This window comes from Lepus europaeus, chromosome 7 (genome assembly GCF_033115175.1).
Source record: "Lepus europaeus isolate LE1 chromosome 7, mLepTim1.pri, whole genome shotgun sequence".
Lineage (NCBI taxonomy): Eukaryota > Metazoa > Chordata > Mammalia > Lagomorpha > Leporidae > Lepus > Lepus europaeus.
Window position 1 is genome coordinate 30104696 of NC_084833.1, and position 288358 is coordinate 30393053.

General features: G+C 42.1%; 2 protein-coding genes and 1 pseudogene across 2 annotated transcripts; 1 reads left to right on the forward strand and 2 right to left on the reverse strand.

Moving 5' to 3' along the window:
- Positions 1–31244: 31244 nt before the first annotated feature.
- Positions 31245–123850, reverse strand: PDHX (pyruvate dehydrogenase complex component X). Its single transcript, XM_062196313.1, has 11 exons — positions 123648–123850; positions 104446–104526; positions 91695–91795; positions 83865–84064; positions 72253–72351; positions 62888–63062; positions 60179–60326; positions 47542–47600; positions 44371–44529; positions 35870–35934; positions 31245–32398 (listed from the first exon to the last, which is right to left on the reverse strand). The coding sequence occupies exons 1-11, from the start codon at positions 123805–123807 to the stop codon at positions 32140–32142; spliced, it is 1506 nt and encodes a 501-aa protein (XP_062052297.1). The 5' UTR covers positions 123808–123850; the 3' UTR covers positions 31245–32139.
- On the reverse strand, positions 49700–50360 carry LOC133764367 (cofilin-1-like; annotated as a pseudogene).
- A 196-nt stretch (positions 123851–124046) lies between the features above and the next one.
- Positions 124047–150571, forward strand: APIP (APAF1 interacting protein). Its single transcript, XM_062196315.1, has 7 exons — positions 124047–124226; positions 134170–134270; positions 145109–145157; positions 146307–146424; positions 146758–146893; positions 149547–149714; positions 150252–150571. Exons 1-7 carry the CDS (start codon positions 124170–124172, stop codon positions 150349–150351), a joined length of 729 nt encoding a protein of 242 aa, XP_062052299.1. The 5' UTR covers positions 124047–124169; the 3' UTR covers positions 150352–150571.
- The last annotated feature ends 137787 nt before the right edge of the window (positions 150572–288358 follow it).

The following is a 288358-nucleotide window of genomic DNA, read 5'->3' on the forward strand; positions in this document are numbered from 1 at the left end:
ATGGAAACAATTTGATTTGCAAAAGAAATCCATTTACAAAATGAAAGGCATTACAGATTCCTATCTGCCCGCCCAGGTCTGTCGTCACAGTAAAGGGATCTCACATTTACACTGATGCTGTACACAATTCAAGGATCATATTACCAAGTAGGGTTATTTGCAGGTACAGAAAGACTGAAAGGCAAAGGTGCTGCTTTCTATCCTGAACACCTGAAAGTGACTTTAGCTCCTCAGTATTTTATTGTAATAATTTTCAAACAGCAAATGTGTCTACACTGTATTTACCACCACCCAGTTTCTGCCTTTAAAGTCTTACTGTGCTTGTTTTAACACACATGAATCTAGTCTTCTCTCCATCCTGGAACCCACCTGACCTTTTGAATGCATTTCTAAGTAGACTGGAGATATTACCATCTTTGACTCCAGGTACTTTCAGCATGCATATTGTTAATTTCTGTTAATGTTCAAGTTTTTTTCCTTTGAGATAAAATTCAGGAACAATGAGATGCACAAATGCACAAATGTGCATTTACTGATATGTGAGACATGCATACGGCTGTTTTTCTCAAGCCCTATCAAGCTATAGTACATGACCATGCCCCCCAAATCCCCCACATGCCTCTTCCCAAGCATTCTTGCCCTCAGACAGCAAATGTTCTGAAAATGTCTTCCATAGGTTAGTTTTGCCTTCTGTAGCATTTCGTGTAAACGGTCATGCTTCCACTCTGTGTAATACTAACAGGACTCCAGGAGTCCCTGGAAAGGAAAGAAAAAAAATATAGTGTAACCCTTCAGGAGCCGGGAGGGAGGGTGAGACTGGACCAGGGAGAAACATATACAATGTATCTTCAGATGTAATTGAGTCTGCTGAATGGACCGCATTGAGTACTCTGCACACATCCGTGCAAAACAGGCTACTCAATGTCAGTTCCTTGATTGGTTCACATAGCATGTCTCATTAGCATGTACTTTTAATTCCCTGATGGGTTGTAATTCTGACCTCCTGATTGGTTGTTATTCCTGCCTTCTGATTTGTTGCTATTCTGCCCCTCCTCTTGATTGGTTAAATCAGTACTCACTTTTCAGAAAGGGGCCAATCAGAGAGACCCACCTTTTGTATAAAAGAGCTAGCACTGGCAAGCTCCTTTGGCAACTCCTCCCTCAGAGTCAACAGGAGGTTTCTCACTTTCAATAAATAAATAAATAAAAAATCTCGCTTTGCTCAATGTCCCTATCCATGTGGAAATTCTTTGATGTGAGACAAGAACTGAGACCACCCTTATCATCCTGCAAATATACTTTACTCATGATCTTAGATAGACTAGTTTAGGGACAATGCAGTCCCTTCTGGTCTCCAGTGACAGTGGGACATCCATCTGATGCTACTATATCCCCTGTTAACCACTTGATGCAGCAACTGGTTGCATGCGGTCCTTTGATGAAAATACAAGGTCACCATGCACTGGACTCAGAGGGGAGAGGAAATTACACAGTAAATGTTTTTGAAACATATGCAGAAAATAGGGGCTGACCAATCCTACACCTGCTCACACCATGGTACGTGGGCATAGAGGGAATTGTGTGAACAGTTCTACACATTAATTGTATGATATAAATCTATAACTACTGTTTATTTTATTACTTGATAACACTTTATATTTTCCATAAATCCTTTAGGCAACAATGAACCAAAATTTTCAGCTAAACTAAACGTGCATGTTTAGTGAAAAGTTAAACATGAAACATTTGCGTCTCAAGACAGTGGGTGGTAAAAGTATGTCATAGTGAAAGTGTGTCATTGAGCCATCACCAGCCATTTGAAAACGCAAAGGTACAATCTGCTACTGAAGAAGGCTCTGCCTCTCCTTAAAAGTTAGAGAACACTTAAAGAAGACTGTGTCAGGGCAGACATTTGACCTAACAGGTAAGATGCCTGCATCCTATGTTGGGTGCCTGGGCTCAGATCCCAACTCCACTCCTGGTTCCAGCTTTCTGCTAATGTGCACTGAGAAGCAGCAGATGATGGGTGACTCAAGTACTTGGGTTCCTGCCACCCACACAAGAGACCCGAATGGAGCTTCTGGTTCCTGGCTTTGGCCTGGCCTAGTTCTGGCCATTGTGAGCATTTGGGGAGTGATGGAATGGACTCCAGAGGATGGGAGCTCTGTCTGTCTGTCTTTTTCTGTCTCTGCCTCACAAAGGACTAAATGATCAGAGTGCCTGGAATGGAGTCCTGCTTCCACTTCTGACCCAGCTTGCATCAGATGAGATTCAAGTACCTGAGTGGAGACCTGAATGGAGCTCTTGACCCTGGCTTTGGCCTGGCCTGGCCCTGGCTGTTGCAGCTATTTGGGGAGTGAACCAGCGGATGGAAGGTATCTCTCACTTTCCCTCTGTCTCTCTCTGTAACTCCACCTTTCAAATAAATAAATAAATCTTTGGGGGAAAAAATGAAGAAGGATGTGTCCACAGACAATGGATGTGAATGTACATATCACTTCATGAAGCAGGATTTTTACTTCATATTCTCCTAAGTCAGTTTCCATTGCTTTCGATTTCAAGTTTGTCATACACATTCAAAAAGGGATATGTGCTCACCCTGCATGTGGCAGCCCCAGCCAGTGTTTCCCATGTAGCAGCCTCCAGCAAGACATGCTGTGTATCAACAGAGTTGACAAGAGCAGAGGGGCAGGGACCAGGCTTGGGCTGGAACTGCCATGTCTGGCACTGCAGTCCTCATGCTCTAACATCTGCTCAACATTTCAAGTAACACCTCCCAGAGTCCCTGGGCAGCCAGCAAAGCCACCATGCCAGGTGGCAGTGCCCTGTAGTCAACAGCCAGTTTCTGCACTTCCTTCTTTTTGTTCTTCCTTTTGCATTTCTACTGTTAAAAGACTAGGGCCACAAAACTTTGATGCTTTCCCAACATTTCAAACTCAATCCAAGTGGCATCTAGAAGTCCATGGTGCAAGGAAAAATCAGATCTCTATCAAGTCAAGTCTACTAATTCCATGCCTTATTTACTGATACAGAAAATGCTGAGAATTCTTCGAGTGTGCGATTTAAAGAACATGGGGAGGGTTTGACCAGATGATAAATGGTAACATTAACTCTGCTAGAGTTTCATGTACAGGGTGAAGGAAGAACATCCAATATCAGATAAGCAATAGATTCCTTACATGTGACTTTCAGATGAACATTTAGAACTCTTCTTTGAAACCCACAATAGCTTTTTATATTTTCTAGTGATAATGGATGGGCTGTGGAATGCAGATTCAGTCTTGTTTCATTAAAACCCTAGAACGGTTTGTGACTCCATTCACAAGCATCAGAAGGAACTTCCACGTGTGGCTGGGCGTCCTCACTGCACTGTTTCACCTGTGCTAATTCAATGCTGATATGGTCTAGATAAAGTTCCACATGGTAAGTCATCACTGTTCTCTTGGGAGCTGGATGCTTTTCCTCTGAAATTTGGATTTGATACATGCTAGACTTCTTTGATAACTGACTTGTGCCAGGGCAATGATGGACTGGAATGTCCCCCAAGTCCATCAGGAGAAACTCTTGCACATGCAGTTGTATGGACAGATTCTAAACATTCCCCATCACCTCTACCCATTCAACAAGAGCGCTGTTTTCATTCAACTATACTAATTTCAAAAAGTAGAATTACCCTGAGGTCAACTCTTTTCAAAATGCTACTTTTTAATTCTGCCTACATTAAATAGTTTTTACAATTTAAAAACTGATCTGCTTGAAGCTAACATTGATAAATCCTAAAATCAAAAATGCTAATAATATGTGAAGGATCCCAAACTACAAATCAAGTATTTGAGAAGGAAAGACAGAGAGCTAACTTGCATTAAATTTACAAAAGCTTTTGCATTCTTTCTGTGACAACTTTTTCATAAAAGCCAAGTGAATCAGAATAGTCATATTTGGAATCCTTTCTGTTAAGAGTCAATATTTTTAGATAGAACCTGGTCCTAAGCCTAACACTGGCTTGAGTCTGGAAAATAAATCTTTTGCAACTGCCACTATACATGGAAAAATCTTTTGCAACTGCCTTTATGCATGGAAACCTTTTCAAAAATCAACACTCTCTGAGTTTTTTGTTCCCATGATCACACTGATGCTTAGATGTTCCAGAACCTCGTCTGGCCACGAGAGTCCTGATAATCAAAGTAATTTTTTTTCTAACTTTGAGAACCTGCATTGTAACAAATAGATTCAGCTGATCTGAGGTTTATTAATAGAAGAACTTTGTAAATAGCTAAATGATGACAATTTTACATATCACAGGCACTCCATACTTAAAAAAGAAAATAAATTTATTTATTTTCTGATATTGCACTGTTTCAGTTCAAGTCATGGATCCAAGGAGACCTTTGGAAATTCATCATGTCTAAAGTAAAACAACCTCATTTTAAATGCTGCTGTTAATTCAATTAAAATGTTTAACAATGATGATGAACTTACTTGTTATTCCATTCTTAAGATAAATATAAATTTTGGAGTAGCAGAGTGAAAACTTTGTTCTTTCTGGACAAAAACATTATGTGTAGCAAAATTGTACTTAGAATTGGTTTGTACACATAAAACCACCATTTTGTACAAACAAGTCAAGATATTCTACAGTAGAAATAAACACTCCAGTCATCAAACTGTACAGACCTGGGAGCAGACACTTAGTATAGCAGTTAAAGATGCAGGTTAGGATGCCTGAGTGCCTTGAGTTCCATCCCCACCTCTGGCTCCTGACTCCAGCTCCCCTGGCAGGAAGTGGTGGTGGGTTTCTGTCACCTGTGTAGGGGACCTGGATTAAATTTCTTGCTCCTGGCTTCAGCCTGGCTCAATCCTGGCCATTGTGAGCATGTGAGGAGTGGAAACTAGCACTCTCCCTTGCTATCTCTCTCTCTCTCTCTCAAATAAGTAAATTTTTAAAAAGATGTATTTATTTATTTGAAAGAGAGAGAGAGAGAGAGAGAGAGAGAGAGAGAAGAGACAGAAAGATCTTCATATTCTGGTTCACTCCTGAGACAGTAGCAATAGCCAGGGCTGGGCCGGGCTAAAGCCAGGAGCCAGGCACTTCACCCAGCAGGGATCCAAACACTTGGACCAGCGTCTGTTGCTTTTCCCAGGCCATTAGCGGGGAGCTGGATTGGAAGTGGAGCAGCCAGGACATGGACAAGCACCCTTATGAGATGCCAGTGGTGGCTTTAGCTACTACACCACAATGCTGGCCCACAAAGCTATTTTGAATTAAAATGAAATGTGGGCCAGCGCTGTGGTGTAGTGGGTGAAGTCAACACCTGTGGTGCCAGAATTCCATACGGGTGCTGGTTCGAGTCCCGGCTGCTCCACTTCTGATCAAGCTCTTTGCTATGACTTCAGAAAACAGTAGAAGATGGCCCAAGTGCTTGGGCCCCTGCACCCATGTGGGAGACACAGAAAAAGCTCCTGGCTCCTGGCTTCAGATCGGCTCAGCTCCGGCTGTTGCAGCCATTTGGGGGGTGAACCAGCGGATGAAAGATCTCTCTTCCTCTCTCTCTGCATCTCTGTAACTCTGACTTTCAAATAAAAAATAAATCTTTAAAAAATAATAACAAAATAAAATGAAATGTTTGGCATGGTCATATGAGATTTAGCTCTTTTTTGCCTACCAATCAGATTTCAGACAGTAACATTTTTTTGAGAGAGGGAGCTCTCCTATCCACAGGTTAATTCTTCAAGGGCTGGTCTGGGGCCTAAGGCAGAAGCCCTGGGAACACAACCCAGGACTCCCACCTGGGCGGCAGGAACCCAATCAGCTGAGCCTCCTGCTGCTCACACTGTGTGATGTGATAAGAGATGTTTCTCTAGACTTCCTGTAGCTGCCTCCCCATTCCTACTGAAGTTTCCACTCATCCAGATCTTCCTGGGGGAGGAAAATCTGTCCAGGCTGGTTCCACCGTAGGAGAGGAAGAACCGGACAGTCTTCCCTTAAGAGGCTGCTCTTGGGCAGTGCTGTGGGGAACGAAGCAAGGCAGTTCCATCCATACAAGTGCCTTGTGTGTAGCATGTGTGTCTACATTCTTTTTTTCCCTCTAGCTATACATTTATTGTATTTTGTCGTGTTAAATAGTCCACACTGGCTTGATGCAGAGACAATTAAAAACACAAGAAACAATTTAAAAAATGTAAATTAAAATGACCTAAAATATTGCCTTTGAGGGAAAGTTAACAACTATGAGCCTTTGGTTTGTATATTCTTCTAGTCTTACTTAATTGCACTTAGATACTTAATTAAAAGAAACAAAAGTGTCACTGTATACTCATAAATGGGTTTGATGTCTTAAAAATTAATACTGTGCAAGATTGCTTTAGCTATTTGAGGTCTCTTGCTTCTCCATATGAATTTCAGCATTGTTTTTTCTAGATCTGTGAAGAATGTCTTTGGTATCTTGATTGGTATCACATTGAATCTATAAATTGCTCTTGGGAGAATGGACATTTTGATGATGTTGATTCTTCCAATCCATGAGCATGGAAGATTTTTCCATTTTTTGGTATCCTCTTCTATTTCTTTCTCTGAAGGGAGGAGAGAACTTCCACTTTGCCTATGACCTTGTCTAAATAAGATTGAAGTCAGCGAACTCAAGAGGCTTCCATAGCCTTGGAAACTCATGACTAGAGCCTAGGGAGATTTCTGACGCCATAAACAAGAGTGTCAAATTGTTAAGTCAACAACAGGAGTCACTGGGTACTTACTCCTCATGTGGGATCTCTGTCCTTAATGTGTTGTCCAATGTGAATTAATGCTATAACTAGTACTCAAACAGTATTTTACACTTTATGTTCTGTGTGGGTGCAAACTGATGAAATCTTTACTTAATATATACTAAATCAATCTTCTGTATATAAAGATAATTGAAAATGAATCTTGATGTGAATGGAATGGGAGAGGGAGTGGGAGATGGGAGGGGTGCAGGTGGGAGGGAAGTTATGGTTATGGGGGGGAAAAGCCATTGTAATCCATAAACTGTACTTTGGAAAATTATATTTACTAAATAGAAGTTTAAAAAATTTTTAAAAAATTAATACTGTGACTATTACAAGGAGGGTTTCTTAAACTGCTCCTTCGACTGTCACTTTATAGCAGATTAAAGTCTTGTAGCTTTTAACGTAGCAGAAGGGGGTTGAGAAAGCTCATTAAAACTTGGCTTAGCTCCTTCTGTCAAAGCGTATTTATATAAGCAGCTTTCCTAAAATCAATAGCTCACAGAAGTCATGGACAGTAATGCTCCACAGCCAAACAGCGACTCCTTCCTTCTGTAACACACACACAGCAAATGGTGGCTGTAATATGTCAGTTCTTCAGATGTGCAAGATGAGAACATCAAATTGCACTTATTCGTGACCATAAACCAAAAGTCAAAATCACAAGACAGCCTTTTGTGTCACCTTGAACTTTGGACAAATGTGTAAATACAATATATCCTGCTTTGAACCAAAGCCACCGAGAGCTGGAAGAATCTTCTAGCCATGGACTGGCTTTAAGTGCACCCCAGAAACGCAGCTATCACTGGGGACTTCCGGTCTCATAATTTTGAGTGTCTAAGATGCAGCAACTGGGGTGAGCATTTGGTGCTGTGGTTAAGAGGCTGCTGGGGCCCGCGCCGCGGCTCAATAGGCTAATCCTCCGCCTTGCAGCGCCGGCACACCGGGTTCTAGTCCCGGTCAGGGTGCCGGATTCTGTCCTGGTTGCCCCTCTTCCAGGCCAGCTCTCTGCTATGGCCCGGGAAGGCAGTGGAGGATGGCCCAAGTGCTTGGGCCCTTCACCCCATGGGGGACCAGGAGAAGCACCTGGCTCCTGCCTTCGGATCAGCGCGGTGCACCGGCCGCAGCGTGCCAGCCGCAGCGGCCATTGGGGGGTGAACCAACGGAAAAGAAAGACCTTTCTCTCTGTCTCTCTCTCTCACTGTCCACTCTGCCTGTCAAAAAAAAAAAAAAAAAAAAGAGGCCGCTGGGGACAGCAGCACTCCATACTGGAGTGCCTGTGTTCAAGTACCACCTGCTTTTCCGATGCCAGCTTCCTGCTGATGTAGAATCTGGGAAGCAGCGGGTGATGGCTCAAGTGCTTGTGTCCTGGCTACCACATGTGAGACCCAGACTGGGGTCCCTGCATTGCCTGGCTTCCGCCTGGCCCAGCCCTGGCTGTTTCAGTCATTTGGGAGTGAACCCAGTGGACAGAAGATCTCTGTCTGTCTGTCTATGTCTCTGTCTCTCAGCTTTTCAAATAAAATGGAAACAACTATATTTTTAAAACAAACTTCAAAATACAGCAGCTCCAGCTCACTTGTAGTCATCCAATTTTTGAGTAAGATAACCACATCACACACAAAACTCACATGATCTCTTTCTGACAGGAGTGTGTTCTTGGCTAATGGCTCTCATTCGTTAAACCGGAGGAGACACCCCGGGGAGAGTGCTCTGGAGCATTGCCTAGCAGAGAGCACAGAAACCCAGGTGATTCACTGACTTTGCACCCTGCTCTTTCCATTGTAGTTAACTTAGCAAACGTTCCTTCCTCCACCTTCTGTCTTTCTTGAGGTCATATCAGCAATTACCCGCCCTCCAGTTTATGCAAAAACCACCTGCATAATTCATACTGCAGAAGACCTTATCAACTTGCCCATTGCCCAAGAATGGTTAGTCACAAAATATTTCAAACACAGAAAACTAGAGAAGTGAACAAAACCACCCAGATCTCACAGAGGTTAGCTCCTGGCCATACAGGCTTCATATGAGAGCCTCTTCATCATGAAGCTCTTCATCGTTGCTTCCAAATGTACAAGAACACTTGGGCTTTTGCTGCAACCTGTCCTCTGAACACACAGTTAGACGTAAATCTTGACACACTTCGCGGGAGTGGCTGCCTATCTGCCAGCTCCATGGTTGTCGTTTCTCCCATGTGGCCCACTCCGGGGCAGGGTGGGAGACAGTGTGTACACGCCATACCACGGCTTTGAAGCCACATGGATCTGAGTCCTGTTCCCCGCCTACTGAGCAAGTGTGGACAAGTGTCTGTGTCTCGTTTCTCACTTATAAAACAGGATCGTAACCACGCTTGCTGTCTCGTTGTGATGTTGTAAGGAGGAGGGAGCAAAGTGTTAGACGGTACCTAGGAAGCTTTCATCATCAGCTGGGTGTCTGCTCTCTGTGCTGAACAAAAAGCCCAGGCCCATCTCCAGCTGAGGCCGCACTCACCCGGGGCCCCTCAGCCTCCCTCCAGACAACCAGCAACTCCTTAACTTCTGGCCCCACGAAGGCATACCACTCTCACAGAGAGGCTGGATTTAGCCACGGAAATGGCAGTGTTGTTTTCTCTGAACACCTGGCAGTGACTTTTTCCCGTGCCTCTGACTTCAAAAACATGATGGTGGGTGCATTTGGAGTAGCAGCTGAGATGCTTAGGATGCTCACATCCCATACTGATTGCCTAGGTTCCAGTCCTCGCCCTGCTCTGAATTCCGGCTGCCTGCTGAGGTGCACCAAGGAAGGAAGCAGATGATGGTTCAAGGGCTTGGATCCCTACCACCTACTGGGAGACTCAGACTGAGTTCCCAGCTCCTGGCTTTGGCCTCGTCCTGCTCCCGTTGTTGTATGCATTTAGGGAGTAAACCAGCAGATGGAAGATCTCTCTCTCTCTCTCTCTCTCTCTCATTCAAATTTTTTAAATGGCATTTTGTCAACTTTTATAGCACTTACCTTTATGTAAAGTCAGATGGCCCAGGAGATAAGGGAGCAGTTAGTTCTAACCTAAAAACTTGTCTCTTTGTGAACATGGGTTTTGCTTGGCCCTTTATTTCTGTCAGTTCTGCTTCTCGTCCTGTCTTTAGGAAAGACATTGTTTGTCATTAAAGCAAATTGCTTCTAGAAGATCACATTATCTAACTCAGTGGCTCTCAACATTGGCTGAGCTGAGCATCCAACTCACTTGTGTTATATGGTTGTACATACACACACACATATAAACACACACATTTTTATATTTATGTTTAAACATACATATGTATATCTATACACAGTTAAGACATACGTTCATGTGTGTGTGTAAAGATACAAATCCACACACACATACGCACAAACACACACAGCCCCACTCAAGACCTGGTGAGAGTCTCTGGTAGTGATAGGAGTAGATAGGATGGGGCAGATGGGACTATTATTCCACGTGAGTGTGGCTATTACAGATCCAGGGGGAGGCTGAGATGGAGTTAATTTCTGGAATGGTACCTAACTGAAGCAGAGGTTAAGATTCTGGAATGTACCAGAAAGTCTTTTTTGTTTGTTTGTTTTGGAAATAGTTTTGTAGGCAAGATGTTGTTCTTCCAAGTCTTCTGTTGCAAATTATATCTTCCATAGGCATGGAGCATTCGCACAGTCTAGCCACGCATGACGTAAATCAAAACACATGTTCTCAGCTGGAACAAAAGCACTAGGGCCATCTAACTGGATTCCGCTGGGATGAGTGTGTGCAACACCACATCAAACTAATTGTTAAACAACCATGCTGAAGAAACCTACAGGAAGAGCAATCAAAAACCACTAGATTTAACTCAATGTTCTAAGAAACAAATAGCATAACAGATACACTACTCACCACCAATGTCAGAAACAGACATGACCCCCTGACATAAAGCTCAGCCTTTTTATTGAACAGCGCTTCCCACGGGCTCCTTCCCTCACCCCCCTCGTGATTCCCATTCCCCACAGGCTCTCAGGTAAAGCTCTGGAGAGCGCAACAATGTATCTCAAGTTGGAGAGTTTTCAAAACCCATGCTTTCCTTTGTTTATAGCAGTCTCCATGGCAAGAGGGAAATAAACGGTCACCACATTTAAAAGTAATAGCAATAAAAGAAGCAACATCTCTTTCAAGTAGGCAAACCTTAGAGAGTAAAAGCGAGACTGCCCGAGGGTTGTCTAAGCTAACGTACTTTCCCCCCCCCCAAGCAAGGGGGTTGAGTTCCATGGCTCTGGCTGTGTGGACACGGACCCAAGGCCAAGCAGCCACTCTGGGAAGGTGCTCCCTTGTGCATTTCCTTTTAGGTTTCTGCTGCTAAGTTTCTCTTTCAATCGACTTCAAAAAAAATGGACAGTGAAATCTTTGGGGCTTTCCAGGCCACCTACTTCGAAGTAATGGGGAAGAGAGCAGGGTCAGGATCCTGGATGGCTTCTTCCAGCTAATAGGGATCTGGGCACCCGAGAGAGTGAGCCAGTGCTAGCCTCTGGGACAGAGCCCACAGATACAACTGCCAGAGACAGCTGGGTCTTCTAGTGGTGGCAGGTAACTTCAAACCCAGATTCCTGTTGCATGGAGAAATCATGGTCACCACCTTGAATTCCTGGCATGGTAGGGTTCTTCCCCCACTGCACCCTCAGTCCTTATTTTGCCTTCTCTGCCTTGCATTCAAGTACTTTGTCCCATGTCAACTGCTTTCCTTCTCTGTGAGGGCTCCGAGTACTAAGCCTCTAGCTTCTGCCTCCATCTAACCCAATGACAGTGCTCTCCCGGACAATTCTCCAATGACGCAGCTTCTCAGAAGAATGGAGAATTGGGCATAGGAAGAAATAGAAAATCAGTACTGTCTAATCATTTGTTCTCATTTTTTTTAAAGGAGGGAATCCCCTCAGTGGATTTACTTAGACCAAAAATAATATGTTGGCCTTGGACTTGCCCTTGCATTGATTCATGTGGGTAGCTTTTAGTTAATTTTTTATAGTAATGTCTCTACCTAAAAATCAAAGGGAAAAAGTCCAATTCTTGAATTTGCTCACATCCTGTCATGCTTTCTCTTCTGTTCATTTTCTTTTTTATAAAGATTTATGTGTTTATTTGAAAGGCATAGTTACAGATAGAGAGAGGGAAAGACAGGGGGAGAGAGAGAGAGAGAAAGAGAGAGAGAGAGAGCTCTTCCATCTGTTGGTTCACTGTTTCAGTGGCCTCAATGGCCAGGGCAGAGATAGACTGAAGCCAGGAGTCAGGAGCTTCATCCTGGTCTCCCACATGGGTGCAGGGGTCCAAGGACTTGGACCATCCTCTGCTGCTTTCCCATGCTCATTAGCAGGGAGCTGGATCAGAAGTGGAAAAGTCAGGACTTAAACCAGTACCCATATGGGATGCCAGCATCACAGGCAGTGGCTTAAAACCCACTGCACCACAACGCTGGCCCCAGTTCATTTTCATACCAAGCCACATCTTCAGCTGCAACATCCTGATTTAGAAACAAGAAGCAAGGTCAACTGGGAGTTGTCCTGACCTCAAAGGGTCTAGCCATCTCTTTCCTGTAGCTTCAGACTATTTCAAAATGTCAGCAGGTTCAAGCCTAGAAGAAAATACCATTTATTTCTCAACCCTCCCAAGCTCAGTAGGGGTATAAAGAGTTATTGAGTTGGGCCGGCTCAATAGGCTAATCCTCCACCTTGTGGTGCCGGCACACCGGGTTCTAGTCCCGGTCGGGGTGCCGGATTCTGTCCTGGTTGCCCCTCTTCCAGGCCAGCTCTCTGCTGTGGCCTGGGAGGGCAGTGGAGGATGGCCCAAGTGCTTGGGCCCTGCACCCCATGGGAGACCAGGAGAAGCACCTGGCTCCTGCCTTCGGATCAGCGCAGTGCGCCGGCCGCGGCAGCCATTGGAGGGTGAACCAACGGCAAAGGAAGACCTTTCTCTCTGTCTCTCTCTCACTGTCCACTCTGCCTGTCAAAAAGAAAAAAGAAAAAAAAAAGTTATTGAGTTGAGAAAATCTGATATCTGCCAATTTTTTAGAACCCAAAAGATACGCAGGGGGATGAAGAGACTGTCTGAATGCAACAAGGATAAAGAGGTGGCACACTCTGCAGATCTGGAGAGGAACTCTCCTGCTGTCTTGGAGGTGCCCCTCTGTCCCAGACTCTGCAAGACCACCTAAGTGCTAAGGCAGACAGTTCCCTCCAGAAGAGTATAACCCTTGCTCCATGCACAACGTGGGCCTGTGGACTGCCTTTACTCCAACGGCGATTTTTCCATTTCTATTCCTCCACACTGTGCTCTGTTCCCAGTCTTTATGTTGAGGTTAACCACACTTAGAAGAACTTTGAGGGTCACCAAGACGAAGCCACAGATGGAGAAGGAAGGTGGAGGAGGAGAGAAGGGCCATCAGGCCTACTTGATAGGGACAGTCATGACCTTCGGGGAGGGCCGGTGGGCATTCTGTGCAGATGTGTGAGACATTGCTGTGAAATCGAGGCATTCATCACACTGCCCGGCTGTGCTGCCATACTCAGTCTGCAGTGGGAACCACAGGTCTTCTATCTTTCCAGCCTCAGCTGGTGAATCCACTGTTGCTCCTTCTAGGAAGCCTCCCCCAGTCACTCTTCAGCTACGAGTTAACTGCCATAGCAAATTCCATGGTCCTCAAATAGTGGACCTCTGGCCACTGGCTTTCATTTTGCCCCCCAGAAATCCTTGTATTTCCTTTTAAATTCACATATTTAGATTTTGGTACTCGATTCTTAAACTACAAAGTCCATTACCGAGCGCCCATTCAGAAGACTGGTCAATCCAGGACACGGCCAGTTTGCTCGATGGGAATCTGATCCTCTCCTTGGCCCCTGAAAAGATGCACCAGATGGCAGGAAGCCCAGTGGCTACTTCTCACTCCATTTCTGTTGGTTATTTGACTTTGCGAAGACACTTCTGTCTGGACTTAGTTTTCTCCTTTTTAAAAATGAGAAGCTAATGCTATAACTAGTACTCAAACAGTATGTTTCACTTTGTGTTTCTATGTGGGTGCAAACTGTTGAAATCTTTACTTAATATATACTAAATTGATCTTCTGTATATAAAGAGAATTGAAAATGAATCTTGATGTGAATGGAAGGGGAGAGGAAGTGGGAGAGGGGAGGGTTGCGGGTGGGAGGGAAGTTATGGGGGGGGGAAGCCATTGTAATCCATAAGCTGTACTTTGGAAATTTATATTCATTAAATAAAAGTTAAAGAAAATGAGAAGCTGGCTAGATGCTCAGCCATGTCTCTTTCAGCTATCAGTTCTATGCTTTGCAAAGTTGAAGGACTAATGAATTGTGCATACCAAAGGAGCTTACAAATGAAAGAACCTAACATTTAGGCACTTTATGTGTCCTACTAGCACATCTAAAACTCTCCATAACCGAGTTATGCATTATAATTATGAGCCCTGTATTTCAGTTGTGGTCAAAGCATGGAGAGGTTGAGTAACTTCACCTAGGGCACACAGCAGTTGTAGAGCTGGGATATGTGCTCCTAACCCCAACATGGACAGGATGAAAGGCAGCTCTGAGGATGGAGCTTCCTGGATGTGTATATGCTTAGGTGAGACAGGGAGTGACAGAGTCAGTGAATGTGACTCACAGAGAGCCAAGACTAGAGCTACACAGCACCTGCTCTACTGCCTGCTGGGTTCTCTTGCATTATTTAGTGCACGATATTACCATAGAAAAAGATATGCACATCTAGAATCACTCAACAATAAAACGATCAGCTTGGGATCCGCCATCCACTGACCCGAGGGAAAATACTCCAGTGATACTCAGTGAGGGAATCCGAGAGGCGAGTGGACGATGAGTCTCCAACCAGGGAAGCAAGTTGTCTCTAGGGCTCGTCAAAGCACGGCCACAGTGAGGTCCTGACGGCCCTGCTGTGTTCTCCAGCGGAAGCCTCCTTGGAAGCCAGTGACTTTGAGCATGGCCAGAGCTGAGTGGGATCTTTACAGAGGAAAGGACAACAGGCTCACTCATCTCAAGAAACAGGTTCATTAAGAACCCCCCAAAGCAAACAAGACTCTCGACCAGGAAAGTTGCTTGCCAGTCCAGTACAGAAGGGCAACAGTGCGAACCTGTACGGCTATCTTGATTCTAAGCACATGGCACTAGGTGCCACGGTCCTGAATGCAGCCTCTTTTCAATGCTAATTTACCAAAGAAAAATGTCATAGAAACATTACTGAGCGTCATTTAGTTCTGTGCCCTTTGGGGTTTTTCCATCATTAATCCTCTTGGAGCAGGGTGGGGCTGAGCTGGAACAACACCATAAAACTCTGCTTGCAGGTGTCCTTACGCAACCCAGCATAACCACAGGTTAACGCCACCTTTTGGGGGAAACCAACACAACAGTGCCATTTGAGACTGTGTCTGGCAGTGCTCACCACTACGTCCTATTGGCTACCTGGAAAGAATTCTATACATTGATACTTTTGTTGATCAACCAAATGGGTACGTGGCTCACACTATTATACTGATTGAACCCTCGCTTTCCCCTGAGCTAAAAGCACACCATAGGAAGGAGCGCTAGATGCTGTTTGCTACTATGCCACTGATTTATCTACTGTACTGTGTAACCCAGAAGGGCTATGAGTCATCTTACCTACCTTTTCAGCTTAGCAAAACAGGTTGCTTTTGACACAATCTCCTCTTTATCTAGATTTATTTGTTCTAAATCCTGATGCATTCTTAGGGCATTATTTCTTACTGAAGATAACACTGCTTCAATGTTTGTTTAATGATAATTTTTCTTTCAAGCTCTTCTTGTGTGTTTCCTCCCTTTCAAGGTCTTATATTCCTTTTTTTTTTTTTTTAATTTATTTGACAGGTAGAGTTACAGGCAGTGAGAGAGAGAGAGACAGAAAGGTCTTCCTTCTGTTGGTTCACCCCACAAATGGCCGCCATGGCTGGCACTGCGCCGATCCGAAGCTAGGAGCCAGGTGCTTCCTCCTGGTCTCCCATGCGGGTGCAGGGTCCCAAGCACCTGGGCCATCCTCCACTGCCCTCCTGGGCCATGGCAGAGAGCTGGACTGGAAGAGGAGCAACCAGGACTAGAACCCGGCACCCATATGGGATGCCGGCGTCACAGGTAGAGAATTACCCAAGTGAGCCAAGGCACCGGCCTCATCAAGGCCTTATATTCCTAGGAATACCTGAGTCACAGGCAGTCAGATTCCCAGCATTCAACAATCATAGGCAGGGAACATCTTATCTTGCCTTTTGTCTCTTTCATGGACCGTGGTTTTAACCTGCCTGTTAAAGACCCATTTCTTTAGGAGTGCAGCTGACAATCTCACCACCTCCCCTTCTCATTCATTAATTTCCAGTGAGTACTGCAGAGGCCGTTCAAACCTAACTCAGGAACTCCCATGTGTCAGGTACTTTACTGTGCTGGGAATACTGAGATAAAGCACCATCATCTGTTCTCAGGAAGCCCAGACTCGGTGAATGAGATAAGAAAGGTCAAGATCAAACAAAGCAGGGAACGCACTGAGGAAAGGCAAACAAGACATTTGTAGGTGTGCAGAGGAGTGCTTGACTCAACCAGGAAGACCCCAGAAAAACCCATCAAGAGCTGAGGAGAGCTTAGGCTTGGCCTGACCCTCTTGATAAGTAGCAGTCACTAGGGAGCGTCCAAACAAGGGCTAGGCTGATGTGGATGCAGGAAGGGCGCAGGACCAGAGAGGCTGGACAGAGTCCTGGCCAGATCATGAAAGCAGTGCGCGATCACTGATATTTAGTATTGGCTACTTCTTGGGTGAAGAAATTTGACTTTTCGCTGCAACAGAGAGGAGCCAGTGAAGGCGACAGACTCCAGAATTATAACACAGCATGGTGTCAGGTCTGAAAGGAGGAAACTCCTGCTGAGCTCCTGAAAGTGAGCATTCTGTGTCCCCATGTGCTTCATCTGACACTGTTTCTTGGCCCCAGGGGCAGCCTACCAGCACAGCGAGCACATGGGAGACCAGTTTAGGTGTAGGGTCAGTTCATGGAGCCATCTGCCTCTCCTGGGGACATCCTGCAATGCCTGTCCTGTATTCTGCTCTGCAGAGGTCAAAGGATAGTGATCCTGGAATAGAATCTCTTGCCTCAAGGTCATGAAATGAATGGTGTGGAGAATGGGGAGCAGTATTAATGGCACTTGTAGATGGGAAGACATTGTGGGGCAGGGAGGCAAGTCAGCAAGCCCCACTTGTGAACGTCAGATACAGAGTGGCAGAAGAGGGGCGGGAGACTTGGTGGAAGGGATCATGCACTTGTGAGGCTGGTGTCGTGGCACAGTGGGTTAAGGTGCTACCTTCAACCCCAACATCCCACATCGGCATGCAGATTCCAGTCCTGGCTGTTCCACTTTCCATCCAGCTAGTGTGTGTCCCAGAAAGCAGTAGCAGATGACCTAAGTGTTTGGGCCTCCACCACCCACCTGAAAGATCCAGGTGAGGTTCCAGGCCTCTAGCTTCCCCCTGGTCCAGCCCTGGCCATTTGGGCAGTGAATCGGTGGATGGACAATCTCTCTCTTTCTCTCTATGTAACCCCTTCTGCTTTTCTAATAAAAGAACAAAAATCAAATCTTTTAAAAAAAGAGAAGATGCACTGGTTTCGTCGCTGCACAGAACATTTCACATTTCCAAGCTGGAGACCTTAAACTACAAAGAGCAAAGAGCCAGGATAAATTGTCTAAGCTTGAATGGGAGGCAGTGGCAACTGAATGAAACCAACTGTGTGCTTTTGTTTTCAATCTCCTCTCCCGGCCCAGAAGCAGCCTGTCACCTCAGCTCCAACAAGGGACAAGGAAGTTTTCAAATGGAAATGTCATGACTTGAACAATAAACTCCCAAGTAATGCCCTAATTATCTCCTGTTGTTGCTCCTATCTGTAGTGTAGCCCAAATGCATAAAAGCACTGAGGCTCCTCCTGACATCCCTGAAACAGTCATTTTATTTTTGCCTTGGGTCACTGGCCCCCTTATTTTCCCTTGAGAAACTTTAGGGTCAAATTAGTAAGTCATAACTGAATTTTGCATGCATATTTTTGGTTTATTGGATTTCATGGGACACTGGCCTCCCAAGTTTACAGCCCATAATCCTTCCTGTCATATATATATTTCATGATGGAATTTTTTTTTTGCATTTAAAAGCAGTTTAAAACTTTCACTGAAGCTAAGGTGTTCAATTTTCTTTAGTGACTTCATTGCCTGGCATGTGTGACAGGGGCTACACAAGCAGAGTCAGAACTACCGGCTCTGTCTTGTTGTCCAAGTGACTCAGTCAGGTAAAGAAAAATGGTTTTTGTATGGCGCTGAATGATCACGCTGTGCCCCCTAAATATGTAGTTTTTGTATGTCAGCAATTTGAATATTTCACAAAGTCTTTCTGTTGTTACTGTTCTCAACACATCTTTATGCTAGTATGTAAGCCCCAGGGGTTCCCAATTTGGGTCACATTTCTTGTTTTACAGTTAGGAGAAAGGCTCTGGATACTGTACAATGAATGTAAGTTGAATGGAATGGGCACATTTCTGAAAATATAGGAGGGTATTTCAGTGAACTCACGGGAGAGTTAAGAGATAAAGTGCATTTTCCATGAATTTTTGAAGACCCCCTCATATATCTTAATGAGAATTTTTATAAGCACCATTTAAAACTATTTGAAGGGTATTTTCTAAGTAGCTTTTTCAGTGAATGAATGAATTTATTAATCTTTTCATAAAGTAAAAGGCTTTTGAAAAAATAACACGGTTTCCTAATTCATGTGTTCTAATTTTAGGTTTTCATGTGTGGATTTCAAACAACTCTGGGAGCCACCATTCTCTCCCACTGGTTGGGCAAGCTCCACATCAACACAAGGGCCAATCACGTTTTGCTCTTTCGTTTTATTAAACAATGACTTTGACAATGTGGGCTACTGGAACAGACAACTTCCCCTGTGAGTCAGTAGCCAACCCCAGCAAAAGACTTCATGGTTCTTGCTAACGAGTCCGCAGCATTTCATATTCACTTCTGCTTTCCAAGTGCTCTCAGTCTAATGTCTGACTAGGAACCGAGAACTTGGGTTATGTCCACATCTGGGCCACAGCAGTGATGTCAGCCAAGGCATCTCATGTCAAATTAACAGTGGTAGAAAGTGGCCGAGGTCTAGGATCTGGAACAGATGAACTCCTCATCTCGGCTCCCACCTGCTACCCAACGAGGTCCCAAAGGGATGTTACATAGGAGCAGCAAACAAGATCAGACCACGAAGAGCAACTTCTAACAGGGCTCCTCTCTGGAATCCTGGTGAGGTGGGCCCTGGTAAGCCGGCCCGGACGACCAGCCCTCCATTTGCCAGAGGAGTGGTGCCTAAAGCTGGCTGCAATGCCCCAGGGAGACTGGTGTTTTATTTTGAACTGTAGTCCAGGTCTCACCTGAGACTTATCTCCAGGGATGGGTTCCTGGATTCCATGTTAAAAAGCACAGCCTATTGGCATGTGTTTCCTCCCAGCCCTCCGCCCCGCTAACAGGCAGTGAGGAAGCACGGATCCACGTTGGAAGGGATAGGGCTAGTGGTGTGCTGCAGCTGGTCTGGTACCCGCTTGTGAGAGCTGGTTACTAAATTTTCAGAAGTTTTGCAAGGCAGTTTTTAAACACAGTCATTTCTAAAAGTTAAACGATTCAAGCTTATGGTTAAATAAATGATCTCAAAGCAAAGACCATAAATCTGTTCTTCACTTCCTAACCATTTGCTAGTTATCTACATTCTTGAGGCTTTTTTACATTTATTGCCTATTTTTTCAACTTAATATTTTATTTAGTTTTTGAGATAACATATTTTTAACTTACATTATAGTCAAAGGCTCAATGGCTCTACTAAATAGAGTCCACAAATAAAAAGTAGAAAGACCATATTCCAGCAGGATAATAGGCAAGGACATCTATCTTTAGTGGCAATGGTATAGTCGGTGCACTTTCTCCAACTCTCTACTCTGTGGCATCACACTGGTAGCTTGAAATCAGTGTTTCCGTTTCCCATCTGCAAACACTACAGTTCAGGCTTGCTGACTGTCTCCAGGCTTAAGAAAGGGGTAGAGAATATGTAAGCAATGCAGATTAAAGGGAAAATACGTCTTGTCTGTTGCTAGCACATTGAGTAACAGGGAAGTTGAGGAGATACACTCCTTGGAATCAAAAATGGACTGATTTAGTGAAGAAAGTACTTTCTTCATGGCTAAATGAGTGACTTTTCAATACAAGTGTCTCTCTTAACTCTGGTCTTGCTCTTATCTTTCAAGCAGCGTTCATGTCGAGAGCCACACGTATTCATCCACTGCAACCACAGTTTGGCTGGAGATAAAAGTTCTGTGCAATCAGGGAAGGCCTTCTGTAAGAGTCAGTTAGCTAAATACAGAGCACTGTCTGTCCTATGAGCGCCTGTAAATTGTGTACTTTATCGTTTGTGACTTTCACAGTAGCCTTGTCTTTGGTTATATGTGCACCTACATGTCTTCCCTGCAGAGCTGACTTTTAAGCATTTAGCAACACGCCGCTGCTGCCACTAAAGCCAAGACCAAAAACAGGTTGGACAACATCCTTGGCTTCTATCCAATAGGTCCAACACCCTGCCTCAGCCTTTAGTCTACCATCCCTTGTCAAGAAAAGCACAGAGGATTGCATAATGAAATCCAAAGGAAGAGAACTTTTCCTTAAGCCCCAGTGCAGAGAATTGAATTGGCCTAATCTAGCCCTTCCTGAGGGTCCATGCTCAAGCAGGGACAGCTCCTGGCTGCCATGTGGGAACAGTGAGTGAGGCCTCCCAGATGGCAGTCGTGGCACGGCAGCCTCATCAACAAGGCCACATCAGATGGCTCCCAGGGGCAGCAGGGGGCTGGAGGGGAGGAAGGAAGAAACTACAGGAGTTGGCGGCCAGTCAGCTCGGTATCCCACCTAAGACCAGCGAGCATTTCCACCTTCCCCAACTCAACGATACGTGAACATCACGGTGCTTAGGCCACTGCTTCCGGTATGAAAAGGGCTTTGCAAAGGTGAAATAAAACCCAGTTACCAGAAAAAGAAGCAAAGAAATTAAACAATTCTGCTCCTTGTTGTTTGGCAATTTAAGGCCACTGCCAACAACCAATACCAAGAAGTTTCCTTCACAGCAGGGGGAAAAAATGCAGTGAAAATGTCCAGTTCTTTGCTTTTATTAAAGGCCAGTCTGGCCTCTAAGCAAATCAGATTTCTGGCTGTTATTTTCCAGTCCTTGTCCATGCACCTATTCAGTATCTCACAAACGTATTCTAAGACAAAATCATATGTTCCATGTTTTTCACTAAACATAAAATGAATATTTTTCCATTTTGTTAATCTTACTTCTCTTTCATTTTCTTTTTTTTCTTGAAAGAAAAATAAAATCAAAGCCCACAAAATATCTACTGTTATTATCCAAGCACCATGAGGTTGAAACATTTGCTAAGGAGTCATTCTCTATTAAAAAAATTTATTTATTTATTTGAAAGGTAGAGCTACAGAGAGGTAGAGGCAGAGAGACAGAGAGAGGTCTTCCATCTACTGGTTCACTCCCCAGATGGCCACAATGGACAGAGCTGGGCTGATTTGAAGCCAGGACCCAGGAGCTTCTTCCGGGTCTCCCACACAGGTGCGGGTGCCCAAGGATTTGGGCTGTTTTCCATGCTTTCCCAGGCCATAGCAGAGAGCTGGATCGGAAGTGGAGTAGCCAGGATTCTAAACTGGCCTCCATATGGGATGCCAGCACTGCAGGCAGCAGCTTTATCTGCTATGCTACAGCTTTAGCCCTGCAATTTTTTTATTTATGAAAAAAAAAAAAAAAAAAACCATAGCTGGTGCAGATAAGAAAAAATATCTACATATGAAAAGAGCTCCCTTGCCTCCAAAAAAAGAGAGGAGTCAATATCATCACCATAAAATGTTCACATCGTCCACCCAGCATAAAAGCAAAGCGGTCTCAGGACATCTTACAGAAAGCACCATGTTATGGGCTGGTCTTGACAAACGCCAGTGCTTTTACTTAACCACTATGTTCTTGAAAGCCAGGCACAGCACTGCCCCATGATTCTCCAGTCCATTAGAAAAGCATGAAGACCAGACTGACTTCAGCCCTGGGAGGGATTTGGGAGGAGAAGAGAGGCAAAGACATCAGCCTGGGCTCCTGCAAGGTATGGGCCTGTGTCACTATTTTATGAATAACTGTGTTCATGATAATAAGGATGAGGGAGTGAGAGGTGACACTTTAAACAGAAATAAATCCATGAAACTTGCAGAACAATTTGGGCAAAATCAAGGAGATATTTCTAAACACCAATCTGCACAGAAAGAACACGTTCCTTCAACCACTTAACTGTGTGTGTGTGTGTGTGTGTTTAATTTTATGAGATTATGAGACTTTTCCAGTAATTTGTTATCCCAGAGGGAAACTTAAAAATTTTACATAACTTCAAAGCAGTATTTTCCAATTTACCTTTAATTATTAATCCACCAGCTATTGCCCCTTCACGAATCAGCAAGTTAAAAGAATACATTATTAATAGTAAACTTGACAGGAAACTGAATGCCAGCTGACTGTAGCTTTAGCCACAGACTTCAATACATGTGATTCCTGCAGGAGATGCTGTTTCCACTAGGTCAACAGAGTGGTGTTACCCAACAACTCATAAAAACCTTTTTAATGTGCTCAATCCCAGAATGTTCTAATAAATTGGGAGGGAGGCTTTGGGGTCAGACGCCTGCCTTGAATTCTGCCACTGCTACCTAGGAGCTATCAAGTCACTCAGAGTCTGTGAAATACCGGCAGCACTAACGCCTCTCTTACTGGTTGTGGCGAGGACTTCATGAGTTAGTGATACGTACAAAGCACTCGGAAGAAATGCCTGGAACGCAGTTAAGTTGGCTACTAGTAGCATGCTTTTATATTGCTGTGGTCAGCATATGCAGTTTGAAGAAATAAAGGAGAACCAAGTAATCAGATAACTGGGAAAAGTACACTGAAACATCTACCTAGAAAAGTTCTATCTCTCAAATAAAATGAATTTTTGTTTCTTATTAATCTATATTTGTTTTGCTAGTTTTTCTACTTTTTTTTTTTTTTTTTACTTTTTTTGACAGGCAGAGTGGACAGTGAGAGAGAGAGACAGAGAAAGGTCTTCCTTTTGCCATTGGTTCACCCTCCAATGGCCGCTGCGGCCGGCGTGCTGCGGCTGGCGCACAGTGCTGATCTGAAGGCAGGAGCCAGGTGCTTCTCCTGGTCTCCCATGGGGTGCAGGGCCCAAGCACTTGGGCCATCCTCCACTGCCTTCCCGGGCCATAGCAGAGAGCTGGCCTGGAAGAGAGGCAACCGGGATAGAATCCGGCACCCCAACAGGGGCTAGAACCCGGGGTGCCGGCGCCGCAAGGCGGAGGATTAGCCTGTTGAGCCACGGCGCCGGCTAGTTTTTCTACTTTTAAGACTTCTTCAACACACTGGTCTCAGAACCAGCCCTTAAGGTATTCAGATCTGGCTAAAAAGCCCATGAGAGCATTTCAGGCATGGAAAGCCAAGACATTGTGGCAAAAAATAACCTAAATGAAAGATCTCTGTGAGATCCTGGTGGAAATAACAGGCCATCAAAGAAGGAGGTACCTTTCTCTGAAGGGAGGAGAGAACTTCCACTTTGATTACAGCCCTGTCTAAATACTGGTGGAGTTTATGGACTCAAGAGGCTTCCACAGCCTTGGCAGCTCATGACAAGAGCCTTGGGTGATCACTGACGCCATAAACAAGAATGTCAATTGTTAAATCAACAACGGGAGTCACTGTGGACTTACTTCCCATGTAGGGCCTCTGTCCTTAGTGTGTTGTACTATGCAAATTAACGGTAAAACTAGTATTCAAACAGTACTTTATACTTTGTGTGTTTGTGTGGGTACAAACTGTTTAACTCTTTACTCAGAATAGAGTTGATCTTCTGTACATAAAAATAATTAAAAATGAATCTTAATGAAGAATGAGATGGGGGGAAGAACCACTATAATCCAAAAGCTGTACCTATGAAATTTATATTTATTAAATAAAAGCTTTCTAAAAAAAAAAGATTTCTTATGAAGTTATTCCCCTCAATATTTTTCAAAGTCAAATCATTTGTGAAACAAGAAAGCAACATTTGAATACTGGTTTTCATTTTGCCTAATTCATGTTTGTTACACCCTCAGCTTACAGGAATAATGCCTTCAAGTATTCTCTGAAAAACAAATGGTTAAAACTGAAAAGTTTAAAAGGCAGGCTGGAGTTTGCTGTCAGAAATAGGTGTATCCATATAACTCAGCATCTATTCTCATTTCTGAAGATGTATTAGACCATTAAAAGAAGAAAATATCTAGAGTTCATCATATTTTGATTAGTATTTAATTAACAGGTTCAGACAGAATACATTATTACTTTATCAGTAATTAACAGATGATTCGGTGTGAAAATGGAATGTCCATAAATAGCATAATGTACTTAGTTAAGTAATGAAAAGTGTCAACTGGAGGTGCTTGAGAACACACGGAGAGCTACGTGGGACCAGCAGGTACATCACAGGGGCCTCCACGTCTCAAACGTTCCTTCTGAACCAACACATTTAATGAAATAACTGGACCTTTAGCATGATCTTTTGTATGTAAAGATAATTGAAAATGAATCTTGATGAAGAATGGGATGGGAGAGGGAGTGGGAGATGGGGTGGTTTGCAGGTGGGAGGGTAGTTACAGGGGAAAAACTGCTATAATCCAGAAGCTATACTTTCGACATTTATATTTATTAAATAAAAGTTTTTTAAAAAAGATATTAGATGTGAAAACTAAAACTTGACTTTTCACTCGTTCCTACAATTTTGTCCAGTTAGTTGGCGAGCCCAGCTAACAGGTGATTCTCTGAGGACTGTGATTATGATTCTTTGGAAATAAATTTAACAGATGGTTCCTTGAGAACAAAACAATGGGACTTACACATCCTCTGCACACACAAAACATCTTAAAAAAATAGGGGTTGGAGAAAAGGTTGGAGAGTGGAGGAATTAAAATACAGTCAACAAAGAATAAGTGTTTCTTTCTAAATTAATGTTTTTTAGGCCCAGTGACGCGGCAAAGAACATTTTCATTCCAAGTAGCAAGTCCGAAGCTCTCCGCTCCAGTCATTTTCTTTTTTAACTAAAACTTTCTAAGCTTTTTTAGAAATAAAGTTAATTTTAGTGGGCAGGCATGCAGGGGCAGCTTGGCATATTTGCACCCCATACTGGGGAGTCCCTGTCACCCTATCTCCAATCCACCTTCCTGCTAACAGGAAGGCAACAGGTGATGGCCCAAGTATGTGGGTTTCTGTCACTCATGTGGGAGACCCAGATGGAGTTCTTGCCTCCTAGCTTTGGCCTGGCCCAGCCCTGGCTGCTGTGCGCATTCAAGGAGTAAACCAGTAGACGAGCCCAGCCCGTTTGTCTTTTAAATATAACAAAAATTTAAAAAAAATTTTGAAAAAATCAGAAAGTTATTGTAGTGATATGTGCAAGTACTGAATCAAGGTTGTGGAAAATGACCTGGAAACTTACCTATTTGGGTTTTCCATATATGGCTAATGAAATCAGGTAAAACAGAAAAGAGATTTGGTTACTGTAACCAGTCATATAAAAAGTTGGTTCAAACACAACCTCCCCTTGGCAGCCTCCCTCTGCACTCACGACCTATGCACATATTTTGATTATAAAACTTGCTGAACTGCATTTGGGCCCTTAAATACCACTTCTCTACGATTTATGCTGACAGAGGGTATGGGAAGCTAGCTAAGAATTCTCAGGGCAGATGTACACAGATGGTCACTCCGGCTGTAGGAGTCATCTATTTCAAGATTTCACTTCTGTTCCACACTGTACTAAATCTGTCACCCAGCAAATTGGAAATTCATTTGAAATAAGGTACCAGTATTTCCTAAATAGTACATCTAGCCCAGGTAGGTTTCTACCCACAAAGCAGGTTTCTTTCTTCAAAGCTGTCTTAGCATTTGGCCTTATTCCAAGTCACAAGTAGATTACACTTTAGTTCCTGGCCTCTCTGGTTGGGCTCTTGTCCCAGTCCTTAATTTACTGTCACTCAGCTTCTAATTTATCTCAATGATGAATGCGATCCTTTTAAGCATTGCGGCTCTACAGCAATCCTGATGCTAGGTTAGGTTTTCTTAGGAGAAGGTGCCTGAGAAGGTTCCTGGCTCCAGCCCTTGTGTGGCTGGCCAGTGGATGTAGGATCTCCCGCTGGTGCTTTGGCCATGCTGTGTGCCCCAAGTGGCCTGAAGGCCGCCTTCCTGAGGTGTTGACAACACGGACACCTTGTTCTTGGGGCCTGCTGTCCCTAGCACCCAGACATCCTCAGCACGCCAGCCCACTGGCTGAGGCTCATCTGTGTCCTGGAGCTGCTTCCTACTTGAGATCTGTGGACCAATCTGGCCTGGGCAACCCAGTGAACGCTACCCTGACACACTTATCAGTGCAGAAGCCTGGAGACTGACATGAACCCTACGGTAGGTACTTTTGGACCAGATTCAAAGTTACTTATTAAAGGTAAGATGTCTTCATCCCCCGAGAGGACTAAGCCTCTAGTTTTAAGCTTCTGTTTTTCTTCTTTTTGATTTTTTTTATTATTTTTATTTTATTTTTGACAGGCAGAGTGGACAGTAGAGGGAGACAGAGAGAAAGGTCTTCCTTTTGCTGTTGGTTCACCCTCCAATGGCCACCACGGTAGGCGCGCTGCGGCCGGCGCACTGCGCTGATCCAATGGCAGGAGCCACGTGCTTATCCTGGTCTCCCATGGGGTGCAGGGCCCAAGAACTTGGGCCATCCTCCATTGCACTACTCCCTGGCCACAGCAGAGAGCTGGCCTGGAAGAGGGGCAACCGGGACAGGATCGGTGCCCCGACCGGGACTAGAACCCGGTGTGCCGGCACCGCAAGGCGGAGGATTATCCTGTTAAGCCACGGTGCCGGCCAAGCTTCTGTTTTTCTAAGTCTTCCATTCAGAAGTGCAAGTGGTAACATTTAACATTTCGAGTTACAGTATAGTCCACAGTGAAAACAAAACAAAAATCTCTCTTTCTGCATTCCTTGCCACACAGGCACAACGAGAACCACGATAAAGAAAGTACAAATTCATCGGAGAGTGGTTAGGTAGGAAATGCGTCAGTGTCAGAACGGATGCTCAGTCACTGCAGGTGGAAAACACCCGCTTCACACTGCCTTGTCGCAGCTAGTGTCCCAACTGAGGAGGCCACACTGCAACGCTGTGACCTTGAGCCTGGTACAGCGCTTCAGCTTCCAGCTGCGCCCTCCCAAGCCCAGGCTCATTTAAGTACGCTTGGCGTTTCTATGCAGGAGGTATGTCCTCCTTTGCAAACAGCCTCCCACAGAGAATTGAGGAAATTAAATAAGCAACCAGAACACTGGTTCATTTTCCACCATTTCCTTATATTCCTTATAAGAATATTCAGGCAGGGACCAGCACTGTGGCATAGCGGGTAAAGCTGCCACCTGTGGTGCTGGCAGCCCATATGGGAACTAGTTCGAGTCCTGGCTGCTCCACTTAAAATCCAGCTCTCTGCTATGGCCTGGGAAAGCAGTGGAAGATGGCCCAAGTTCTTGGGCCTCTGCACCCATGTGGGAGACCTGAAAGAAGCTTTGGTCTAGTCCAACTGTAGCTGTTGTGGCCATTTGGGGAGTGAACTAGAGGATGGAAAACCTCTTTCTCTCTCTGTAACTCTGCCTTTCAGATAAGTAATTTTTTTAAAAGAATATTCAGGCACAGAAATGAGGTTTTTGCCAGGAGTATAGTAATTTTATAGACAAAGCTGAAATCAGATTTAAAACACTATTGATTTAATAACTTGGGAAATAAGTATGTACCAACAACTAGTAGTTCTGCTGGAAGGACAGTTATTAAGTATCATCCTACAGCTTCTTGATAAATACCCTTCCTTATCAGACAGGCTCATGAGTCATTGGTAAGTGTTCAGTGTGTCTTATGCAATTAAAACCGTAATCTCTTCCACTTACATAACATTTTCTGCTCTCTAAAGTGCTGTGATTACTGTTCATTTATTTGATCACAGCAGTCTTATCTTTTAAAAACCCATCTCTTAATGACAGGAGTAAGAAAAATTTCATATAACTAAGAAATTAAAAAAACAACAACATCATTTTAAGTAGAAAAAAGACAAATCATAATGAAGCAATAATTCTCAACTCTTGACAAAAGCCCAAATTTCCCTGAATGGTACCATATCATATACAGCAGAGGTAGAATTTACTTTCCCAGGCAACACTGCCTGGACTGCATAAAATACAGGAGTAGTGAAAATGTTTAAATGAACTTTATATGCTCAAAGATACAAAAAATTGCTACTAAGGGAGGCTAATAATAATTTTTCAAAGTCCATCCATATAGTATTTTATGATTTTAATGAAATGGTGTCTTCAATATGACAAGTCTAGATGAATAAAATCAATTTAGAACTAGAAAAAAAAATTCATAAAACTATTTAAAATGATTTTACTGGACTACTGCTTTTTCCATTTAGAAAACACTTAAATGCTTTCTGCAGTACACCACCTGCTATTTACGATGGGTCCGAATCTCACTCCATGCGACACTGGTGAGTGTGAGTCAGGCGGGACGGTGCTGGATGGGAAATGATAACACCGTCTGAGGGAACAGCCCAGCGCCCCTGTGTTCCTAACACAGCACAGATGGCATACTTGATGAATATTCCTCATTGTCTCCCTTCTTTTTAAAGACACTGACGTAGTGCATATCCTAATCAACTCCATCCACAGCACAGCTTCCCAGCTGTTTCCTACCCACTGGCTTCCTCTCCCTGTTGAGCCTCTCTTGCATAGTATAGTCAGACTAACCCTAAAGGCATTCTGCACTCTTATGTCATCTTTCAAAAAAATCAGCACGGACATCCCACTAACAACATCCTATCTAAATTAATGGTTAATTCTTCCCAGCAAGACACCAGGTTCTTTTAACTGTTTACTTCACCTAGACAAAGTCCATCACGACACACGTGTAATGAGGACAAAACCGAGATTGAAAGGCTATCTTAAGTTTTCTCCCACAGGCTCACTATACTTTATTAACTCATAGCACCACCTATCTTTCAATGAAAGATTACAAAACAAGATAAACTTCTGGCATGAGGCCCATGTGCCTGGCTTAAACAATTCAGTATGAAATTAAGCCCAAAGCGGAAAAAAGAAAACGCCCTAAAAATAGACATGCCATTTAGTACTACATTCACTATCTGTAAGACCACCTTGATTTTTTTTTAAAGATTTATTTATTTGAAGGGCAGAGTTAGAGAGAGAGAGAGAGAGGGAGGGAGGGAGATCTTCCATTTACTGGTCCACTCCCCAGATAGCTGCAATAGCTGGAGCTGGGCCAATCCCAAGCAAGGACCAGGAGCTGAGTCCAGGTCTCCCACCTGGGTACAGGGACCCAAGCACTGGGCAATCCTCTGCCGCTTACCCAGGTGCACCAGCAGGGAGCTGGATGGGAAGTGGAGCAGCTGGGAGTCCAATCGGTGCCCACATGGGATCCTGGCACTGCAGGGAGCAGCTTTATCTACTATGCCATGGTGCTGGCCCCAGGCATATAGATTTCTTAGTAATGCTTCAAACAAAGGAGTCTGGCCAGCAGTGTGCTGATGGTTTTAATCTGCTGGCTCTGTAAATGTGAACTGGAAAGTGCCATTAAGGAAAGGCAGAGCCATTTGACTTACAAATTCCAATAGTCATTGACATTTTCATGCTCAAGTACTCACTGGCAAGTGTGCTGCCTTTTCCTTGGAAGTCTTCCCACTATTTTAGTCATATCCTCTATCTAAATGAGAAAAGAGGTGAGGAGGTACAAACTTTCATTTTCTACCCTCTCAGTATGATACTTGCTACTACAAAAAGGTCAGTAATGTGGAAGGAGCTGGCAGACCACGCAGCATCCAGCTCAAACCAAGGATGCCCTACGCGCTTCTCAAATCAGTGTTAACTTTTGATCTCATGATCTCATGCTGCAAGAGATGGACAGAATTCTTTATTTATTTTAAAAGCAGAGTGACAGAGAAGGAGAAACACACACACACACACAGAGGGAAAGCGAGATCTTCCATCTGCTGGTTCACTTCCCAAATGGCTGCAAGAGCCAGGGTTGGGCCAGGCTAAAGCCAGCAGGAGCCAGGAACTTCTCCCATGTGGGTATCTGTGTCCAAGGACTTGGGTCATCCAATGCTGCTTTTCTAGGTACATTAGGAGGAAGCTGGATCAGAAGTGGAGCTGCCAGGACTTGAACTCTGATATGGCACTCTGATATGAGAGTAGGAATTCCAAGCAGTGGCTTAACCCACTGCACTACAGGGCTGACTCCAATAGGGCTTTTAAGAAATGATAAATTTTCTTATATAATTCTCATTAGTATTGAAATATTAGAGAAGATATTTTTGGCTTAAATGAATAACCACTTGTACCAGCATCTAAGAAGGCAAACCACAAGAAGCAACTAATTGTATGAGACTGGTTATGTCTATAAAGAATCAAAATGCCATAAATTTATATCGCATTTTGGCTGTACAGTTCACAGTTTTGTAAGGCAGGCAGGGATGGGTCTCAGTGCCCATTTCATTTCCAGGGAAAGTGAGGCACTACTACTGCACAGCCAAGTCCACAGAACACAAAACTCCAAGCCAAGGCCTGTTTATGGCTTTCTCTTGCTCTTCTTCAGATACAAAATTAGAAAAACAGTCAAATAACTCCAGTTAAAACTAACCTTGAAAACAGCATAACTTAGAAAAGTTATTTTGAAAACTGCATTTAGTTACAATTTCCAGCATAACTGCTAATATGACAAAAGTGTTGAAGACTATTTCTAAAAAGTGGCTTATTAAAACTGAGTAATTGGATTCGGCATTTCTTAGCAGCATCATTTTAGAAGGTTCTCTGGTTAGGGCCTATAGTTCAGCGAGTCACACCTAACTAACTTGCACCACAGTCTTCTGTTGATTCACATGAACCAACATGTACATGAACCCTTCTAGACTGGTTAATTAAATTATCATTCATTATCATCCAATTTAAATAAAGTTATCTTGCCAGTTAGAGCAGAGTTGTAAAAGAGAAAGAAGCTCTTTCAACCTGCTTAACAATTAGGAGAAATTTAATTTTACCAATGGAATCAAAAGGGTATTTCTTATATGTTTTGCTGATTGCTAAGTCTTCTCTCTGCTCTTCCCAAACTTTGTACCTTTCTTATTAGTTTTGTAATGTCATAGTGATTTTAAACTCCTTCTTTCTCCTGTAGTCTCTTTTAAGCTGTTTCTGAGAAATCAATAATCTTTAAGGTTTCACTAAACATCTGAGTGCTCACATTGAACATACAATAGAAATTTTTTGATTTTCTCACACTTTATTGCACAGTACAAATCTGATTAAAATGCACTGAGTACAACATTTTGTGCTGAAACCAACACTAACGTCAAACGTTTGGTAGGAGATACCACCGTTTACTTAAATATAGTTCAACTTGGCATAAAGGTGAGTTTTCTTCTGAAGGCTTAGATGTGTCAGCTGTAGCTTTTAATTGACCCAAACAACTTTGTTGGTGTCTTTCCTTCTTCATTTTTGCTTCTTTTGTTCTTCTTCTTCAGAAGTTCACAGTGTAACAGAGTGGAATTATGACTAATAGAAACTACTTTAAAACATATGGCTTTACATACACAAAAAATTCAGTAATGTTGCCACAACCCCTCATATAATTTGATCCTTATTTACTATTATCCAGAATAAATTTCTGTACATACTAAATTGTTCAAGTATATCTATAGCAGTGTTTGTAACAGAGAGGTCCCACTGCTCGATGAATGGGCCTCTCTTTGAAGATCACTTCAAACTTTAATACAATTAAGGTACAGTTTTAACAACGTTTTGATTTTACAATGTATCATACATTCTCAAATATCCTAAAATGCTCAAAGGAGCTAAACATAATTTGATTTACAGCTAGTTTAATATCCCTTTTGTACAGCACCAGAAGTTAAAAATGGATCTAACCAAATGGTCTCCTTTATTACAGTTTCTCACCACTTATTTCTATAACAATAAATCCAATTTGAGAATGAAGACAACTCGGGTCAAATGCCTTCACCTTAAATAAATAAACATCTCATCCACTTCACACTTAAGATGCGTAACTGCTTTCCTACAGAGTCTGGTTCTTAGTAACAGCTGTTCCATTAGTTAAGCCAAAGCCCCAGTGCACCTATCTATGAGGACTAAGCAAGTCGGATAGGATTCTCTAGGTTTGCTTTAAAACTTTCAAGAAACCTGGTAGCCAGCTCGTCGTCGACCACTCGACTGTCGCTGGACATTGTGACGGTGATGAGCTGGTGCTGCTGCAGTTTGGTGTTCCCCTCTTCATCCTCAGCGAGCTTCAGCACAGGCCGGAATCGCCCAACAGCCAAGATGCAGGCCTGGGGAGGGTTGATCACTGCGGTAAACTCATCGATGCCAAACATCCCCAAGTTGGAAATACTGGAGAGAGAAGGGAAAACACCCTGAAGATGCCATGTCCTTAATCAAAGTAACCCGTTCCCAGCCTATTTCAAAGACCAAGAATACAAATCAGCACACACACAAACACTGTGTCTACAATCAGACATGTTTTCGGCATTGAACTGGCGGTCCCAGGCAATGGTATATGGCAAGAAAAAGAAATATATGATGCCATAAGTACTAGAAAAAAGAAATAGGACTGTTATCCACTGATGAACTGATTGAGTATATAGAGAATCCAGAGCACCACAAATAAGTCAGTTAAAATTCATAAGCTACCAGATACATGGTCAATATAAAAATTCATTTTGTGTCTATTTATAAATTGCTGTAACTAGAAAAATGGAATTTAAAAATAATAATGGTGATTTGAGTCTAAGATTTATCTGGAAATACAAACATCTATGAAAAACAATCTTCAAGATTTTTGTTACTAGATATTAAAGTTACAGCTTGGTGGTCCTGAGCAAAGGACAGACCAATGGGCCAGCGGGAAACAAGACGGAACACATAAGAGACCAACACATGTATGCGGGCACTTTCTCAATGCTACGGAGAAGAAGGAATATTCACTATGAATGTTGCTGGGTCAATTTAATATCCACATGGCAAAAAAAAAAGAGACAGAGAGACAAACATTTCGACCTCTACTTTGTCTCAGACACAAAGTTCAATTTTTCAGTGGGTTATGAATTATATATAAAAGTAAATTTATAATGCTTCTATAAGATAACACAGAAGAATAACTTTGCAACCGTGGGATAGGCAATAATTACTAGCAGAAAACTACAATAAAGAAAAAGATAGGACAGGTGTGCTGTGTACAGCAGGTTGACCTGCTGCTTGCAATGCCTATACCCTGTACCAGACGGCTACTTAGGACTGGCTACTTCAGTTTTCTGATCCAGCTCTTTGCTAAGGCATCATGGAAAGCAGCAGATGATGGCTGAAATGCTTGGTCCCCTGCAACCAAACTGGGAGACCTAGATGGAGTTCTGAGCTTTTGACTTTGGCCTGGCCCAGCCCTGGCCGTTATGGGCCAGAAAGAGAACCAGCAAGTAGACTGACTGATCAATCTCTCTTTCTCTCTCTCCTCTTCCTCCCCCTACGCAAACTCCACCAATCTTTCATAGATGAAAATAAATAAATAATTTCTCAAAAAATTACCAATAAAAATTTATTAAAACTCACAACTTTTTTTTTTTTTTTTTGACAGGTAGAGTTAGTGAGAGACAGAGAGAGAGAGAGAGAGAAAGGTCTTCCTTCCATTGGTTCACTCCCCAAATGGCTGCAATGGCTGGCGCGCTGTGCTGATCTGAAGCCAGGAGCCAGGTGCTTCTCCTGGTCTCCCATGCGGGTGCAGGGCCCAAGAACTTGGGCCATCCTCCACTGCCTTCCCGGGCCATAACAGAGAGCTGGCCTGGAAGAGGAGCAACCGGGACAGAATCCGGCACCCCAACCGGGACTAGAACCTGGAGTCCAGAGCCGCAGACAGAGGATTAGCCTAGTGACCTGCGGCGCTGGCCCAAAACTCACAACTTCTGTTCATTTAAAAACAGCACTAAAAAAGTCTAAAGCCAAGACATAGAGTGGGAAAAGCTATCTGAAATACTACATGTCTTACAAGGTCTATGTTACCTGGAGATAATAAATGGACACACATTGGGGCTGGCGCTGTGGGGCAGAGGGTTAACACCCTGGCCCGAAGCGCCGGCATCCCATATGGGTGCCAGTTCTAGTCCCGGCTGCTCCTCTTCTAAACAAGCTCTCTGCTATGGCCTGAGATAGCAGAAGAAGATGGCCCAAGTGCTTGGGTCCCTGCACCCACGTGGGAGACCCAGAAGAAGCTCCTGGCTTCGGATTGGTGCAGCTTCGGCCATTGTGGCCAACTGGAGGTTGAACCAGCAGATGGAAGACCTCTCTCTCTGTCTCTACCTCTCTCTGTAATTCCGTCTTTCAAATAAATAAAATAAATCTTTAAAAAAAAATGGACACATGCCTTTATCAGACTGCCAGATGGTAGATAAATAAAATATTCAAATGTTATTAATCTGTACTTCTCAGACCACAGAGAGTAACACACCTCAAGAATGGTGAAAACTTACAACCGAACACTGCTAGTGTTGGCAAGAATAGGAAGCAGTGGGAATTCTCATGCACTGTTACTGGAAGTATGAATCTAAGTAAACATTTTTGAAAATTACTTGGTAGTGTTAAGGGTTTTAACTCAAGAAATTCTAATTTTAGATCCACACAACAAAAACCTGTACACATATTCACAATAAGACATTGACAAGGATGTTCACAGCACCATTATTATTTGTAATATCACCAATCTGGAAACAAGACAAGTGTCCATTAATAGTAAATCAAGGCCAGCGCTGCGGCTCACTAGGCTAATCCTCCGCCTTTCGGTGCCGGCACACCGGGTTCTAGTCCCGATTGGGGCACCGGATTCTGTCCCGGTTGCCCCTCTTCCAGGCCAGCTCTCTGCTATGGCCCGGGAGTGCAGTGGAGGATGGCCCAAGTGCTTTGGCCCTGCACCCCATGGGAGACCAGGAGAAGCACCTGGCTCTTGCTATCAGATCAGTGCAGTGCGCCAGCCGCAGCACGGCGGCCGTGGCAGCCATTGGAGGGTGAACCAACGGCAAAGGAAGACCTTTCTCTCTGTCTCTCTCACTGTCCACTCTGCCTGTCAAAAAAAAAAAAAAAAAGAAAAAGAAAAGAGTAAATCAGGTGTGCACATTTATACAACAGCGTACTACAGAGTGTGACGATGAACCCACAGCTGCTTCACCCAGCAATACGGTGACTCTCACAGACACAGATGCGGAGTGGAAAAAGCCACTATAGGAAGCAGTGAATACAAAGATCAAAACAAATTTAGAGTGCTCCTTTCCAGAATGGTGGTTACCTGTGCGGAGGGGCCCAGGGAGGTGCTGGGACACAGGTAAAGTTTTGCATCTCACTCTGAGTGATCACAGTTTCTTTGCTTTATCAAAACTAAGCCACACTCAGTGCACTCTGCTGTCTGAGCAGTCTCCAAAACGTTCATGGAAAATGCATACCATGAAAAAACCATGCATGAATTTCATTTTTTTTGCACCCAGATAAACTTATCTTTTAATTCTATTTTTCACCAACTTTCTGAAGTACTCTCATATCTAAGATACACTAAAAATGAACTGGTAATAAGTAACTTAAACAGAGATCACACGGAGGACATTACTGAAGAGGTAAAACCTTAGGAACCTGCATGTCATTCCAAGAAGAATGTGTGCTTCAGCACTGATGACTTCCCCCTGGTTCTGTGTGAGATGACAGCTAGCCTGAAGCACACTTTCACGTATTCTATTGTTTAAATCAAGTATGAGACATTTAACTTAAGTTTTAAAAATGTTTCAGATAAATAAATCAAACAGGCTGAAATAAGTAAGAATTTAAATTTACCTAAAAGATCCTCCTTGGTATTCTTCAGGCAACAATTTTCCATCTCTTGCCTTCTTCGAGAGAGCCTGAGAAAAAGACAGAGACACCAACAACATGTTACACGGTCGCTCTTATCACCTGAGCTATATGTACAACATACACTCTTATCTCTGATATGCCTTGATTGGACTATATAATTAAGCTGCTACACATAATTTTCTCTAATACAACTAATGAAAAAAAAAAAGACTATAGAAAACTCAAGAAGCTAAAGATGCTAATCAAAACTCTACAGAAAATTTTTCTGTAAAACATTTTCAAATACTGGAATTACATTGTACACCACTACTCTGAAGAATGTTTCAGTGTTTCCTATATACAAAATATAATTTTCATTTTGTCTGTAAAATTCCTTCTTGTAATAGAAAATATTAGAAGAAGTCACTCATGTCAATCTTGCAGATTTTAAAGAAATTATACAATGGCAGGGCCACTGTTATGGCGTAACGGGTAAAGCCATCGCCTGCAATGCCGGCATCCTTTGTGGGTGAGGATTTGAGTCCCCGTTGCTCCACTTCCAATCCAGCTCATGGCTAATGTGCCTGGAAGGGCAGTGGAGGAAGGCCCAGGTGCTTGGGTCCTTGCATGTACATGGGAGACCTGGATGTAGCTCCTGGCTCCTGGTTTTGGCATACCTTGGCCCTAGCCATTGTGGCCACTTGGGGAATGAACCAGCAGACGGAAGATTGCTCAGTGGCAACCTAAGTAGCATACACACAAGCCCACCACCAACACATCTGTTTTTATTTTTCCATGTTTGTCTAATCTTTATTCACAAAATCACCTCAGAAAATGATTTAAAAAATAGAATTTTATATTTCACTCAATATTATATATATATTTTTGTGTTGTTAGTCTTCATAAAATGATTTTTTATGTCTACTTAACATTCTAAAGAATGCATCTGCAATAATATGCAGTCATTATTCCAGTGTCACAAATTGGTTCACTGGTTTCTTCTGAATTACAGAATTTATTGGAGTTATAGTGCCCTAGAGATTGACTTTTTTTTGGTTCTGGATCTTACAGCTGAAACATTACCTGTCTGAGTTAGTCTAATTTATACTGCCACAAGGAATATAAAAATGCACTTTCCCATCACTCTTGAGAGTACCAATGATGAAAAGAGAAATGAAGTTGACAGTGGCATTGAGTAACAGAGTCAAATTTTCTTCCCACCACTTGCACTTGGAATTAACCATACTTCAGTTAATCTTTATTTTTCAATATGTCAAGAACAAAGAAACAGAAGTTGAGCCATTACATACAAACAATAATGAATTAGTTTATGAGGACAGAAGAAAAAGATGTTGTCAATTGGACAGATGAAATACATGTAGAGCACACTTAATATTTTGTATCACATAGCCAACATAAGTACAATTACAGTCAAAGTTGGTTATTTAATTTTGAGCCATAGCTCATTTAAATTTTCTTAAGATTTTATTTATTTATTTGAGAAGTACAGTTACAGATAGTGAGAGGGAGAGACAGAGAGAAAGGTCTTCCATCCACTGGTTTACTCCCCAAATGGCTGCAACAGCCAGAGCTGGGCCAATCTGAAGCCAGAAGCCAGGAGCTTCCTCTGGGTCTCCCATGTAGGTACAGGAGCCCAAGCACTTGGGCCATCTTCTACTGTTTTCCCAGGCCATAGCAGAGAGCTGGATCGCAAGAGGAAAAGCCAGGACTAGAACCAGTGCCCATATGGATGCCAGCGCTTCAGGTGGAGGATTAACCTATTGCACCACAGCAACAGTCCCTGGTTTAATTTCGAAAAACTAAATTATTCTTTAAAAATCTCCAAAATTTACAAATGACCATAACACATTATTTCCTGCTTTAACTCCTGTTCCTAAATCCAGGTGCCTGCTAATACAAAGCCTGAAAGGCAGCAGAGGTGGCCCGAGTAATTGGGTTCTTGCCATCTACATGAGAGACCTGGACTATATTACCGGCTCCTGGCCCTGCCCTGGTCACTGTGAGCATTTCAAGAATGAACGAGCAGATGGGAACTCTCAAAAAATATATATATATATAAATAAATAAAAAGAGTAGGCAGTCCATAAATGTATTTGTATTTTCCTGCCTTAATCAATATAATTTTCCCATGATTTAAACAGACATATACCATGTGAATGTGGAAAAACATTTTTTAAGGCAAATGACCTCAACATATGCTGATTACTAGACTGGAACAATGAAAAACAAAACTCATTTTATGAACTGACTACGAGTACACATACTGTAACTTTTAAAAAACAACCTTCTTTAGATAGACCTTAAATACATCAGCAGGATATTTTTGTCAATGAACTCCAATAAAAAAAAAGTGGAATCAGCAAGAATTTGAGTAGGATGCTAATTCTGAAAATCTGTAATTCTCATAGGACTCTCCTGGAAATGTGAATTTAAAATTAAAGTACATGGTAGCTGAGGGCTCTAAAGAAAAGCAGCAAATACTTTTGTAATAGATATCTCTTCTGTTTCTCATTCATTCAATTAATGAAAAGTTAAGAATAGCATAGGATCAAAGATTTGAATCCCCAAGGAATACAAACTTGAACTTGGCTGGGGCATGCCTTTAACCCAAACACTGACAGCTCTGGGATTACTGATTGTCAAGAAACCTGGACTCCACAGATAGGTTATCAGGGAGCCAAAAACCTTGAAAAATTACCTGAATGAAACATTTTTATTAAAAATTTTTAAAACAATAAATTGAGCAACTACTATCTTCTAAGCACTCTTCTAGAAGTAGATATATGGCAATGAACAAGACAGTCACCATCAGACAGTCAACATAGAAGGGTCAACAAATAAAGAATGCAATTTCAAGAACTGAGAAGCCGTATGAAGACAACACAACAGGGTAACGGTACAGACTGCTGGGAGCTACTGAAGCCGTGGCCGCTACAGAAGGCCTGAGGAAGTGGCAGTCGAAGGGAGGAATGAAGAGTGAAGAGCAGCCAGCCAGGTGAAGATGAGAGAGAAGTATGGACTGGATGGGGTGCTTTGCGAGCCAGAGTTCAGAGCTCAACCTGCTCACGACCCCGAAGGTTCCCTCCAAAGAACAAGCTCTCTCACCAGGTGGACAGCTTCAGATTCTGGGGCAGGTTCTCGCGCCCTCTGCCTGCCTGCGGAGGTACTACCCTCACACTCCTGCTCGAATCTTCACGGCTTCTTTGGCAGACTATGCTGACGCAAGGCTCTCTTGACTCTGTCTACCCAGTCACCGATCTCAAATTCTGAAACCAAAGACTGGTCTTGCAAACACAGCATATCAATCACTGTGCATGTGCTATCACTCTTGGGTCTTCGGCTATTCTCAACTTGTCTGTTTCTTCAAGTCCAGGAACTGCTTCTCAAATAGTTGTAGGGGAAGCCCACTACTGTTTGTAGAACAGTGTCTGCTCACCACAGCACATGACAGTTTCATTACTAAGAAGCTGCGAAGCTTAATGGTTCGGAGCACAGGCTCTGGTCTGGTCTATGGTCTAATTTACTTGTACCTGATAGGATGATTCTGAAGAGGCTTAAAAATTAAAGTGCACAAAAGGCTCTTTTTTTAAAAAAGTATTTTATGAAAGGCTACAACCAAGTAATATGCCAGCTGCTATTATTGTTATAGCTATCATTTTAATTGTACACATACTCCTATGATTCTTTTAAACAAGATTACTGTTATTATACATGAATTATTACCATTATTCTATCTGAAGCAGATCTTGCTCTCAGAATTGAAATCATTCCAAATTTTATGTGTTCAAATACATAAACATTACACTTTTTAATAAGCTATTATAGTACAATGCTTGATGTAGACATGTAGACAAGATTCAAATTGTATAAAAACTGCACTCTTCCACAAACAGAACATTTTTTGTCTCACTTTTTGCAGGAGTAGGGGTTTAAAATATAGCAACATGACAGCATGGAAGGCCAAAAGGGAAGGCCCCTAACTGTGTAAGAAACTCAGGGCAGCTGCAGGGGGTTGTTCACAGTAGAGAAGACTGCAATACAATCTTGCAGCCAGTGTTTCAAATTGGTGCATGAGTCGTTTCTTAATGTCTGCTAGCTCACAAGGTCAAATGAACATTATTTTATCCTTTGTGAAGAATTATCTAAAATACATAGTTTCTAAGCACCTGTGATTTCAGTTTCTTAAAAAAATCATGCTTCCATCTCTAAATCATTTCAGCAAGAGACAAATTTTTTAAGAGGACAGAGGTATCCCTGTCTCTCATACACATATACTCCTGTACATTAGAGAGCTACTGTGCTGAACAGGCCACACGCTAGTGCCTGACTCTCATGAGAAGCCTCCCCATCCTTCTGAACAGAAGCACAGGTGGTCACACCCATCAGTGCTGTTAGGTTCTGTGCCCTGCGAGCCTGAGGCCTAGTATGAGACCCGTCCAGCCAAGACTTCCTACAAGAATCTCCATGGTGGGGGTGGGGTGCGCAAACCAAATCTTCCTTTCTGGGGCCAGCGCTGTGGTATAGTAGGCTAAGCCTCCACCTGTGGCGCCAGCATCCCATATGAGCACCAGTTCAAGTCCCGGCTGCTTCACTTCCAATCCAGCTCTTGCTATGGCCTGGGAAAACAGTGGAAGATGGCCCAAGTCCTTGGATCTGACCAGTCTGGCCACTGTGGCCATTTGGAGAGTGAACCAGTGGATGGAAGACTTTTCTGTCTCTCCCTCTCTCTGTAACTCTATCTTTCAAATTAATTAATTAATTAATAAACCTTAAAAAAAAAAAAAACCCATCTTCATAGAAGGCCAAATCAAATCCTCCTGCCTGGCAACCAAAGACAGTAAAAAGACAAAGGGCTGGCAAAGAAGCAGATGACCAGACCTGGCGGGGTGGGGCGGGGCTTGGGGGGTGGGGATGGAAATGGTGAAAGGAAGGAGAGAGGTGCAAGTGTGCAGAGGTGATTTAAGTACAGGCTTTAGAACCAAACTGCTGGTTTAAGGAAATCCTCACTTCCACAGCTTTTTGGTTCTACTATGTTGGGCAAATTTCTTGAAGTTACTAAAACTCAGAGTTCTCAATTTCTAAATGGGTAGCTAAGCTTCCAACTACAGTAGTGGGATAATAGGATGCAATGAAGTACTTAGCCCAGTGCCTGGCATATCCTCAGTCTAAGAATAGAGGGTGGATCCCATTTCCCATGTTGAATCTTTCTCTCCCTTTTTGATTCTATCAGTTAGTATTAGCAGACACTTGTCTTGTTTGTGTGATCCCTTTGATTCTTAGACCTATCAGAGCCATCGGTTGTGAACTGAAATTAATCACTTGGACTAGTGAGATGGCATTGATACATGCCACCTTGATGGGATTGTATTGGAATCCCCTGGTACATTTCTAACTCCATCATTTGCAGCAAGTCAGATTGTGCATGTCCCAAATTGTACATCTCCTCCCTCTTTTTTCCACTCTTAAATTTAACAGGGATCACTTTTCAGTTAAAATTTAAACACCTAAGAATAATTGTGTGTTAATTACAGAGTTCAACCACTAGTACTAGAACAACAACAACAACAACAAATACTAAAAAGGATAAAGTATTACATTGTACATCTAGAGCCAGGACAAGAGCTGATCAGGTCATAGTTACACAGCAGACTCATAGAATGGCAGATGTCCTAAACAACACTCTGGCCTCAGAATCAGCCCTTAAGGCATTCGGATCTGGCTGAAGAGCCCATGAGAGATTGTAGGCATGGAAAGCCAAGACACCATGGAAAAGAAAAAAAAGAAGAAGACCTAAATGAAAGATCTCTGCAAGTGAGATCCCAGTGGAAAGAACGGGGCCATCAAAGAAGGAGGTACCTTTCTCTGAAGGGAGGAGAGAACTTCCACTTTGACTATAACCCTATCGGAATAAGATCAAAGTCAGCGAACTCTAAAGGCTTCCATAGCCTTGGCAACTCATGACTAGAGCCTAGGGAGATTACTGACGCCATGAACAGGAGTGTCAAATTGTTAAGTCAGCAACAGGAGTCACTGTGTACTTACATCCCATGTGGGATCTGTCCTTAATGTGTTGTCTAATGTGCAGTGATGCTATAACTAATACTGAAACAGTATTTTTACACTTTGTGTTTCTGTGTGGGTGCAAACTGATGAGATCTTTACTAATTATATACAGAATCAATCTTCTGTATATAAAGATAATTGGAAATAAAAAAAAACTGGTGTTAAATTGGAAATGGCATAGAAAATTAATTAATTTTTAAAAAATATTATGTAGGATCTCTGTCTTTAATGTGCTGTACACTCTTATTTAATGCTATAACTAGTACTCCAACAGTATTTTTTTTTTTCACTATGTGTTGCTATATGGCGGCAAACTGTTGAAATCGTTACCTAATATATACTAAACTGATCTTCTGTATATAAAGAGAATTGAAAATGAATCTTGATGTGATTGGAAGGGGAGAGGGAGTGGGAAAGGGGAGGGTTGTGGGTGGGAGGGAAGTTTTGGGAGGGGGAAGCCATTGTAACCCATAAGCTGTACTTTGGAAATTTATATTCATTAAATAAAAGTTTAATTAAAAAAAAAAAAAAGAATAGAGGGTGGATCATAAACAAACAGCAGGGTGGGTGGGAGGAGCAGGCAGACAAGCAGCCAGAGCTCAGCACACCCTGGGGGCCAGAACAGGATCTGCTCAGAGGCTGACAGAGACCAGCATTCCAGGGGGGCTGACTGCCCTCCCTACCTGAGGCTGTGAGACCTACAATGGTTAATTAGTAAAAATTTATAACATACAGTACTTCATACTTACAGGTTATTTCCACACTTAGACTCATTTGACCTCCACAAAAACACTCAGATACACATATTCCCATTGGTGCTGAAAATTCCAGATGAACAAAAAGCACATACCATATCCCAGCAAATCAACCTCTATTACTCTATTACTTTCACTTTGGAATGGCACAAATTAATGCCACTTTGCAATTAAAAATAACCATTGCATTTTTATCTATACATACTGTGCAAATCATTTCAAAAAGGAGATAAGAGCACAAAATGTCAATTCTACAATTAAGGCTCACCCTTAATTACAGCTAACTTTAAAAGTCCAAGTAAACTCAACATGTATGGGAACGCTTTTCAAAGCAGACTCACTTGCATTCATGACTTCATTCTGGGCAGGGAAGTCTACACACTCATACGCTAGAAGCTCCCCTAAAGAAGTCTTGTTTTCTACTCTTTGTTCCCTTCAGCGCTTGCTCTACACTCTACATATGAGAGGATCTCCGTAAAGGGGAAAAAGCAAAGACTCTTCTATCCAAATGAACCTACATTTTCAATGCAAGTCCTTCAAGACCTGTGATACTGCTGTCAAAAACACCACTGAAGATTATCAGGCCTGCCTGGCTGACCTACTGCCTGTATTTCTGTCAACTCAGTGAGCTATTTTTGGCAAAATTGGACTTGCTCACATTACCTTGGTAATATCAAGTAGTTTGTGTGGTTTCAATTTTAGAGAGGAAATTAGTAAAATAATCTTTCTTTTAAGAACCTAATCTTAACACAAACCTATCCAGTAGCGTCTTCACAGTACTAGCTTCAGTTTTTCCTCAACCTTAGCATTGATCTGAAACAGCACCTTTGGGTTGAATTCTAGACACTGGGAAATTATGTTTTTGTCTGTGAATAAGGTTGGTCCCTAATTTAGCTATATGTTATTTTTGAATTTTTAAAAATTTTCTTAAAATAGTTCATGCCTGGAAAATAACTTAATTGGGTTCAATTCCTGGCTCCTGTCTTGATTCTAGCTTCCTATTAATACAGACCCTAGGATGGCCAGTGCTGCGGCATAGCAGGTAAAGCCACTGCCTACAGTGCCAGCATCCCATATGGGTACCGTTTCTGATCCAGCTCTCTGCTATGGCCTGAGAAAGCAGTAGAAGATGGCCCAACTCCTTGGGCCCCTGTACCCACGTGGGAGACCCGGAAGAAACTCCTGGCTCTTGACTTTGGATTGGCACAGCTCCAGCCATTGCAGCTGTTTGGGGAGTGAACCAGCGGGAGACCTCTCTCTCTGTCTCTGCCTCTCTGTAACTCTGCCTTTCAAATTAATAAATAAATCTCAAAAAAAAAAAAAAAAATACAGACCTTAGAATGCAGGAGGTGATAGCTCAAGTAATTGGGTTTCTGTCACTCACACGGGGGACCTGGTCCTAGCTCCTGGCTCCCAGCTTCAGCCTTAGCCCAGCCCTGGACACTGCAGACATTTGGGGATAGAAGTTCATTTGCATACATGCTCTCTTTCTCTGTCTGCCCCTCTGTCAATGAAATAATTTTTTTAATCTCATATACACAGGTGATAATCTTGACATAAACTACTCCCCCACAGATCAATGTGATTATATCAAGATTGATCAGAAAGTAATTATCTGAAAGTATATTCTAACATTTTGGAAACATAGTATTTCTTAAGACACACCTTTACAGAACTGGCAATTTCCTGTATGCCCTTAGCAGCAGCGTCTTTTATGATTGGCGTAATTAAACCTTTATCTGTTGCCACAGCCACGGAAATGTCAATAGATGGCAGTTGCTTTGGGCCTTCTCCATCCCAGCTTACGTTAACACCTGGCATTTGCTAGAAAGAGGGAAAAACGTGTTACAAAGAAGCAGCTTCACACCAACGGGATTACAGAAAAATAATAATTAACCCTATTATTCATTTTCCAAAGTGAATGTAGCCAGACAGAAGGAAATGGATAAAAATATGGCTTGAAAAAAAATAGTTTGGATTTCTGTGTTAATTACTGTTTATGTTTTGGATGGAGAGTTAAACATATCATCTTTCTGAAGCAAGTCTGAGGAAAATCTGAGGATGGCCATGTTTTGATCTCTTTAGATCACAGCTGAAAAGCTGCTGTTAAATGTAATTGCTATACTTTCAGCCTCAGATGATGCCAAACATGACCTCTGAATGGAGAGGGACCTGCCTCACTAGTACCTATCTGGGGTGTCTATTGGCAGGCCCTTGCTAAATGACTTCCCTATTTAAAAGTGATTTCCTAAGCTTCATAAACAAACAACATAAACGATATAGAGATATGAGTATTTACCCATTTAACACACAAACAAGTATAATGAGGAAAACAGGGTGAACTGACAATGCTGCCAAATATCACAGGAGAAAATCATGCTGCAAAACAGACATCAAAAACAAAGTTCTCTTCTCAAAAAGTTGGCTTTGCACAGAGCAAGATGCTGGCATGCCCCCAGCGAGCTGTTGAAGCGTGGCAGTCCACACTTTGACTTCACTTTGCTCGAGCTGCCCACCGACATGCTACACTCATTTCCACTGCACGATGACCTTCACCGCACGCTTCAATGACTCCTTCCATTTTTCCATCCTTCAAGGCTGGCTTCAAACATTCAATAAACAAGGCCAAGAATAAAGCCAGAAGTCCCAGTCCCTCAGAAGACTTGAAGTTTTTCATGGACAACATTAAGTAAATGAGGAAAAAAGGAAGACTCACAAATGAAGCCTATCTGGCAATTAGATTTCATTAGAAAATTAAGTAACAAAGATCTACAGGACATCATCTACGTTGCAGTTAAAGGACAAGTAAATGACTCTAGGCCAATAATTTCAGGAATCTAGGAGAAATGAATGATTTTCTGAGAAAACTGCTCCCAAAATTGATTCAAGAGAAAGTTGAAAATTAAACAGATTAGTAATTATAGGAGAAAGAAATGGGAAAGCTGCCAAGATCTCCTCCTCAAAATTGATATATACCAATATGTCTACTGGGGAATGCTATAAAACTTCAAGAAATACTATCTTCATAATTAATTGAAATGAGCACAGAGAAAGGAAAAGAATCCAAATTTATTTTATAAAGCCAGTGATTTCAAAAGAAAAAAAAAATCTGATTGAGTTAGCATAAAATTTAATTTACAATTACTTATGGCACCTAATACAAAATTATATAATCAAACATTAACAAATAGCTAATAATCACTAGTGATTTATTTAAACAGTGTAAGAGTAGATCTATAAAATACTTCAAAACAGTTGGTTAAGAGAAAAACCATATGAACATTTGAAGTTAAAGTTCTCTATTATTGTAGTTCTTGAGAAAAATAATTTCATGATTAAGAATACCTTGACTACAGTACTTAACAAGCTGTGATCCTAGAAAATCTCATCAGAGAAAGAAGGCAGGAATCCTGGGTTCTAAATTCCCATCTCCTGCCACACTCTTATGTTCAGCTGTCTTCCTGCTACCTCTTCTGGGACACTGCTGGACTCCACAAACAACACCAAGTTCTGGATACCCTACTCACACCTGCTCCTATCTTAGTTCTTCCAATTTTAGCACACAGAAAACACTCATTCCATTGCTTGGGCCTAAACTTTGTTCTTTCTTTCACAGCCTACATCCAACCCATCAGCAATCCTGTTGGCTCTCTCTTTAGTTTAACCAAAATCTCCACTTCATCCCAATTCCATGCTTCCATGTTAGTCCAGCCACTGTCATATCTTCTAGCCTTCTCAGAAAGCAGAATGTTTCTATCCTGACCTCGCCACTGGCGCCACACAGAGACCAGAGCAGTGCTTTCTTCTTTTGAAGGCATAAGTGAGATCAAAACCCTCCATAGGCTGGTGTTGTGGCACAACAGGGTTGGACTGCAGCTTGGGTGCCTGCGTTCCATACAGGAGGGCCTGGTTCAAGTCCTGGCTACTCTGCACTTCTGCTTCTTACACTAATGTGCCTGGGAGGCAAGGCATGATGACCCAAGGACTTGGGCCCCTGTCAAACACCATGGAAGACACGGTTCCTGGCTTCAGCCTGGCCCACCCCAGCTGTTGCAGGCCATCTGTGGAGTGAACCAGTGGATGGAAGATCTCTGTCACTCTGCCTTACAAATATATAAATAAATCTTAAAAACAAACAAACAAAAAACCTTCAAAAGGCTTTCTTCTCATTCATAATAAAATCCCTAGTATGCATCATGGACAACAAGGCCTAAGAAACTTTGGTCCCTGCTTCAACCCCTCCTTCTTTTTAAAAACGTTGACCTCACCTCCATCATCCCCGCCTTCCCTGCCCCTGTCCAGGCACACTGTGTCTGTGGATGACACGATCCACTCACACACAGCCTTGTGTGGAAGGCTCTTCTTTCATTTCCTGTGTTTTTTTTGTGTGTGTCTCATATGCTGGCTTGCCAGAGAGGCTGTCCTTGGTGTTTGAAAGCAGCAGCCCCATTATGACGCCCCCTCCACCTGCTGTCTCCTCGGCACTTTCACCACCTGACAATGGCTGTTGCCTGTCCTACCTAGAACAGAAGTCCCATGAATATAGGCTTTTGTCACTGCTGTGTCGCTAATGCCTACAATGTACACAGCACAAGACAGCAGATCAAGTATCTGCCAGACAAATGGTCTTTATTCTGCTATAATTAGTTTGTGAGTCCATTTGATTCTTAGTTCCTCCTTTTGTAAAAATGAGTGAGATTAAATCATAGGATATTTTTTTTTTTACCAAAAAACAATTATGAAATTTTTGTGGCTCCAAAGTAAAGAGCTCTATTTATTACTCTAACAATCCCAAAACACGAGACTATTTTAAAAGCTATGGGTTTCACTACTTACTTTAAGAGTAACAGCTGCTGCCTTGATGATAAAATCATTTACTGACACTTTAATGTCATCTGGAAGGAAAAGAAGCATGTTAAAATTAGTATCCATAAAACTTTAACATTGACTATTCAATTCAAACAAGTAAATTATGAATTGCACTGGCAAACGATAAAAGAATTACAATTCTTTTGTCTGCTTATTCACTAATATTCCTTTGATTAGAAAAATTTGTATTAAATAAGTTCTCAATAAATAACATTAGCCAGGAATGTAAAAGCCTACTTCTGGGCCTTGATCCAATATTTTTTTTTTTAATTTATTTTTTTTTTTGTTTTTGACAGGCAGAGTGGACAGTGAGAGAGAGAGAGACAGAGAGAAAGGTCTTCCTTTGCTGTTGGTTCACCCTCCAATGGCCGCTGCAGCTGGCGCACCACGCTGATCCGAAGGCAGGAGCCAGGTGCTTCTCCTGGTCTCCCATGCGGGTGCAGGGCCCAAGGACCTGGGCCATCCTCCACTGCACTCTCGGGCCACAGCAGAGAGCTGGACTGGAAGAGGAGCAACCGGGACAGAATCCAGTGCCTTGACAGGGACTAGAACCCGGTGTGCTGGCGCCGCAGGTGGAGGATTAGCCTATTGAGCTAATATTTTTAATAGTGCAAACATCATACACAAGAACCTGAAGGAAGCATCACAACTATAACCAGAGGAAAAAGGACCAACTCCTACATCTCCACAAAGACAAAGGCTCTCTCTGTGGTATGTGTATCCAGGAAGCTTCACAAGGTGACTCATTTGTCTTTCTCTATCTTCCTTCTAAAATGTCCTTATCTGTGTATGTTTTATAATACATGAATTACATTAGAAGAGTAATACATATAAGCACTTTAAATAAACACTTGTGTGTGTGAGTGGGGTGCTCAAATTGCTTTTATTGATAGAGTGCACAACAAAAAAAAAAACCTTAAACAATTGCATTAAACACGAGCTGCTTTTTAACTTAACACAACAGGATGCAGCAAATGCCAAAGATGAAGCAATTCTGGCAGGTGTCCGAATGCTGTGAATAAAATGAGGTTCTTTGTCTAGACGGATGAAGAATTCATCAGAACCAATTTCTTTCCAGTATACATAATGATTTTTTGTTTAAAGATTTATTTATTACTTTGAAAGGCAGAGTTACAGAGAGGCAGACAGAGAGAGAGAAAGAGAGGGTCTTCCATCCATTGTCCACTCCCCCATTGGCCGCAACAGCCAGAGCTGCGCCGATCCAAAGCCAGGAGCCAGATTGTTCCAGGTCTCCCACGCGGGTTCAGGGGCCCAAGGACTTGGGCCATCTTTTATTGCTTTCCCAGGCCATAGTGGGATGCGAAGTGAAGTAGCTGGGACTTGAACTGACACCCATATGTGTTGGTTGCCAGCATGCAGGTGGTGGCTTTACCTGCTACGCTACAGCGTTGGCCCCCATGATGATTTTTAAGATAAAGCTGTCGTTCCCTCCCTTCCCACAGAGCTGACCATAACTAATGCATTTGCATTACATCTTTACTTTGGCCAATGGGTATGAAAGTGTTGGAAAAGGTAAATCTCATTTGATTCTCTGAAGAGTTTCTAGAAAAAGACTGTGAATGGTTGAGTCGGGGGAGGGGTCATCTCCACAACATTCCATTTATACACAGAACTAAACAGATGAGCTCAGAGTCACTACTGTGGTTAGAAGTTGGCAGCATGGGAAGGGAACGGAATAGGTGGGGGTAGGGCTGTCCTTAAAAAAAAAAAAAAGGATTTCCCCCAGACTGGGGTGTTTGGGGGTGGCTTGGTCTGTTTCAACCCAAGAGGAATCAGAAGATCAAAAGCAGTTTGGGCTGGCGCCGCGGCTCAATAGGCTAATCCTCCGCCTTGCGGTGCTGGCACACCGGGTTCTAGTCCCGGTCAGGGCACCAGATTCTGTCCCGGTTGCCCCTCTTCCAGGCCAGCTCTCTGCTGTGGCCCGGGAGTGCAGTGAAGGATGGCCCAAGTGCTTGGGCCCTGCACCCACATGGGAGACCAAGATAAGCACCTGGCTCCTGCCATAGGATCAGCGCGGTGCGATGGCCGCAGTGCACCATCCGCGGCGGCCATTGGAGGGTCAACCAACGGCAAAAGGAAGACCAGAACCTTCAGGGATGGGAGGATGAGGAGGGTCCAGGGGGAGGGGGGCTGTTTGGCAACTGGGGTGAAGGAATTGCCCTACCCTGCTGGGATCCCCCCAGCCCCTCCAGCCTAACAGGGAGGGGGCAGCCTGCAACCCCCAAGGGCAGGTCTGGGGCTGTCAGTCTGGGCAGGGGGCTGGAGGGGGCTCACAAGGGCTGCCCTCCAGGGAGATGATGGCCTGCCCCCCAGCTTCTCTGCCAGAGTGCAGTGGTCCTTGACCTCCTCGTAGCAGCTGGCTTGCAATTCATGCTTGATTCCTGTCAGCTTCTTCTTGATGGCGTCCTTGGATCTGGCCTAGATCATTTTGCTCTTGAGGGGCGCAGACTCGGGGGCCCAGACATGAACACCAGGTCTTCCTTCTTGCTCTCCTTGTCTCGTAGGTGGCATCGTACAGGGCGCAGCGGCAGTCCTTATGGGGCGCATCTGCACGAAGGTGGCGTAGGGGTCCTCCACGGTCTGGCCCATGTCGCCCACCAGGATCTCCTTGCCCTCCTCCAGCACGATGTTCTTCTTGTTCTCGCTCAGGCAGAACAGCACGGCCTTCTTGTGCTTCTTCACCTCCTCGGGCGTCGATGATTGCGCACCTTCATGTCGTTGAACACCTTCATGACGCAGTCAGAGACAGCCACGCTGGAGGCCATGTTTCCGGAAGCAGGAGGAAGATGGCAAGGGGTCAGAAGGTGGAGGAGACGAAAGCCGCCGCAGCTGCTGCCTGGACCTGACTCTTTTTTTTCCCCCCGCAAAAGATGTACTTTTTTTCCATAAAAGCATAATTATAAAGCAGAAAGTCAAAACAAACTAACAGTTTAAACAGAATGACAACATGGCTCCATACATTTTTTTTTTTTTTTTGACAGGCAGAGTTAGAGAGAGAGAGACAGAGAGAAAGGTCTTCCTTTTTCTGTTGGTTCACCCCCCAAGTGACTGCTATGGCCAGCGCGCTGCGCCGATCCGAAGCCAGGAGCCAGGTGCTTCTCCTGGTCTCCCATGCGGGTGCAGGGCCCAAGCACTTGGGCCATCCCCCACTGCCTTCCCGGGCCACAGCAGAGAGCTGGCCTGGAAGAGGGGCAACTGGGACAGAATCCACACCCTGACCAGGACTAGAACCCGGTGTGCCGGCGCCGCAGGCGGAGGATTAGCCTAGTGAGCCGTGGTGCCAGCCCTCCATACACTTCCAAAAGGCACCAGAAAACAAAACTTCTTGAGTTAGGTAAATTAGGTCATCTTTTTTCCCAAAATAATGTCTTCATTCTCTTGCCATACTAACTGTCCATTTAACAGCTTCCTAGAAAAAGTGGTTACAAGCTTTTGTTTAACATTTTAGAGTTTTCATGTTTCTCCTCTTTGAAGATGGTACTTTGGGAGTCTAGCATCCAACAGGTACTAAAAAATGGAAGCTGACACAGTACTGATGGTGAGAGAACCATCTACAATCTGTTACATGAATATTCTAAAAATCAGCTATGCCAACACTCACTGCTGATTCATGTGAGCCCCCAATCAGAACCCTCATTTTTTGAGGCCCACGTTGAAGGGTTCCCATGGCTAGAGTGCACAGGTTCCCACATAAGGTGACAGAAGAGCAGTGGCATTAAGTGTGTGATTTTCCAGCATTAATAACACCCATAAAATCATAGAGAATTAAAAAGGCACCTGAAGTTTGAGCTACAGAATAACAGTCTTATAAACTAGGTTGAAAATAAAAAATTAAAATAAAGAAAAAGTCTAACTTCCTACAACTGCAGTGTAAAAGTTGCAGTGTTTATTAACACAAAAGGGGTAACCACAGAAGTAAGGCTAAGTATCCAAGTCCAAGTCACTTGAGTGTGTTTTACCAAAGGTTACACTAAGAACTGCCACCCATCAAAGTACAAAACAAAGATTAATGCATGTAAAAATCAGAATTCTTGCAACATTAGCCAAAGGCAGCAAACAGCTGAATGAGGCCATGCATACACTGTCACTGGCTATAAAATAGTACTTACGACAGATTATGACAGATTATTTCTTCATTGTGAGACCCTTTCCCTCACTGGCTCCTCTGTCCCCACACCCCCTTGGTTTTTTGCCACCCTATGCTGACTCGCTCACTGTCAGTCCCTTTTCTCAACGACGGCATCTCCCCAGGCAGAACTTTCAGTGCCATGGTTCTCACGCCTCGGACAGAATGACACCGCCTCCAGATTCCAATTCTAGTGCATTTGGAGCTTCACACTTGCACATCCAACTTCTCATGTATGATGTCTCTACCTATACGGCTAAGTTTTTTTTAGGCTGGCATTGTGGCCACTGTGTAGAAAATAAAGCCATGCCGGAATTTCATATGGGTGCCAGTTCAAGTCCGCACTACTCTACTTTGGATCTGGCTCCCTGTTAACGGGTCTGGGTGAAAGATGGCTCAAGTCTTTGGGCTCTTGCCACCCATATGGAAGACTGAGATGAAGCTTATGGCTCCTGGCTTTGGCCTGGCTCAGCCCTGGCCATTGTGGCTATCTGGGGAGTGGACCATTGGATGGAAGATTTCTCCTTTTCTCTGTCTCTCCCACTTTCTCTGTAGCTTTTTTTTTTTTTTAAGAATTATTTATTTGAAAATCAGAGTTACAGAGAAGGAGAGGCAAAGGCAGAGAAAGAGAGATCAACCTTCAATCCGCTGGCTCACTCCCCAAATGGCCACAATGGTCAGGACTGGATCAGGCTGAAGCCAGGAGCCAGGAGTTTCATCTGGGTCTCCCACATAGGAGCACGGCCTAAGGATTTAGGGCATTTTCCACTACTCTTCCAGGCACATTAACAGGGCGCTGGATCAGAAGTGAAGAAGCCAGGTCTTGAAGAAGTGCATATATGGGATGCCGGCACTGCAGGCAGCAGCTTTACCCACTATGCCACAATGCCAGTCTCATGTAATTCTGACTTTCAAATAAATAAATAAATCTTTAAAACAAAGATTTCTTTTCAAGTTCTTTTAACTCCCTCTTATAGAAATTTCAAACATACTGAAAGGAGGCATTGGTGACATCTGAGGAGAAATGATTCGTTAAAGGAATATCAAACATTTCCATCTGCATATTGTTACAAAACTGAAGTGTGGAACGTGCTTATGGACTGTTAGATATTATAACGCTGCAAAAGAAAGAGGAGTGGAGGAGCAGGCATGAGACACAGGCAGTTAGGACAACTCTTAGGACTCCTATATTCCACAGAAGAGTATCAGTTTGAGTCCTGGCTGCTACACTTTTGATCCAGCTTTGTGTTAATGCATCCTGGGAAACAACAGATAATGGCTTGGGTGTTCAGGACCCTGCCACCCACATGGAAGACCAGGACGGAATTCTGAGCCTCTCTGGCTTTGGACTGGCCCAGCCCTCCTAGCTGTTGCAGGTGTTTGGAGAGTGAATGGATAGAAGTAAGTAAGATACCTTTCTCTTTCTCTCTCAGTTGTTCTGCCTTTCAAGGAGATGAAAACAAATAAGCAAAAATGAAAAAAAAAAAAAAAGAGAAATAAATAAAGAAAAGAAAAGGAAAGAAAAGAGAGGGAAAGATGGAGACAGATAAAAAATAACGTGCTCTCTCTAAACATTCAGAAGAAAGTTGCTAATTGTGAGGACAGACCAAACCTGGACCATGTCAGACACTAAGCTAATCTTCTACATCCCTACTAAAGACTTACTCCTGCCTCATGAGAAGAAGGCATGAGGAACTTACCCTCTTCTAACTTCTATCACCATGACTAAGAAAGTATGATTTGGGGCCGGCGCTGTGCTGTAGCGGGTGAAGCCGTCGTCTGCAATGCCAGCATCCCACATAGGCACTGGTTTGAGACCTGACTGCTCCACTTCCGATCCAGCTCTCTGTCTGCTATGGCCTGGGAAAGCAGCAGAAGATGGCCCAAGTCCCTGGCCTCTGCACCACATGGGAGACCTGGAGGAAGCTCCTGGCTCCTGGCTTCGGAATGGCGCAGCTCTGGCTGTTGCGGCCATTTGGGGAGTGCAGCAGATGGAAGACCTCTCTCTCTCTCTCTCTCTGCCTCTCTGTAACTCCACCTTTCACATAAATACATAAATCTTAAAAAAAAGAAAGTATGATTGAAGACCTATAACGAGTATTTTCATTGTTAGTTTTTTTCTTCATAAATTACTACTCTTCTGTGGAATAGCTTTCCATTTGGTTCCTTGAACTTTTAAAAGCTGCTGAGTATTTTCACATGGAATGTTGGAAGTCTGTACATAGACGGACTTATCAGCTCTGCTTTCTCTTAAGATGTAGAAAACTGTTCCCACCTTAACAGAGTAGGAGAAGAAGCAGGATAAATGATAAAACTGTAACTTTTCTTGACCCAGTTACAGCGCTGAGATTACAAGGCAAGCAGATGAACCGAATGCCAAAAAGGAGATGACCTGCTCTGAGGAGAGACAAACCAGTGACTACTGATGTCAGAGTGTGGGAGCCGCAGAGAACAGAGTGTGGAACAAGGTGCACACACAGATGGGAATATACGCAGAGGGGTGGGAGCTATAAAAATCATTCAAGCAGAAACGCAGGAGGGAAAAACATGTTATCAAAGAAAAAGAATATTTCTGTCAAATTTCGCAGACTAAACACAGCAGAGAAGAGTCGGAACTTGAAGCTAGGTCAACTAAATCATCCAAACTGAAACACAAAGGAAAAAAGGGGTAAAAGGGAAAGAACAGAGCATCTAACAGCTTGGGACAATTCAAACAGCCTAACATTATCACTGAAATCCCAAGAAGAAAACACATGAAGCCGAAGATACACTTAATAATGCTGGAAATTTTCCAAAACAAATGAAAGACAATAAACTACAAATTCAAGAAGCCAAGGGAAACTCAAACAGGATAAACACAATAGGAAAAAAAATAAAACTCAAACTTTGACCTTGGGCATATAACAGTTAAACTGTTAATAGAGCTTTTCTCATCTTGAAGGTGGGGAGGGGAAGACATCATACACAGAGAACCAAAGACAAAGTGCTAATGTGTTGGGAAGGAAGAAATGGCCTAAATGCTTGGGTCCTGCCATCCACGTGGGAGACCAGGATAGAGTTCCTGGCTTCATTCTGGTCTAGCCCTGGATGCTGTGGGCATCTGGGTAGTGAACCAGCTGATGCTTCCCGCCCACTGTTGCCAGCAGACATGAGGGGACCCCGAGTTGCCGTGGCAGCTCCAGCTGCACTGCAGCTGTGCCAATAGCACTGGTGCTAGCTGCAGGCCCCAGCATGGTGAAGAGGCCGGCAGCAGAGGCACGTGTTCTCATCCAGTTTGCCATCTCCTGCTACAGCGGCTGCCTGAGTGGCACCATCACCCATGGCATCTGCCCGCCCGTCCTGCCCCACCTGCCTAAGCAGCAGCAACAGCTCATGCTGCAGCCACCACAGCTCTGCAGCTGCACTTACTTAAAATGACACACCATTTAGCCCCTTCACAAAAACGTGGAATCTTTACTTCAGGTGGCTTCAGTTTTACAAATGACCAAGCTCAAGCGAATTTCTGGTTTTCCCTGGTGCTTGTGTTTTTTGGGAAATGAAAAGATTAATTTTTTCTTTCACTGTTTCTCACTTTGATAACTTCGGAAGAATGTGATGTAGCACTAATTGAATTTGGGCAGAAAGATGAAAGATTTTCACAGAGGGCCAGTTTGTGAGCGCTCACAACAGTTTATCAATATATAAATGTTTCCAGTCTGAGATGTGTTTTAAGGAGGATTCAAGTATTTTCTAAGGTTAAAACTTAAACTTTTTTTTCTGACAGGCAGAGTTAGACAGTGAGAGAGAGAGAGACAGAGAGAAAGGTCTTCCTTCCATTGGTTCACCCCTCAAATGGCCGCTACGGCCGGTGCTGTGCCGATCCGAAGCCAGGAGCCAGGAGCTTCCTCCTGGTCTCCCATGCGGGTGCAGGGCCCAAGAACTTGGGCCATCTTCCACTGCCTTCCTGGGTCACAGCAGAGAGCTGGCCTGGAAGAGGAGCAACTGGGACAGAACCGGTGCCCCAACCGGGACCAGAACCTGGGGTGCCGGTGCTGCAGGCAGAGGATTAGCCTAGTGAGCTGCAGCATGAGCCTTAAACTTGTTTTTGTTACATGGATGTGTTTAAGCTGTACCTAAAATTCTGCTTTGCCTCAGGGTCTTTGATTTTCAAATCAGGAATGCTTTCAATGGGTAATTTCTAGCTCGGGAACTGGTGTGGTTGTCTGGTAACCTGATTACATCAGGTAGCTGGAGCATTAAACATGGCAGAGGCAGCAATTCCGAATGCAGAGGGTAGAGCTTTCCATGTCGAGATGACGCCTCCATCAAAAACATGTGGTTGCCAAGATGCCTCGGCCCCCATGAAGGACATGAGGTCTCCAAGAAGGTGGCCCCCATGGGAACTTCCGCCCTTACTGGAACATGGGCAAGAGACTTTACCCCAAGATGTCGCCCCACCCCCCATGGCCTGCATGTCACATGTCTGATTAAGAATGACTTTTTATTATGTTTTTTTAAGTTGTAGTTTGTTATTTTGGCTTTAATACTGGTTATTCTTGTTTTAGCTTTATGCTGAAGGCTTTAACGGTGTTTTTTATTGTTTTAGCTGTACATGCATCACAGCTCTAATGTTGTTTCTATTACTTTAATTTGTTATTTTGCTTTATGCTGACTCTCTGAGGCTCCTGTGGTTTGGCATCTCAGGAACAGCTGGCTTACCGAGATTTCATCTCAGACCTGCCAGCATTCTCTTGGCCTCTTGAGAGTTGATAACCCAGGAGTGACATGGCAGTCTGGAATAATGTTTCACAGACTAAGTGGTGTTTTAAAAACAATTATAAAAAAAGGAGAAAAAGAATTTAAAACCAACTCGCTGGGCTTGGTAAAATAAGGGACCCCATTTGGTATATAAATAGCAACTCTAAGGTGTCAGAATTGTAGTTAAGGCAATGTATCCAACTCACAAGCTTAAGGAACTACAACTAATGCAATGTATTCATGTCACATGCTTAAAGATAATTAAAGCCTCTGAAGAACTGTGTCTGTTTTTATCCTCTCAGGTCTTACAAAGAGATTGTAAAGCTGTATAGTTCTGCATACATTCCTATGGACTTATTTCTAAGGATACAGTTTAAAAACTTGCCATGAGATCCCAAATCCCCTCGAGCTGAATGGCAAAGATAGCATTTTTTTTCAGTGTTAAAGTAATCATATGGATAGGATTAAGTGTTAAAGTGATCATATAGATAGGGTAAAGTATTAAAGTGATCATGTAAATAGGGTTAGGTGTTTAGTAATAACAGCAAATACTCCAACATGGGAAGCAGTCCATACAGTAGACTCATAGAATGGCAATAGCTTTAAGCAGCACTCTGACCTCAGAGTCAGCCCTAAAGGCATTATGGTCTAGCTGAAAAGCCCAAAAAAGCATTTCAGGCATGGAAAGCCAGGACATCAGAATAAAAACTGTCCCTACATAAGGATCTCTGTGGGTGAAGCCCCAGTGGAAAAAAGTGGTTATCAAGGAAAGATGTGCTTTTCTCTCAAGGGAGGAGAGAACATCCACTTTGCTTATGGCCTTGTCTAAATACTGATGGAGCTTGTGGATTCAAAAGGCTTCCATAGCCTTTTGCAGCTCATGTCAAGAGCCTCAGGTAATCACTGACATCATAAATAAGAGTGTTAATTATTAAATTAACAACAGGAGTTATGGTACACTAACTCCCCATGCGGGACCTCTGTCCTCAAGGAGTTACAATATTAAAATTAATGGTAAGGGGCCAGCACTGTGGCTTAGTGGGTTAAGCCACTGCCTGCAGTGCTGGCATCCAATATGGGCACTGGTTTAAGTCCTGGCTGCTCCACTTCCAATCCATTCCATTTCTCTGCTGTGGCATGGGAAAACAGTAGAGGATGGCCCAAGTCCTTGGGCTCCTGCACCTGTGTGGGAGACCCAGAAAACACTCTTGGCTCTTGGCTTCAGATTGGTGCAGCTCTGGCTGCTGTGGCTATATGGGGAGTAAACCAGCAGATGGAAGACCTCTCTCTCTCTCTGCCTTTCAAATAAAATAAATAAATCTTTAAAAAAATTAATGGTAAAACATATTCTCAAAGATTTATTTTGTTTTAATGCATTAAGTAGAAGATATTCTTATGTCTCATAAGTTTTAATTATCTCTAAGTGTCCAACTCTTATTGCTTGTGAGATTTGTTATTATTCTTAGGTGCTTCTTTAATGTTAATTAAATTTCTCAAACTTAAATGCTTGGATCCATGTCTATCTATGATACTCCTATCTTGTCTGTTTTCAAGTCAAATGGACAGTACAGAATGGTTAAAGGCCTCAGGGCCATTAAGGCAGCTGTTCTAATACATATTATTGCATGCTAAACCTTTGCCTAAGGGATAATTTCTTCTGCATTCTATTAAACCCAGAATCTGTGAACATGAGGATAAAGAATTTCCCCAACAAAAGCACAGGTTTTTAAACAAGAGGTAGATTACCTGGGTTATGTTCTTACCCCAGGAGAACACGCTCTTTAAGTCAAGAGAAAGGAAGCTATTCAATGTATAGGGTCACCACAGACTAAAAAGCAGCTAAGGACATTCCTGGGAATGGCAGGATTATGTGGAATTTGGATTCCAAGGTTTGGATTCCAAGCCTCTGTAGGAAGCTTTAAAAGGCCCTGACATAGATGTACTGTGCTGGCAGGGGAGCTAAAAAAGGCGTTCCAAAGAATTAAAGAGCTTTGAACAGAAACTCCAACATTAGGAATCCCTGAGTAAGCCATTCACCTTATTTATAGAGAGATCCCCTTCAAATCAGTTGCAGCTCAAATGGAAGGGACCTTACCAAGTGCTACTGAGTATGAATACCTCAGTGAAATTAGGATTAAGTTTCTACCTCTTGAGTCTTCAGAGGTGAACTCAAAAGACATGTATTATTCCTGTAAGCCAATCAAAGATCTTAAATATCTATCCAAAAACCAAAAAAACCAATAAAGCTTTTGCTTTTGTGACATCAAGACTGCTGCACCTTAAGGCAGACACACTGTATTTACTCCTTCTGATTCTCTCTGGAAACTGTTATTGGCAGAAAATTCCTTAATGGGTTCTTCCATTATAATTTGCCATGCTCAGACTAAATGGCTTTATAATCTGCATAATGGTAGCCTACCACCACCCACTATCTGGGAGTCTGCTAGATATGTTCTTACCATGCTAAGGGGCACTTCACTTGCAATTGGCTTTATTCCAGTATTGTTTACGTTGACTGATAAACTTACATGTTTCAGAACTCAACAATTTCTGAGAATAACTGTCCATGCAAGGGACACAGCCATTGGCAGTGACTGAGAGTACTCTGACTCATGCAACAAACTGCTCAGAAGAGATAGCAAAAGAATTGCAGACCTAGGACAGCTGGGGCCTATGACCCTGATAAGCAGGAAGGAGCTGTAGAAGATACGATGATGCTACACCCTTCAACATCCCTTAAAAGAAGGTCTGGAATCTCTGAAGGGGAATGATATAAGCAGGCAGATAGGATTAACTTGATTAGATTTATAAGCTATGGAGACCACGCCTTGGCCCTGCCCCCTTTTGTGAACTCACACCCCTACCTGACCTCACCTGTTCGCCCACTTGCCAATCAGACTATGTAACCACTCCCCTTTGGAAGTGAATAAAAGATCTAGAGCACGGTGGGCCCTTCCCTTGTCCTGTGCCTCTGGTTTCCTGCTGCTGCTATGCTACCTGTGGCTGCTCCTAACTGCATGCTTTGTTCCACATGACTCCTGGCCTGCTCTCTGCCTGGTATGGACCCAGCTTATGCTTCTCAACTTCTTTCTTCCCTAAATAAAGAAATCCATTACTTTCCTGTGTATTTCTTTCTCTGAATAAATGCTAAAAACTTAAAAAAAAAAAATCAAAGGAAATTTTGGGAAAGAATAAATACAGTAGCACACAGCACTTTAAGTTTATACAAAGAAATGCATAATGAAGAGAATAGCAAAAATATGGAAACAAAATCTATTCTTTTTCCCTGATTTTGAAACTCTTTAAAAAAAGACAGTTAATTTGCTAAAACAGAAAATATTAAACAAGTATTCTAGGGATCATATCATATAATAATACTTGTAAAACATGACAGGAATAGTACAATATATGGGTGTGATGGTGCTTGAGTCCCTGCACCCACGTGGGGGAGCTGAATGAAGCTCCTGGCTTTGGGCCGGCTCAGCCCTGGCTGTTGCGGCCATCTGGGGAGCGAACCAGTGGATGGAAGATATTGCTCTTTCTCTCTGATAAACAAATCTTTAAAAAAAAAATAAGTAAAACTAAAACACATCCAGAGTAAAGTGCAAGCTCATTATGAAACGAAATTAAAAGCTACACAACATACATTTCACACATAAGGGATATTTTGATAGCTAAGTTTGTGTAAGCACTACATTAAGTAAATTCAATTTTACTAACCTTTGACAAGAGCTTGTCGAACTTTTAAAACAGCTCCAAGGTCACAGTCGGCAGTAGCATATGCATGAGGCACAGTACTTTTAGATTCAGTTAGCCTCTTGGCAATAACTCTTCGAATATTGCTTGCGGGGATTTCAGTGAATGTGCCCTGCAAATAAATAGCAATTGGTTGGTGGCGGGAATCTCAGAGACCTGGGACATGGAGGCTCTTACAGGAAAACAGCTTTTAATCTTGCTGGTAGCTGCAGAGGAGAGTTTTGTCTCCAAAATTCTGGGCCCTGAACAAAATCGGGTGTTGTCTTACATACCCTAGCACATACAACTTGAATGTATTTTGTTACACATATTTGATTGGCTAGCTAACAGCTATAGCACTGCATATACAACCATCACACGAAGTTACACTTGCAAGCATTCGATTTGCTTTAGTTGACCTAGTTCCAATTGCAGTATTTCTCAGAAAGCTGCCCCCAACTGCTGGTCTCAGAAAGCCCCTGCTTAAAAGCATTTACTGTTTTTTTGCTTTAGTTTTTTTCTTCCTTAAGAGGAGGGGTCCCTGCCACAGGTTCATTAAACCAAAAGCAGAATGGGGAATAAAAAATCCTCCCTAAATAAAATCTGGTCACATTGATTTAACCTATGATAGCAATCAAAGATGAAAATAGGAAAAGTACAACTAAATATTCTTAGTATAAAGGAAAATATAAGAAATCTGAAGTTTTTAGCTTTATAGTATACAACTGTAAAAAAAGTAGTAAAATTCACGTTTTAGTTGTGAATGTGTTAATATATTTAATATGACTAAACACAATTCTATCAAATCACTGCTAATTCTCCCATGGGTATATATGACTACATGTGTGTACATATATTTATACACATAGCCTATACATACACAATCACACACAGACACATAGAAAAAGAAAAACGAAGAATTGCTGCCTATCAGCAGCTTTCATTACAAACATCATTTAATAAAAATTCAGTCACTAAGTCAACAAACGAACTACAGGTAATTCTGATGAAAATTACATCTGCAAAAAAGATAACCCAATATAATAGATGGAATGCCAAATTATTCCTATTTTGGTTTTCATTTTTTTTTTTTTTTAATTTTTTGACAGGCAGAGTGGACAGGGAGAGAGAGACAGAGAGAAAGGTCTTCCTTTTGCCGTTGGTTCACCCTCCAATGGCCGCCGCGGCTGGCGCTGCGACCTGCGCATCGCGCTGATCCGATGGCAGGAGCCAGGTGCTTCTCCTGGTCTCCCATGGGGTGCAGGGCCCAAGCACTTGGGCCATCCTCCACTGCACTCCCTGGCCACGCAGAGAGCTGGCCTGGAAGAGCGGCAACTGGGACAGGATCAGTGCCCCGACTGGGACTAGAACCCGGTGTGCCGGCGCCGCAAGGCAGAGGATTAGCCTAGTGAGCCGCGGCGCCGCCCTTGGTTTTCAATTTCTAAAAAAGTCGCGTGAATATCCTATCTCCTAAGAATACAAAATGTAAAGTATGAATGAGATAATGAAATCTTCCTGTAACTCTAGTGTAGCTTTTCATTCTGGTCCTTTATTCCTAAAAGCAGGAGGAACTTCCTGTTACATCTAATTATATCATTCAATTCCAGGACAAGATTACAATTATTTCAACATAATATAAAGCAGCCAAAAGCACAACAGATTTCTTCTGTACCAATGCTCTCCTAAGGAATTCAACATTTTATGTCAGCAAGGGACTTGAATCAAATAGAATAAATGCTTTCTATATACCATAAGAATTTGAAAGCAAAGCTTACATGCTAGAATGGAATAACCTACTTTTTAAAAAAATGAGATTTGACCACCCATAAAGTTTTGGTGTATGCAGCCATGAATCACTATATATTTAAAAATCTGTTTCCAGGGGCCGGCGCTGTGGCTCACTTGGCTAATGCTCCGCCACAGCGCCAGCATCCCATATGGGCACCGGGTTCTATTCCCAGCTGCTCCTCTTCCAGTCCAGCTCTCTGCTGTGCCCCGGGAAGGCAGTGGAGGATGGCCCAAGTGCTTGGGCGCCTGCACCCACGTGGGAGACAAGGAGGAAGCACTTTGCTCCTGGCTTCAGATTGGCACAGTGCGCTGGCCATAGCGGCCATTTGGGGGGTAAACAAACGGAAGGAAGACCTTTGTCTCTGTCTCTCTCTCTCTCACTGTCTAACTCTAAGTGTCAAATAAGTAAAAAAAAAAAAAAAAAAAAATTAAAATTAAAAAAAATCTGTTTCCCATGAAATTAGTACCATTTTCATATCTTCTGGTCAATGGAATACAGCTGTACAGATTTATTTGCTTTTCTTTTCTTCCTAACTGCCTGTTCAATTTTAAATAAACGTTCCTTCTGATGGGAAGAATATCACAATGGCAAGTACCAGTAACGGGAGATAGGAAAAAATTGGGAGTAATCTGAAAACAGAAAATGCCGTTATTCTGCATGTATCAGAGGGGAAGGATAATCTGCTTTATGGTATAGTCTACATAGCTCTTCATAGTGAGACTATCAGTTCCCTAATGAAAACAATAAAACACAGCCACACAAAGGGGCTGACATCAGCAGTCAGCCACTATTATCAGACCCAGGAAAAGTATCATGATTATACAGCACATACATGGTACTGGAGTTATGAAATGTCTGTTTTCCTCACTGATTTGAAAAATAAAAATGTACTTGGGGGACATTACCGCGGCATTGGGCTGTCCAGGAGTTGACACTGCTGGGACCATTGGCCGAGGATACGAGGGTGCTGCTGCGGCCTGCGGGGGCAAAGGTGCTGCTGGAGTGACTGCAGGAGCTGCTGCTGGTCTCGAGTCAGGGATCTTGCCCATCTGTTTCAATTGCACCAGTCTCAGAGCATCTCTGGAATTGTCAGAATCAGAAAATTCAACACAGAATATTAGGAATCTTTTAGGAAACTCAGGTGAGAGGTACAGGGAAGATACAAAAACTGATTTGAAACCTCTGATGCAAAATCAATTATTTAAACTAGAAAAGTAAATTCCTTCACATAATCCACAGACTCTAATACTTTGGTTCAATGGCTACATATCTGGACACTCCCAAAATCTAACAGTTATTCGTTTTATCACAGCAGCAGGCATAAATAGTAATTTTTAAAAAGGAAACTGGTTGTTTTAATTGGAAGACAGGAGTATCATTTGGTAGATGGGCAAATCATCAATTAAAACATACCTTCATTCTGGGCATTTGTAAGAGAATTCTCACGTGACATTCAGACCTTTCATCATGGTATTTACTACATGATGGTTCACTCAGTACAAGTGAGCTTGTTTATGTCCAGGAAATCACACCATTTTTTAATTTGTTCACTATGCTAGCAGCACTACATATTACATATTACAAACCTAACCCACAGCTCCTATGAGAGTGAATAACAATAGTTACACAATAGTACTGCTCTGTAAAACATAGGGATCTTCATTTTTACAAGACTACTAAACATGCCAAGCCCTCCATTCACTAGTGTAGGTTACAGTGGGTAAAAAGTAATATGTTTTCTTAAATAAGTAGCTTGTCAAGAATACTTAATATCTGGTAATTAGGAAATACTTTTCCCAATTTAAATAAAAAGTATTTTACATAATATAAAAACAACTTATAGATAACAAAAACAAATTATATCTTAAATATTTCTCAGGGTGGGTGTTTGGCATAGCTGTTAAAATGCTGCTTAGGGTGTGGGTATCCCATATCATAGTGCCTGGGTTTCAATCCTGACTTGGCTCCCAGTTCCAGCTTCTGGTTAGTATATACCCTGAGAGGTAGCAGGTGATGGCTCAAGAGTCTCTGCCACCCAACATAGGAGACTTGGATTAAGTTTGTAGCTCATGGCTTTGGCCTGACCCAGCCCTAGTTCTGTGGGCATTTGGGCAGAGCCAGCATATGGGAGATCTCTGTCTGTCTGCTTCTCTGTCTGCTTCTATGTCGTTCAAATACAATAAAGTAAAGATTTCAAATAAAAGTCTCCATTAATATTTTGGTATTACTTGATTCTGATATCACCTGAATTGACAAAGAGAAAAACCTGCTGAACATACTAAGCTGACAATCATTCTCTCCAAAAAGAAATCTTGCATTAATATCCATAGCAGCACAGTACGCAGAATTTGAGATGTCTCCAGCACTCCTGTTGTCGGAGTACACACCCAATAATAATCCCTCTAGAGTACGGGTAGGTCTGTGAATGTGATGGATGACACTCCTATGATTAACTTACAATATGGGACAGAGTCGATGGGGCTTTGTAGATATACTTAAGATTCCAAAATCAGTCATCTTTGAATTAAGAGGAAAACTATCCTAGAAAGGTGGAATGTATCAGGATAAGTTGTTAAAGGCACTGGGGCTTTTGTAAGAACAGCTTTGAATTGAGAGAGATTCAATGCTGGCCTTGAAGAAAGCAGGCACGTTGTGTCCCACTAATGGAGACAACCACCAGCAAGGAGCTGACAGTGGTTGTCTAGGAACTGGCAGTGACTCCTAGCTGACAGCCAGCAAGGAAAGAGGAGCTGAAGTCCTACAACCCCAAGGAACTAAATTCTGTCAACAATCATGTGTGCTCAGAAGAGGACCCCAAGCTTCACATGAGACCCCAGTCTTGGCCAACACCTGATTTCAGCATTTTGAGACTATGAGCTGAGAAGCTGGCTAGGCTGAGTCCAGATTGCTGACCTCGAGAACTGTTAAGATTATAAACAGGTATTGTTGAAGCTGCTAAGGTTTGCTTTATCTTGGTAGACAACTGGTGCAGGCAGGAATGCTCTAACCTAGGGTGCACCACTGCAGGGACACCCCAATATATCCCAGTATATTTTTCATGAAAGAGGGTTCATGCTTTTTATCAGATCCAGCAAGAGGTACATGAACTTGACATGCAATTAACTTGCTATTTCCAAAAGTGAAGAACTGACATTAGTAAGAGGTCACAGTGACAAGGCAATCTACAATGCTGTGTCATCTTGGATCCCTAGGTACTGAGAGGAGTAAACGTAGGAAAAGGAGCCTATCACATGTCCACTAAGTGCTTAAACCAGCCATGTGGGGGGGTCTCATCCCTCCTAATTTATAGTTAAATGGGCCTGAAGGGGTTAACTTCTAGTTCTATTTCCCCAGCATTTCTTAAGAATCTACTGTATTCTAGATACTGGCAGACACAATAGACACTTCCCACTAAGGAGCCCTATTCCATATGAGGGGAAACACAGTAATCAAGTAAATAAACCAGAGGGGTGATGTGCTCAAAGAACACAGAGTAATACAAGTGCATGCGTACTTCTGCGTGCACTCGCATGTGCATGCGTGCGTATGTTTTAGAGAACGAGAGAAAGAGAGAGAATAAAGGAGGTTTTTTTTTTTTTTTTTTTTTTTCTTGACAGATAGAGTTAGACAGTGAGAGAGAGACAGAGAGAAGTCTTCCTTCCGTTCGTTCACCCCCTAAATGGCTGCTATGGCTGGAGCTACGTCGATCCGAAGCCAGGAGTCAGGTGCTTCCTCCTGGTCTCCCATGTGGGTGCAGGGCCCAAGCACTTGGGCCATCAGGAGGGGTTATTTTAAAACAGGACAATCAGGGATGACAGTATGCCATAAAAGTGCAGGCCTCAAGAAGAGCTGGGCAAGGCAAATTTCCAGGTTTCTAGGTAGAGGGAACATCAAGAGTAAAGGCAGGGGAAACAGAAAGCAGAGGCCAGTGAGGAAAGAGTGCTGTGAACAAAGTGGAGAGGATTAAAAGCTGAAGTCACAAAGGCAAGCAGTATGGCTCAGCAGGTTAGGCCACAGCGTGCAGTGCCACCATTCCATATAGGCATTGGATCAAGTCCTAGGTGTACTTCGGATCCAGCCCTCTGCTATGGCCTGGGAAAGCAGTGGAAGACGGCCCAAGTGCTTGGGCCCTGCACCCACATGGGAGATCCTGACGAGCTCCTGGCGTCACACTGACCCAGCTCTGGCCAATGTGGCCTTTTGGAAGACTGCGCCGTCCTTCTCTTTCTCTGTAACTCTGTCTTTCAAGTAAAAACAAATAAATCTTTAAAAGTAAAAATAGCTAAAGCCACAGAGGTGTGAACCAGCAGCTGCCAAGGCTGGGAATCAAACTAATCCATGGCGAAATCCAAAGCTGGGCATTTTCTATTGTTTTTCTAATACCTGGCGATATACTATGAAAATTAAACAAAGATGAAGGTTTCTCATAAAGATAGACTAGCACAGAATTCATCAAGTATATCTCAGATTAACAGCAATCCTGGTATTGAACAAAGGAGTACAATCTCTCTAATATAAACCTAAAAGTACAAAAGGCTTTTACCCATCAAATACAAAGGAACACATGTGTAACTGGAGGCAGTGCTGGTTCTCAGAGGGTGAGTCACAGAATGGTGATGGGGACTGCAACCCAGGGGGTGCGGGAAGCACGCACCCTAGCAATGAGCTCAGGTAGTGCTCAGGCTCTCGACAAGCTTCTGTTAGGAAATTCATTTTTAATCTAATTATGATATCTATAAACCAAAGCACCATTTTCCAATTATCTGTGATTGCATATGTGTATAAATAAAGTGACTGCCAATACAATCCCTGGGGCCTTTATCGTCACCCAAAACCCTGATCAGATCGAAAAGTCTCAGCACTGACACGACTACAAGGCCATCTGTTGATTGAGAAAAATATCTTCAACAAAAGAAATTCAGCTTCCAAGAGCTCCTAAAAATCACAGCATATCATTATTACTTTCTTTCAATTTTATGTAGGGTAATTAAATACCTCTCTAATAAAATTCATTATCTGAGTTTTAAGCCAATTCCAAACACATTGATTTCCTTTTATATGGGACCCTTAGTCATTAGTTAAAAACAAACAAACGGAGAACTACAAAACTCTACATTGCCAATGCCTGAATATTTTTATTTTAAAAAAGGCTGGTGAAGCTAGATACACTTTTATCTCACCATCAGCCCATTACTATTTTACCAAGAAAAAGGCAGTTTAGTTTTATCCTTGTGGTAATTAAGAAGTTACTAGAGGAAAACAAACACTCTATGACACTGATATAGGCAATGGCATTTTGGATAAGACCCCAAAAGGCAATAAAAGCAAAAGTAGACAAACTGGACTCTATCAAATTAAGAAGCTCCTGCATAGCAAAGGCAACAATCAACAGAGTGAACTGAAACTAACAAAATGAGAGAAAATATTTGAAAACCATGTGTCTGGTAAAGAATATCTAGAATATATATAATATATTTAATAAGCACAAGAGATTCAGCCACAAAATAATCCAGTTAAGAAATGAGCAAAGATCTAAATAAGTACTTTTTAAATGAAGAAATAAAAATGGCCAAGAAATACATGAAAGAAAATAAAAGATCAGTATCACCAACCATCCAGAAACTGCAAATAAAAATTACAATGAGGTCGGGGCCAGCATTGTGGCTCAAAGGGTTAAAGTCCCAGCTTGCAGCACCAACATCCCATATGGGTGCCAGTTTGAGTCCTTGCTATTCCACTTTCAATCCAGCTCTCTGCTATAGCCTGGCAAAGCAGAAGATGGTCCAAGTCCTTGGGCCCCTGCACCCACGTGAGAGACCTGGAAGAAGTTCCTGGCTTCCGGTTAGCCCAGCTCTGGCCATTGCATTCATCTGGGGAGTAAATCAGTAGATGGAAGACCCTTTCTCTCTCTCTGTAACTCTTTCAAATAAATAAAATTAATCTTTAAAAAAAAAAAAAAAGCTCCAGTGAGGTATCATTTCTCTCCAGTTAGAATGGCTATTATCCAAAAGTCAAAAAACAACAAATACTGTGAGGATGTGGAGAACAGGAGACCTAATACACTGCTGATGGGAATACAAATTAGTACAACCGTTACGGAAAGCAGTACAGAGATTCCTCTAAAAACTAAAAATAGGCTTACCATATGACCCAGCTATCCTACTTCTGGGAATATAGCCAAAGAAAATAAAGTAGGGGTATGAAAAAGAAATCTGCATTCCATGTTTACAGCAGCCCAATTCACAATATTCGTAACAGCAAAGATACAGAAGCAATGCAGATGTCCAACAGTGGATGAATGGAAGTAGAAAGTGTGGTACGTATATTATATATATTCTATAACAAACACACATGCCAGAATATTACTCAGCCATAAAAAAGAATGAAATACTGATATGTGCACCAAAATGGGTGGAACTGGAGATCATTAAACTAAATTAAATAACCCAGACACAAAGAGAAATCCCACACTTTCTCTCAAAAGTGGAAACTTATAGACAGGATATTTTAAAAAATGTAGATGTCATATTATCATCATGCCATATTATAATATTTGTGAATATTATCTTTACTGAATTATATGCCTTGCATAGTAATATGTCCTTCTTTCCTTACTTTTTGATTGAATCCCATTTTATGTAATGTTAATGTAACTATCCCTGCTTTCAAGAAAAGTAGTGTATAAATATATAATACTTACATATAAAGTATACACAGCAACATGTTAGAAACTGTTAAATTCATGTGTGCTCATTGAACTCTTCTTTATACTTTTCTATATTATTTGAGATATTTTAAAGAAGTAATTAAAAAGGCAAAAAAGAAGATTTTTGGGTAAAACACTTTATGAAGAATAAAATACAACTGGAGTCTTTGATTATAAACAATCAAGAAAAAAGCAACTACAGCCACTGGTTCACTTTTAATACAAAATTACTTTTATAACTGATTTTACGCTCACATACCTCATGAAATATATATATATATACACATATATATATATAAATCACACACAACAACTTAATGTTTCTGTAATGCAGGGCATAATTTTAATATTTCTGTACATGAAATAACTAATCAGACTGAACGTGAAGAGTGAGGAGGACAGTAAACGCTGTTAGAACGAAACAGGAGACAAACACATGACACACATCTGCAGAAAGGCAGCGCATATGCCCTGGAAGCTCACTCAGGGTAAACTTATCTTCCAGAACCTCTCAAAGAGCGATTTGTTTAGGCCATGACGCATTCTGGAAAGAAGTATCATAAAAAACAAAGTAGACACTTGTCTGTCATGCTTACCAGACTTTTGATACTATGATGTAAATATAAACATTAGCTACTATTTACAATTTTTGACGTAGATATCCCAAGGACATTGAGCCTGCAGGCAAAAAGCCTAAATGTGTCCTGCTCTAACTGTGGCCTTGGCCCTTTCCTAAACAGTCACACATCAGAACATGTATCCTGAGCAGTATGTTGTAATGCTAAATTTACAAAGCAATCCCAACAGTAGTGATTTTCTTCACAGATACAATGAACTGGAGGAACTTCCTTAGCATTGGAACTTACCATTCTACTGCACTTCAACTTTCAATTGGCAAGGGAGAAGGACATCTCTCACCATTTTTTTAAGGATTTATCTATTTATTTGAAAGGCAGAGATACAACGGGGCGGGGGGGGGGGGGGGGGAAGGCCAGAGAGAGACAGAGAGAGAGAGAGAGAATTTTCCATCTGTTTTATTCCCCAAATGGCCATAACAGCCAGGGTTGGGCCAGGCCAAAGCGAGAAGATAGGAGTTTCTTCTGGGTCTCCCACGTGGGTGCAGGGGCCAAAGCAGTTTAACATCTTCCATTGCTTTCCATGGCACATTAGCAGGAAGTTGGATCAGAAGTACAGCAGCTGGGACCTAGGTGGGAGATCCCACAGAAGCTCCTGGCTCCTGCTTTGGACACGCCCAGCTCTGGCGGTTACAGCCATTTGGGGAAGGAAATAGCAGATGAAAGATCTTTCTTTCTCTCTCTCTGTAACCCTGCCTATCAAATAAATAAATACATCTTTTTTAAAAAAAAAAAAATGGTGTTGGCTTCAATCAGCTTTCAGGACAGCTGATTTCCTACTCATGCAGTATGGCATGAGCTCCACGGTATGTGTGTAATAGAACTACACATAAAAATCTGGTTAACAAATCAATAAAGATATTTAAGAAGTTGCTATGCTGCTTTCAATACAAGAAACACCCAACAGTAAATCAGTGTTTTCATGAAGGGTACAATACCATGGCAGGGGAAAAAGTCACCTGGTTTAGAACTGTCACTTAATAATTTCATCTATCTCAATTTATAAAAATTATGGCCAGTGACATTTCTTATAAATGTTAGCTAAAAATAGAATGAGTACATTGTTTTAAAACATTTACTCAATTTGAAAGATTTACTACTTACTGCCAATGGAAATACAGAATAAAATACTGTGTTTCTACATTAGTTTACAAGACTATCACTTAATCTTTGTCTTCTCAACACAATATGGCACATCTGTTTTAGTATACTCTAGAAAGATCCAATAATTTAAACAAATGGAAAGACATACCAGTGTTTCCTGAATACGAATGCTCATCATAAAGATGTCAATTCTCATTGTGTTTGTTAAAATGTGACAAAATCCCATAAAAATACCATGGCTTACATCCACAACTCATTCATAGAGCTAGAAGAATTGCTTAAAATCCACTTGGAAGAATAATTTTAACAGAAGAAACCAAAAAAAAAAGCTGGTTTATTAAAAACAAAGAGCAAGGAAAAGAAATCTGCGGCACTAAAAAGTATAATGCTAACTCATGGACAGATGGACATGTGAAATAGGAAAGGAAATCCAAAGAACACCCAACTGACTATAGAAAATGCTTGGTAACATTACCACTGAATAAAATCCAAGTGGGTAAGAATAAAATTATTTTTAAAATATATTTCCGGGGGCTGGCACTGTGGCATAGTGGATAAAGCTGCCACCTGCAATGCCAGCATCCCATATGGGGGCTGGTTACAGTCCCAGCAGCTCCTCTTCCTTTCCAGCTCTCTGCTATAGATGGGAAAGCAGTAGAAGATGGCTCAAGTCCTTCAGCCCCTTCACCTGCATGGGAGACCTGGAGGAAGCTCCTGGCAGCTCTTACCTTTGCAGCCATCTGGGTAGTAAACCAGCGGATACAAGACCTCTCTTACTCTCTGCCTCTCAAATACATAAATCTTTAAAAAAAAAACAAAAACAAAAACAAAAACAACAACAACAACAAAACTTCTGGGATGAGTAGTGTGGCACAGCAGGTTAAACTGTGGCCTATAGTGCTGGCATCCCATATGGGCACCAATTCGAGTCCTGGCTGCTCCACTTCTGATCTAGCTCCCTGCTAAAATGCCTGGGAAACCAACCATGCACCCATGTGACAGACCAGGAAGAAACTCTTGGCTCCTGGTTTCAGCCTAGGTCATTGTGGCCATTTGGAGAGTTCACCAGCAGATGGAAGATTTCTCTAATATATCTTTCCTTTTCTCTTTGTAACTCTGCTTTTCAGACAAATAAGTAAATCTTTAAAACATTTATATATACATATATATATTTCAATGTATAAAAATTTACTTTTTAAAGGTTCATTTATTATCATCTAATTGAAAGGTAAAGTGATATGAAGGGGAGAAATAGATGATAGATAGATACATAGATAGATAGATACATAGATAGATGGATGGATATTTCATCTGTCCATGAGTTAGTAGTATACTTTTTTAGAGGCCTAACCACTTGAGCCATCACCTTTTGCCTTCCTAGGCACTTAAGTAGGAAGCCTGATTGGAAGTGGAGCAGCCAGACCTTGAATCAGAACTCAGATAGGGGATGCTGGTGTCTCAAGTGGTGCTATGATGCTTGCTCCTATGGTTTAGAAATTTAAATGCAATTCTGTGATTTCACACAACGCTAAAACAATATAAAATTTCACTGTTCTGTACTTTAGTTTTCTGAATTTATTATGATTTCCAAGGATCTGGCCTTGTTACCAAATTAGAACTGTTCTTCAATAATGGGGCAATTACTCAGGAAAAAAAAAAAAAACACTTGCATATAATTTACAGAGACAAAGGCAATTAAAAATACAAAAGAACAGCAAACCTCTTTTTAAATGTTAACACTGAATAAGCTCTTTTGAAATTCTTCCAGAAAAAAGATGATCATGACAAATAATGGAATTGGTTATTACAAAAAGCATATACCTACTCTTTAGTGAATATTCCCCGAGGTCCAGTGGCTGTGCCCTGGCCAGCATCTAGTGCATGTTTTTCCAGAATATTGCGGGCAGCTGGACTTAAACGTAACCTAGGAAGAAAATATAAAGTTTAATGGAATCAACACTTATATTTGATTCAGAGATGTAAATGTTAACAGTTCTGTTGATAATTAGAAAACAGAATCATATAAAAAAGATAAAATGACTCCTATTGATATGTCACAGTCCAAATAATCTCCATTAATCTGGTTTCTTTTATTCTCAAAACTTTGTCTTAAAAATCTATTTAGCATTTCAAAACATCTTTTTCAGTAAGAATAAATATTAAAAGAACTTTTATTTTGATTAATTACTTTTTTACAAGGCTCCTCTTCCCACACATGGAACTAACTAGTACTGCTCTTTTACGCATTTTTATTGCGGTAACTATACCTATGGGTTACCATTTTGTGCATTTTAGGTGCACAGTTGAGTGGCATTAAGTACAACCATACTGCTTTGCAACCATCATCATAACTTTTTCATCTTCCCAAACTGAAACTCTGAATCTACCAAGGAGTAAATTTCCATTCCTTCCTTCCCCAGCCTCTGGCAACTTCTGTTCTGTTCTTCGTCTCTACCAATTTGACTGCTCTAGGTACTTCACATAAGTGGAACCACACAGTATTTGTCTTTTTTCTGACTGGCTTATTTTACCCAGCATTGAGTTTTTCAAGGCTCATCCCTGATGTAGCATATCTAAGAATTCCTTACTTGTAAGGCTGATTAACGTCCCACGGGTTGTGTATAGCATTTTGCTGATGTGAAAAATGCTGCTGTGAACACAGATGTATAAATGTTTCTTCAAGTCTCTGCTTTCAACACTTTTTTTTTTTGACAGGCAGAGTGGACAGTGAGAGAGATAGAGACGGAGAGAAAGGTCTTCCTTTTTGCCGTTGGTTCACCCTCCAATGGCCACCGCGTTAGGCGCGGTGTGGTTGGCGCACCGCGCTGATCCGATGGCAAGAGCCAGGTGCTTCTCCTGGTCTCCCATGGGGTGCAGGGCCCAAGCACTTGGGCCATCCTCCACTGCACTCCCTGGCCACAGCAGAGAGCTGGCCTGGAAGAGGGGCAACCGGGACAGGATCGGTGCCCCGACCGGGACTAGAACCCGGTGTGCCGGCGCCGCAAGGCGGAGGATTAGCCTATTGAGCCGCGGCGCCGGCCTGCTTTCAACACTTTTGAGTACAGAACCAGAAACTGAATTCTTGGATGATATGATAAACTAATTTTTTAGTTTCTGAGGAAGCGGTACACTCTTTGCCACAGTAGCTGCATCATTTTCCACCAGCAATGTACAATGATTCCAATTTCTCCACGTCCTCAGCTTTAAAGTGGGCTGGTTGTTTTTTGTTGTTGAACTGTATTCCTCATATTCTTTACAGAATTTACATGGAAGTACATTCACTTAACATGTACTCCAGAAGAAAGAATGGCAATAACAGCAATCCTAACTTTATAGATAAGGACACTGGGGCACACCCAAAGATGTAGGATTAATAAGAATCTATTCTTCCATTAAGTCCTGTAAGCAAAGCAGCAAACACTAAGGACTACAAAGTCAGGTAAAGAAAATAAACAACACAGATTAGGTCCAGAGGTTTAAAATGAAGAAACGAAGAGGAACAACTGTGGCACTTGCTGGGAATCAGGAATGTAGCACTAGCTGATATGGACCCAAAGTTACCAAATTTTTAGATTTTTCAAGAGAACTGAAATTTTAGACTGTGAAATTAACTTGTAATTGTTAGTGAAACCGGGGCCATCTTTTTTTTTTTTTTTTTTTTGACAGGCAGAGTGGACAGAGAGAGAGACAGAGAGAAAGGTCTTCCTTTGCCGTTGATTCACCCTCCAATGGCCGCTGTGGCCGGCGCATCTGGCTGATCTAAAGCCAGGAGCCAGGTGCTTCTCCTGGTCTCCCATGCGGGTGCAGGGCCCAAGGACTTGGGCCATCCTCCACCGCACTCCTGGGCCACAGCAGAGAGCTGGACTGGAAGAGGGGTAACTGGGACAGAATCCAGTGCCCCGACCGAGACTAGAAGCCAGTGTGCCGGCGCTGCAAGGTCGAGGGTTAGCCTACTGAGCCGCAGCGCCGGCCAGAAACCGGGGCCATCTTATCTGAGGCACCATCTTAAGCCTCAGGCACCATCTTAGGCTCTGGTCCAGTCACCATTTTGTACAATAAGTTTCAGTTTCCAAAATCCAGCCTGGTTTACCATAAATCAAGTGACCACATGGCCCAATCATATGCATTGCTTTTGCCCCGCCATTGGAATTTGCTATTCTTACTCCCTTACCTCTGCTAAACTATATAAGATTTGCTCTTCTAGTGCAGGCTAATGCCGTCTCTTGTGTACAGAAAGGCAGCCTTGCTGGCTGACAATAAATCTTTACTCTGGGGTTTGGTATGTCTTGTGGCTTTTCATTGGTGCCATGACTTGGATCCTTGCTCTCCCCTCAGGAATCTGAGGTACTTCAGGATTCTGGATTCCTGCCAAACACAAAACCACCTCCTGGACCTCCTTCTTCATCACTGAACTCTCTGATTTCCACCCACTAGCCCTTCAAAAGTTCTGAGGTAAGATGGGGCGGGCGGAGGATTCTCTCATTGTGACATTCTAAGGGTTGTGGTTCTACGCGACTTTGCCTCGAAGTCCTGGTACCAGGCACCACAACTCCTACAGCCTCCTGCCTCTCTATAGATTTTGCATCCCAGGCAACAGTGGGTGTGGATGACGACTCAACCCTCTGCTTCCCTTCTATGGGTTTTATGCCTGGGCTCCAGTAGGTGCAGGTGACGACCCCAATCCTTCGCTCCCTTACTCTCCTTGTCTGACTGCCGTGATCTCAGGGACACCTACTGTCTGCCAATCCGACGGGAGCGTCCACATGCCATGTTCTGTCTGACTCTCCCTTCAGCTGTCTCCTAAATCATCTGGTTCCTCTCACACTGGCACTGGATTTCAAACGCTACCACCTCATCTTTCTTTGTAATCAGGATTGGCCAAGGATGACCTTTCAACAACCAGTCCAAATGGCCTCTTAACAGCATGTTTGACCCCAGCATTCTTAGGGATCTCTCCACTTCTGTGAGTGTTCAGGAAAGTGGAAGGAGATTGTCTACATTCAAACTTTCTTCTATCTCACGTCTACATCTTCTCTCTGCACCTCATATTCCCCGACTCAGGTCCTCTTGGTCTCTAAGGCTCCCACTAAAGACCAAGAGCCAGATCCAAAACACCTTTGTTCTTTTATATATATATATATATATATATATATATATATATATATGAAAGGCAGAGTTAGAGAGAGAGAGAGAGAGTCTTCCATCTGCTGGTTCACTCCCCAGCTGGCCACAACAACCAGAGCTGCACCATTCTGAAGCCAGGAGCCAAGAACTTTTTCCAGGTCTCCCACACAGGTGCAGGGGCCCAAGGACTTGGACCATCCTCTACTGCTTTCCCAGGCCATAGCAGAGAGCTGGATTGGAAGTGGAACAGCCAGGACTCAAACCAGCACCCTTATGGGATGCTGGCACTGCAGGCGGCAGCTTTACTCGCTAAGCCACAGCACTGGCCAAAACCCCTTTGTTCTACGTTCGATCCTATGGTTGAGCCCCCACCTTAGCACCCCTGACCCCAGACAGCAGCTCAGCCCCTTTCTGCTTGGGACCGAAACAATCAGCTCCCACTCAACAACCTCAAAGCCCACTGTCTGTTCTGGCTCTCATTGTCTTGTTGGCACCTCCCCCTCTTAGCCAGGTATTCCAGGAGGTGACATCTGTATCTGCTCTGGTTCTCACTATAGCTCTCTGTCCCACCCAGACATTCCAGGAGGCAGCATGTTTCTACTCCCTGTCTTCTGCTCGCCCTTATCTCAAAACCAGCCCTTGTCCATTGCTATTCCCCCTGCTCCTCCTCCTCCTTCCTTATCTCAAATCCAGTCCTTGCTCCAACTTTTCCTCCCCCATTCTGCTAAGCCAACATGCTATACCGGCTCTGCCACCACTGCTAGAGGCCCTTGACCCTCCCTTTCCTGTGTCCAGTCCCCAAGTCATTTGCTCCTGCACAGCAGCTAGGGAACCTGCCTCCATGTTCCCTTTCGAGAGGTGGTGGGAATGGAGGACACAGTCAGGGTTCATGTTCCTTCCTCACTTGCTGATCTCTCACAAATCAAAAAAAACTGAGTTCCTTCACCTCTAACCCAGTGTCATACATTAAAGAGTTTCAATATCTAACCAGTCCTGTGATTTAACTTTTCACAATGTCTCTATGATCCTCTCCAATCCCCTCCTTCCAGAGGAGTGAAGGTGAGTTTGGGATCAGGCCCATCTCCGTGCTGATGAAACCCATCAAACTGACCCTGCTCATCCCATAGGTGCAGATGCAGTTCAAGAACAGGACCCCAACTGGAACTACAACTCTCCAAATGGCATAACGGTCAGAAATTGTTTCATTACACTCAATTAACCTGCACTGTTCTCCTCCAGGGGTTCAGAGACAGTCCCCCTTTCTTTGGTCAAGCCCTAGCCAATAATCTAGGCACTCTTGATTTAACCCCCTCCTTCTCCAGTACGTTGATGACCTCCTCCTTTGCAGTCCTTCAAAAATGGAACAACAATAGAAGGCTACACTTAATGTCCCAGAAGCCAAGGTTTACCAGGTATCCTTCACCAAGGCACCACTTTTCTTGTTTGAGGTAACACATCTTGGTGTACACCTCACACCCACTCACAAAGCTATCACCATAGAAAGAAAGCACCTCACAGCTCATAGGTAACCTCCTACCTCCTTTTTTTTTTTTTTTTTTAATTTTTTATTTGACAGGTAGAGTTAGACAGTGAGAGAGAGAGACAGAGAGAAAGGTCTTCCTTTTTTCGTTGGTTCACCCCCCAAGTGGCTGCTACGGCCAGCGCACTGCACTGATCCGAAGCCAGGAGCCAGATGCTTCCTCCTGGTCTCCCGTGTGGGTGCAGGGCCCAAGCACTTGGGCCATCCTCCACTGCACTCCCAGGCCACAGAAGAGAGCTGGACTGGAAGAGGAGCAACTGGGACTAGAACCTGGTACCCATATGGGATGCTGGTGCCACAGGAGGAGGATTAACCAAGTGAGCCACAGCGCTGCCCTCCCCTCCCCCCTTCTACAAAAGAAGAAATTATTTTTAGGTCTGACAGGAGCCCTATGCTCATGGATTTCAAATTTTTCCCTTCTAGCCTGACCATTCTACAAAGCCACAAAGGGATCCCTCCAAGAGCCTCTCATTACCCCAGTCACCTCCCAATAACATAAGCTCCAACAAGCTATTCTACAGGCCCCTGCCTTACACTTACCCAATCTCACATGGCCCTTCTTCGTCTATGTCACTGAAAACCAAGGAGCAGCCTTGGGGGTTTTCGGCCATCAAATTGGTCCCTCTTTTGCTCCTGTAGCCTATCTCTCAAAAACACTAGATCCCACAGTCAAGAGCTGGGCACCCTGTTTACAGGTGCTAGCCTCAGCAGAAGTTCTCATACAGGAGTCAAATTGCCTTTGGGTCACCACTTACTATTCTCTCCTCTTATCACCTGTCAGAGCTTCTAATCTATAAAGGCCTCCAGTCTCTTCCACTATCCCACCTTCTGGCCCTCCAGATGGCACTAATTGAAGACCCTACCCTCACCTTTAAACCCTGTCCTCCCCTCAATCCAGCTATTCTTCTTCCCCCTTCCTCAATGTCACTAGATCACACAGCTCTTTCTTACTCCTGCATTGAGACCACTGAACAACTCTTACCCCATTCCCCAAATGTTCAGGAAAGTCCTCTCATTTTTTTTTTTTTTTCCAGGCAGAGTGGACAGTGAGAGAGAGAGACAGAGAGAAAGGTCTTCCTTTTCTGTTGGTTCACCCCCCAATGGCTCCTGCGGCCGGCGCCCTGCGGCCGGCGCACCACACTGATCTGAAGCCAGGAGCCAGGTGCTTCTCCTGGTCTCCCATGCGAGTGCAGGGCCCAAGCATTTGGGCCATCCTCCACTGTCTTCCTGGGCCACAGCAGAGAACTGGACTGGAAGAGGAGCAACCGGGACAGAATCCGGGGCCCCGACCGGGACTAGAACCCGGTATGCTGGCGCCGCAGGCGGAGGATTAGCCTAGTGAGCCGCAGCGCCAGCCGAAAGTCCTCTCATTAACCTCTCCTGGGTAAGGTTTCAATGGAAGCTCTGTCTACCATCAAGGAATCAAAAGGGCAGGATATGCAGTAGTGTCAACCATGACACAATCAGGAGGCTAGACCATTCCCTCCCAACACTGCTAATCAACAGGCTGAACTTTATGCTCTAACCCATGCCTTCATGCTGGCAAAAAATAAATCTGTCACAGTTTACACTGACTCCAAATATGCCTTTCACATTCTCCTGTCCCACTGGGCAATTTGGAAAGAAAGGTACCTTTTCACCACAAAGTGAACAGCCATCTCTAATGCAACTTACATAACTTCTCTCTTAGAGGTGGCTCATCTACCAAAACTAATTGTCCACTGCAAAGCTCACCAAACTGGCAACTCCGTTGTCATGACTGTTAACAAAAAGGCAAATCAGGCGGCCTGTCAGGTGGCACTGTCTCCCTTCCCTTCTCTTCCCTTTCCTCTCATCTGTTGCCCCAACCACTATACTGGCAAATCACTCTCAAGACCAACTACCACAGCAGCCTTCCACCCAGGCCATTCTATTTTATCTCCATCATTTGTTTCATCCCAACCTTCCCTCCTTACCACTGTGTGTCAACCAATCTCTTCCTCTCATGCCACAAGATACCAAGTACCTTCAGCAATTCACCTCTTCATGTTCTATATGTCAACAAACCCTAATTCTAATCTCTGTCCTCCACCCTTTCCTTCCCATCAAGCCAGAAGACATCTACCAGCCTCTGACTGGCAAATTGACTTCACCCATAAGCCCCGAGTATGACACATTCAGCATCTCCTGGTACTGGTGGATACCTTCTCTGGATGGGTAGAAATCTTCCCAACCACTAACAAATGAACACTTACGGTATCCAATATCTTACTTCAGGAGATCATCCCTCGATTCAGGGTCCCAGCCTTCCTCCAATCAGATAATGGTCCTGAACTTACTTCACAAGTAAGTCAACTACTGAGTAAAGCACTCAACATCTCTGGCATTTCCATATCCGCTATCAGCCCCAGTCCTCAGGAAAGATACACTAAAAAATACCCTAACCAAACTCTCCCTTGAGCTTCACCTAGACTGGACTAAACTACTTCTACTAGCTCTGCTCCATATAAGGGCCCTTCCAAAAAATGTTCTCAACCTTTAACCTTTTGAACTTATGTATATGGACATCCCCCCTAGTTCCTCCAGCCATACACCTGCAATCCCCACTCTTGCTGCCCCATCTACACTCACCTCTCCTCAGATATATCCAAGCAGAGTTACAGATACCAACTGCCCTGCTCCAAGTTCAACTACTTCAGACAGGTTCCCTCCTATTACAGTGGGAGACAATGTCTTACGGTCCTCTTCACACCCCTCCTTGCCCCCTACTCCCACCAAGCTACAGGCCAAATGGACTGGCTCTTACTGGGTTATTCTCACTACTCCTACTGCAGCAAAGCTACAAGGGAGCCCTTATTGGGTCCATGGGTCCACTTTTCTTAACTTAAGCACCCCCCACCCCAACCCCACCCCCGCCATTTTACAGTTACTCCCACAGGGCCACTCACAGCCAAGCTTACCTGGATTCAAGCTCCACTACCAACAGTGCCTGAAAATTCAGACCCTTCTGCCCTTGATGAACCCACCTCCAGGAAATGGTGACCAAGCAGCCATTTGCCATTTCTAACACCAGGTAAGTACTGATCCTCTCTTATATCAGTACCAAATCTTCCTACAACTTCTGTGGGAAGCATATCAAACACACTCCTCGCCCATCTACCCCTCTTGGCTCCATTTGGATATTGAAGGTTTACACCTCCAAAGAACCTTCTCAGACTTCATTCTCAATGAGAGCCACACTTTTCCATATCTGCTCCCACTGTCTCACTCCCTCTTCCATAACCACATTGAATTCCTTGATAATCTCCTCTCTTCCGCTCTTTGTGTCTGCTCTGCATCCGCTGGCACCAGGAACACATTATGTATGGCAGTTTTAGATTTACACCACTTCCATTCCTGCTGAATTACTTCACACTACCTTCGGCCTCATCACGGGCTGTGCAGGCCCTATCGCTCTGTATTATGATTTCGCTCAGACCTGCTCACATAATTGTTTTGACTGAACTAGATATACTTTATCTCAACTGGAAACACATCCATACTATCTCTGCCTAACCAGAGACAACAGAGGATCATGTAATGATGCTTACTGGAAAGGCTGCTCATCATGGTCCTGTAAGTACTATCATACCAACCGTAGGTATGGCCTCCCGGGAAACAGCTCTCTAAGGTCTTGCCCCAAGCTGAGGCACAAAGATCACCGGGCCTGACCCTTCCTGACTTTCACTACAACTGACCCCTACCTTCAGGTTTGGCAAAATGGAGTTGAGGGATCTATTATTTTATATATGGACTCTAACACACAAGGTCCCCATGAACCATAAAAATTATCAGGGCTTACACTCAGCTCCCAACAGCTCCTATGAACATGGTGGTTGATAAAGTAAGGGAGTCCTCTAAATACCTGTCCCAACTAATTAACCTGGTCAACCTCCCTTAACATGGTTACAACTCATTGATCTGTCTCTCACCCTACTTTATCAACTACCCAATTCTACTTTACCTTCTGCCCTTTACCAACAACTATGTTTTATATACCTCCTGTTGCGGTTACTCTACTCACCAATATCTCTACAAACTACTATATTCACAATCCTCAGAAAGTCGTTGGAGATCTTCCTCTACATTCTGGAGGACAACATGCAACATGCTGGATTACCAACGTAGTAGAGCAACCCAACAAGATTATGCCACAAAACATTCCCTATATTATCAATATGACTGTCACTTCTACCCTTCCTTCTCTAACCCACCTGGAGGCTCATTTCTTTGTAATTATACCATATACACCTGTATTAACAGTTCTATGCCTGGTCCACATGTATTGGTGATCCTTTCCTCGCACCTAACATTATCTGACTACTCAGAGTTCCTTTTACAGACTAATCCCACTACCTGCAAGAGACGAGCAATCTTTCTCCCAGTCTTGGTTGGAATCAGCTTTGCAGCTTCCCTCTTTTCAGTGGTGATCTTGGGAACTGCTCTAGGCCACAATGTTATCTCTATTAACTGGCTCCAAGAACAACTCCAACAACTACAAGAGAAGGTCACCAGATCCACTGAGACTCAGCAGATGCCATTTGGGGCCTTCAAAATCAAGATTACCTCACTAGTGGGGGGGGGGTGCTACAAAATAGGCCAGCTCTGGACCTCATAACAGCTGAAAAACGGGGAACTCATATTTTTCTGGGAGAACAACGTTGCTATTACATTAATGTTAAAAAGCTCCAACAAATTGCCACATCTATTAAGCAGTCTGCCTAAGGGCCAAAGAATCCCTCCTCTCTCCCTCCCTATGAAGCTCTCTCATCACTTGGTTAATGCTACTCCTGGGACCACTGGCTGCTATTCTCACCTTGGCTTTAAACTACCTTGTCTGTTTAAGTGTTTATAGGAGTTGATAATGGAACGAACCAAAGCTTTCACCAATCAGGTGGTCAACCAAATGTTACTGCAGGGATATACTCAACTCCCTACCCCAGAGATCACAGCTTGAGATGCCACCCCATGCCAGCAAGAAGTAGCTTCAGAAGGTAGATCATCGTCCCTCCACCCCTCGCAGGCTTTTGGGGCTGGTGTAATCCCATATAATGTTTGCTTTATAGAAAATAAAAGGGGGGACTATTAGTAAAACAGGTGCCATCTTATCTGAGGCACCATCTTAGGCTCTGGCCCAGTTGCCATTTTGTACAATAAGTTTTGGTTTCCTAAGTCCAGCCTGATTTACCAGAAATCAGGTGACCTAATGGCCCAACCATGGCCCCACCCAATGGGATTTGCTGTTCTTACTTCCTTATCTCTGCTAAACTATATAAGACTTGCCCTCCTAGTGCAGGCTGCTGTTTTCTCTTGTGCACAGAGAGGCAGCCTTGTCAGCGACAATAAACCATTCCTTTACTCCAGGATTTGCTGTGTTTTGTGGTGGCTTTTCAGTAATCAACCAATTAAAAACTTCGAAATCATGCTGTGGGCCAATACTGTGCAGATTCACTGGTCCGTCAGTTTCTTACCTACACAGAAGGCCCTGATTCATGTGGATCTCTAGATGATGGAGCTCCAGAGAACTGGAACATATACTATTATCTCTGCCTGGGAGATGGTGATCATTAAGTACAAAACATCAGTGAGACTGACTTTTGATTTTCATGATCAATGAAACAGGAGAAAAGAGTGACCAGGCATCAGAGTCATCAATACTCTCTGTGGTTAAGGGGATTTAAAAATCAGTATTTCAAAGACTACTCTTAATTTTTTTTTTCTGTCAAGAACAATGGTAAAGGGAAAAACACTGAAAAATGAAAGAATCTGAATGTTTAAGTTCAAAAGCAGTTCTTCACAGAACCTTTTCTCTGTGAAGGATTTTTTCTTTACAATTTTGTATAATTACAAGGAATATTAAAATAAATAAATGAAACATGAAATCTGTCAGAATTTGTAGAACCTATCATTTGAAACTATGAAAAGCTCAAGTAAACAAAGTTTACTGTCAGTGTTGTTACAGAACAATGAGACAAAACTGAGCTCTGTTGTGTCAGAACTCAAATACACAGCAGCTTGAAAAGTAACCATGTTGAGGCTGGCATTGTGGCACAGCAGCTAAAGGTACATCTTACAATGCTGGCATCCCACTTCAGAGTGCCAGTTCAGGACCCTGCTGCCTTGCTTCTGATCCAGCTTCCCGATAATACACCTGGGAAGGCAATGGACAAAGGCCCAAGTGCTTGGGGTCCTGCCACCCACAATGAAGACCAGGATGGAGTTCGAGGCTCCTGACTTTTACTTGGCCTAGCCCTAGCTACTGCAGGCATTTGGGAAGTGAACTAGTAGATGAAAAATCTCTAACTTTGTCTCTCAAATAAATAAATAAACCTTTAAAAAAGAGATGCATGTTAAAAGGCTACTTCCATTTTATATTAGTCATACATTTGAAACCAGAATTCACATTACACTAATTAGAATTCCATGAGTGGAACATGATGTGAAGTGTGGTATACTGCCTTCTGTTCTGGAATTCTAAAATCTCATTCAAGCACACTGTAGCACTGACTATGCTGTTCCTCGCTGGGCAAGCTACCTGGAACATAGCAGGTCTTCAGTAATTTACTTGTTTACTGAATGAACAGGGAGGGATAGTAAGATAATCATTTCTCGTCTCAGTGTCTTATGATAAAAAAGGAAGACCAGTAATTTCCTACTTAATGTAAAAAGACGTTTTGAGTATAATAATGATTAAAATACACTAAAAACTACTATAATAATTTTTAAAACATTATCATTCAAATAAACACACTCACTGCAGGGTTCCTGGGGTGTGTTCTCTCTTGGCAGGCGTGGAAACTTGTGGTTCTGGTGAGGGAGGAGGCACTGATGGTTTTGCAGCTGGTGGTGGAGGACCTACATCTTTGGGAATTTCAACATTTTTCCAATCTGCTCCTTCTTCAACAATCAAACCAATTAGTGAACCCAGCTTTATGTTTTTAGTTCCTTCTTCAACCTGTATTTCAAAAAGAAAATAGAGGTGGAAAGGCCCCTGACCACATGAAGTAGTTTCTTTCTTGGGTAATTCTGCACTGGTTAGAAAGACCTCTTAACATGAGCTAAAAGCTGCTTCCAACAAGACTTGCCTTTGCCTTCAACTCACCACCTTCTCCCATTTAAACCTTCCTTCACCAATCTCCCTCTTCCAGTTACTAGCGTTATCCCTAAGAAAGGAACAAAGCTAATACCTCTCCTCTTTCTGACACCCTTCAAATATTTTAGCTATCAGTACCACCTTCTTTTGGATGTCAATTATTATGTATCCAAAACAGGAGGCTATGGATACATGTCTCAGCCATTTGTCTTTCCTGGACGGTTCCCACACAATGGCTTCAAAACTCCAGAGTTCAAAGGATGTATCTGCTCCAAATCACTCTGATCTACTAAAACTAATGTAAAGCAAAATCTTCTCAGTAAAGTCAGCTTCAAGAAACAACATTCCATCATGCAGATAGAATCAGTAAATTATTCTGGTTAATGTTCAGTATAGTTTCCCACTTTCTCTGTATGTAATTCTTTACCCAACTATCTAATCGTAAAATCTGAGAAATATGGTGGTGGCTCAGCTACTCAAACATTTTTTCACAGACAATGCCAATTAAAAATCTAAATAAAACAAAATGACTTTTTCAGTTAAATGTATTGAGGCATTTCAGCAGCATTAATTTGTAAAGAAAGAGCTTAATTTACTTATTAAAATCAGTCCCTATGAAATCTTATATATAAAGATATTTTTAAGTTCAAGACTGGAACAAAATGTCATTCTATAAAATCACTATTATTGTATTTCAATTACTTTAGTCAGGCTCGTTACAGATGCATTTAATGAATAATAGACTAATAGGCAATTGGATATTCACTAATATGGTAATTATAAGGAAAAGCGTAACTAGAATGAGTCTGACATTTCAAAGTAACATTAATTTTGACCTTATTAGTGGGTACACTATTCTTATAATAATTAGGCATAAGTTCTTGGGGTTAGGAACAGGAACAGTGCTGTGATGAAGTAAAATATATTTAAGAATTGGGCACATACAATTAAATAAGGATGTTTAATGCTAATTACAAACTGTGGAAAAATACTACACAATCCAAGAAAATTTTAGGTGCTTAGTTGTTTGTCAGATTCTGAAAAGCTCTACTTCTACTGACCTTTTTTCTTTAACCATTTCAAGGAAATGAATTATATTACTAGACTAACAGATTTCCTTCTTCTAAAAGTATTTTATTACCCACTTAAGAATTGCTAATTCAGGGCCAGCGCTGTAGTACAGGTTAATCCTCCACCTGCAGCGCTGGCATCCCCTATGGGCACTGGTTCTAGTCCTGGCTGCTCCACTTCCCATCCAACTCTCTGCTATGGCCTGGGAAAGCAGTAAATGGCCCAGGTCCTTGGGCCCCTGCACCCACATGGGAGACCTGGAGGAGGCTCCTGGCTCCTGGCTTCAGATCGGCGTAGCTCCGCCGTTGCGGCCATTTGGGGAGTGAAACAGCAAACGGAAGAAGTTTCTCTCTGTCTCTCCCTCTCACTGTCTGTAACTCTCTCTCTCAAATAAATAATACATAAAATCTTAAAAAAAAAAAGAATTGCTAATTCAAAATTAAACTAAAATGATTAATCTTCTTTAAAAGAAAAAGGTAAAAATGAAACATTAAGTGATATAATGTCTCTGATATTAAAGCTTTTTAAAATTGAAGCAGAAATAGGATTAATGTCCAAGTACAAATGACCATCATTCAAATTCAAAATATTCTTTTTAAAAAAGCAAAGTTTTAGTTTTTGAAATATCAATATATTTCTGAAATCTGAGTCAGATACCACAATGAATCTGAAAGATTCTTCAGCTCATCTCTCTCTCTCTTTTTTTTAAACAGGCAGAGTTAAAGAGAGAGAGAGACAGAGAGAAAGGTCTTCCTTTTTTCGTTGGTTCACCCCCCAAGTGGCTGCTACGGCCAGCGCACTGCACTGATCCGAAGCCAGGAGCCAGGTGCTTCCTCCTGGTCTCCCGTGTGGGTGCAGGGCCCAAGGACCTGGGCCATCCTCCACTGCACTCCCAGGCCACAGCAGAGAGCTGGACTGGAAGAGGAGCAACCGGGACAGAATCCGGCGCCCCAGCTGGGACTAGAACCCAGGGTGCCGGCGCCACAGGTGGAGGATTAGCCTAGTGAGTCTCGGCGCCGGCCTCAGCTCATCTCTTTTATTATAAATATTAAAAATACTTCCACACGTATTCTGCCAACATGACATCGACTTTAAAAAAAAAAAGATTTATTTTATTTTATTTGAAAGGCAGTGTTACGGGGTAGGGGCGGAGAGGGAGAGACAGAGAGAAGAGATCGTCCATCTGCTGCTTTGTTCCCCAAAAGGTCGTAACAGCAAGGGCTGGGCCAGGCCAAAGCCAGAAGCCTGGAGCTTCTTCTGGGTTTCCCAGATGGGTATCATAGGCCCAGGCACTTGGGCCATCTTCTGCTGCTTTACCAGAGAGCTGGACTGGAAGTGCAGCAGCCGGCACAAGAAACAGTGCCCATATGGAATGCCAGCATCACAGGTGGCAGACTTACCTGCAACACCACAACACCAGCCCTGACACTGACACTTTCATAAAAGTAGGCGACAACAAATATTTACTATTTTAATTTTTACCATATCCAAATATCAAATAAAAGTTATTTTAATTATTCCCATTTAAAAATGACACTATGAAGTATGAAATCCAAATACAATGGATAATTTCTAGTAATAAATTGCTATATAACTTATATAACAGAAGTTAAAGAAAATAATGTTGATTACAATTACATTTAAAATCATTAAAATCTACATGAACTTAAAATAATTTGACGTTTTCTATAGAACTGAGAGTATTATCTAGTCAGAATTTGCTCTGGGCTTTAAGATAACATTTTCTCAATTAAAGATATCAAGATCTCCAAAGAAGAATCAATTAAAAGTTATACATCTTCAAATTTCAACAGTAAGCATTCAAGCCATAAAATGTGACTCTGAAGATGAATGTGGTGATTTAATGAAAAATAAGGGTAGGGGCGAGGGAATCTAACAAATAAAACTAATGAGAAAAATACATGCTTTAGAAAAATACCAGTAACACAGAGATACAGCTAAAACACCGAAGAATATGATTAGTACCAAGAAGGGATATTATTGCTGTTTTTGATTCAGATGATCAATAAAAGGAGGTTTTTTTTTTTTTTAATTGCTTTAATACCCAATGATGTTATTTTTTGGAAAGATTTGTTTTTGAAAACTGCTTTAAATAAAGATCTATCAATATAGGGGTCGGTGCTGTGGTGCAGTGGGTTAATGCCCTGCCCTGAAGCGCCAGCATCCCACAGGGTGCCGGTTCTAGTCCCAGCTGCGCCACTTCCGATCCAGCTCTCTGCTGTGGCCTGGGAAAGCAGTAGAAGATAGCCCAAGTCCTTGGGCCCCTGCACCTGTGTGGGTGACTCGGAGGAGGCTCCTGGCTCCTGGCTCCAGATGGGTGCCTCTCTGGCCATTGTGGCCAATTGGGGAGTGAACTATCAGATGGAAAACCTCTCTCTCACTATTTGCCTCTCCTCTCTCTGTGTAACTCTGACTTTCAAATAAATAAATAAAATCTTTAAAAAATATATCAATATAAGAAAAAAACAATCAATACATTACATTTCAAAAAATTGTATGTTTGGCTGGCGCCATGGTTCACTAGGCTAATCCTCCGCTTGCAGCGCCAGCACACTGGGTTCTAGTTCCGGTTGGGGCGCCAGATTCTGTCCCAGTTGCTCCTCTTCCAGGCCAGCTCTCTGCTATGGCCCAGGAGTGCAGTGGAGGATGGCCCAGGTCCTTGGGCCCTGCACCCGCATGGGAGACCAGGAGAAGCACCTGGCTCCTGGCTTCGGATCAGCGTCGCGCAACGGCCACAACGTGCCAGCTGTGGCAGCCACTTGGGGGGTGAACCAACGGAAAAGGAAGACCTTTCTCTCTGTCTTTCTCTCTCTAACTCTGTCAAAAAAAAATTGTATGTTTAAATAATATTAACATACTACACCTTTTTTAACCCCAATGGTATCCTACTTTGTGTGATAAATTAGACAGCAACTCTAGAGAGGACGGAGGCCAGATTAGAGAACCTCTGTTACAACTCTGCATTTCATCTTAAGATTCTACTTCATTAATTTATCATTTTAAACACCTGCTGTTCAATTTAAGTATTAAATTTAAGACCAAGTTAATGAATTTATCTCTATTTGTGTAATAATTGAAGGTTTTCTGCAAGGTAATTTGCCAGGGATTAAAAGGGAGTTTGAAAACTCCCACTAACTGAAATACACTAGAAATAAATCATAAAATTACTTAGATTGACAGCAATTATTCTTTATTAATAGTGTTGGGAGCATCAAAGCTTTTTATTCTAATAAAATGTAATAAGTATTATTTTATTTTTAGAATCAAACACAAGATGTAAAAAACATGAAACAGCAAACAAAGAAAATAATGAGATTATGTGGAAAAAATACAAAAATCTTTCAAAGGCTGTGGAATTAAATTCCGAAGAGTAAAACAGTCTGTAATTTCGAATACTTTAAAAAATGTGAGCTAAAGCTAAACACTTGAGTTTTTTTTTTTATAGAAAACGTTTATTTAATAAATATGAATTTAAAAAGAACACTAGAGTTTTGTGGGGATAGTTTCAGCATTTACTTTTGGTGTTTAGTTTTATACCATCCCTTGCCTTTTAGTAAGCTCAATTATACATCTCTGTAATTTTTTTTAAAGATTTATTTTATTTATTTGTAAGGCAGAGTTAGAGGGAGAGAAAGAAAGACCAATCTTCCATTCATTGGGTCACTCCTAAATGGCCACAACAGCCATGCCTGGGGCAGGCTGAAGCCAGGAGCCAGAAGCTTCATCCGGATCTCCCACATGGATGCAGGGGCTACAGGACTTGGGCCATCTTCTTCTGCCTTCCCAGGTGCATTAGCTGGGAGCTGGGTTGGAAGCAGAGAAGTTGGGACTTTACCTGATGCCCATTTATGAGACACCGACATTGCAGGCAGCAGCGGCAATGGCTTAATCCATTGTCACAATGCTGGCCCCCATGATTTTTAAAGTAAAATATCTTCCAAGCACTCCAATAAAAGTCATTGTATTATGTTAGTTAATACAAGAATTATTTCACAATGAAAGATAAAGGTGATAAAGGGAAAGGAATAACTCTTGTTAGCAGGGTGGAGAGAGGGTTGAAATGGGGTAGAAAGCCAAGTTAACAAGGCACTTGGGACAGACATTTGGCCTGGTGGTTAAGACATGGATTGGAACATCCATAGCCCACATCAGAGTACCTGTGTTTGAGTCCTGGCTCCACTCCAAGTTCCAATTTCTTGCTAATGTATACCCTGTGAGGCAGCAGATGACAGCTCACATACATGAGTCCCTGCCATGAACATGGGTGACCTGAATTGCGCTCCTGGCTCACCCCTAGCTGTTGCAGGCACTTGGGGAGGGAACCAATGGATGGGAGATATCTCTTTCACTGTCTTACAAATAAATAATTAAAATTTTTCTAAATAAAAAAAGCTCCCAAACACAGGCATTAATAATACAATTTTAATATTTCTACTTTCTCCTTGAAAAATTGCAGATATAATGACATTAATATATAAATACGTTAGTATATAATTAATATATTAATATATTAATAACATATTGCTTATATATAACTAATATATTATTCCTATTTTCCAAAAAGCATGTGAAATAATAATATAGTCATAAACTTATAAAATATACATATAATCTTTGGCCAGGAAATAGCTGTGCCACCATAGCTGTTATCCACTATATCCGCCCTTTTTCTGAGCATTGGGAACCAGCTGAATAGGCACTACAAACCCACTGACATAGCTAGCAATTTAAAATGCATTACGAAGCAACCAAGTGGAAAATGCTATCAATTCTTGAAGATTTTCACAGCTAAACAATCCAGAACAAGGACCAGGAACATAGTCAGCCAATAACAAATGTTGCTCAGTTTTCTATATATTGTAATTGAAGCAATCTAATTTTGTTTAGAAATGTTGCATAAATTAGTCAAACAGAATATTCTTGGCATGAATATTTACATTTTCCAAGTTATAAAGGAACAGAAATGTGATTCCCATTTTCTCCAAGAAAGTATATTTATGGCAGTGTGTTTCAACCTGGATATTAATATCACAGATAACAAGTAAAGGAAGTTTGACAAGTCAGAATGGTAAAAATAAAACATAAGTGGCATTAGAAAGGTAAGAGAAAGATTTTCTATGGGCCAGGTCATGATGTAGTGGGTTAAGCTGCTGCCTGCCATACCAGCATCCCATATAGGCGCTGGTTCCTGACCTGGCTGCTTCACTTTAGATCCTGCTGCCTGCTAAAGAGCCTGGGAAAGCAGTGGAAAATGGCCCAAGCCTTGCGACCCTGCACCCATATGGGAGATCTGGAAGAAGTTTCTGGCTACTGGCTTTGGCCTGGTCAAACTCTGGCCATTACAGCCATTTGGGGAATGAACCAAAGATGGAAGATCAAAATTTCGATCTCTCTCTCTCTCTCTCTCTTTCTCTCCCTCTCTCCCTCCCTCCCTTTCTGTAACTCTGCCTTTCAAATAAAGAAAGAAATCTCAAAAAAACTTTCTAGTAAGAAATATAAATAAAAAAAGTGTTATCAGATCTACATCTAAACAGAGTTTAACATTCCAAGTGGTCTTTGGATAAAATATAAAAAGGAAGGCATTCTATCTACAGTCACAGGAGAGCTGAGATTGCGGCCCAGAATTAAATGCACTCCAGCAAGGGACTATTAACACATGTGGAACTCACCTGTCAAAATTAAATGATACAAGCACACATGAATACTTAACATACAGAACAACGAACTAACATGATTTATCAGACTACAGAGTGACATGGGGGCTAATGGTGACAAAGGAGCTCAGTAACAATCTAGTAATGGGAATATCAACTTTTATCGGGCCTTGGTGGGTAACAGGTCTTGGGATACACGCATATATCTTCTCTCACTGTTTCCTACTACCTCATGGCATAGGTATTGTTATCTTCACTTAATTCTGCAAAAATAGTCACAGAGGTTAAAGAATTTGCTACTCATAACACAACTAAAAGTGGTCACATTTTAGTTGTACGAATCAGACAGCACTGTGACTCCAGATGCCACAGTCTTAGCTGCTACTCTACAGTATCTAACAAATGTTCCACAAGCTAAGAAACAGACATGCTGCTTGACTCCTTCAGAAATATACCACATGACTCTAAACAGCCCTGCTTTTATCATAAGTAGTTTTAAGCTTTTTATTTTATTTACTTTGAACATAAGCTCTAACATTCCATTACCAATGAGAAACACATTATAGAAAATTTAGAAAATATAGAATAAGAAGCCTTTTATTAGACCTCAACAAATTTTTATTTGAATTTAAAATGTATTATGTAGTAGATAATATAAATAAAGAGGTAAAATAAACAGTAACTTTATTTCATGGATCATTAAGAAACTCATCATCCTGTCAAAGGTAATTAAAACAAAAACTTACCACTATTTTGGCTAAGATGCCATCATCACTTGCATCTAAGGTAACCACAGCTTTGTCAGTCTCAATTTCACATAATGCATCTCCGGCGCTCACAGCTTCACCTACAAAACAAGACTGCATTGGTTTCTGGCAATATCAATATTAAAACATGTAAATGTGTAAAATATGACTAAATATCAAAATATTCTAAGGCTGCACAAGTAATTCTTATTACATGTGTGTGTTTATATTTGTGCATATGCATAGACTTTGTTGTATTTTCCCAAAGCTCTACAATAGACATAAATTATGTTACAATTAAAAAGATTATTGAGCAAATTTTAAAGTGAAATCAAACTTTACAGACAATAGCAACAAATGCACATCCTCCTGGGAACAAATCAATTGCAGACCCCATATTGCCCCCTTTCATTAATACACTTTGACTATTATCCCATGAAAAGTAGTATAACAATTCATAGCACTTCTGGGCTAACACTTTAGGGCAAGTTCAGAAATCCTCACACAGCATTAATGAATAAAGCATGTGAAGCATAAAAAGAAAAAAAAAAAAATCAAAGACAGTAAAATCAAATATGGGCCAGTTCTACGCAACAGAAAAAACATGGAAATTCAAAAATAATGAGCAAAGCCTGAAGCTACAGACCTGCTGCTTTCTGGATCTAGAAACACATTTGTAAAGAGGGTGAGAAGACATACAGTGGTTTCCCTTAGGCAGCGAGGTAAGAGAACTAAAAGCAGCCTACTGGAGACAAGGTTGACGCAAATCAAATTCACTACTAGAAGGTAGAGCAAAGTCAGAATTCTTCCACTCATACTGTAAGCCTGATAAAATGGGTACCCAAAAGCTGTTGACTAGGGCTGGTACTGTGGCATCACGGGTAAAGCCGCCACCTGCAATGCCGGCATCCCATGTAGGTGTCGGTGCAAGTCCCGGCTGCTCCACTTCTGATCTGGCTCTCTGCTATGGCCAGGGAAAGCAGTAGAAGATGACCCAAGTCCTTGGGCCCCTAAACCCATCAGGGAGACCAGGAGGAAGCTCCTGGCTCCTGACTTCAGATTGGCGCAGCTCTGGTTGTTGTGGCCACCTGGGGAGTGAACCAGTAGATGGAAGACTCTCTCTCTCTCTCTGTAACTCTATCTTTCGAATAAATAAATAAATCTTTTTAAAAAAAAAAAAAAAACCTGCTGATTGAGACTGGCATTTTAATCAGAAACTGTAGGTATGGGAAAGTGGGGACAAAAATACTTTCTCAATACCAGGAACAGAGCCAAGCCACCCTTTGGCTCTAAGAATGTACCTGTATTAATAGCAAATTCTTGGGTAGGTTGGGATGGGTAGGAGGGAAGACACTGAAACAAAAACCAAAACCTTCCATTCAAAAGTAAATTGCAAAACAAAATCCTGAAATACATGAAGAAATCTAATGCTAAGAAATCAACCCACAAAATCCATAATTGGAACAGAAATTGATTTTAAAAGCAATTCATTTGGTGTAATCTGCTAAGGATTGTAAAAGGCCTTGAGGATCTTCAAAAATATAAATTAAGCTAAAACAGTCATTATAAGAACAAGAAAATTTTAAAAATGGAAAGAAATGAAATAAAATAGTATTGGGTAGAAAGAAAAACACTAGTTAGAAAACTTGAAAATGACAAATTAAGTCACTGAAATAAAATGCAACTACCAATGGGATATACCCTAGATTGGACACAGCGAAAGAGGGAATTAGTAAGTAAAAGGTAGCACCAAGAACTACCCAAAGCTTACCACAGACAGACAAAAAGATAAAAAATGGGAAAAAGCAGTAAGTGACACAGACTGAGGCTACAATGTTTGTTTCATGGATTTCCAGAAGAGACTGGAGGGATTAGTGGAGAAGCAATGCCTGAAGAGATAACTGCTGAGCATTTCCCAGAATTGGACATAAACATTTTTATAGTGAAAGAGTTCTGAGTGAGTCCACAACAGGAGAACTAACCAGGAGAAGGCAGAAGGGAGCCTGTGGCTTGCTAACTCTTCATCTAAGTGGCGGCAGCACACCCATATATGTATGTACATAAAAACCGAGCTTACACTTTGTGCGAGTCATACTTTGACAAAAAATTAAGCAGGGGAAAAAAAGAGTATTAGATTGCAGAAACATGAATCCACGTTAGAAACAGTGTAGAGGAACTGTATACTATCAACCATAAAAACACAATTTTAAAAGCTATCATAGGAAAAAAACAGATTACCTCAATGGAATGACAGACTGAGAGCACACTTCTCAGCAGCTGCAATAGAGGTCAGAAGATAATGAAGCAACATCTTCAAACAGCTGAGGAAAAATAACTGCTACAATTTTAAATGCAGCTAAACCATCACTTAGGAATCAAAGTATTTTTTAGATACATAAAGGTTATGAAATTTACCTACTGACAGACACTTAAAAGAGCTCTTATAGGAGACAAGTTCATCAAGAAAAGTGGACACAGAGCAGGATACAAGAAACCAGTGTTACACAAATTGCTAAACTGCCGTCCATTAACCATTTAAAAGGCATCGTCTGAGGGTTTAAAAAAGTATAAATTTCAAAGTCTAAGAAGTAGTAAGCTAGATAAAGGAAATGTTTAGGGGATAAGTAAAGCAAGCTAGCAAGTTTGATATAATTTGAAGAAAATTTCTGAATAGACTTTATTGGCAAAATTTGATTTAAAATTTTAAAAACAGAAATATCCATATAACCTATAGCAGTTGAAAAAAAAAAGCAGAGGAAAAATAGAAAATAACAAAAATGAGCATCTAACTGAAAGCAGAGCCAAAAAGAAAAAATGAAGAAAGTACAAAGAGAAGTGCACAAAAAACCCAGCAGAAATAAGTCCAAATGTATCAATCACGGTAAATATAAATAAAGCCATCCAATAAAAGCAGAGGTATCAGCATGAATACAAAAATAAAATCTGGGCAGATATAATTTAAATGATGTAGACTTAAAAGCAGAATAAAAATAAAGGAATAGAAAAATATGTAACATTACAGATACACTTCCTTATACACACCCCCAAAACAGCTTATATTAACAAGTGAACACAGAAATAAGAGAATATGAAGGAAAATCTGAAACACTAAGACAGTTAACAGGCGCTCAAAGTTCACTGTACAGAAATGTCATCGGATACCACCGTTACATACTATATGCTGTTAAAATAGTTCAGAGCCACCAATGTAAGTGATATAAGAATTTCTCTGGTATTTATTGCTTATCTAACAGGTACCATGTGTAACCCCACAGATATGTCCCTAATTAATAAACAGTTATTGAAATTGTCTTGGGGGCATTGAAGATACAGAAGTGGAAAACAACAAATGCAACAAAGATTTCTGACCTCAAGAAACTTTTACATCCAGTGACAAATAACCTGGAAATTATAACAGAATGAGGTGAAGGCAGGATGCTATGGTAGCATTCTGAAGGGTCCCTCTGGTTCAGATTTGGGGAGGTGAGGGAAGGCTTTCCAGAATGAAATGGTATCTAATCTGAGCCCAGAAAGATGAGGATGAGACAATCAAATAAAAGGGCAGAGATCCAGGGAGAAGGTAACACCCATAGCCCTGGTGGCAACGAGGACATAAAACTGGCAACTGTCCAAGAGAGATGTGAGAGAGATTAGGCTGGTGAGATAAGCAGGAACGAGTTGTACAGAGAAAGCCATGCGTCATATTACATAATCTTACATACTTCCAGTAATTAAAACAGACTGCATTTCAAAAGGAAGAAAAGTCCACCTTTTTATGTTCCTGTTTTAGCCCTGGGAGAAACACTTGAGGTAGAGAATCTACCAGTTAAATACTTCTTAGTTGCCTAGAAAATAAATTTTGGCCACAAACAGAATAAAAAAAATTTTTTTTGTCATTTGTGCTAACCCACATTCAGATTCCAACCAGCATTTAAGAACCACCTACAAATTCTATTTCAGCCACATCAACTTCTGCTGAGCACCTCAGCCTGCATGATTATCCCCAAATTCCTACAGTACACATAATTATTCTGGAAAGAACTATAAAACATTATGCTGCTACTGTTAATTATTTATTCAAGGCTGGGTTTTCCGCTGCTTAGTGGACTGGCTTCTTCACAACAGGGCACACCTGAAGGATCTCATATCCCACTCCCACTAGCCACAGCTCGGGTCAGCGCCCCACACTTCATGATTTTTAGATCAAAATGCCTTACAAATTTCAGTAGTTTCACAGCCCCTTATTTCCTCATAGGATATATATCAAACTGACCTTTATATTTCTTTTGGTTCCAACATTTGATTTGTAGCATATTTCTAATATTTAAAAAGATAGGCAGCCATTTTCCCTCAATTTTAAAAACTACAGCTTTATCCCTTCACATTCCAGACATATACATTAGCTAAAGGAGAATGCAGAGAGTGAAGCAACACAGAGAAACATCTTTGTCGTGTGGTAACCTTTACCCATGAACTACAATCAAATTTAAAACATAGTATTATTATATATGGAAGCATAACACCTAATTTATCACAAAGCTAAGGTTCCATCAATAATCAAACAGGCAATGGGTAGCTAGCCTAGCGGTTAAGACACTCATGTCCCAGGCTGGAGTGCCAAGGTCAACTGCTGGCCCCTCTCTCCAGCTTCCTGTTAACGCAAGACCCCAAGAGGCAGCAGTGATGGTTCAATTAGCTGGGTCCCTGTCATCTACCTGGGAGACTCAGACTGAGTCCCTGGCTCCTGCCTTTGGGCACAACCCAGCCCAGGCTGTTGTGAGCAGGAGAGCGGATAGGCGCTCTCTGTTTCTACCTGTCTACCTCTCAAATAAACAAAAATAAAATCAAAGACAATGGAGATGGAAAAAAGAAACTTTTAGTACTAAATAATCTACTTGGTTTCAGCTGGGATCAACAATTTAGCACTATAAATTAGAAAGGCTGTCTGACAGAAAGATTACAAGGAATCATTCCCAACTTAGACGTGGGTTCGATTCCAAACTCTGTCACTTACTAGTGATCCTGAACAACTAATTACTTAGTCTCTCTGGCTCTCAGGAAGACCTTAAATGTGTATATAAAAGAATATCATGGAACTGGGAGTGTCAGGTTTAACACTTCACATACATCCTCAGATGGCACTTTACAATCTCTTCAGGCAAAAATAAAAATAAAACATTGGGTATGGAATTAACAACCATGAAGAATCAAAACTCATTCTGCATCATTTCAAGTGGCTCATTCAACAAACACTCATGTGTAAGGTACTGTATCGAATTTTGGGTATAAAACCAACAGCAAGACATGGTTCTGTCTTTGAAGAGTTTATAGTGGAGTAGAGTAGACTGAGCAGTTAGGACAGAGGCTCACAGATGGCGTGAGGTGACAGGTGGCTTCTCAGCTGTCATGTTGATGGCTGGCTGGCTGCAGGAGATGGCAGCCCTGGCGTGTTCCGGTGCCATCTCCTCGTGGTCTGTGTCAGAGATGGAGGTGGAGCGGGCCCGGAACGAGAGTGCGGGCCCCAGGAGGGGCCAGAGCAGAGGCCCGCCCGGGGGCCGCTCCCCAGCACCGATGCCAGCATCATCGTCCCGTTCCTTTGTCCGGATGGGCAGCTGCCAGGGCTGAGGACGGAGCACACAGAGGCTTCCCTTTCTCTTTATAAATTCTCAGTATGAAGTATAGCCTTTGTCAGACACAGTCAATGGTGACAGTTTTATTAACTAAACACATCCTGCAGCCTTTGAAAAATAGTTGTTCTGCCAAAAATGAAGAACAAAAGTCTTAAAAAGGTGTGTGTGGTGGTAGTGGTGGAGGAGAACTAATTTTTACCTGTAAGTTCAAGTAAATGAGAACTATATGCACATTTCAGAAAAACACCTCTTAGTGCTACTGAGAACTAAATGACAGTCTTATCAGACACACAAAGCATTCAGTTTTTATTCAACAAATACTTATTAGCTGTCCCTACGTGAAGGACACTGTGGGAGATACCATGGTAAAGATAATGACAAAATCACACAAGACAGATCTGCTTCAAGAAGTGCCTACCTAGAGGAGGACCACAGCAGCCAATGCCAATCCTATCCCATCAGGGCCTGGAGCAGAATGGGAATGCAGAGGAGAGATGCCATGTTTGTCATCCCCTTTCACTTCATCACCGAACAGGGCAGTACCTGTATGGCCCAATGCCTGAGGCAGCCTGGCTGCTGGACCATGGAGGTACTCCCCTAAAGGTGTAAGACATGAGTAGCCATTTGAGAGGAGTAAGATAAACCTCCTCTCCATTCCTCTAGCTCTTGCATTACCTACCTAGTGGTTTCAATGCCAGAGAATCCAACATGGAACATTTCCATAACTACAGAAAGTTCTACTGAATACTATAATCTTCAGCTGCACTCACCAACTTTAAGGTACTGATATAATAGAAATATTAGCAATACAAGTGAAAAGGATAATGACAGGATACAATTCAGTATACAAGGAACGAGTGAACTGTTGACAGCTGCTACGGCACAGGTGAACCTCAATGAGGCTAAATGAGAGAAGCCAGGCACCAAAGACCAAAGATCTGATTCCGTTTATAAGACAACACCCAGAAAAGACAAACTTCTCGAGAAAAAGCAGCAATTGGGGTTGCCTAGGGTAGGATGAGAGAAGGCAGCAGAGATCTTTTCAGGGTGACAGGAATGTCCTAAAATTGGAGTGTGGCAATCTACGCTCACACAACTCTATACACATACAGTCACTGAACTGTGCACCTGCAATAGGGGAAAGTTATGGCACATAAATAAAACTGTTTAAATAAACTGCTGGTAAAATAGTAGTGTAGTGAGCAAATGTTAAAGCCATGTGGAAATGTTCTTTTCAAGTCTTCTACCATAACACCACACACACACCAATTCCCACCAACAACGCAAACCAATCTTGGAGGAAGCTTTCATTTAGAGTTGCCCTTGTGAATTTTATACAATAACATAGCACCAATTAGGTATAATCTAACACTTACACAAAAACTATTTGAAATATTCGAACGCCCTGCCACATGAAATAAGAAATGCCCACAACAAGTGACAGGAGCTGAGGGTTAACCCAAGGCAAGCAGCACAGGCCAGGTATGTTCCCAATGAGACGAGGCGAAGGACCTACCATAGCCTGCTCCTCACCACAGTGCTTCGTGGCCGAGCAGGAAAGCGCAGCTATTGCAAGAAAAAAATGTTTCTCAGATGCTCAAACATTCTCTCACAAAAGGGGAACAAGAATATTTCTTCCTTTTTGCTGTTTTAACAGATTTGATCTTCCAGTTCATGAAAAAATAAACTATCCACTTCAATAAAACTGAAAACATCCAAAGCCATCCAATAAAGATGTAGAAAAGCTCAATTCACCTTCCCAGAATTAATGAAATTATGGGTGTTAACTTTCAAAGTTTTCTTTACTAATTTCATGATGTACATTTTAAAAATAATCCTCTGACTGAAATTATAAACTCATTGTAAAGTTACATGTTGAAGATGTATTACTTTAATAAAGCTGGAAATAATTTATATGCTATTCGTATATTATTGTCTGTTTCTATGACTTAAATAAACAAAATGGCAATGAGTTATCACAGAATTCAATTCAAAAGCCAGGATAACTTACATTTCATCTGGCTCTACTAAACAATCGGAAAGTTCATGGTCAAGAGGGAATTCCAGATGACAAACCATGGGTTCAGGTCAGTTCTTTTTGCACCCTTATTTACTTTGCTTAACCCTCCTCCCCACATTAATTAGTAAAAGTAGTAACTAATTACAGCCTCAGATTTTCAAGCAACTTTAAAATTTTTAAGACCAAACTGCTATCCACAAAAGATTACCAGGTCAGTATCTAGCCTCAGCTTAAATATAGATTTATAATTGGATATAACACTATTGTTTTTATGAAAAAAGTTACTTTTCTCAATATTTTAAATTCAAAACTTATTGTTTTAAATAACAGTAGCCAGACATTAACATAGATCAAACAAGACATAGTTAATAAGACATATAAAAAATGTACTGCTTGGCAGAATATAAATTGTTTTCAATACAAAATGACTGAAGCAAAGTATCATAAATATGCCAACTACCAGCACTGTTACAGTCACAGCCACATGTACAGTACAAAGATGCTAATGGAAATAGCAAACCACACCGAATACAATTAAGTAAAACAGGTGATGTGCTTAAAAACTACGTTCGCGACTGACTAGGAACCAAGGGCCGCTCTCAATTATTTTGGGTATTGGCAAACAAAAGCTTTCCCTCCACTGCCAGAACACAGACCCTTATGTGCAACCTACAGGGAAACACGTTCCAGGGGCTTAGAGCACATCTTGACTCGTCCCACATGAAAACAGGACATCAGAGGTAAAAGAAGAGAATGGTGAGGTCACATGCTTCCGGGCTCTTGATCATACTGTCCACATTCTAATGGGTGTGAATGACTCATCAGACTGCCAGGGAGCTGCAAGTCTGAAAGATAAATGTGGTCCAAGGAACGCTCTTATCTGCTTACCTACCAATGTGCAAAGTGTGAGGATATCTATAAAATAATCTCTAAAAGGCTGTTCTGTTCCTGACTCATCATTCAATGACACTAACATCCTGTCAAATTGAATACGGAAATAGCCAAAGCTCTGTAATTCATCAGGGAAAGGAAACCTAAAAAAGATCCCAATCAATTACAATATTTATGAAAGTGAAACTTCTTTTAGGTACTGATAATTATTTTAAAGGATGGCAGAAGCCATCCAAAGTCCATCACTCAAAGTGCTTCCTAAAAAAGTACTGGCTCTTTCATTTATATGACTCTTTAAATTCTAGAAAATTCGCTGACATTTTTTCTTTGAATATTACCTCTTCCTCATTCCCTGTTTTCTCCTTCTGGAATTATCCCTATTTGATTAGCAGAAAATTCCTATTTTGTCCTTCATGTCTTAACTTCTCTTTTCTGTTTTCCACGGTTTTCTCTCTGCTACACAAGCTAATTTTTTTTTTCTAAATTTATTTATTTACTTGAAAGTCAGAATTATACAGAAGAGAGGAAGAGACAGAGTGAGAGAGATCTTCCATTTGCTGGCTCACTCCCCAGATAGCTGCAAGCCTGGTGCTGGGTCGCGCTGAAGGCAAGAGCTAGGAGCTTCTTCTGGGTCTCCCACCTCGGTGCAGAGTCCCAAATGCTTGGGCCATCTTTGGCTGCTCTTCCCAGGCCATTAGCAGGAAGCTGGATGGGAAGTGGAGCAGCCAGGATATGAGATACCAGAATTGTAGGTGGTGAATTTACCAGCTATGCTACAATGCTGGCTCCATAGCTAATTTCTTCAGTTCTTTGTCCAATTGTGTCTAATAATATCTTAACCCAACCTTGGGTTCTTTGTTTTTTTAATTTTAAATTAGTTTTTCATTAACAGATTTTTTTTTTGGCTTTCTCAAGTCTGTCTGGACTTTTTGAATAGTGTATATCTTCTCTCAGATTTTCAATTCCTTCTCTCACACGTTTAATCATGTCAAACAATTTTATGTATCTAGTAATTCCAATTAACTCATGTTCCCAGAAGTCTTGTCCTGCTGTTTAATATGCCTACTGACTTTTGCACCAAAAAAACTGCTTCCATGTGTGTTACTTGGTACTGTGATCTCTCAGTAAGCAGGACTGTACATGGGAATCCTGTATGGCTTAGATTAGCAGCTGTGTCCTTCTAGAATAATGGCTTCTGTCAGTAAGCCACAGAAATTATTAGGCCAGGACCACTTTACATCCGTCTGTGCGGTTCCCACAAAATACAAGTATGTACTATAAGTCTGAATCTCAAAGCCTTATGAAGACAAGATGTATGAGAGCAAATTTCCAAGGGAGAAGGCACTCTTGTTCCACACAGACCTAAAGTCAAACAAACTTTATGACATTAAATGCATTCCACATGCTGATGACTCCCAAATTTCTATCTCTAAGCTGGACTTCACTCTTGAACTTCAACTCCTATAACCAACTGCCTACTGAGTATCTTCCTTTGAATGTCTAATAAGTGTCGTAAATTTTACCACATCCAAACCTGAACCTAACTCCTGACTTCTCTTCCTCTTTCTCTACTACCTCCTCTCCCACCCCAAACTATAATAAACTGTAGTAATTATCTTTACTGATCCTCAAACTGCCCCACCTTTGGCCCCAGGGTCCTTTATAAGCCTTCAGGAGGTTTCTTGTTTTCTTTTTGCTGTACGATTGATTTATTTATCTGAAAGGCAGAGTTACAGAAAGAGAGAGAGGAAAAGACAAACAGAGAGCTCTTCTAACCACTGGTTCATTTCCCGAATGGTTGCGATGGTAGGGGCTGGGCCAAAGTCAAGGGCATAGAACACCATCTGGGTCTCCTACATGCTTGGCAGTAGCCAAGCAACTGGGCCATCCTCCACTGCTTTCCCAGGTGCATTAGCAAGGAGCTGGATTGGAAGTAGAGTAGCTGGAACTCAAACTGGTGCTCTGATATGGGATGCAGGCATCATAGGCGCGAGTGTGCCTGCACCACAATGCAAGCCCATCTCATGAATGTTTAATAGTGTCCCTGTTTTTGGAACTGACAAGAAATTCTAGGCTTATGTGTACATTTTCCGCCCCCGACCTGGAAGTAGCTATTATCCAGGAGACCCTCATTTACTTGAGTAGCAATTAGTACTTAGAGACGCAGTCTGGATTCTAGGGGTGCTCACTGCTTCTAATAAGTTGTGCCTTATTTCCAGGCATTACCAGAAGAGTTACAAAATTTACCCTCACAATGTCTTTCCTTAACCTTAGCTGTCTTATATCTGTTTCTCCTTTAAACCATACCAAATGTCTGGATTTTCAATGCTCTCCTAACCATTCATCTGCTTTATCTTAAAAATATACAAAAAACCCTCAGAACGACAATACCAACATAAACATGATACTGTGATTACTCCGACAGCTTAAGATTACTTTTTGGAGAAGCTTTGTCCTTCAGTTATAACCTGTTAGGGACATGGTCAAATCTACTAACACTTGAGATAGTCCCTCTCTGTATGGTTATGCCAGCAACTCAATATATAGTGAGGGTTACCTGTCTCACTCAATTTTTAAAGCTCTTCCATAGTATAATTGTTTTTAAATTATGAAAAATACATATGTCAAAGAAGCAAAACAAGATGTTATCAGAAAACTCTAGCATCCACTCTCCTCTCCATCTCATGGCTCCATTACTCTATAGATAACCATTTGAATGTATATAAGTTTTTGTTTTATCTTTTAAAATTTTTAAATATTAGCACTTACTTTGATGACTACAGTACATATTGTACTCACTTTTCCCTACCCTGTTTTTTTCACTGAAGATCACTCCATAGCAATAGATACACACTTTATTCTTTAACACAGTTGTGAATGTAGTAAAAGTACTCAACAAATCATGTACTGGCCAATGTTTGGGTTGTATTACAAACAGAGCCACAATAACAGCCTTGTGTGTGCGTTCTTTCTTATTTTCTCCAGTGTAACACTGAGATAGATCCCCAGAATTAGAGTTGCTGGGCCAAAGGGCAAACAGAAATGTAACTTCTCTAGATAATGCCAAATTCTCTTCTCTAAGGCTTATGTTATTTTGCATTTCCTCTAGCAATGTCTGAGAGCGCCTGCTTCGCCCCACAGCCTCATCAACACATAGTTTGTCAAGTTTTCATTATGCCAATATGATCAGTAAGAAATATATTATCCTAGTGTGTGTCTGTGTATTTCTTTCCAATAGAAAGGTTAAGAATTTTTTTCTATGTTTAAGAACTATGAGCAAGTCTCTCTTTATAAACTATCTGTTCATATTTTTGATGGTCTTGTTCTCTGTATTTTTTAGATATTAACTCTTTGTGAGATAAACTGCAAATCACATAAATTTGCTGTACTTGACATCATGTTTTTAGCTACACAAAAGTCACTACTTTTATCAAACTTAACCATATTTCTGTCACTATATCTGGATTTTGAGTTACAGTTAGGGTGTTTAGTCCACTTTCAGGTTCAGAAGAATTCACATTTTCCCCTTAGTACTGACATGATTTCATTTTTGTACATTAAGTGTCTGATTCATTTGTAACTTATCCTTGGCATAACATAAAGAATAAGTCTAATATTGTCTTCTTTCATTATACACTAAATACCCATGTGCAATTGCATCTACGTTCTCGTTTTCTGTTCCATTCAATTAGTCTGTCTTTTTAGACACGCACCCCACAGCTTTAATTACAGAGGCTTAATAATACGTTTCAGTAACTAATATGGCTACCCATTTCTTTTGCAGGTTTTCCTTATTCTTCTTATGCAAGTTTTCTTTATTCATCTTACTTGTATATTCTTTCCAATGAAATTTACAATCAACTTGCTTTGCTCCAGGAAAACACACAAATGTAAGAATTCTTGATAAAGTTATAAATTAAGGGGGCTGACAAATCTATGTGTTAAAACTAAATGCCAGGCATAAGGACTAAAATTTGGGGGGAAAGCCTTAAAAATTTTGCCATTCTGTGCTTATGAAGATTATAGACTAAACGCAGAAAACCTCCACTATATTACTGTGGGAAATTGATTTTTAAACAAGCTTACATTAACTAACAAAGGAACAGCACTTCTTTCTTTTATATCATTTATCATACAATACAACCAAGGAAAGCAATCAAATGGTCAAGTAAAATGCATCATTCCCAACACCAGTGGTGTACTTGCTCACCTTCTTTTTTCAGCCATTTCACGATGTTCCCTTCTTCCATTGTAGGAGACAGTGATGGCATTAGTATCTTAATAGGATCAACTGAAATAAAAAATGGGAAAGGTTAACCAAACCCAAAAATGTACCTTGAAAGACATCAATATATGTCCAAGTAAATTAAAATAAAATTCTATTACAGAAAGAAGATATTCCAAAGTCTAAAAGATTCCCAACTAGCAAACTCAGTGTCTAGTAAACAGGATGGAAACATAAAATCTTAAACTTTGTTTCTAATACAATTCTTTTTTGGAATATTTTCAACTCTTCTTTCATAGTTCCCCTGTTCCCTAGGCAATTATCAAGCAAGGTGCTTACAAATAAAAAAAGAAAGAAAGAAATTACATTTTAAAAGAAAAATAGGGGCTGGCATTGTGGGTAAAGGGGACACCTATGATGCTGGCACCCCATATGGGTACAAGTTCAAGTCCTGATTGCTCCACTTCCAATATATCTCCCTGCTAATGTACTTGAGAAGGCAGCTAAAGATGGCTCAAGTACTTGTGCCCTGCCACCCACATGGGAGACTCAGACAGTTTCAAGCTCCTGGTTTTGGCCTGGTCCAGCCCAAGCTGTTGCAGCCATTAGGGAAATGAACCAGTGGATGACAGATCTCCCCCCTCCACCCCACTTTCCTCTCTCCCCACCTTTCTGTAACTCTGCCTTTCAGATAAATAAATCAATCTGAAAGGAAGGAAGGAAGGAAGGAAGGAAGGAAGAAAAAAAAAGAGAGACTGATTTAGGGTTCACCTCTTCCTTCTTTTATTTTTGCAAAAGATATTTACAGGTAAAATTATCAAAGGAAAAAAACTACAGCACTAATAAAAACAGGGTTCTGATGACATACAGCAGAATAACCAAGTTACGGCTTTAAGAAATTGGTTGTTTTAATTTTCCTCTAATATTACACCACTCAGGAGTCAAAGGTTGCTGCTATTAAGTGTGACAGGAATAGTGTGCCTCATCAAGGATGACCAAGCAATAGAATCAAAGTTGTTAAATCAATCTCAAAGGATCAGGCATTCCGCGCCTGGGTTCACTTGCTGACTTCAGTTTGCAGCTAATGTAAACCATGGGAGGTAGAGATGATGGCCTTAGTAATTGGATTTCTGTCACCCAATGAGAGACCTGGACTGAGTGCTTGGCTTCCAACTTCGCCTGGCCCAGCCCTTGTCCTAGTTGCACATCTGAAGAATTAATCAGTGGATAGGATCTGTTTGCCTCTCCATTACAAAAGAAAAGAAGGGGGGCAGGGAGGTAAAAGCATTTACTGCAGTGGCTGAGACACTTTTTGGAATGCCCACATCCCACATGCCCCATACGCCAGTGCCTGCTTTGAATCCTGGCCCTCTGTTTCCAACCCAGCTTCCTGTTCATTCACACCCTGAGAGGCATCAGGTGATGGCTCAAATACTTGGGCATCTGCCATTCACATGGGAGAGCTGGACTGAGTTGCAGACTCCTGGCTTTGGCCTTGCCGAGCCCTGGCTATTGTGAGCTTGTGGGGAATGAACCAGCTGATGGAAGATCTTATTTTATTTTTTAATTTTATTTATTTGAAAGGCAGAGTTACAGAGAGGGAGAGACAGAATAAGAGGTCTTTCATCCACTAGTTCACTCCCTAAATGGCCACAACAGCCAGGCTGAGCCAGGCTAAAATCAGGAGCCAGGAGCTTCATCAAGGTCTCCCATGTGGGTGCAAAGGCCATGTGGGTGCATTTGGGCCATTTTCTGCTGCTTTCTCAGGCGCATTAGCAAGGAGTTGGATTGGAAGTGGAGCAGCCAGGTTTGAACCAGCACCCATACAGGATGCCTGCATCACAGGCGGCAGCTTGACCCACTGTGCCACAACACCAGCCTGATAAAACATCTTTCTCTTCCTCTCTGCCTTTAAATAAAGTGGAAATAAACTTTTTTTTGAAAAACTGATCTCAGATTTTATTCCAAATCATAAATTGAGGATCTAAAAAGGGCAGGCCTCCAACCAGAGATCTTTCAATGAAGCCTAACTACTTTTTCCTTAGACATCCCAGAAGGAGATCTAATGTATTTGTCAAGCTATGCCTCACAAAGTACAGTTTAAATAAAGTTTACACTCATCAAGTGCCATGGCAACCACTGATATCCCTGCGGTCTTCCACAAGCCCTGGTGTCTCCTGAGATCACTCAAACAAGCACAACACCATACCATAGCATGGTTAATATATCTTAAATGTGGAAGAGGACAGAACAAGGCTTCGTTCTGCATCAATGCATTAGTGTTAAAAGCAAGTAAGTTCACCACTAATGTTAAATGACAATATTTCCTTTGGGGACCTAATTTTCCTGTAACTCTGAGTGGAGAATGAGTCCCTAGAGTTTCCTTATAAAAGTGCTGCCATCCTGGGGGCTGGTGCTGTGGCACAGGGGGTTAAAGCCCCAGCCTGCGGGGCTGGCACCCCATATGGACACCAATTCGAGTTCTGGCTGCTCCACTTCCAAACCAGCTCCCTGCTAATGTGCCTGGGAAAGCAGCAGAGGATGGCCCAAATCCTTGGGACCCTGTAGCCATGCGGAAGACCCAGAAGAAGCTCCTGGTTCCTGGCTTCAGATCGGCTCAGCTCCAGCCATTGCGGGCATTTGAGGGGTGAACTAGCAGATGGCAGATCTCTCTCTTTCTGCCTCTCTCTGTAACTCTTTCAAATAAATACAATAAATCTTTTTTTTTTTTTAAAAAAAAGTTGTTGCTCTTCTGAAATACAAATATTCAGAAGACAGCTTCTGTCCATTCCCTAGTCAAAAAACTGGGGGAAAAAGGCTGCAAGCAAACAGACCTGCTTCATGCTTTTCCTTGATTTCTTTGAAGAAGTTCTTGCCTAAGGAGAAACTGCACTTTGCTCTCAGCTCTTGTGTGTAAGGCAGGAACAGACCTGCATTTCAAAAGCAGATCCACCGGGCCACCTCTCTGCTCCCACTGCCAGGGCTCACTGTGTGTATTGGCTTTGCATACAAACTCTCCATGTCTGCTTAAAAAGCCAAAAGTTGAAACATGGGCTGCTCTGGGAAACTCAACTGTGGAAGGCCATAGGTCCCAGCTACGTTCTCCAGTCCAAGGTTACCATTGGCACTAAGATTGCTACTGTCATCTCCATCTATCTCGTTATTTCAATTGGCCCCAAATTCTGCGAAGGCTAGAAAAATAGAATTACACCCCAACTCCTGTAGCTCTGCTGATGATAGATCCTAAACCACATCCCAAATCAGGAAGCCTGTTTCATCAATAGGAAGATGCTAGCTTGACTGATGAGGTCTGCCTGTCACGGTAGTACTCTACTTCCCTGTTGCTTTGCTTCTCCATGTTCCTTACAAATATGCACCATCAATTAATCACCAGTTATTTACAGCCTGTTCTCCCAGAAATTCAAACACAGCAAAGCATATCAACTTACACAGCTAACCAAAAACCCTAATAAAACCTTTCCCTACCTTGTGCATACAGAACCCTTGTATTAAGAAACCACTTCTACCATTGACAATGAAGATTCCACAAATGTGGACGAGAATAGGTAATCTTTATATGTATTTGATTAAGAAATATTACTTTGCATAATGCCAGGCTTGAACTTGTTTGACAGAATAACAGATAAACATTATACATATATAACAATATACATGATATATTGGAAATACAGAAGGAAAGACAGATACCATATTATTTCCTAAGACTGAAGAACACAAATCATGCAAATCATATCCATTACGACTCTAGCACAACAGTTTAATTTAATTCCCAAGCTACCTCCAGGTGAAAGGCAAATTTAACTAGGACATAGCTTTGAAAAGCCTTTGTACTTTTTTTTTCTAGTACGTAAGTCCTCATGGATAAAAATAGCCGCATTAAGAAATTAGAACAGTAGGAAATAATGTAAACTATGATGCACTACTTCAATTGTTGTTTCTAGAACACTAGAACACCAAATTCTTGAGTGAACTAGGAATTAAGGAAGTAGAGCAAACACACACACACACACATATCACAAGATTAGTGATGTGCCTCCAAATACAAGCCACAGCAATACTACACATAATTGCAGAAATTCTTAAAATATGCTGAAAGCTACATAAAGATAATTTCATCATAAATTGGAAATTATAAAGTGAGCATTCTAATCCCCTACATTATGTTGTGCTTCTTTTCAATTTTTACATGACTTGATAAAGAAAATAAAATTACCTAAAGAGTGTACAGCTCAAGTCTCAGTATTTATTGTTTTACATTCGTGGTGGCAAATCAGATTTTTATTATAAAAACAAAGCTATCTTCCAAATAGTACCACTGTAGGAGGCCAGTCTCTTGAAAAGCATTGCTTAATAAAAACTTCCAATCTGCTATTCTATCAAAAAGTTCAAGCCTGGAATTATGCAAAATAATATTTCTTATATGCCAAACTATATTCCAGGTACATGTAGCAAAATAAAAGGACCTCAAAGAGTCTACATCCAGATTCTAATTTATGACAAACACTACCAATTTTTTCAACACAGTCCCTCTTTTTCCATATTTTTATACTTTCGTTCTGGTTGCCATGATACAATTTATATTTATTTTATGATTCTATTACCTATTAGAATCTTTCACCTAAGAGATCATCACATTTCCATTATTCCTCACATTAAGTGCTACATAATGAAACCTCTGCATTATTTCCCAAAATATCACATCAAGAAGCTCAAATTTTTTCCTATTTTAAAAATAAAAAGAATATAACCATTCTTCATAAAGTCACCCTTCTGGATGAACTGAAATTGCTTCTCCGAATAATGATAGTGAAGTATAAAAATTCTGTAATAGATCACTGTCCTCACTCAGAAACAAAAGTGACAAAACCAAAAATATTTTGGACATGCCATCATTTGGGACTATTTCTTGACTGATTATAATGGCTTATAATGGAGAATAAAATGTGCAATATATTTTCTGATTGCTCTAACCAATATATCTTCAGACTTACATGTTAGAGAAACCATTTCAAAACATCAGAATTTAGTTATACTGTTACTAATGTAATGACAGTAGAAACATTTCACTCTAGTATATCCTCCCTGGTTTGAAACAGTATTTGCATCTTATCCAAATGTGTTTTTCCAATGGAGAAGTAATTACACAATCATTCTATCAGCTCTGAGTGACAGGGCTGTCCATAGTTAATGCCTGCCTTTTATGGCTGCTGTCAAATCCTAAGATAGTGTGGCCCTTTCTAGATTCCCAGGAATGACGTTCTGACCTACACCTAACACAATTTAATTGTCATCAGACATTAATCACAGCCTCCCTCTTCTCTGTGGTAAGCAGTACATTCTACCATTCTCCTGTCAAATCGAAAAGGCTTAAAAATGTGCAGCAACTCTATTTCCTACTCACCGGGCACAATGATGGATAAGAATAAAGGCAGTGTGGTTTTTGCTTAGCTGCTTATTCTAGGGTATGTTAATTAGGACTCAAAAAATACTCAAAATTTAGTTAGAACTGAACCCTTTTGTAGTCATTTTAGTGTTCTCCTTTTTTTAAAGCTAGCAAATTAGACCTAACTGGCTTGTAGAAATGTTTCAAACTACAAGGGTAGTATAGATTTCAAGTAGTTTTTATTTAAACATACTAATTTTTAAAGTAAGGTCTACAAATCACTTAGAACTGTCTTCATCTTTTCTTGCCTAAAAAGAGACTGACACAATCAATTGCTTTGCCAAGCACCCTGCCGTTTTACCCGCCCTATTGGGCACACGGGCACACCTTCGTCACTGCATGTGCGGCAGCGTTTTCAAACCTGCTCTGCAATTCTTCTGCAGCACAAACACAGTACACGAGCTGACGTCGAACCTCTTGTATTTCTTTTATCTTAAGAACAAGACCCTCTGAGAGCTTTACACTGATGATCTTCACATGAATTCTAAAAAGCCTCTGGATTAAAAATAAAATTAACACAAGCAAATCTTAAAATGCAAATGCAGAACAAACTGCTTTGTGGTTAATAGGAAGCAGATCTAAGCTCCATTACTCTGACTAAAGTAATTAAGGAAATTCAGCAATTTCCATATGGTACAGCTTGAGTGTCATGCTCTAGCCCATTTATAAGCCTATAATGCTAGCACACAGAATCAAGAAATGAAGACAGACTAAATGAAGTACTAAATTTCCCATTACTTTCTTAGTGTGGCTCCCTATCCCTCCATTAATTTGTTTCTTCTCTAATAGGGAGAGAGATTGCTCATTTGATCACTTCTCATTCCAACGCAGAACTCATCAAATAAACTGGACCTTTCCAACTGCTGTTCAGATAAAACAATTCTGCCACCTGCAGGCTGAATGCAACAAATGAAATACAGGTCTTCTGAACACCAGCACCAGGGCACAGAACACTAACACAGGAGCTTTCAATAAAGGTAGCTACAGCAGTTTTATTTTTTTAAGGAGTGGTTATTACATGCTTCTTTGTTCAAATAGTTGTTTTGGTGTGGTATCATATTAAAATAGATTGAAAATGCCAACAGATCACAATAGGAAATGAATGCACAACATTCATTAGTGAATTCATTTGTGAAACAGCATTTTGCTAGCAAAACACTATCTATGGCATAATCCAATTTCTACCTGCCCAGTTTGTACACAAAGATTGAAAGGACATACTCCAAAATGATCTCGGTAGTTAGCTCCAGTGATATTATTATACATGCTCCTAATTTCTTTTGTTTCATATAAGCTACATTTTAATAATTTTCTACGAGTTCACTCATTCTCACTTCCTCTCCCCAAAACCTACCTAATACTAAGTTGAAAAAGAGTATTTTTTATTTTTGTCATTTTTAGACAGAAACCAACAAGGACACAGAGAAGAGAAGGAACAAAGGCATAGAATTGTGGAAGAAGAAAAGAAAATGAATGACTAATAATTTGACAAAAGAGATCCTGGAAAACCAAATATTTCTAAGCCAGGGAGGATCTGGCTGAACACCCTGTGAGAAGCAGGTGGATACTTGGATGCTCTCCCTGAGTCACAGGGCTAGATAGCCATCCCATCCTCATTCAACAGAAAGACCGTTTACTCTGGTGAGGGCACAAAGAGGACCCCTACAATGGGGGGTTCAACCGACACGGCTGGGAATACACAAAAATGGCAAAAATAAAGTTAACAGAAATCATCTGATGTGCCTGACATTACAGAAAACGAGGTGGCAAAGCTACTAATAGTTAGCAGAGAAAATTACACAAAAAGTTTAACAGGAAATAATAAAAAGGAAAGTCTTAACAATCAAAATATGTACTATATGACACTCCTCAGTTATATATGAAATTTGTTAAGTGAATATGGATTTAATTAAGAATTATGAAATAATTACACTGGGGAGAGAAAACACAGAAGATGGCACTGACCAGAAGTCATCCACACTGAATGTCCGCAACAGAAACAGGGACTTGGGTAAATGGCAGAAGAAAGTTGAGAAACAAATCTCACTGTTTCTAAGGAAGAAGACTGGGAAGTGGGGAGAAATGAGGTAGATTTGGTTGGTTCTAAGCCTTTGTTAGTGCTACTTGACTACTTAGATTATATAGATATATTACTGTGCTAAATAAAATAATTTTATTAACAATATTTAATATATTCTATTAATTACAAAAAGAAAAAAAGAAACTTAAGGAGAAGCAAGATACCATAGTAATTTAGAGAGCAGGCGCTGGAGCCAAACTGCCTACATTCAAATTACAGATCCACCACTTACAAGTTACATCATTACTCTTGCCTCAGTTTGTTCTTCAGTAAAATGGTGATAAATAGATTTCTGTAAAGAAATTAGGTAGCACATTCCAAGTCATCACAGTAAGGCCTGGCAAAGAGTAAGTCTCAAAAATGCTAGCTATTTATTATTGTAGGCAGCACCGAAATGAAACAGAGGCTAGGCTGTAGAGGCATTCAAACAGCTGGCTAAATGTACACAGACCATGGGATCATTTAATAGAGTAGGAATCCAACTCCTTGAGTAATGAGCGTCACACTCCAAAGTTTCTTTCACTTCCCCAGTCTACACTGAAGTTTCCTTTTTATTCTCTCCTGCACCTAATTAAGCCTTGCATACAGTTTAAGCGTCTTGATCTCTATTGGTCCTTTACATTTTATTTATTCAAATTTTAATTTTTAATGTTTTTAATAGATTTAAGAACATAATGATATTCCTGCCTCCCTCTTGCCCTCCTTCCTGCTCCCTTTCCTGATCTCTATTATAACTGTAAATCACATGGGAGAATCAAACTCTCATTAAAATCACTGGCAAATGTCTTAACGGGAAGTGCTATCACATTATTCACTACCAAAGCTAAAAGCCAAATTAGGCATTCAACAAATGCCTCCTCAGTGCCTATTATCCTAGCCCCAGGCCAGAATCTTGATCTCAAAAGGATTATAATTGAGATGGGCAAGATAAATACTTATGTACCAGAGAGCAGCAGACATAGTGCCAGGAGATCATCAAAGAATTAGAAAAGCCGAGATTTTAGCTTATCATGAAAGAAACAGGGGTCGGCACTGTGGCATAGCAGGTAAAGGTAAAGCTGGGTCCAATCAATGGCAGCACAGACAGAAGCCAGAAGGGAGAGGCAGGGGCAGGGTCTTCATTTCCCCAGCTCCTCCCCAGAGGATTCACTGGCGGTTGGCTGCGACCTTTACTGAAGGGCTCCGGTTCCATCTCAGCACGTCCCTCTTCCTAATCCGGTAACCGCTCCCTTCCACATCTCCACAGGCCTCCGGGCGGCGGTGACAGCACCCAGTTTTAAACAGCCCCGTGCAGCTGCACCATCTCTACATCTGAATTTATAAAAACAGTCCTTTGCTACGCTCTCCTCACTCCTTTAGAAGAGTGGGCTCTTCCTGCCTGGGCTCTTCCAAATATGAGGGTACTTTAGAAGGTTTGCAGAAAATGGAATTCAAAGTTTTGCAGCAAACAAAAATCTGAAATCCATGAATAGTTTTTTCATAACACACATTTTCCATAACCTTTTTGAAGACCCCTCATAAATTAAAAGATCTGGAAGGGTAGCTCTTACAAAAGTAGAGACATTTCAAACTGTAAGTAAAGTCACTCCATTTGAAGGTTCAGTAAAAGCAAAAGAGAGAGATGCACAGATGTTCAAGGAAAGGTGAATGGTCTGATGAGCCTAAACGTGCAAATAAATTTAACCCACATCCATAGCTGAATCAAGATTTCCAAACCACTGGCTTTTGTGGTTTCTTTTGTAAATGTGTCCACTAGTCATTTACCTCGAGATGAAATCCCTTCATTAAGACACATCTTTCTTGTTTTCAGAATTCTCAAATATCCTTGCAAAGCAGTTCCACTGTTTTCTGCATCACAATCTGCAGACTGGGTGGTATTCATGAGTAAATCATAGCAGTATTATCTGTGTCCCTTGGAATCAACCCACAAAATCTTGCTTAAACGCACTTTTCTGTGGAAGTGGTATAGCTTTTTTATCTCTTCATAGACTTCTGCCCTTCTAAAAAATAGAACTAGTAGATTTCCGAGCAAACACTCAGAATGATACTGTTGCCAACCCCAGTTCTTCCCTAGGCATGTTCTATGTAAGAGCAGAAAGTTCTTCATTTAAACAATTGCAGAGGTGTAACAAGTAAATACTAGCTACAGTCAATGTATTATCTACAAAAAACAAGATACACAAATAAACCCTAAAACATATACTCTATTTTGTTTAGTGAACCTGTTGATTGTGTCATACACTTACATTTAATATAACATAGCACATTTTTAAAAATGATTTATTTAGGAGACACACCAAGATGGCAGAATAGGGAGGAAGCTTACTGCTCTAGTCTAGGGAAAGGTAGTTAAAAGAAAATTATGTGGAAAGGGTCCAATCTCAGAGAAGAGTTAAGGAGAAAATGGCAGAGGAAATGCCACGCAAATCAGATGACACTGTGGACTTATGTGAAGGGTGTAGACCCACACAACTCGGGACCCCAGCACCTGAGAACCTCTGTACCAGCTTCGGAGAGTGAGGTAAGACCAGACTGCAGCATCCCAAGCCACTGGCGATAAAGCTGAGGGAAAAGTCTGGCTTGGAGCCCTATTAGGGGACAGCGTACTGGCCAACCTAGAAGAAAAAAGGGAGGGGGGTGCATGTTTCTCTCTCTCCGACTACCTGGCACTAGCATTCTGTAACCAGCCAAGAAAGAGTGAGTGCCATTTTGGACATATGTAACAGCTGTGCCAGCTAGTATCTGTGCGCCAAGAACCAGCCGAAAGGAGATGCCTGAGTCTGGCTGGGAGAATTAACAAGGGCCTGGGTGCTCGTGACTGTGGGAGCCTTGTGTTTTGGGACTGTGAAAATACTGTGGCTGCAAGGGAGGGAATGGCTGGGTCTTTGGGTAGTCTCTGTAGGTGGCTCCACACTCTCAGGGCTCCCTGATTCCCTGGTGAGGGTTATTGCTGCAGGATCTGTGCTCACACCAAGGACTCCATGGATCATTTGTATGGTTCTTGTGGCAGTGAGGATGAATATTGTATCCACTGGGATATAATGCCCAGGCATTGGTCTCTTTGAAGGAGAGGAGGTAAGCATGAGATTACATCAACAGAACTGATTAAACCTCTTCTCTGATTAAAAAAAAAAAAAAAAAAAAAAAAAAAAAGTGTACCACATCCATCAGCTTGGGTATCACCTTGGACACTCCCCTCACCCTGCAGCACTGAACAAAGTTCCCTGGTCATACCCAGCACATGCTTCTGGGTATTCACTGAAAGAGCAGACACTCCCCTAAGCCAAAGAGGCAAAATCTGAAGATAGAAGCCATACAGGGGGGAAAAAAAACTAACAAATATTTCCATAAATGCCTAAAAATAAACACAGCAATTCAAGAAACAAGAATAAGAAAAACAACATGATGCCCCCAAAGCAACATAACTACACTTCTATTCTAGAATGTGAAGATGAAGAGATTGAAGAAATGCTGAAACAGAATTCAAAAGGTTGATTTTAGGATTACTTAGAAGTAATCAGAAGCAAACCCACAAACCAAAGAAATCCATACATGACATGAATGAAAATTTTTCCAGTGAAATCGAGATTTTAAAGAGAAATCAAAATGACACACCGGAATCGAAGAATTCAATAGAGCAAATAAAAAATGCGGTGGAAAGCCTTAACAACAGACTTGGTAAGGCAGAAGAAAGAATATCCAAGTTAGAAGACAAATCTCTGAAAATTTTGCAGTCAGACCAAAACAAAGAAGAAATTAGAAACTAAAAAACAGTATTGGAGAATTATGGGATACTATCAAATGACCTAACATATGGGTCTTTAAGGAGTTCCTGAGTTGTGCAAAGAGAATGGAGAAGGCCTGTTTAGTGAAATAATTGGAGAAAACTTCCCTAATTTGGAGAAATGGATATCCAAGTACAGGAAGCATATAGAATTCCTAATAAACATGACCAAAAAAGATCTTCACCATGACACACTGTTGTCAAATTCTCCTCAGTAAAACACAAAGAAAAGATTCTAAAACATGCATGAGAGAAACGTCAGATCACTTTCAGAGAATCTCCAATTAGACTCACAGCTGCCTTCTCATCAGAAACCTTACAAGCTGCGAGAGAAAGGCAATAAATAGTCCAAGTCTTAAGAGGAAAAAAACTGTCAACCCAGAATACTGTACCCTGTGAAGCTCTCATTTTTTCAATGAAGATGAAATAAAGACCTTCCACAACAAACAGAAATTGAAAGAATTTGTCACCACTTGTCCAGTGTTACAAAAGATGCTTAAGGATGTGCTACACACAGAAACATGATCATCACCATGAAAGAAGATGAAGGCAGAAAATCTCCCAGTAAAAGTACAAAGGAAATCCAAAGTAAACAACAGGAACATTTATGGAGCAATGGCAGGGAAATCAAACTTATTCTGCGTTTTCTTCTGTTGTTCCTTAGATTTCAGAATATCCTGCTACTGGGAATCTAGGCACATATTAAGGCATCTGTTTTTGAGTATTTTGAAAAAGAAGACATTGATTATATTGGACCATTTTTTCCCCCTTCTCTTATTACATATCACTTGAGTGGTTACAGTGTTAAGTCTTAATTCTTATGTTTTTGGGCAGAAGAATGTATCAGTTATTTTAAATGAACTTTTCCGTCTTTAAAGCTCAGTCCGTGTGTTTTTGTCACAAAATACTTGGGTATTACTTGAATATTTGAAAACCGAAATTAATAAGAAACATTATGTAATGAATTAGGTTCTCATTTTTGGATAAAACTAGAAATGAAATAAAGATTTGAACTATTTAAAGGGAGAAAATAATGTTAGTGCTTATAAGCACTGTGAACACTTTTGTAAGATTTTTCTCCTGAAATCCCACTCCTCTTTTCTGTGTTTCATGCCTTTACTATTATCGATGTTGTGAAACAGCAGGGTTAAAGTGTCATCATGTCTGCTGTCATTACAACAGTTAGGAAAAACATGGTCTCAAAAATACTCTTAGTGTCATTTTTTTCTTTTAGTTAATATTTTACCCACTAATGGTATTTTAGATACCTTTAATTATTTTAGTAAGGTGTCTATAAAAACTAGCTTATTGAAGCTATAGATGATCCATTAGTTAAATTTCAAAATTTTTAATAAAGGAACTTTCAGAGGTAGGTTGAGACCCAATGGTATCCATTAAACTAACTAGTGTGAGTTGGAAAGGAACCCAGAAGCAGTGGAGGACATGTGAGGGCATTTGCTTGCCATGGTTGTGGTTGTGGTCTGCTGTATTTAAATACAGAGAGTGACACCCTGGCATTTCTGTTGCCCAGTAATCTGGAGTAGTGTCCTGCATTTATCTGTACTAAAATAACTATAAATTAATGGAATCTACAAAGAAGAAACTTTATGACTGTACTGTATTTGGGAGCTTTTGTAAAGCCAGGTAAAATTTCCATGATACAAAGTATCTGGATATTAAAATTTATTATTAAAAGGAGTAAGACACAGCATTACTCCATGAGCTTAAATGATAACTTGCTTACGGAATTTCAGAAGAAAAAATATGAAATGAGTAACTGTTACTGCATTAGTTATAATGTTAAGTTGGCAAGTTGTAGCATAAAGCTTAAATCTTGAGTTTCTCAAATGTGAACCATAGTCGTCTAATGTTACTTTGCATATACTCTAAGTGCTACAAACAGTCTCAGCACTGAACAGGTATTGACACCTCTCAAATGAATGCAACCTTTCACGCAGGTGTTCTGATACGCCTCAGAAAGTATCTGAGTGTCTGTAAATTTGTTATTCTGTCTGGTAATGAAAATACTTCCTGTTCTTTTGTTGTTGTTGTTCTACATTTTCATGTCTAAATTTGAATTTTTACTACTGTTAATTTAAGTACAATTTGTTCAATGGTTAAAATGGAGTTGTCAGTGAAGAAACAAAATCAGCCTCATTCATGAAACTACTTAAGTAAAAACTACAATTTGTGTCCTATGTTAAAAAAAAAATTATTTCACTTACTCAAAAGGCAGAGTGTCAGAGACAGAGGGAGAGACAGAAGACAGATCTTCCATCGATTAGTTCATTTCCCCAATGACCACAACATCTGGGGCTAGGCCAGACCAAAGCCAGGAGGCCAGGAAATCCATCTAGGTTTTCCACGTGGGTGGCAAAGGCCCATGTTATTTAGGACATCTTCCACAGCTTTCTCCACTGCATTAACAGGGAGCTGGACCAGAAGCAGAGAAGGTGGGACTTGAACAGGTGCTCTGATAGGAGATGCTAGCATCACAAGCAGCGGCTTAACCAGCTCCACCACAATGCCAGACCATAGGGCACATTTGAAAGGACGCTGCCTGGAACTTCTACATGGGAGGATGGCTGTAAAATGTCTCCCCTGAGTGGAATCAAACACTTGGGAGGTTTCAGCTTGCTAGACTGCCCTTGTGGTATGGTATTAAACCATATTAAAATTCTACTTGAATCTCAATTTCTTTTGAAATCTTGGAACAAAGACATAAAGAAATTACTACTCCATTCACAGCCTAGCAAAAGAATAAATACATACATGGTCCAACTCCCTTCTTGCTGACTGAGGCCCACTTGTGTGCAGCTGCAGATTTTTCTTCTGGGCATGTGGTCAAGGTTAGTGACACCATCACCGTGCCCCTGGATCAGTTAAAGTCAATCTATTTGTCATAATAGTAAAGTCAAGCCAGTCACAGGCTTAGGAAAAGGTGCACGAACTGAGTGAATTTGGGTCAACACAACGTAAAAGCATTCTGTTATGGTAACCCAAGATGTTTCCTCACTTGGGCAAAAGAGACATCTGAGAGGACATCCACTGGACATCATCATGTGCCTCGTTCCAAAGTAATCACTCACTAACCTACTGAGCTTGTGCAAACTGCTAACCCTCTCTTAGTCTTTATTTCCTATCTTGTATAACATGATTAGCCCCTGCAGGGTTCCAGTGATGACAAAGGCAATGTACTCTTGTGCTAACGAAAACTAACAATAAAACCTGGCAAAGAGTGAGTGTTCAGTATCTGATGACTACTATCGTCCCACTTTCACACTTAATGAAATGCTTTAAAGCAAAGCAAACACATACAAAGTGCTTCCAAATAATACAAATTTCCTTAGTGTCTATCCACTAATATCTCTTTTTTTTAAAATTTTTTTATATTTTGACAGACAGAGTGGACAGTGAGAGAGAGAGAGAGAGACAGAGAGAAAGGTCTTCCTTTACCGTTGGTTCACCCCTGAATGGCTGCTGCGGGCAGTGCACCGCACTGATCCGAAGGCAGGAGCCAGGTGCTTCTCCTGGTCTCCCATGCGGGTGCAGGGCCCAAGGACTTGGGCCATCCTCCTCTGCACTCCCAGGCCACAGCAGAGAGCTGGCCTGGAAGAGGGGCAACCAGGACAGAATCAGGTGCCCCGACCCGGACTAGAACCCGGTGTGCCGGCACCGCAGGCGAAGGATTAGCCTATTGAGCTGCAGCGCCGGCCCACTAAGATCTTTTTTAACCCCTTCCTCTTTTCCTTGAATGGTCATACATCTTACCTGATGAGTAGCCTAGATCTGCTTTGCTTAGGTGATGATATATTTTACTTAGTAATTACTTAATCTGGAAATAATTAAAGAATTTCCATAGGGCCAGTGTGTGGCACAGTAGATTAAGTGGCCAGTTGCAATGTCAGTAACCCATATCAGAACATCTGTTCAAGTCTGGGCTGCTCCACTTCTGATCCAGCTTCCTGCTAATGCACCTAGAAAAGCAGTGAAGACTGACCAAATACATAGGTGCCTGCCACCTACATGGGAGATCTCGATAGTTTTGGGCTTCTGGCTGTGGCCTGGCCCATCCCTGGCAGTTTCGGAAAAGTTTGGAAAGTGAATCAGCAAATACAAGATCTCTTTCTCTCTGTGTGTCTCCCCCATCTCTGTCACTATGCCTTTCAAAAAAATAAGTCTTTTTAAAAAAGGATTACTGGGGCTAGTGCTGTGGTGTAACAAGTAAATCCACTGCCTACAGTGCTGGCATCCCATACGGGGGCTGGTTCAAGTCCTGGCTGCTCCACTTCCAATCCAGCTCTCTGTTATGGCGTGGGAAGGCAGTGGAAGATGGTCCAAGTCCTTGGACCCCTGCATCCACATGGGAGACCCGGAAGAAGCTCCTAGTTCTTGGCTTTGGATCGGCCCAGCTCCAGTCATTGCAGCCATTTAGGGAGTCAACCAGCGGACGGCAGACCTCTCTCTTTCTCTCTCTCTGCCTCTGACCCTCTGTAACTCTGCTTTTCAGATAAAATAAATAATTAATTAATTAAAAAAGGATTACTACACTACTGTCCTAATTTGATCATAGCAACAGACATGTCAATCATGGGTTCCCAACTCATACTTTTTTTTAAGATTTTTATTTATTTATTTGAGAGACAAAGTTACAGAGAGAAGGAGAGACAGAAAGAAAGGTCTTCTATCCACTAGAACACTCCCAAGATGGCCACAATGCACTGATCTGAAGCCAGGAGCTTCTTCCGGGTTCACTCCCCAAATGGTCGCAACAGCCAGAGCTGCGCTGATCCAAAGCCAGGAGCCAGGAGCCAGGTGCTTCCTCCTGGTCTCCCATGTGGGTGCAGGGCCCAGGCATTTGGGCCATCCTCCACTGCCCTCCCGGGCCACAGCAGAGAGCTGGACTGGAAGAGGAGCAACCAGGACTAGAACTGGTGCCCATGTGGGATGCTGGCACCACAGGCGGAGGATTAACCCAGTGCGCCATGGCACTGGCCCCCGTACAACTTCCTAGATGTATTCATTTAACATCAGTAACAAACAGTATGACTGCATTCTATGAACCTCATTTACTTTTCTGTGCATGTTATTTTCAATTCAACATATTATTACTTGGAGAGAATTTAAAATCAGTAATAACTAATATCTTAATATTTAATAATACCTTAATAACTTTCCAAAGCATGCCACCTACTCTGAAATGACAGCAATATAAATTCTTCAAAGTTAACTACTTAGGATAGGTTGAAAAACTGTTTACAAATGCTATGCCAGCTACATAAACAGCACATCTGGCCAAGGACTTCTCCTCTTCCCCCAGAAAGCCTTCACATACACTGCCTTCTTTGTCAACCTAAACTTACCCTTCAGAGTTCCCTGCACACTGCTGGAATCACATCTTTACTGTTATCTCCTCCAGCAGACTCTAAATACCTTAAGGATAGGGCCTACAAAGGATCTAGGGTTGTATGCCCTGAAGCCAAATATGACTAGACCGGCCCTGTGGCAGAATCCTGAAAACCAGTCCTGTTATGTATGTCAACCACTTTCCAAGTAGGCTATCATATGCCTGCCGCTTAGTGGATACTAAATAACACCAGCCAAGTGGTGAGTAACAGTCTCTGCCTTCTCAATTAACATTTTAGTTCAACAAATGTAACAGATTAGGGATTTGTCAGGCAAAAACACAAATACCTACACTCTCAGCTCACTGATATCACAGCTATGTGGCTTTGGGAGACTCTGAACCTTAGTATTTCTCTCCAATTAAACGCGGATGATGCCAAATTTACTAGGTTGTTATGAGAAGTGAATAAAAAGTTCTGGGAAGTGGTAAGCACATGGCGCATGTCACAGCTCACAGAAATGCTGCCAACAAGCACCTTTTAATGAAGCCAATATTCCAAGAATACTTCTGACAGATTCCTGGAGAGGAAACAGTTCAATAAATATACTTAATTCTCACCATCTACAGTAATGCAAATAATTTCTTAGCTTTAGTGCCCTCTACCGGAGATCCACATCCTAGTACTCAAGACCTATGACTATGTTGTTCCATGGCAAGAGGGAATCAGGACTGACAATGATTATTAAGGTGTTAATGAACTGCCCTCGAGATGGGGAGAAATCTGGATCCTTCAGGTGGGCCACTGGAATCACACAGGCCTCTGTAAGTGGAAGAAAGAAGGTAGGAGGGAGTGTCATGAGATGTGATGTGCAAAGACTGGTCCAGCCTTGGCTGACTCTAAGATGGAGAAGAGCCAAGGAATGTGAGACGCCTTTAGAAGCTGGAAAAGGCAAAGAAACAGATTCTCCCTTCCAGCCTCCAGAAAAGAATGAAGCCCCTGTCAGCGCTGTGATTTTAGCCAAGGAAATCCACTTGGACTTCTGAACTCCAGAACTGTAGGATAATGAATGTGTGTTGATTTAAGCCACTGACTTCTGACAGCAGCACTAAGAAACTAGCTCAGCTTATCTTGGGATGTGGTCCTGGTGATGTTCAAACAGACAAGTTGTTCACAGTGTTTGTCCAGGGGGAGGGGATGAGGACTGGGGAAAATGTCACAGCCCCTCAAATAAAGGCTGAGCGAGTGAGTTTCTCAGGGCAGAAGTCATCAGAGTAGGTCTAAGAAAAACCTCTGAAACCTTATGACATTTTTGTGTGGAACCTCATAGGCCCTTTCTGTGTACTGAGAATCTAGAGCATTCAAAAATTCTCCGAAGGATCTTTAATGGGTAAAATTATGAACATTCTTCCTGGACTATTCCCATTACTAATTTCCATTATGACTATTTGCTAAGGTAGTGAGCCCCAAGGTATACGCTATCAAAATTCACCTAAGGTTGGTTGTAAAATGCAGATCCCTGCACTCCATCTGAGACAACCTCTGGGAGCTACAGAAAAGTTCAATTTTTAACAAACTGGGAGATGGAGAAGAGAGAATTCTACACACACACACTGCTGAAGAACCATTGCTCCAAGGAGTATTTTATGAAAATTAGCCTGAAGAAACTGAAATAAAATATTTCCATCCCCCAATCTTTAGCAACTGCAAAGCACTCATCTTACCCATGGGGCTTTGCAAAGCTCTTTTTCCCAGCCACAAGAAGCTCACAATGTGCACCCAATGTCCATTCTAATTTTTTAAATTAAAATTCATTCTGTGGAGTGCCAGGAATGATGACTGGCGGGTAAAAATGTTAGTCCCATTCTCCGCCCCACGCTTACCCTCTACCCCTGACCCCGTGCATGGAAGAATTATGCCGGGCAAGCCTTTTTACACAGTGCACGGTTAAATACTAGAACTGTATGTCAATTATTGCCAATCAACATCACTACCAAATGGCGATTATCTATAGCAAATTTAGCCCCTGCCAAGTTCCACCCTTTCGAGCTAATGTTCTGCTTGAAATATTTTCTTGAACTTATGTCTGTAACGCCTCATGTACAAATTATGATTTTTACGGGTCATCGCGTGGGGAGACCCGAGTGGCCTCGAAGAGCTAACATCTCCCAAATCAGACGAGCCTAGCGAATGAATAACGGCCAGCCATGGCTGTGAATCTCAACCCTGGACAGCTTCTCCCGTGCTGAGATGCCTGACCACACAGAGAGGTCTCACAAATAACCCAAATTCCAAGGCAAGGTCGAATCAGGGGACAGAGTCAAAATCTCCAGCTCCCAAGAAAGCCCTTTGCGGCATACATCAGGCCAAGTCAGCGGACCCACCCACGAGAAAAGGGGAAAGCAAGAAGGGAGCCGGGCACCTCCACACCCAGACACAAGACCTCTGTCCATCACGTCCCTGACCCCGGGCCCACTGCTCTGCTACACAAACTGAGGGCACCCCTGCACTCACCCCGCAGCCACTGCGTGCTGTGCAGCCATCTCCAACTAGCCCCGCGGCCGACAGAGCACCTAGCAGCCCCCTTAACCAGACCCAAGCTTCGCTGGCCACCGAAGCCCAGAAGGTATCGCAGCAGCGCCGGGTCACAGCCCAGCCTCCAGGAGGCCGCCATCTTTCCCGGCCTTCTCCCGGGCTGCCCACAGCACCGCCTGATCCCCCAGTCCCAAGGCCCTCCCTGGCCCCACCTTCCACCTGGCAGGCCACGCCCCCAGGACGACAGCCGGACCTATAGGGCTCGGACACTGGAGAGACTTCCGGGAACCGCCTCCCACCTCGTTAGCCACGCCTCCCGGTCGGGCAGCGGCTTCGCAGGATTCCCCCAGCCAGCGAGGCCCTCCCAGGCCCCGCCCCCCCGGGCTGCCCTGAGCGCCGCCTGATTGCGCTCGCAACCTCGCCGCACTAGCCCAGGCGGGGCGCCGAGAGAACGCAAAGTCCTGCTTAGACTGGAGGCCGAGGATCACCCTAGTCTAGGTCATGTCTGGCCGCCTCGCTCCGGAGGGAGACTGTTGCTCCCGGCGCTGTGGCGCGCAGGTAGGGGCGGGGCCGCGGCTGTCCGGCTCTTTGGAGGAGGCGAGGCGCTGCGGGGCGCGGGCGGGCGCGGGCGGGCGCGGGCGGGCGCGGGCGGGGGCGCGGGCGCGCTGGCGGGGCGGGCGCGCGGGGCGGGCGGGCGCGCGGGCGGGCGGTGGGGCGGGGCTTCTGTCAGGGCCCGTCGCGCGGCCGGCGGCGGGAGCTGGGGGCTGAACCCTGAAGAGGGGCGGGTAACGGAGTGAGGAGAGCGTTTGGGCGGCTGGAAGACAGTCACACACGGGTGTAGGCAGGCCCCCAGAGTAAACCTCGTTGAAATACCGGCATCGAAGTGACCCTTCATGATGGGACCCACGGATAAAGTAGGAGTCTCAACCCAGCCGTGAGCCTGACAGACGTGTTTTGGTTCCACGCGTGTTCATGAAAGATTTGAACCAACAGTTGGAAATCGGGACCGATTTCAGCTTCACTTAGAACTTGGCCAGTCGTGGCGGTGCGGGGCCTTGGCCATTGCGGTATCTGGATGGAGCTGAGTGGCGAGCACCACCCTCACCTGGGGCACGAGCTGCCCACCGCTCAGAGACTTGCACGTGCGCTGAGGTGCGCTGGGCCCCCGACCTCTGTGTCCGCTTGGTTTACACAAGTACATTTAATCGAATCGGAGCAGCAATAAGAGAAGTTTTACCCTTTCAGTGTAGTATTAGGGTCAGTGGAGACGATTGAGAGAGACGGTCTCCTTGGCCTTAAGGGAAGTTTTCAATTCTAAGTACTGAACTTAGCACGCACGTTTAGTGTTTCCTATGAACCTAGCATTGTAGGTTTTACACAGTGCAAGCTACATCTGGTTCCTTCTGTGTACTGGGGGATAGAAAATAGGTACAGAGACAAGGACAATATGACTGTGACATACTGTGATGAGAACATTTAGGATACTGTATGGTGCACAGACCTGAGTAGATTAAAGAACACCTCTGGAGAAAATGAGGCATCAACTAAGGCCTAAAGGAAGACATAGTCATATGAAATGCAAAGGAAAGGTTTCCAAGTAGAGAAATGGCATGTATAATTCTTAGTGACAGGGGTAGACTAAGTCTCCATTGTCAAGAGAACTTTGATGTTCCTCTCAAGAGAACGTAAAGTAGGGAGAAAGGACTTGGGAAGAGATAGACCGAAGAGGAACACCAGAACCAGACGTATATGGCCTGATAAGCCAATCTGAGAACACAGGCTTGTATACTAAGGGCAGTGAGATGCTCCAGAAGATGACTAAAGAAAGCACAAAATGCTGACTCGAGGTGAAGCTGAAGGGATGGGAGACAAAAGAGAAAGCTTGGCAAGGGATGGCAGTTTCACGAGTGTGGGATGTAGGCAGTGAAATCAAGGCAGTGTAGTTTGTTGATTGGATGTATTGTATATGAGGAAAGCAGGAACCAAGAGTGATTTCTAGGTTTCTGGTGGAGTAGCTAGGGCTTGGTGATCCCCAAGAAAGAACACAGCAGGGAGAAGTGGTTTGTGATGAGCCTTGCCTTTTTAGGTGCATGGCTCAGTGTGTGGTCTAATAAACTGGGCAGTTGCATTTATGATTCTCAAGCTCGGAGGAGAGAGCTTCATTAAAGAGTTGCAAGGTGGAGCAGGCAGCTGACACCACAGGTAAGATGCTGCTTGGGATGTCTGGGTTGGACACGCAGCTCCACTCCCAATGCCAGCTTCCTGCTAAGGTGCACTCTGAGAAGCAAGCAGGTGATGGCTCAAGGGATTGGGTCCCTGCTACCCATGTAGACAACCTGGCTTGATTTCTTGGTGTCTGGCCCAGTCTCAGCTGTTGTGGGCATTTGGGAAGTGGACCAACAGGTAGAATACACCCATGTGTGTGTGTCCGTGTGTGTGCACATGCACCTGCCATTCAAATAAATGTAAAAAAGAAAAAATACTTGGAAGACTTCACCAAAACCTTCCTTCTAAAAACCTTTGTGTTTATTGTTTTTCCTTTGATAAACATCCCCCTCTTAAACCATATTTAATTACTTTCCTTCTTCGGTAGTCCTTTCAGGAATGTTATTTTATCATCCTGTGCTCTGATTTCCCCGAGTGATTTGTGTTTCATCAACTTTCTTCCAGTACGCTATAAAGATTCTTCAGGCACTGGTGTATTATTTTCAGGTCAAATTGAGCTCATAACAGTAATCTGTAAACAGATTTCATGGTTCTGAAATTAAATCCCCAGGGATTTACTTCAGGCTCTTGAACTGAACTTTCTAACATCAACAAAAATCAAGAAGTATTTTCCTATAAGCGAACGTATGTACCCAGAAGCACATATTTACCCAGAAGCTGTATGTAACAAAATTCAGAGGCTGACAGCTGCAGGCAGGAGGAAGTCAGTGTTCTTGCCCTGGAGAAACTTGGTAACTGTTATGGCAAATGAGTAGCTGAAATCCAGTAGAGCAGCAATGGGCAGAACGGGCTGTGGGGATGTGGGCAGAAGATTAATTTTCTTAAGAGGACAGAGTACTGGTACTTCAAAGAGTTTGTGGGAAAATGGAATGAAAAGTTTATCTTGGTGTGAAAGAATTTTGAAATTGTACTTATAAGTAGTTTACAAGTAGAGGGGGAGAAGGCAGTTTCAGACAGGGATTTGTAGGTGGTTTTATGGAGAACTTGGCATTTTAGACGAGCCCCAATTTTGACATGGAGACCAAAATGAAGATACTTAGAGCCAGCATAGGCCCTGTCTTGAGAGGTAGCACTATGCAACTCTGGACTCTTTTTTGTTAGATGGGAGTATGGGCTCATTGTCTAGTTCTGCTTAATTATTTTTTTAAAGATTTATTTTATTTAGTTTGAAGTAGAGAGTGAGAGAGAGAGAGATCTTCCATATGCTGATTTACTCCCCAGATGGCTGCAAAGGCCAGTACTGGACCAGGCCAGAGCCAGGAGCTTCATCTGTGTCTTCCATGTGGGTGGCAGGGGCCCAAACACTTGGGCCTTCTTCTGCTGCTTTCCTAGGCCTTTAGCATGGAGCTGGATTGGATGCAAAGCAGACAGGAATTGAACCCGTGCCCCTATGGGATGCTGGCATTGCAGGTAGCAGCTTTACCTGCTGCACCACAACACCAGCCACTGTTCTGCTTTTTAAAGGGAAACTGAAAATTAGGGTTTTCTATGAAATCTCATGGTCTTAAAATCTGATTCTTTCTAAGCATTGTGACTTCCTGTGGGTCTGATTCAGTGCCTAAGATAGCAGTTTGGAACCTCTAATGTAGGACCTGTTTTCTGTAAGAGATCTGCTCATGTTTATGAGCAAAGGATTGTGACAGGTGTATCTATATTAAGAACCTATTTCCCAACCTTTAGGGAAGAAAAACTAGATAGGCTCTGTTTCTTTTTCTAGCCTGACTTTTCACAGTATCCTATTTTTTTAAATTTTTTTATTTTCAAAGCAGAGTTACAGAGAGAGAGGGAGAAGTAGAGTATGAGAAAGAGATCTTTCATCTGCTGGCTCCCTCCCCAAATGGCTGCAATGGCCAGAGCTGAATGAGGCTAAAGCTAGGAGATTCTGCAGGTCTCCCACATGAGTGGCAAGGGCCCAACCACTTGGGCCATCTCCCCCCGTTTTCCCAGGCACATTAGCAGGGAACTGGATCAGAAGTGGAGCAGCCAGGAATCGAACCAGTGCCGTTATGGAATAGCGACACTGCAGGCAGCAGCTTAACCCACTACACCACCAGCCCCAGTGTCCTATATGTTTTGACCCTGAATAAGTGTGTTCTTTGCTATTCTGACAACAGTGACCATCCAGTACATTGTCCTCTGTTTCCCTTGACTTCGTCAGTTCAAATCATCTTGACCCCTGGCCCTCTCACTCTTGGAATTCATTCCCATGGTCATTTCCCTCCCAGTGCAACCCTTGCCATTCACCATACACTTTCTAGAGCATGGGACTTTTCTTTTTAGCTCCTGTGTTCCCTCGGTGTGCCTTCCACCAGAGGCTCCTCCACACTGTGTTAATAATTGCCTTTCCTTGAATGCCTCCCACTGAGGCTGCTGAAAATTGTTCCCACTGAACCCAAGGACCATTCAACTATATTAGTTAGTGTCTTCACTAATAATGTTACTGCCACGCTAGTCCCTAAGTGACTATTCCAAAACATCACCAACTCACCTCACCTACTTCACCAGGTCTGTTTCACCAGGATGGCAAAGAACATGAAAGGTATTAGGGGTGAACTGGAATACTTTTCCCACCAACAGTACATTGAAAGGTTAAGGACTAAGGGTCTAGAATCAGACTGGACTCAAACCCTGACTCTGCCATTTAATACCTGCATAGCCTTGGATAGGTTACTTAATCTTTCTTGGCATAATAGAGTTGCTTTAAGGATGAAATCTGTATAAACCCCTTAGAATAGTGACTGGCACAAAGTAGGTACTCAATAAATGCTAGCAGTTCTTACTGTCTTATTATTACGTATTTGATTTATCTTTACTCTTCCTGCTGTCTAAGTAAACACTTCTCTGATATAATGCCAGCTTCTGTGCCTCCAATAAACTGTGAGGCCTTTTCAGTGTTGGCTCACATTCTCCTATAACCTTAATCTCTCCCTGTCCCCAATTTTTCCCTCCTAGCATATAACAGGAAACTACTGTTGTCAAGTAGATTTCTCTTCTTTTTCCCAGTCCAGTCCTTCACAGCAGCACTATTGAAAGGGTTGCTAGAGTTCTCGGCCTCCCAAGTTTCATTCACTTCTAAATGAGAATGCCTGAAGCCCACAGCAATTCAGCCTTTATACCCCATCTTTTGAAACAGTTGTTATGTAAGGTCCTGGTTGACCTCATTTGCAAATATACTTGGCCTAGCAAAATCCTTAGCCAGGATGAACCCTGCGACACCCCCCACCCCCACCCCACCTGCTTTGTCCCTACGCTGAGCAGCTGAATGTTGCTGGAGAATATTACACAGCTGTGCCCCTGGCCTCACTTCATGTGTGTGATTTCAACCCCAACTGGCACTAGACACTTCCAAACAGTGCTCCTGTGGTTCCCTAGTAGTTTGCCATCCTCCTCCCCAGGATGACTGTTCCTTTTATCCTCCTTTGGAGCTCCTATCCTGGCCCCACACTCTTACTCAGCTGATAGAAGTGATCAGATAAAGGAACTTCCTCATCTTCCCACCACAGAACCTACCACAGAGCTGGCGGACCAGGAGCCCAGCTGCTTCTAATGTCATCAAATGGAAGACGTTCAGTTCCTCCCACTTGTGCCCGCGATCTCCTGCCCTCTCACCTTCTCAAGTTACTGCTCTCCCTCTCCCAGGTTCTCGTACCATAAATCAGTAGCTTTCTGGGAAGCGTGTTCTCACCAGCGTGCCTTTCAAGGCTCTACAGATTCATCTCCACCTGCTCATGGCACTGCCCGGTGCTGCCCTCACCAGCTGTTCCTCTACCCATCAAGTACTTTCTCACTGCACGGCCTTCCTACTTGCTGTTCCCTCTACCTGGAGTGCTTGCCTCCTCCAGTACCACCTTGCATGTGCACACACCCTTCCTCACCATGCAGGGAGTTTGCACATTAAATGCCATCTACTCCGAGAGGCCTTCTTGATCACCGTAATCAAAGTAGATGGCCCCTGCCATTTTTTTCAGAGTCCCTGGTTTGTTTCCTTCTTACTGCTTGTTAGAATTTATGTATGTGTTCTCCTCTTTACCTTTAAACCCCGCCCTACCCAGAATATACATTTGTTTAGGGCAGGAACTTCATCTTGTTCCTGGCAGAATTCCCAGCACCTGGAACAGCACTCTGCACACCATAAGCCTGTAGTATTTGCGACAGCTTCCCAATGAAAGGCACTGTTCTGCGCTCAACTGCTCAGCCAGGCTTAGATACTTTCTTGTGTCTCCTTCAGTACCCTCACCCCACATCATTTCTCTTGAAATCTCTTCCAAACCCATCCCTATCATCACTCCCCTACTATGTCGTTTTTAAACTATTGCAGTAGCCTCCCTACTCATCATCCGGTCTTTCACTTTCTTTTTCACTACCATTCAGCCTCTACTCTCTATGGCCATTATAGAAATATTTGAAAAACAAATGGGATCATGTCATCTCATATTTAAAACTCCTCAAGGGCCTTCAGCCTGCTAGGAAATACAGCCCAAACCCTGTGCATGTAGCCTGAAAGATCCTTGGACTCTACCTCCCTCCCATCCATCAAAACCTAATTTATGACCACTTGCAGCTGCTGAGAATTCTGACAGAAATGCCTTCTCCTCTACACCTCCCCAGCTTCTTCCCAGCATCCTTTGTTAAGACTTAGCTCAGGGGCAGGTGTTTGGCACAGCCCGGAAGACATTACTTGGGATGCCTATATCACATTTGGAATGCCTGGGTTGAGTCCTGGCTGTGCTTCCAGTTCCAGCTTCCTACTAATCCGCACCATGGGAACCAGCCTGGATCCTGCCACACCCATGGATGACCCAGTTCCAGGCTTCCAGATTTGGGGCCTGCTGCAGCTGTTGAGGGCATTTTGGGCATGGAGCCATTCAGTAAAAGAACTCTGTTTCTCTGCCTTTGAAATAAAATGAAAATAAGTAATGAATAAAAATGTATTGAACAAGAAGAGCTCAGTCCTAGGAAGCTTTTCCCTAATTCCTGTTCTTTCCCATAATACCCTTGGCCGTCTTATATCATGGTATTTTGCTTTGTCATTTTATAACCGCTAATTTCTTTATTAGCTTGTGAGCTCTTCAGGATAAGGATTTTATCTCATGCATAATTGTTCCTTCAGGACTTATCACAGTGTTTAGCACTATTTCTGGCTCTAAGTAGGTATCTTAGTGATAATCAAGGCTGATTTCCTTGAAATAAGTAGAGTGAAAAATTGGAAAAATAAGAATAGAATCAAAAGCTTCTTAGATCCTAATGTTTCTGATATATACAAAATGCTTTTGTATGTTTGTCCCTCACTGTGAGATCTCTACTATGACTAATTGATAATAAATCTTTACATATATATTTCAAAGTTGTTATTCTATTTTTCAGTTTTATTTCATTTGTTTGAAAGGCAGATTTCGAGTGAGGGAGTGGGGGAGAGAGAGAAAGAGAGAGAGAGATTGAGATCTTCTATCTGCTAGTTCACTCCCCAAATGGCCTCAATGGCCAGGACTAGACCAGGCCAAAGTTAGGAGCCAGGAACTTCATCCTGGTCTCCCACCTGGATGCAGGGGCCCAAGCATTTGTGCCATTTTCCACTGCTTTCCCAGGCTCATTAGCAGGGAGCTGAATTGCAAATGGAGCAGCTGGGACCCAAACTAGTGCCCATGTGGGATGCTGCATTACAAGTGGTGGCTTAACCCACTAGGCTACGATGCCAGCCCCTACAATTATTATTCTTGAAAACCAGATCTTTCAATAATAAACAAGTCTTAGTACTGACCTTCAGGGGGAGAACTATATACTAACTAAACTTTTCCTTCTTAAAATCCTTGTTAAAATATATATTTCTGGGTTTTACTGCCTTATTCTGGACAGTTTAAGAGTCTGCATTTTCACCAAATATATTTCAGTGCCTGCAATTGTGATTTTGTGGGTCTGCATGATTGAATGAAAATTATTAGCAGCAGCTGCCTTATCATTGTTATCCTGCATCATGAAGCTGGCTAATTGCTATAATACCTCGTATTGGAAAAGACAGAAAGGAAAGGGGAGGCCCTGATAACAGACCATTTCCCGTAATGTTTGCAATTTGCTGTGCAAATTGATGGTTTTAAGGATTGGAAAACTGCAGGAGTCTTCCCATTAGCACTATTTTAGTACATAATTGAAGCATCATTTATATCTCAAAAAAAAAAAGGAAATGACAAATTATACAGGGCTTTGATAATTTTGGCTAGATTCTCTAAGGGAGATGTAAGAAGTATCAACATGGTTTTATTGTTATTAGTTTAGTTCAAGAATTTTTAACTCTTTAAAATGGAAAGGAAAGTAAAATTGACTGTGTCACACCTCATGCTGGGTGCTTTGCAATCTCTGTTCCTAATTTTATATTTTGAAGGCCAGTCTATCAGTTATCTTTCATAATACTTAACCTAAAATAAAATATAAATGGGGAGCGTTAGCAGTGTATTTGGGGAAACCCCTTAATTGCAAGTATCCAGTTAAGTAGCTGAGAACTCATTCTGTTCTCATTCACCCGTACCTGAAGGGTGTAGCACCTCGGGTCCTAAGTGTATGTGGAATTTTCTGTTAGGTGCGGCCACTTTGAGCAGCCCCTCAGTTTTACCTGTGTTTCTAGTGGCTTGTGTGGCTATACAGAATGAAGCTCCAGGTTCCCAGAGGCTTGCAGATACCTTTGGGAAAATTCTGGCTTTGGTGCTCACTTCCCTCCCAGGTGATCTCCCTCATTTTTCAATGGCCCTCGGGAAGCTTTACTTTCTTGCCAGCTCTGCAATCTATTTTGAAGTATTTTACAAAATAATGTATTGAGCATTTTTACTTGTTTTCAAGATAAGACTCCCTGTAACCTGATGTCCAAAATGAAAATCATTATAATCTTTACTGTTTTTATTTTATTTTCATTAATTTAGACTGTAAAAAAAAAAAAAAAAAAAAGCCAGGGAAAGTGTTGCTGTGTTTTTTTTTGTTTTGTTTTGTTTTGTTTTTTTTTACAGATAGAATTAGACAGTGAGGGAGAGAGAGACAGAGATAAAGGTCTTCCTTCCGTTGGTTCATCTCCTCAAATGGCCGATCCGAAGCCAGGAGCCAGGTGCTTCTTCCTGGTCTCCCATGCGGGTGCAGGGCCCAAGCACTTGGGCCATCCTCCACTGCCCTCCCGGGCCACAGCAGAGAGCTGGACTGGAAGAGGAGCAACCGGGGCTAGAACCCAGCACCCATATGAGATGCCAGCGCCACAGGAGGAGGATTAACCAAGTGAGCCATGGCACCGGCCCCGATGTGTTCTTTTTCTTAAGAGGTCATTGAACTTCTATAAAAAGAAGGCTTGATGTTTACCTCAGTGTATATACATGTGCTCCTCTAGATACACGTCTTCTTAGAAATGGGTCCAGCAAATAATTATGATTGCTTGAGTGTTTTTATTTCCCTGATGAGTATATGTGACCAAAAAAATCACTGTGGGAAAAAGTCAGGACATTTTTGGAATAAAAATAAAATTGAATCAACACACAGAGGATGTATCTATTGTAGTATCTCATGTCTATTGTGTCTTAATTAAGTAAGGTGTTTTACATAAAAGAATTTTCTGGGTAGACCAAAGTTTTTACCTTTCAGCTTTTGATTTTATTTTCTTTGAACTGTCCCATTATACTCTTCCATGATGCAGAGTCTGCCCTCCTCAACCCTGGGTCCCTCACTGCAGCTCCAACCACCTGTATTTAGGGAAATAAAATGTGTCTGTACTGAATAACTATATATCTTTTTTTCTTGTCATTATTCCCTAAACAGTTAGGTAGAACAACTTCTACATAACAGTAACACTTTGTTAGGTATAAATAATCCAGAGATGATTTAAATCTATGGTGGTTCATCTCAAATACCACATCATTTCATACAAGGGCCCTTAGCATCCAGAGCTTTTGGTGTCCACCAAGAGTCTTGGGACCAATCTTCTGCAGATCCCAAGGGAAACCATACTGGACGTTTCCCCACCTTGTCCTGAAGCTGATTCCGTCATGTTTTGTTCAATGAGTGGCTGTGCACTGAATAACTCCAGCTTGCCAAATAATGCAGTGGGTCCACCTTCCAAACATTAAAGCAAAATGTGGTTGTGCTGGGTTTCTCCCTCCCTGTACCTTTTCTGTGGGAGACTTCCTTAACCTTCCTTTAGCTGACTTTGGCTAAGATCAAGTGTAGTATCTGACTTCTTATTAGAAATGCCAGCTGGAATACTTGACAAAATAGTGTATATTTTAAATATCATTCTCTTCTTTTTAAGGACAAGGAACATCCAAGATACCTGATCCCAGAGCTCTGCAAACAGTTTTACCATTTGGGCTGGGTCACTGGGACTGGAGGAGGAATTAGCTTGAAGCTTGGGTAAGTTTCTGGCTGACGTCATTTCTGGGGATTCTCGATATGAGCAGAATACAGGGAGCCTCACATGTTCTGTACTGAGAACAACAGATTGTCAGTCTTACATGATACTAAATGTTTCAGAATAGACAAGTGTGTATTTGCAGAACTGAATGGAACCTGTATGTAAAAGTTGCAGATACAATGAATAACTGTGCATTTAAGAACCATACTCTAACCAGAATAATTTCTCCCTATCTTTGGAGTACCAAAGTTAAATTATGTGCTGCCACATTTGTTTATATGTGTGAAGTTATAAAAGATTCTCTCAGTAGACAGGACTTGTTTGTAAGGTTCAGATGCATATCTTAAAGTCACTTAAATACAAATTACTAACCATTAAGAATCCCAACAGTTATGTTGTATTGAGTCACAAGAAAGGCAATGTGCCTTTCTAAGCACATGCATTTTAACTGATGGCCATGGAACATGTTGGTCTATATTCATCAGAGGGTAAGAGGAAACAAAAAGTTAATGGCATTTGATTGTTCATTAGATTTATCCATCTTTCCTCTAAGAGGGCGAAGAAATAAGTAACTTACTAGTAATGAAAGTAGACACCATGGAATCTCATTTGCTCAAGTATTTCTGAAATAAGATTCATATTTTTCCTTCTGAAATGTCTTAGGAATATTATTTGCTAGAGGTTGGATATTAAACTGAGTGCTGTTGATTTATTTCTTTTTCCTGATTCACTTTCTTTAATAAAATGGGATTACTAAAATATTTATATGCAATTGACCATATAAGAGTCTAAGAATACTAGCTGATAGAATAAAAAAGGGAGAGAAGGATCCAACATGGGAAGCGGGATACACAGCAGACTCATAGAATGGCAGATGTCCTAAACAACACTCTGGCCTCAGAATCAGCCCTTAAGGCATTCAGATCTGGCTGAAGAGCCCATGAGAGTATTGTAGGCATGGAAAGCCAAGACACCATGGAAAAGAAAAAAAAGAAGAAGACCTAAATGAAAGATCTCTGCAAGTGAGATCCCAGTGGAAAGAACGGGGCCATCAAAGAAGGAGGTACCTTTCTCTGAAGGGAGGAGAGAACTTCCACTTTGACTATGACCCTATCGGAATAAGATCAAAGTCAGCGAACTCTAAAGGCTTCCATAGCCTTGGCAACTCATGACTAGAGCCTAGGGAGATTACTGACGCCATGAACAGGAGTGTCAAATTGTTAAGTCAGCAACAGGAGTCACTGTGTACTTACATCCCATGTGGGATCTGTCCTTAATGTGTTGTCTAATGTGCAGTGATGCTATAACTAGTACTGAAACAGTATTTTTACACTTTGTGTTTCTGTGTGGGTGCAAACTGATGAGATCTTTACTAATTATATACTGAATCAATCTTCTGTATATAAAGATAATTGGAAATGAAAAAAAAAACTGGTGTTAAATTTGAAATGGCATAGAAAATTAATTAATTTTTAAAAATATATTATGTAGGATCTCTGTCTTTAATGTGCTGTACACTGTGATTTAATGCTATAACTAGTACTCCAACAGTATTTTTTCACTTTGTGTTGCTATATGGGGGCAAACTGTTGAAATCTTTATTTAATATATACTAAACTGATCCTCTGTATATAAAGAGAATTGAAAATGAATCTTGATGTGAATGGAAGGGGAGAGGGAGCGGGAAAGGGGAGGGTGTCGGGTGGGAGGGAAGTTATGGGAGGGGGGAAGCCATTGTAATCCATAAGCTGTACTTTGGAAATTTATATTCATTAAATAAAAGTTTAATAAATGAAAAAAACAATGCTGCCAGGGAAGATGCAATTAAGGTGTAGAAGGTAAAATATAATCAGAGTATTTTCTTTTTTTTTTTTAAACTTTTATTTAGTAAATATAATTTTCCAAAGTACAGTTTATGGATTACAATGGCTTTTTCCCCCTCATAACTTCCCTCCCACTCGCACCCCTCCCTCTCCCATTCCATTCACATCAAGATTCATTTTCAATTATCTTTATATACAGAACATCGATTTAGTATGTATTAAGTAAAGATTTCAACAGTTTGCACCCACACAGAACATAAAGTGTAAAATACTGTTTGAGTACTGGTTATAGCATTAATTCACATTGGACACCACATTAAAGACAGAGATCCCACATGAGGAGTAAGTACACAGTGACTCCTGTTGTTGACTTAACAATTTGACACTCTTGTTTATGGCATCAGAAATATCCCTAGGCTGTAGTCATGAGTTTCCGAGGCTATGGAAACCTCTTGAGTTTGCTGACTTCAATCTTATTCCGATAGGGTCATAGTCAAAGTGGAAGTTCTCTCCTCCCTTCAGAGAAAGGTACCTCCTTCTTTGATGGCCCGTTATTTCTACTGGGATCTCACTCGCAGAGATATTTCATTTAGGGTTTTTTTTTTTTTTTTTTTTTTTTTTTTTTTTTTGCCAGAGTGTCTTGACATTCCATGCCTAAAATACTCTCAAAAGCTCTTCAGCCAGATTCAAATGCTTTAAGGGCTGATTCTGAGGCCAGAGTGCTATTTAGGACATCTGCCATTCTATGAGTCTGCTGTGTATCCCGCTTCCCATGTTGGATCCTTCTCTCCCTTTTTTATTCTATCAGCTAGTATTCACAGACACTAGTCTTGTTTGTGTGATCCCTTTGACTCTTAGACCTATCAGTGTGATCAATTGTGAACTGAAATTGTCACTTGGACTAGTGAGATGGCATTGGTACATGCAATCTTGATGGGATTGAATTGGAATCCCCTGGCACATTTCTAACTCCACCATTTGGGACAAGTCAGCTTGAGCATGTTCCAAACTGTACATCTCCTCCCTCTCTTATTCCCACTCTTATATTTAACAGGGATCACTTTTCAGTTAAATTTCAACATCTAAGAATAAATGTGTGTTAATTACAGAGTTCAACCAATAGTATTAACTAGAACAAAAAAATACTAAGAGGGATAAAGTATTAAATTGTACATCAACAGTCAGGACAAGGGCTGAACAAGTCACACTGTTTCTCATAGTGTCCCTTTCACTTCAACAGGTTTCCTTTTTTGTGGTTGGTTAGTTGTCACCGATCAGGGAGAACATATGATATTTGTCCCTTTGGGACTGGCTTAATTCACTCAGCATGATGTTTTCCAGATTCCTCCATTTTGTTGCAAATGATCGGATTTCATTGTTTTTGACTGCTGTATAGTATTCTATAGAGTACATGTCCCATAATTTCTTTATCCAGTCTCCTGTTGATGGGCATTTGGGTTGGTTCCAGGTCTTAGCTATTGTGAATTGAGCTGCAATAAACATTAATGTGCAGATGGCTTTTTTATTTGCCAAATTAATTTCCTTTGGGTAAATTCCAAGGAGTGGGATGGCTGGGTTGTATGGTAGGGTTATATTCAGGTTTCTGAGGAATCTCCAGACTGACTTCCATAGTGGCTTTACCAGTTTGCATTCCCACCAACAGTGGGTTAGTGTCCCTTTTTCCCCACATCCTCACCAGTATCTGTTGTTGGTAGATTTCTGAATGTGAGCCATTCTAACTGGGGTGAGGTGAAACCTCATTGTGGTTTTGATTTGCATTTCCATGATTGCTAGTGATCTTGCACATTTTTTCATGTGCTTGTTGGACATTTGGATTTCCTCTTTTGAAAAATGTCTACTGAGGTCCTTGGCCCATCTCTCAAGTGGGTTGATTGTTTTGTTGTTGTGGAGTTTCTTGATCTCATTGTAGATTCTGGTTATTAGTCCTTTATCTGAAGCATACTTTGCAAATATTTTTTCCCATTCTGTCAGTTGCCTCTTCACTTTCCTGACTGTTTCTTTTGAAGTACAGAAACTTCTCAATTTGATGCAATCCCAATAGTTAATTTTGGCTTTGACTGCCTGTGCCTCTGGGGTCTTTTCCAAGAAGTCTTTGCCAGTGCCGATATCTTGAGGATTTTTGCGTCTATGTTCATCAGGGATATTGGTCTGTAATTTTCTTTCAATGCTGCATCTTTTTCTGGCTTAGGGATTAAGGTGATGCTGACTTCATAGAAAGAATTTATGAGGATTCCATCTTTTTCGATTGTTCTGAATAGTTTGAGAAGAATTGGAGTTAGTTCTTTAAATGTCTGGTAGAATTCAGCAGTGAATCCATCTGGTCCTGGGCTTTTGTTTGTTGGGAGGGCCTTTATTACTGTTTCAATTTCTGTCTCAGTTATGGGTCTATTTAGGTATTCTATGTCTTCCTGGTTTAATTTAGGTAGGTTGCATGTGTCCAGGAATCTATCCATTTCTGATAGATTTCCCTGTTTGCTGGCATACAAGTCCTTGTAGTAATTTCTGATGATTCTTTCTATTTCTGTGGTGTCTGTTGTTACGTTTCCTTTTTCATCTCTGATTTTATTGATTTGGGTCTTTTCTTTTTTTAGTTAGTTGGGCCAACAGGGTGTCAATTTTGTTTATTTTTTCAAAAAACCAGCTCCTCGTTTGGTTGATTTTTTGTAATGTTTTTTGGATTCAATCCTGTTGATTTCTTCTCTGATTTTAATTATTTCTCTTCTCCTACTAGATTTGGGTCTGGTTTGCTGCAGTTTTGCTAGATCCTTGAGATGAATTGAAAGCTCATTTATTTGGTGCCTTTCCAATTTCTTGATGTAGCACCTATTGATATAAACTTTCCTCTCAACACTGCTTTTGCTGTATCCCATAAGTTTTGGTATGTTGTGGTGTTATCCTCATTTACTTCCAGAAAATTTTTGATTTCTCTTTTAATTTCTTCTATGACCCATTGTTCATTCAGGAGCATGTTGTTCAATCTCCATGTGTTTGCATATACTCTAGGGATTCCTGAGTTGCAAATTTCCAACTTCATTCCCCTATGGTCTGAGAAGCTGCATGGTATGATTCTAATTCTTTTGAGTTTGCTGAGACTTGCTTTATGGCCTTCTATGTGGCCAATCCTAGAGTAGGTTCCATGTACTGCTGAGAAGAATGTAAATTCTTTATGTGTAGGATGAAAAGTTCTGTAGATATCTGTTAGATCCATTTGGGCTATAGTGTCATTTAAATCTACTGTCTCCTTGTTGATCTTCTGTCCTGTTGATCTATTTCTGAGAGTGGAGTATTGAAGTCCCCCAGTACTATTTATTGGGGTCTATGTCTCCCTTTAAGTCCCTTAACAAATCTTTTAAGTAAACCAGTGCCCTGTAATTAGGTGCATATACGTTGATAATCGTTATATCTTCCTGTTGAATTGATTCCTTAATCATTATGTAGTGCCCCTCTTTGTCTCTCTTAACAGTTTTTGTGTTAAAGTTTATTTTGTCTGATATTACGATGGCTACACCTGCTCTTTTTCATTTCTGTTGGCATGGTATATCTTTTTCCAGCCTTTCACTTTCAGTCTGCATGCATCTTTGTTGGTTTCTTGTAAGCAGCAAAAAGATGGGTTTTGTTCCTTAACCCAGTCAGCCAATCTGTGTCTTTTAACTGGACAGTTGAGGCCATTAACTTTCAATGTGACTATTGATAAGTAGTAAATTTGCCCTGCCATTTGCCAAAGATATTTTCTAATATATGCTTTGAACTTCCTGTGATCTTTTGCTGTGAGGTTTCTTTCCTTTACCTTCTTTCATATTGATGACCATGTTTCTGTGTTTCTGTGTGTAACACATCTTTTTTTTTTTTAAAGTTTTTATTTAATGAATATAAATTTCCAAAGTACAGCTTATGGATTACAATGGCTTCCCCCACCATAACTTCTCTCCCACCCGCAACCCTCTCCTTTCTCGCTCTCTCTCCCCTTCCATTCACATCTAGATTCATTTTCAATTCTCTTTATATACAGAAAATCAGTTTAGTATATATAAAGTAAAGATTTCAACAGTTTACCCTCACATAGCAACACAAAGTGAAAAATACTGTTGGAGTACTAGTTATAACATTAAATCACAATGTACAGCACATTAATGACAGAGATCCTACATGATATTTTTTTAAAAAGTTGATTATGCCTTAACACATCTTTAAGCATCTTTTGCAGGGCTGGACGACTGGCGACAAATTCTTTCAATTTCTGTTTGCTATGAAAGATCTTTATTTCACCTTCATTCACAAATGAGAGCTTTGCAGGATATAATATTCTGGGCTGGCAGTTTTTCTCTCTTAGTACCTGGGCTATATCTTGCCATTCCCTTCTAGCCTGTGGGGTTTCTGATGAGAAGTCTGCTGTGAGTCTAATTGGAGATCCTCTGAGAGTAATCTGACTTTTCTCCCTTGCACATTTTAGAATCTTTTCTTTATGTTTCACTGTGGTGAGTTTGATTACAATGTGTCGTGGTGAGGATCTCTTTTGGTCATGTTTATTATGGGTTCTATGAGCTTCCTGTACTAGGATGTCTCTGTCCTTCTCCAAACCCGGGAAATTCTCTGCTAGTATCTCATTAAAAAGGCCTTCCAATCCTTTCTCTCTCTCCATGCCTTCAGGAACTTGTAGAACCCGAATGTTGGGTTTTTTAATAGTATCCTGTAGATTCCCAACAATATTTTTTAGATTTCTAATTTCCTCTTCTTTTCTTTGATTTGACTGTATACTTTCCTGTGCTCTGTCTTCTAAGTCTGATATTCTCTCTTCTGCTTCATTCATTCTGTTTTTAAGGCTCTCTAATGTATTTTTCATTTGATCTATTGAGTTCTTCATTTCATTTTGATTTCTCTTCACTATCACACTTTCCTGTTCTACTAGTTTCTGCGTTTCATTTTGATTCCTCCTTAAGATTTCATTTTCATGAGAGATTTTCTATCCTGTCCAGTAAGGATTTATGTAGCTCAAGCATTTGTTTTTGAAAACTTCTAAATGTTCTTATACATTTTTTGAAATCTGTATCTTGCATTTCTTCCATCTCATCATCTTCATAATCTTGGCTTGAGGTGTCTTGTTCATTCGGGGGCGTCATAATGTCTTCCTTGTTCTTGTTTCCTTGGTTTCTGCATTTGTTGCTTGGCATTGTGGAGATATCTTTGGATTCTTCTTCCCTCACTGTGGTGTTTTTTTTTTTTCTTGTTATACTATGACTGTATTAAGTGTACTGTCTGCTTTTGATGGAGCCTTAGAGGCTTGAGATGGGTGTGGCCACTGAGCTTTGTTTGGTTCCTCAGGGTTAAGGGTGTGCCAAAGGTGACACTCCCAACAAAAGGGTTTTTGTTAACACAAAATGATACCATTGCAATTTCATCTGCCTCAAATTACCAGATAACTCATGAAAGGAGGAGCCTTAGTCAACTATTAGCACAATTGTGGAGGTAAGGATTCACTTAAGTCTATTAAGATGGTGTTCTGAGTGGTGGACCCATCCATCCATCTGAGCCTCCTCCTCTCTCACCATCACCCCAGTCACTGGTGTGTCAGTTCAGCTTTGTGCAAAAATCTTTCATATGGGCCTTTTCATAGTAAACTCTATGATAACATTTATTGTTGTTTCACTTAATCCATTTATAAGTGGAATCACAGTAGTTGGGTTTCCTACTGGCATTATTTATTTAAAAAATCATATTCTAAATAATGCTTTTAGTTAACCACTTTTATTTACATGTGCAAAAATAGTTTGTGTATGTACAAAATGGAGATTTCTGCCAACCAGAACTAAAACATTTAAAATTGGCTCTTTTAAAAACAGGAAAGTTAAATATAGGAGAATGTAGAAGTCGAGGGAATTTTATTATGAAAAGATATAGAGGACCATGTTCTTTTTAGCAGAACTTTGCCAACCCATGCATTGTGGTTGTGTATGCACATTTGCACATCTTTTAAGATGGCTCTTGTAGCACTGCAACCCATTTATAGAAAAGTTGCCTTGCTTGTGTGAAAGGCCACCTCCTCAGTTAGATTCTTAATGGGCGAGGAGCTCCTCCTGGAGGTCAGAGATAGAAAGAGCCTGTTTTGAGTCTACTTGTCTTTGGCATATTGTTAAATTCCTGCCTTATAGAGTGAAATGGGCATTTTGTAGTAAAATATTGACTCTCATCCCTAACATTTAAATGATTTCAGACACCCACATCATTAACCTTGTCATTCTCATGTTGCTAGTGAAAGTTTGCTTTTCTTTGTCTGATGAATGAGGTAAGTAAGTTTGGAATGAAGTGCAAACCTAATAGATAATGACTGACAGTAAGCTCTTTGGGAATACAAATGTATTTACTGATTCCAAGGTTTGACTGATACCATTCCACCTCAGGTTACTGGTGTATGGTTCCAGAAGATGTATAATCAAAAAAACAACTACAGATACTCATAAGAGTTAAGTCAAAGGACCAAGAAAACATAGTAATGAGGGCAGTTCAAGGATCCTCAGCAGCTGGTGTGTTTAGTTGGGTCCCTACCACTCATATGCGGCATTAAGATTTAAATATTTTTTTTCAATATTTACTTACTTTCATTAGTGGAAAGGCAGAGCAACAGGGGTAGGGCTGGGGGGAGGGGAACGGTGGGGACAGAAACAGGAAGATCTTCCACTTACTGGTTCCTTTCCCACATGCCCACAACAGCCAGTGTGGGGCCAGGCCAAAACCAGGAGCCCCAAACTCCGTCTGGATCTCCCACCTGGGTGGAGGAGACTAACCACTTGAGCCATCATCTGCTGCTTCCCAGGGGTGCATTAGCAGGGAGCTGGATTACAAGTATGGCACAGCCGAGGCTCAGCCCTGCACTCCAGTATGGGATGCAGGTGTCTCAAGCAGTGGCTTAACCCACGGCAGGGCAATTTTCCCAGGAAGTTAATAAAAACAGAGGCAACTGGACATAGTATACATATTATAAACTTCGTTGCTCCCACACCATGAAAGAACAAGGAGGGAAGATAAATAAGTTCCAAAACTCAATACCTTGAAATTTAAACTGCTTTTTGTTTGTAGCTTATGGCACCAAGTAAATAGTTCACTTTAGTCTTTGGCATCGTTCCCTCCTGAAATAAAAGCTATTATGTCATCTTTGAGTTTTTATCCAGGTATTTCTGTCTTTGTAGGTGTATATGTGTTTTTTCTAAGAACTATTGAGCTAATCTCTTAATTACCCAAAGCTGATCAAAGTCTAAATTGATTTCCATCTTATAGGGCAGTAATAAAAGCAGACTTAACATACCAGATCACTTAAACAAGCAGAAGAAATATCCTTGGCTTGGCCACTTTGTAGCTAGGTTTTATTTACCAGTCGTTTTGCACTGTGATGGTTCACTTCCCAGGACAGCATCAATTTCTCTCCACACAAGAAGAGCCACATGTGGATGTGAGTGGACCGTGCACCATCCATGATGCTAGGGTTTCTTCCCTGTTACCCAGGACACAAGATCTGCATCACTGGTGTTTATGAAAGGCCCTTTAGAACAGCGTGCCCCCTCCCTGTTCCTGTAGCTCCAGAAGAGTGTCCCTCTGTGCTGTCTTCCGCAGCAGACTCTGAAACAACAGCCACGGCGTGAACAGTCAGCGCTGGCCTGCACTGACTGTGCACTGGGTTTCATTCACGTTGGCAGGCATTTGTTTTCTAGACTTTTCCAGTGCAGCCTTAAAGTTTCATTTCACCTGATATTGTTTGTCAGTTCCAAGACTATTGGCCACCTTTGACAGCTTAATCCGGGCAATTCACTATGTAACATTTGATAATTTGCTCGGTGCCCCTTGTGCCTCAGTGCAGAAGCCGGAACATGCAGATGCAGGCATTTCTTAGGGAAGTGTGTGAGTGCGGGGCAGCTCGCTCACACTCCCTGGCAGCAGCCGGACTCAGAAGGAAGCCAAAGCAACATTACTGAGGGTGGAGAGAATTTACAGAAAATTAGCTTCAAATAAAATTGGAGAATGCCTCGTGATAAGTGATAGGGTGTGGCATCTCTCTCAGCACAACATCCAGTAATGAGATTTTTTGCACATAGCCATTCTTCTATTTTCAACTTTCTGCCATCGTTTTAACTTTATTACTAAATATTCTCCCAGATACACGTGCTTTTGAAATAAGAAAGATATGGTTCTGTTCCAAACGCTGGGTTCCACCCAGCGTCAATGCTGTGATTTAACAAACCGTCCAGCAGAGGTCCCTGAACTTCAGGGTTTGTAATGAGCATTTCAAATAATAGAATGAAACCTGCTTGTTTGCCTGATAGAAATCTACTCCTGTTGAACTTGTTTTCCCCTGGTTGGGTTTTAGAATGATTGTATTTCACATATAGCAGTATAAACCCTGCTTACTCACACCTTGAGATACAAAAGAAGTTTTCAGATTTTTGTTTCCCCTAGCTAGACAAAAGCCTAGTTACCAGTGATTTTTGCACCATGGAAAGATATAAATAGGGGTGGGGCTTGTGCCACAGTGGGTTAAGCCACCCCTTGGGACACCCACATTTTAAATTAGTGTACCAGTTCAAGTCCTGGCTACTCTGCTACCATTCAGCTCCATTCTAATGCATCTGGGAAGGCAGCTGACGCTGGCCCAAGGACCTGGGACCCTGCCACCCACATGGGAAATCCTGATAGTTTTCCAGGCTGTTGTAAACATTTGGAGAGTGAACCAATGGGTAGAAGATAGCTCTCTTTGTTTGTCTCCCTCTCTGTCACTCTGCCTTTCAAGTAAATAAAGTCTTTCTAAAGAAGAAATAAATAGATGTGAAAATGTAGAAAAGTAACTGCCACCAGCCTTGTAAAGTCATTGCAGTAGCTGGTATTCTTTTTATTGGTATGACTTGCTTTATAAAGAATGTTAGTGATTGATCTGCAAGGAAATACTTTTCTTTATGCAAAAGCAGAAAATGAGTTCAGTGAATCCCAATTCCTGTATTTTGTGTTTCCAGCAATGAGATCTACATCGCTCCTTCAGGAGTGCAAAAAGAACGAATCCAGGTATGGCAAAGGGAGCCTTCCTAAACCCAATGCCTTTTGTTTTGTTTGTTTGCTGTTGTTTTATGAAATGGAATTACTTTTAAAATAAAATGATGTTTTAAAGGGTGATTATGTTGTGATAATTCAAATAACTGATCAGCAAGCATTTGTTGAACAACGATTAAATGGTCTTTTAAAGTGGTACGGGTTTTGAAATCTCATTCAGCCCTTAGGGGGCAAAAGAGGGTAGCACAATCTCAAGTGGACAGGAAAAGGGATCCTAGGATCGCAGGTAGAAGACCTGTCTATCAGGCTAGTGAGAGAATCATTTCAGTGGTCTTAGACCAAATGGATTCAAATTCAATATCAGCAAAGCTATTCCAATTTGAAGTGATTAAACTTTACTTCAAAATTTTGGGAAATCCCATTCGGTATTAATACTGGGATATTAGTCAAAATTTAATTAAAATAAGCATATATGTAGTTCCTAATTTCATAGCAAGAGAAAAGCTGCTTCATTGATCAAATGTTTATATTTTAATTTGTAATAAGCCCTGGCAAATGGAAACTGTAAGCCAGAGATACACACACATTACCGTAATTCCTTAAACGTGAAAAATAATATGCCTTATTGAGCTGAACCTTTCAGAGTACCAGTTAAGAAGATAAGAAAATTTTACGCTGAAGTCTTTCTCTAATTTTATGAAAGGTACTTCAGATAGTTGCAGAATTGCAGGGCAGAGTTGAGAAGCTAAATTGGTGAACGATGGCAACATCACTGCATATGTGTTAATTTTCCATGTCAATGTTTCTTTAAATTCTAAAGGAATATGGTTTTTTAAGCCATGAATGTTTTTGCTAGTAGAGAAGATTTTTTATTTCTAAAACTTTTTAGAGAAAAACTATAATTATGTAACTATTTAAAATGTGAGATACATATATACAAATATTAGCACTCAAGTTCTTTAAAAAGTTCATGGAAAATGTATAATATAAAAAAAAAAGCTGTGCATGATGTCACAGTTTTTTGCACCAAAAATAAATGTATCCTTTAATTCTATTTTTCCATGAAATTTTTGAAGTGTGTAAGTGTGCGTGTGCTTTAGAAAAGGGGTATTTCTGAATGATACTGTATAAACCTCTTTCCCTCCTCCTCCCTCTCATGAATAGCCTGAAGACATGTTTGTTTGTGATCTAAATGAACAGGACATCAGTGGCCCTCCACCGTCTAAGAAACTAAAGAAAAGCCAGTGTACGCCTCTTTTCATGAACGCTTACACAATGAGAGGTATGCAGAAAACACCTGCGACAGAAGGAATGTTTACAGAGTAGGCCCCCCTCAATAACAATAATTATGACTTAAATTAATAGCTCTTGAATACTTGCCCTGTAGAACTTGAAATGTGTTAACTCATTCAGTTCTCACATCAGCCTGTGAGAAAGTCCATTTTTATTCCATTTTATTTGCTACCCACTGCCAATTTACTCCATGCCACAGAAAATCAGCCCACGACCATATGTGAATATATATATTTAACGTATACATATATATGCATATGTATTGTTGCTTAAAGTTCAGCTTTGACTCTGTTGAGCACGTGACCTTTTCTTCCTCCTTCAGGGGCAGGTGCGGTGATTCATACCCACTCTAAAGCTGCTGTCATGGCCACCCTTCTCTTTCCAGGACGGGAATTTAAAATTACACATCAAGAGATGATAAAAGGAATAAAGAAATGCACCTCAGGAGGGTATTATAGGTATTGTGTGTGTGTCTTAAATAATTTGAGGGGTGGGCATTTAGCCTAGTAGTTGACACTAGTTAGGTCGCCCATGTCTTACATCTGAGTACCTGAGTTTGATGCCCAGCTCCAGAGGCTCCATTCTAACTTCCTGCTTTTGTGGGTCCTGGGAGGCAGCACATGAGGGCTCAAATAATTGGATCTCTGCTACCCATCTAGGAGTTCTGGATTGAGTTCCTGGCTCCCAGCTTCAGGCAGCCCAGCCCAGCCCAGCCCAGCCCAACTATTATAGGCATTAAGGATTCAGGGAGTGAACCAACAAATGGGTGTTTCTCTCCCTCTCTCCCTCTCTCTCTCTCTCTCTCTCTCTCTCTCTCTCTCTCTCTCTCTGTGTGTGTGTGTGTGTGTCTTTCTGCCTCTCGAATAAATAGTTTAAAAAACATTTTCCCTTCATTTTCACAAATAGGATTCCCATCTTTTTAAGCATATGTAATGAAATGTAGGGTGTGTTAAGTAGTATCCCACTTAATGTTATACTTCCAGATCTATTTTTAGTCACACACGCCAGATGTCTTCCCTCCTCCCCCACCTCTGCCCCAGCCATGGCAACTTCTTAACAACATGAATAATGAGATGTTCATTAAAGTAAAACAGAAACAACTGAGCTATTTCTGTACAGATAGGGAGATTATACCTCCATACAGAGGCACCCAAGGAGCAACGTATCCCACCCTCCACATTACCCTAGGAGTTTTGGGCCATGAGGAAAGTTGATACTTCATGTTGATTTAATTTAGTGTTTGTGATATATGTTCATATTGGTAAATGTTTTCTAGTCATTTTAATTAAGCAGATTTCTGTGCTTTTAGAATTTGGGGGTTCGAAGGAGGCATGGATAGTAAATGTTGAACAGTGACCTTCTAGATAAGTTTAAATCTACCAACCCACAAAAAAGTAGGAGTCATTCACAAATCTAGAATATAATGGCATGAAAAAACATGTTGCTTGTGCTCAGGTACAAGCTAAGCCCTGCCTTTGACTTTTATTAGCTTTCTTCTCCGTGAGCCTTCACCCTTCATAATTTCCTAAAGGACCTGATTCTGCCTTGCCTTGTTTAGAGGAAAACAGTGCCAGTTTTACAAAAGTGTTCTTTACAGCAATATCAAGTTCTTACTGCCTGTAGCAGAATGTACATGTTTAAACTAGTGTGCTGAGAAGTAATTTGATTTGACTTCAGTTAATATTTATTGTGTGCCTAAAGCATTCCCCAACACTGTGAAACAACAAAAGTTAAATATTTAAATGATAAAACATGTACACAATGAGCAAATTACAGCCCACGTTGCCTTTTCCAGATCCAGGTCTTGAAGGACAGACAGTATCGGTTTCATAAGCATCTGATTGCCTTGGTGAAGAAGTAAAAATCAGGTGGAAGAATGTTCTAAGTCCATCTTTTAAAAAATAAATTAATTAAAGGACTCCTTTAAAATACTCAGTTCTTAGCAGGGGAGGTGAGCGTGTGTAAATGTAACTGTCCTCCCTTTGGGGAGAACACGCTTGTTCCAGGGTAAAAGAACAATGTTTGATGGTCAAGGGACTGCCTTGGCTCTCTTTCTCATGTGACTTGTTCAGGAGTGTCTGTCTGTAAAATGGCAAGATTGACTTCAGTTGAATTTTCATGTCTTACTTTGCTGTGAAATTATTGAGTACCTGGAAATATTTCAGTATATAATAGAAAAAAAATGATAAATTTGAGGTTCTTCTGTCCAGTATTAAGAAATATGGGAGGCTAGTGATCTGTTTCTTCCATATTTAAGGATAATTTATAATTATGTCTGTTTTCCTTAAGTTGAAATACTGGGCAAGTCCGCACTGTTTAATGATAGTAGTTGGCCGTGTTATCACATGACAACTACTTAGTCTATGTGTGCTGTAAAGTAATAAGATCTGATGCTTGTTCAGGTACAGCTTGTTGTTGTTAGGTTTAAGCACTATAGAGATAGTGAAAAAGTAAATGTTATATTTAATAAGGCCAGAGAAATTCATATAAAAAAGAAAACTCTGAGTTTTTATTGGTTATAAATGACCCTCATGGAAATAAAAGAAGTGCTAATGCTACAGATTTGAGAATATATTATATTACTTCTAGTAGTTATCTCTAGAAAGTTCTTGCTGTCCTAGTGCCACACACCACACCTGTATTATTGATTTGCCTATCTGAGACACCTTGAGGTCCTGCAGAGATGAAATACAATAATTTTGAATTGTTGGGAAATTCCTACTTAATCAGTTGTTCAATTTTTAATCCTTTCTATGCTTCTGATTCTGAGATTTATCATTTCCCATCTCCTGCTTAAAAAATAGTTTGATTATCTGCTTCAAGGAAATACTTGTATGATCTTGACAGTTTCTTTGTTAGGTTTTGGTACACTGTACAGATTTCTGCCATTTATACTTGGGATTAGAACAATGCCTGCCAACTTCTCAAGGTCTCTTTGATAGAAATGTTTATGCAAGATGAAAGGAATAACATGCAACATCTTGTTTATGATTTGGAATGGCTCTCTAGATGCAGAGTGTCTGACTAGTTACTTGAAACAGTTACAAATTGTATACATGGGAATACCTTTATTTGTTTTAAAGAGAAAAAATGACTTGTTTTGTCCTACAGATATGATGATATGTTAGTGGTACCCATTATTGAAAATACACCTGAGGAGAAAGACCTTAAAGAACGAATGGCTCAAGCGATGAATGAATACCCAGACTCCTGCGCAGTGCTGGTCCGACGCCATGGAGTGTATGTGTGGGGAGAAACGTGGGAGAAGGCTAAAACCATGTAAGTGTCAATCAGAGAATGCTTGGGACAAGTCACCACACTCTCAGTGTGAAGGGAATGAAATACATTTTATGATTTTTAAATGAAGCATCATTTTTGTGTGTATGTAATTGGTTCAAATGGCTTATTATTATTATTCTTAGATGCTTGGTTTTTATTGTGTGTTCACTCAGTACAAAGTGTTTATTGGATGAGCTATTCTTTGGCAAGGCTTTGCATGTTTTAATACAAAGAGGAAGGAAACATGGACACCAAGTCTTATTTGACAGAGTGGCACATAGTGAAAATTATAAATTTATATATAAGTAGTATATTTTAAACCCTCTTATTTTCTAAGAAATACATATAATGTGATTGTATGATTCTTTTCTGTGTTATAAAAATGTTAAGGGAAAAAATAAGAAAATTTTGGCCTGGAATTGAGAGAAAAAATGTACAGGTACTAGAAACAAAGCAGGGTTAACTGGAGAGAGAGGCGAAGTCTGGTTGTTTTCGATTGGACACCTCTGTTTCAGTAAACACCTTTTTCCTTTACAGGTGTGAGTGTTATGACTATTTGTTTGATATTGCCGTATCAATGAAGAAAGTGGGACTTGATCCTACACAGCTCCCAGCTGGTGAAAATGGAATTGTATAAGCCAAATGGCAGCTTCATCATACACAGAGATAAGATTAAACTTAATTATTACTTAATGAAATGACTATTTTTTTAAAGAATTGAAAATTTCGATAATGTTATTAGTTTGTCCCTGAATCGTGCACTTGTCATCCTGAATTTCTTCTGACATTGAATGGTGTTTGTTTATATACTTGCATTTTTAAGTGACAGAGTAATGGAATAAAAATTTTATACTCAATGTTGTTTATGTTTATGTTTATTTTTATTTTTTTTTATTAAACTTTTATTTAATGAATATAAATTTCCAAAGTACAGCTTATGGGTTACAATGGCTTTGTTTATGTTTATTTTTAAATCCTTAATCCTTAATGGTGAAATAGTCACGTTTAAACTACTTTTTTATATATATACATCCTCGGAGAACGCTTCTCAAACTTTTTTTTTTTTTTTTTTTTTTTGCTTAATCCAGGTTTTGATTTATACATGACTCATTGTTCTTACTACGGTATCTTCATGTTATATAGGTATAATTAAACATATCCTTAGTTTTTCCTCATTCTTTTTTTCTTTTAGAAGTATGTTCAAAATCAGATACAGAGGTGGAGAATGGGTTTATGTCTGAATCTGGTTTATATATGCCTTAAACAGAAAAACAGAATATAGATGTAAGCCAGGATATGTAAGCACAGGTGGTGAAACATCAGGATCAATTACATGCGTGCAGAGTGGATGGTCCCATCAACCCACATGCATTAGTGAGTAATGCATACATTCATATCCCATTATCCTGGTGATGTACAAAAAGTTACTTTATTTTTAAATTTTTTAAAACTTTTTAAAAATGATTTTATCTATTTGAGAGGCAGAGACAGAGACAAAGGTCTTCTATCTGCTGATTCACTCCCCAAATGGCCAGGATGGCCAGAGCTGAGCTGATCTGAAGCCTGGAACCAGGAGCTTCTTTAAGGTCTAGCCATTCAGGTGCGTGGGCTCAAGCACTTGGGCCATCTTCCACTGCTTTCCCAGATCATAAGCATTGGGCTGAATATGAAGAGCAGCCAGGACACGAACTGGTGTCCATATGAGTTGCTGCCTACTATACCACAGTGCTAGCCCAAGCCATTTGCTTTTTTTTTTTTTTTTTAAGAAACCTTTTATTCAGTGAATACAAATTTCACAAGTACAACTTTAGAAATATAGAGATTCTTCCCACCATACCCACCCTCCCTCCCCTACTTCCTCCTCACTCTCCCATTCCCAGTCCCTTTCTCCATTAAGATTGGCTTTCAGTTAACTTTATACACAGAAGACCAACTCTATGCTAAGTAGAAATTTCAATGATTTTGCTGGTGCCGCAGCTCACTGGGCTAATCCTCTGCCTTGTGGTGCTGGCACACCGGGTTCTAGTCCCGGTCGGGGCGCCAGATTCTATCCCGGCTGCCCCTCTTCCAGGCCAGCTCTCTGCTGTGGCCGGGGAGTGCAGTGGAGGATGGCCCAAGTGCTTGGGCCCTGTACCCCATGGGAGACCAGGAGAAGCACCTGGCTCCTGCCATCGGATCAGCGCGGTGCGCCGGCCGCAGCGCGACAGCCTCAGCGGCCAATGGAGGGTGAACCAACAGCAAAGGAAGACCTTTCTCTCTGTCTCTCTCTCTCTCTGTCCACTCTGCCTATCAAAAAAAAAATTTTTTTTCAACGATTTGCACACTTACACACATACGAAATAAAAATACTGAGAACAAGTTTTACGGTTAATTCTCATAGTATAACTCATTGAAGACAGAGGTCCTATGTGGGGAGTAAGTGCACAGTGACTCCTGCTATTAATTTAATAGTTAACACTCTTATGTATGACATCAATGACCACCACCCAAGGCTCTTGACATGAGCTGCCTAGGCTATGGAAGCCTTTTGAGTCCACAGTCTCTGTCAGTATTTAGACAAGGCCTAAGCAAAGTGGAAGTTCTCTCCTCCCTTCAGAGAAAAGTACATCCTTCTTTGATGGCCCCTCCTTTCCACTGGGGTCTCAGTCACAGAGACACTTCTTGTAGGACTTTTTTTTTCCACTGTGTCTTTGTTTTCCATGCCTGAAATGCTCTCATGGGCTTTTCAGCCAGAACAGAATGCCTTAAGGGCTGATTCTGAGATCAGAGTGCTATTTAGAGTGATTGTCATTCTATGAGCCTGCTGTGTGAACCACTTCCCTTGTTGGGATATTTTCTCCTTTCTAATTCTATCTATTGTTATTACCAGAAATTTGATCTTATTTATTTGTTCCCTTTAACACTTAATCCTATCTGTGTGATCAGTTTAACATGTAATATGATCACTTTAACACTTAAGGTGGCATTATTACCACCCAGCTTAATGAGGTTTGGGGGTCCCATGGCAAGCTTTTAGCTGTAATCATAGAAGTAAGTCCTTATGGATGAATGCAGAACCATACAGTTTTACAGGTACAAAATTTCTCTTCCCTCTCTTAATTCCACTCTTATTTTTTACTGGGTTCTATTTTCAGTTGACTTTATACACATATGATGAATTCTGTTAGGTAAAGAGTTCAGCCAATGGCATTAAGAAGGAAAAGAAAAAGAAAAAGAAAGCTGTTCCTCAACAATCAAGACAAGGGCTGTTTAAGTCATTGCTTTTCAAAGTGTCAGTTTCACTTACAGGTTGCCTTTAGGTACTCTGTTATCGCAGATCAGGGAGAATACATGGTATTTGTCCCTTTAAGACTGGCTTATTTCACTAAGTATGATGTTTTCCAAATTCATCCATTTTGTTGCAAATAACTGGATTTCATTTTTTTTTTTAATCTCTGTATAGTATCTCATGGAGTACATATCCCATACTTTCTTTATCCAGTCTTCAGTTGATGGGCACTTTTAATTTTTTTTTATTTTTTTGACAGGCAGAATTAGACAGTGAGAGAGAGAGAGAGAGACAGAGAGAAAGTTCCTCCCTTCTCCGTTGATTCACCTTGCTTCCATATCTTAGCTATTGTGAATTGAACTACAATAAACGTGGGGGTACAATTAACTATTTTATTTGCTGATTTCATTTCCCTTAGGTAAATTCCCAGGACTGGGATGGCTGGAACATATGGTAGGACTATATTCAGATTTCTGATGTATCTCCAAACTGTTTCCATAGTGGTTTTACCAGTTTACATTCCCACTAGCACTGGATTAGGGTACCTTTTCTCCCACATCCTCGCCAGCATTTGTTTGTTGATTTCTGTATGAAAGCCATTCTAACTGAGGTGAGGTGAAACCTCATTGTGGTTTTGATTTGCCTTTCCCTGACAGCTAGTGATCCTGAACATTTTTTCTTGGTGTCTGTTGACCATTTGGATTTCCTCTTTTGAAAAATGTCTGTTTAAGTCCTTTTTCCTTTTCTTAACTGGGATCTTTGTTTTGTTATTGTGGAATTTCGCTATCTCTTTGTATGTTCTGGTCATTAATCCTTTGTCCATTGTAAATAATTTCTCCCATTCTGTAGGTTGCCTCTTCACTTTTCTGAGTGTTTCTTTTGCAGTGCAGAAGCTTCTCAATTTGATGTATTCCCTTTTGTGAATTTTGGCTTTGATTCCTTGTGACTCTGTGGTCTGTCCCAAGAAGTCTTTGCCTATGCCAATATCTTACAGGGTTTCCCCAATACTCTCTAATAATTTGATGATATCAAGTCATAGATTTAGGTCTTTAGTCCATTTTGAGTGGATTTTTGTGTAAGGTGTAATGTAGGGGTCCTGCTTCATACTTCGGCATGTGGAGATCCAGTTTTCCCAGCACCATTTGTTGAAGAGACTGTCTTTGCTCCAGGGATTGGTTTTAGCTCCTTGCATGTAGATATTTGGATAGTCCTGTTTCCAATGAGGTCTCCTGCATTTCCAAATGAATTTCAGTATCATTTTTTCTAGATCTAAGAAGAATATCTTTGGTATTTTGATTGGTATTGCATTGATCTGTAAATGGTCTCTTCATCTATTGAGATAATCATATGGTTTTTGTTTTCCAGTTTGTTGATGTGATGTATCACATTGATTGATTTGCGAATGTTGAACCATCCCTGCATACTGGGGATAAATCTCACTTGGTGTGTGTGAATTATCTTTCTGATAATTGGATTCGATTGGCCAGAATTTTGTTGAGAATTTTTATGTCTGTGTTCAACATGGAAATTGGTCTGTAGTTCTCCTTCTCTGTTGCATCTTTTCCGGATTTAGGAATTAAGGTGATGCTGGCTGCATAGAAAGAATTTGGGAGGATTTCTTTTAACTGGTGAGTTGAGACCATTTACATTCAGGGTGACTATTATTAAGTACCAACTTTGTTTTGCCATGTTTCTGTTAATAGTCTTAATTTCATATTTTGTGATTACTTTGTGCTTTTATTGGGTCATCTGCATTCATCTTCTTTCATAGTGATATTCCTGTTTTTGTGTGTAGCACATCCTTGAGCATCTTTTCTAAGGCTAGATGAGTAGTTAAAAATTCTTCCAGTTTCTGTTTGTTGTGGAAGATCTTTATTTCTCCTTCACTCATAAATGAGAGCTTTTCAGGGTGCAATATTCTGGGTTGACAATTTTTTTTCTCTTGAGACTTGGAATATATCTAGTCATTCTCTCCTTGCCTATGGGGTATCTAATGAAAAGTCTGGAGTGAGTCTAATTGGTTTTTTTCTGGTTGTGATTTGGCGTTTCTCTTGTGCACATTTTAAGATCTTTTCTTTATGTTTTACTGTGAGGAGTTTTACTACAATGTGTCATGGTGAAGACCTTTTCTGGTCATGTCTATTGGGAGTTCTGTGTACTTCCTGTACTTAGGTGTCTCTTTCTCTCTCTAGATTGGGGACATTTTCTGTTATTATTTCATTAAGAAGGCCTTCTAATCCTTTCTCTCTTTCATTGCATTCTGGGACTCCTAGGAACTGTATGTTGGGTCACTTGATAGTATTTTGTAGCTCTCCAACCGTGTTTTTTTTTTTTTTAATATTTTATTTAATGAATATAAATTTCCAAAGTACAGCTTATGGATTACAATGGCTTCCCCCGCCATAACTTCCCTCCCACCTGCAACCCTCCCCTTTCCCGCTCTCTCTCCCCTTCCATTCACATCAAGATTCATTTTCAATTCTCTTTATATACAGAAAATCAGTTTAGTATATATAAAGATTTCAACAGTTTGTCCTCACATAGCAACACAAAGTGAAAAATACTGTTGGAGTACTAGTTATAGCATTAAATCACAGTGTACAGCACATTAAGAACAGAGATCCTACATGATATTTTTTTAAAAAATTGATTAATTTTCTATGTAATTTCCAATTTAACACCAAGTTTTTTTTTTTCATTTTCAATTATCTTTATATACAGGAGATCGATTCAGTATATACTAAGTAAAGATTTCATCAGTTTGCACCCACACAGAAACACAAAGTGTAAAAATACTGTTTGAGTACTAGTTATAGCATTACTTCACATTGGACAACCCATTAAGGACAGATCCCACATGGGACATAAGTACACAGTGACTCTTGATGTTGATTTAACAATTTAACACTCTTGTTTATGGTGTCAGTAATCTCCCTAGGCTCTAGTCATGAGTTGCCAAGGCTATGGAAGCCTTTAAGGTTCGCCAACTTTGATCTGATTCTGACAGGTCATAGTCAAAGTGGAAGTTCTCTCCTCCCTTCAGAGAAAGGTACCTCCTGCTTTGATGGCCCTGTTCTTTCCACTGGGATCACACTCACTGAGATCTTTCATTTAGGTCTTCTTTTTTTTTTTTTTCCCAGAGTGTCTTGACATTCCATGCCTACAATACTCTCATGGGCTCTTCAGCCAGATCCGAATGCCTTAAGGGCTGATTCTGAGGCCAGAGTGTTGTTTAGGACATCTGCCATTCTATGAGTCTGCTGTGTCTCCCACTTCCCATGTCCAACCATGTTTTTTAATTTTCTAATTTCTTTTTTCTTTTTTTTTTCTTTTTTTTTTGGTCTGACTGTAGTATTTCCAGAAATTTGTCTTCTAGTTCTGATATTCTTACTTCCATCTCACCTATTCTGATATTAAGGCTTTCCACTACATTTTTTATTTGATCTATTGAATTCTTCATTTCTAGTATTTCATTCTGACTTCTCTTTAATATCTCAATTTTTTGGGAGCACTTTTCATTTAGATTATGAATTTGCTTCTGATTGCTTCTAAGTAATCTGACAATTTTCTGAATTCTGTTTCTGGCATATCCTCAATCTCTTCATCTTCACCTTCTATTTTGGAAGACTTGTTGTGTTCCTTTGGAGGGGCTCATAGTGTCTTCCTTATTCTTATTTCTAGTTTTTCCTTTGTTTTTTGGCATTTGCATAATTTCTTTTTTTGTCTGTGGAGATTCTCTTGGAAGATTTCTCTCTGTTACGAGCTGCTATGTGTTTGTGCATTGCAAGTGGGAGCACAGAGCACTGTCTACTGGAGCCCTACTCAATCGTGGTGGAAAAAATATTAGCTCTGGTGCACTTAACCCTACCTACTGGGACCTGGCTTACTTCTCTCTCAATGGTTGATGGAATGGGCTTGAGTTTTCATTGTTCAGGACTTCTTGTTGTATGGTTTGCATGGTGGAGAAGAAATTCTTCTGAAATGTGTGGACCTCCTTCCTGGGTGGGATTGTGGTTGGGTAGCCCCCACAATTGATAGGCATAGGCTTGGGAGGCTAACTGTAAACAATCAAGATGGCATCTCTTGGCTGGCTACAGGTCGGAGGACAGTAAGGAGGGAGTGATGGAGATGGGCCAGGGAGTGCCTGACCTCTCTGTTTGCTTTTCTATACTTTCTCTTTTTTTCCTGCTTGAAACTTCAAAAGCAGTTCACCAAGCTCCCCCTTCTGCTGCTATTCACTGCTCTGCGGTCTTGCTGTTTCCCGACTAACTTGGTGTGTTGTGAGCTGGTGCCACCCACCCCAGTCCATGCCTCCTCTGAGCCTCCTCCACACCTCAGCTGCTTTGTTTTATTATGTGCTCTTTCAGTGTGGACCTGCCCAGTCTGTGGTGGCCTCCTGGGCTTCCCTTCATGAATTTCCCACAGCTCTATCTTCAGCGTGTATCTTCTCTCTTTCTTAACTATTTTGCCCCAAGTGACTCCAATTGGCCACAATGGCTGGAGCTGTGCCAATCCAAAGCCAGGAACCAGGAGCTTCCTCCTGGTCTCCAACGCAGGTGCAGGGGCTCAAGGACCTGGGCTATCTTCCACTGCTTTCCCAGGCCATAACAAAGAGCTGGATCGGAAGTGGAGCAGCGCCCACATGGGATGCTGGCACTGAAGATGGCAGCTTTGCCCATTACTCCACAGTGCCAGCCCAAGAATTTTCTTTTTTTTGATATTGGAACATAAAATTTATGTGTAACATTTCAGCCAAATGTACCCCTCAGTGTTGAAGTCAAAACAATTTTAAACATTTCCACTATAAACTTAGTGTTTTTCTTTGCTTTCCTTGAGCATCCACAATCTAAAATCTCAAACCCAAAGTACTCAAAAATTCTAAATGTTTTGAGCTGGGGACAGCATTTTTGTGGTACAGTGAGTTAAGCTTACTGCCTGTGACTCCAGCATCCCATGTGAGCACCAGTGCAAGTCCCGACCACTTTACTTCCAATCCAGCTGTCTGCAATGTGCCTGGGAAAGCAGCAGAAGACAGCTCAAGTGGTTGGGCCCCTGCAGCCCATGTGTGAGTTTCAGATGGGAGTTCCAGGCTCCTGGTTTCAGTCTGGCCCAGCCCTGACTATTACAGCCATTTAGAGAGTGAACCAGCTGATAGAAGATCTCTCTCTTTCTCTGCCTCTCTGTAACTCTGTCTTTCAAATAAATAAAAATAAATATTTTAAAAAAAGAAAAAATGTTTTGAGCACCAACATAACACCACAGGTAGAAAATACTATCAAACATCATGTGGAGGGTAGTACTCAAAATGCATTAAATGTGTTATTGTGTTAAAAATATTGCATAGTATTACCTTCAGGCTAAGGTATATATGAAACATAAATGAATTATTTATTTATTTATTTGCATGCATGTCATAAATACAACATTAGGAACATAGTAATTCTTTCCACCATACTCATCTTCCCACCCATTCTCCCACCCCTCTTCTTTCTCCTGTTCCTTGTCCTGTTTTTCACTAAGATCTATTTTCATTTGACTTTATATACAGAGGATTAACTCTATTCTGGTAAAGAGTTCAATGCTTAGTATGAGAAAAAATAAATAAAAAGAAAAACGAAACAAAATGAAAACAAAACAAAAAAACAGAAACAACAACAACAAAAAAACTACAACGAGGTTTTATCTCACCTCAGTTAGAATGGTTATCATCCAAAAATCAAAAAATAAAACATTCTGGTGAGGATGCAGAGAAAAAGGTACCCAAACACTCTGTTGGTGGGCATGTAAACTAGTATAATCTTATGGACGACAGTATGGAGATTCCTCATAAATCTGAAAACAGATCTACCATATGACCCAGCCATCTCACTCCTGGAAATTTACCCAAACGAAATGAAATCAGCGTATGAAAGAGAGCTGTTTATAGCAGCTCAATTCAGAATAGCTAAGATACAGAATCAACCCAGATGTCCATCAACTGATGATTGGATAAGAAAGTGGCATATGTATACAAAATGGAATACCATTCAAACATAAGGAAGAATTTCTTTTGCAACAAAAATGGATACAAAGCAGAGACCATTATGCCTGATGAAATAAACCAGTCCCCAAAAGATAAAAAAAAATGAATTTCTTATTTTAGAAATGGGTGCCATCCCCAAGATATGTCATTATATAAATTATATACAAATATTATACATTATATGTCATTATACAAGTATTCTAAAATCTGAAATCCCAAAACACTTCTGTTCCCAAGCATTTTTCTTCCCCCCCCCCCGAAACATTTTATTTAAAGTATACAAACTTCATGCATTTCAAAAATACAAATTTAGGAACATAGTGTCTTCCCACCTGCACTCCCACCCTTCTCCCTCCTCCTCCTGCTATTTCCATTCTTATTTTTTACTAAGATCTGTTTTCAATTAACTTTATACACAAGCATTTCAGATAAGCGATACTCAACCTATAGTATGATATAGGGCCCTCATTTTATATTGGGGTCAATTGTGCAGTTCAAGTCAGATGATATTAACTTACTTTCACTATCTAAACAAACCCTACCCAAGCCAATGATGTCATCAGAAAGTGCTTTTTTAATGTAACCAAAGGAAACATCAACTTGATCATTAAGGTTTATTTGGTGAATGCATTTTTTTAGTTGGGGAAAAAAAAATCAATCATGCACCATTTCAAAATATTAATCTCATATTCCCATCTCTCACATTATCATCTTCTATCTTTTGATCCCTGCTCCCCATATCCACTGTAACAGTTCTCTGACCTCATCCAGTCTTTGAGTCCCTTGATCTTACTACTTTTCATTATCCATTATGCCTCTCGTGTCCATGCATCCTCACATACAAAGCATAGGTTGCATGGGGCAGTATTTACACCATGCCGTTGGCAGCATCCTAACCCCCTTATGTCTTACTTCCTCAGTCATGCTCATCTGGCAAAAACCTCAGTCCTTGTTATGCCACTTACTTGGCATCTGTTTGGTGAAAAAACATTACACAGCCAAATTGACTCATCCCATGTGAGATTTAGGTGGGCACTTGATGCTGTCAAACAAACCTTTCATAGTTCCCTGGTAGATTCATTTTCCCAACCTCATCGCTATTGCCCTCACCCTTTTTTCTCTATGATCAATCTCCAGCATTTTCCCTCCACCAATTCCCAGTTGATCATCTCACTTCCTGTTCAAAGATATACATAGATTCCTTCCAAGGAGAATGAATCTACTCCTCCACCAATACTTCTTGTGCAGCCCCCTTTGCCAGATACTTCCCTTAGTGTTGGATCTAAGGTCAGTTTTTCCATTGATGCCTTGACTCCATCATCTTCCAATATTTTCATGGGTTTTGCTTCTGCAAGGATCCCCATACTTATCCTGATTCTCTTGTGGTATCATATTTTTACTCTCTTAAGCGGGTCTTATCCACTGGTACAAAAAACACTGTAATATCTTCCATCTTAAAAGACATACACTTTGCCTTCCACCTTCTCCTAACTCCAGCATCTTTAGAGCAAAATTTGCACTTACTTATTTTAAAAAATGTATTTGCCAGAAAGAGACAGAGCTCCCATCTGCTGGTTCACTACCCAAATGGCTGAAACAGCTGGGGTTATGTTGAGGCCAAAGCTGAGAGCCTGGGACTCAATCCAGGTCTCCCACATGGATGTCAGGGACACAGTTGCTTAAGCCACCACCTGCTGCCTCCTAGGGTCTGCATTAACTGGAAGCTGAAATCAGTCTGGAGCTGGATATCAAACCCAGGTACTCAATATGAGACATAGCCATCTTAACTGAAATCTTAACTGCTAGGCCAAATGCCTGTCCCAAAGCAAAATGTTTAAAGAGTTGTTTTCTGCCGATTTTTTGTTTTCCAACTTGCTCCTGAGCCTGCGTTCACCACTCCACCAACACAGCTCTTCCCAAGGGTAACCAAATTCCCTGTATCCTCAGGTGCTTTGCTGCTTTTGCTTTCTTGCTTTGATGCCTGAAGACACACATTCCCCTGACATGAGAGTGGTTTTCATTTCCTCTTTTTCCACTGGGGCTGGGGGTGCAGTGAGTGAATTCCTTGAACTTGACATGTCTTTTCCCTTCTCTTATTCTGTTGCACTCAGCCAATGTTCAGTCATAATCAATTCTAGCTCCCTTCTGACTCTGCGCCTTGGCCTGGCAGAAGAAAAACACAACTATGTTAGCATCAACAGGGCCTTTAGTGCTGCCTGGAAACTTAACTTTATACCTCTTGGCCATTCATTCTCCCACCCTTCTGGAAACTGTCTCTTCTCCCACTTCAAATACCTCCCTGCATACTCATTCTTGGCTGATGACCTTGATTGCTAGTCACTGAAAAAAAAAAAAAAATTCCAGAAGCCATCCAGAGCACTTCACAGGCTTCACCCCTGCCAGCATGAGCTGTGCAGTACACAGGAATCATCCACGCTGGCCCGTGAGGCCATACTCTACTTCTCTCATGGTCAAAGGCATCACCGCAGCAATTTCTTCCCCCTCTCACATCACTACCAGTTTTCTTCCCTGCAGCACATACACATGGGCTGTTCTGTCTCCCACCTTCAAAGTCTCAAACCTACTTTCTTGCTGAAGATTGCCTTACTTCTCTGCCTTTATCTTCAGTGTTTGCCGGAAGAGCCGCTGTGTTTTCTCTGATTCCTCTTTTCCCATATTGTGGAATTCCCTCCTAACAGGCTTTCATCCACACCACGCACACTACTCGACCGAAACTGGATCATAGCCCCTAGAGAAGACCACATGCTGACTACAGTGATGAGTTCTCTGTGGTCATCTCGGTCTCAGCACTTGGTGTAGTTGATCACATCCTCTGGGGCACCGCACTTTGACTTTCCACACCCTGACCACTCTTGTCCAGTCCTTTGCTGTCCCTCGCCAGCTCTGTAAAGTCTGCGGTGTCCCCAGGCACTGGCCTTCAACTTCTTCTCTCTCCTCATGTTCTGGGTGCTCTCTAATTTCATGGATTAAACACTAGCTGCACTCTGGCATCTCATAGACTAACACCTGCAGCTGAAATACGTTTCCTGGTCTCCAAACACTCATGTCTGGCTTTTTGCTAGCTCTGCAGGAAGGCCTAGTAGACATGTTAAGCTTAATATGTCCAACATGGAATTTCCAGTTTCCTGAAGTCTTTCTCAACTCAGTTGATGGGAATTCCATCCTTCCAGTCACACAGGCTGATAATCTTGGTGTCATGCTTGATAGTGGCTGGCAACATGACAACCAACCAACTACTTAGCAAGTCCTACCAGTCCCAATAGCCTGCATCTTGTTAAGGGGAAGTCAGCCAGTATCACTCCTCTGCTCAAAACCTGGCTTCCTGTCTCAGCATAAGAGCTCCACACCGTCTGCCCCACTCCCCTAGTGCCACACTGGGTTACCCGCTTCACTTCCTCTGCTGTAACCCCCCTCAAAAGTCTCTAGTTTGTCCAGGCAGTTTGCACATCATCTTCCCTCTTTAAATGTTGTTCTCCAGCTCCCTGCTAATGTGCCTGGGAAAGCAAAGGGGAGGGTGGCCCAAGTCCTTGGGCCCCTGCACCCATGTGGGAGACTCAGAGGAAGCTCCTGGCTCCTGGCTTCCATCTGGCCCAGCTCTGGCCCTGTGGCCAGTTGCAGGTTGAATAAGCAGATGGATGATCTCTCTCAATCTCTCTCTCTCTCTCTCTCTCTCTCTGTAACTCTGTCTTTCAAACAAAATAAAAAAATCTTTTTTATAAAAAAAAGAAAAACATGTCTCTTAACACAGTATTTATCGTATAGTAGGTATGCACTAGAAACATGAACTTCCTTTCTTAAGAACCTCTCAACTAGCTACCCCCAAGCTAAATGTCTTTCAGTTAAATCATTTAGGTTATCCTGCTGCTACTACTGCTGTTGCACAGTCTCCAACTGTCGGATTCTCTATCCCTGGGAATGCAGGAAGGAATGCAAAAGCTGGTTTAGAGGTGGGAAAACAGCTAGCGAAGTCCGTGTGCCCTAGCTAATATTCTACTAAGAATATGACCTCTCCTGTGTGATTGCTAGAAGCTGAGGTCCAAAGGTGAACCCAGAGACAGCCTGCGAGGGTTAATTCTCAGGGCCTAGTACATGGGGGTTCGTGAATGTGAAAGGGGCAACCGGCATTCTTCGCGTGCCCTTGTGACTATTGTTCTCTTAATTATTCCCACTTTTTTAAGTAAGAGGGAAAGGCAGGTTATGAATGAAGGATTAAACTGGTAAGAGATCTAGATCCAGCAGAGCTCACTTTTTATTTCATTCAGTGTAGGACATGCCATTCCCTCTCAGGTTGGATAAGGGATTAACATAATTTTATTTTGAGATTTATTTTATTTATTTGAAAGTGAGAGTTACACAGAAAGAAGGAGGGGCAGAGAGAGAGAGAGAAGAGAGAGGTCTTCCATCCGCTGGTTCACTCCCCAGATGGCTGCAACAGCTGGAGCTGTGCCAATCCAAAGCCAGGAACCAGGAGCTTCTTCCTGGTCTCTCATGCAAGTGCAGGGGTCCAAGGACTTGGGCCATCGTCTACTGCTTTCCCAGGCCATAGCAGAGAGCTGGATCCAAAGTGGAGCAGCTGAGACTTGAACCAGTGCCCATATGGGATGTCAGCACTGCAGGTGGTGGCTTTACCTACTACACCATAGCGCCCTGATTAACATAATATTTTCAAGAGATTGCCATTTGTTTCTGAAAAGTCCTTGGGCACAACCCAGCTGTCCTCTGAGATGCTTCAAAAATAGCATAGTTCCCCCCAGTACCCAGAAATGTCCCAAATAGGCAGAAAGGTAAAATCAGAATCTTAAGGAGTGTTTCACTTTGTATTTCAATGTATTCACATTTGTCTCTTTTAAAGAAGAAAATTTTATCTCATCGGCAGTTTTGGTTCAGGTGGTCAGATAGGGGATTAATAATATCGATGCCACTTTTCAAGAGGCAGTTAGGATCCTTCCACTAAGGTTCTTTAAGACAGGACTACAAGTGACAGATTTGGGTTTCCATTTCACTGATCTGCAATCTGTAAGTTCTGAATCATCAAGTTTTGGACGATGATCACCAAAACAGTATTCTTTTATGGTTACAATTATAGATATAAGTATGCTCTTAATAGCATATTTGGCTTCTGACTATAAGTGTTAGGGACTTAGGACTGTAACAGAATTTCCTCGTAAATTATTGATTTGAAGGGCAGAGAGACAGATTGGGGGAGACAGAAATAGACAAAAAGGTCCCATCAGTTGGTTTATTCTCCAGTGCCCATATGGCTGGAGCTGAGCCAATGCCAGAGACAGGAGCTAGAGTATAATCTAGGTCTCTTCTGTGGGTGGGGGAACCCAATTACTTCAGCCATCATCACTGCCGCCGGGGTCTGCATTAGCAGGAAGGTGGAATCAGGAGCCAGAGCTGAGAACTGTACCAGGTACTCTGATGTGGTGTGTAAATGCCTTAGCTGCTAGGCTAACTACCGGCTCTCGGAATTTGTAGTGTGTTCACAAAGAAGCTTCTTGGCCTTATAGCCCTAACATTTCCCAACATGCCTTTGGGGACCATTTGTTGAAAATGCTTTGGGTTTTCATTTATTATTCAACTGTATGATTTTATCCTTTTAGTAAGTACCTTTATGTTTATGTACTTATTATTAAGTATTATTGTGATAAGGATAACATCTTTGCCAATGAAATCAAAGAATTGTTTCATATGAAGTAGAGCTGCACTTGAGGTTTGAAAGTTGAGGAAAGTGGAAATCTCCAAAGTAAAAGTTTTGTAAAAAAAAATCCTTTAAGTCACACATAAAGTATGATACTGTACATATGAGTTGCGGATTTAATTCAGATTCAGTCCGTGAGCCATGTTTTCTATGGTCCTCAAGGAGTCATACTTTGTTTTCTTTCTTGAGGGTGTTCAAGACATCACCAGCCATCATGAGCTACTTGAACAATGTCTTTTAAAATCATTCACAGATCTTTCCATTGGTTTCACAAATGTTCATTGCTGGATTCAGATTTAATTGCATCCATTGCCCTTTAATATAAGTAAAGAAAAGGGGATATAGCCCTAGGTGTGTAGTCCCTTCAGGCAGACTCTAAGAGATTTCCTGTAATGGAAACTCGCTAGATAGGAAGATCTGTTATCTCCTCATGCGTGGTTTCACGTTTCTGTTAGCAAACACTGCTTTCCCATACTCAAAATGCGAAAAGAATGTACATGTATATGTGACCTTATGCTCATTTAGCCTTGCATCACTTTGTACAAATTGAGAGAAAAGCAAAATAACCCTAGACAAAAGAAATACAATGTATTAGAATGAGAAATACGTACCTACCCCTGAAATGATAGTGTAAATCTTACAGGTCAATATTGCCTTTCCCAAGAATCAGATTAGTCCTAAATGTTGATAAATGTTGAATGAATGGCCCTTGGCTTTTCAGCATTACTAAAGTAGATGGAAATGAGGAGTAAAATAAAGTCTCTACTTCGCCTCCTTCTCCCAGTTCCATTGTGAGAGAATGGAGCCTGAGCAGAAGGAATGTCGTATTCACATTTATATTATGAGACATAATTGGTCTTTGTGATTAATGGAATAGTCTTCAGAAATTCTTATCTTGTTTCAGACAGAATTGGGAGGAGGGTTATAACTGAACAAATCAGTAATATATTGTATCTCAAAAAAGGCATTTAGAGGAATGGGATTATAAAGTCTTGCTGAGCCAATAAAGCTTATCTGATATTTCTTTATTGAATGTCTTTAGCTTTTAATGAGTTTCCCCATTAGCCAACTATGAATCACTTTACATTAACTGTATTTAATAAGGATTGCATACAATCTTAGAGTTTAGCAAGCACTTTCACTCTTTAGTCATCTTCTCAACAATCCTGTGATTTTAGTGCCACCCCCATTTGCAAAAGGATATAAGCTTCCGGTGAGCAAGGGCCATGTCCTAATCTATTTCTGCACCGCCTTGCTCACTCATGGCTCAGAAAGGCTAACTTGCTTGGGACCTGTGAGCAGTAGAGTTGCACATTTGTCCTAGGCCTTTGGCTCTAATTCTGTGGCATTTGCCCAGCCTGGATAAACAAATCTCTCTCAGCAAATGTACATCTGATTTGTGCATTTTTCAGTCACTTAAGATAATATTCAAAAGGGCATTTTCAGGCCAATTTAGCTGCTTTTATTCCTTAAACAAATTTAAGGCAGAATCTCTGATATTTTAATAAAACTGCATACAAATTTTAACAATAGTCATAGAGGTGATTAACATCACCGTGTTAGACTATTGTCAAAGAAGTAGCTCTTCCCTTTCTTCAACAATTTTTAAGAAAGAACTTAAGCTGAGAAGGCTGCACATTTCTGCTGTTTCTACTTTGCCCTAGTAGCTCTTCATGGGTGTGAGGATCCTGATAAGCTCTGTCTCAGAAATGTATTGACTCTGTTTTCAACTCAAAAAGGCTTGCACCTAAATGGCATTTAAAAGCCTTTTATAGGATATCCGATATAACCCTGCCCTTTAAATCTCCTTTGCTTTTTAGCTATTATTGCAGTTAAGTTAATTGTAAAGCATCTCTAACTGGTGATTTTATCACACGATAGAATGAATTAGCTCATTCTGATGAACCAATGTCATATCAGCAATCCATGTGTGCCTTTTATAAAAATACTCAAAAAGATTTCTTTCCTGTTTCCCTGAATTTCAGAACTTAATGTGATTTTCTACTTTCCTTTTTTTTTTTTAATCCAGAAAGCAAAGTTGAACTCTTTGTTCACTTTGTTGGTTTGTCTTCCAAGTCAAGAATGACTTTGTTAAAAAAAAAAAAAAAAACTGAACAAAACAAAGAACAGATCACCTTGCTGTGTTGTGAGAGCTGGTATTTTGAAGTATATCATTCTTGCCCAGGGTAACTTCATAAGAATTCCCATTCAGCATTTACGATTCTGACTCATCAACCTTACAAATAAGTGTGATTTTTAGTAGAAGCTGTTATTACTTCTAGCTGTTAATCTTCAATCCTTCAATGCCATTCACATATTCTTAAGGAGTTTTTCCTGTTTATTTAATAAATAAATCCTACCTTATGTATCCAATATGAAATAAAAATTTCACCATAAACCAAATCCATGATATATGCATTATTACTCACAATCTTTCTCAATGTGTTCACACCCTGGGACCGAGGTTTTCCTGATAGTTTTTCTGTTCTTTCATTTCTTTGGCTTACTCATTTTAATTTAGGAAGTTTTATTCATCATCTTATTACTTTGTTTTGTCTTTGTCTTATTCTTTAATTTTCTGGCTTGATGTGTACTTTCTCTTTTGACATTCATGTTTTCTTAAAACATGTTATCATTTTAAAATATTTTTACACTGACAGTAAGCAGAATTATTTAACTTTCATTTTGTGGTTGGCATTTCCAAAAGATCTTCTCTCTCCTAATTTCAGCTAATTTTTTTTTTATAATCAATACTTCTTCAGTACTCAGGTATTGGTTTGCATATCACAGGAACACATTATTGGTTTCAACTCAGTTTCATCCATTTATTGGACTTCTTCTGCCCCAGCCCATACCCCCTGAGGCTCTGGAATGACTGTCAATCACTGTGTCCTGTCTGCTCCCTGGCCACAGGCATAAGCATGTGACTCAGGGCCAGCCAATCATGGCACATCATTCCCCCACCCACCAAGATTGTTCCAAGTATTGGACTCTTCACTCCAGGAGAGCTGCCAGGGCCATCTTCCCTGAGAGAGCCTACCTGTGGTTGAAGAGAATGAAACCAACACAGAGAAGCTTTCTGAAGTAAAGCCAAGCTACAGAAATAAAGAGTTCTAGCTACATCATTTCAGCACTTGGATTCAGCAGCCTTTGCATGAACATTTAGTCTTTTGAGTCAGAGGGGATAAACAAATTTGCTCTTTTTTTAGAATCTTATTTTGAGGTGATTTCTTTCATAAGAGAGTTGTAACTAACGTGATGCCTAATGGTCAAATGCTGTGCAATTGCATGCACTGGAAGATTAACTCACATTAATATTGATGAGACTACAATCTTTTATGCACATTACTTCAACACAGAATTGGTAAATAGGGAAATGAGGTTGATACATTGGCATATTGTAGAAGTTGTATAGGTACATTCATAATGTTTCTCAGTACACTACTTTAAACAAAAAGCACAAGATTTCTTGTAATTAATGAGAAAACTGTATAAACATGAAAAGGCTGAAGATCTGCAAAAGTTCATTGTTTATTGCAAAGAAAAAAAGACTGATTTTATAGCTTCATTTTCACTCTGTTAAGGTGTCTAGGATGGGTGTGAGTAAAGACATTAAGAAGACATTTCCACTCCTATAAAACAATGGGTCATTAAGAAAGCCATGGCCTGGATCATATTAAAAAAAAATTAAACATTTGTTTAGTTATTTGAAAAAGAAAGAGAAAGAGAGGGAGAAATCTTCCATCTACTGGTTCTCTCCCTGAATGACCACAAGGATTCAGATAGGACAAGGACAAAGCCAGGAGCCCTGAACTGCATCTGGGCCTCCCACCTGGGTGACAGGGACCCAAGCACTTGGGCCATCCTTGGTTGCTTTCTCAGGTGCACTAGCAGGAAGCTGGATCAGAAGCAGAGCAGCCGGATCTCAAACCAGCACTCAAGGGATACCAGTGTCACAGGCGGCGGCTTAATCAGCTGTGCCACAACGCCAGCCTCTGGATCATATTTTCAAATGTGATGACAAAAGATTCTTGCAGGAGCAAATATCCTCTAATACCTACCTAAAGTAGAAGTACAACCTCAGAAATTATAAGGAAGCAAACGATTAAGAATTATGATGCAGCAGCCAGAGGTGTTCAGCAGTGGTGCTGAACGCCGAGTGACTTGAGGTGTCCATCGATGGCTTCGCACTAAGCCCAGGCTCGGAGGAGGGCCTCACACAGAGGGGGCTCTGCTGCTGCTGCTGCTGCCGCCGCCGCCCTCACCTCCTGGGTCCAGCCCGGTCCCGGGCACCGCAGGAGAGCAGCAGGACCCAGGGGAGGCAGCAGCTCGAGGCGCAGTGGCGGCAGCAGCGCTGGGGCTTCATCCTGGAAGTGCTGTGTGGCTTGGCACTGTGCTTCTTCAAAGAAAAAGGTGGCAAAGCATTTCACCCAACTCATGAGGAGGCGTCGAAGCTCATAGCACTGCATAAGCAGGTTCTTGTGGGTCCATGTAATCCAGACACTTGTCCCAAGGTTGGATTCTTCGATGTGTTGGGGAATGACTGGAGGAGAGAATGCGCAGCCCTAGGAAACATGTCTAAAGAGGATGCTATGTAGAGTTTGTCAAGCTCCAAAATAGGTGTTGCCATCTCGTTTCAACATATGTTGCATCCCACAAGATTGGACACGGGAATTCACCACCTGAATCCCATTTCATGGAAGGACTTGTCCCATCTCCTGAGAATGCTGCCATCAGACAGCCTTTAGCTTTCATCCCCATTCAGACAAGTTCTTGGCTGCAAAGTTGCTTGCTCAAAGCAATGACCTTTGCTGGGCAGCTCACGTCCAGTAACTGACACATCAGTGAGAGAAAGGTAAAGACACCTTAGGCAGATGCTGGATGTGTCTGACAGGCCATGTAGTTCGAGTTTTCCATGGGTGGGTTAGCTAAGGCCATCTAGTTTTCATTACAACTTGACTTCTCCCTCTGTTCATTCTGAAAATCTGTCCTCCCATTCCACAGATAGGATCACCAACAGTCCCTGTTTTCCTAGGCCTGAGGGAATCCTCAGAATGCTGAAATTTTAATGTTAAAATTAAGACTGTGCCTGGAAAACTGGGACAAGTTGGTTACCCTATCCACACGTGTCAATTCCAAGGACACCACCCAATAAATACCCTACAAAATAAACCCAGTCTGCTTCCTGGGGAATTCAGCACAGCGTGTGAGAGCAGCCAGACTGGTCTAAGTTAAGCAATAAAGAGTTGTGGAACCTCTTACCAAGTTGGCATTGTGGACCCCATCTAGTGGTAGGTTGGATAAATAGCCCCAAGTGCAAAGTGATGGTCCAATTGTCCAAAGTTTCATGGCGGTGGGGTTAAGACACTCTGGGTTAAGACACTGACGGCTTGGGGCCACTGCATCCCATATCGGAGTACCTGGTTCTAGCCGTGGTTACTGCCCTTATGACTCAACTTCCTGCTAATGCACAGCCCTCGGAGGCAGCAGATGGTGGCCCAAGTATTTGGGTCCCTGTCATCCTTGTGGGAGACTTGGACTGAGTTCCATTCTCCTGACTTCAGCCTGGCCCAGATCAAGCTGTAGCAGGCATTTGGGAAGTGAACCAGCTGATGGAAGACTCTTTCCATTTGTTACTCTGCCCTTCAAAAAAAAAAAAAAAAAAAACAACAAGCAAACAAAAAAAACAAAGCCAAAACAAAGAAAACCTCTACACTAATAGTTAAGTGAAATAGTACACCAAGGAAAGGAAAACACTAGTAGCCCACATAATAAATCAGGCCTTGGAAAATTAGCAAGGAAATTGTTACTCTAATGACAGCGGAATTGGATGCTACTGTGATTGTTGCTCTGTTAAAGATAACAAAAGGCTGAGAGTGATTAGTAGGCAATTAAAAGCCAAGAGTGAAAGCCAGAAGGCTTCCTTGTGAGCCAAGAGACTCTTATCTCCTTCAGTTGGAGAGCAGGAAAAGCTGAAGAACAGGCTTAGGTTTCAATCTTCAAAATACCTGAGCATCAAAGAATGCTGAACTCCCACTAAAGCAAGTCTGTTGTGACAAGATCAAAGTCCTCACTGGGAAAGAATAAGACCCTGACACATTCGGTGGAGAAGTCAGCATCAGTGGTCCTGACAATCTTTAATTCCCAGGCTCTCTGAATTCTCTGAGTCTACAGAAGTGAGTTCCCCTCCCTATTAACTGACAGCACTTCTCTTTCACCTCTGCCATCAAGAAAACACAAAATAGGATTAGGACAAAATAACCCAGCCAGTGTTGTGCTAGGCTCATAGGAGAGGAAAGGAACCCCTCCCCCCCCAAAAAAAAAAAAAGTTGCAATACCTAGCTAGCATGTGCCAGGGTTAATTACCAGGGGGAACTCCATGTGAATGAATTCCTAGGGGGCTTGATCAAGAAAGTTGGAATATAAGGCTAGTTATGGGAGTGTTTATTTATTCTTGTAAGGTATAGGATTTAACACTCTTGTTAGGATCCAGCAGATGGAACCAACTTGCTACATGGGTGGTAGCTTCTAGAAACATGAAAAAAGCAATGGGCCGTGCCTACTGAAGTTGAGCTATAAGAATATCCATAGAAGATGGTGGAGGAAAGGATTTAAAAAAATTAGGGAGGTAGACAGACTGCTGTGCATGTACAGTGTAAGGAGGAATAGCACATCTGATGTTTGCATTTCATGGGAAGACCTGGATATACTATTTGTCAAGGCTATAGGAAAACACTGATAAGAGGGACCTTGGCTTTGCTAAGTACCACAGCTCAGGGTAAGGGAGTTAGGAGAGACTATTATGGAATTCAACTCACAGCAATTATGATAAAATCCTGTAACTATAGAAATCAGGTAGCAGTTCTTTGTCATCAAAAGCCAGGAGATGCAATTATCTCCTAATGAGTAGAAAAGTCAAAATGGCAGCAAATGAACCCTCATCTTCACAGTTACATAGGTGGTTAACTTCACAGCAGCCCTAGGAGTGAAATAGATGGGCAACCAACAAAGACACCCAAAGATAAACCCACAAAGATTCAGAGGATTGCCACTTAATATGTACCATCAGAAGAGACCAAGGATGGATAAAAGGAGGCTTAGGCTAGTCACTCAGATAAAAAGCCACTATATTTTCATCAGTTTCATGACCTCAACTGTTATCTATACTAAAACCCATTGAAGAAGACAGTCTCCAGATATCAAGGGATATTGATTCTTCCAGTCCTCATCCAAAGGGACCTATGACCATTCACTTGGGTAACTACACTGGGAGGAGAAATACTCAAACATTGGCAACTGTTGGACCAAGGACCTGAGATGACATCAACAGTTGAAGACCAAAAGTGTCATCATAGTCCTCCTTTTTAGGAATTGTATGGGACTAGATTACAATGGAAATTGTTGAGCAATCTATGGATCCCATTGGGTCCACCTATTAGTTATTTCCAAATTCATAATTGGAATAGATATACTCAGTAGATGATGTAACCCCCATATTGAACCTCAGCCCATAGGGCAAAAGCTATCTATCACAACAGAGAAGTCCAAGTAGAAGTCTTTGAACTGCTACATACTCCTACCACACCCAGAGCAGATAATAAATAGAAAACAAATTCATATCCTTGGAGGGATGACAAAAATGCCACCCTTAAAGATCTAGAGTTGGGGTAGAGATCCCCCACTTTATCTCCACTTAATTGAGTTGTCTGGGCCTCTGCAGAGATGAGATGTCTCTGCTACAACATGAGAGTATTCTGCCACAAGCCCAGCTACAACTACATGCCAGAGTAGGTTAACATGGCCTCAGATTTATGACATTACCCATTGATTTCTGTTGGAGAAGATCAGAAACAGTTGGCCTTTGTATGAAATAGGCAACAGTTATAGTTTTCTGCAGGGCTGTGCTAGCTCTCATTCTTGTAAGACAGGCTGAGAAGATCTGGACTCTGCATATCTCACAGAACGTCATATTGATCTTCTACATGGATGCATTATGCTGAACCAGAATGCTCAAGAAGTGCTACCATCTACTATGGTAAATGAGAGATAAATCCCATGAAGATTCAGGGGCTTGATACATAAGGTAAAATTTTAAAGTTCTGATGGTCAGGGTCATGCTAAGCTATCCCATCCAAAGAGAAAGACAACTGATTATTTCTTATATTTCTTGTTAGGAAGAAGGGCGTACAACACCTTGTAGGATTCTTTGGTTCTGAAGTAAGCACAGTCCACACTTGGGAATATAGCTCCAGTCCATATACTGAATATCTTGAAAGGCTCCCAGCTTTGAGTAGAATCCAGAGCTCTATAGCAATTCTTGGGCTGGATGACCCAGAGGACCCTATGATGTTTGAGAATCTATGGGTAGGAAAAATGGCATGTATTACCTATGTTAGTAGCAGTGGGAGAATCACTATGAATATCCCAAGCTTCTAGAGTAAGGCCATGCTATCTGCAATGGAGAATTCTTAGCCTTTTGAAAAACTCTAATGTACTACCTGGCCCTGATAAAGATAAAATTTTCCCATGAGACTCCAACTGTGATGGTTAATTTTATGTGCCATCTTGGCCATTCTGTGATGCCCAGAGTCAAACACCAGTCTATATGTTGCTCTGAAGGTATATTTTGGATATGATCAACATTTAAATCATTAAGCCTTGAATAAAGCAGATGACCTCCACAGAATAGGTAAAACTTATCTGATCAGTTGAAGGCCTTAAAGAAATAAACCCAAGTCCTCTGAGGAGGAAGAAATTCAGCTTCCAGACTTTCTTCAAACTTAAGATTGCAACATCACCTTTCCTTTTGTCTCCAGTCTGCCAACCAATACCCACAGTTGCGTTAGTCAATTCCTTAAGTGCTCTGCCTCTCTCTTTCTCCCTCCATCCATCCATTTATGTATGGGTATATTCATGGAGATTTCATGGAAAATGTAATTAAAAGATAAATTTATTTCAGTGTGAAAAAGTTTTGAAATCCATGCATAGGATTTTTTGTAATACACATCTCCATGAACTTTTTGAGGACCCTCATATATGTTTGTGTGTATACATATACATATATAAATAAATTATATATATATATAATATATATATGACCCTCAATTTACATTGGGGCTATGTCTGTTAAATCCATTGTCTGAGTTGAAAATATTATATCAAAAATGCTTCTAATATACCTAACCTGCCAAGCATTATGATAGTCTAACCTACCTTAGCCTAACCTACCTTAAATGTGCTCAGAACATTTATATTAGGGTAAAATTATCAGCACAAAGCCAAATTTATAACAAAGTGTTGGCTATCTCATGTAATGCATTGGAGTAGAGTACCAGTTATTTACCCTCATGATCACATGGCTGACTTGGAAGCCACCCAGGATCATGAGAAGGTATTGTCAACTCAGAAAAAAAATGAAAATTCAAAATATCAGAAGTTCTGCTACATTTGCATCATTTTTAGACCATTCTACATTAAAAATATACTGTAAGCCAAGCCATCAGAAGTCAGGGGTTATCTGTATATGGATATAGATACATACATTCTATGAGTTCTGTTTCCCTGGAGAATCTTGACTAATACAGCACATGGGCACACATTTTTTTAAAATATTTGTTTGTTTGTTTATTTGTTTATTGTCAACTTTGGCATTGACAGCCACGATTTGTGGGAACATTTGAGGACCCCCAGCAGAAGGAGGCAACCAAGAGACAGATCTGGAGGCCCTGAGAGTATTGTGACTCTTTAAGCCTACAGGCTCATTGCCCTTCCATGCCTACACTTGAACTGGAATGAAGTCTCCTCTAGGCCCTTAGCACTAGGATTCATTTACCCAAATGAATGTGGTGAAATTGTCACCCTCAAATATGTTACCAGCCACTTCATTTCTCGCTAACCTCCATCCATCCCTATTTAGCAAGGACTCCAGCCTGTGGCCACATTAGGACCCTCCCAAAGGAGTGAAAACCATGTCAAGGAAGAAATCAAACTACTATTCTCCCCCTTGGAAGCTCTGTAGCCCACCTTGGTAATATAATTGCTTCTGATGGGAACGTAGGAGAGAGTTCCCACTGGTGTGGCAGCCCAGAAAATTGTTGAAATCCTCCATGTTTCCACTAAACTCTTTTTATTTTTAAATTAAAATTTATTCAGTTATTTGAAAGTCAGAGAGAGAGGAAGACATAGATGATAGATAGATAGATAGATAGATAGATAGATAGATAGATCTTCCATCTGCTGGTTCACTCCCCAGATGGCCACAAAGGCCAGGGCTAAGCCAGGCTGAAGCCAGGAGCCAGGAGCTTCATCTGGTCTCCCACATGGGTGAGAGGGGCTACACCACAATGCTAGAACCCACTAAGCTCTTACTACCATCTCACAGCAATGGCAGGACACTAAGGTGAATATATCCAGTAGATAGAAGAATAGGTTAGACCTTGGGCAAAACAGTATCTGGGGTTCTTAGCAGGTAAATACATCATCCATCCATTAATCTAGTTGTTTATTCCATACTATTTATTGAACACCAGCTATGTATCCGGGACTCTCCAAGATGCTAGGTATTTGCCTGTTAGTCTGTTATGTTGGCCTGGAGTTTAGAGTTTTGTGGGGTCATGGCAGTGCCAGTTGAAGCCATGTGTAAAGATGATCTTTCTAGGGGAAGCAGTAAGCTCTGAGACACATTCTGGAGAGTGAGAGAAGAGGAACCAGCAAAGGAAATGGAAAAGAGGAAAGATGTGGCAAACTAGGGGAGCGGAGCATTTAAAGATGAGACAGTCTCAAACACGAGAGAAGGTAAAAACACCATCTGCTTCTGAATAGTAATAACAAAACTGAGAGGGAAAGTATACTAGAGTAGTGTTGGGAGCATGGTCTCCAGTTCAGTCCTGCCTCCACCCTGTATTGGTAATGTGACAAGCCTCCTAGGGATTAAAATGTCTCCCTTGTGGAGGGCACTGAGCCCAGTGGTTAAGGCACCCACATCCTATATCAGAGTGCCTGAGGCTGAATCCCTGCTCCAGCTCTTACTCCTGACCCTAGCTCCTACCAATGCAGATCCTAGGAGACTACAGAAATCAGATTCCTCTCACCCACGTGGGAGAACTGAATGATACACATGGACTGAATTTCTGCTCCTAGCCATTGTGTATAGGTGGGGAGTGAACCAGTCAATGGAAGCATGCTCTCTCTCTTTCTCTTTTTCCCACAAAACGTCATATGTCTATAAGTATCCACCCTCCAGTGTTTATGTACAAAAGGCCTATTACAAGCTGATGGAAAAAACATATTATGAAAAAAAGGTTGGCGCTGTGGAGTAGCAGGTAAAGCCGCTGCCTGCAGTGCTGGCATCCCATATGGGCACTGGTTAGAGTCCTGGCTGCTCCACTTCCAATGCAGCTCTCTGCTATGGCCTGGGAAAGCAGTAGAAGATGGCCCAAGTGCTTAGGCCCTTGCACTTGTGTGGGAGACCTGGAAGAAACTCCTGGCTTCTGGCTTTAGATCTGCCCAGTTCTGGCCAGTTGCAGCCATTTGGGGAGTGAACCAACAGATGGAGACTTTCTCTCTCTCTCTCTCTTTCTGTAACTCTGCTTTCAAATGAATAAATAAATCTTCAAAAAAATGCATGAATTTAAAGTAAACTTCTCTTTAATATTTTAAAAATTTATTTAAAAGGCAGACAGAGAGGACAAACAGAGATCTTTCATCTACTGGTTCACTCCCCAAATGCCAACAATAGCTGGGGCTGGGCTAGGCTCACACCAGGAGCCCAGAACTCAAATGGGATCTAACACAGAAGTGGGAGGGACCCAAGTACTTCAACCATCACCTGCTGCCTCCCAGGATGCTCCCTACTAGGAAGCAGAATTGGAAGCAGTGACGGGACCCAAACCCAGGTACTCTGATACGAGATATAGGCATATCAAATGCATCTGAATACTGTTCTGAACACCGACTCTACAGGTACCTTTTAATTCTATTTTTCCATTACTTTTTTAGAATATCCTCATATCTTAGACCTAACATTTTCTAAGTGTCCCTTTATTAAAATGTGGGAAGATGGGTAATAAAATGGAAATTTTGTGATAATTTTGAGTCACCATTTAATGTTCAGATGCCTCAAACTTTAAACTTTATCTTAGAGGATGCAGTCAATCCCATAGTTGGAAATTTAAGCAAATGTTTCCTGGTTCTCATAACTCAGAAACTGAGATTGAACTGGATTCTTTCTCTCACAGTCAGTGTAGCATATGCATAAATCAAGCATCAGATTCCTCCCAAGTTAGAAGGCCACAAAATATTTTCCTCTTATCTTTGGATCCAAGGACAATAGCAAGGAACCACTAAGAGGAACAGCAGGGACAATTGTAGAAAGCACCAGCAAGCTCATATCCAGAAGGGGTCGTAATCCAGCTACTTCCCAGTTTGTTCGAAGAAATGGAAGCCAGATGCCAGAGAGCCGGGGGAAGACTTTGAGGACCGTGCATAGCCCAATCTTGGCAGAGGTTTGCCAGTGAAAAGGCAGAGACACAGGGGAAGCCTAGCTCTCCCACCACAATCTCCAACTCAAGCAATTACTTGAATGAAGTCTTGTTTGCTTAGTTCGTTTCTTAAGCAAGCAATCTCTATGAGCTATTTCCCATGGCCTGGCTTTCTTAGGTTCCATAAACAGAGAGGATCTTAATCCCTGCTGAGATGTCAGTGAGGCAGGCTCCACTTTTGAGCACACCCAGTCTGCAGATAGCGATCTTGAATAGAAGATTGCAAGACAGTTAACAGCAGCTTAAAGCACTGGGTCACCCTGTCCTTATTTCAGCTGGGGAAAGATCACTCTTTCTATGTATTCACTTAGACGAATAAAGCCACACCAGAATTCCCATTCTCTGCAGGAACATCAAGTGTGATGTCGGGGCCCCTTTGGGATGCTGGTAGGGCAGCATCTAGGTTAATCTGTGAGGATTTGGCCTTCCAAAGTCATTGGCCGTCTATGGGGTAGTTCTAAGATCAGGTCATTTTCTCCAAAGAAGAACTGGTCAGTGACAGGTGCTGAAGGCTGACCCCTCCCAGTCACAGATCTGTTTCAGAGTACCTTCGACTATGCCCAATTAGTCCTGAATCTTCTCCAACCTTCCCAGACACCCCTGGTGCTTGAATTGAAGAGGACTGGAACTTCCATAGACTTCTGCTCCTCTCACTTCCAACCTCTCCCTTTCTGCTGATGTGGCTCTACCAGCTGGTGTCCACGTGACTGAATTTACCACAGTGCCTTCCCCTGGCCTGCTCCGTGTGCACATGAGCCAGCTTGGGGGGTGAGAAGGATTACCAACGTTCATCACAATTCTCAGAAAGTATGATGATCAAAAATTTATGGTGGCATCTAACTGATAGAGTTTGAAGACCCCTAAAGCTTGAGATCCAAATCTTAAGTTAGTCCACATACTAGCCTCATGGTCACACCGGGAAATCTCACGGGAAGATGCTACGGCTGCCTCCTGAGCACACTGATACCTGGTGTAAGGCATTGGCTGATATGGGACAGACAAGATTCTCACAGTGTTAAGGTAGGCTTTTTCTACATATGTCCATTGTTGGATTTAAATTTAAATAAAATATTTTGTCATTACTTCACTGAATGAGGTGGGTAGGGATGAATCTTTTTTTGTTCATTGATTTGTTGAGTAGCTACTCTATTGTGGATATTGGGCCAAGTGCTCAAGCTACAGAATGAACAAAACCATCCAGGTTCCTGCCCTCAAGAAACTGGAAGATTTTGGTGAAATAATCTTGCAATTGAAAAGTACAACTGCCACAAAAGAGAACTGTGGAGTCCAACAAGATAGTATGTTAAAGAAGTTGGATCTGGTCTTGATGGTGGAAATGGTGGAGTTAGAGAAGGAATCTAGAAAATTTAATTGACAGGAGCACCAAGAACATTAGTAAGTCTGCATTTTGGTAGCCTTGGGAAAACCTTACTGATGGAGGAGCTACTCTAGTCTTACAGACTTGTTCTATGTTTACCTTTGCAGGCAAAGAGAAGTAGAAAGACTCTGTATAGGTTTAGGGGCAAGGTTTGGATACAGAAATAATCTAATAGGCAGGCTATTCTGATCACTACATCCTAAGTGAAAAACTATTAGCGAGAACCATAAGAAATTTATTATATTAATTTTTTCACTGATACAAATGGTAATTTCATCTGGTGCAGGCTAACAATATACAGACTTCTAATAAAGAATGTTTTTTCTTAAAGATTTGTTTATTTATTTGAAAGGCAGATATACAGAGAGAGGAGAGAGAGAGAGAAAGATTTTCTATCCACTGGTTCACTCCCCAAATGGCCACAATGGCCAGGGTTGGGCCACGGCAAAGCCAGGAGCCAGGAGTTTCCTCTGCCCATGTTGGTGCGGGAACCCAAGGACTTGGACCACCCCCTCTGCTTCCCAAGGCGCATTAACAGGGAACTGGATCAGAAGTGGAGCAGCTGAGACTCGAACCAGCACCCATATGGGATTCTGACACTGCAGGCGGTGGTTCAATCTTCTATGCCACAGTGCCAGTCCCTAAAGAACTTTTTAAAAACTGTTTATCTCTTTTCATCTACCTGAAAGGCAGAGCAACATGGAGAGAGAAAAAGAGGAATCTTCCATCTGTTTCTTACTCACCAAACACTTGCAAAAGTCAGAGCTAGGCCAATCCAAAGCCAGGATCCCAGAGCTCCATCCGGGTCTCCTAAATGGATAGCAGGGGTGCAAGCACTTGAACCATCACCTGCTGCCTCCCAGGATATATTGGCAGGAAGCTGGAATGGAAACAGAGTAGCTGTGACTTACTTTGATGTGGACAGGGGCATCCCCAAACGGTGGCCTAATCTGCTGTGCCACAACAGCCACTCCTGAAAGAGAGCTTTAAAGTGTTCGCATTGAAGAACATGACTGACCTGAAAATCACAGAACAAACAACCAGGCTAAAACAGATATATGTGGGTTTCTTTCTTTAGTTAATTTACTAATTTTTCCCAGTGCATGGGTCAATAAAACTCTGGAAATGAAAGGTGAAACAGAAGCACCACTAGACTGGGTGTCAAGAAACTTTGGCTGTCACATCAGCAAGGCCAGCAGCATTTTCTGAATGACTTTGTTCAAGTTGCTTTCTGTCTCTGAAAGCCATAGTTCTTCAGCTATGAAATTAGGGGGCTTGATGGATGATATATGAGGTTCCACTGCTCCCAAGACTCTCCTGCTGTTCCTTGCTGCTCTCATAGTATGGACAGGTGCAGCCTAATGGCGATACAGCCCATATCTGTTTGTCAATCACATGTGCTAGGCTCCATTGAGACCAAGACAGCAACAGGTAAGATGATTTGTGACTTCAGGGTTCAGATTTGGCTCTGAGCTGGCATTAGTCACTGACTACTTTGGTAACCTAGGTAACTTATTCCAACTCTCTGAGACACTAATGGTCCATCTTTGAAACCGTGATGACAATCATCACTTCTCAGAGTTGCTGTCTGATAGATAATAAATGGCACAATGACCACATATTAACATAGCAAAATGCAGTATCAGACTCATAGCTTCACATCTCATATCTCCCACTTACCAACCCAGTGCTCTTGGTTAGGTTATTTAACTTCCCTTGCACTTTCCAATCTGTACAATGGACATTATAATTACAATGAGTATTAAGTGCAATAACACATGGAAACACATGGAATACTATATGACTCTTGATTAGGACTTCTAAGTGTTAGTCATCCTTATTAATAAATATTAACTAGTACTTTTTATACAAAGGTGCTTCAAATGTTCATAGAAATGGAGTTAAAAGATAACTTCAGTGCAAAATTTTCAAAATTCGTGTGCAGTAATAAACATTTTTGAAGACCTTCTTAAATGCATGGATAGTCAGGTTTTCTTGCACCAGAACATATTTACCTTTTATATTATTTTCCACATTTTTGGAGCACTTTTGTACTAGAGTACATATTATAATTAAAAATGCAAACATTTGAAAGGAAGTCACATTATCCAAAACATCAGAAAATGATCTAACTAGCAGCTAAAGTAAATGCAAATTCATTACTAAACATTTTGGGTTTTTCTTTAACCCTTCCTGAAAATACAGGTGATACTGCTCAACCCTTAGGAGCTGAGTCCAAAGGAATCAGAAAGGCATTCCTTTGGAAGCCCAGCATCTCTGCTCTGCTGCCTGGGAGCCAGCAGCCGCATCTTTGTGTCTCTCAGCAGAGGGGCCATCAGTAACCACAGGGGCCCGAGGCTCCTGAGGGGCGATGGCCTAGAAGCACGGTCACAATTCAGGGGGTTGACTGTCAAGCCGTGCTGACAAGGACGCACTGTTTTCCCTGATGGTACAGAATCATATTACTGCACATGCAAGTGTCTCACACCTGGGAAAGATGAAATTACACGGTGCTTAATCCTCAGAAACCAGCTCAACAAGAAGTCGGTTAGACGTTTAGGGTAGGAGTTGTCTCCTGGCAGAGAAAATACTGCAGAACAACTGGGCACTTCTCGCTAATTAGAAGGGCCTGGCCTTGACAGTTGACATACTCTTTGATCCTTGATTCCTTTTATTAATTGCACTCTGAGAGGTCTAAACGTGGTTCTTTTCCATGGCCTCTTGTGACTTTTGCACTTGTCCTTATTAACCGAGGAAAGCCACCCAACAGGGAGGTTACATAAGCAAAGCCAACCAAAGCAGACTGATACCAGATACTTCACTAAAAATAAATAAATAAATAAATGCATCCCTTTCAGCAAAACTGAGCTTTGCTCTAATTAGGATCAGCGAAGATTACCTACATGCCAGAATATGTCAGTAAACCCCAGGGTTGTAACCAAAACTGAAGCCAGACGGGAGTTTCACAACCTTTACTTCTGAGTGAAGTAACCAGAAAGCCAGCGCTGGGAACGCTGTGCAAACAGAAGTCTTCCTAGGAGTTCTGCTGCGCATGCTTCCCTAGACACGTGTTCCGTCTCACCCGCGGTCCCTGCAGGGAGCCTGCTGACCTGGCTTCACCTTGGCATCTGGACAAAAGCAGAAACCCCCCTGACATCTGCCACCTACAGCTCTTGCATGTTGTGGCCAAGTTCTTCTCTCTTCTTCCTCTCCCAAAAGGCAAATGTAGTTCGGAAATTTATGGAAACTAGAGTCCATGAAGCATATACCAACTGACCCTCCTACCCAATGCTGAAAAATGCAACAGGAGGCACAGCCAACATTTCAATTTTTGTGTTTTCATTTTTAAAATATTTTATTTATTTATTTGAAAGGAAGAGTTACAGAGGATGGGGGTGGGGAGAGAGGGAGAGAATGTCCATCTTCTATTCCCTGGTTCACTCCCTAAATGGTCACAACAGCAGGGCTGGGCCAGGCCAAATCCAGGAGCCAGGAGCTTCCTCCAGATCTCCTATGTGGATGCAGGGGCCCAAGCACTTGGACCATCTCCCACTGCTTTCCTAGGCACATCAGCAGGGAGCTGGATTGGAAGTGGAGCAGCAAGGACTTGAACCAGTGCCCATATAGGATGCTGGCATTGCAGGTGGCTTCTCTACCTGCTACATCACAACACCAGCCCCAACAACCAACATTTTAAAAATGTGTCACAAAATGAAACAAAAGTCAAAATAGATAATCCAAAAGCCTCCAAAATTAGACTAGCCCTCTCTCCTCAGTGACAAAAGTTTCCCTCTCCAGAATCAATCAGTGTTATCTGCTTCTTAGGATGCATTGAGAAATGTTTAATGCGGCCGGCGCCGTGGCTCAACAGACTAATCCTCCGCCTTGCGACGCTGGCACACCGGGTTCTAGTCCCGGTGGGGGCGCCAGATTCTATCCCGGTTGCCCCTCTTCCAGGCCAGCTCTCTGCTGTGGCCCGGGAAGGCAGTGGAGGATGGCCCAAGTGCTTGGGCCCTGCACCCGCATGAGAGACCAGGAGAAGCACCTGGCTCCTGGCTTCAGATCAGCGCTATGCACTGGCCGCAGCGGCCATTGGAGGGTGAACCAATGGCAAAAAGGAAGACCTTTCTCTCTGTCTCTCTCTCTCACTATCCACTCTGCCTGTCAAAAAAAAAAAATGTTTAATGCATTCTTAAGTCTATGTATGTGTTTCCTTAAATACATATGCACACATATGCACATATATATAATAACACCCCCTGCCCACTGTTCTGTATCCAGCATTTTTTACTGTATGTTGGAGATTGTGCCACACACACTTAAACATATAAGACAGACTTGTTATTTTTAAAGATAGCATTGAACTCCCTGTTATAGAAGCACCATAGTAGGCTTCACCAGTTCCTTAACGAAGGACATTTAGTTTTTTTTCCCAAAAATTTTACTATTGCAAATAATATTGTAACATATATATCCTTGTATGTACAACATCATATCACGTTTGAATACACCTGCAGAATAAATTCCTGGAAGGGGGACTGTCAGGTTAAAACACACACATACATACATGCGCACACACACACAACTTTGATGGAAATTGACAAACTGTCCTCTTAGAGATTATGCAGGTCAGCAAATGACTGTTTTCCCCAAACTTAGCCAGGCCAAAATGTCAACAAACTTTTTATTTTTTTAAAAAAAGAATCCTTTTTCTTGTTCTTTTTTTCTATATTTATTTTATTTATTTAAAAGACATAGTCACAGAGAGAGGGAGAGAGACAGAGAGATCTTCCATCCACTGACTCACTCCCCAAATGGCAGCAACAGCCACGGCTGAGCCAGAACAAAGCCAGGAACCAGGTGTTTCCTCTGAGTCTCCCATGCGGATGCAGAGGCCCAAGCATTTGGGCCATCCTCTAGCTGCTTTCCCAAGTGCATTAGCAGGGAACTGGGTGGGAAGTGGAGCAGCCAGGACACCAACCTGCACCCATGTGGGATGCGAGCTTTGTAGGTGGTGACTTTACCTACTATACCACAATGCGGCCCCTCAACAAACTTTTTGATCTTTGCCAAACCGACAGTGATAATGAGATTTTACTCTGGTTTTCATTTTCATTTCTCTTCTTATAAGCAGGCAGAGCACAATTACAAACACATAAGTGCCTCTACTTGAAACTGTGTGTTCTCTTTGTTGCTATGTTGGTGTTTTTTGCCCTTTTATTGATCTGTAGATACATTCAGTACATTAAGAAAAACTTGACTGTGCTGTGCAGGGCCAAATATTTTATCTCATTTGTTGCTGAATTTATCAAGAGTTTCTTCCGTGGTTTTAAAGAGGGTGGAACTGAGAGGAGGTAATTAGTACTTAACTGATCAAAGTCAGCACTGACAAAGCCAAGCTCTTCACCGTGATAGACAAGAGTAGATTTCCCTCGGTTCTCTTCCAAGTCCCGTCTTCTTCCGTCTTCCCAGAGCAAACTAAGTCCCAGTCATATAAACGACTTGCATGCTTGGAATAAGTCATCCTATTTGTTTTATCCATACAGGCCGTGGCACAGGTGCTTCTTCCTACTTGAAATTCTGGTCTCCCTCGTGTCTTCCAAATGCATCTGCTGGACAAATTTCTCAACTATCACCTCTTCGTGAAGACTGCCTGCTATCTCAACTTACCTGTGCCTAACGAGTGATGTGTATTGTCTCTGAGCCCCACTGGCACTGATCATATGGGTCATTTCCTACCTGGGAGCCAGCAGCATGGACTCTGGAGCCAGACTGTCTGATTTCACATCCTGCTCTGTTACTTATTTGTTGTGAGACTGGTTTAGAGCACATTACTTAACTTCTTTGTGCTTCAGTGTTCTCATCTGTAAAAGCAACATGACAACAACACCCCATAGGACTGCTCTGAGAATGAAATAGCTTAATACTAGCAAAAGTGTTCAAAGACTTGTGTTGAGAATCATACCTGATGCACAGGAAATGCTTGTTAAATAATAATAATAAAAAAAAAACCATGTTGAGTCCAATGCCAGTCAGCAATACAGAGTAAACCTCTAGGAGGTAGTTCTGTTACAATTTGCCTACTTTCCTGTTTATCTTGTTTTCCAGAACTTGAACGTCTTTCAGGGAAGGGGCCAAATACTGTGCTTAACTCAACTGTATAACCCAAATACCCAACACACAGTGGTTTTGTTCAATGAATAAAGGTTTCCTTTTCTTTTCTTTTTTTCTTTTTTTTTTTGGTTATAAAATCCTAGTGTTTGTTTTTAAACTTTTATTTAATAAATATAAATTTCCAAAGTACAGCTTTTGGATTACAGTGGCTTATCCCCACCCCCATAACTTCCCTCCTACCCGCAACCCTCCCATCTCCCACTCCCTCTCCCATTCCATTCACATCAAGATTCATTTTCAATTATCTTTATATACAGAAGATCAATTTAGTATATATTAAGTAAAGATTTCATCAGTTTGCACCCACACAGAAACACAAAATGTAAAGTACTATTTGAGTACTAGTTACAGCATTAATTCACATTGTACAACACATTAAGGACAGAGATCCTACATGGGGAGTAAGTGCACAGTGACTTCTGTTGTTGACTTAACAATTGACACTCTTGTTTATGGCATCAGTAAGCACCCTAGGCTCTTGTCATGAGTTGCCAAAGCTATGGAAGCCTTTTGAGTTCACCAACTTCAATCTTATTTCTACAAGGCCATAGTCAAAGTGGAAGTTCTCTCCTCCCTTCAGAGAAAGGTACCTCCTTCTTTGATGGCCCATTCTTTCCACTGGGATCTCACTCGCAGAGATCTTTGATTTAGGTGGTGGTTTTTTTTTGTTTTTTTTTTTTTGTTTTTTTTTTTTTTTTGCCAGAGAGTCTTGGCTTTCCATGCCTACAATACTCTCATGGGCTCTCTTTCAAGACCTTGCTTCAGATACGATATGCTAAGAAAGCCCTTAACATAAAGATATAGGTATGTAACACACGCAAATACAACATCTAGGTTTGATTGTTAAAGAAATAGTCAAGGAACCCAGTGTAGTAGAACAAAGGAAGTTCTTATGGGAGTTTCCCTTAAAGATTTTTAAATCAGAGGAAGAGCATGTATCGTAGAGGCAAGGAGTATCACAGGGAAGAGGACAAGTCCCATATAGGACCAGGGGATCCTTAGTCCTACACAGCTTGATCCTAGCTTATCAAAGCCATTCAAGTTCTACATCGAACATAATTTGGGGGCCTAAAAGCAAGTATTTTCTAATTTGGCTTTTGAAATGATTTTTGTATTAATTACTCCTTTGATTCACAATTGGTTATGATTTTTCAGCAAACCTGAGGTTAACCAATGAGAAATTTTAAAAAAATCTAATTCACAAATTGTTTTTAACTGTGCTGAAGTATTTATCAATATTGAATTTATTATTTACTTACTTGAAAAGAGTTACAGAGAGAAAAGGAGATAGAGAAAGAGAGAGATCTTCCACCTGCTGGTTCACTCCCCAGATGGCCACAACAGCCAGCACTGGGCCAGGCCAAAGCCAGGAGCCAGGAGATTCATTTAGATCTACCACATGGCTGCAGAGGCCTAAACACTTGGGCCATCTTCTGCTGCTTTTCCCAGGCACATTGGTAGGGAGCTGGCTTGGAAGGGGAGCAGCCAGGACATGAACCAGTGTCCATATAGGATGCTGGCAACTTAGGCAGTGGCTTTACCCACTGCACTACAACGCTGAGCCCAAGATTGAATTTAATGATTGATAAAGTTAATATGTAATTTTTAAAAGATTTATTTATTTATTTGAAAGTCAGAGTTACAGAGAGGCAGAGAAAGAGAGAGAGAGAGAGCGAGATCTTCCATCTGCTGGTTCACTCCCCAAATGGCTGCAACAGCCAGAGCTGAGCCGATCTGAAGCCAGGAGCCAGAAAATTCCTCTGGGTCTCCCACGCAGGTGCAGGGGCCCAAGCACTTGGGCCATCTTCTGCTGCTTTCCCAGACAGTAGCAGAGAGCTGGATCACAAGTGGAGCAGCCAGGACTCAAACTGGTGCCCACATGGGATGCCGGCACTGCAAGCAGCGCTTCTTGCTATGCCACAGCATCAGCCCTGACGTGTAATTTTTAAAAAAGATTTATTTGCTTATTTTAAAAAGAGAGAAAGGGAAAGGTAGAGTTAGAGGAAGGGAGAGAGAAAGAGAGAGAGAGAGAGAGAGAGAGAGAGAGAGAGAGAGAGATCTTCCATCTACTAGTTCACTCCCAAGATGGCTGCAACAGCCAGGGCTAGCCCAGGCCAAAGCCAGGAGCCAGGAATTTTTACCGAGTCTCCTATTTGGATGGCAGGGGCCCCAGCATTTGGGTCACCTTCCACTGTTTTCCCAGGCCATTAGCAGGGAGCTGGATCTAAAGTGGAGCAGCAGGGACACAAACCAGCGCCCATACGGGACGTCGGCAACACTGGCCCTTATTTGACATATAATTTACAGTGATGTCATTCCACATTTGAAAGTTCTGATATGATGTTTAAAGGAGCTAAAACTTTCCTTTCTCCCCCAAAAACTCTCAGGTACTTTCACGAGCTCTTCAAATGTGCCCTAGCTCCACCCTAGGCCCCCTGCCTTCAGTGCCTGGTGGGTACAGCAGCACAGAGAGCTCAGAGGCCCAAGTCCAAGTGCAGGCAAGTCTTCCGCTGCATGGGCAAGCTTCTTTTCTCTTTGGAAGCCAAGTATCTCTGTGAAGGATTGCATGGATGAATGCTTCTTAAGGGAACCAGCTGTTTAGTCAGTAAAAGCCCACTGCGAGAGGAACCAAATCTCACTTAGAGGGAGCAGGGCAGGGGGACAGATGACCTTTTCCCATTACCTGCCACGTAATGAGAATGCCTTCATCTCGCCTCAACACTAGACACAGATCTGGGATCCAAAAATATGAATTTCCAATACAGAGCCAGTACTTATACCTTTTCCAGAACAAAGCTCCCACACTCTTTGGAGAGGTTTAGAAATTTTTCTTTTTCACTCTGCAACTGCCCTCTTGATGAATGTTGCATATGAAGAACAGGAAAAAAAAAATAGACTGAGGCTAAAAGGATCTTTAAACCTGAACCAGGGGGTGGAAAGATAATGCTGGAATGGAATTTCGAAATGGACACGGACATCATTTTTGATAGGCAGTTATAAGAATGGCCCCATTTGTCAAGGAATCAGGGCCAGTGTTCGGCTCCACTGTAGGGGGTAACATCCAGTTGTAGTCTATGGTCAAGGTGCTCCCTGGAGTTCTATAACTGCATAGTCCTGAAGGCAATGATCCCATGTCTCTCATTTCTAGGGAAATGAGCAAGCTATTCCAGGAGAGAGAACAGAGCATCCTGCTGAGTTGTACGTGAGCTTCCAGACAGTCCAACACTGCTGTTGACTTCATGCCCAACTCTTGCTACACCTAAGATTTGCATAATCCAGGACTGGGGAGGTTTGGGGGGAAAACCAGAATTCCAGTCCTGAAGCCAAGCCAATCCTTTAATGACCAGGTGACTGGAAAAGCTGCCTTTTTCAAATGTAATCTAGTTTCTCTTTCCCAATAGCATTTAAAGGAGAAACATGTTCTGTTCTGCAGCCCTGGAACTGCGGATTCATTGTTAAGTCGTTACCTGGGAGGACTTTATAAGGGTTATTGGAAGTTTAGCTTACAGTAAATAGAGTGTAATTTACACAATAAAATGCAGCCCATGCTTAATTACTTACCCACCAATTGGGAGTTTTTCCTCAGTTCTTGGGTCAAAGTTTTTACTTAGGGCAATAAGTACAGGGTTGACACTGCAGTGAAAAACTTCTGAACCCCTCGGAATGCAGGCTTCTTGACTACACCTAAAGATTAAGTCGCCAAAACCAGTGGATGGTGTTTCACAATCTGAGTGGGTGCCTTCATCTTACCAAGATGTAAATCAAGGAGTGGTGAGTTAGCAGCTCTGTCCCAGAGGGGGCCTCTCAAGAACACGCAGCTATCAGAAAGGAAGGGCAACTACCTACCTGCAACCCAGCAACACCGGGGCATTCAGCCCAGGGATGCTGGGGAGTGGGACTTCAAACAGATTCTGAGCCCTCCCAAGGGGACGGTGATCCAAGCACACACAAACACCCCCTCACCGTGGCCCAATCAACCTCTCTGTTTAAAATCACCAGAGACTTTCAGAGACGAAAAGACTGGAGAATTACAGAGGAGGAAAGACCAGGAATTACAGAGGAGAAAAAGACCAATGTTGCACCTGGGTCTTCCCTCATCTTGGCTCACATCGGGATAAAGCCAAATAGACCAGAATGGTGACAGAGCAGAACCACCCAGACCCAACCAGACAGCAGAAAACAGGGACCTTGAAACAGGGCAAAGAATATTTGTGGGTACTAATGGGATCCTCACAACAATAATTCAAATGTCAGAAGCCGGTACTTGCCCACACTTAACCTAAACACGTGAACTGAGACCCTGGTAAATTCTGCCCACCTAAGGCTTCCTGGGAGTCCCCAGCTGATGTTTCACGGGCTTTTGCCTACAGCCCTATTATTTTCCACTTAATCCTATGTGTTGTCTAAGGTTGCATCTATGCCCTTTATAACAATTATGTTGTCTTGGCCTATGCTGTGTCTCATGGTGCTGCCAGAGCTGCCGGCCCACAAGGAACCAGATTGGCATTGCTTTCCAATGGGTCTCAAAGCATCCCAGGTCTCAAGGAAGCATTGTGGAAACAGGTCCTTCTGCTCCTCCCGCATCCCCGCATCCCCGTATCTCTGAGACAGTTTATTCAGGAATGCTCAAGGGACCTCTGAGAAGTGATGCCCAAGACAAAGGGGATTCTTTTCTCTACCTCATTCCTTTCCCTGGGCTTTACTCTCCCCCAGGCCTCATTCCACAAATTCTGCTTCAATGAACTCAAATCATCTGCATTTTAATGAGCCCCCAGAGGGTCAGATACCAATTTCTGAGATGCTATACCATGCTGATTAAGTCTTTCTGTCCTGGTGCCTAAAGCTGTCAAGTCAGCCCTGGATCTGTATATAGGCTCTACCACTTCCTACTAGGTTCTTGGGCAAGTAACTTAACCTCTTGTGGCCTGGTCTCCCCAATTGCCAAGTGGAGATAATAAAAGGACTTAGGACATAGGGCTGTGGCTAGAATTCCACGAGATCACTCACTCATTGTGTTCTTGGTATAATTACTTTATTGAGGACCTATAAGGTTCCAAGTATTGTTCTAGATGTTAAGGACTCCACATAGAACAAAGCACATGAAACTTCTGTCCCCATGGAACTTAACTTCTAGTTGAGGAGACAGATAATAAGCAGGAAAATAATAATACAGGGACTCTTCATAAAGTTCATGAAAAATAAGGATTATGGAAAAACTATGCATTATCTTTTAATCCCATTTTCCTGCAATTTTTTTTTTTGATAGGCAGAGTGTATAGTGAGAGAGAGAGAGAGAGAGAGACAGAGAGAAAGGTCTTCCTTTTTGCCATTGGTTCACTCTCCAATGGCCGCTGCGGCCAGCGCATAGCGCTGATCTGAAGCCAGGAGCCAGGTGCTTCTCCTGGTCTCCCATTCAGGTGCAGGGCCCAAGCACTTGGGCCATCCTCCACTGCCTTCCCGGGCCATAGCAGAGAGCTGGCCTGGAAGAGGGGCAACCGGGACAGAATCCGGCGCCCCAACCGGGACTAGAACCCGGTGTGCCGGCGCTGCAAGGCGGAGGATTAGCCTGTTAAGCCACGGCGCCGGCCCCTGCAAATTTTAAAAAGATTATTTATTCTTTTTATCAACTTGAAAGGTAGAGAGACAGACATGGAGACAGAGACACTCAAAGATCAACTATTCTCTGGTTCACTCCCTAAATGCCTGCAATAACTGGGGCTGAGCCATCCTCAAGTCAGGAGCCCAGACTCAAATCAGGTCTTCCATGTAGGTGGCAGGGATCCAGGTACTTGAGCCATCACCTGCTGCCTCCCAGCGTGTGCAGTAGCAGGAAGGTGGAATCAGAGGGGAGCCAGGACTTGAACCTGGGCACTCCCATTTGGGATTCAGACATCCTAAGCAGTGCCACATGCCCATCCCCCATTTATCCAAAACTTTTTGACATCCGCTCATATAATGTTGGCAGTGATACATTCTATGAAGCATAAAGCCTGGTTAGGGAGTAGACAGTGACAGGGAGGTTATTCGAGATAGAATGGTTAGAAAAGGCCTCTTTGAAATGGCGTTTGAGCAAAGATCTGAATGTAAGATACTTAACAGTTCAGGCATAGAATGTTTAATGCACAAGGCCATTAATATTACTTTCTTGGGGGGCCGGCACCGTGGCTCACTTAGTTAATCCTCTGCCTGCGGTGCCTGCATCCCATGGGCGCCGGTTCTAGTCCCGGTTGCTCCTCTTCCAGTCCAGCTCTCTGCTGTGACCCGGGAAGGCAGTGGAGGATGGCCCAAGTGCTTGGGCCCCTGCACCCGCATGGGAGAACAGGAGGAAGCACCTGGCTTCAGATCAGCTTAGCTTCGGCCATAGCGGCCATTTGGGAGATGAACTAATGGAGGGAGGACCTTTCTCTCTGTCTCATTCTCACTGTCTATAACTCTTCCTGTCAAATAAAAAAATTACTTTCTTGGGGTGAGCATTGTGGCACAGTGTGTTAATGACTGCTTGGTTTGCTCACATTAGCAGGAAGCTGGATCAGAAGCAGAGAAGCCCAGACTCAAACTGGCACTCTGATATGAAACGTGGGCATCCCAGGTGATAGCTTAACCTGTTAAGCCACACCATCTGCCCCATCCCTGCTCACCTTACCACTGAGTTCCAGAACTGAGTGTTTTGACGCTGGTCTATGACCCCACAGGAGCCTATCAGTATCAGAGACGGGCAGCAACATGCTTTCTAGGATGGAATTGCTCTTTGCTTTTGTGGAGTCTGAACCCATAGATGGGGAAGCAAGCAATGGGGAATGGAGCCGGGCACATTCAGAAGACGATCACATCAGAGCACAATGTTCTTGGTGGTGGGCAGGCCAGTGTGGATGGGGTAGCTGCAGAATTCTCTGAAGCTACTCAGGAAACATAAAACTAGACAGGTATTGCTTCAGGACTAATTTTTGCATGGTATGTTCCTCCGACTCTGTGTTCAAAATGTTGGGGAAACATTGTAGACTGAAATTTTCTCCACTGGAGATCCACAGCTATATTAACAGATCAGATTGTAGGGTTTGGGAAGCTCTCCACCAAAGAAGTCTGATTCAGCTGAATTGATCCCAACTTCTTTGACAATCTCCCTCTTGACACTTATTGGCCTGAACTTCTGAAATGGAACTGTATAGACTCTAAGTTTCAATCTACTGAAAACATATTAGAATTCTAGAATCTTGGTAGTAGCACAAGAATATGCAGTCAATACATATGAGGTGAATGAGCAAACTGAAACTCTTATTAGAGACACATTCAGCTTATATTAAAACTTATGTGTATTAAAAGGAGTGCTTCGAGCTGGTACTGTGGTTCAGCAGGTTAAGCCACCACCTATGTCACCAGTTCCCATATCAGAGCACTGTTCAAATCCCAGCTTCTCCACTTCCAGTCTAGCTCCTTGGAAATGCACCTGTGTATGTAGTGAAAGATGGCCCAAGAGCTTGGACCCCCGGAACCAAATAGGAGAGCCAGATGGAGTTTCTGGCTCCTGGCTTCAGCCTGGCCCAGCCTCAACTATTGCAGCCACTTGGAGAGAGAATCAAAGGATTGAAGATCTCTCTGTCTTGGCCTCTCTGTGTCACTCTGCCTTTCAAATAAATGAACTCTTTTATTTTTTTTTTTCTAAAGGAGTGTTTCTTGCTTCAAGTATCACAGAAACCCTGACTTACACAAATATTTTAACTCTTTTTCAGGGACTTACATTCACAATCTCAAACTTTGGAAGCAGGAAGTAATCATAAAATGTATTTTTAACTATTGGTCCTCAATCACGTTGGCATGACTCACCCAATGGTAAGATTTGTTGAAAGCAATTTTTAAAAATACAGATTGTGAATGTCGTTTTAAAAACTAAATTAAAATGGAATCTAAGTTGTCCCTGCCGTAAGATCCCACTTTTACCCCCCTTGCATTCCAATATCCTTTCTTGAGTAGGAGGGAGGGGTGGGGTTACAGGCACCCTGCTGGGAATTGCTCATAACTTGCAGACTCGCTTATGAGAGCCGAAGGCACACCCTTGGGAGTGTGTCGTGTATGTAAATCTTATCTGTCATGTCTGTTATCTGATGCAAGAGGGTTAAGAAATTCTGAACAACCCAAACCCACATTTTACAGATGAGAGCATGGAGGCTTGGTCACGCACAGTAACGTAGCCAGGAGGTCAGTAGAGCTAAGATCCAGGTGTTCCGTCTTCTGGCTCCGAACAACCGGGGCTTTGACAAAGCACCTGTCTCAGGTCAGGTTCCCTAGAAGCAGAGGCTGAGCTGGGAATTCCAGTTCAAGAGATTCACAGGTGGACTGTTTTAGGCCTCAAATCTAGGGCCCTTCCATCTCGCACCATAAAAGGATTGGTGTTCCAGCATGGAATATGCTACCTTCTAAATGCAAAGACTGCGCTTCATTCTCAATTGTACAAGGTACAAAATACAAAAAGTTCTTATATAGGATAACCTAGCCCACCCAAGATCCTGAACCACCGAAAGCTTCACCAATGTGGCAAGCATTTATCTCCCACCCCTGAGGGCCAAGGCATCCAGGGAATTTGCCGCTTCACATCTGGTCTGAGTGACATGATGTCTCAATGCCATAGACCAATTGACATCCTGCAACTACAGATGATCAAAGTCTCTTTGGGCTGTACTATGACATAGAAGGGTGAAAATGAGCATGGCCTTGAGGCAACATTCTGAATGTATTCCTCATTGCATATCCATTCAGATGGGCATTTAGAATATTTTTTGGGTAATAGCTAAATATCATACAGCTTGGGATGTGTTAATGTGTTCTAATGAAACATGGCTGCAGTTGAGAGCACTACTTGGTTAAATTTGCAGCAGTTCATTTTCTGCCCTGATGATCCAATTTTTCAGGGACCCGGATTCTAAATGAGGATATTATGGGAACTATCACTCCTATATCCTTTATGTCTTCAAGAGTTGCACCAATTTGCCATTCACTCTAGGAGACAGATCCTTTCGAAATACTATCTTGATCAGAGATGACAATTTTGGGGATTTCTTCATCACCTTTCCTGCTACGATTGCATTTACACTATAGGTCGAAGAACAAAAATAAGTGTTCTATTGATGGCTCAGTATGTCTGTTCCATGCACATATTTGGGAGCTGGAGAGAGACCACCAGGTAGATCATGGATATTCAGATCATCAGCGTGAGAGGCCTGTGCTAGGTTTCTGTTTATTACCTGACTTGTGTATGCTCCTACTCTAAAAGGGTCATGGTGGCAACTGTGAATTCTCATGTCTCAGGATCACCTCCGATCTTGTATCCCACAGCACTTGAAAGACCTGCTGTTCCCCTTCCCCAGTGTATAGTCACCTCCATAAATGGCCAAAGGTCCCCTTGTTGGAGGACTGCGTGAATCACTGGTGTATTATTGTTATGATGCTGCCGCATCTTCTCACATGAGGATCGAACCTCTTGTGCCGTCAGTGGTTCTGGATCTGAGAACTGACTCCAACCTGAAAACCAGGTAAGAGATTTGGATCTTCTGTTGGATGGCTGACTTCAGCCTTCTGTTCATTCATTCTTCACCTCATTTTGAATTTGTATGTAAGCAAACATTCTTTTTTTTAAAATTTTTATTTTACTTATTTGAAAGACAGAGTTGCAAAGAGAGGCAGAGAGAGAGAGAGAGAGAGAAGTCTTCCATCTGCTGGTTTACTCCCCAGATGGCCACAACAGCTGGAGCTGCGCCGATCTGAAGCCAGGAGCTTCTTCTGGGTCTCCCATGTAGGTGCAGGGGTCCAAGGACTCGGGCCATCTTCTGTTGCTTTCCCAGGCCATAGCAGAGAGCTGGATAAGAAGAGGAGCAGCCAGGACTAGAACCAGCGCCCATATGGGATGCTGGCTCTTCAGGCCAGGCCTTTAACCTGCTGCACAACAGCACTGGCCCCAAGCAAACATTCTTACTGGCTACAGACTCCCTTGCCCCTAGGAACAGCAGGGCCTATGAGTCACTTTCGTGGATGCCTGTAGACCAGAGCTCCCCGGGTGCCGCTCCGATGTTGCTGCTCACTATGGTAACTGCATCCATCTTGCTCCTGATAGTGTAGTGCAGGGCTGTCGCCTGGCTCCTGCTGCTCTGGAATCCTACTATTCTCATTGAATCCTCACTTCCGGTGTCAGCCTCAGCCTGCAGAGAACAGCCCCTAGAGAAGCCCTCAGTCGTTCTGGCTCCTTCCTTCTGCCCCTGCTAGTGCAGCTCCTTTCAGCTCGGTAAGTGGATGAAGCTAGTCAGCTGATGAACTGCAGCATGCTCTGTTCCTTGAGACTTCTAATGCCTTCGTCCTTAACGATAACCCCACAGTCTGCCAGGAAGTCCAGCACGGCTGTCTCATTTAGTGCAACCCAGTTCTTTTTTGAAGCTACTGACAACTACCCTAGCATTATATTGCACGTGTCTCCTAAGGCCCTCAACCCTGCTTTGATAAGTGGTCCCTGATCCTCCCAGCCTCATACTGCATGCTCGTGATGCAGTCCCCTGGTCCCTGCTAGGGCGCGCTAGTCGCTTCCTGTGCCTCCTCCGCCCTACTCAGACACTCCTCTTGTCCTTTTGCACACCTGGACCTTTCCCACTATCAGGTGATATCTACCTGATCCTAATTATAAGTCTGGTGGCCAGAAGGGGATGCCATAACAGACCCGAAGGAGAGCAAGCATTCTTAGAAGGCACCTGCCTCATTTGAGACCTCAGTATTATCTTCAAGAAATGGGAGGTGGGTTTATCTTCCAACAGGGGGCAGTGGTTCATGTCAAGAGGGTTCAGAGCTATCTGAAATCCAGGACACAAGGTTCTCAGGTGCATCTCCCCAAATATCTGTGCCCTGCGTCTCAGGGTCCCACTCTTTGCTGGTCAGATCCTCTTTGAGCCGATGTTCAACTCTGCAGAGAGTTCAGTCTGCTCCGGAACCCTTCCTTTCCGGCAGGGGTGCTCTGTGTTGCCCGTCAGTTCTGTCCACTGACTTCGGCTGTGAGAGATGAGGGGCTCTCAGTGCAGCCACAGGGACTGCCTGCTTTAGACGGCTGAGTAGTGGGCTCAAGCACTGCATTTTTCTATCCTCAATGAATCAAGGGCATTTGCAGCCATCCCCCGAGTCCCTAGTCTTATGTCAACTCTTTGCTGTGCGTCTCTGACATGCCGGAGACATTGCACTAATTAGTGCCCCTCCCCCTTCTACCTGCAGCCAGCCCCAGTTCCTCACAGGTGAAGATATTAGCCGTGGTACTGCTACAGCCTGGCAGAGACTATGAATACGGTATCTGAGACCAGGACGGTCCTCACCGTCTTCCTGTTGGTGACTGAACCACCCCCAGGACGCCATCCTGAGAGTCCATTGCCTGTGACCGCCCTTGGTACCAGCTGTCTTAGGTAGGGTTCCGTAAAAGCAGAACCTGTGCTGGGATTTACATGAAAACCATTGGTTGAAAAAGTGCCCTGGGAGAAGGGATGCAAGAGATGCAGAATCGAGCCAGTGGAACAAAGCTAAGTAAGGTTGTGGTCTCCGTGGAAGAGCAGCATTGTTTGGCCCAGTGAAAACTCTGGAGCAGGATTACAGCCCATGGTCGGACACCTCCTGGGCTAGGACACCAGCCTTTTGTCATCATTGGCTACTGGCTGACTTCTGGGTGTGGGGAGTGCATAGACTCTGAGGGGATCCTGTCTTTTTTTTTTTTTAATTTTTTAACTTTAATTTTTTTTTGACAGGCAGAGTGGATAGTGAGAGAGAGAGACAGAGAGAAAGGTCTTCCTTTGCCATGGGTTCACCCTCCAATGGCCGCCGCGGCCAGCGCACTGCGCTGATCAGAAGCCAGGAGCCAGGTGCTTCTCCTGGTCTCCCATGGGGTGCAGGGCCCAAGCACTTGGGCCATCCTCCACTGCACTCCCGGGCCATAGCAGAGAGCTGGCCTGGAAGAGGAGCAACCGGGACAGAATCCGGCACCCCAATCGGAACTAGAACCCAGTGTGCCGGCGCCGCAGGCAGAGGATTAGCCTATTGAGCCGCTGCGCCGGCCTTTTTTTTTTTTTTAATTTATTATTATTATTTTTTATTTTGGGGATCCTGTCTTGTTTAGCAAAGAATTCCCTGCAGCCTTGACTCCGAGCACCGGGAGGCAGGTGAGGGCGGTCTAGGCAGGCTACCCACAGCATGTACAACAGCTGACTTCTGCAAAGAGAACTCCAGTCCCTGAGAGAAGACTTGCTCTCAGCAGGAAAATGACCTGGATCCGGCCTGGCAAGTAAGGTTAGTGAGCAATATAGTGCTAACATTTTTTAAGCAAAAATTCAAATAATATTTTAAGGTAACACTGCTTTATAGAAAAATTTCCTCTTATGTGTTTTAAAAGCTACTTTGTATGCAAGACTCATAAAGGAGCTCCAACTATATTTTATCAAATGGTTTTGTCATTAGATTCAACGTTGAGGGGATCACTCTTGTGCGGGCATTACTCACTCTGAGGCATGAGCTCAGAACAGTGTGAATAAAATTCAGTTGCTCTCTTTAGAGAATAATGGATCATGTTTGTGATAATTTACACTGGAAGAAATACAAACGGTCAAGGATGATTTTAAATGGTGTTTTACTTAACCTAGAGTTTAAAGAAATACTAAGTAAATCAGGATGTCTTGCCCTTGGCTATCATGTTTGCGAAAGTATCGCTGAGGGGTAATTTACACAAGCACTCTCCACGTGTTAGGGGTAGCGGTATGGATGGGTACAGACATGGTGGAAAATAATCAGGCAATATACGTATTTTGGAAAGTTTGATGTATCTTCAACCCAGTAAATTCATTTCTAAGAATTTTGTACAAGGAAGTAATCAGTGATCCCAACAAAGCTGAATGTTCAAGGATGATGAGATGGTGCTATTTCATATCGGTGAAAAATTAAAAACCAAAATGTCCAAAAGTTATAGAATGGGTCCATAAGTTCTGGGACATTCAGATGATGAAATACTGAAGTCTGAATTTCAGCTGTTTATTTCCCAAGCTGTGTAAGCCTGGAAAGGTAATTAACATTAGTTAATTTTTAAAAATGCAGATTAAAATAGTTCCTGCTGTGTGAAATACAATGGGCTTACCATGCTGTGCTGGTTTGGGTGGGCGGTGGGCAGTGGGCTCTGTGTAAGATCTGGCACAGTGGTGTTGATGGTTGTGGGCCTGGGTTGTTGATGGTTGCCGGTTCTGGCCCCCAGAGGGGAGGTTTGTAGGGACGCGCTGCCTTTGTTGACGCCTCCATGTTTCACTCTGCGTGGCACACCAACTGTGGCTTTGCAAAGCGGAGCTCAGGGTGTCACTGAGGCAATGACAGTGCATCAGCAGTGGACTTGCAGCAACTTAGGACGCCACCTAGTGCCGAAGCGGTGGAAGAAGCCACAGGCTCAGAGTGGACTGGCTACAATGTCTGGAAGAACAGCCAGGAATGGAGCCGACCGGCATGGGGCGGGGCGGGGTGGGGGTTGGGGGAGGGTGGACTAGTCTGTCAAGGCACAGATGACGTCACGCGCCAACAAGCGTCAAGAACTCTCCGGGAATCACGACCTGACCGTGGATGAGATCGTGCTCCCGAAGCCGACTGCGTCAGGTGGGGCCTTGTCAAACGCTCAGATGAAGTGTGTGAAACAGTGATTTAAGGAAGCAACAGACTTCAAGAGGACACAGAGAAACAATTTAATAGTCTAACAGAGATCTGATAGAGAGATGAAAATAATTAGAAAACAACAAAAAAAAAACCCCAGGAATCCTTCAGATTAAAATTACAGTAAGCAAAATATAAAATGTGATAGAAGGGGGCCGGCGCCTGCAGTGCCTGCATCCCATTCAGATGCCAGTTCAAGTCCTGGCTGCTCCACTTCCGATCCAGCTCTCTGCTATGGCCTGGGAAAGCAGTAGAGGATGGCCCAAGTCCTTGGGCCCCTGCTCCAATGTGGGAGACCTGGAAGAAGCTCCCAGCTCCTGGCTTCAGATAGGTGCAGCTTCAGCCATTGCAGCCATTTGGGGAATGAACCAGTGGATGAAGGCCGCCTCTCACTCTCTGTCTTTAGCTCTCTAACGCTTTCAAATAAATAAAATAAATTTTTGGAAAAAGTATGTGATAGAAGATATCAACGGCTGAATGGATCAAACATAAGAATCTGTGAATTTGGGGGCTGGCACCATGGCTCACTTGGTTAATCCTCCACCTGTGGCACTGGCACCCCATATGGGTGCCTGGTTCTGTCCCGGTTGCTCCTCTTCCAGTCCAGCTCTCTGCTGTGGCCCAGGAAGGTAGTGGAGGATGGCCCAAGTGCTTGGGTCCCTGCACCCGCAAGGGAGACCAGGAGGAAGCACCTGGCTCCTGGCTTCGGATCGGCGCAGTGCCGGCCGTAGCAGCCATTTTGGGGGTGAACCAACAGAAGGAAGACCTTTCTCTTTGTCTCTCTCTCTCTCACTGTCTAACTCTGCCTGTCAAAAACAAAACAAAAATAAAATAAAAAATAAAAAAATTTAAAAAAATAAAATAAAAAAACAAAGGTGATAACGGGAAACTTCCCAAATCTAGAGAAAGATACAACTCTTCAGGTGTAGGAAGCTCAGGGGTCACCAGTCAGATTCAACCCAACCAAGGCATATACTTAAGCTCTCCAAGGTTAAAGATGACATGGGATTCTCAATGCTAGAACAGAAAAGAAACAAATAACACACAAAGAGGCCTCCCTTCACCTGAGAGTCCTGAGAGGCCAGGGGGAGAGTGGGCTGAGCTTTCCATAGCAGCAAACGAGAAAAAGCTGTCTATGACTTCTCAGCACAGGGGTCCTTTAGATAGGAAAGAGGGATAAAGGCATCCCCAGACAGACAAACGCTGAGGGAATTTATCACCAGCAGCCTGCTGGGAGAGTAGCGCTATAGACACATTCAGAAAGTTCTAATACAGTAAATATGGTGTGCAAACCATTCCCATCTTGAATACGAAGACTAAAAAGCACAACGATTTAAAAGTAACTGCATTCATATGCTAAGAGATAGGCCTGCAGCAAATGTAAAGTGGTAGATCAAAAAACCACAGCGTGGGGGTGGGAGCCTAGCCTGGTAGCTCAGGTGCCGGCTAGGAAGTTCACATCCTGCACTGGGGTACCTGATTCATACCTGCCTCCGGCTCTGACTCAATCTGCCTGCTAATGCAGGTTCTGAGAGGCAGCGGTGATGAGTCCAGTGGTCAGGTTCCTGCCACCCAAGTGGAAGACCTGGACTGAGTCCCTGGTTCCCAGCTTCAGCCCCCACTAGGGCCATTGTGGGCATTTGGGGGAAATGATCCAGCAGACAGGGGAATCCTCTCTCTCTCTCCCCTCCTCCCCCTCTCCTCCCCTCCCCTGCCCTCCCTCCCTGTCCCTCAAATAAATGCTTTTTGAGACCCAGAAATCGAAAATCTGAGAATAAATATAGTATAAATATTAAGTTATTTATTTGTATTTCTCTTTTTTCATATCTTTATAATCAGTGTCAAGTTGCTATCGTTTCAAGATATGGTGCTGTAACTAAAATTGTTCTTTGTAAGCCTCCAGATAACCAGAAAGCAAGAATCTGTAATAGATTTACCAAAAGTAATAGCAAGCACACTACTACTTAACCACGAAGGAAGAAGGTAAGAGAGGAAGAAGGAAAGCACCATGCTAAAACTAGACACCAAGTACCAAGGTGGCAGCAGGAAGACTTAGCTTCTCAGTAATTACCTTAAATGGAAGTGGATTAAAGCTTCCAAATGAAAGACACAGAGTGACTGAATAGTTTAAAGGAAACTAAAAGGCTCAACTATATACTGCTTACAAGGAACTCACTTCAGGGCTGACATCGTGGCATAGTGAGTTATATTGTCGCCTGCAACCTATGCAGGCATCCCAAATTCCCAAATGTGTGAGTGTTCAAATCCCAGCTGCTCCACTTCCAATCCAGCTCCCTGCTAATGCGCCTGGAAAAGCTGCAGAGGACGGCCCAAGTGTTTGAGTCCCTGCACCCATGTGGCAGGCCTGGATGAAGCTCCTGGCTTCACCATGGCTCAGCCCTGGCTGTTGCAAGAATCTAGGAAGTGAATCAGCAGATGGGAGACCCCCTAACCCCGCCCCCTCACGTTCTTTCTTTAATGCTACTTTCAAAAAAATAAAATAAATCTTAAAAAAAAAAAAAGAAATTCACCTCAACTCTGAGGATATGCATAGACAAAGTGAAAGGATGGATTAAGATATTCTGTGAAAGTAGAACTCGAAACAAGAGTAGCCACACTTATATGAGGTAAAATAAATTTTAAGTAAAAAACAATACAAAGAGGGAAGTTTGTTATATTATGATAAAAGCAAGAAGAAACAACACTTATAAATATTAATGTGCCCTGTACTGGTACACCCAAACACACAAGCGCACAAAGGAAACTATTAAGCGACCTAAAGGGAGAGAAAGATTGCAATACATAATAGTAGGGGACTTTTCAGTAATGCACAGCTCATTCATACTGAAAATCATTTGTGAAAAACAGGGGCATTAAATTGCAGCTTTGATCAGTGAGACCTAACAGATATCTTGAGGCCACTTCCCCCAACGCCTACCTGCAGAATGAACATTCTTCTCAACAGCACAGGGTGCATCCTCCAGGATGGACCAGGATGGATCACAACACAAGTTTCAACAAAATTCTAAAAATAGAAATCATATCAAATGTCTTTTCTGATCACAACGCAATCAGACTAGAAAACTAAACAATTTGCCCAAACAACCGAGGATCAAGGAAGAACTTGAAATTAGAAAATTTCTTGAATGAATGAAAGTGAAAGTGCAACATACCAAAGCCTATCAGATACAGAAAAACAAACACTAAGAGGAGCGCTTACAGTGATGAATGATTGTATCAAAAGCACAGATAGATGGCCCAAGTGCTTGGGCCCTGCACCCCATGGGAGACCAGGAGAAGCACCTGGCTCCTGCCATCGGATCAGCGCGGTGCGCCGACCGCCTCACGCCTACCGCAGCGGCCATTGGAGGGTGAACCAACGGCAACGGAAGACCTTTCTCTCTGTCTCTCTCTCACTGTCCACTCTGCCTGTCAAAAAAAAAAAAAAAAAAAAAGGAAAAAAAAAAAAAGCACAGATATATCTCAGTTTGTCATTGCATCTTAAGGATTTAGAAAAACAAGGACAAGCCAAATGCAAAATTAGTAGAAGGAAAGAAATAATAAAATTCAGAGCAGAAATTATTGAAATAGAGACTAAACAAGCTATTTAAAAATCCATGAAATGAAGAGCTGATTCTTACAAAAGTTAAACAAAATTGACTTCGTTATCTAGAGCAAGGAAAAAGAGAAAAGATTCAAATATAGAGATGAAAGGAAGCCATTACAACTGACACCACAGAGGAAATATAAATACAAGAAACAAGAAGGATTATTAGAGATTATTATGAATAATTATACAACAACATGTTTGATAACTTGAAAGAAATGGAGAAATTGCTGGACACATGCATCTTGCCAATATTGGATTGCAAAGTAATAGGTTACCTAAAGGACCAATGGTAAATAGTGAGATTGAGTCAGTTATAAAAAAATCTCCCATCCACGAGGACCACATGACTTCGCTGCTGAATTTACTGAATTATATCAAGCATTTAACAAGAATTAAAAACAATGCTTCTTAAATTGTTCCAAAAAAATAAAAGAGGAGAGAATTCTTCCAGACTCATTCTATGTGACCAATAATACCTTGTACCAATGGAACAAGCACAACCAATACAGAAAGTTACAGGCCAGTACCCTTGATGAACATAGATGCAAAAATCCTCAACAAAATACTAACAAACCAAATTAAGCCCATTAAAGGGATTATCCACCATGATCAAGTAGGATTCATCTAGAGATACAAGGATGGTTCAACATACACAAAACAATAAATGTGATACAGCACATCAACACAATGAAGGAAAAAATCACATGATCATATCTCAATTGATGCAGAGAAGACTTTTTTTTTCTTATTTGACAGGCAGAGTCAGACAGTGAGAGAGACAGATAGGAAGGTCTTCCTTCTGTTGGTTCACCCCCCGAAATGGCCGCCACAGCCAGTGCACTGTGCCAGTGGTGCAGAGAGACTTTTGATAAAATCCAACTTCCCTTTATGATAAAAATCTAGGAATACATTTAAGTAAAGACATGAAAAATTTCTGTAATGAAAACCATAAAATGCTTTTGAAAGGAATTTAAGAGGACACAAAGTAGTGGTAAGACAGCCATGTTCATAGATTGAAAGAATTAATATCATTAAAATATCCATACCTCCTACAGTGATTTACAGATTCAATGCAATCACTATCAAAGTACCAAAGACATTTTTCACAGAAATAGATAAAAATCACTACTAAAATTTGTGTGGAACCAGTAAAGACTCAAAGAGCCAAAGAAATCTTAAGCAAAAAGAACAAAGAGGAGCCAGCATTGTGGTAAAGCAGGTGAAGCTGCCACCTGCAGTGCCTGCATCCCATACGGGTGCCAGTTCTTGTCCCACCTGCTCCACTTCCAATCCAGCTCCCTGCCAATGGCCTAGGAAAAGCAGTGGAAGATGGCCCAAGTGTGTTGGCCCCACCTCCCACGTGGGAGACCCAAAGGAAGCTTCTGGCTTCCACCAGGCCCAGCCCTGGCCAATGCGGCCATCTGTGGATGTAAACCAGCAGAGAGAAGATCTCCATCTCTATCTCTCCCTCTGTCTCTGTAACTGTGATTTCAACGTACATAAATAAATATTTTTTTAAAAAGAGCAAAAGAGAACATATTACATAGCCAAGGAAGCCATCAACAAATATGGCAATCTACAGAATGGGGGAAACTATTTGCAAGCTATACATCTGCATGGGATTAATAACTGGTATACAGAAAGAGCTCAATACCTCAACAGCAAAAAAAAAAAAAAAAAATCTGATGAGAGTGAGCAGTAGACTTACAGACATTTCTCAAAGGGGAAACATACAGACAGCCAACAGGTACAGGAAAATGTGCTCAACATCACCAATTATCAGAGAAACTCCAGTGAAAACCACTATGAGATATCACCTCACTGCAGTTAGATTGGCTATCATAGAAAAAAAACAAAAGATAACAAGCGTGGGTGAGGATGGAGAGAAAGGGGGGCCCTTGCACACTGTGGATGGCAATGTGCATTGGAGCAGCCATGGTGGAAAGCAGTATGCAGTTTCCAAAAAAACTAAAAATAGATCTGTTAAAGGATTCAGTACTCCCCTTCCTGGGAGGCATGCATCCAAGGAAAAGCTGTGCCTTGAAGAGACATCTGCATTCATGGATTAATTGTGACCCTATTCACCATGGCCAAGAACTGCAACTAACTTAGCCATGCACCTGTTGATGGATGAATAAAGAAAATGGGTCTGGAATCTGGTTCAGCAATTAACAAAGAACAACACCTTGTCAGTTACAACCCCATGGGTGGTCTTGAGTTCATTGTGTTAAGTGAAATAATTCAAGGACAGAAAAAAAGTGCTGTCTGATCTCACTGTTTTGTAGAATTTAAAAATGCTGGCCCCGTGGCCCAGTAGGCCAAGCCTCTGCCTGTGATGCCGGTATCCCATGTGGGCTGCTCCTCTTCCAATCCAGCTCTCTGCTTGTGGCCTGGGAAAGCAGTGGGGGATGGCCCCAGTGCTTAGGACCCTACATCCATGTGGGAGATGCAGGAGAAGCTCCTGGCTTCAGATAGGCTCAGCTTGGGCTGTTGAGGCCATGTGGGGAGTGAACCAGCAGGTGGAAAACCTTCCTCTTTGTCTCTCCCTCTCTGTCAGTAACTCTACCTCTCCAATAAATAAGTGCAGTCTTAAAAAAAAAATCTAAAAATGTTTATCTCATGTAAATTAAAAATATACTGGTGGCTCCCAGGGGTTGGGACAGATGGAGAACCATTAGCTGGTACTAAGTTAGGGTTAGACAGGAGTAAGTTCTGGTGTTCCGTTACATGGTAGGGTAGCTACAGAAAATGATAATATACCAAATATTTCTCTTTAAAAACTTGAAAAAAGGACTTTGGAAGTTCTCGCCATAACAAAATCTTACGTATTTGGATAGACAGCACACCATTTTTAATGTCAGTTAAAATTAAATTAAGTTGAAAAAGAAAACCCAGCTCAGAGATTTCTTCCTCCAGGAAGCCTCCTATGATTCCTCCCAGCCAAATCCTCTAAATTCCTGGTCAGTTATGGATTATGCTGCTTGGTTTCCATAACATCCTTTGCTCTGTATCTTTGTCTTTAATAAACTGGCCTGAAATGATTGATGTCCAAGACTGTCTCCCTGATTAAAGCAATGTTCCTTGAGGGACCATGTCTTACTCACCTTTGTATTCCCAACACCTGGTATTTGGCAGAAGCTCAGTACGCATTTGTTGCCTTAATTTTTATTCTCCACATCCCTAGTCCCCACACCACTGGCTAATGAGAGGCGTTTAATGAAAGGCAACTCTTATCAGACACAGATAAAGATCATAGTCTGGGACTGGGATCTGAGTCTAGTCTTGGTCCCACCCCTGTGTGTGTCTATTGTCTTAGACAAGGTACTAGACCTCTTGGAGCTTTAGTTTCCTCCTCTGTAAAACACAGCTGAGGTCTCCCCTCTCCCAGGGTTGCCGCATGGATTTAATGGAGCAAAGTACGTCCCTGGCACACAGTGGGTGCCCAGTTCCCTTTCCTTCAGCAATCAAGGCTTGTAAAAGGTCACAGAAGGGTTGGCAAGGGTAGGCCGTTGTCTGACCTAACAAGGAGCCAAGTCTACTGCCCTCTGGGGGCTGATGAGTAACTTGGGCCTCCTGAGTGTCATATGCTCAACTCCCAGCAGGAGTCATCCGTGGTCCCTGGAGGGGACAGACAGAAACCTGTCCTAGGCTTCCCCACCACCCCTTCGGGGGCCGGCAGGCACACTCCACGCCAGGCTAAGGAGAGGGGGCTTTCGGTGGGGCTGGCCTTGCCCAGCAGAGTGGCTGTCCGAAGCAGCCCCTGGGGGCTGAGCACTTGTGCACTTGTCTCTTCGCTGTCCGGCTGGGTTGACGGTCAGGTCTCATCCTCTCCTGAAACACAGTGGACCGAAGGTTCCTCCACTTCAAGCCATGAACTGGATGCAAAGGAATGGCTGAAGCCATCGTAAAGGCCATGGCAGGGCAAAGATCAAGCAAGGAAGAAACACTAGATGGACTTAGGGCGTCCAGGGCTCGCAGGGTCTGTGTGATTATAGAGGCCCCCGGGCAGGGCCAGGAGGAGAGAAGTCCTGTAACTGGTGGGTGAATCAGACCGACTCCAGCTTCCACGGCAACAGGGAGCTGGGAGCTATCACTATGATCAGCTCCAGACCAAAGGACGGAGCAGCTCGCTAAGTCCTTCTGGATTCAGCGTCAGTGGCTGGCCACGCTGGTCGTGGGCTGAACCTTCCTCCCTTCTGGTGTTGAGAGCAAAGTCGGGACATTTGGCAGTGGTTGCTAATGGTTCTCTGATCTCCCCTCTGTCCTCATTCCTAAGTCATGACCTCCCTCCATATTTTAGCTAAACATGGGCATACCCAGGGTCACCCTGTCAGCTGGCAGCTCATTTAGGTTTTTTGCCATTCACGGTCAGTCCTGGTCTTAAAGGGCTCCAAAATAGTTTCAGAAACCTAAACCCTCCATTTCCCTGGGGAAAAGCAGGTAGGTGAATGGTGTTGAGTAATAGCTATTGGGTGCTGTGGCTCAGTCTCTGACCTAAGTACCTAACATGCATTAGTTCATTTAATCCTCACCATAATCCCGTGAAGTAAGCGCTGTGTTATCATTGTTTTATAGATGAGGAAACAGGCATGAGGCAAATGAACCAGCTTGCTCAAGTGCACTCAGTGAGTAGTAGGACTGGTATCTGAATGCAGATTGCCAGGCTCCAGTCCCACACGCCTAACCACGGTCTTAGCTATAAGGCAACACATCAGAAGCCCAGATCAGGTTACTTCTACTTGTCCCCCTTCCTATCACCCAGAGTTCTTTTTGTCTTTCATTCATTTAAAAATTGGAAAATAAATGCATTACTTAATACGGCAGCTTGGGAGGATCTTTTCTGAGACATGAGGCTCCTGATAGAAATGGACATGGTGAGTAAACTGGTAAAAATGCCCTTTTATCAAATTGGGTACCCCATCCTATACTGGGGCTCAGTAACTCTTCTGAATGGCATGCTCCTTTGGCATAATGTTTTGGGTCAGCCAGTCTTCTTAGTGTGAGTGTAAGGATGTGTGTGTGTGTGCGTGTGTATGAGAGAGAGAGATTCTATAGGAACAGCTGCTCGTCATGAGCACCATGGTGCTGCGCCCAGACCCCTTTGGAGCTGATACCTTGCATCTCCAAGTAGCTGGGACCACCAGGTGCTGAAGGGTCCTAGTATTTCTGGTTGGAAACAGCCTCACCCAAGGTCACGCTCTCCCAGAGGAGGGTGGCTTGAGGCAAGTGTCTGACTGTTAGGGTTATAAAGTCCTGGCTCCTTTGCTTGAATTCAGGATGACTCCAAAGTGCTATCACAGCCCCATTCCTTCCTGTAGGGTCAGCCGTGTCCTCTGTTGCACACACATTCAGGTTGCTTCTCCACCCAGTCCTGCCTCCCTCACTTCTCTGCAGGTGAAAACCACTTTCCAATAAACCTGCCTTTAACTCTAGGTTTCTTAGTCTGCTTCCAGGGAGCCCAGTATTGTGTAGGATAAAACAAATTTCTATCTGCTTGGAGTTGATTCCCAAGGACTTACAGTTTAGCACATAAGTCCCGTTCATCCCAGCCCTGGGACAGGAGGCTGAGGCCAAGAAGTGGACCATAAGGAGATGAATCACAAGGAGGACGAGGAAGAAAAGGAGTCCCTCCTTTGACCCCAGCCAGATGAACTAGGGTCCCCTGGTGTGGGTGTCCATAGACCCATTTCCTTCCCTTTTGGGACATTTGTCATCCTTGTGACAACTTGCTCGGTGACTGTCTTCTCAGGAGACTGAAGATCAGTGAAGGGAGGTTCTGTGACCATCTTGTGGGTCTGATACCTAAAAGTTCCTGGCACACACTGGGTTCTCCAAAAATATCTGTGGAGCATGTGTGAGGGGGTTAATTGAATCTCTTCACCCCTCATTCTCTGTTCCCAGTGGTAGACACAGGCTGTCCCTTGCTCCTGCTACTTCAGTCCAACAGGGCACGGAGGGGACCTTCAACCTTCCACAGAGGGTAGAGCAGGAGGAAGTAGCTACCGAGTTCTTTGTTGAGAACCTACCACGTATCAAGCCATCTGCCCTGCTTGGGGATCCAACAGTGGTCACAGACAGACACTGGAGAAAATCAAGGTCCTTGACTTCATGTTGCTTCCTGCATGGGCTTAGACATTAGGCAGAGAGCACAGAGATGGAGTAACAACCCCTGACGATGGTATAATCTGCGGCACATTTGGTGTGATGCTTGTGTTGGGGGATGAGGCTGGCAAAAAAGTGCAGTCAGCGCCGGGCTCCCTGTGGGAGAACGTGATAGTTGAGCTTCAGTGGACAGATCTACTCAGCTGGGGCAATTTCTCAGCCTTGGTCTTGGTGACACCCTGGCCTGGATAATTCTTTGTTCTGGGGGGGGGGGGGGGGGGAGGGGAGGAGTGCAGTGTAGACTCCTTAGCAGCGGTCTCGACCGTCTATGTATTGGATGCCAGTAGCACCACCTGCAGGGCCCAGCTGTGACAATCACATTATCTGTAGACACTGATGAATGTCCCTTGAGAGGTAAAATCACCCTCCTTGGGACTCACTTGGGGAAGGAGTTTCGGGGGCAGAGAAAGGGCAGAGAAAGGCAGGAAGAGGAGAAAGCAACTGGAGAAGACTTTCAAAGGCTGCAGAGTGTGGCGCTGGGCGCTAGAGTGGGTGAGGGCAAGGGGCTGCCCAGGGACTCCGAGAGGCAGACCTTGCAGCCTGAGAAAGAAGGGAATGAGTTGGCTGCTCCCTGGTAAAGAAAAGAGAGGGTGGGAGCCTGCAGAGCTAATGAGAGGCTCTCATGGCTCTCATCACTGGGATCCAAAAATGAAGAAGTAAGCCTTCATAAATCTGAAGGCTAAGACAATATAAATGGAACTCGGTTGGCACAGGTAGCCATCCACCCTGGCTCCCAGGGCTTGACGAGGGGATGACAGATGACCCAGAGTGGGGCGTGAGGACGTGCCAAAGGCTCCATTAATAAATCAGCTGGCACTCCCCTGCATTTGCATTGGTAATGGCAGTGCTGCAGAAACTTGTCCCACTGCTGCTTCCCACCTGCAACTGCCCGGGTGAGTCGGCACAGGGCAGCATGGTGCGGGGGGGGGGGGGGGGGTTGGGTCTGAAACATGTGTTACAATCAGCCTGCAAGGCGATGTCCGGAAGACAGGTGGGCAGCTGCACAGGCGTGCTGTATCAGTGGGCACCTGGCACCTGGGGACCCAAGGCCCCTGCAGCCCATCTGCTCTGGATTGCGGCTCCAGGGTTTCCAGCCCCCAAGTGCATACTTCTCGGACGATTGAGCCCCCGAATATTCCAGCACTGATTTGCTGACTCATCCCTGGTGACTTCCGAGGTTAACCTCTTTGGATTTTAGTTTCCTCCAATACTCAGTGTATGTTGAAATAATTCTTTTCTTTGGCAGACCGGGGTCAGGGAGGGTTGTGGTGAACCCTGAATAACAGAATCATCCAGGAAGCTTTTTTCACTGTGTACCCCCAGCCTTCTCCTCTGGGCTCCCCAGGGGTTGTGTCCTTGAGGATCAAGGTGGCCGATTGTTTTCCCCTCTTGTCTCAGGCTCCGGGAGGGTTTGACACTACACTGCCATTGATCTGATCCTGTCCTTATTTAAAATGTTGGAGTTTTTTTCATCGTGGATCATTTGGCATTATTTTTGATTTTTTAAAATAGTGCTTGAAATTATTTATCTTAGAGCCTGGGTTTTTAAATGTCCCTTAAATTTATTTTGTTGTAAATTGTGGTAAAAGACACATAACAAAATTTGCCATTTTACTTATCTTTTAAAAGATTTATTTATTTATTTAAAGGAAGAGAGAGACAGAGAGCTATCACTCTTTCTTCCAGGCCGGCGCCGCAGCTCACTAGGCTAATCCTTCGTCTTGCGGCGCTGGCACACCAGGTTCTAGTCCCTGTCGGGGCACCGGATTCTGTCCCGGTTGCCCCTCTTCCAGGCCAGCTCTCTGCTGTGGCCAGGGAGTGCAGTGGAGGATGGCCCAAGTCCTTGGGCCCTGCACCCCATGGGAGACCAGGATAAGCACTTGGCTCCTGCCATCGGATCAGCATGGTGCACTGGCCGCAGCGCGCCAGCCGCGGCGGCCATTGGAGGGTGAACCAACGGCAAAGGAAGACCTTTCTCTCTGTCTCTCACTGTCCACTCTGCCTGTCAAAAAAAAAAAAAAAAAAAAAAAAAAAAGAATAAACAAACTTTTTCTTCCATTGGTTCACTCTCCAAATGCCTGCCACATTCAGGTCTGGACCAGGCCAAAGCTGGGAGTCAGGAACTCCATCTGGGTCTCCCACATGGGTGGCAGGGACCCAGGTACTTGGGTCATCAGGTGATCCTTCTCAGGTTCATTAGCAGGAAGCTGGATCGGAAGCAGAGGAGCTGGGACTGAAACTGGCATGCCAGTAGGAGCTTAACCCACTCTGGCACGAAGCCCACCCTCGTCTTATTCCTATTTCAGGGTGCCGTGCAGTGGCGTTAACTACATTCACATTGCTTTATAATCATCATCATGATCCATCTTCAAAATTCTTCATCTTTCCAGGCTGAAACTCTGTATCCTTTAAACAATACCCTTCTCATCCCCCTTCTCTGAGTTCCATTCTATCTCCCGTCTCTTTGAATCTGACTGCACTAGGTACTTCTCATAAATGAGTCCAGTGGTTTTTTGGACTGGTTTATTTCATTGCTGCATGTGCCAGAATTTTCTTTCTTTTTTAAGGCTGAATAATACTGCATTATATGTGTATACATTTTGTTTCTTCTTTTGGCTGTGGATTGATTCTTGGATTGCTTCCACCTTCTGGGTACTACAAATAATGCTGCCATAAACATGGGCTTAAAAATACTTGTTTGTACACGGATGTTTAGTCTGGCAGTGAAGATGCCTGTGTCCTGCATCAGAGGATGTAGGTTCGATTCCTGGTTCTGACTTCTGACTGCAAATTCCTACCAATGCAGACCCTGGGAGGCAGAAATGATGGCTCAGGTATTTGGGTTCCTGCCACCATGGGAGAGACCTGGATTGAGTTCTAGTTACTGACTCCAGCTTCAGCTGTTGTGGGCGTTTAGGGAGTGAACCAGCAGATAGGAGCTCATCTGTCTGTCTTTAAAATAAATAATAAATAATTTTAAAAAGTCCACTTGAGATCCTGCTTTTACTTCTTTTTTATTGCATATCTAGAAGTAGAAGTGCTTGATTATCTAGTGATTCTATTTTTAATTTCTTGAGGAACTGCCATACTGTTTATCATGATAATGGCACCATGTTATATTCCAACAAGAGGGTGCAAAGGTTCCAATTTCTCCACATCTTTGCCACCCCTTCTTTTATTCTCTTTTAATGACAGCTCTGCTAATGGGGTTGACAGGTTAGTGCCCTCTTATATTTGCAGCTGATGAGGGTGATCTTTCATGCCTCACTCCCGTCCTGGCCCTGTCCCCTAGACACAATTCATCTCCCTGTGACCTCCTATCCTGACAGCCCCATTTTTACATCTCTCACTTAGGCTGATACAGGAAGAAACACTGTGCATTTGGATTAGAAGCCTGGCTTCATCACTTAGTAGCCGTGTGGCCTTGGACAAGCTATGCCTTCTGTTTCCTCAGTAATAAAAGACAATGACAAGTTGATGCTCCTGATAGGATTGTCATGAGGAGTACATGGATTTGTGTTTATACAGCTTTTTATACATAGTTGGCCCCATATCTGTGCAGGTGATAGTTGCTATAATCAGAGATCTTGCCTGCAGATCGAATTGTTTTTCTTTTCTTCATAAATTTATTATTTTGGAAAAAATTTAGATTAACAAAAATATTGCAAAGGTAGCATAATAAGTTCCCATACGCCTTTCACTCCTCCCCAGTATTAGCATCTTTTAAAAAAGATTTATTTATTTGAGAGAAAGAGTAACAGAGAGAGGGAGGGAGGGAGGGAGGGAGGGAGAGAGAGAGAGAGGTCCTTTGTCTACTGGTTCATGCCCCAAGTGGCCTCAACAGCCTACATTGGGTCAGGCTGAAGCCAGAGGCCAGAAATTCCATCCTGGTCTCTCATGTGGGTAGCAGAGGCCCAAATGTTTGGGCCATCATCCTCTACTTTCCCAAGTGTATTAGCAGGAAGCTGGGATGGAAGCAGAGCAGCTGGAACTTGAACTTGGACTCTGAAATGAGATACCAACCTTGTAAGCAGCCACTCAACCTGCTGTGTCAGAAGGCCAACCTCCTAATATTGCACCTTACACAAACATGTGGTACATTTGTCAAAACTGGGAAGTTAACATGGGCATGTGGTTATGATCCTACCTACAGCCTTTATTTGCATTTCCCTGGTTGCTCCAGTTATGTCATTTTCCTTCATAGGGTACAAGCCATGGTACTACATATACATGTGTTTGTTTGTTTGTTTTACTTTGCATCATTTTTCCTGGAGAGTGTTTTCAGGAGATGGAATTTGAGTGCTATTACCCAGAGCCTGGTGCTCCATTCCACCACGATCTTCTACCACTCCTTGTTGTCATGAGCTTCCTTCTCATGTCTCCATTCATGTACCTGCCCCTGGAGACATGTGAATCTGCAACCTCTGAATTGGCTGATAGATCAATCCCTTCCCTCTTTGAGAGACCCTAATTTGGTGATTAATTCTGAGTCCATAAAAGTCTCATATTAAAATTGAAATACTGTCAGATACTTCGACCATGTAAGCCAATGGACAACTCAACATCTTAGCAAAAAAGAGTTGATTGTGAGGAAGGCCCCATGGGAATGGTTACTGAAGGAGTGCCTGGAGGTAAGAAGCCACTGGGAGGATGGGAGGCCCCTCCAGCAGAAGACAACCAGGTGCTGATGCTAGGTTTATTCATTTTTTTTTTTTTTTGTCTTGAATGGGCCTTGCCTGGGTTAGACCCTGAGTCTTACAGCTCAGCTCTGTGAACCCACACCCAAGAGTGCTCCCAGGCACCATGCATCCAGGATTACAGTTGAGCCCATCGTGCTATTGATACTGAGTTATTCCCCTGACCTCACCTCCTTCCTTCCCCAAATGTGGGTAATTCAGATCTTTGGCGGTAGATAGGAAAGAAAGGCTAAAAGACAACAACAACAAAAACTCAGCTACCTTAAAGAATGCATTAAGGATATCCTGTCTGCCCAGGGCAATGCAAATTGCTAAGCATGGGTAAGGATTTGAAAGTGCAGCTCTGACAGCTGAATGACAGCCATCTTGTTTTTGACTTAGAAATAGACCGCAGCCATCAACTATCTTATTCTCTGCTTAGTATCTTCACCTATCCGCGTGTACACATCCAAAATTTCATACAAGAGTTGCATTTCTTATATCTGGATATTTAGAGAAGTTCACTCTAGTTCACCAATAGCACAAATGACCAGAAAAAGATGAGAGACTTGATTTAAAAAATGAGTGAGAATGTTTCCCTTAGATTCTTACTCTTGCTTATGGGTAGAGCTTCCAAGTTAGCTCCAACTTCAGCCACACCACTTCTCCTGCCCCCACCCAGTGCCTTTCTTGGTGCTACAGCACAGTTGGGTAGTAGATCAGGTCAGAAGGACCTCATTTTGAGTACTGGCTCCACCACTAACTGGCTGTGTGGCTTGGGCAAGTTACTCAATCTCTTTGTGTCTCACCTTCACCTGTCAAACAGGGATAATTGTAGCACCTGCCTCCCAGGGTTGTAGTGAGGTTAAATGAAAGGCTGATGAACACAGCACACAAAGCCATTGTGCAGTTCCTGGCCGATGATAAGTCCTCTAAAATTTAGTTCTTGTTCTTTACCGACATTCAAGCCAAGGTAGCATCATCCCTATCAAGATGGCAGCCAACAGGGAAGCAGGGGAAGAGAACAGGAGAGAATGGAGAAGGAGGAAGGAGTGTTCTTATGGAGGACTGACATTCATTTGGCCGGAGCACCAGAGTAGCTTATCAGTCCTGGACAGAAGCATACAATGGTCTCCATTTGTTCAGTGAGAGAAGTTACATTCAGAGAGCCCATGTCATGTGCTGGTGATGGATCACACAGCCCCAAATCGCGTGTGACTGGACATAAACTAGTAGCGGGGAGCCATTGGGAGTGTGATCCCTGGTGTCAGAATGCTGCCTGCCTGCCACACTCACTAGCTACCTGAGGTGGGAGAGCCTGTGGGTTCTGTGCCTCAGCGACCTCATAGGTAACTGGACCCACGTTGTGGTCCTCTGTTATGGCAGCCCTGGGGAACAAATGCAAAGAGTAGGGAAAAGCATAGTGCTCCATAGTTATTGTGAAGACTGAGTGTGTGTGTGTGTGTGTGTGAGAGAGAGAGAGAGAGAGAGAGAGAAGGGGAGAGAGAGAGAGAAAATCTGTAACAGTCTGTGAATATAGGGAGAAAGAGAAGTAGCAAGTTCTAGTGTTGCACAGCACAGCAGTGCAGGTATTGGTCACTGTAACACATTATATCCTGTTTAAAGAACTAGAGGAGAGGGCCCAGTGGGCTCCAAAAGCAAAAGATAAGAAGATGGGAAGGCCAACTATTTAGTTTTTTTTTTTTGTATCGATGACAGTTTATGCACTTGCCTAACGAAAAGACTTTGCTTTTCTCCAAAACCATTTTTACTGTGATTTTCTCGGGCCATTGCATAGGAATTCCACAGGAGTTTGTCAAAAGATTGGCTTATTCTATGCATAGGTTTTGAAATATTATACTCTACAATGGAGTTCAGGCTCCTGGCTTTGGCATGTAGGGAGTGAACCAGCAGGTGGAAGATCTCTCTCCCTCTCTCTCTTTATTGCTCTGCCTTTCAAATAAATAATAATAAACTTTTTAAAAATACTTGAAAAGCAAGTATTTAAAGTAAACATTTAAAAAATGAATGTAGGAGGGGCAGAACTTTTGAATCTATATTTCTTGTTCTTTGGACACAGAACTGACACACCTTCCTTTGGTCCCATTTAACAGATGAGAAAAGTAAGGCCGTAGACATGGAAGGTTACATTTTCGGTGTTTGTTTCAGTTTAGGAAACTGGATCAGGAGGAGGATTTGTTTTTTAAGGCCTGAAATAAAAAAAACAAAGAGAACAAGAAGGGCCAGACAGAATAGAAAGCCAGACAGAACGTCCACGAAAATGAGAAGGCTGACAAGGTTAACCAAACAGTGATGTCATTTCTGACAGATAACCGGAAAGAACCAAGCCAGGCTTTGCAACGCCTCAGAGACCTGCCTGGCAGCCTGCAGCGCGCCGACAGTCGTCTCGCCCCCATGCTACCCTGTGGCTCCACATTCCTTTCAACTCAGCCCAGCCACATGTGGGGGATGTCCCATTCAAGCCCCTTGAGATTAGCTCTGCACCCTCTTCTCTGCAGCTGGCTCCCCGCTCAGCTCCCCTGTGTGGATTGGCACAGTCCAGGTGTTCCGAAGGAGCTTCTGCAGAGAGCACACCTCCCTGAGAGCTGGGGACCAGGGAATCAGCATGCACTCTTGCACCCTTGGATCGTTGTTTCTGCTAGCATTGCTGGTAAAGCGATTCTGTCAGGCCTGAGCAGGTGTACAGCCAGTGACCTGTGCAATGGCTACAAGGCTGATGGTGGCAGGATAAGTCAGATGAGAACCCACAGGGGCAGGAGCAGCTGCCAGGGATGGGGGAAGTGGGGAGAGCTCCAAGGTTTGCTATCTTTGGCCCTTTGGACCACTTTTCCTCCGTGAATGTCTACCCCACACCTCCCCCCAACAAGCAGTGGGTGGGGCAAGTTCACCCACCTGCTCCCCTCCCAAGCAGATGAGGTCATCTCTGGGTTCTTTCCTATGTATCTGAGTGCAGCTGGCAGGCTGTTTGATCTCCTGTCTCTCTCTCCTGCAGCTGACCTCCGAGTGGCCTCAGGTGCAGGCTGAGGCTACAGAGGCTCATGGGCAAAAGGTGCAGCTTCTCCCTGCTTGCAGGGAGGGGAGCCCAGCTCCAGCTCACCTGGGTAGGGCCTGAACCAGATTTTCCCAGCTTTTTCTCACTTTGTGTTACTTCAGCACTCAAGAGAGGCAGTTCGTCCAGTGGGCTGTTCAGTGAGATGGAATCTTTATGCTTGGGTGAAATGCTGCTTGGAGGTCCATTCGTAGAGCAGAAAGTCTTTGCTGTGACACTCTGATCTACTTAGGGCTCTGACCTGCAGTTCCTGTACCTCATGGGTGCCTAGAAAACTCAGTATCCCCAGGACCATGCAATTTTTCAGAAAGAATAATAATATCTAGATGAAATATGTGAGAAACCTGATTTATTTTTTAGAGTTTTAAAAATTGTTAAGTTCGGTGTTGTGATGCAACAGGTTTAACCTGCCTCAGGCAACGTTGGCATCCCATATTGGAGGACTGGTTTGATTCCCAGCTGCTCCACTTCCAATCCAGCTCCCTGCTAAAGTGCCCAGGGAAAACAGTGGGAGACGGTTCAAGCGCTTGGGCCCCTGCACCCATATGGGAGACCCAGATGGAGCCCTGAAATCTTGTCGTCAGCCTGGCCCAGCCCTGGCCATTGAAGCCATTTGGGGAGTGAACCAGCAGGTAGAAGATCTGTTTCTCTCTCTCTCTCTCTCCCTCTCTTTGTCTGCCTTTCAAATAAATAAAATAAATGTTTGAAAAATTAAGGTATGTTTCATGTAACAAAATCTACTCTTTTTAGTGTACAGTTGTGACTTTGCACAAATGTATTGATACATCGGACTACCACTGCAATGAAGATATAGAAGAGTTCCACACTCTCTCCACTTCTTTTTGTCTCTGATGGGGGTTGAATTGTGTCCCCCAAAGTTCATATGTGGAGGTTCTAACCCCCAGTCTCTCATAATATGACCTGATTTGGAGGGAATCAAGTTACACGGGGGCCATCACAGTGGGCCCTCATCCAACACAACTGGTGTCTTCCAGAAAGGAGAACCTTGGAGGCGGATATGGGCAGGAAGAATGGTATGTGAGCATGATGATGGCTATGGTCCAGCCCCAGAGATAGGCCTGGGACAGACACTTCCCTGGGTCCACACAGGGAGCCAGCACCTTGACTTCTGGGCCAGCCAGCTTCAGGACCGTAAGACAATCCATTTCTGCTGGTTAAGCCACGTGGGGTGTGGCACTTCATGTGGGAACCTGGGAAACATACCAGAACCTTTATATTCAATGGCCTCCCGCTTCCCAGCCCCCGGCTGATTGTTGTCCCTGTTGTTTGGCATCCCCCCCAATGTGCAATACGAGGAATGACAGGTGCACTGCAGTAGCCCCATGAGCCCCACGTCCTTCTCTCAGCATGATGCTTTGGAGGGCCATCCAGGTTCCTTCCCCCCTTGCTGTTGATTGCTGAGTAGTATTCCACTGCATAGATGCACAATTTGTTCCACACTTCGGCAGCTGAAGGCCGCTTGGGCTAGTGCCAGGTTTTGGTTATTGTAACTAAAGCTCTGTAAATGCTCACATAGGCAATTTTTGGGTGTGAACCTGTTTTGATTTCTCTTGGGTAAATACCAAGGGGTAGGATTCCTGGGTCATATGATAGGTGTATGTTTAAATGCGTAAGAAGCTCTCGAACCATTTCCAGATCACCCGTTCCCTTTTCCTCTCCACCAGTGGTGTGTGAAGATTTAGGCGTTCCACATCAGCACTGGACTTCTTTATCTGCTTTTTGCCAACCTGCTACGTATGTAGAGATATCACATTTTGGTTTCAATTTAAATTTTCTTCATCACAAAAAAAAATGGCATGTCTTTTACATGTGGTCATTGGCTATCCATATAACTTCTTTTGCTAAGTATCTGTTCACATCTCCCCCCCATCTTAACCTGATTGTTTGTTTTCCCATATTGACTTTTGAGAAGATAAAATCCTTGATCAAATATATGTTTTACAAATGGTTTCTGCCAATCTATGACTTTTTATTTTCTTAACAGTATCTTTTAAAGAGCAAATTTTTCATTTTTAGATAGACCAATTTATCAAAATTTTTTTTCTTTTATGGCTCATGCTTTTGGTATCTTATCTAAGAAATCTTGGCTGAAACCCAGGTCACCACGATTTTAAGAACATCTCATTTTTACCCTGACAGAACAGCTGGTTCTGATACCAAGCAAGTCATTTACCTTTTCCCAGCCTTGGCTTACCCCATGTGAAATGGGCAGACTGAGGTAGATAAGTTTCTTCAAGCTTCCTGAAATCAAGGGAACACACTTATAACTGAGACCGTGCATGTATCTTAAACAGATAGGAATGTACCTGGAAACTTCCTTTCATGTGCAGAGAAACCACCCGCGACCCTTGTGAACATACAAGGGCTGATGTGTAGTTCTGGGTTAGAGCTGAAATTCCACACTTCTCTCACATTCTCGTGGATGTCCACTGCTGGGCCAGGGACTCACTTTGAGCAGCCGAGCTCTGGAACCCTCTCAAGCTAAGGCGGGAAGTCTGCCTTTGTTGTCGTAAGATTCTGGGTTTCTACAGTGTGTTCCTTCCTTTTTCCCTCCTAGCCACCCCAGTGTCATCCTCTGTAACTGGTAGGTACACGGGAACCTGGCAGGGTCAGATGGAGAAGAACACTCCCCGCAGCGGGTGCGCTAGCACCACTGTGAACTGTCGGACAAAGTCATTGACTACCAAGTACTTGTTCTGATGCTTCAGAAACCCACACTGGCGAAGAGAAAAACGGGGAGGGAGTTTTGGGTCCAGGGAACTGAGAAGTCTGAGGTTAGCCTGGCTTCAGGTGCCCCGTTGGAGGTGTTTGAATGATTCCCCCCATGCAGGTACTTCGTGCATCACGGTAAGAAGACCACGAGCTGGCTCAGGCCTGTGTTGCCTCAGCTTAGCATCACCAGCGGAAAGACAGCTCCCTGTTCACAACGGGTTCCCCAAAAGCTCCACCTTTGAGCTTGGTTGGCTTAGCCAAGGCAACATAGCAATTTAGGTAGCAGCACCTTCAGTCAATGGGGCTGTGTGGTGCCGTGGCTGGACGGACCTGGGAGTGAAGTCCGCTTTCCCACAACCACACACTCTTAGAGAGTGGAGAGGAGAGGCTCCCCCAGAGATGCGCATGCCACTTGCTCGGTGGGCAAACCCCCAGTGCTCACCACAGACACAGGGCATTCATGTGGATAGAAGGATTTTCATTGATTTATTTATTTTTTTAAAGAAAGAGGAACCAGGAATCCGTCCCCCAGGCCAGCCAGGCAAACACGCTCCTGGTGCCTCTGATGCCAGGATTTCTCCTTAGCACTCAGACTTCTTTCCTCTCTCCTTGGATGCCCTTCCCCCCTTCTCAGTGCAGTTCCTTCACCTCCAACCTCCAGGATTTCCATGCCGCCTTTCTCCACCAGATAAATCCATCCACATTTCAGCGCTTGAAACTTGAATCACTACGCACCCTAAAGATTTCTGGACTTTCAGTGACAGCTGCCACAAAGGGCAATACTTGACTCAAAGTAACTGTGCAGTAACAAGGAACTTTCTGGAATCTTTCTGGCATCAGGGGCTTTTGTTTCTCTTAGAAGAAGAGGGTCTCCCTGGTGCTGTCAACTCACCCGCCTGGTTTGGCTGGCCCACAGACATGACCAAGGTCCTAGCCTTCCAGCCCTAGGCAATCCCCTCGGTCTGGAGGCGGCCATGGAAACAGGTGGAGTTGCAGCTGCGCTGATTAAAGGCGGATGTCTTGGGAGGCAGCTCTGCTGAGGAGTGCAGGTGGCAAACCTTGCCTAATTATCCAGGTGAATGCCTGTAAACTGAGACCTCAGGAGGGGAGCATTCCTGCTTTGTCTCCAGCAGACAGAAGAGGCTGGTTCAGGCCTGATAGCCATCAACCCCAGTCATTCAGGCACTTAGAAACCCACCCCTCCAGCCTCCAGCTGTCAGGCTCTGGCAGGCCCCCAGGACTCCCCCACTCCGGAGCAGGAGGAGGAAGGCTCCCCTGGCTATGAAAGGACCGGTTCTGGCCAGGGGTGGGGACTTTTCTGGTGGGATCTGGTTGATGTTCTACAATGGCAGGTTAGGTGGATAGGGTATTTTATGAAATGACACAAATTCCAGCTTTGGGTGACAGTCCCCTGGGGCCAATAGTGAAGGTAAATAGATTGTCTTATAAAATGAGAACATATGCGCAGCATGGCCCAACCTTCCCCCTCCGGAGCATATGAGCTGTGAGAGCACACTTGGCACCTGTGGGTGCCTCCCGCTCTCTCCCCCCGCGGACACAATGGCCCCCTTTATGTGCTGCCTGCCAGCATTCCTGGGAAGGGCACTCGGTGTGTGCAGTTTGACTACAGTAGTACTGTACGCAGTAATCATTAACCCCAAGTGGCATTTACGATGACGAGATGGTGGTGTGTGCTGCTCCCCCTTCATCCCTCCAGCAAACACAATGTCCCGACTCCCAAACAGGTAGCGCCAGTTGCTGCCAAGCCCTCAGAGACACAGTGTTCTGCTGTGGAATTCGCCAGGTATAATGGGCCCATTGAGCTGGCCAGCAGGCACTTTCCTCTCTGATTGCACAAATCCAGGAGCTGGGACTGGACCCCGGGAAATGGTGGGTAGGCTTGGGTTTCTAAGTGGGCTTTGTTCAGTCCCTAGAAGAACACAAAGCCCTGGGAACCGAGCTGACAGCTTCAGATGGGTTCCCTCTGTAGGAGTCAAGGACTGAATAATAAATGGCTTTGGTGGCTTTGTCACAAGACAATGTTTTTACCAGCCTAAGGCCTTTGCGTGTAAGCACTGGGTAAGGTAGGGGTAAGATGGGCTTTCAGAGCCGCTGGGATTGAGGGAAGGGGAAAGGTGAGGAGGCACCAGGAAGTTGACTCAAAACCACACAGCCAGCCTGGCCCAGGGCTAGAAGCCATACCTGTCCCTTGAGTCTTCTCTTGTGGACTCTTTGGAGGCAGAAGGAGCACGTGCCTTTGTAGAAATGGTTCCGTTCCAAGCAAAGCTCCCCATACTGGGAGTCCAAGTGCCACTCTCTCTTTGTGCACCTGTTACTCACTTGGGCGGAAGAGAAGCCGGCTGTGGCAAACTCAGAGCAAGAGAAGTGCGTTCCGGTCCCGACTCAGGGACCCCTTGATGCGTGATGGTGGATGGGTTCCTTGCTATCCTTGAACCTTGGTGCCCCTCCTCTGCACAGAGAGAGCCAGGAGGGATGATCTGCAGTGTCGTGAGCAATGCACCCACACTCAGTGGGTGGCTCTGCTGTGAACAGGCTGCCTCCTCCTCCCAGGAGCCCCAGAGGAAGCACTGGGGGACGGATGGGGTGGGAGTGAAGATGCTGAAAGGGAAAAGGAAAGGAAACCCTGAGAAGCACACTGCTAATTCAGACCTTTTCCCGCCCACCCAGTGACTAACTGGAACCTTCTTAAAAACCAATAAAGGGCTAATCAGGATCCCAACACCCACTTCATTTAACTCTTTCATTTCTCACACCTTGGATTTCCAGACCCAGTGACTTGTGCAAGGCCACAGGGAGACCTGGTGGCAGGTGTGCTTCCTGACTGTAGCTCACTCCAGAGATCCCTTGGCCAGTTCTGCTCACTAGCTGGTGACTTCACCATTCTTCAGCAGTAGCAGTAGCAAGAGAGCACATTAATTCCTGTGGATGTTAGTCATGATGGGCCCTCATGATTGAGCCCAGACTCTGTGCTAGGCACAATACCTACATCAGCTCATTGCTTTCTTTTGCCTTGTTTTGGTTTTGTTACAAACCTGTATAGGTGTGTGCACTTTTCAGTTTCGAGTGAAGATGTAAGAAGTAAAGTGAAGGGGGTGATATGCCTGAAGTCACAGGATTTAAATTTTGAAACCAAGCTCTCACTGTAGAATCTTTTTACCTAACCATTGTACCACACTGCCTCACTATGAGGAAGGCTGTGGGGCCACAGACACCAACTCACAGCCACAGAAGTATTCCATAGTGGCAGGTGCTGTGGCTTGGTGGGTTAAGCCACAGCCTGTAATGCCAGCATCCCATGCTGGTTTGAGCCCTTGCTTTTCTGCTTCCTATCCAGCTCCCTACTAATGCACCAGGGAAGGTAGTGAAGGTAGTGATGATGGCCCATGTACTTGAGGCACCCACAAGGGAGATCTGGGTAGAGCTCCAGGCTCCTGGCTTCAGGTTGACCCAGCCCCAGTCATCGCAGCCATTTGCAACAAGGTAGGGAGCCGTTTGCAATGGGGCAGGGGGGAGTGCATTGGGAGGGTGAACAAGCACATGGAAACTTTTTGTTTCTCTGTCTTTCAAATAAATAAAATAAATCTTTATAAAGAGCAACATTCCAGAAAGTTAATTTTAAAAATGATCTTAGCATTCCTGATTGGAAGGCCATTGGCCAACAGGGCATCGTCCCCATGGGCTTGGACCATCCTGGTGCTCTAGGGCAGGGCCCTGGAGACAGAGCCAGGTGTCCTCCTGCAGCCTGCTAAGGGGGCTTCTCCTTCTGCATGGTTGTCACACAGACCAGCATCCTGGGTCCAGCCAGTAAGTGATCCCACCCACAGGGAGAGTTTGTCTAGAAATTTCCAAAGAGGAAGAAAACAGTGTGATCGCTCTGGCACCTGCTGCTAAGGCAGGAAAGCTATCAACCCCAAGATCCTGAGAACCCTTGCCCAATGCGCTCCTGTTCCAGTGTCTGTACATGACAGCTGAAGATGGGGGGAGTGGAGGAGGTGGAAACACGAGAGTGATTACTGCTTGAAAGTCTTATCTGGGTCCGGTTTCAAAATGACCAGAGCAACTCCAAGCACTTGTTACTGTCTTGTGTAGAAGAGATGCATTCCTGACATAATCCTCAAAACAGGTAAGTGGAGAGTGGGCTTATTTTCCAAGTGGATAGGCCACGTCTGCCCTAGGAAACTGAACAATTGGCATTCTGTCCCGGAACCCTAGGGTGGAAGCAGAGAAAGAGATGGAACTGCCTGCTGTGTTGTGTTGCCAAGTGCCTCCTTCTCTCTGGACTGTCATGATTTCAGGTCATAGATGCACCTCCCTCTGACATACAGTTCTAGGAAAAATGGCTTGGCTCTGTCAGAGACAGCCTGCCCGCCTCGGGAGAGAATGTACCCAGAATCACGAGGCCCTTCGTGGCAGACCTGAGTCACTCCAGCCTCATAAGCCACTGACTCCAAAAGTGGAGCTTGTGGAGCCAAAGTTCACAAAACACAGACTAGGAAGTTAATGATTTATCTGAAAACATGTTTAATTAAAAAAGTGACATAAAGAAATTAGACATATTGTGAGGAGACTGATGGGTTAATAGGCAGTCAGGGGATCCCAATGGAATTTGGGGTATAAAATATTTGCTTCCTTCCCCAAAACCTTATTTTTAGCAAGAACAAGCAGGCTGCCCTCCTTCCACAGGAATCTCCACATTTACCATGAGAACAGCAAGGGAGCTCTTCCGGAGCTCACAGCTTGTTGTGAAAACAAGTTACCTATCCCACCCTTAGCAGGCTAGACAGGATGGAGAATTGTAAACCAGCTTTTTTGTTGAGTTTATCTCCACCTTGTTGATTGACAGTTTGGTTCCAAAGATTGTATTTAAAACCAAAATGCTATGGGGCCTTTTGGGGTTCTTTCCTCTCTTTGAAGCCATCCCCCCATGCTGCTCCAGGTGGTGGTCTTTGACTCTAAAAATACTTTTAAATCTCTTTGCCATCTGCTTGGAAATTCTTCTTCCATGTGAGACAAAGAACAGAGGTAACAATAATTTCTCCATGACTGTTTTCCCAGTAACAATATTTCTACATATGTATACATAATTGATACATATACACATTGTCTTGATGTCCAACTTGGGTAGATGCATCATCTCCTCAAACATTTAACATTTCTTTATGGTGAAAACAGCCAAAATTCTAATTTTTGTAACAGAGAAATATACAATGCATTAATACTACCTCTGGTCACTCTGCTATGCAAGAGAACCCTGGAACTTCTTGCTCCTATCTGGCTGTAACTTAGCACCCATGAATCCTCTTTCTCCATCTCTCTCTCCCCACTTCTCTCCTCATTCTCTAGTAACTGCCAATATATTTTAGTTACTGTGAGATCACCTTTAAAGCTTTATTTATCGGGGCCGGCACTGTGGCATAGCGGGTAAAGCTGCCATCTGCAGCTCCGGCATCCCATATGGGTGCTGATTCGAGTCCTGGCTGCTCCACTTTCAATCCAGCTCTCTGCTCTGGCCTGGGAAAGCAGTGGAAGATGGCGCCTGCACCTGTGTGGGAGACCCGGAAGAAGCTCCTGGCTCCTGGCTCCTTGCTCCTGGCTCCTGGCTCCTGGCTCCTGGCTCCTGGCTCCTGGCTTCAAATCGTCCCAGCTCTGGCCATTGTAGCCATTTTTGGAATGAACCAGCAGATGGAAGACCTCTCTCTCTCTCTTCTTCTGCCCCTCTCTCTTTTCCTCTCACTCTCTCTGCCTCTCTGTAACTTTGCCTTACAAATAAATACATCTTTTTTTTTTTAAAAAAAAAAAAACCTTTATTTATTTATTTTTATTTGAAAGGCAGAGAGAGAGAGACATAAACAGACAAAAAGAGATCTTCCATTTGCTAGTTTGTTTCCCCAAATTGCCATAATAGCTGAGGTTGGGTCAGCTGGAAATTCATTCTGTATCTCCTATGTGGCTGACAGGGATCCAGGTAATTGAGCCATCCCCTGCTGCCTCCCACGGTGTGCATTAGTAGGAAACTGTAACTGGAAGCAGAGCTAGGGTTTGAATTCAGGGACTCCGAAATGAAATGTGGGCAACCAAGTGGCATCTTCACCATGACGCAAAACACCCTCCCTACGATGACTTTCTTTACACATCACATTTGAGTCAGATCATGTGATACTTGTCTTAAGTGGGCTGTGTGTGCAGCCAAACTTCGCAGCTAGAGTTTCTTCCTGAGAAGCCTTGCCCAACCTACCATCGGGAACAGTTCCCCTTTCATTTTACTACTGAGGTTCTCACTAGTTGCTATCCGGTATCAGTCACTTCTTGCAAATTGTCAGTTCCACAGAGGAAGTTTAGTGTCTGACTGATTCATCAGGACCTGAGACAATGCTGGCACTTAGTAGGCAATCAGTAAACCGTTGTTGAGGGGCTGGTGTTGTGATGCCTTACAAGACCTTCATGTATAGAGTAAGCCCTTGCCTGCCTCCACCTCAATGGCCAGGTCTGGGCCAGACCAAAGCCAGGATCCAAGAGCTTTATCCAGGTCTCTCACCTGGGTGCAAAGACCTAACTACTTGAACCATCTTCAGCTGCTTTCCCAGGCACACGATCAGGACACTGGATCAGAAGTGGAGCAGCCAGGACTCGAACTGGCACCCATAGGGGATGCCAGCACAGCAAGCTGCAGCTTAACTTACTGCCCTGTCATACTTTTCCATTTTGCTGAGTTCATAGGCACACATCATTCTAAAATTGAGTAAAATATCTTTCAAATCCTACCCTAATGTGAGTGCCATGAAAATAGGGACTTGTAAGGCACTTGTGTACCTGTCACCCAAACCGGTCCCTCACATGTATTTATTGATTTGTTCAATAAATCAGAGGTTGCAAATACATCTGTGTAATTGAAGGTCCTACTATTATTTGTTCCTGACAGTGGTGTCAAGGAGTTAATGCTCATCAAAATCCTGGAATATGTGCTTGGCAAAGGAGATCACTCAGATGAGGTCAGCCATTCCTCCAAATCGGCTTGCATCAGAATCATCAGGAGAGATGGTAAAAATAGAGCTTCCTGGGAAGCACTTAGCTGCTGTCGGATCAGAACACCCAGGGCTGAGGCAGGAAGTTGCTGGCTACTGACAGAACGTACGCCAGTTTGGAAAACCACTAAGTGATAGGATCCAGAGCCAAGTACATGTTCTTGCCTTTGACCTCCTATCTGCACTTCAGGGAAACAATCTTAACAACAGAAAAGACTTTGTGTACAACGATGTTTATCTCACTTTGTTTCTGAAAGTGAAAATTTCAAAATAACATAAATGTCAAAAAGAAGAAGTGATTAGGGGAACCATGATGTAGTTACTTGATGGAAATCAAAATTAGAACTTAGGAGTATGTGTCTACATGGAAAAGTATTTATGGCTTTATGCTAGATTATGAAATTGTCTGTGATAGTGGTTAAGGGGACAACACGTACTGGAAGCAGACACCATGGACTCAAGCTCTGGCTTTGACTCTGGGCAAGTCACTAAATCTGTCTGGTATTTTTATAAGGGTTGTGATGGACCTATAGATCAATTGAAGGAGTGTTGCCATCTAAACAATATGAAGTTTTAAAATCCATGAACACGGGATGTGTTTCCATCTTCATTCATTTCTATTGACATTGTTTTGTAGTTTTCATCATACAATTTGTATGCCCTTTTTTGTTAAATTTCTTCCTAAGTATTTTATTTTTAAATTTGTCTTTGGATATTATCAGAGATAGAATTTCTTTTTTAGTTTCATTTTTGGGTTGCTCATTGCTAGTGTATTAAAATTCAACTGATGACTGTATATTGACCTTGTATATCCTGTTACACTGCCAAATTCTACTAGCCTCTAGCAGATTTCTCAGGATTTTCTACATAATTATGTCATCTGCAAAGAGAAACAATTTTACTTCTGCTTTTTCATTGTGGATGGATTTTATTTCTTTTTTTGACTAATTTTCCTGGCCAGAACCTCCAACACAATATCGGATAGAAATCACAAGAGAAGACATCCTACCCTTATTCCTGCTCTAGGGGAAAAAAAATCAGTCTTTCTCTATTGAGCATGATGGTAGTTGCCGGCTTTTCATAGATATTCTTTATTAGATGGAGGAAGATTCCTAGTTTGTTAAGTGCTGTAATTGTGAAAGGCTGTTGGATATTGTCAAATGCTTTTTCATTATCTAATGATATAATAGTGTAGGTTCTCTCCTTTATTCTATTAATCCATTGGTTGGCATTTGGATGTGAAACTAACCTGTAGTCCTGAGATGGGGACCATGTGGACGTGGTCTTGTCTTTATATGTGCTGGATGCAGTTTGCTAGTGTTTCTTTGAGGATGTTCAGTGTCTGTATTTAGAGGGCATATTAGCGTGCACTTTTTTCCCGAGAAGTTTTTGTCTGGTTCTAGTTTCTGAGTGACTGTTTCTTCTCACACTTCTATTGTTTTGGCAGAATTTAAATTTTTGGTAGAATTTATCTGTATACCAGGAAAATGGGCTTATTGAAACGATCTATCTCTTACTGAGACAGTGCTATAGTCTATGTATTTCTAAGAATTGATGTATTTTATTAAAGTAATCAAATTCATTGGCATATAACTATTGCTCATGGTAGCCTATAATAATAATTATATTTACTCCTATAAGGCTAATTTCCCTTTTTAATTTCCAATTTTGTAATTTCCATCTTCTCTAATGTTTTCTTGGTAAATTGGGTCAATTTTTTGATATTCTCAAAAATCTTCCTTATATTTTGTTGATTGTCATTGTATTTCTATTTCTAATTTCATTTATTTACACATTAGTATTATTATTTTCTTCCCTCTGTTTGAGTTTAGTTTTCTCTTTATCTAGTTTGTTTTTAAGGTGGAAAATTCATTAGTTGACTTGAGATTTTTCTTGTTGTAAAAAATATGGGCATTTGTAGCTATAAATTTCCCTTCTTGGCACTGCTTTAGTTATATTCCATAAGTTTTTTTATTCTGTGTTTCATTTTCATTAGTCTCAAAGTATTTTCTGATTTCCTTTGTAACTTTTTCTTTGATCCATTGCTTATTTAGGACTGTGTTGTTTGATTTCCACACATTTCTGAATTTCCTAAATTGCTTTCTGCTGTCTAGTTCTAATTTAATGGCATTGTGGTCAGAGAACATCCACTTCATGAATTCAATTCTTTTCTGGTTATTAAGACATTTTGTGGCCTCAGATATGGTGTGTCCTGTAGACTGTCCCATGTAAAACTTGAGAAATATGCAGCTTTTCTATTGTTGGGCAGAATTAGCTGTAGATGTATAGTTGGTTTTAGTGTTTTTCTGATTTTCCATCTTTATGTTGATCTTGTCTAGTTGTTTTATATATTACTAAAATGAGACATTGGATTTTTCCAGTTGCTATTAAAATGCCTGTTTCTCATTTCAGTTCTGTCAAAGCTTTTCTTCCTTACTTTATTGAGGTATAATTGACAAATAAAAATTGTGTATATTTAGGGCATACATTATAGCATTTTGGTGTACATATATATCATAATATGTATGTATGTACATATATATATACACACATCAATCACCACAAACTAATTAATATATTCACAACTGCACAGATTTGATTGGATTTTGCTTTATGCCTTATTTTCATTAAGTGCATATGTGTTTACAATTGTTATATCTTCTTGATAGATTAACATTTTTATTGTTATAAAATATTCTTCTTTGTCTCTGTTAACAGCTTTTTTCTTAGTGTCTACTTTAATAGTAATATAACCAACTCAGCTCTTTTAATTATTGCTTGAGTGATGTATCTCTTTGCATATTTTTACTTTCTTTTTATTTGTCTTTTAATTCAGAATGAGTCTTTTTGCAGACATCACTTTAAAGTCATACACATTTAAAAATGTATTCTGCAATATAGGCTTTTTTAAAAAAATTATTTGTTATTTATTTGAAAGGCAGACAGAGCAAGAGAGAGAGGGAGAGAGATCTTCTTTCTGATGGTCCACTCCCCAAATGGCCACAATGGCCAGCACTGGGTCAGGCTGAAACCAGGTTCCTGGAACTCCATCCAGATGTCCCATGTAGATGATAGGGGCCCAAACACTTGGGTCATCATCTGCTGCTATCCCAGGCACATCAGTAGGGGCCTGGATTAGAAGTGGACCAGCCAGGACTTGAATGGCTGCTCATGTGGTATGCAGGCATTTCAGGCAGGGGTTTAATCCACTGCACCATAACACAGGCCCCGATATTTGTTTTTGATTGGGGTATTTAATTAAATTATATTTAATATAACTACTAATAAGGTAGGATTTACATGTTCCCTTTAGCTTTTTCTTTTCGTATGTCATAAATCTTTGTCTCTCTTTTTAATTACTGTTTTCTCTTGAGTCAAATAAATATTTACTAGGGTACTCTTAATTTCCTTGTAGTTTAATATATTTACTCTGTAAATATATATTTGCCTTAAATAATCTTATTTAGAGTAATATTAATTTGTTATCAATACTATATAAAATTTTGCTCCTTATATATCAAATCAATGAAACCAAAATGTTGTTCTCCCAAAATTTTAATAAAGGTCAATAAATAACTAGTCTGATGGAGAGAGAGAGAGAATAAGAATGAAATGGAGGATATCACACATATCCTACAACTACTAATAGGATAATAAGATAATATTATAAGTATCTTAATGCCAAGAAATTTGAGAAGATGAAATGGACAGAATCCTTAAATTATATAAATAACCACAGGTCACTTAAGAAGACATACACATAATTTGTTAAAGAAGTTGAATTCCTTTTCCAAAGAAAACTCTAAGGTCAGATAATTTTGCTGATAAAATCTAAATCCTTAAAAAAGAAATTAAATTAATTCTTCATAAATACTCCCAGAAACTAGAGGCAAAAGAAATGTGTCTGAAATAATTTTTTTTTGAGGTCAGCATTATCCTGTTAACAAATTCAGAAGAAAAAAATGAAAAGATAATTATAGACCAAAGGAACACAAAAAATCCTCAACTAAATTTTAGCAAATCAAATCAGAAAGATATTTAAAAAGATAATACATTATGATCAAGGTGTGTTTATTATATGAATGAAAATTTGGCTCAATATTTTAAAAATCAGTTAATCAACCAATTAACCAACTGAAAGTAAAAAGTCATGTGACTGATCCAATAGATGTACAGAAATCATTTAATTAGTATTATTTTTGAAAGGTTCAACACATGAAGAATAGAAGGAAAATAGAAGGAAACATCCTCAACTTCATAAAGGGCAGCTATTAAGCACCTACACTGCACTTTATCCCACCTAACATTAAATGATGAAGAATTCGTGTATAATTGATTTTATTTCTTCCTTACATGTTACATAGATGTCACCAGCAAAACCGTTTGCACATGGAGTTATCTTTGTAGAAAGAAAAGGAGAGACAGACAGACAGAAAAAGGGAGAGAGAGAAAGCTTTATTTGTAGAAAATATGATTGTGCACATAGAAAATCCCACAGGATCTACAAAATGAATCAATAGAACCAATAACTGAGTTTTACAACATTGTAGGGTGCAAGGTCAACATATAAAAATCAATTTATGTTTATGTAGAAGAAAAGAACAATTGTAAATTGAAGTTAAATCCCAGTACCATTTACAGTAACATAAAAATGAAACATTTAGAGCTGGACTGAACAGAGTAAGTGCAAGATTTGTATGCTGTAAAATATTAAACATTTCTGAAGGAAATTAAAGAAGATTCTAAATAATTGCAGAGCTGAACCATGTTTATAAAGTGGAAAACTCTTCATTATTATAATATCAGATCTCTCTCATTTAATCTATAGGTTCAATGAAATCTCATAAGAGTCCCAGCAGACTATTTTTATGAAAAAAAAAAAAATGACAATCCAATTCCAAAACATGTCTTAGAGAGCAAAGGGCCTAGAATTACTAAAAACAATGTTCAAAAGAAAGAATAAACTTTGAGGATTTGTGTGACCTGATTTCAAGACTTACTGTAAAGCTGTAGTAATTATAAGCAAGAACAGTGTAGTGATTACATAAACACATGAAAAATGAACAGAATAAAATGTTCAGAATTACACTGATATGCCTATTGAAAATTGATTTTAACAAAAGTGTCTAGATAATTTTGGGGGAAAGAATAGCCTTTCACCAGTCAGTACAAGAACTGTTGCAAGATTATGTGCAAAAACATTGAATTTGAATCACATAGAAAAATTTTATTTCTAGTGGATAATGAACATAAGTGTCAGATGTAAAACTATACAAATTCTGGAAGAAAATAGGATATTTTTGTGGCATTGAGTCACACAAAGGTATTTTAGATACAACGCAAAAAACAAGAACTGTACAAAATTGACAAAGTGAACTTCATTAAACTCAAATTCATTCTCTTTGAGATACAGAGCTGGGAAAATAAAAATGTAAGCTGTACTGGAAGGACTATTGGTAAAGAATTGCCTGAAAATGTTTGTGAAGGCATTATTCCTGATTTCAAAAACTAGAAACAACTGAAATATCCTTTAAGTAGTGAATAGACAAATTATGGCATCTCTATACACTCTAATAATACTCAACCATATAAAGAACAAACTATTGATACATGAAGCAACATGGAAGAATCTCAAAGTTTTTATGCTAAGAGAAAGACACAAAAGTTGTGAGCATAAGGGAAGGCAAAAAATACAGGGATAAATATCAGATCAGTGGTCAATAGGGGTGAAGAGGGGAAGGGATTGACTACGGAGAGGCTCAAGGAAGATTTGCAGGTGGCAAGAATATTGTATATTTTTATTATGGTAGTGGCTACCTGACCAATGCATTAGTCAAATGTTATGGACACATAAGCTTTAAAAGGGTGGATTTTACTGTATGAAATTTATTCCTGAACAAAGGGAAAATTTTAAAAATGATAGATGAATTATAGACAAAACAAAAAGCCAACTCTGTCAAGGATTTTGCTGAAAAGGAAAGCAATGAAATGGGACATTTATTCGCAGGAGAAGTCAAATCAAAATGAACCAAAGAATTTAAATTTCATTTTGCATTTATTTTTTGATGATTGAAGCAAGAGTTGTGAGTTTGTTAGTTGGTAGAAATCATCCAAGGATGAGAGAAGAGAATTACTGGAATGATATGTCCCTGATTGGTGAGAAAGGGTGGGAATTGGAGTGAAGATATTGGCTGGAGCATTGACAATTCTCTAAATGTATCAGCAGAGGAAGGAACAATGCATGCATCTAGGTGCTAGCAACTGGTAGATGAGGTGGGAATCTTAAAGTTCTTTTCGGATTGATTTCATTTTATCTTTGAAGCAGAGAGCAAGGTCAACAGCCAAGAGATGGTTTTCATTCTAAAACTACTTAGCTTACTTGTGGTGGAATGGGAAGGCCATGCAAAGATGGCAGCTGGCAAGCGAGCATCAGTTACTCAGGAATGGCTTTTTTTTTTTTTATTTTTTTATTTTTTTTATTTTTTTTGACAGGCAGAGTGGATAGTGAGAGAGAGAAAGGTCTTCCTTTTTGCCATTGGTTCACCCTCCAATGGCTGCTGCGGCCGGCGCATCTCACTGATCCGAAGCCAGGAGCCAGGCACGTCTCCCGGTCTCCCATGCGGGTGCAGGGCCCAAGGACTTGGGCCATCCTCCCCTGCCTTCCCGGGCCATAGCAGAGAGCTGGCCTGGAAGAGGGGCAACCGGGACAGAATCTGGCGCCCCAACCGGGACCAGAACCTGGTGTACTGGCACCGCAAGGCGGAGTATTAGCCTGTTAAGCCACGGTGCTGGCCTCAGGAATGGCTTTGAAACCCACCTGGCAACGGAGCCTGCCTGGCAACAGGCTGTGATTGGATGGCTTTGGAAACCACATGGCAAACGGAGCCTGCCTGGCAACAGGCTGTGATTGGATGGCTTTGGAAACCACATGGCAAACGGAGCCTGCCTGGCAACAGGCTGTGATTGGATGGCTTCAGAGCCTGCCTGGCAACAGGCTGTGATTGGTTAGGGCATAAACTACCCCTTGACTGGATTGGCTGTCTTGGCTATATAAGCTGTTGTACCAACTGAATTAAACGAGTTTGAGGCTGCTTGCCTCTGGTCCGCTTTCACCCAACTCCCGGGGTCTGTGTGGTGACTCCATGCCTCTTGCCCCCACCACGCTCCTCCTCTCAGGAACGAATCCTCTCAGAACAAATCAACCTCAACATTTACCTGAATCCAACCACTTCTCTTAATCTCCCTTAGACTATAAGCAAGAATGGAAAGTGCCTTGTCTATGATTGTATCATCAAGGGACATTTCAAGTGCAACCAGTGGACCAGGTAATTGGGTCACACAATATCAAGCAATTCCATTTTTTTTTTATTATTATTACACTGACCAGTAACATTGGAGCCAGTCATTTCCAGCTGGAGTTTATCTCCAACTTCCTCTTATGAAGGTCTTCTCTTTGTTGTTTGTTCTTTATTCAAGTGTCCATTATTTCAACTAAATAAGACATGAGGCCTCTGACTTTTGAATATATACTGTGTCCTGTTTGTAGGTGGCTTTTATTGCACTAATATCCTTCTAAATACCTGGAATAAGCTGGATTTCCCTCTCCCCAATAACATACTGTAAATTTATCCAGTATCCCCCTCTCAGTAAATGCCACCATCATTAACTCAGTTGCTTACCCCAGTAAGTTAGTAAGTACCTTTGTGACCTCACCTTACCCTCCATTCTCTATTGTCTCCACATTCAGGACATCAGCAGGTGATTTTTATCCTTTCTTCAAGACGTCTCAAGGAACCTCTCTTCATCTCTACTTCTCATCACCTTATTCCGGACACCATGCCATGTTTTACCTGGACTACAGCCACAAAAAGCCTTCATATTCTCTCTGCTTAAGTCCCCTGCTCCCAAGAAATCTGTTGTCCACCAAGACATGCAAAGTTTGTGTGATTTGATTCTTGACCACTTAGCAAGCCTCATCTCATGCTCTCTCCCCTCACTCCCCTCTGCCTGCACTGATAACTTCATTGCTTGAGCTTGCAATGCTCTTTCTCACTCCAAGTATTTTTTCTGCCCCTTTGCCTGGAATGTTCTTTCCTCTGTTCTTCAGATGTCTGGCCTCTTCTCATTTTTAAGATCTCTGCATAGTTGTCATCTCCTCAGTGAGCTCTTCTCAGATCGCTTTATCGAAAGTAGATTTTCCCAACCCAACTCCCATTGTCCCTATAATGATCTAATTTCTTTTGTCCTGCCCCTGTATCCCACAATGTTCTTTTGCCTTTTCCCCCCCATTTCCAGACCACAAATAAAAACAGAACTCTGACCCACTAACTGCATCAATCTTCCCAGAAAACCAACCAAGCTTCTTATCAACAACAAACAATCCAGGAAGCCTGCCTGGAGGAAGCCAGATTGTTATCTCTAATGACAATCCAGGAACCTAAACAGTAACTTGAGTAACAGTGGTCTCCAAATAGCCAAGACTTGATTAGTATCTGACAGCTTTCTTAATTATTGTCTTTACTTTCAACTTAGGACCAATCAGAGAAAATCAAATATTCTCCTCTAGCTAATCACACAGGACACTCAGTTTCTCACTATTCTACCTACTGCTTCCTCATGCCCACAGCTTCCTATCACAGTGTACCTAAAACCTTTCTTTCTTTCCACTATAAAACTTTCTCACTCATTTGCACTGCCAGAGGGCAAGTGACATTGACCAATTCCCTTGCTGTAGGAAGCAGAGAACAAATAGCCTCGAACCAAAATAGTCACTCAGTAAAGACTTTTGGAATGAATGAGGGAAAGAATATAAAACCAAGATCATTAATGCAAAAAGAAGTCAATCCCTCCCCAGCATGGCTTCCAATTCCTCCTTCACCACATTCACTAAATCCTCCAAGTGCACCTTTTTCAACGAAATCTTGCCTGTGCTCATTGTACATTTTTTTCTATATCACTGTGGAAGTTCTTTCTTCTCCATTGATTGTTTTTTAAAGCTTTTATTTAATGAATATAAATTTAAATAATATAAATATAAATAAGTACAGCTTATGGATTACAATGGCTTCCCCCCCCCATAACTTCTCTCCCACCCGCAATCCTCCCCTTTCCTGCTCTCTCTCCCCTTCCATTTACATCAAGATTCATCTTCAATTCTCTTTATATGCAGAAAATCAGTTGAGTATATATTAAGTAAAGATTTCAACAGTTTGCACCCACATAGCAACACAAAGTGAAAAATACTGTTGGAGTACTAGTTATAGCATTAAATAACAGTGTACAGCATATTCATGACAGAGATCCTACATGATTTTTTAAAAAAAATTGATTAATTTTCTATGTAATTTCCAATTTAACACCAAGGTTTGTTTTTTTTTTTTCATTTCCAATTATCTTTATATACAGAAGATCGATTCAGTATATACTAAGTAAAGATTTCATCCGTTTGCACCCACACAGAACATAAAGTGTAAAATACTGTTTCAGTACTAGTTATAGCATTACTTCACATTGGACAACCCATTAAGGACAGAGATCCTACATGAGGAGTAAGTACACAGTGACTCCTGTTCTTGACTTAACAATTTGACACTCTTGTTTATGGTGTCAGTAATCTGCCTAGGCTCTAGTCATGAGTTGCAGAGGCTATGGAAGCCTTTTGAGTTCACCGACTTCAATCTTATTTAGACAAGGTCATAGTCAAAGTTGAAGTTCTCTCCTCCCTGCAGAGAAAGGCACCTCCTTCTTTGATGGCCCATTCTTTCTACTGGGATCTCACTCGCAGAGATCTTTCATTTAGGTGTTTTTTTTTTTTTTTTTTTTTTTTTGCCAGAGTGTCTTGGCTTTCCATGCTTAAAATACGCTCATGGGCTCTTCAGCCAGATCTGAGTGCCTTAAGGGCTGATTCTGAGGCCAGATGCTATTTAGGACATCTGCCATTCTATGAGTCTGCTGTGTATCCTGCTTCCCATGTTGGATAGGTTGGATAGTTCTCTCCCTTTTTGATTAATCAAAAAACATTGGTTCTTTGACCTGCCTTGAGGCTGGTTTCTTAAGCAAAACCACACAATTGCTGAGATAAAAGTTAGCAGCTGTTTTTCTGGGTGACACATGTCTTCAGTATACATCAATTGGTGCTGAGGAGGTTGCCAATACTAGCCATGCACAGAGTATGTCCTCTAGTAGTTTGCAATAAGGAATCATGGGACAGGAAGTCAGTGAAGATGCACATCTTCCTCACTCCTGCAGCATGAACACTAGGATTAATCACTATTTCACACAACATAGATTCCCATGTAATTTTCAATATACGCTGCATAGAAGACTTAGAAAATTCTTTCTGATGGGCTAAATATGAGATGTTCTGATACCATAGTATCTGCAAATTTGTCAAGAGCTTAACTTAAAAATAGATCGGAAAACACTTGGAAAAGGAGTGTGAGACGAAACAAATATAAATGTAATCTTTTTTCAGGAATGGGTCTTTGGAGGGGTCTAGGTAGCATCATGTCTGTCCTGGAAGCGTGGAAAGTTTCATCCCATTTACTGTTATGATGAAGTCCTTGGGATTGCCAGAGCACCTGACACAAGGAAATTTCCCAGGATTGGCTACTTCTGAACTTTCCTCACCCACCTCTCAACTCCATTGAGAACAACAAGCCTTACTTCGTGTAATATTCCAAAGGAGATGGATGGGATGCTTCATTATTGAATCCCTAAGCTCTATAACCCTGGTCTGATCTCAACTATTTAAAAAAAATACAATCCCATCAAGGTTGCATGTCCAAGTGATCAATTTCAGTTCCCAATTGATCATACTGATAGGTCTAAGAGTCAAAGGGATCACACAAACAAGACTAGTGTCTGCTAATACTAACTGATAGAATCAAAAAGGGAGAGAACGATCCAACATGGGAAGTGGGATACACAGCAGACTTATAGAATGGCAGATGTCCTAAATAGCACTCTGGCCTCAGAATCAGCCCTTAAGGCACTCGGATCTGGCTGAAGAGCCCATGAGTGTATTTTAAGCATGGAAAGCCAAGACACTCTGGCAAAAAAAAAAAAAAAAAAAGAGGACCTAAATGAAAGATCTCTGCGAGTGAGATCCCAGTAAAAAGAACGGGCCATCAAAGGAGGAGGTACCTTTCTCTGCAGGGAGGAGAGAACTTCAACTTTGACTATGACCTTGTCTAAATAAGATTGAAGTCGGTGAACTCAAAAGGCTTCCATAGCCTCTGCAACTCATGACTAGAGCCTAGGCAGATTACTGACACCATAAACAAGAGTGTCAAATTGTTAAGTCAAGAACAGGAGTCACTGTGTACTTACTCCTCATGTAGGATCTCTGTCCTTAATGGGTTGTCCAATGTGAAGTAATGCTATAACTAGTACTGAAACAGTATTTTACACTTTATGTTCTGTGTGGGTGCAAACGGATGAAATCTTTACTTAGTATATACTGAATCGATCTTCTGTATATAAAGATAATTGAAAATGAATCTTGATGTGAATGGAATGAGAGAGGGAGCGAGAGATGGGAGGGATGTGGGTGGGAGGGAAGTTATGGGGTGGGAGGAAAGCCATTGTAATCCATAAACTGTACTTTGGAAATTTATATTTACTAAATAAAAGTTTTAAAAAAATGGGGGTGGGTAAGACCCTGCCCCCACCACATATTGTAGTGCCTGAGTTCAAGTTTTGCCTCTGATCTCAATCCCAGGTTCCTGCTAATGCAGCTCCTGGAAAGCAGTTGAGTCTCTACTACCCACAGTGAGACCTTGAACGGGTTCCTGGCTCCTGCCATCAGCCTGGGCCAGGCCCAGCTGTTTGTGGGTATTTGGGAGTGAACCAGCAGATAGGAGTTCTCCTCTGCCTCTCTTTCTTTCAAATAAATGAAATACCTAGAAAAATTATTTTTAAAATACATAAATATATAACATGTACAATATATACACATATGTGCATATAGCTACATCAACTTGTAAAAAAAACAGAATTCTGAGAACACGTAATTTATTTTTTTCTCTATGATTTCCTGTATTTTAAAATTTTCTATAATATGCATAAATTACTCTTTTAAAAATTATCCATTTCTTTGAAAGGCAGAATTACATAGGGAGAGAAGGAGAGGCAGAGGCAGAAAGAGAATCTTCCATCCACTGGTTCACTCCCCAAATGGCTGCAACAGGCCAAAGCCAGGAGCTGGGAGCTTCTTCCAGATCTCCCATGTGGGTGCAGAGGCCCAAACACTTGGGCCATGGTCTGCTGCTTTCCCAGGCACATTAGCAGGGAGCTGAATGGGAAGTGGAGTACTCAGGACCAGGAATGGAGTCCATATGGGACGGCAGCACCACAGGTGGTGGCTTGAAAAATCTTTATGTGGGGAATAAAGCAATGGAAAGCTCATGGCTATAGCCTTAACTTCACATGGTTGATAGACACTCTTAGATAGGAACATCCCATGGACAAGGTACCCAACTTCATTTGGAAGTAGCATATTCAAAGCATCAAGCTCTGTTTATACTAATTGGTAAATATCCCACTGGAAATTCAAATTTATAAACTGTTGTCATCATTCCACATGAGTTTGACAGTGGAGTCTAGAACTTAGGGAAAAGAGTTCCTGTTTTATTTGGCATGAGATTAAGAAAGTTGGGGAGGAGAAATTTGTTGTTTTCTTTGGCAGAAATTAAGAGAGAGTGTCCTTTTCCAGAGTCCATTGGCAACCAATTAATTTAATTCATCAGAGGGAAATTCTAAGAGTTCTCAGTGATTTTAGCTTGACCCTTGCTAAGATGAATACAGATCTGACTGTTCATTGAGCAAACTGGAGAAAAAGGTGGTGGCCGCGATGTATGTTGGGAGGGCTGGAGAGGAAGAAGGTAGCAGCTTCAGGTTTCCTGACTTCTCCTGTTGGTCCTGTCCTTTCTCTTTGGCATCACTGTTGTCACATGGAAAGTTAGGTTTGGCAATTTTTCTTTTATTTTTTTGATGGTGTGGAAACAGAAAAGTTATTTCCTGTTGGCTTAGCTCTGGAAACCTGAACAGTCCTCGTAGAAAGCTGGTGCCGTTCTTGGAATCCTGAGTACCCGGTTACCTACTGAACACCCCTGCCATGGCCCTGTGGTTACTGATTAGATTTGGAAGAGCAAGAGGAGCTGAAGAAGAGAAACCTGATGGGAATAGGCTTGGCAGGCTGGCTGGCTAGTCTCACACCTCCTGGTCACATGAAAGTGCACACCTGCTTTGGGCCCAAGTGGTGTGTTAGATTCTTATGTCTAAAAAATATGCCCCATCCTTCTACTTGTTTGGACTCAAGGATAATCCTAGAACATCTTGTGATGAGTAAATTATAGTTATCAAGTTAGTAAAAAAAAATATTGCTTACCAAACAACAAGTTATGGTTTCCCTACAATTTTCTCTCCATGTCTTCTTGGAGTTTCATTCTGTCTGTATCACACAAAGTCAAGCCCCTTGGGTGGGAGTTTCCAGGGAACTTGGGCACTCATGGGAATGAAATTCAAGAGTCCTAGGACGTTAGTCTTAAAGGGAAACAAACAACTGATGGACTCTTATTAGGAAAGACCAAGCCCTGGGTGGTGGTGGCGGCAGCAAATGGTCAGTCCAGTCATGGTCACATCACTTTTCAAGGCAAACCAATAGTTTGACTGGACTCTGAAAACTTTGGTTTTGGTGCTCCAAAGGCCACAGCAATCAATCTGGGGAGAATATTACCATTTATTTAAAACCTAGATGTTTCCCCAGCACTTCCAGGTTGACCGGAACCCTGTACTGCTGCCCTGACTCGCTTGTTAGTCAATAACCTTGAGGCATATTTGCAAATCAGGGCAACTCAGGTGAACCAGTTTGACCGAGACATGAAAAAGTCCTTCTGCAGAAGGAGAGAAAAGTCAAATGATTCAAGCTTACGCTACAAGTTCCAACAACTCATGCATATCTGTGTTTTCCCTTGCTGAAAACGTCCAATCTCCAAAGACAGCCTACTTTTTGTTGGAGAACTAGTCAGAGCCAGTTGGACGAAGTAGTTGTTAGGAAGAGCTCATGTAGACAAAATCTTGGGGGCATATGACAGCAAGGGAATCGTCTGACATTAGGGAAACCACTCCCAGCAGGCAGCTGAAGAGAGGATGATGCTGGGGGATGAATGTCCCATGGGCAACTGCCGTTCTGTTTGAGTCTCCTAATGAATGAATGCAGTCTAGGACAGGGAGCAGAACATCAACTATAGGGTCTACAGTAGTTTGCATCACAGGCCCTCCATAAACACTTGTGAGGGAAATGAATTAACCACCAGTTTCATTGCACTACACACATAACAATGGTCAGGCAAAGAACAACAGAGTTAAGGGGAGAAACAAACTGGAAGAAAAATGATCTCTCTTGATCCAGAGTGATCAACCAAACAAGGTCATTTAAGGAATATTCATTAGTTTTAGGCCCTTGTTTAGAGATTCAAGTGGGTTTTCTTCAAACTAATTCCTTAGACTTAATGAGTGGTCACTCTGAGCCATGGTGTTCTCATCTGAAGGTGAGATGTGTGTGGTATCGCTGTAAGGATTGAGTGAGGGAAGTTCGGCAATGCACCAAGAATGTCTCAGGTCTTCAGTAAACTAACTAAACCCTGTTATTGATACTTTCTGTCCTAACACACTTCACTGTAACATAAAAAACAGTTCCCACCACTTAGGTGCAAAGGGGAAGTCATACAGAAGCTGACATTTAAGACACTCTTCTAGATGCTTTGCTTTTATTACTAATGTATTGTAACAACACAGTGAGTAGGGTACTGCTAGTCCTATTCTGCAGATGAGAAAAGTGAGGATCAAATGGAACAAGTACCTGCTCAAAGTCACACAGCTAGTAAGAGCAGAGCCAGGATTGGAAACCAAGCTATTAAATTCTGCAGCATTGCCTGTAGGGTATACTGCTTCTCCTGGATGCAGCTAAAGTTCTTAGCATGGTGTCTGAGATATATTTCCTGCTGATTTGGTATAATCAATATACATTACTCAATAGATGATTATGATAGAGCCATTTATTTTCATTCACTTAGCCAAATAGATTGTCTACTTGCAGTTTTAATTGTGACTATAGTGGCTCTAGGAAATACTACACCAAAAGTCCCTTTAGCTACCAAAAGAGAAAAAGCAACTCTCATCATGATAATCCCAGTAAGATCAAACCTCACCCAACCCATGGAAATTTAACTACTTGTGCAAAATATGAAATATTATGAAATGTTATAAAATGCAACTTTGCTTATATAATTTTTATTATGTGCTATTAACAAATAGCTGAATGCATTGTGCATTTATATATACATATTAATTTATAGTTATAAGCCCAAAGCCAAGATATAGAATTTTAGTGGGATTGGAAAACATTTTATTTTATTTGTTTTTAATATTCATTTTATTTAATTGAAAGACAGAGTTACAGAAGGAGAGGGAGAGATAGAGAGAGATCTTTCATCTACTGGGTTACTCCCCAAATGGCTGCAATGGCCAGGGCTGGGCCAAGCCAAAGCCAGGAGCCATGAGTTCCTTCTGGGTCTCCCACATGCATGCAGGGGCCCAAACACATGGGCCATCTTCTGCTGCTTTCCCAGGCCCATTAGCAGGGAGCCAGACCAGAAGTGGAGCAGCCGGTACTCAAACCAGCATCCTTACGTGATGCAATTGTTCAGGCAGTGACTTTACCTGCTTTACCACAGGGCCTGTCCCTGAAAAGTATTTTTTTTTTATTTTTTTAAGTGTTCCTTTTTTAAAATTTTTATTTAATAAATTAAATTTCGAAAGTTCAACTTTTGGATTATAGTGGCTTTTCCCCCCATAACATCCCTCCTACCCGCAACCTTCCCATCTCCCACTCCCTCTCCCATCCCATTCTTCTCCATCAAGATTCATTTTCAATTATCTTTATATACAGAAGATCAACTTGGTATATACTAAGTAAAGATTTAACAGTTTGCACCCACACAGATACACAAAGTATAAAGTACTGTTTGAGTACTAGTTTTACCATTAATTTGCATAGTACAACACATTAAGGACAGAGATCCTACATGGGGAGTAAGTGCACAGTGACTTCTGTTGTTGATTTAACGATTGACACTCTTATTTATGACGTCAGTAATCACCCGAGGCTCTTGTCATGAGCTGCCAAGGCTATGGAAGCCTCTTGAGTTCACAAACTCTGACTTTATTTAGACAAGGCCATAATCAAAGTGGAAGTTCTCTCCTCCCTTCAGAGAAAGGTACCTCCTTCTTTGATGGCCTGTTCTTTCCACTAGGATCTCACTCCCAGAGATCTTTTGTTTAGGTTTTTTGTTGTTTGTTTGTTTTTTGTTTTTGTTTTTTTTTTTTTTTTTTTTTTGCTAGAGTGTCTTGGCTTTCCATGCGTGAGAAACTCTCATGGACTTTTTACCCAGATCTGAATGCCTTAAGGGCTGATTCTGAGGCCAGAGTGCTGTTTAGGACATCTGCCATTCTATGAGTCTGCTGTGTATCCCGCTTCCCACATTGGATCATTCTCTCCTTTTTGATTCTATCAGTTATTATTAGCAGACACTAGTCTTGTTTATGTGATCCCTTTGACACTTAATCCTATCATTATGATCAATTATGAACTGAAACTGATCACTTGGACTAGTAAGATGGCATTGGTACATGCCACCTTAATGGGATTGATTTGGAATCCCCTGGCACGTTTCTAGCTCTACCATTAGGGGTAAGTCCAATTGAGCATGTGCCGAACTGTACATCTCCTCCCTCTCTTATTCCCACTCCTATATTTAACAGGGATCACTTTCCTGAAAAGTATTTTTAAGAGAATCTGAGTAACTGATTTTCACCTTGTACACCCCCTTTGGATGCCTGTCCCAGAGCCAACCTCTGTACAACTCTTTTTAATATGTATGTGTATAATATTGATCATGAGTAGAAGTGAATGGGAGAAGCAGGCGCCGTGGCTCACTAGGCTAATCCTCCGCCTAGCGGCGCCGGCACACCAGGTTCTAGTCCCGGTCGGGGCACTGGATTCTGTCCCGGTTGCCCCTCTTCCAGGCCAGCTCTCTGCTGTGGCCAGGGAGTGCAGTGGAGGATGGCCCAAGTCCTTGGGCCCTGCACCCCATGGGAGACCAGGATAAGCACCTGGCTCCTGCCATCGGATCAGCGCGGTGCACTGGCCACAGCGCGCTACCGCGGCGGCCATTGGAGGGTGAACCAACGGCAAAAGGAAGACCTTTCTCTCTGTCTCTTTCTCACTGTCCACTCTGCCTGTCAAAAAAAAAAAAAAAAAAAAAAAAAAAAAAAAAAAAAAAAAAAAAGAAGTGACTGGGAGAGTGAGGCGAGCCAGTCTCTTCCCTCTATTAATCATAGCAATAGTAGATGGTGTTTCTTGAGTTCTCTCTGTGTGCCGGGAGCTATGGTCAGCGTTGAGCATGGGTGATCTCGGTTAATACTCACAACGCCCTAGAAGGCAGATAGAGTGGAAATCATCTTTCTCTTGCAGACAAGAAGAGTGAGGTGTGGAGGACTCAGGTAGATTGTTCCAGGTCTCACCTTCAGGAAGTGACAAGGCTTAGATTCAGATGCAGGTGGTATGGATTTCCTCTGGCCTGAGCTTCCGTCCCTTCTACCCTACTGCCTCTTTATGTGGGAAGCAATCCAGGGAAGGCCTCTTTACAGAGGAAACACACATTGATTTGATTTACTGCCTCTTCCCCCCCCCAAGTATATTATAAAAAAGCTTAACTATCCTCCAGAGAAGAATGTATGGCAAGGTAATGAGAAGCACCATTATTTAAAGCCTATTATACATGTGTCTTATCTCTAATTTTCATCAGAGCCCTGCAAGGTAGGTAATTATTATCCTCATTTTACAGGTTGGAAAATGGAGGCTCACCGGGTTATCACAGGGTTAGGTAACTTGCCCAAGGTCATGGCTGAGGCAGGACTGGAGTGCAAAGCTTGTTTTTATTTTGCCATGAGGCCTTCTTGATGGGAGGAATCGGCTGTGTATAAGAAGCATTCTCATCGGCTTTGAGTTGTGCAGTGAGCACAGTGAGGCACTGGCTTTATCAGCCCTAGTGATGATAATCTGTGCTCTTTCTTTCTGTCTCCTTGTCTGTCTCCTTTGCTGGTGCCACATGGGGATTTTTATTAAAAACATCATAAAATTTATAAATGGCTTTGACCTCCTTGAAAACAAGACACAAGGTAAACTCCTGGTTGGCCATGGTGTTGGCTCTGGGACAAGGCATGAATTATTTGCTGGAAAGCCTTGGAAGTTACTACACACAGAGCAGCTGGTTTTGTTCACTCTGTTCCTCTGGGTGGACTTGTTTTCTGCTCAGAAAGTCCCATGGCAGACAGAGCAGTGGGGAACATCTTTTTCTTTCTCAATGGGAGTCTCTATTAATTGGTTGGGAAAGCCAAAACCTAGGAGCCCTCTTTTCTTTTTGCTTCTTTCAGATGGCCCTCCAAGTCATCAACCTCTAGGTTGTGCACATTCTTCCATTTAGTGTCATCCTAGTCCTGTAATTCAAGACATTATCATGTCTTGCCTGGAGGATGACTAGCTTATCCTGGTTTGCCTGGGACTTTCCAGGGGTTAGCACTGCAAGTTCTGCCTTCAGGAAATCCCGCGGCTACGGGGAAGCCAGAAAGGTTGGTCACCTCACTGGCATGAGAGTTCATAGTAGTCTTCCAGGAGGTCTCTACTTGCCAAGTTTGCTTGCCTCTACCCAGTATCCCACAGTGCAACCCTTTAACATCATAGATCCATGTATAATTCCCCCCACTCAACATTCTGCCTTCTTGAGAAAATTCTAACTTGTTACCTTGGCTTACAAAGTGCTGCATGGTTTGGTCATTTGCTATTTTTCTAGTCTCCATTCATTCATGCTTCTCCTTCACCAGGCTGTCCATGTTAGTTCTTCAATTTTGCCAGGCTCCTCTCCTCCCCAGGAGCTTTGTCCTTGTGGCTCCCTTCTCCTAGAAGGTCCTTATCCCTTTGCATGTTCTTATTCATAATAGTGTAGATGTGTGGTTATTTGATTAATGTCTACCTCTGAGAATTAAGTTCCTTGACTCCCTAGTTTATCACTCAACTCCTAGTGCCTAACACTGGGACTAAGACCTAATGAATTCCATTGAAATACTTACTGAATATAGACTTTATAATGGAATTTCTATTAAGATTCTATGATCTGAAAGGCTAGGGTGGCAAGGATGTGACGAACAAGATTCCATGAGGCTGTTCAGGGGAGCAGAGGCAAGAGAACTGATTCATAGGCCATGACCACGAGTTGGGGCATTGTCCAGATGATAATGGGAAGTGACGGAGAAACTCTGAGCCAGGGAGCTGCATAATCACATTTACATTTTTGAAAATCTGAGGATAGATTGGAGAGGTAGAGGAGCTCACTTGGCAAGAAGTCCCTTTAACGCTGGCCAGATGCAGGAATTAAGCTGTGAGTTTGCAATGGGTCTTGCAGAGCCAACAGGGTAGTGTTGCTCTCTTGGCTCATTTTCTAGAAACAATCAGCCAATTCTGAATCAAAGGCCTCCATAGCTCTGGTCCATAACTAATTGTATTTTTAAAACATGTTCATCAATATTTAGAGATTATCTAAAGTGCCTATTTGATGTCAGTTGGCTTCTAATGGGAGCAATGGTGCCACTTGTCCAGGATTAGATTTCAGACTGTATTGGACTAGGATTATACACAGGGAAGCAGCAACTTCTATCCACTCTCAGTGTTACCTTGTAGCCAAGGCTCATTACATCAAAAGGAGGTTGAAGGCAGATGGTGGGGGTCAACGAGTGCGCAATAGTAAACATGGAAGAGTTGGAATGTTGCCATGGAAATAGCACTAGAGTGGAGACGAAGCCTAGATCAGGGTGCCAGAGTTAGGATAAAATTGCTCAGTATTCTCAGAAATCAATCAAAATTATTGGATAGCCATTCCATCTTGAATGGGTGACATGAATTCTCTGAAACTTGCTCTCCTTATCTGTTAAATGAATGGGCTGATCTATGATCTCTTCATTGTATATTATCTCTCCTTTCTTTGTGTTGTGTTTTTTTATGTGTGATTTACCACCCTTGTCACTTATCGCCTTCTGTGGTATATAATGATAAAGTTCCCTCTGTCTGCACTACTAGGTGGGAGCCTCTGAAAGACACCGACTATATTTTTCCTCACTTTTGAAATCCTTCATAGTTCACAGTAGCATGTTTTTGACAAACTTTGTGCCCAATAAATATTCCATGAATGTAATTCAGGCTTCGTTTCATCTTCAGACATCTCTGATTTTATTCATTCTCACCCAAATAATGAGTGAAGGCTCACAGCACATATTCGCTAGACATCCAGAAAGTTCTCAACTCGAGAGGCACCAGCTGGCCAGGGTTTCTATCTGAACTCAGGGTTCTTCAAGCACAGCTGTGGTTTGGGTACCTCTTTTCTCTCTTAGCTCCGCTGAGCCAGGAGTCCCTCCCTTTGGGCTTCTATAGTATGATTTGCACATCTATCTTCACAGTAAGCCTGTTATATCGAATTCATATAGACATACCTGTCTCTTCCGCTAGGCTGTACCTTTAGTAGAATACAGGGATTGACACATTATAAACACATACTGTAGATCTCTCTGGGGCCTTCTCCTTGTGGTTAGCTTAGTGAGGTCCAAGCCTGGGGACGATGCACTACAGTGATGGAAGTTCCCCCTCCATCCTGCAGGACACTCAAGCCAGGACATCACTGCCCTCCTTCCTCTCCATCTTCTTGCTGTATACCTCCTCCTGTTCATCCCATCAGCATCTCAGAATCAGTATATCTTCGCATTGAACATACCCATCACTCCCTCTGCACCCTGATTCTCATGTGGCTGTAGGCCTCATCTCTAAAACCTTACATCATTTTCAATATTCATCTTTCTAAACTGACCCCCTGCAGCCAAATACTTGTCAGGACACTTCAAGTCCATCCCATGACATCTTTTTTCCATCTTGGCTTCTCCCATCCCACTGCCCTAATCCAGGCCTACTGTTGATTTTTAACACTGGCTATGGAAAATTTCAGATATATACAAATAAACAGAGTAGTAAAAGGGGCCTCCTTGCACCTGTCCTTCAGGCCATACGATTGTCAGAATTATGCCATTTCTATCCCCTGATTTATTATCCTTATTATTTCTTAGTTATTTTCTAAGTAAGGCAAAATTTACAGAGATTTAACACAGGACAAATCTTTACTATGCAAATCTGACAAGTGGAGAAATCCATTTAATCTGTACTATTGTGATCTGGAGCATATATATCTCCCAGTTTCTTGGTGTTCTCGCCCATTCCCCAAGGGATGCTCTGTTCTAATTTTCCATCTTAGATTAGTTTGGCTCTTCATGTAAATGAAGCCATCCAGGGTGTACTTTTTGGTATCCATCACTTTCACTCACTGTACTGTCTGTCTGCGAGCTTCCTCCATGCTGCTGTTTTGTATGTACGCGAGTAGTTCATTTTCTAATATTGCTGAGCAACATTCCTTTGTCTATTCATTTATCCATCGACAGGCATTTATTTTGAGTCTGTTTCTGCTTGTCATTACTGTGAGTAAAAACTGCTATGAACATTGCTGCGAAGCCTTTTTGCAGATCTGCATTTTCAGCTCTGTTTGATAAATCCTAGGAACAAACCTGTTGGAGCACTGCAGTAGTATTGTGTGGACGGCACTGGTAACCTCTTAGCTGTCATTTCTGCTGCCCAATATTAGCCCACAAATAGAGGTACCACACCATGCTCCTTTTCCCAGAGAGGAATCTCCAGTGGCCACCCATTGTCTCCATAGGCTAGGCAAGTCTGCATGGCCACAGCCATGAGATCCCACAACCCAACCTGAAATTTCCTTCCCCAGGTTGGTCTCCTGCCTCTCCCCTGGTGCTCTCTAGGAACCTGTGACTTACTCTCTTTTTTCCTAGGCTCTTGCAGGACCTTTGCCTAGACAGAAGCATTGTCCTTGACTCAGAAATTTATGGTAGTGCTGGCTGACGGTAGGACTCGGAATCTCTGCTGAACGGGTGAGTCCTGTTTGGTGTGGGGCTCACCCTCCCAAATTCGGAAACAAAAATGTCTTGTGATGTCCCCGCTGCTCTCTCTTCACCTTCCTAGAAGGTGGAAGATTAAGCTAGGTGAGCTCTCTCTGGATTCTAAGATGCTGTGGATTTTACCAGGTCCAGAAAGTCCATGTGACCCATGCTGCAGGTCTTCCTGTGTTAAGGGACTTCGTGGCATGATGGAACTAGCACAGAGAGAGGAGTTAATCATCCCAAGTTCCAGCCTTGTTTCTACCGTTTCCTTTGGAGACTTGGGGAGCTTCATCCCCACCCTTAAGTCTCTGCTGCCTTTGTGGGGGACATTGGGAATACAAATGGGGGGAGATCTTGATGATTACTTAAGTCAAACCTAAAATCATTCTGTGAGATTGAATTTAACAGAATATTGAACTAGGGCTGTTGTTTCCTTTTTTATTAGCAAGTCCTTTTACTCTCCTTATTCTCTCTCTGCGTTCAGTGCTGCCCAAGTACAACCCAACATTATTCTTTGCCCCCTCCTGGCCCTAAGCCATCTATGCCAACAGTCAAAGTACAGTTCTGACACTGAGCCCCTGCCAGCAGAGCCTCACCTGCTGGTGGTAAGAGCTAATCTCCAACAACATATTTACCTAAAGTAGAGACATCTACTTGAGAGTACGTCACTGGGACAGGACACGCTAACGATTGTAGAGTTGTTACAACACTGGCAAGAGTCAGACTGCATTTTTCTATAATGGAAATGCAAACTCTGCCCCCATCTCAGAGACACTTAGTTTTTCTTTGTCTGTATTTGCTCATGTGTAAAATGGGGATACTAAAAAGCCCATCTCACAGGCTTTTCTGGATTGAAAAAATGAAATAGCAGTTGTAGAATGTTTAGGATTATGCCATAGGAAAAGCTCAATAAATATCAGAGAATGCCATCAGAGTTGCGATTATCCGTATCTTCAGGGAAGCAAAGCGTCTGGCTGGATGTGAACTCCACACCATAGTCTACAAGATCCTAGGGTGCTTGATCCATTCACCAAAGAGTTCATTTTCTCATCTTTAAACCTTTAGAAATAGAAGCAGTGTCTCTAAGCGTGAGTAGCTCTGGTGCTCTGTTTTCTTGGAAATAGAATTTTTAAGCCAGAAAGCTCAACCCTTTGTCTCCCATCCCTTAAAGTGTGTCCATCTGTGGACACCCTGTATGGGTGACAGAAGAAGTAAGCAGTGGACTCCTTGTGCCAGCTTGGGAACTGGAAAACTCTTGGGAGGATGGAGGCCTGATGTTAGTGTGAGTGCCCTTCACAGTGAGTGAAGAAAGGAGCTGAGAAGACAGAGCAGCCCCAAACAAAAGCAGGAATTGTTCGAGAGGTGGACCCTTTGCAGAAGCCTTCAAAGCCACCCTTTCAGAAAGCCTGGCAATGATTCAGTATCGGGCCTGGGTGAACGCCAAGCGTGGCCTTAATTTATTATTGCCAAACTGTTTGTTGTCTTTATTTGCCAAGACTTACTAATTGAACTTTTGTTGGTCTGGCTGCCCCTCTGGAGAATCAGAGCTATTGTTACCTGCCCCATGAGTCCTTCCGTTGCATGTGCCAAAAGCTTGACCCAAGCTGTAGCTGCCTTCCCTTCTTGGTTCGAGCTGCTCTTTTTCTTTCCAGAATATCTGTGTTAGTTTTAGTTTTTGTTTTTGTTTTCATTTCTTCTGTTACAACCTAGAGTACGCGTGTATGCTGAACTCAAATGAAGTTCACTGTTCCAAGGGGAAAATTCCTGGTGGGAGGTCAAAGAGGCCCCCAGAAAAGGCCTGCCTGGGGGCTCCCTTCCTTGGTCCTCCCTCAAGCTCCTGTGACAAAGGCCCACTCTCAGCTTCTGCTCTGTGGGAAAGAGAAGCTCTAGACCAAGAGTTCTCCAACTTTGGTCCCAGGAGCAGCATTTTTAGCCCCTGGAAATTTGTTAGAAATGCAAATTTTGGGGCCCTATTCTCCATCTACCAGCTTGTGTTTTAGCAAGCATTCTGTGTGATCCGGAAGTACTCTTAATTCAAAGTTAGTGCTCAAAGCCAGGGCCTCCTTGTCTTGGAGCTGTAGACATCTTAGCTGGATGACTCTGCGGTGGGTGCTATCCCTGGTACTGGGAGATGCTTGGCAGCATCTCTCTCCTCTACCCACTAGACACCTGTAGCTGTCTCTTTCCCACTCCAGTGTGACAACCAAAAATGCCTCAGTCACTGCAGATGTCCCAGGGTAAAGGAGGTCAAATCACCTGTGCCTGAGAAAGTCGACAAACTGCCCTTGCTACTCTGAACTCCGGGATTTTCTCACTTTCTGTGCCATCTTTACAAACACCATGGTGGTTTGTATCTCACAATAACAATAACACAAGCAGATGAAACCAGAAGGCAGCCTCCTAAAAACCTACTGGATTTTCCCATCTTGGTAAATCTTTACTTTGAATGTAGCCCAAGGCAAGTACATATTACTTTAGAGTAATATGCTCTTGCTTTCTTGCTCAAATTAGTTGGTGTACTTAAAACAATGTTAAACTAAACTAAATAACCTTGGGAGCTTGACTTCTTTCCATCCTGTTATTTGTTGCTGTCCCCAGGGCAGAAGAGGAGCTGAGTATCGAGGTTCAGAGCATCAACCTACAGTACAGAGGGATATGAATTCTGTGTGTCTTAATCTGCCCTCTTGCCACCAAAATAGAAGACTTCCTTGTGTATTTGAGGCTAGTGTTTCCGGTTCTCCTGGTACAGTGACTCCACCACTGGGTTCTTAGTGTATTGCATTTGCATTTGAAGGTACCCAGATGGGAAAATTTGCTATTAAACTTTTCCCACAATGGTCATTTTAGGGTTTTGACCATGCTTCCACTTTGGAATGCTGGACTTAGCAAAATTCAGCTTGGATGGAATCAGCCAAACCTCAACTCGGTTGGTTCTATGAGTGGAAATTAATGGTCACAATTCATTCGTTCATTTGGTTGGAATCCCTTGAGCACCCACTATGTGCAGCACTAGGCTAGATACTCAGGATGTAGGGAGAAGCTCCTTGTCAGACAAAGGGAGGTGCCATTTCAAATAGAAGACAGAGCTCTCCAAGTAAGGCAGAACCATAGAGCGTTATGGGGATACACTTCACAGTTGGGACCTCGGTGTCTGGCATGTAGCAGGGGCTTAATAATTATTTGTTGGATGAATCTTAGAAGGGGAGCATCCTACACTGACTGGAAAAAATGAAAAAAAGAGAGAAAAGCTAGCCAAAGAGGGTGTTTAGATTTTCAAGGAAAAAGCAAGGTTTGGCTATGCAGAGGAAGAGTAGAAAGCTTGTTTCAGATAAAGTAGCAGGTACAAGGACAGTGGGATAACAATATGCTTGATAGCTTTCAGCGGACTTTAAGAAGGTCTGGGGGCAGGTATTTGACCCAGCAGCTCAAGTCCCCAGTCAGGATACCAGAATTCCACATGCAGGTGCCTGGTTTGAGTCTCGGCTATTCTGCTTCCAATGCAGCTTCCTGCTAACGTGCATCCTTGGAGGCGGCCAACAATGGCTCAGGTGCTCGCATCCCTCGTGGAAGAGCTGGATGGAGTTCCAGGCTGCTGGCTTCAGCCTGGCCCACCCCTGGCTGTTACAGGCATTTGGGGGATGAACTCATGGTTGGAAGACCTCTCTGTCTGTCTCTCTGCCTAACAAATAAAATGAAAATAAATCATTTGTTAACTAAAAGGGCAATGTCAGTTGATATTTGAAAAAAGGAAGGTCAGTCTGAATGATTGGGTGAAGCAGTGATTTCCTGGTTGTCCTTTGCTATATACGAATTACCCCAACACTTAGTGGTAAAGCCATTTTGTTTGGTTATAATTTTGTGGGTAAAGAATGCAGCAGGGCTGGGCTGGATGCTTCATTTTTTTTTCTCATTCTGTGGTGCCAGTTACCGCCACTGGACCTGGTGGTTCATCTACAAGATGGCGTCTTCATTGACATTTCCAGCACCTTGGTCTTTCCTGGCTTCTCTCCTCCACGTGGTATCTCATGGTCCTCCCTGTGGCTCGGGTTTCTCATGACACGGCAGTGCCAGGGTAGGTGGCTGGCAGCCAGCTTCTCCCAGAGCAAATATTCCACGAGGCCCAGGTAGAAGCTAGGGAGTTTCTTATGCTCTGGATTTGGAAGCTCCAGAACACACTTCTTGTGTGTTCTAATGAACATTCAAGTCATTACAGCCAGCGCAAATCCCAGGGGAGAGGAGAAACAGCTCCTTCCTTGAGGAGGAGCCGGGAATGGTTTGCATGCGGAAGGAGGGAAGAAGTTTAACATCCGCCATCTTGGAGAAAAAGCTTCCTCAAGTGGATTCTAGGGATTGAAGCTGGGCTCCTCGGGTCATGACTGCAGAACTGTGAGCAGGGGCTAAGTGTCTTGACTTCTGTGAGAAGTCATGGAGTGGTTCAAGCACAGGCGTGATCTGGGGATTCGCTGTAGAGAAGTGACAGCTGTAGAGAAGGGGACCAGAGAGAGGAGACTTCAGGAGGAGGGTGAGCGGTGGGGAGCCGGCTGTCGGCAAAGCGATTGCACGGGGTGTGGCTGGAGGCTGTGGGGCGGAGAGTGTGAGAAGCACGTGTGAGTTATCCACTGGCTTCCAGCAGCTCTCCCAACGCAACCATCCGTTCTGCCTTTGAGGATGTGAGAGTAGAAAGGCGTCATTTTCCATTCCGGGAACTGAATGAGGGGTCAGTGGCAGCTGGCAACCAGGCTTGCCCTTGGCGGCTTAATGGCCACACTTTTCCAGGTTTGTTGGGAGCTGCCACTGAGGAAGACAAACAGGACTGGCCTGAAGACCATGAGCAAAGGGCCGCTGAACAAAGGTTCCATTTGGCAGCTGTTGCTCAGGGCTGAGGGTCAGAAACAAAAGAGTTTGTTGAGCAAACACCAGAGCAGCCTAATTGAAGCAATTAAGGTGAAATTAAATAAAGGAAGGTTTTAGCCTGAAGTTCATGGAAACATTTTCACAGGGGTGTCACTGTGAAAATTTATTTGGGGCTTTTAAATAAAAGGAGGCACAGGATGTGGGAAATTGGCCAACAGAACTCTTCAAAGTGGGTCTAAACAGGTGGGGTGATGTGCACTGCCTGGCTGCTGATCTTGGGCCGGGAGTGGGCTGGGCTGGGGAGGTTGTGGCGTGGGCAGGGGGACAGGGCAGAGGCAGCCACAACTACAGCCAAGACTATGGTATCTGGTCATCATATCACTCCAGGTCACCTCCTGTGTACTACTGCTCTCTCAGAGTATCTTGTTCATCACAGGTTTACTTACTCTCTGACCTCCCCACACCAACACATACGTGTAGGCACACACATACATGTACACGCTATGGAATTCTCAATCTCCCTGGAACATATGCTTATCTGGCTGGGTTAAGACTTCCAAATCTGTATCTCACACATGTTTCCAAGCACTGCTCACACACCTGGGAGCTGTCCTATAGGACACGGATGCTGGAAACCAACCCAAACAATGACATTTATTTAACAAACAGTTACGGGCTACGATCATCTCCTGGAATCCACAGGACCCCTGCTCAGATATCAAACTCCATGAGCGCTTCAGTCCCTTACATAGAACGGCTCAGTATCTGCGTGCACCCTGTGCAATCCTCCTGCATACTTTAAATCAGCTCTAGATTACTTGTAACACCTAAGGCAAAGGAAATGCTATGTAAGATTACTGACGCCATGAACAGGAGTGTCAAATTGTTAAGTCAGCAACAGGAGTCACTGTGTACTTACACCCCATGTGGGATCTGTCCTTAATGTGTTGTCTAATGTGAAGTGATGCTATAACTAGTACTGAAACAGTATTTTTACACTTTGTGTTTCTGTGTGGGTACAAACTGATGAGGTCTTTACTAATTATATACTGAATTGATCTTCTGTATATAAAGAGAATTGGAAATGAAAAAAAAAACCTGGTGTTAAATTGGAAATGGCATAGAAAATTAATTAATTTAAAAAATATTATGTAGGATCTCTGTCTTTAATGTGCTGTACATTGCTATTTAATGCTATAATTAGTACTCCAATGGTAGTTTTTTCACTTTATGTTGCTAGATGGGCAAACTGTTGAAATCTTTACCTAATATATACTAAACTGATCTTCTGTATATAAAGAGAATTGAAAATGAATCTTGATGTGAATGGAAGGGGAAAGGGAGCGGGAAAGGGGAGGGTTGCGGGCGGGAGGGAAGTTATGGGAGGGGGGGAGCCATTGTAACCCATAAGCTGTACTTTGGAAATTTATATTCATTAAATAAAAGTTTAATAAAAAATAAAAATAAATAATTGTCAAATTGTGTTGCTCAGGGAATGACAGGAAAAAAGGTCTGTACATGTTCAATACAGATACAATTTCTTTTCCAACATCTTCCATCTGCATTTGGTTGAATCTGTAGATGTAAAAACTGTGGATTTGGAGGGCTGACTGTACATACTCTAGGCAAGATACTCATCCAAGTGCTGTACAGTTGCTAACTCATCTGGTCCTCATGTTGTCTTATTGGGTAGAGATTCTCTTGTTCACATTTTATAGGTTAGAGGCAGCAATCAAGGAGTCAAGGCTACTACATGGCAGAGCCAGGGTTTGAACCCAGACATGCAGACTCCAGAGCCTAAACTGTTTTTATTAAATAGAAAATCATTCATTTTCATTTTATTTGGGGGCAGAGCAGCAGAGAAGCACAGACAGATGAAAAGAGATTGTCTTTCCAGTGGTTCACTTCGCAAATGCCCACAATAGCTAAGGCTGGACCAGGCTGAAGCCAGGAGCCCTGAACTCAACCCAGGTCTCTCATGAGGATGGCAGAGAGCCATCATCTGCTGACTCCAAGGGTGTACATTAGCAGGAAACAGAATTGGTAGTGGAGTGGCTGGGACTCAATCCAAGGAACTCCAATATGGTGACTTAACCATGGTGCAAGATGCCCACCCTCCAACCTTGAACTTGACTGCTATCCTGTGCCCTTTGAACTGAGGTCCTACATATCTCCACTCCCACCAGGACAGGCTGCTGGGGACAAAGCTCACCCCTTCCCCTCATGGTGAATAAGAGGAGACATCTAGAAAGGCTGGAAGTACATCCTGATTGTCTCAACTATTGACAACGATGAGAACATTTCTTGAGGAGGGATGAATGTATTTTTAAGAGGTCTGTAGCATTTTACAAGCAAATGTGTAAAATTTTAAAAATCTGAGGCGGGGGGGATATGGCAAAGCAGTTAAGATACTGTTTAAAGTGTCCATGTTCCATCCTGGAGCATCTGGGTCTAGTTCCTGGGTGGGCTCCTATTCCAGCTTCTAGCTAGTATAGACCCTAGGAGACAAGAATGATGGTTCAAGTAGTTGGGTTCCTGCCACTCACATGGAGTACCTGGATTGAATTCCCAGCTCCTGGCTTTGGCCCCATTGTCATTGTCATTGTCATTGTGGGCATTTGGGTAGTGAACCAGCAGGTGGGAGCACTCACTCTCTCCCTGTCTCTCTCTTTCTCTCCCTCTCAAATAAACAAATTTAAAAAGATCTTTTAGATCAGATTAGATGAAAATTAGGGATTTTAAACAAGAAAAATATGAGATGAAATATGGAAAAACAAAAGTAATTTTAGAAATAATTCTAGCTTAATTTCTTTATTTCGTAGATGAGAGTAAAGCTTAGTTCAGTAGCTGCTCCATTTAATGTTAATTGAAAATGCCAAGAAATTTAGTACAAATGAGACTCTGGTATTTATTGCTCCTAAACCTCCTCCAGAGACCCTAACTAGTGAATGTCTGACTTCTGAATCCTGGAGGGAGGCTCAGGAATCTGTCTTTACTGACAGCTGTGAGGACAGGGATCTGTCTGCAGGTGGTTCTGATTCGGATGGTCCCTGGGCTACCTTTTGAAATCCATCATGAGATGAAAGACTTTCTTAAAGCCTTAAAATTAGTCAGTGGCAGGTTCCTTAGAACTTTGGACCCCAATTTGTTTGTAGTATGGGTTATCTTTTAAATAGCCTTTACAGATCCAAAGTCACTGTGATAGTTTAGGAATATAACCCATATTAGGTATGTGTGTGTGTGTGGATATGTGTATATATGTATGTTTGTGTATATATACACATGTATGTGCATGTGTACATATATGTACATGTGTGTATTCATGCATACACGTGTGTGCATGCGTGTGTATGTGTATGCATATATGTGTGTATACATACAGCCTGGATAGCATAACACTGTCCTGTTTAACTCTCTTTTCTGTGTTTCACATTTTAAAGTAAGCTCTGTGGAGAGTGACCGAGTAGTGAAGGTGTTAGTACAGACACCTGTGTCCCACCTCAGAGGCCTGGGCTCAGTTCTAGGCTGACCAAGCAGAGAAAGTGGAGCAAATCCCCTGCTCCACCAGCGTCAGCATTGTTGCATGCAGATCATCTGCACTTGTAGAGTTTTCGGTGGAAATTTTAAAGGAGTGGGCTCAAGATCTTGAAATCTTGTTTTCGAAGAATTGTAACAGGAAACAACACACAGCCTCATCAACACAGCCCTGAAGACAGAGCCATGGCTGCCAATGGGTGGACGTGGTCCAGTCATGGTGGAAGTGCACTGGTCAAGATCACGGGGGAAGGCAGCAGTGTTTTGGGGATGCTCGAGGTATTTTGCTTGTTCACTTTCAGGAGGGCCAAGGGATACCATCGGCTTATTAGGACAATGTTTTGGAAAAGTTAGAGGAGATGTCACCAGGAAAATGGCCAGGGACGCTTCCCCGGAGGCCTGCTCATTCCTTTCATTCCACAAAGGACAGGGCTTTTTGAGAGTTTTAGTGAGAAACCATTAGTCACCCACCTTAAGGTCTTGATTTGGTTCCTTTTGACATTTTGTTTCCTAACCTCAAAAAATCTTTAAGTAGCACACTTTTTTTTTCCCCCAGTGTATAATGCATCAAAGACTGTACTGGTTGGATTAAATTCCCAGCACCCCCAGGTGCTCCTTGGGGATGGAGGAAGTGGCTGGGTTCATCCCTTGCAAAAATATTTTGAACTTGATAGAGTTTTTTGAGAAACAAAGTTCGTATTTTTGTCTTTTAATTTCATTTTCTAATAACTTTTGGAAATTCCCTAGTCATCTTATATTAGTAAATTGTACCTGTAATGTATCACAAGAATTATACACTACAAATAAGTAGTTTATCCCAGAATGAAAGAGAAGTTCTAACATTCAAAAATCAATGGATGTAATATGCTGTGTTAATAAAAGTTTTTAAAAATCACATGATTTCAATACATCCAGAAAAGGTATTGGGCAAAACTCAAAATGCATTTGTGATAAAAATTTAAGTAAGCTAGGAATAGAAGGAAACTTCCTGAGCCCGCTAATGGACAGTTACAAAAGTCTACTGGTAATATATGCAATGATGAAAATCTGAATTCTTTTCCTCTAAAATTGGGATTAAGGCCAAGATCACCATCCTTACCACTTATTTTCAACATTGTACTGAAGTTTCTATTCAGTGCAATAAGCTAAGAAGCAGGAATTAAAATTATATAGATTAGACTGGAAGGAGTAAAATGGCCTTTGTTTAAAGACACATGACTTTGTAGAAAATCCTAAGGAATCTATAACAAAAGTAACCATTAGAACTCATAAGCAGGGGCTGGCGTTGTGACGTGACTGGCTAAGCCAACACCTGCACCATCAGCATCCCATGTGGTGCCAGTCAGAGTCCTGGCTGCTCCACTTCCGATACAGCTCCTTCTTAATGTGCCTAGGAAAGCAGTGGAATGTGGTCCAAGTGCTTTGGCCCCTGCATCCATGTGGGAGACCTGGAGGAGGCTCCTGGCTCCTGGCTCCTGGCTTCAACCTGGCCCAGCCCCAGCCAGTGTGGTCATTCAAGGAATGAACCAAAAGATGGAAGATCTCTCTCTCTCTCTCTTTCTCTGCACCTCTCTCCCTCTCTGTGACTCTGCCTTTCAAATAAATGAAATAAATCTTTTTTTAAAAACAACTCATAAGCAAACTCAACAAGGTTAAAGATTCAAGATCAATACACAAGATCGATAGTATTTCTATTCATAATCCCCCACTAAGAATAAAAATAGCTAAATTCCCAAATAGCACCAAAAAGAATGAAATATGTGGGAATAATTTAACTTGAACAATGCAATGTGCTTAGGTTAACAAAATATCGCCGAGAGAACTTAGAGACCAAAATAAATGGAAAGCTGTACACTCTCTATAGATTTGAAGATTGAGATTTTTTTTAAAAAAATAGGTCTCCTCAAATTTATTTATAAATTTAACACAAATCTTACAAAATTCCAGGAGGATTATTTGTACAATTTGATAAGCTTATTCATAATTTATTAATATGAAAAAATAAGGGACATAGAATAGTCAAGACTATTTTGAAAAAGAAATACTAAGCTAGGGGATTTATACTATTTGACAACTATACTATAAATCTACAGTAATCTAGACAGCATAGTATTGGCATAAGTATAGACATATAAATCAATGGAACAGAAAGCAGTCTGCATACAGACCCATAGATTTATGGTTCATTAATTTTCTACAAATGTGCCAAGGTAACTCTTTAGGAAAAAGATAGACCTTCCAAATAATGAAGCTGGAATAATCGACTAACCACATATATCAAAACAAACTTAGACTCTACCTCATTCTACATTCAAACTATGGGAAGTGGGATACACAGCAGACTCATAGAATGGCAGACGTCCTAAACAACACTCTGGCCTCAGAATCAGCCCTTAAGGCATTTGGATCTGGCTGAAGAGCCCATGAGAGTATTGTAGGCATGGAAAGCCAAGATACCATGGAAAAGAAAAAAAAGAAGACCTAAATGAAAGATCTCTGTGAGTGAGATCCCAGTGGAAAGAACGGGGCCATCAAAGAAGGAGGTACCTTTCTCTGAAGGGAGGAGAGAACTTCCACTTTGACTATGACCCTATCGGAATAAGATCAAAGTCAGCGAACTCTAAAGGCTTCCATAGCCTTGGCAACTCATGACTAGAGCCTAGGGAGATTACTGACGCCATGAACAGGAGTGTCAAATTGTTAAGTCAGCAACAGGAGTCACTGTGTACTTACATCCCATGTGGGATCTGTCCTTAATGTGTTGTCTAATGTGCAGTGATGCTATAACTAATACTGAAACAGTATTTTTACACTTTGTGTTTCTGTGTGGGTACAAACTGATGAGGTCTTTACTAATTATATACTGAATCGATCTTCTGTATATAAAGATAATTGGAAAGGAAAAAAAAACCTGGTGTTAAATTGGAAATGGCATAGAAAATTAATTTTTTAAAAAAATATTATGAAAATAAAAAAATAAATAAAATATTATGTAGGATCTCTGTCTTTAATGTGCTGTACACTCTTATTTAATGCTATAACTAGTACTCCAACAGTATTTTTTTTCACTTTGTGTTGCTATATGGAGGCAAACTGTTGAAATCTTTACCTAATATATACTAAACTGATCTTCTGTATATAAAGAGAATTGAAAATGAATCTTGATGTGAATGGAAGGGGAGAGGGAGCGGGAAAGGGGAGGGTTGCAGGTGGGAGGGAGGTTATGGGAGGGGGGAAGCCATTGTAACCCATAAGCTGTACTTTGGAAATTTATATTCATTAAATAAAAGTTTAATAAATGGAAAAAAATTGAATCAGACACCTAAAGGAAGGGCTAAAAGTAGAATATTTCTAAAACAAAACACAGGGAAAAAATATTTTTGACTTTGGTTTAGGCAAACAGCTCTCAGATATGACATGAAAACCACAAGAAAACAAAACAAAACAAAACAAAAACTTGGGGCCCATGCTGTGGCTTAGTAAGCTAAGCCTCCACATGTGATGCCAGCATCCCATACAGGCACTGGTTCATGTCCCAGCTTTCTCCTTCTGATCCAGCTCTCTGCTGTGGCCTAGGAAAGCAGTGGAAGATGGCCCAAGTCCTTGGGCCCCTGTACTCACATGGGAGATCAGGAAGAAGCTCCTTGTTCCTGGCTTCGGTTTGGCCCAGTCCCAGTCATTGTGGCCATTTGGGGAGTGAACCAACAGATGGAAGATCCCTTCTATCTATCCCTCTTTCTGTAGTTCAATCTTTCAAATAAGTAAATAAATAATATCTTTTTTAAAATTTTAAAAAAGAGGAAAAAACTCGCAGACTTTACTTAATTGAAATTAAAAACTCTTACCTTTCAGAAAGCACTATTAAAGTGCAAGGGAAAGGCACAGATGGAAAAAATTCAACAAATCATGTATCTTATAACAAACACACATCTGGAAAATATGAAGAATTTTTACACCAATAAGAAGAAAACCAACAACCCAACTGGAAATGGTCAATGTATTTGAAACAGATATTCCAAAAAAGATGTATGGACTACAATTAGCATAAGAAAAGACCCTTCACATCATTAGTTATTAGGGAACTCTAACTTCACACCGAAATGAGACACCACTGTATACTAGCTAGAATGGCAAAATTTTTAAAAGCCAAACAACACCATATGCTGATAAGGAAATATAGCAACTGAAACTCCCATACATCCCTGGTGCAAAATGACATGGCCAACAGTTTAGTGATCTCTTACAGTATGAATCCAACTTACCCAGAAATCAGTGATGCTACTCCATGGAATTTACTCAAGAGCAATAGAAATGTATCTCCATGCAAAGACTCATACATGAATACTCATAGCAGGATTTTTTCATAGTAATAAAAGGCTAGAAACATGTGGATCCTCATCAGCCAGTGAACTGATAAACAAAATGCAGCAGACTCCTAGAGGATAACGCAACAATCACAATATTTGATTCTCGCAGCACTGTGGACCTATTTCCAAAACATTATTCTAAGTGAAAGAACCCAGATTCCAAAGAGCATATATTGTATGATTGCTTTACTATAAGATTTCTAGAAAAGGAAAAGTTATAAAGGAAGGCCAATGGTTGTCTGCAGCTGGCAGTGACAATGGAGATTGAACCTAAGTGAGCATAAGAAAACTTCTAGGTGATTTAAGCATTTCAAACTATGTTGTTGGACACAACTGTAGAAATTTACTAAAACCTCATTTAGATGGGGCACTTGATGCCACAGTTCAGTCTGTGTGGGACACCTGCATCCCATGTTGGGTGCCTGGGTTCCAGTCCCAGCTCCACTCCTGATTCCAGCCTCCTGCTGATGTGCGCCATGAGTGACAGCCCGTGATGGCTCAAGTACTTGGTCCCTGGTGCCCACTGTGGGAGACCCAGATTGACTTCCCAATTCCTGGCTTTTGCCTGGAATATTTTTAAAAACTCATTGAAATGTCCCCTTCTAATAAATGCATTTAATGCTATACAAATCATACTCCAGGAAGGCTGATAAAAAAATAAAAATGCAACCTGCAGTGCCAGCATACCATATGGGTGCCAATTCGAGTCCTGGCTGCTCCACTTCTGATCCAACTCCCTGCTAATAGGCCTGGGAAAGCAGCAGAGGACAGCCCAAGTGCATGGGTCCCTTTACCCATGTGGGAAACCCGGAAGAAACTCATGCCTCCTGGCTTTGGCATGGCACAGCCCTGCCCGTTGTGGCCATTTGCAGAGTGAACCAGTGGATGGAAGATATGTCTCTCTCTCTCTCTCTCTCTCTCTCTCTCTAACTCTGCCTTTCAAATAAAGAAATTTATGATTAAAAATAATAAAAAAAGATTCAATAAAGGTTTGTTTGTTTGTTTTGTTTTGTTTGGCAGGCTTGACCAAGTCTTTTATCTCCAGCAGGGTGCATTTCACAATGTGGCCCAGGGGCTTCCTGAATCAGAACCACCTACAGACAGATCCCTGTCCTCACAGCTGTCAGTAAAGACAGATTCCTGAGCCTCCCTCCAGGATTCAGAAGTCAGACATTCACTATTCAGGGTCTCTAGAGAAGGTTTAGGAGCAATATCAGGACGTATTGTGACAAGTTAGTACAAGTTTAATTTATTTTGTTGCAAAAAATTGCAATCTATACATTGTTTTTCATAATGTGTATTTTTTTATTTATTTTTTTGACAGGCAGAGTGGACAGTGAGAGAGACAGACAGAGAGAAGGTCTTCTTTTTTGCCGTTGGTTCACCCTCCAATGGCCGCTGCGGCAGGCGCATTGTGCTGATCCGAAGTCAGGAGCCAGGTGCTTCCCCTGGTCTCCCATGCGGGTGCAGGGCTCAAGGACTTGGGCCATCCTCCACTGCCTTCCCGGGCCATAACAGAGAGCTGGCCTGGAAGAGGGGCAACCAGGATAGAATCCGGCGCCCCAACCGGGACTAGAACCCAGTGTGCCAGCGCCACAAGGCGGAGGATTAGCCTGTTAAGCCACGGCGCCGGCCCATAATGTGCATTTTTCATAAACTTTCTGAAGATCCCTTTGTGTGTTCATGAGAGATAATGTTTATCAGATTTTTTTGCCCCTATAATTTCTTTGTGACCTCAAAAAAAAAAAAAAATGGCCCTATCGAATAAGCTAGTAAAGATTTTAATTCCTGTACTTTCTGACAGTTTGTGTGGTGTTGATACTATCTCTGCTTTAAATGTTGGATAGAATTCACCACAGAAGCCACCTCGCAGGGTCCTGGATATTTTTTTTTTTTTTTGAAGAGAGGGAAGAGATTTTAAAGTAATAATTCAACTTCTTTACTTGATGTTGTCTCCCTAGATTTAGATTTAGTGTTTTTTTTCTTGAGTCAGTTTTGATAATTTATGTATGTTTAGGATTTTTCCACTTTTCTATGTTGTCCAATTTATTGGCATAAGGTTCTTCATAATTTTCCTTAATTTCTGTAGTTTCTGTAGTAATTATGCTATAGTGATTTTCTATCTAACTTTAAGAATTTGTGTCTTCTTTTTCTTTTTAAAATTAAATTGAATTTAAATTTGATTAATTTTGTTGACTTTTACAAAAAATTAACTTTTGTTGTGATTATTTTGCTCTTCTTATTTCACTGTTTTCCTTTCTGATCTTTCTTTATTTGCTCTTCCTTCTACTTTGAATTTTATCTCCTCTTGTTTGGTTTCTTGGGATACAAACTTATCTCATTGACATTTGCACTTTTTATTTAGAATATAAAAATTAAAGCTACAAACATCCCTCTAGGCACTGCTTTAACTGCATGCTATTAATTTTCATATGCTACGTTTTCATTTTCTTTCAGCTCAAGACAGTTCCTAGCTCCCTTTGTGATTTCTTCTTGTTCTCATGGGATATTTTTGAAATGTGCTAACTTCTAAATAGTCGGAGATTTCTAATATTGCTTTCTGTTACTGGTTTTTCATTTAGTTCCAGAGTGATCAGAAGACACACATCTAATGATTTCAATTACTTTCCACTTAACTGAGACTTTTTTAGGCCTGGAGTATGGTCTATCCTGGAGAGTGTTTGCCAGGTACTTTGAAAGAATGTATACTCTGCTGCTCTTGGATGAAGAGTTCTATAAATGTGTACATTGAGTTGGAGGGTAGATGAATTAAATGAGGAATAAAACTCACTTCTTGCTCTCTAGAGTTTATTCTGATAGAACAGAGGTTCTCAATGCAAAGCAGTTTTGTCCCTGAGCTGACATTTGTCGATGTCTAGAGACACTGTCACAACTAGGAGCATGTGCTCCTGGTATCTGGGATATAGATTCTGCTGAAGATCCTATAACGCACAGGACAACTCCTCACAACAACGAGTTATCTGGCCCAAACTGTCTCTAGTGCCAAGGTGTGGAAATCCTATTGTAGAGGATACAGGGGTACTTAAAATTCAAAGCTTCAGACAGCAATGCCCATGCTCTCACAATTATACTGCAATGTGGCTAAGACTGGTCAACCCTTTAGCAGTTACCATACCTCTCACACAATTCCTTGTCTGTCTTTCTCACTAGTTTCTAAATCTCCTGAGCACTGGACCCACCCAAATATTTATGGTGATTAAAAGAACAGGGTGTGTGTGACTTTGGGCTAGTTATTGACTTCTCCAAATCTCAATCCTCTCACTTTGTATAATACGAATAATGTACCCACCTAACAGCATCATTGTAAAAAATTAAATAAACTCAAGGAAGGCACTTGACACAGTGCTGGTACATATGGTCATTATTTTATTACTCTTATTGTTATATCCAGGACTTAGTTCAGGGCCCTGCAAATATGTACAAGTAAATGATTGAGTAATCGCGTCACCTTCTCTCACCTTTCTTCCCTCCGAGGTGGAAATGGGCTTTACAGAGTAATCCTGGCAGGAATGAAGCATGTTTCTTCTTATTCCTGACCCTGATGGTCACCTTGAGTACAGAAGATGGACAGCAGCCCAACAGGACAAGCAAGTGTAAGACACTTCCACCCTTGGGACTCCCACTAGCCTGACATGAAGTGGTCACAGAGAAAGCAGCAAGGTGCTTCCTGCAGGACTCCCACAGTGCTGCTCACTCGGCAGCACCCTGGGCCGGCTTCCCCAGTTCTGTTTCAGAGAAGCACTCTCTCCACACCATGAATCTCTCCCAGATATTCTGTGTGTCTGTTGGGTAATCTTTTTGATCAATGTTAAGTCTTTGGACCCCTCCCTGTATACCTCATCACCTTTCCCTGTCTCCTCCTGAGTGACCCGGCAAAGATTGTATCTGTGACGCAGGTTGCTCACTTTCAAAGTGGTGGGGGAAGGAGGAGTTTGCCAGTCTGATGTCTTAACCATGTTTGCTTTTGAGGGAGGAGTCCTAGTGAAAGAAAAGACACCTCAAGACTTACCAGAGCCCCTTGGTGTATAAAGTAGGAAGACACGGAGTGAAGAAAGGGTTAAGTGCGTTTGGTGCAGAGCACCTGACTCCATTTTACTATCTGGTTCTTTCTGTGCCCTGAGGTTGGCAAACATCTGAGAGCACAAACAAGATCTGGAGTCCTCCTCCTTATCAAAATGTATTTGTGGGTTATTGATGTCTCAATCCTCACAATCCAAAGAAGCCATTATGAGTTTATGGAGTTTCTCCATATATTTACCTAGAAACTTGCCTCCCCTGGTGACAGGATACAGCAGAGATCAAGGCCAAGAAAGAACAAAGTGATCTGAACCTATGGGAGATAGAGGCATACGTGTGAGACAGCACAAGGGGCAGAGTGTGTATCTTACTGTTTTTGAAATTAGGAAATGGTTATTCTATTTTCTATTGTTTTAGTTTTATGCCCTAGAACAAATATTTCTGCTTTTTTGAACTCCAAATAATGTAATAATGAAAACAGTGATAACTAATATTTTTGCTTGGTGCATATACACTGGACACTTTACTCAACCTTTTATGTGTATAAATTCATTTCATTCATTCATTTCCTAAGTGTTTCCTGACCATAAATTAGAAGCTAGACACTGTTCTACATTCTGGGAATATGACAATGAACAAAGGCCTTAGACCCTTCATGGATATTCACTCTTACCTTCCCTTAGGGAAGTTAGTAAACAATAAATAGGCAAGTTGGATCACATGTAGGAAGGCAGAAGTCATTGCTTTGGGGAAACAGAGTTTAGTACTGAGGTTGGGCTGTTGCAATTTTTCAATCACAACAGTGAATGCTTCATTGAGGAGCTACCACTTGACCAAACACTTGGTGGAATTTTTATAAGGAATAAGAACGCATCTAGACAATGTTGCTATTTGTTTTAATAAATGAATCTGGGACCTGTACCTCAAATCCCTAGTATATCTATACCAACACCTTATATTTTGTAAAATAATTAAGCCAGGGCCAAGTACTAAGTGAGCCAAACAGGAAGCTGCTCATACAGTCAAGTTCCACTGAGTGGTGGTGTAAGAGGGGTTGACTTTCCATGCTACTTAGAGGAGAAGGGTATGCCTCTGAGGTGGTACCTTGTGGCATTTGGAGGCATTTTCTCTAGACCCTTCTTTTCAAGATGGGTCATAGTCTATTCCTTCCCTTCTTTTTTTAAAAAAATATTTTTTTGAAAGACAGAGGTAGAGATAGAGAAAGATTTTCCATCCACTGGTTCACTCCCCAAATAGCCACAACAGATGAAGCTGAGCCTATCTGAAGCCAGGATCCAGGACCTTCTTCTGGGTCTCCCACATGGGTGTAGGGGTCTAAGGACTTGAGCCAGCCTCTGCTGCTTTCCCAGGCACATCAGCAGGGAGCTGGATCAGAAGTAGAACAACCAAGACTTGAACCTGTGCCCATATGGGATGCCAGTTCTGCAGACCAGTGCTTTAATCCACTGTACCACATTGCCAGCCCTATCCCCTCCTTATAAGTACCCTAATCCTTAAAAATGGAGTTTCTTACCAATATAACGACATGGATAATGATACTCATAGCTTTCTTGTATGGGAAATCATGAAGGAACCAAACTTCCCCGGGACTCTGGAAAGGCAGGGAATCAGTCCCAATCCTGTGAATTGAACCTGTGACTTCTCCCACTTCATATGGCTTCAGCCCGGGCTCTTCTTTTCTGAGTTCTCTCATGCTCATATGCCAGATCCTGAGGTTTCCTCTCCAGCATTACCTCTTTGCTCTAACCCAAGTCAAACCAGCTTTGAAAGATGTGATGCCATGTCTTGCATACTATGGTTTTCAATCTAAGGGTCCACTTTCCCTTAAAAGTAGATCTCTGAGAGCTTATTTTAAACTCTGAGAGAGGAATTTCAAGGATCAAGCAGCCAGGGAGCAAGTGGAAAAGGTACTTGGGGCAGATGGTCCTTGGGAAGCTTTAGAAATCTTTCCCTCTAGTAGGTCCCATAGGCAACGTGTCTTCTAGGAACTGCATGGTGGGATGGCTTTCCTCTTGTCATACACAGGAGGACCTCCCCACTCCCACAAGTGCCCTGCTCCGTTAAACGTGAGTGGGACAGAGCAGAATTGTGGTTCTGGAAGGGTTCTTGTTTATAAAGGAACTGACTGGTGCTTTACGACCTCACTTCTAAGGTTCTTTACAGTTCTTGTGTCAAGATAAAGTTCAGCTCTTCTCAGCCTTTCCACCAATAAGCACTCTGTAAATAAATTTCCACCAGTCTTCATCATTTAAAAGATGGCCCCTTTAAGACATTTGTTAAAAAACACGGGGGTACTTCAGAAAGTTTGAGAAAAATAGTATTAAAAATGGATTTATTTTGGTGAAATTTTTTTGGAAATCCATGCGTAGTTTTTCCATAATATGTGTTTTCCCACAAGCTTTTTGAAAGACCCTCAGTCATGAATTGCTTAACAACAGGGGCATATTCTTAGAAATACATCTTTAGGCAAGTATGTCATTGTGTGGACATTATAGAATATAGCTACACAAACTAAGATTGCTACGATGTCACTAGGCAAAATAACCTTATATTTTTATGAGATTCCAACATGTATGTGATCCATAATTGACTGGAATATTACTATGCAGCATGAGACTGTAATTGCATTGTAAACTCTTGGAAAAATAATGTAAACTAGAGTGTCAATTTGTTGGGTCAACAACAGGAGCCACTGTGCACTTGCTCCTCATGTGGGATCTCTGTCCTTAATGTGCTGTACATTGTGATTTAATGCTATAACTAGTACTCAAACAGTATGTTTCACTTTGTGTTTCTATGTAGGTGCAAACTGTTGAAATCTTTATACTAAATTGATCTTCTGTATATAAAGAAAATTGAAAATGAATCTTGATGCAAATGGAAGGGGAGAGGGAGCGGGAGAGGGGAGTGTTGTGGGTGGGAGGGAAGTTATGGGAGGGGGAAGCCATTGTAATCCATAAGCTGTACACTGGAAATTTATATTCATTAAATAAAAGTTAAAAAAAAACAAAAAAAAATAATGTAAGATGCACTATTATAAGTAAATCCTCGATAAACAACTCAGTATTATTGGCACTTTTTTTTTTTTTTTTGCCTTACCAGCTCCTTTCTTTCTTCCTTTGAATTACTGCCCTCTTACATGATATGTAGTCAATGACATGGATCATTTTCCATACTGCAGGCTGGCCACCTGACTACCTTATCTCTCTGGCCCAATAACTGATGTGGAAGAAATTGTTTAGCTGAGGGCTATAAAATGTTGCTAGAATTATTAGGCTATAAGTACCCTTAACTTTCCTGGACTGCTATTTGTAAGCATCAGGCAAATCTAGAGCTGCCAGTGGTCAACTTTTGCTATCACATGGAGAGACCACTTGGGAAGAAAAGCTAGCAACCAACACTGACAGATATACATAGGGGGGTGATGATCAACTGGCTCAATTTTCCCAGACTGAAGGCTTTCCCAAGATGAGCTAAAATCCATAACATCTTAGGTGAACCAGGATGGTTGATTGCCCTAAGATGAAGCCCTGATGATATCATTGGAGTACCTGGTTTTTAAGGGTTCAGAGACAGTCTGTCTTTGTACTACTTGGCCATGGGAACCAGTAAGTTAACTTTATTTAGCAATTTGAAAAATATTTTTTTTTTGACAGGCAGAGTGGATAGTGAGAGAGAGAGAGACAGAGAGAAAGGTCTTCCTTTTTGCCGTTGGTTCACCCTCCAATGGCCGCTGCAGCCGGCGCATCACGCTGATCCAAAGCCAGGAGCCAGGTGCTTCTCCTTGGTCTCCCATGCGGGTGCAGGGCCCAAGGACTTGGGCCATCCTCCACTGCCTTCCCGGGCCATAGCAGAGAGCTGGCTTGGAAGAGGGGCAACCGGGATAGAATCTGGCTCCTCAACCGGGACTAGAACCCGGTGTGCTGGCGCCACAAGGCGGAGGATTAGCCTGTTAAGCCACGGCGCTGGCCTGAAAAAGATTTTTAACACTAGCACCCTTCCATCCTTCAAATAAAAGCTGACATTTCTGCTAACCTGTGTTGTGTTATATAATTTCTATTAGATATTAGAAAAGTAACAATCACTCAAAGACAATCATTCTTTTTTTTAATTTTTAATTTTTATTTTTATTTATTTCACAGATAGAGTTAGACAGTGAGAGAGAGAGACAGAGAGAAAGCTCTTCCTTCTGTTGGTCCACTCCCCAAATGGTAGCCACAGCTGCAGCTATGCTGATCCGAAGCCAGGAGCCAGGTGCTTCCTCCTGGTCTCCCATGCAGGTGCAGGGGCCCAAGCACTTGGGCCATCCTCCACTGCCTTCCCGGGCCACAGCAGAGAGCTGGACTGGAAGAAGAGCAACCGGGACTAGAACCGGCGCCCATATGGGATGTTGGCACTGAAGGCAGAGGATTAACCAAGTGAGCCAGCCCCCCATCATTCTTTTTAGATTTATGAAATCCTAAAAGCTTAAAGTACCTGGGCTAGGAACCATTAAAATTATTTCATATCCTTTCTTATAAATGCTGAATCTGAGTCCTATTTTACCACTGATTTTAATAGTTAAGCAACACTCTCACTTCTCTATTTAGAGAGAGATAGAGAAAGAGAGAGAAGGAAGGAGGGAGGGAGGGAGAAAGAAATTGGTTAAGGTTATTACAATCATATTTAGGAATGGGAGCCCAAGGTGACATTTTGGAAGAAGGAATTTGAAAATGAAAATGGATTGGTGATATTTCAACCTTTCCTTCAGAAGAGATATTCATGAACTCTTCTTTCAAATATTTAATGAATGCAATTATGTGCAAGGTGCCTTGCCTAAGGCACATAGGCAAGTGGATGCCCAGCGTCCTGATGGGTCTAGTTCAAAGCAAATTAGTCAGGGAGGGATTTGAGGAATGCAGACTCCACCCCTGGGCGTCACCATCATTTTATTGCTCTTCTGCTCTTATTATTACTGTTGAGCACTTCTGCTAATTTAGCTATTTCCCTTGGTAGGGCAAATATTTCAACAGATGTGAGCTATGCCAACTGTCATCCACAGGGAGGGAGATTATAAAAGAAAGAACATCTGAGAAGAATTAGGAAGAAAACAAATACGATGGTACGTCAGAGAGTAGAGAGTCATGGGGAGCTCATTTGCTTGTTGGAAATGGATCAACTCACATTCTCAAGACTGCAGAAGCCTTCCCCAGCACTAATTGCTCATTTTCTGGATGCAAAGCAGCATGGTAGGTGCTGTGGGGAAATCCAAAAGGAAGAGAAAATGGTCGCATTTCACCTGAGTGCATAAATCCATTGGAGCTTTAAGTAAGGAGAGAGTGTGGTGCTGTAGAAAGAGAGCAAATCAGCATAGGCTGAACCCCAGATCTACAAGTGGATGGTCTCATTGCCTTGAAGAAATCAGCCATCTCCTCTGAGCATCATCAGTCTTGTCCTCTTTAAACAGAGATCATCCTGTTTACCTTGTAAGATTATTTTAAGGGCCATAGCAACTTATTTAAAACTCCAAGAATGGTAACATGGACAGAGTAACTGCTGTTGTCATAAGTAGGAAGACAAACTTGAAACATACTACTTTAGAACCAAATAAGAAGTTACGATGCAAAAAACAATCATTCAATATTTCCACAAGTACTTGTTAGACACCTGCTATGCTCCAAGTGTCATGCATGCCGGGAATACAAAGAGAAGCAGGAGAAACATATCCCTTCTCAGGTGCAGTAGTAGATGCAAAGAATTGAGCAGTGGCCATGAAGTGTGCATAGTGTGGTGAAGGTGTGGGTAGCAGAGAAGGAAGGAAGAGCTTCCGAAAGGAAGGGGCATGACGTTTGAGAATTCAAGTGTGTATAAAGTGTATCAAGTGTGTATCAAGTGTATCAGTGTATCAGCCCGTGAGATGACAAAGCATGGATGGAGAAAAGTCCTCAAAGAGCCTGATTTAAAGGAAAAAGATTTTCATGAGTTGGAGGAAGTGTTCCACCAAAGCCTTTCTGAGAAGTTGTGTCTAGAGGCTACTGTCATTTTAAAAAATTGTTAATTTATTTGAGAGGCAGACAGAGAGAGTGCCCATTTGCTGATTCCCTCCTCAAATGCACACAATGAAGCCAGGAGCTGAGAACACAGTTTAGGTTCCCTATGTGAGTGGCAGGAACCCAGTTATTTGAGCCATAATTGCTGCTTTCCAGGGTCTGCATTAACAGGAAGCTGGAGTTAGGAGCTGGAGCCAGGATTCAACTTAGGTACTCTAATAAGGTACATGAACATTTCAACCCAACTCTTAACCAGTAGGCTAATCATCCACGCTGTCATTTTTATCTTACAATCCCAAGCTACACTTCTTGCATAACATGCTGTTGGCCGGCACCGCGGCTCAATAGGCTAATCCTCCACCTGCGGCGCCGGCACACTGGGTTCTAGTCCCGGTCAGGGTGCTGGATGCTGTCCCAGTTGCCTCTCTTCCAGGCCAGCTCTCTGCTATGGCCCGGGAGTGCAGTGGAGGATGGCCCAGGTCCTTGGGCCCTGCACCCACATGGGAGACCAGGAGAAACACCTGGTTCCTGGCTTTGGATCAGCGCAGTGCGCCAGCCGCAGCGGCCATTGGGCGGTGAACCAACGGAAAAAGGAAGACCTTTCTCTCTCTCTCTCACTGTCCACTCTGCCTGTCAAAAATAAAAAAAAAAAAAAAAACATGCTGTTAAAGCTCTCCCAGCTCCCTCAGACTTTACCCACTGCTGGTCTCTGCATCTGTACCTGAAGATTACTTTTCTGAAACATGTGACTCGTATGTCAGCTATGCATGTGGCAGAGCTGAAGTGTCAAGGAATCAATACTCTGCCAACCATTGTGAACAGTGTTGTGAAATCTTTTGCAAGTTTTTCTTTGCAATATTAAGCCATAGTAACTCCTTATGGAGATGACATACAAGGATTCCCTGTGTTAGCCTCCAGCCATTCACTCTACCACCTCTGTACCTTTCTTCCTATGTTTCCTTCATTTCCCAAATAAACCAGGCACTTGCGTTCAAATCCTTATCTCAGCGTCTGTTTCTAGGAGAACCCACACTGAGACACTGAGCAAATGGTGCAGCTGGACTTGAACCCAGGTGTGAAACCCAGTTGCTCCACTTACCAGCTGTGCAATCTTGTGCAGGCCATTTAACTCCTCTGAGTCACAGTTTCTTCCTCTACAAAGTAGGGATCCTAAATAATAGCTGCTTATAAGATTGTATGCCCATTAAATAAGAAATTATGAAATTAAGTATAGTACCTACTTGTTATATGGTAAATATGTTATTATTATCAATTTTATCTCTACTAAAAATGAATGACAATAAGCAGATAATTGAGGAGTTGTGGATTCTGAGACCTCCCCTGCCCAAAGGATCTCTGCTAAATGGTTGACAAAGAATTTGAGGACCAAAACTCCCTGTCTTGTTTATTTGAAGAAAATTTGTGTGTGTGTGTACATGTGTGGTGTTGTCTCCATTGATTCAAGGCCAATGGGCTCATGGGATCTCTCACTCCCCACCCTGGGCTCACTGGAGCAGTCACTGAGGCTGCCAGCCCCAGGCTCAGCTCTCCAACCACGGCACAGAGACTCCCAACTGTGTGGATGCCAACCTTAATGATCCCCTCTACACCTGGGCAGCTGGTGTGTAATTGAGCAGGGTGGGGTGTGGATCAGACATTGTGCCCTGCAGGTGTGCAGTACTTCTCAGAGGAGCATTATTCTTATCTCTCATTGGAGATTTCCCTGAACTTTCTAGAAGGTACAAATGTGCCTCCCTGCGTCACATGCCACCTCCAGCAGGGTGGCCACTGAACACCATAGTCTAGAGTACAGTAGGTGGTACCATCTCTCTTAGTGGTTTACAGTTGAGATTACATCTGAATATAATCAAAGAATTTGTCCTTTGATTACTTCTGCTACATATAGTTGAACCTCTGTTATTCAAGCATCAATGATTCAGAAGTGATGAATTTACTTATTATAACTTAATCAATTGTCCAACAAGTATTCATTGGGCAGAGGCCGTTTATTGACCTAGCCTGATCCTCTCGGTGCTACCAAACAAGGGGTTATTCAGGCAGAAGGTAGGCATGACCCTGAGCTCCTCCACAGATTCCTAAGCTCTCACTGGCCTCCTTGCTTCTGCTTCCTTTGTCTACCAGCCTTCCAGGGCTACTCTGGACCCCTCCTTAAAGGGGGACCACCTCGTTTTCTTTTCAATCTATTTTGTAGGTAGTGTTGAGCACTTCCTTTCCTGAATTATTTTCTGAACTATTTTCCATCTCAAAAATTATGCTTGCTGGTGTGCAATTAAACAATTTGCAACAGATCAGCTTTCCTACCAATAAGTAGCCAAAATAATTAAGCAAAAGTAATAAATAGAAACATATATATCAATCCTTTCCTTAACTATAATGGCGTACTTGAGGCTGGGTCTTTTATGTTCTTAAAACTGTATAGATGAAATCTGTTATCTTTTTATAAATAAAAAATTTGAAATAAAAAAGAAAAGTGGCTTATTTGCATCAGAGCTGAAGGGCATGGCACTAGCACCAGCTGTGCTCTGGTCAAGACAGACAACGAGTGGAATCATAAAGGCAAGAGTGCCTGCAAGAGGAAGAGAGCACATGGCAAGACAGGAAGCCAGAATGAGGGCAGGGCCACGTTCTTTTTATAACAAACTCTCTCAAGCATTAACCCAAGGTTGCACAAGACCTACGTTGAATCCCTTTCAAGAGCAGCTCCCTGAGTGAGTGCTCACTTGGGTCCACCTTATAAAGGTCTCACCATTTCAACACCACTTTACCTAGGACCGAACCTTCAATGCAAGACCTCTTCGTGGGTAAACCACATCTAAGCTATAGCAGTGTTCCAATTGGAAAGGAAAGGAAATTGGCTCTTTTTGCACATATAATCTTATACGTAGAAAACCCTGAAGATGTCACCCAAAACCTGTTAAAACTAATAAATGCATTCAGTGATGTTGTAGGTACAAAATCAACAGATGAATATCAGTGTCATTTCTATATGCTATCAGCAAACTATCTGGAAAGGAAATTTTGAGAACTTCACTTACAATAGTTACAGCAAAAACTACTTAGAAATCAAGGAGGAAAAAGATTTGTACACTGAAAACTACCAAATGATGATGAAAGGAATTGAAGTCACAAATAAATGGAAAGATATCCTATGTTCGTGGGTTGGAAAATTAATATTATAAATATACCCATACAATACAAAGCAATCTATAGATTCAATGTAATATCTATCAAAATTTCAATTATTTATTTTTATTTTTATTTGACAGGTAGATTTATAGACAGTGAGAGAGAGAGAGAGAGACAGAGAGAAAGATTTTCCTTCCACTGGTTCACTCCCCAAATGACTGCTACAGCCGGCACTGTGCCGATTCGAAGCCAGGAGCCAGGTGCCTCTTCCTGGTCTCCCACGCAGGTACAAGGGCCCAAGCACTTGGGCCATCCTCCACTGCCTTCCTGGGCCACAGCAGAGAGCTGGACAGGAAGAGGAGCAACCGGGACTAGAACCCGGAGCATATGGGCCAGCACCGCAGGTGGAGGATTAACCAAGTGAGCCACGGCACTGGCCCCCCAATGATTTTTTAAGGAAATAGAAGAAAACAGGGGTACGGTTCATATAGAACCACAAAAGATTCTGAATAGCCAAAGAAAAATCTTGAACAAAAATAACAAAACTGGAAGTATCATACCTGATTTCAAAAATCAACCACAAAGTTCTTGAAACAGAACAGCATTAAACTGGCATGAAAATAGACATATAAATAAATGGAACAGAATAGGCAGCCTAGACATAAACCCATGCATTTATTTAAAAATTGATTTTTCACAAATATGCCAAGAATACACAGGCTCTTCAATAAGTGGTATTGGGAAAACTGGATATTCAGCTGCAGAAGAATGAAAATTTTTTTCTTTTCTAACTTTTATTTATTTATTTATTATGAGAGAGAACTTCCATGTACTGGTTCACTCCCCAAATGTCTGTGACAGGCAAGGCTGGGCCAGGCCGAGGCCAGGAGCCTAGAACTCAATACAGGTGTTCCATGTGAGTGACAAGGACCCAAGCACTTGAGTCATCACCTGCTGCCTCCCGGGGTGTGCATTAGCAGGAAGTTAATGCCATTGTGGGCATCTGGGGAGTGAGTCAGTGCATGTGGGCTGTCTCTATATCTGTCTCTGTGTATCTCCCACTGCCTCTTGATTAAATAACTACATGAAAAAGTAAACTTTTAAGCTTATGGAATGTTCATTGTATTAAAAATAGGGATTCTTTAACAATTTTTAAAAAATAGAACTACCATATAGTCCAGCAGTTCTACTTCTGGCTATGTATCCAGGGATTGTGGATACATATTGTGGATTTGTATTGTGGGTACCTGAATCCATATGTGAAAGAGATCTCTGTACTCCCATGTTCACTGCAGCATTATTCATAATATGCAAGATACAGAATCAACCTAAGTGCCCATCAGTCAGTGAATGGATAAAGAACATATGGTATGCATATGAAAAAACTACTATTTGGCCTTTAAAATGAAGGCAGTCCTCTCATTTTCAACAACATGGAAAAACCCAGAAGACTTTAAGTGAAATAAGCCAGACACAGAAAAACCAATACCACATGATCTCTCTTATATTTGGAACCTGAAAAAAATCAAGCTCATAAAAAGAGAGCTAAATTGTGAATACCAGAAGCTAAGAATGGGAGGAGTGGGGAAATATAGGTCAAATGACAGAAAATTTTAGTTAGACAGGAGAAATAAGTTCAAGGTATCTACTGGGCATCATGGTGACTGCACATATAATATATAATATATAATATATATATAATATCATATATAATATATATAACATATAATACTGTTTTATTTGAACAATATATTGCTAAGAGAGTAGATTTTAAGTGTTCTTATCCCCTAAAAATGTTTCTAAGGTAATTCATATGTTAAATAGATGGATTTACACATTCTACAATATATGCATATATCAAAATATCATGTTGTACCCCATGATTATTTACAAATTATACTTAATACATTTATATATCTAAAAGTGATGAAATAATAGAGCTTTTGAGAGAAATTAGATGATAATACCTTTATGACTTTAAGATAAGCAAAGATTTCTTTAAAATTATACAAAAACTACCAAAAAATATTTACAAATTAAAGTACCTTGAAATGAATAACCTGTTCAACAAAAGAAACTATATAGAGATAATGAAGGCAAAACACAGAATGTGAGAAGGCATTTTGTAATCAAATATATGTAAATGCATGTTTATGTATCTTACCAAGACCATATGCAGAAAAGTGACAGACTTCTACAAATCAATTTTTAAAGACCAAAAATCAGATAGGAGGCACATGGTTTGAACAGATGACTGTTAAAAGAAGATATCAAAATAAATAGCAAGCATATTAAATGGTGTTCAGTTTCATTAGTCACCAAGGAAACTAAAACCACAATGTGACACTACTACATATCCACCATCAAGGATAGATTCACAAGTATGGGACATGTCAGCCACACAGAGCTCACATTTAAAAGGATCTTACACTTAACTTTTTTCCATCACTATCATCAAATTCTTAATAACCTTCAATAGGAATTCTACATTTTCAATGTGTACTATTTTTATAAGTTATATAGGTGATCCTGCCTCCATAATGGCTAAAGTGAAAAAAAAAATACAATAGAAAATGTTGGTGATGATGTGGAGCAACTGGAATGCTCATGTGGTTCTGGTGGGTGAACAAAGTCGTTCAACTACTTTGGAAACCTGTTGGGCAACATTTGTAATGTACACATAGGTATAACATACAACCCATCACTTCTGTTCTTAGGTATACATACCAAAGACATGTGTATTGCTATTCACTGAAAGAATATTGTAGAAATAGTATTAATTATAGCCCCAAACGGAAACAAATCAAATGCCAACCAATATTAAAATAGATACATGCTTTTTGGCATATGCATATAAAATACTGTACATCTATGAAAGACAAAATGAATGGATCTCACCACACAAATCTGAGTGAAAAAGCCAGTCACAAAAAAAGTACATAGTATTTAATTCCTACTGTAAGCATTTTGAAAAGAGGCAAAGATGAACTTGTTCTAGACATCAACCTATTGTTGTGGGGAAGGTAGAGATTGGAAGTGAACTTGGAGAACAGTTCTGAGTGCTGGCCCTGTTCTTTCTGTATCTGCCTGAAACAGTCCACTCTGGGAATCTTCACTGATATGTAAAAGTGAACTGTGTACTGTTTGGTCTGTATGAAGAACATAATTCAACAGTCAAAAACATGCCCCCAACTTGCAAGTCCACAGAACGTACTTTTGTAAACATTTTCTCTGGAGTTAGCATGGCTTGAAAGGTAGGAGTCATCTGAATCTCAGGTCTCCATCTCTACCGTCCTTCCGATCTTGGATAAATGTTTGAAGCTTTCTGTGTCTTAGTGTCCTCATCCGTCGAGAATAATAATGCTCATCTCATAAGGTTGCTGGGAAGATCAAGTCAGACGATATGTGCTTGTATCTTTTTTAACTTTTATTTTGTTAAATTTTTTAAGATTTATTTGAGAGACAGAGTTACAGAAAGAGAGACAGAGTTAGAAAGAGAGAGAGAGAGAGAGAGAGAGAGAGAGAGAGAGAGAGGTCTTCCATCTAATTGGCCACAACGGCTGGAGCTGCGCTGATCCAAAGCCAGGAGCCGGAGCTTCTTTCGGTCTCCCACGAGGTTGCAGGGGCCCAAGGACTTGGGCCACCTTCTGCTGCTTTCCCAGGCCATAGCAGAGAGCTGGATTGGAAGAGGAGCAGCCGGGACTTGAACTGGAGCCCATGGGACTTGAACTGGGATGCCGGGGCTGCAGTCAGTGCTTTTACCCGCTACGCCACAGGGCCAGCCTCTGTGTTTGTATCTCAAGTGGTCAGAACGTCGGGCACTGGAGAGAGATACAATAAATATAAATTGCTGCTGTTGCTGGTATTTTTCAAAGGTTTTTATTTATTTGAATTGTAGAAAAAGAGAGAGAGAGAGAGAGAGAGAGAGAGAGAATCTTCCATTCACTGGTTCACTCCCTAAATGGCCCCAATGGCTGGGGCTGGTCCAGACACAAGCCAGGAGCCTGGAACTCCACTTGGGTCTCCCACGGGGGTGGCAGGGGCCCAAGTACTTGGACCATCTTCCACTGCATTCCCAGACACATTAGGAAATGGAGCAAGCTGGGACTCAAACTTATATTCTGATATTAGGATGCTGGAATCTTAAGTAGTAACTTAACCCACTGTGCCACAATGCTGGCCCCAATTTTTGTCCAATGGATAACTGTTGATAGAGGAACTAGAAATAAAAAGCCACATTACCTTTAAAATATCGTCTTGCTAGCTCCTGAGAATCTGAGGCTAGGTTTTTGTAATTCCTCTTGCCTCTTATGTTTTGGACACATGGATACACAAATGGGGAAGAAAAGGGGAGATAGAAAGCTTGAGCCTTAATGGCAGCTTTTCCAACCAGTACGAACCTAACCAATCGAATACCACACTAGTCTACAATGTGCTTCCCCTGGTCTCTTCTTTGGAAATGTGGCATTATGTAGTCATTTGGAGAGAAGACGCTTTCTTGGTCTTGGTGTAAATGTTTCAGTGAGGCGTAATTTTTGCTGGCGTATTTCAGCTCCCTGGTTTCTAACACTTTCTCTGCTCTACCTTTTGGGAATTCTAATACCTGAAGAGCTAGCTCTGTTCTTGGATATTTGCCAAGCTAAGCTCCCAGCATTGAAGGATATTATGAAAGTTAAGCTGAATGCGAATGAATGATCATTTGTAAGGCTTGGGGTCAGTACTGCCCTTATTCATCTCTGTGTGTGTGTTTGGCAGCTAACAGTTCTTCTGGCCATCATGACTTTACCCTCATGCTCCCACATCATCGAGTTATTTGTTCAGTTTAGTGAACTTGCTGGAGAAACTGTGCTAGCAGGAAGCTAGCTATTAGAAAGCTAATCTTATTTACCTCAAAGTGACTAAAGGATTCTCAATGAGGTCTGCTCTGAAAACTTTTTAGTTAAAAAAAGATCTCACTTTGCTTCTCTTGTTGAAGTGAGATGAAAAATGCAAATAGGAGAAGTCCTTTAGTTGTGGTAGGTGACAGGGACAGGACTGGAGTCCACAAGAGTTCTCCCAGCTCTCCGCTGTTAAGCGGTGAACTTAAAGGAAATGCTGCGGTAAAAGCAGAGTTGAGAGTCAAAGCTCTATTTTGATTGCAACTCAGAGGGCAGTTTTGGTTGTGGTTCTGCAATAGGTCATACGCAGGTGAGCGAACGTGGGCTCTCCTGGGATTGGCCTGGATGAGGCTGGGGCTCAGCACCTTCCAACACAGGCAGAAGTTACCCCCAAGGTACTTTAAACACCAACGCCAAATCCTTTAATTTTTATTCATCTTCAAAAGCTGAAGCAGGATAATAAGGATTGTTAAGCTTCAGAGATCAGATTAGAGTTGAGATTCCTTGGACTTGCCAACAAGAAATTCTTCTTAATTTCAACAGTTTGATGAACATGCCCAGAGTCCACAAGGATCGGAGAGCAGCAAAACAATTCTCTCCTGCACCAGGCATTGGTGTTATGCCAGGTGGAGAGACTCAGTTTCCCTGTATGCAAGCAGCTTTTTTTCTTCTCTCCTGACAAAACACTTTTCTTTCCTGTGAACGTATCCATCCCAAACTCTTTCTCTATTGAAAAATGCCCCTGGGTGAGTGTTTGGCTTCGCAGTTAAGACATCTGCCTGCATGCCTGGGTTCCATACCAACTCTAGCTTCTGACTCCAATGTCCTGCTAATGGAGACCTTGAGATGCAACAGGTGATGGGTCAAGTAATTGGGTCACTACCACCGCATGTGATGCTTAGGTTGAGTTCCTGGGTCTCATCATTGGCTCAACCCAGCCCTGGAAGTGATCCAGTGAACGAGTGCTATCTCATTCTCTCTCTATTATCTTTCTGTCTCTCTGCCTCCACCCAAAAAGGTTCAAAAGCTTATTTTTACATTTGTTCCCACTCCAACTAGCACATATTTCTTTTCAATTTTCAGAGTGAATGGATTTCCCTAAAGATTAGGGAAAATGACGTTAATTATTGGAGGCTTTTGGAACCAGCTCTACTCCCTGTCCTTATATAGGTCACAGTAAAGAATATTGACCCTAATTTGCCAATTGGACTTATTCCGTACAATAGAGGAAGGAATGGCCAAACTATATTCACATAGGGAGACCATATGGATCCTAGATTATTAGCTGTGCAACAGTTGGACTTAGATTTGTCACATAATATGCAGCCTTAGCAAGAAAGAAACATCTTTCAGCCTCAGTTCCCCCATCTGCAAGTTGGACATAATAATAATTCTTGCTTTCCATGGTTATTGTGAGGAATAAGTGAAATCACATAAATATATAAAGCAGTAGGGCATGCCGCCACTTCGTAAGCATCAGTGTCAGGTAGCCATTGCTGGGGAATGAGTCCTTCTATCTGAGGTGGTTGGGTGGCAAAAAAATAGACATCTTTCCATTTTACAGGGGTGGAGTGGACTGTGTTTGAGGAAAGTGGTTTCCATCAACAGGCCAATCTTGTTCCAGATCGGGAGTCAGAGCTCACATTCCCAGGTTCTTCATCTTTTCCTTTGCCATGGAGCCAAAAACCCAGCTGGAGCTTGATCTGCCTGCTAATGCCAGCTTCAACCCAAGTCCCCGCAGGCCCAACAGTGGCTTTTCAACTCTGAAACCAGATCACACTTTGTGTTTCCGTTTTCCAAACAGCCAGTGGGACAATTTTCACCGCTGTTTGTCCTGGGAGTTGGCAAGATCTGGTTTCAAAGAGACCTTCTGTGATGAAGGGACACTGGCCATGAGGTCAGAGACTGGGGCTTCCCACTGATAGCAGATGGTCTAGAAGGCTGGCCATGGGTCCCACTTGCCCAGGACCCCTTTATTGTTTTTTTTTAAACTTTTATTTAATGAATATAAATTTCCAAAGTACAGCTTATGGATTACAATGGCTTCCCCCTCCCATAACTTCCCTCCCACCCGCAACCCTCCCCTCTCCCACTTCCTCTCCCCTTCCATTCACATCAAAATTCATTTTCAGTTCTCTTTATATACAGAAGATCAATTTAGTATATATTAAGTAAAGATTTCAACAGTTTGCACCCACATAGAAACACAAAGTGAAACATACTATTTGAGTACTAGTTATAGCATTAAATCACAATGTACAGCACATTAAGGACAGAGATCCCACATGAGGGGCAAGTGCACAGTGACCAGGACCCCTTTATTGTACAACTGACATCCTGGGCTGATCAGTGCCAGCTCCTGTTGGCACTCTCAAGACTGTCTTAGTTGGGCCCTAAAGTTGTGTGATCAGAATCTTGGAGTCAGAATACCTAGGTTCAAATCCCAGATCCATGTATGCTATTGCTTGGCAAGGCACCCTGCCTCTGTGTGACTCAGTTTCTTCTACTCTGAGTGAAGAGGATGATAATAATAATAGGAGCTACCGTTGGGAATGTTGTATGATTTAAATATGTTAATGTCTATGAAGAGCTCAGAATAGCACCTTTCCACTTAGTGCCTGCTGAGTTTTACTGAGCTGCTGTGATGAGCATTGAACCAGCATAACCAGTGTACCCCAGCTCCATTTATAAACTTGCCAAGTGAGAATTGCCACATCTCCTTTCTTTTTTTTTTAAATAGGTTTCTTTTAGGAATCTAAAGAAATTTATTATTTATGATATTAATGTTATCCTGCAAATGTGAATGATACAAAAGGCAGAAAAAGAATTAAACAAGTAGTCAGAAGATGTAGGTCCCTCCTTATTATTTTTCAAAATTGCTTTTTAAAAGTTGAAATTAGTTGGGTATATTTTTGTCACTATACCCCACCCAATAGACAATCACACCCAATGTGTTCCTTCTTTCAGAATATGCACTCTTTTGCAAAGTAAAGATTGTCATTTTATGATTTTATGTTAATTTACTACAGATCTGACTCTATTTCTTGGTATTTTCATTAAGCATTGTATTATTAAGTGGTACCATGTGGATGTGTGATGTCATGTGTGACGACTGTGTAGTATGCCACAGTGTGTGCCAAGTTTTGTGAGATGCTGAGACTGTCCCCAGCTGTCTGCCACTGTGAACACTGCTGCAGGGAACAGCTCATTCACAAGGCTCTGTGTTAGTCAGTTTTGTTGTGATAATAAGAAATCAGGCTGGTTTCCAGCCACAGTTCCCTTTCTTGTTCATGTCCACTGTTGCAGCTGGTAGCAGGCTCCCTCCTATTCCACAGGCCTCTTTGATTCCAGGATCCAGGCTGAAAGAACAGCCCTTCTTGAATGGGGTGAGCCTTACTCTTGGCAGAGGGAAAAAAGCAAGAGGACAGGACAAAGCGGAGATGGTAATAGAAGCCTTGGTCTGAAGTGGTAAACATTTCCACTCCCATTTAGTTGCTAGAGCAAGTCATATGACCAAGCCTGTCAATGAGGCTGAGAAGTAGAATCTCCTACAGGCAGACACTGGAAATCATGTGGAGGTAGGTAGGAGTGTATGGTCCTTTCATTGGATGCAGAGCAAATTATTGTGAACAGCAATATTTCATAGCTGGGTAAGAATTTCTTTGGGATTTGAGTTGAGGACTTGGATTCTGGGGTCATATAGGATTGCATATTCTTAATGCTATTACATAATGCAGATTTTCTCAGAATGGTAACCTCAGTATATACTCTGATCAGCATAGTTCAGTTTCCTATATCCCTTTATCAATGTAAGCTTTATATAGCTGTAATGTTCTTCTCCAGGGAACATTTATTTAAGGTATACAAACTTCATATATTTCATAAATACAACTTTAGGAACATAGTGATTCTTCCCACCATACCCACCCTCCCACCCACACTCCAATTCTTCTTCTGTCTCCCTCTCCTATTCCAGTTCTTAGTTTTTACTAAGATCTATTTTCAATTAACTTTATACATGTGAGATTAACTCTATAGTAAATAAAGAGTTCCACAAATAGTATGAAAAAAAAAAACTGTTCCTCAACAGTTGAGACAAGGGCTGTTCAAAGTCACCACATTTCAAAGTGTCAATTACCTTTCAGGTGCTCTATCAGTTACCACAGATCAGGGAGAACATACAGTATTTGTCATTTGGGGATTGGCTTAATTCACTAAGTATGATGTTTTCCAGTTCCATCCATTTTGTTGCAAATTAAAGGATTTCTTTTATTACCACTGTGTAGTATTCCATGATGTACATATCCCATAATTTCTTTACCAGTCTTCATTTGACAAAAATTTAGCTTGATTCCCTATCTTAGCTTTTGTGAATTGAGCTGCAATGAACATGGGGGTACAGATAACTCTTTCATATGCTGATTTCTTTTTGTTTAAGTAAATTCCAAGGGGTGGGATGGCTGGATTATATGGTAGGTCTATATTCAGATTTCTGAAGTATCTCCATATGTCTTCAACAGTGGATGGGCCAGTTTATATTCCCACCAGCAGTGGATTAGGGAACGTTTTTCCCCAAATCTTCACCAGCATTTGTTGTTTGTTGATTTCTGTGTGAAAGCCATTCTGGGGCCTGCACTGTGGCACACTGGTTAAAGCCCTGGGCTGTAGCACCAGCATCCTATATGGGAACCAGTCTGAGTCCTGGATGCTCCACTTCTTTTTTTTAAGGCCTTTGAAGTCCCTGTTACAATTGTATGAGAGTCTATGTCTCCCTTTAGAACCATTAACATTTCTTTTGAATAGCCAGCTGCCCTGTAACTAGGTCATGTATGTTTATTATAGTCACATGTTCCTGTTGAATTGATCCCCTAATCGTTACATAGTGCCATTCTTTGTCTCAACAGTTTTTGTGTAAAGTCTATTTTGTCTGATATGAGGATGGCTACACCAATTCTTTTTAGGTTTCTGTTAATATGTAATATTTTTTTCCCATCCTTTCACTTCTAGTCTGTGGGTATTTTTGTTGATGAGATGTGTTTCTTATAGGTAGCAAATAGATGGGTTTTGTTTTTAATCCATTCAGCCAGTTTTATCTTTTAACTGGAGAGTTGAGGCCATTTACATTCAAGGTGACTATTGATAAGTAACGAATTGACCCTTCCATTTTTCCATAAATATTCCTGTTGTTTACTTTGGATTTCCTTTGTACTTTTACTGGGAGATTTTCTGCCTTCAGCCTTTTTTCATAGTGATGACCATGTTTCTGTGTTTCTCTGTGTAACACACCCTTAAGCATCTTCTGTAAGGCTGGACGTGTGATGACAAATTCTTTCAATTTCTGTTTGTCATGGAAGGTCTTTATTTCACCTTCATTCACAAATGAGATCTTTCCAGTGTACAGTATTCTGGGTTGGCAGTTTTTTCTCTTAAGACTTGTAATATATATTGCCATTCTCTCCTAGCCTGTAGGGTTTCTGATGAGAAGTCAGCCGTGAGTCTAGTTGGAAATCCTCTAAAAGCGATATGGCATTTTAGAATCTTTTCTTTGTGTTTTGCTTGGAGAGTTTTAACACAATGTGTCACAGTGAGGATCTTTTCTGGTCATGTTTATTGAGAGTTCTGTGTGCTTCCTTTACTTGGACGTCCTTTTCTTTGTTAATTAGGGAAGTTTTCTGCAATTATTTCACTAAAAAGGCCTTCTAATCCATTCTTTTTCCATGCCTCAGTAACTCCTAAGACCCATATGTTGTGTCATTTGATAGTATCACATAAATCTCCAACGTTTTCTAATTTCTTTTTTTTTTTAGTCTGACTATAAAATTTCTAGAGTTTTGTCTTCTAACTTGGATATTCTTTCTTCTGCCTCACCAAGTCTGTTGTTAAGGCTTTCCATCACATTTTTATTTGATCTATTGAATTCTTCATTTCCAATATTTTATTCTGATTCTCTTTAAAATCTCAATGTCATGGGAAAAATTTTTATTCATGTTGTGTATGAATTTCTATAGTCTGTGGATTTGCTTCTGATTACTTCTAAATAATCCTAAGATTAAGATTTTGAATTCTATTTCTGGCATTTCTTCAATCTCTCCATCTTCACATTCTAGATTGAAGTATAGTTGTGTTTCTTTGGGGGCATAATATTGTCTTCCTTATTCTTGTTTCTTAAATTGCTGTATTAATTTTTAGGCATTTGTGGAGATACTTTTTTTCCCCTCTGTGATGGCCTTTATCTTTGGATTATGCCTCTGTGGATTAATGGAGTGTCTGCTCTTTCAGTGAGTACCCAGAGGTACGTGCTGGGTGTGGCTAGGGAGCTCTGTTCAGTGCTTCAGGGTGAGGGGAATATCCGTGGTGACTCCCAAGCTGGGTGTAGTAAATCTCCTCTTTTTTTTTTTTAAATCAGAGGTGAGGTTTGGTCTGCTCTGTTGGCGTATTCTCATGCTGACCTGTTCTCCTCCAAGGAGACCAATGCCTGGGTGCTAGTCCCAGTGGGTACAATACTCATACATGCTGCCACAAGAATCACACAAAGGATCCATGCAGTCCTTGGTGTGAGAATGGATCCTGCAACAATGACCCTCACCAGGGAATCAGGGAGAAGTGTGTAGGGTCACTCATAGAGACTGCCCGAATACCCAACCATAGCCTGTGCCCTCCCACACAGCCACACTGTTTTCACAGTCCCATCACACAAGGGTCCCACAATCAGGAGCAATCAGCCCTTCTCAATGCTCCCAGCCAGACTCAGGTGTCTCCTCTCAGCTGATTGCTGTACATGGTGTCATAAGCTGGTGCAGCTGTTATGTATGTTCAAAATGGTGCTTGCTCCCTCTTAGCTAGTTATAGGATGCCAGTGCCGGGTGCTTGGGGAGAGAGAAATTTGCCCCCTTTTTCGCTTCGAGGTTGGCAAGGCTCCAGGCCAGACTCATGCCAGGTTCTTCCCACAGATGTATCACCAATAGCTTGGGCTGCTGCAGACTGATCTCACCTCATGATACAAAGCTGGTGCCGAGGCTTTTGGCTGCTGGGGTCCTGAGGTGTGAACATCCGCAATCTCCACAAAGATTCAGTGTCCCTCTAATTTGCATGAAATTTTGTAGTTTTCTCCCTACTTGTTCCCTGAGATTGCACTCTCTCCACTTTTTTTTTTAATTATCTACCCCTATATTGCAGCAGTAAACTCCCTCCCTATTCCACTATCTTGGAATTGTCCACAGCTCTCTAATTTTTTCTGTGTACTTTGCTTATTGTGTTGTTGCTTTAGCTTTTTTTTTATTGACTACTAATGATCTGAGCCATTACTTCACTTTTCTACTAATTTTTAAGGTTTTTGCCTTGTGATTTTCTGTAAGATACTGTCTATAGCAATTGCTCTTTTCCTCTTTTCTTCTAGTTGAGTAGCAAGAAATCATTTATGCTATATAAAAACCCTATTTTATTTTAAATTTTATTTTTATTTTTTATTTTTTTCAAACTTTTATTTAATAAATATAATTTCCCAAGTACAGTTTATGGATTACAATGGCTTTTTCCCCCACATAACTTCCCTCCCACCCGCACCCCTCTCATCTCCCACTCCCTCTTCCATTCCATTCACATCAAGATTCATTTTCAATTATCTTTATATACAGAAGATCAATTTAGTATATATTAAGTAAAGATTTCATCAGTTTGCACCCACACAGAAACACAAAGTATAAAAATACTGTTTCAGTACTAGTTATAGCATTAATTCACATTGGACAACACATTAAGGACAGAGATCTCACCTGAGAAGTAAGTACACAGTGATTCCTGTTGTTGACTTAACAATTTGACACTCTTTTTTATGGCGTCAGAAATCTCCCTAGGCTCTAGTCATGAGTTGCCAAGGCTATGGAAGCCTTTTGAGTTCTCTGACTTTGATCTTATTTCGACAAGGTCATAGTCAAAGTGGAAGTTCTCTCCTCCCTTCAGAGAAAGGGACCTCCTCCTTTGATGGCCCGTTCTTTCTACTGGGATCTCACTTGCAGAGATCTTTCATTTAGGTGTTTTTTTTTTTTTTTTTTTGCCAGAGTGTCTTGGCTTTCCATGCCTAAAATACTCTCATAGGCTCTTCAGCCAGATCCAAGTGCCTTAAGGGCTGATTCTGAGGCCAGAGTGCTGTTTAGGACATCTGCCATTCTATGAGTCTGCTGTGTCTCCCACTTCCCATGTTGGATCGTTCTCTCCCTTTTTTATTCTATCAGTTAGTATTCACAGACACTAGTCTTGAAAAACCCCTATTTTAGCTATTCCAAAAATCTCTATCTTTCTTGTCACTTGTTTACTTTGTCCATCATGTCCCTTGTTTAAGTCTATATTTTTGCTCAGAAACATTTTTCTTGCCCCTAAACTGCAAAGATGCCTCCCCCCACACACCAAAAAAACCTTGATATTTTATCCTTTGTATTTAGATCTTTAATTCATCTGTTTCCTAAGGTAGAATACTGTTTTATTGTTCCAGTACTCCATCTGCTAAACAATCTGGCCTTCCTTCATGAGATTGCAATGCCTGCTCCTGCCATAAATTAGACTCCATACGTACTTGCTAGGAGGATTTGACTCATCTCTCTACTGTATGGATCTGTTTGTTCTTGTAGCCACACCAAAGTATTTCTTATTACTGTTACCTTGTAATACATCTCAGCAATTGGTAAGATGATTCTCCTTGCTTCTTTTCTAAAGTTCAATTAACTATTAGTGGATTTTTGCTCCTCTTTCAAGATGTTTTAGAATCATTTCCCAAATTCCTCCAAGGACAAGCTGGAATCTAAACACATTTAATCTATGGATTAACGTGAGCACAATTATTTACACTAGTCTATGAGGTTGCCCATTAAAGAGAGAAGGATATCTCCACTTGGTCATTTTTATGGTTTCACTTCAATTTTATTAGTTTTTTTTTAATTTTGACAGGTAGAGGTATAGACAGTGAGAGAGAGACAGAGAGAAAGGTCTTCTTTCTGTTGGTTCACTCCCCTAATGGCCGCCACAGCTGGCACTGCACTGATCTGAAGCCGGGAGCCAAGTACTTCCTCCCAGTCTCCCATGCGGGTGCAGGGACCCAAGCACTTGGGCCATCCTCCGCCACCCTCCTGGGCCATAGCAGAGAGGAGCAACTGGGACTAGAACCTGGGGTGCCAGTGCCGCAGGTGGAGGATTAGTTAATTTCATTAGTTTTTAAAGTTTTCCTCCAGAGAAGTTATATGTATGTTAAATAATTTCTAGTAATCACATGATCTTTGTTGTTTTTGTCTATGTTCCTAAATTTGGGTAAGGATAGGTTCTAGATTTTGCTCTGTCATTTGTTTTGACATAGGATGGTACTTAGTAAGGTACATGGAAATGTATGTATGTAGTATGCATGTATGTATTTATTTTTACTTTCTTTTTTTCCCAAAGAAACCTTTTATTTCAGGAATACAAATATCATAAGTACAACTTTAGGAATATAGTGATTCTTCCTACCATACCCACCCTCCCACACACAATCCCTCCCCACTTCATCCTCCCTCTCACATTCTCAGTCCCATTCTCCATTCATTTTCAAT

Bases quoted from the DNA above. Each gene is read 5' to 3' on its own strand.
- PDHX (XM_062196313.1), bottom strand. From the start codon at position 123,807: ATGGCGGCCTCCTGGAGGCTGGGCTGTGACCCGGCGCTGCTGCGATAC. The intron at 104,527-123,647 runs GTGAGTGCAGGG...TTTTTATTTCAG, and splicing joins CAGCACGCAGTGGCTGCGGG to TTGATCCTATTAAGATACTA. The intron at 63,063-72,252 runs GTAGGTATATGC...TGACAATTCCAG, and splicing joins CGGGGAATATTCACTAAAGA to AGATGCTCTGAGACTGGTGC.
- APIP (XM_062196315.1), top strand. From the start codon at position 124,170: ATGTCTGGCCGCCTCGCTCCGGAGGGAGACTGTTGCTCCCGGCGCTGT. The intron at 146,425-146,757 runs GTATGCAGAAAA...TTCCTCCTTCAG, and splicing joins GAACGCTTACACAATGAGAG to GGGCAGGTGCGGTGATTCAT. The intron at 149,715-150,251 runs GTAAGTGTCAAT...TTTCCTTTACAG, and splicing joins TGGGAGAAGGCTAAAACCAT to GTGTGAGTGTTATGACTATT.